We start from the raw sequence: 288,358 nt of genomic DNA, 5'->3' as shown, positions 1-288,358 counted from the left end.
CACGCCCTTTGTTATTGAAACAAAAGAGCGGTTTATAGTTTACACAGAATTCTTGATCCTCGAAGATATTATTTTTGAACAGTTATTTCAGCTTGGGCACCGCCCCCCAAGCTACACACGCACAGCAAGCCAAACATCTTTTCCATGTGTGAGCTGCCAAGCTAGCAGCCAGACTTTGCCCAAACATTCATAGTCTGATTTCTAAAGGAAAGTGATTGCAAGCCTACGCCTGCAGGTTTACATTGATGCTGGTTTACATTTTTTGAAATCACAAAGATTTCCACGAGTCCCTTGGACATGTTTTGCTGTTTCCAAGTTGAGTGTACATGAAGTCAGTTGCATAATTATACAAAGCGTACAACTGTGCATGTAAAAATGCCATCATAAGATACCAGGTCTACTTTAATCTGTTTTTAAAAATGTTGTTTTATGAGAACATTTATTTTGTCCATTGGAAACCTAATCTTTGTGTAATCACCAAATATGTGATTGTTCCCTTCCCCATTACCATTCTAGAAACATAGGAGGCAGATGTATCAAAGGATTTTGCTTTCGCAAACAATGCGAATCACAAAATCCCATTTGGAAATGCAAAATAGCCATACAGAATGTATGAAAGGCATTCACAGTGCAATTCTAAGGAATCACAAAATAGCTATTCCTTAAAATTGCAATTTTGTTAATTGAATCGCAAATCGGCAATTGCAAAATAAATAAATAAATGTATGAAACATTCACAAATTGCGAATGGTTGCCAAACAAGGAATTTGCATGTGCAATTAACCACCAACTCAAATCAGGTGCAACCTATTTAAACAGGCCTAGAGTGCATCAACCCTTTTCAGAAATGGCTGCACTCTATGTCATGGCGAGGAGAGTAAGGACCCTAGAAGGCTTTGTTTTCCCAAACTGAGGAGGAGATTTGTGATACGTATTGGTTGATGTCTGCAATATATTAAGCCTAAGAGCCGATTTACAACCACAACTGCAGCAACACACACACTGAACCAATGCCATACCCACTCATGTGCAGGTGTTATGCTCCCTGCACCTCTCAACCTCAGAAAGCTATCAGGGGGATAAAGCAGCAGCTAGAGGTGTGTACCAAAGTGCGTGCTCATGGTCCATCCATGCATTCCCCAGTGCAAAGTCAAGTAAAATCATGAGCTCATACAATTCCCTGACACCCCATAGGACTTGTAGCTCACAAAATTACATTTTAATCAGGTAGCCTGTTGGACCTGGCCTTTTGACAGGGACATCCCCAAACTTTTTGCCTCCTTCCTCCTATTTTTTCTGACCTGCTGTTGTTGGCTTTTGACCTCTGAGCACTTTACCACTGCTAACCAGTGCTAAAGTGCATATGCTCTCTGTGTAAATTGTACTATTGATTGGTTTATCCATGATTGACTATTTAATCTACCTGTAAGTCCCTATTAGAGTGCACTACATGTGCCTAGGGCCTGTAGATTAAATGCTACTAGTGGGCCTGCAGCACTGGTTGTGCCACCCACCTCAGTAGCCCCTTAACCTTGTCTCAGGCCTGCCATTGCAAGGCCTGTGTGTGCAGTTTCACTGCCACTTCGACTTGGCATTTAAAAGTACTTGCCAAGCCTAGAACTCCCCTTTTTCTACATATAAGTCATCCCTAATGTGTGCCCTAGGTAACCCCTAGAGCAGGGTGCTGTGTAGGTAAAAGGCAGGACATGTACCTGTGTAGTTATATGTCCTGGTAGTGTAAAACTCCTAAATTCGTTTTTACACTACTGTGAGGCCTGCTCCCTTCATAGGCTAACATTGGGGCTGCCCTCATACACTGTTGAAGTGGCAGCTGCTGATCTGAAAGGAGCAGGAAGGTCATATTTAGTATGGCCAGAATGGTAATATAAAGTCCTGCTGACTGGTGAAGTCGGATTTAATATTACTATTCTAGAAATGCCACTTTTAGAAAGTGAGCATTTCTTTGCACTAAAAACTTGTTGTGCCCTTCAATCCACGTCTGGCTAGGTTTAGTTGACAGCTCCTTGTGCATTCACTCAGACACACCCCAAACACAGGGTACTCAGCCTCACTTGCATACATCTGCATTTTGAATGGGTCTTCCTGGGCTGGGAGGGTGGAGGGCCTGCCCTCACACAAAGGACTGCCACACCCCCTACTGGGACTCTGGCAGACAGGATTGAGCTGAAAGGGAACTTGGTGCATTTCTTAGAGACTCTTTGAAATCACCCCCACTTCAAAGGCACAACTTAGTATAAAACAGGGCCTCTGCCCTACCTCATCAGACACTTGCTGGAGAAGAAACCTGAACCAGAAACTACACCCTGCCAAGAAGAACTGCCTGGCTGCTCAAAGGACTCACCTGTCTGCTTTCTCCAAAGGACTGCTGTCTTGCTGTTGCCCTGCTGCCTTGCTGAACTCTTGTCTGGCTGTGAAAGTGCTCTCCAAGGGCTTGGATAGAGCTTGCCTCCTGTTCCTTGAAGTCTCAGGACCAAAAAGACTTCTTCCTTTCACGTGGACGCTCCGTGCGCCGAAAATTTCGACGCACAGCTTGTTTCGCGGCGAGAAAAACGCCGCACACCGACGCTGATCAACGCGACGCCCTCGGGACGATCGAGACTTCGACGCACAACCTCGCAAGGATAAAGCCGCCCGACTTCCAAGGAGAAATCGACGCGACGCCTACCGTGAGTGCGAAACTTTGACGCACGGCCTCGCAAGGACAACGCCGCCCGACTTCCAAGGAGAAATCGACGCGACGCCTGCCGTGAGACCAAAATTTCGACGCACGGCCTCGCAAGGACAACGCCGCCCGACTTCCAAGGAGAAATCGACGCGACGCCTACCGTGAGATCGAAACTTCGACGCGCAGCCCCGCAGAACGACGCGCAGCCGGAAAACGAGCAGGAGAATCCACGCACAGACCCGGGGCATCTGGTAATCCTCGCGGTCCACAAAAAGAGACTGTCTGCGTGCCGGAAAACGACGCCCGACTTCCCCGCGTGGAAAAGAACGACGCAAGTCTGTGTGTGCTGAGCGGAAAACGACGCACACACCCCTTTTTCCACGCATCTCTTCTCCTGTGGCCCTCTGAGGAGATTTCCCACCAGAAACCAGGTACTCTGTGCTTGAAAGACACTTTATTGCTTTTTAAAGACTTAAAGACTCTTAATATCACTTTTCAGTGATATCTTTACAAATTCGTATTGCAACTTTGATCGTTTTGACCTACAATTATCCAGATAAATATTCTATATTTTTCTAAACACTGTGTGGTGTATTTTTTGTGGTGTTATACTATGGTGTTGTATGATTTATTGCACAAATGCTTTACACATTGCCTTCTAAGTTAAGCCTGACTGCTCGTGCCAAGCTACCGGAGGGTGAGCACAGGCTGATTTTGGATTGTGTGTGACTTACCCTGACTAGAGTGAGGGTTCTTGCTTGGACAGAGGACAACCTATCTGCCAACCAAAAACCCCATTTCTAACATTGGTGATCAGCGGTGAGGATAGGACTTGTGTTTGTGCAGTGACATACAGTAGCTAAGTATTTCACTACCTACCCACAGTGGAAGGTCAACTTGATTTTTCATCTTTTTTTTGGCTCTTGGTTCTCTGATGTCCTCCTGGATATACTATTGATATTTTGGACTTTGGATTTTGGTTTTTGCTGATAAGATCTTATCAAAATGGGATTGCTTACCTACTCATTCTTTGTTCGTACTGACCACCTCACTAAGGCTGACCTAAGGAAGCTTTGCAGACAATGGGGCCTTCCTGTAGCAAGGAGATCTACTAAAGCGGAGATGCTCCATCACTACATAGTCTGGGGGGAGGAAAGATGGGCAGAGAGAGAGGCAGCAAGAAACCAAATGACTAAGTACCCCTCAGATGAGGAGGAAGACTACTCAGATGAGGAGGAAGGCTACTCAGAGTTGGACAGTGACCCAGAAATAGATGAATGGCTCCGAAGTCAAAGGCGACAGGAGCAACAATTAGAGGAGTATCTTGCAGAGGTTGAGGCAAAAAGACTTTTAGCCCTGGAAGAAGAAAAGATTGCAGCTCAAGAGCTGAGCGGTAAAGAGCTGAAACTGGAGGCCGGAAGGGCTGAGTCCAGTTCAGATGGTGGCAGCAAAAATCTTGCATCTAGTACTGCTGAAGAAGGGCACAAGCCCAGAGATGTGGTGCCCAACTTGAAGAAGGGAGTTGACACACCCCAGGTGGTTCAAGGGTATGAGGTAGTTCCCGTTATGCACAGGGTCCCTGAGAAGGATTGGGGAACTGGCACAGGGAGTCATATTCCTACTGGGGGGAGGGACACTTTACTGACTCTAGCAGAGAGTGACAGAGAAAAGGGTTCCCCCCTGGTGGACGTCCTGGATATAGAGTGTAGAGACATCCCAGAAGAGTTTGGGTTGAGTGTCAGGGACAGACAGATACTGTCTCACCAGTCTCAGGAGGGTGAAGTAGAGTGCTTTTCCAAGGTTGAGTTACTGGGTGGTTGGGTGAAGGGTACTGTGGTTAATACATGTGAAGGGCAGAGTGATGTAATTGCTGGAGAGCATATGTCTGATCCTTATTTTCCAGAGCTACGCCAACACCAGGTGGAGTGTGAGTTCTCTGACCCCCGGGAACTTACAGTGGAGGCAGACTTTTGGGTGAGTACCAGAGAGTCTGAAGAGGCATTTGGGGGTGCTCCTGAAGGGAGTGGTCTAGGTGGTTCCCGACCAAGTGTGGTGGGAGAGGATTGTAGTGTCCCAGGTAGGTCTCAGAGCCTAACCTGTACCGTAGGGCCACCTTTTGAGGGAAGCCCCGCAGTGTCAGAAGAACTTGGGGGGATGACTGTAGACAGCATCCCAACAGTTCTGGTGTCTGGCAGTACCACTCCTAGTGAGGGGGTGCAGAAGTCCAGACATAGGGTTGAGAGGGGGTGGCAGACCCCAGTGGAGGATCTTGAAAGTCAGGGGTCAGCTCTGAGAGCAGAGCCCCCCAGGAATGACCCAGGTGAGACCGTTTCTGGTTTGGGGGAAACCCAGACTCTGCCGGATGGGCAGAGGTCGGGAGACCTGCGCCAACCAGACTCTTGTGTGGCCCTTGGGGACGGCGTGTCCCTTGTGGGGGGTGAGAGTGCCCCCCAGGAAGTCCTGGCATGCCAGGCAAAGATTCAACCTCAGGGTGGTGACTCTGGGTTGGATAACCGGGTTCAGAGGTTAAACTTTGACCTGGTGGGGGGTAGATGTGCCCCCCAGAAAGTCCTGGAATGCCAGGCAATGGCTCAACCTCAGGGTGGTGACTCTGGGTTGGCTTACCAGGTGAAGAGGTCAAACTCTGACCTGGTGGGGGGTAGGTGTGCCCCCCAGAAAGTCCTGGTATACCAGGCAATGGTTCAACCTCAGGGTGGTGACCCTGGGTTGGAGAACCAGGCTCAGAGGTTAAACTCTGACCTGGTGGGAGGTAGGTGTGCCTCCCTGAAAGTCCTGGCCTGCCAGGCAATGGTTCAACCTCAGGGTGGTGACTCTGGGTTGGATAACCAGGTTCAGAGGTTAAACTCTGACCTGGTGGAGGGTCAGTGTGCCCTCCAGGAAGTCCTGGCATGCCAGGCCATTGTTCAACTTCAGGGTGGTGACTCTGAGTTGAATGGCCCAGTTCAGAGGTTAAACTCTGACCTGGTGGAGGGTCAGGGTGCCCTCCAGAAAGTCCTGGCGTGCCAGGCAATTGTTCAACCTCAGAGTGCTGACTCTGGGTTGGATAACCGGGTTCAGAGGTTAAACTCTGACCTGGTGGGGGGTAGGTGTGCCCCCCAGAAAGTCCTGGCATGCCAGGCAATTGTTCAACCTCAGGGCGGTGACTCTGGGTTGGATACCCAGGTTCAGAGGTTAAACTCTGACCTGGTGGGAGGTAAGTGTGCCTCCCAAGAAGCCCTGCTGTGCCAGGCAATTGTCCAACCTCAGGGTGTGGATTCTGGGTTGGATGACCAGGTTCAGAGGTTAAACTCTGACCTGGTGGGGGGTAGGTGTGCCCCCCAGAAAGTCCTGGCGTGCCAGGCAATTGCCCAACCTCAGGGTGGTGACCCTGGGTTGGGGAACCAGGCTCAGAGGTTAAACTCTGACCTGGTGGGAGGTAGGTGTGCCCCCCAGAAAGTCCTGGTGCGCCAGGCAACTGTTCAACTTCAGGGTGGTGACTCTGAGTTGAATGGTCAGGTGCAGAGGTTAAACTCTGACCTGGTGGAGGGTCAGTGTGCCCTCCAGGAAGTCCTGGTGTGCCAGGCAATTGTTCAACTTCAGGGTGGTGACTCTGAGTTGAATGGTCAGGTGCAGAGGTTAAACTCTGACCTGGTGGAGGGTCAGTGTGCCCTCCAGGAAGTCCTGGCGTGCCAGGCAATTGTTCAACTTCAGGGTGGTGACTCTGAGTTGAATGGGCAGGTGCAGAGGTTAAACTCTGACCTGGTGGGGGGTAGGTGTGCCTCCCAGGAAGTCCTGGTTTGCCAGGCGGTGATCCAGTCTGAGGGTACAGACCCTGGGCTGGAAGACCAGGTTCAGGGTGTCCCCCCGGACCTGGAGGGAGGGGCTACTGATAACAGTGCCCCTACCATGTTGTCTTCTGAGGAGGCCACTCCTAGTTGGAGGGTGCTGGACCCCAGAAGGGAGGGCAGGGGGAGGGAAGCCTCACCCCGGGCCCTAGTCCAACCTGAAGGTACAGACCCCAGGTTGGAGGGCCAGTGGCAGGTTAACAGCCCTGCACTGGTGGAGGAATGGTACAGGGCGACTTCTGTAAGCCCCCTGGCCATGTTGGACTCTGGGGGTACCGCTCCAGGAGGGAGGGTACAAAGCCCCAGAGGGGAGGACCAGGTTCAGGCTGTCATCCCTGACCTGGTGGAAGGGAGAGTGGTTAAAGGGTGCCCAGCACCTGGGGCTACCGCCCCCCACTCTCCACAGCCACAGTGGTTGGAGAGCTTTGAGAGGCCTGGGGCCTGGCTCTCATCCCTGGCAGCTGTCAGTAATCACTGTGGCTTGCTGTCCGGGTGGACAGAGTTATCCCTGGGGAGGGGACAAGTGTCCCACCCCGGGGATAGAATGGGCAACACCACTGTGTTGGTCCTGGTGGTACTATCCTGCTCCTGGGATACATCTGTGAGCAATGTAAGGTTAGGTGCTGCACAGATGGGATCCGCAGGAAAGGAGAAAGGTTCCCCATGGATGGGCTTAGTGGGCCCTGAGAGTATGGACAGAGGGATCCAATTGGAGTCAGGAAGGCGAAGAACTGGAGCATGCCCCTGCTGTTGTGGGCCTGGGTCCTTGTTCTGTCGCCTCAAACAGGGAAGTACATCAGGCTAGTGATTGTTCTCCCCTGGCTTTAGGCTGGTGGGGGGTCATGTTGGACCTGGCTTTTTGACAGGGACATCCCCAAACTTTTTGCCTCCTTCCTCCTATTTTTTCTGACCTGCTGTTGTTGGCTTTTGACCTCTGAGCACTTTACCACTGCTAACCAGTGCTAAAGTGCATATGCTCTCTGTGTAAATTGTACTATTGATTGGTTTATCCATGATTGACTATTTAATCTACCTGTAAGTCCCTATTAGAGTGCACTACATGTGCCTAGGGCCTGTAGATTAAATGCTACTAGTGGGCCTGCAGCACTGGTTGTGCCACCCACCTCAGTAGCCCCTTAACCTTGTCTCAGGCCTGCCATTGCAAGGCCTGTGTGTGCAGTTTCACTGCCACTTCGACTTGGCATTTAAAAGTACTTGCCAAGCCTAGAACTCCCCTTTTTCTACATATAAGTCATCCCTAATGTGTGCCCTAGGTAACCCCTAGAGCAGGGTGCTGTGTAGGTAAAAGGCAGGACATGTACCTGTGTAGTTATATGTCCTGGTAGTGTAAAACTCCTAAATTCGTTTTTACACTACTGTGAGGCCTGCTCCCTTCATAGGCTAACATTGGGGCTGCCCTCATACACTGTTGAAGTGGCAGCTGCTGATCTGAAAGGAGCAGGAAGGTCATATTTAGTATGGCCAGAATGGTAATATAAAGTCCTGCTGACTGGTGAAGTCGGATTTAATATTACTATTCTAGAAATGCCACTTTTAGAAAGTGAGCATTTCTTTGCACTAAAAACTTGTTGTGCCCTTCAATCCACGTCTGGCTAGGTTTAGTTGACAGCTCCTTGTGCATTCACTCAGACACACCCCAAACACAGGGTACTCAGCCTCACTTGCATACATCTGCATTTTGAATGGGTCTTCCTGGGCTGGGAGGGTGGAGGGCCTGCCCTCACACAAAGGACTGCCACACCCCCTACTGGGACTCTGGCAGACAGGATTGAGCTGAAAGGGAACTTGGTGCATTTCTTAGAGACTCTTTGAAATCACCCCCACTTCAAAGGCACAACTTAGTATAAAACAGGGCCTCTGCCCTACCTCATCAGACACTTGCTGGAGAAGAAACCTGAACCAGAAACTACACCCTGCCAAGAAGAACTGCCTGGCTGCTCAAAGGACTCACCTGTCTGCTTTCTCCAAAGGACTGCTGTCTTGCTGTTGCCCTGCTGCCTTGCTGAACTCTTGTCTGGCTGTGAAAGTGCTCTCCAAGGGCTTGGATAGAGCTTGCCTCCTGTTCCTTGAAGTCTCAGGACCAAAAAGACTTCTTCCTTTCACGTGGACGCTCCGTGCGCCGAAAATTTCGACGCACAGCTTGTTTCGCGGCGAGAAAAACGCCGCACACCGACGCTGATCAACGCGACGCCCTCGGGACGATCGAGACTTCGACGCACAACCTCGCAAGGATAAAGCCGCCCGACTTCCAAGGAGAAATCGACGCAACGCCTACCGTGAGTGCGAAACTTTGACGCACGGCCTCGCAAGGACAACGCCGCCCGACTTCCAAGGAGAAATCGACGCGACGCCTGCCGTGAGACCAAAATTTCGACGCACGGCCTCGCAAGGACAACGCCGCCCGACTTCCAAGGAGAAATCGACGCGACGCCTACCGTGAGATCGAAACTTCGACGCGCAGCCCCGCAGAACGACGCGCAGCCGGAAAACGAGCAGGAGAATCCACGCACAGACCCGGGGCATCTGGTAATCCTCGCGGTCCACAAAAAGAGACTGTCTGCGTGCCGGAAAACGACGCCCGACTTCCCCGCGTGGAAAAGAACGACGCAAGTCTGTGTGTGCTGAGCAGAAAACGACGCACACACCCCTTTTTCCACGCATCTCTTCTCCTGTGGCCCTCTGAGGAGATTTCCCACCAGAAACCAGGTACTCTGTGCTTGAAAGACACTTTATTGCTTTTTAAAGACTTAAAGACTCTTAATATCACTTTTCAGTGATATCTTTACAAATTCGTATTGCAACTTTGATCGTTTTGACCTACAATTATCCAGATAAATATTCTATATTTTTCTAAACACTGTGTGGTGTATTTTTTGTGGTGTTATACTATGGTGTTGTATGATTTATTGCACAAATGCTTTACACATTGCCTTCTAAGTTAAGCCTGACTGCTCGTGCCAAGCTACCGGAGGGTGAGCACAGGCTGATTTTGGATTGTGTGTGACTTACCCTGACTAGAGTGAGGGTTCTTGCTTGGACAGAGGACAACCTATCTGCCAACCAAAAACCCCATTTCTAACATAGCCCAATTCCCAAATGTCATTGGCTGCCATGATGGGACACATGTCGAAGTCTGTCCACCATCTGATACTGAGTACATCTACAGGAATAGAACAAAAATAGCCATTCCATGAACATACAGGTCATCTACAATGCCTCACACATCATCAACAATTTAGTGGCCAGATTCCCTTATAGCACGCATGACGTGTACATCTTTAGACATAGTGGAATATGCACATGGCTACTTGCTGGACAAGTGGAAGAAGGATACCTACTTGGTAATTTAACACAGAACAATGTAGCATATCGTACAGGTGAGGTCAGAGATAACAATGACTCAATTTTCACTTCTGTCATTGTAGGAGACAGTGCATAAGTAGTGAGGTGCTTCATCGTCACACCATACCTCAATCCAGCCACACCAAGTGAACGGTGATACAATGCAGCACATAGGAGGACACAAAGTTTCATTGAGAGGACCTTTGGCCTGCTGAAGAGTTGCTTCTGATGCCTGCACAAAAGTGGGGGGGGGGCACTCCAATACAGTCCTGAGACCTGCTGCAATGCCACATGTGCTATGGTGCACAACATCGCAACATCAAGAGGCATACCCCTGGAACCCACAGATACAGAGTCAGATGAGGATGACTGCCCATTGCCACCCCCTCACCGAGCAGATTGATTCAGAGTAGCAGACGGCAGGCAAAGATGTGCAGAGATTACACACAACTATTTTTGATGTAAGTAATGAAAACACCACATTGTTCTTTTTTTACTACAGGTATCACATTTATTGCTTTAATGTCAGGTCATATGTGGGCGTAGAACATAGGTAGTCCAAAAGCACTATCTGTTCTTAAATCAAATGATACACTATTAACATAAAATAAATAGTGCAATGTCAGAAAATATGCAAGGCCCAGCACCTGTCCACATTACTTTTAGCGTCCATGCACTCCACTAGAATGGTCAGTAGGCCAGTGGCATCTCTTGTTCAGAGTTCTGAGACAGTACTGTGTCTGGAACTGCAAAGTCTATGCTCCATCACAGGGGCAGTCACACTACTGAGGTTAGAGAGCTCCTCACTATCCCCACAACCCAGGTCACTGTTTGCACGAATCGGGGCTGTCTGCATGCTCTCCAATGCACTGGTAACCTACAACAATACCCATGCAACGTCCACACTCCAATGTGCCATTTCCACTTGCATGCCCACAGCATGTCGTGACAGCAAGGCAGTTGCATTAGTGAGGCAATTGACAGATCTGCTGAACCCATCCAATCTACCCATCAATTGGTGATGTCATCTACGGTGGGTGACATGGTCCTGCTACATTACTGTGCATAGTTCCTTAATTGCATTTGAATTCTCCCTCAGATTGCCTGCTGTAGCTTTGTTTCCTTTCTGCACTGTTGCATTCAGCTGGAACATGTTGTGATTGAGAGACGCCAACTGCCTGTGCATTGATTTCATGTTCTTACAATGTAGGCGCTGCACCTTTAACGTGGATGCATCCAGACAACCGAACAGAGATGGGCCCTCACCTTGCTCTGAGCAATGTCTGACATCTGCTCTACGTCTCCTGAGGGGAGTGTACTGGCACTGGAAAAAGGGACTGACATCTATGGGTGCGTCTACCATCAGAAGATGATGTATGCACATCTTCTGGCAAGTCATCGGAGTCCTGAGTAAACTCAGGGAATGGTTCCACTGTTGCCCTGCATCTGGGTTGTGCTCATCTAATAGACATGACATTGTCAGTCTCAGACTGTGGCTGGCTTTCCTCATTCCCCCCTTTTCTTTTTCTGCTGCATCTGGTGCAGGAACATCTACAACATCAATACGCAGTATGTTAGTTATAAAGTACTATTTTCATGTCTCAGTTCACAGTTATATTTTGTAGTAAACAGTTTCCCTGGCATAGTGTGTCTAATTGTCATTTGTATTGTCTGCCTGTATGGTTATACATAATGCTGCAAGGTTTGTTCTAGGTTCACTGTTCGAGTATGGACTTCCACTCCCATAAGGCATTGTTGGGTTGATTGGAAAGTGTGGCATGGATTATTTTTCACAGTGCGTGATAACATAGCGTTTCTCTATGGGACAATTTTGTAATGCACATATGGTGATTCAAATAATTACTGTTCTTACCTTTTCTGGTGCCTGGGTGGCTGGGATGTCTATGTGGCTGACACCAACTATTGCTTCAGGCTGCAGTGTTGACTCCACCATGTCCTCCAACGGGGTGGATTTTGTGAGGGTGGATGGTCCTCTGCCAGTGCTCCTTGCTTCCTTCAGCCTTTTTGCTACCCTCTCCTTAGCACGTGACCGTAAATCGTACCAGCACTTGCAAATCTCCTCAGTCCACCCACCGTACTGATTTTTGCCTGGATGTCAGTCCACAATTTTCTCTTGTCACTCTCTGGGACATGGAGTGAGTTTTCACCAAAGAGCTTATCATGGCTCTTCATCACATCTTCTGTGAGCACCTCCAGTTTTCTGCTCACTGAACTTGAGCTTCCTCCTTTTTCCTCCTGTCTCCTTGGCATTCCTCTCAGTGGCAATGGTGTTTTAGGGTCCTGGCTGACACTCCTAAGTGCCTCCCTGGTGCTGTGCTTACTATGTCTGCCTGCTTCTGTGGCTCAGGCTTCTGGAAACAGCATGCACTGACCCACTTCCTGGTTGTGATGTCATCAGGTTGCTCCAGAATGCAATACTCGCAATTTGCAATTGAAAACTTTTGGTAATTGCAAAATATTTTGCAATTGCGTTGTTACATCACATTTTGCGATTTCCAAATAGCGATTCAGTAAAAAGCACTACTTGGTGTTCGCAAATGCGTTGCTTCATACATATGGCCCTTATTTCCTCCTGCCTATGACAGAAGCTCATCTCAAATCATGGATTTGTGAGTGTTTCCAAATCCTCCAGGTGGTTTCCATCCTGCACACCCCCACACACACTCTCTGGCGATGATTTACTGATGTGTATCAAAATAAACCATACAGGAGTTATAATGTGCATCAGTTAATTGGCTCTCTCCCACCCCACTAATTGAACTTGTCTGTTGAAAATACATGTGCAAACAAATTTGTGAATTAGGCCTAAAGAGGCTCACATCTTATGTGTATTTACTTTATTAGGTTGATATAATTCCAATGAGGCCATACAAACCATTCTTGGCTGAACATGTCCATAAAAAAATAAAATATAGCAATATTCATAAAATCACCAATCAAAACATCAGTTATTTACATGCAAACATATACCTCCAAAATTGGATAACTATAACTGTCCAATGGCCCATGTGCAAAATGCAATCAACATAATTGTAAAAACAGATAACCTGAGGCAGGGACAAGGCCCAAGTCCTTGATAAAAAGAATAGAACATGTAGAGACTAATAAGGTAATTACAATACAAACCCAGACCCGAAAACAGGAACATAGACTGCTCAAGTGATCACACATCATGTTCTAGGAATACCCTAGGGTATGCACTATAGATGGAAATTGTGCAGATATCCTGAAAAATTCACATTCTTCAGTAAGCCTAATATAATACATATAAGCAAAACAATTATCACATGAAAAATTAACATTCTTCAGTTATAAAAACATGAAAATCTGATATAGACCAAGGAAGAAGTAAAAAAAAAAAGCTTATCCAAATGTATGCATGCATTAGTTCCACTCATGAGAAACCTAAGCTACAGATAAATAAAATCAATTTCATAATCATCTCAAAACCATACACTGCAAAAAAGCCAGGGCAGCTAACTTTTCAGCTACTACAGACAGACTTTTCGTAAAGCACAATATATAGTCTTATTATTGCACTTTAAATTTATCATCAGTAAATCGTAAAGCTTCGTAACTAAACATTTCTAAAAACTGACAATAACAGGCTAAGTCTTCAACAAAGTGTGCACAGAAAACAATTAAATGTGAGAGAGACAATACATCAGTTTGAAAAAAAGGGCAGGCTTCCTGATGAAGGCAGGGACCTGACCCAGCCTAACCTTCAGCATCCACATCCGCATGTCTCTACTTTTTAAATCAAGCAGATAAAGCTGGGCTAGGCCACTATGATCTGCTCAAATAAATGCTGCAGATTAGTTCACATCGACTAGGTCAATATTTCTCAAGCACTCTTTTATGAGCCACTTTAATACCCATTTCATTTGGAATGTGGACATTTTTAGGAGTTCAAAGCATGCAGGGAGATTCAGAGAGGACTTAATTTCCTGCAGGTAAGCAACGCATTGATGGTTGTATGATGGAACCATGCATGCTGGACCAACGCATGCCTTAACAACGCGGTCGGAACTACGTCTGCGTTGCTTCCAAGGATGCCTTTACCACGCATGCCTTTACAATTATTTTTCATTGTAAAAGCATTCCTAGTAAAGGCATGTGTGGAAACGGCATACATGGTTCTATCATACCACCCCTCCACCCACCCTGAGGCCCAAAACTACCCTACCCAATACCTAAAATACCCCGAAACCCCACCCTCACGCCTATAAAATAAAGTACCCCGACCCCCCCACCCACCCTAAAACAAAAATAAACTATCCTGATCCCCACCCCATAAAAGTAAACTACCCGAGACCCCCCAACCACCATGACATCCCGCACTCACCCGGAGCCCTAAAATCTTGCCCCCTAATAAGTAAACTACCAAAAGCCCCCCACCCACCTTAAAAAAAATGAATAACAACGATCCCAGCCTCACCACCCCAGCCCCTAAGAACTAAATTACCCTGAATACCCCACCCACCCTGAGCCATAAAAAAAATACCCCGACCCCCCACCCCTAAAAACTTAAGCTAAAGAACCCCAGCACCACCCACCTACTCTAAGCCCTAAATCTGCCCCCACTGCAAAAAACTACCCACCAACCCTGCCCCAACCCCACTTCCCTCACCTCGTCCTCTCCCAATCCTTTCTCCTCTTGTCTGCTCTCTCCTTCCTCCCTACCTTAAACCTTCCCCCACCCCTTTGAAAATAAACTACCCTGCTCCAACCCTAAATAAATAAAAAACACCCACCCTTAGTCCACCTCCACCCCTGCCCCACCCACATCATCATCGCATCACTCTTGCCCCTAGCCCAACCTCCCACCCTAATTCCTTAAAAAAATACCCAAACCCCCACCCTGCCCCTTAAAAAAAAGCCTTGCCCCAGCCCCCCACCCATCTAAATCCCTTAATCCCCCCTGCACCCCTGCCCTAGCCCCACTCACATTACTGCGTCACTCCCCCCAGCCCAACCCCCACCCCAATTCCTTGAAAAAATACCCAAACCCAAACCCCCCCAGTTAAAAAAAATAGCCAGCCTTTAGTCCCCCACCCACGCCAATCCCTTAATCCACCCTCCCACCACTGCCCCAGTCCCACTCAACTCACTGCATCACTCCCACCCCTAGTCCAACCCCCACCCTAATTCCTTAAAAAATACCCAAACCTCCAACCCTTCCCCTTAAAAAAAGCTAATCCCCAGCCCCCACCCACCTCAATCCCTTAATACACCCTTGCCCCATCCCCACTCACCTCACCGCATCACTCCTGCCCCATGTCCAATGCCCACCCCAATTCCTTGAAAAAATACACAAACGCCTCCACCCCCCAAAAAAATAGCCCGCCCCCAAATACCCACCCACCCCAATCCCATAATTAACCCCCTACCCCTGCCCCAGCCCCACTTACGTCACCACGTCCTCTCCCGAACAATGTATGGATGTTTCTGTGCCTTCACCATGCATATGTGTAGTTCACCACATGAGTGGTTAAGGCACAGAAACATCCGTTCATTGTTTAGACAAGCATGCTAACGCTTGTGGTAACGCGTCCCTTTATAATAATTTATTACACATCAGGACTCGTTTTAGGCCAATGAATCTTTTGACCCAGTTGAGAGACACCTTAGAACGAGATAACTTATCAATATGTCAATCAATACATCAATAATGTCGTCAATATTCATCACAATGATACATTTCACTTTAGTCAAAGTCATTAATCAATTCAAAACACCACCATGACCTTGCAGTCATGAATAACCACACCAGTTTAGTAGAATTTTATGAGTTTTTATTCCCTATTATTTACAATTCTAAAAGTAGATGTGTCAATCTTAAAACCAAGAAGCACAATAGCATTGTCACGATATGGCAACTTAGATAAGATTTCATTAAGGCAAGAATCACAAACATCAAAACATAACACGGCGTAAACATAGATCAATTTAGCAGAGTGTCAATAACGCATCAGTTCAACAAAGCATAGATTCAGTCGTTTGTCTATTTGCGTCAATTTAGTGAACACCTGTCCTAACCACTAATTAGCATTGGCATGTTGGGCTTCATGCAAAACAATTTTGAACACCAATTTGGAAAACATCTAGCTAAGGTCTCTGTCAAAAGTAAGCAGTTGGTACCTAGAAAGGAAAAGCAAACAGACAAATCACAAATTAATTGTCATAGTTACCCTCCAAGGTTTTAGGTCAGCACTCAGGTTCAGTCTTCATCCTCAGGACTTCAGTCAAATCGCCATCAGTCAGAATTCAGCTCCAGGGCAAAAGGGGCACTTCCCTCATAAGGATGTAAAGTGTAAAATGGGCACTCTAAGGAAGAGGATGGTTTTAAGTAAAATCAGCAAAGTCACCAAACAGAGTGACAAAACTTCTGGATAAAATCAATAGCATTCCCTACCTAATTCTAATGGTTCTCTGCGTCATGGGTTTTTAATCCCTTTTTGGTTGTACATTCCCCTAAAATTGTATTGGTCCTTGGTTATACCCCACTATCTTTACCCAATTAGAAAATGGATTATGTCATTAATCTTTCACCCCATATCATTTTACAAGCTTTTTATTGTTCCACATGATTGACATCTTCAGAGGTAGCACGTCCGGTATGATTTCATCCTTCTGTAATTCTTTGCACATCTTTTGGTCAGTAGCTCCATTGTCTTCACCGGTTCAAACGACCTTGTACATTACATTAATCTACACTGTTACATTTTGTCTAATATTTCCTACAAGCAAAGTGAATTTCCTGAGAACGGATCTACTATGGTTACATTCAGCTTCTAGTTTGAAGAAAAACAAGGGGTCATGTCCTTTTGCGAGTCAGCACACTGCAAGATAGGAAAAATACATTTAATATGAGAGCCAAGCAGCTAGCTCCGGCTCATGCTAACTTAAGGCCTACAAGGATTTTAGCACAAATTCAATAACGCAATCATTAATAATTAGTATAAAACGTATTCAGTATAATAATTCATAAACATTTAGTTATTTAATTAGTCCACGGATACATTGGCGGCCACTCCCCGTGGTCACATTTCAAGTGCACGTTTGAGCAAAATTCATTACTACAGTTTCTATGCGGCATTATCACACATTAAATCATAAACATTTCAAGTTAATATAGATTATATAAGCTACGCTCTCTCAGTCCCTCCTCTGATGACGTTCGTCATCACACAAACCTTTCCCTTTCGACCTTTTACTTTACATTTTTCACCTTGCGCATAATGCGCATTTCAACATCTTGTCCCTTGTGTGAACTTTCCCAAATGTAATTGAACATTTTCTCCCTTTCACTTTCCTCATTTCTCTTGTTTCTCTTTGTCCAATTTCTTTTAATTTTGTCATTAATTTTGCATGCTCCACATAAACCTAATAAACAGACCAGAACAATTAATGGACTTCCTAGTATTTTTGCAAGAACCCCATTCCAAATGTTGCTAAACCGATTTTGAAGAGTCATAGCTCTTTCTGCAGCAAGTTCAGTATCCATCAGGAGTATAGCCCCTGTAAAATTTGTCAGCATGTTATCCACAATAGTAGACAACTTTCGAATCTTTATGGAGTTTAGAATAACCCCTACTGAAGGAATTATGGCTCCAAATATGTCACCAACAACAGCAGCCGCTGTCTCTCATTTTTGTCTAGCATGTTGTAATTCAGACGCTTTAGGTATTTGCTTTAAGTCGTCAATCTGGTATATCTTTGGGAAATCTATCCCCAAATAACATGTCCCATACCATCCCTTAGGGAGACGGTAATAAGCATTAGGTCCACAGATATAATAGATCCCAGGGATAGATGGATCCTGTCCATTTAACATGAATGTACATTTACTCTGAAACAAAAACACATGCCTGCATTCACTCTTTCCCACAAATAAAGTGTCATGTTCGGATTTTGCCCTATAAACACAAAGCCTTCCTAAATGTAATGCATCTATAGCTAATTTGCCTTGTGTCTTTATTGCAGTGTTAGTATAATCATTTGCATATGCACGTTTCTCTAGCCCCTTTTCTAGTCTCTCTTTCAATGCTTTGCGTCTATCATCAGTGTGATCTAAGAAGCTTTTCTCTACAGGTGTTAATAAGCAAGTCAGATTGTTGCGGTATGCATAAGCTGTCCCAAATGTAAGTGTCGGTTCAAAGAAACCTCTAACTAATTTTATACTATGCTCCTTAGCTAATTTATTCAGAAACTCAATCACTGGCACAAAGGAAAACACCACATCCAAATTTGAGTAAAAATATTGCACATGCTCCTGGTCATAAAATCTTGTTAGTAGCAAGCTACAACTTATCCCGTATGTTAGTGGAAGACTATGATAGGTGACCCCTTCTTGTACGGATGAAGGAATCTTTGTGCACACATAACAGTTTCTCGCATCCATGGTTTCAACATACTCATTCAGCAAGCGATAGAAGACGTTAGTGGAGAGTTCCCCTTTTGAATTAGTTCCCACATGCAAGTGTTTTGTATCTTGCTCCAACTTTTCCCATGGTGTTAGCGTTGTAGTCTCAGGTTTTGAAGCATTGTTAGTCGCTTTCTTATCCAACCACGGCATTCCCACAATCACACCTACAATTATTATCGCACACACAGTACCTAATATAATACTTAACCAACCACACACTTTACCCTTCTTGCTACTACCTCTTTTATGAGCCATGGTCTGTGAAGAATCAGATAGCAGAATAACTCAAAACAAACAATCAACTTGAGGGCGATATAAAAGCTCTTTTTTTTTTTTTTTTTCTTGATGCAAGTCTCTCTCTCTCTCTTTGACAGCGTTTTACTCACTACAGGACCCTTTTTGTCAAATCAGGTTAGCAGCTTGTCATAATCGGGTTTCAAAGTCAATTCAGGTTATTAGTGTCACATCCGGTAATTTGTAAGTCTCTTTCTCAGTTTTTCAGCTTTCATTTTCAATTTCAGTTTTAACACAGTCTCTTTCTCTGATTGATTTTAGGTACTGTAGTATTGGCCTGGTACTTCTCGATCAAAACAGAATGCTTAGAATTGATGTTGCCATTCAGATGTTGTTGCATATGCTCATTCAGGACCTGCGTACCTTCTATTTGCGGTTCTTTTTCTTTTCAATCTGCGTTTACTTTGCAATTCTCCTTCACTTAGATCCTCTATTCGCGTTGTATCGATTTTTTCTGCTATTGTTTCACCTGGTACGACCTTTTCTTTCGTAGCCTGCTTCTCTGGCCAGTTATCACCTTTATGCGTCTTCTTCCTGCTTGTCCTTTCAGGACACTGAATATCACCCTCCTCTTGTGCTATGGTGTTTTCTCTTGACGGACCTGCAACTGGCTTAGGGGATGCCGGTGTGCTTTGACTTATCTCTACTATTTCCCCTTCTTCTTCTTCTGGGTCTGCAACAGGTTCAAGCTCTAACCCAGACCCGTCTACTACTGGGAGAACCTCTCCTTGATTTAGTTCTCCTGCTGCCTCTACTGAGATAGGCTCACTGTCACCTCTCTCGAACTCGTTTACTGTTTGAGGGACTAGGCCATTCTCAGTGGGCTCTCCTGTAGTCTCAGTTCCCCCTTGGCTATTTTCTGGCCCTGAGACTTCCTTCTCTGGAATTGCTGAGTAGGAAACTTCAAGTTCCTCATCAGTCGGACATGTTACCTTCTTTATGTGACTACCATGTATCCAGTTTGTAACGCCTGCACATTTCACAGCAGTGGTTGTTGTCAGTATTACTTGATGTGGCCCCTTCCAGCGTGGCTCCAAACACGACTTTCTCACATGCTTCTTGACAACCACCCAGTCACCGGTTTGCAGGGTGTGACCTGGATCACTGATCGGTAGTAATGTGTTGGCTTCCACCTGGTGGGAAAAATAGCGAACCTCATCAGCCAAACCTTTGCAGTAGTCCAACACCATATCATCCATGATATGCACAAGAGTATTTGCGGGTACTGCGGGTAGCCTCGTAGCTCTGCCCATGAGGATTTCATGGGGTGATAATCCTGTCTTCTTATCAGGGGTGTTTCTCATCGACATCAGCACTTAGGGCAATACATCTGGCCATTTCATATTGGTAGCTGCGCACATTTTTGCCATTCTCGACTTCAAAGTACTATTCATCTGTTCTACTAGTCCTGATGCTTCAGGGCGGTAGCTACATTGCAGCTTCTGTTCAATGCCTAATGCAGCACACAAGAGCTTAATTACCTCATTGTCGATGTGTCTGCCCCTATCTGATTCTAAACGGACCGGAAAACCGAACCAGGGTATTAGTTCTCTAAGCAACACCTTAGCAACTGTGAGACTGCAATTCCTACGTGTGGGGTAAGCTTCAATCCAGTGGCTGAAAACACACACAATCACCAACACATATCTCAATCCTCCACAAACAGGCATCTCAATGAAATCCATTTGCATCCTGCTAGATGGACTGCCAGCTCTCCCTATGTGGCTCAAAGGTACCACAGTCCCTTTTCCTGCATTCATCTGTTGACAGATGATGCACCTGTGACAAGTAACCTCTGCGGCTTGTCTTAATTTTGGGTTAAACCAGTCAATTTTGAACAACCTGATCATTGCATCTCTCCCAAGATGTGCCTGTCTATGATAAAGCCTTGCAAATTGTAACAAGAGGCTGTTTGGCAAAACCAGTTTCCCCTCTTCTGAGACCCACAAGTCGTCAGCTCTTTGTACGCATTGCATTCTCTGCCAAGAGCGTTTCTCCCCCCTGCTTGCACGGCCCAGTAATGATTTTAACTCATCTAAGGTATCAACTATTCTTAAGGCAAAGTTCAAACATGTTTCATTTTCAGTTTGTGGTAACAATTCCCACTGATCCTTGAACGATATACAGTTCAAGGCGCAAAACCTTTGCGACTTGATCTGCATAGCCGTTTCCATTGACACAAAGTCTTGTGATTTAACATGAGCCTTGCATTTCACCACGGCAATTTCAAGAGGTAACTGAATCACATGTAACAAAACCTTAATCTGTTCACCATTTTTCACGGGGGAACCAGAAGAGGTCATAAAACCTCTCTGTGACCATAATTGGCCAAAATCGTGTACAATGCCAAATCCGTATCTGCTGTCAGTATAAATAGTGACTTTAAGGTTCTCAGCGGCATGGCATGCTTTAGTAAGGGCAATTAATTCTGCCACTTGTGTGGAATACACTCTCTCGAACCAGGAAGCTTCAATAATACCAGCGATTGTACACACAGCATAACCAGCACTCAGTATTCCGACTGAGTCTCTAAAACAGGATCTATTAAGAAACATAAGGCAGTCATTTTCTTTTAACTGCATATCTTGAATGTCAGGTCGGGGCTTGGTACATAGTTCTGTTACCTCAAGACAGTCATGCTCCACTTCCTCTTCGTTATTAATCTCAGTACTTTCAACAGGAAGTAGAGTTGCCGGGTTCAATACAGTACATCGCTTCAAGGAGACATTTGGTGAACCCAAAATAATTGTCTCATATTGGGTAAGTCGGGCATTTGTCATGTGCTGGGTTTTAGTTCGAGTCAACAGAATTTCAACTGAATGTGAAACCATTACTGTTAAGGGATGTCCCATTACTATGCCTTCACACTGCGTGAGGCTTTGACCTACTGCTGCAACTGCACACAAACAACCCGGTAAGGCTGCTGCGACTGGGTCCAAGGTAGCTAAAAATATTCTACAGGACGGTTTGCACCTCCATGGACCTGTGTCAAGACAGATAAAGAACAAGCATCACGTTCATGACAAAACAGTAGAAAAGGCTTTGTGTAATCAGGCATACTTAAAGCTGGTGCCCTGCACATGCACTCCCTCAATTCCATGAATGACTCAAGCTCTTCCTTGGACAGAGTTATGGTATATGGGTCATCCTTAGTTTCCTTGCCTGTCAGCTTTATTAAAGGTTTAGAGATAATTGAAAAGTTGGGTATCCACTGGCGACAGTAGCCCACCATTCCCAAAAACATCCTGACATCTCTCTTTGTTGTCTGTGGGTTCATCTGTAGTATAGCTGTCACCCTTTCCTTTGATATTCTCCTAGACCCTCTATCAATCAAGTGCCCTGAGTATTTTACCTCTTTCTGACAGTACTGCAGCTTCTTTGGAGACACTTTATGTCTGTTCTTCCTCAAATGGTTCAGTAAAGCAATTGTGTCATACCTGCAGTCATCTTTTGTCCTTGACGCAATCAGCAAGTCATCAACGTACTGCACTAGAGTCAAACTGAAAGGCAGTTCTAATGACTCCAAGCCCTTTTTTAATATCTGATTGAAGATGGACAGTGACTCAGAAAACCCTTGAGGAATTCTGCACCAACTGTACACCTTGTCCAGGATTTTGAAACTGAAGAGAAATTGGCTGTCTTCATGAAGAGGCACGAAAAGAAAGCTTGTGACAAGTCTACAACGGTGAACCATTCTGTATCACACGGAACCTGGAACATAATCACTGCTGGGTTTGGCACTATGGGGCAACATTTTACCACAATCTTGTTTATTTTCCTTAAGTCCTGCACAATTCGAACCTTCCCACAAGGCTTTTTCATACCCATTATTGGTGAATTACATGGGCTGCTCAGTACCTCTTTCAGAACTCCTTGCTTTACAAAATCCACAATTATTTGTGACACCTGAATGAGGACATCTTGTGCCATGTGGTACTGCGGCACCTGGGGAAACACTGCATTCGGCTTCACTTGTACTTTAACTGGTCCACTCCTTTTATCAGCCTCACCTCTTTTCCTGTTAAGTCCCACACTTTCTCTGTCACTGTTCCCAGCAACTCGGCTGGTAAGTCAGTCACTGTAAGCATCTGGAATAAGGTTATCAAAGGCTAATCTTCCTTTACGGTTCCTGTCTCTAACTCTGAAAACTGACCATCATCCCCTTCATCATCACTTTTTGTCTGCACCTCAATTCCATCGTTGGAACAGGTAATTGAACATTTTGTTTTGCACAGTAAGTCTCTTCCCAATAGGGACACTGGACTTGAATCGCAGACTACAAACTTATGCAGTCCCTGAAAGTTGCCAATCTCAACTTGCACTGGATCTGTGATCGGGTTTGTCAAGTACTGGTTTGCTACTCCTACCACTCCTATGGTACGCCCTGAAAGTGGCAATTTCGGAACCTCTGTACTTCTGACTGTAGAGCGTGTAGCTCCGGTGTCAACCAAGAATGAAACCTTGTGACCCATCACCTTTCCCTCTACATAGGGTCCCCTCTGGTCCACTTCTAGGGACGCTGCAAGACTGCATTCCTCACTGTCTGAACTCTCATCCGACCATTCATCATTCATTCCTTCTTCACCACGTAGTGGGAACAGCTGTACTGTATTATTTTGACTCAACACCTTGACCTGTGACCTGCTGAGGAAGCATCACCTGTTGCTGTCCCATTAGAGCTAAAGGTAATTGCATTTGCTGTCCAGGTACCATGGGAACCTGCTGTTGTACCTGCTGCATTTGTGCTGGTTGAACACACGGCGTTTGCATTTGCTGCATGGGCTGTAACTCCTGCATCTGGACCATGTTGTTTTGGAAGTTCTGATTTTGGCCTCTCATTTTTGGACCTCTCACATTTTGAAATGTACCGACATCAGTGCTTTGTTGAACAACCCCATCATGCACCGCATTCAGGCATTCCTGCTTCCAATGCCCCACGTCCCCGCACGCGTGACATGGTGACATCTTTTTCATCCTTTGTGCATCATTTTGAACCACAACAGTATTAAAGTCTGGACCGCGATTCACAAAACCTCGGCCTCTTGGTTGCGCCTGAAACACGCCATTCCCTAGCGGTTGTTGCTGTGCCATCTGCTGGGTTTCATTCCCTTGCATACCTGCCTGCGCTTCCCTTATCTGCATCACCATCACTTTCTCCTTAAATTTTCTCTGCTTCAGATCAATCTCGTCACTACAGTATTTTGCATACTGCAACACCTCATCAATCGGCTTTGCTTGCCAACAGATCAAATGATTCTTAATCATCTGACTAACCTCTGGTCTCAGTCCTTCAACAATTCTAAACATAAGGTGGTTCATGTCTTTCGGCTCAATAGTCTTAGTGCCACTGTAATGTTTGAACGCTTTCAATAACCTCTCATAGTAAGTATGGATTGACTCTTTAACCTCCTGTGAGGTCCGGTCGATTTTCTGCCAATCAGTCACTTTCTGCAACACTTTCTGCTTCAAAAACTCAATTACTTTATGATAGTACTTCATCACCTCCCCAGATGGTGCTCCGGTCACCTTATCCCTTGCTAGCTCCTGTGTCGGCCAGTCTACACCTCTCTTGCACTCAAGCCATAAGTCAGGTGGGACAATAATCTCAAACAAGGTATTCAAGTCTTCCCAGAGATACTTCGCAAGCTTTATAAACCTATCCGTTTGCTGATACCATTCTATCGGTTTCTCCCTCAACCTGGGATAATCGTTTGTAAATGACTTAATGTCTCCCCTGCACCACGGTACATGGACTAGAACCCCTCCAGCTGTTTCTCTCATTGGTAGTATCTTTACTGTCCCAGTGTCTGGTGAGGCTTTAGTCGGACTCAATCCCGGACTGTCACTTTTCTCCTTATCTCTTTTCTTTGCCCATCTGCCTTCCCACTTTTCTAAGGCTCCCCAGATCTGAGCACTTTGCAGTATTTCTTTAAGATGAGCCCTTATTCCGGCTGACCTCATGTGATCAAAATCTTTAGAGTCGAAATCTAGTCTGTAACTTCTTTTCAAATGCTTAGTATTCTCAATGTCGATATTGTATTTGTCTGCCAGGTTCGCCAACCTCTGATGCACCTTGCAAACTTCTTTAGTAATCTTGGGGCACAGATACCTTAACTATGCTTCTGTGTATGATTCTAATCTGTTTACCCCTATTGTCCCTTCCACTAGTTCAGCAGCTTCCACACCCAGTCTCACAAAGTTTAAGTACTCATCTCTTTCAGATTTCTCTGCGGTCACCACAGTAGTTTGCGAAGCATGAGTCTTTTCTAACCACTCTTTCAACTGTTGCACCATAAAACCTTGCAGTGAAATATTCCCTGCATGATTCATTGGCGACTGTGAAGCGTTCGTACTTATTGTCTGTGGGGTTAGCACACCTAGCCTTGCCTGTCTCATTCTCTCCAAAGGTGTTTCAAACGGCATAAGGTCTAACAAGGACCTGGATCCTTCAACTGATTGCTCTCCCGGGGCCATTAACTGAGGAGTTCCTATGGACCCTCCTCTTATTGCATCTTGGGTCATTACTCCCTGATCACACATACCAGGCTTACCTTGCGCATACAATGGCACCGGTGGACCGACAGTAATTGGTAATGATATGGCAGCTGGTGTCTGACCTGGTCCCAAACCCCGCGGAGAAGTACCTCCCAGAGCTTGACTCAGTGAGGCTGGGGCAGGTAGTAACGGAGGTCCTGCTGCTGGACTATACCCTGGTACCAGCTGTTGCTGGGGCAGCAATTGCGGAGTCGGCTCAATCTGCACTAACCTCGATTTTGTGTATATCGGATCAGGCAGCACTATCAGATTCGTAATAGTCTCTAGTACTGGGACGTCTGGATAGATTCTTTGTATCTGGGGTGGAGGTTGCAACTGTATCTGCATGTCTGGCGCAGTGGGTACACTGACACCATTCTGTATCAAACCTGTATCACTAATCTGTACGGTATCGGTAACTCCCTTCTCCTGCGTCTGGTTCCCAGGACCCCCACTGGAACTCGGGGCATTGTCGTCTACTGCATAAGGTGGCGGGCGATCATGCAATAACTGATTAAGAAACTCTTCATCGTCTGATTCGTCTTCCTCAATCCAAGACCTCTTAGTTTCTTTAGGCTTATTGGAGTCCTTGTCTGTCTTACAGGTGGCTTTCTTCCCCTGTGTTTCGTCTCCCTGTGCTATTGCTGGAAACAATTTTAGTCCGTCAACTATTCCCTGTCTCCACATTTTGCTCTCATTGTCCCATCTAGCCTTGGCTAAAGTCTTTTCTGCCCTTTTCAATCTCCTCTCGAATCTCTGTTGCCTTTGTTTAGTAGCAATCAAATCCCAGACTGCTAATGCCTCATACTGGGCTGGCCTCGGAGGTGGCTTTTGTACACTTAACATCCACCTCAAATTCTCTAGAATTCTTGTATTAAACGTTCCGTGCTCCGGAAATGCCAAACATCCCTCCTTCTCTATCAATTTGCGCCATTGTTTCATCCATAAGCAAGGCACGACTCCCTTTTCCTCCATGACTATATAAGCTGGAGTACCCTCAGGCGGTGTAGGCTCCCCTTCACTCGCCATAATGTATGCGTCTCCTTTCAGAGCGCTCCTAAAAGCCTTGATAAAGTTAATCTTTGTGTCTTTTCTTTTGTTTGTATTTAATCAGAAAGTGACTTTAATTCCCATGACACTCCTCACCCACCTTTCTCAACCTATTGCCTCTCACGGACGGCAGCCAATCCTTGCGCGACTCCTCTTGCAAACTGACCTATCTCAGAGTGGCACCACTGACATCACACTCACACACTGCAGCTGACAAAGTCTTGCGGATTGTCTGCCCCTCACTGGATTCACACCAAACTAATGCAACAAATTGCGAGCACCTTTAACAACAACAACTCAAATTTGCTGGTTTGCTACAGGAAGGGTACACAATCGCTTCAGAACCTTACAGAGATTTCATTTGAAGCCTCGGCCGCTACTCTCTCCTTCTCAGTTCCCGCATACGCAAGCAGAATTCGACACGCAAATCCTACTCTGAACTTGTCAATGGTTTGTCCTAGTGCACTTTAGAACTTGCCAAATCTCCATTGAAGATTTTATTCACACAATTGACTCAAACTCGACTTGTCAACCACGCCCGGTTGACCTATTAAACCGCACAAATTACAATATAAACCCAAGTGTCTCCTACACTTGGCAATATGCTCCGGAGTCTTAGACCACGACGGGTCCACACATTAACAACCAACCATGTGGATAATTTTTTAGCACAAAGCGCCACACTCATATGAAGTACGCCAACTTCCCTACTCTCATACTGCGGAGTACGCCCACTCCTACTAAAAGCTACCTGGCCTAAATGCACACAAACTTCACAAATCACCTGCAAGATGCATAAGCTGAGCAAGCGCAAATCCTACACCACACATGCTAAGATGCCGAGAACATCCCCACCTCAGGCTCCGAGATCCCAGGAAAGTCAAATGTGAATTTAGAAACACATCATATCTCCAATTTGCATTATCTCCGAAAAACAATCTAAACAATAATTCTCCATCCTAGGGCCCCAAAGGGCCAAACAGTCGCTCTGCTACCAGAACTGGTAACGTGTCCCTTTATGATAATTTATTACACATCAGGACTCGTTTTAGGCCAATGAATCTTTTGAACCAGTTGAGAGACACCTTAGAACGAGATAACTAATCAATATGTCAATCAATACGTCAATAATGTTGTCAATATTAATCACAATGATACATTTCACTTTAGTCAAAGTCATTAATCAATTCAAAACACCACCATGACCTTGCAGTCATGAATAACCACACCAGTTTAGTAGAATTTTATGAGTTTTTATTCCCTATTATTTACAATTCTAAAAGTAGATGTGTTAATCTTAAAACCAAGAAGCACAATAGCATTGTCACGATATGGCAACTTTGATAAGATTTCATTAAGGCAAGAATCACAAACATCAAAACATAACACGGCGTAAACATAGATCAATTTAGCGGAGTGTCAATAACGCATCAGTTCAACAAAGCATAGATTTAGTCGTTTGTCGATTTGCGTCAATTTAGTGAACACCTGCCCTAACCACTAATTAGCATTGGCATGTTGGGCTTCATGCAAAACAATTTTGAACACCAATTTGGAAAACATCTACCTATGGTCTCTGTCAAAAGTAAGCTGTTGGTACCTAGAAAGGAAAAGCAAACAGACAAATCACAAATTCATTGTCATAGTTACCATCTGAGGTTTTAGGTCAGCACTCAGGTTCAGTCTTCGTCCTCAGGACTTCAGTCAAATCGTCATCAGTCAGAATTCAGCTCCAGGGCAAAAGGGGCACTTCCCTCATAAGGAGGTAAAGTGCAAAATGGGCAATCTAAGGAAGAGGATGGTTCTAAGTAAAATCAGCAAAGTCACCAAACTGAGTGACAACATTTCGGGATAAAATCAATAGCATTCCCTACCTAATTCTGATGGTTCTCTGCGTCATGGGTTTTCATCCCTTTTTCGTTGTACATTCCCCTAAAATTTTATACCCAACTAGCTTTACCCAATTAAAAAATGGATGATGTCGTTAATCTTTCACCCCATATTATTTTACAAGCTTTTTATTGGTCCACATGATTGTTGTCTACAGAGGTAGCACGTCCGGTATGATTTCATCATTCTGTAATTCTTTGCACAACTTTTGGTCAGTAGCTCCTTTGTCTTCACCAGTTCAAACGACCTTGTACATTACATTAATCTACACTGTTGCATTTTGTCTAATATTTTCTACAAGCAATGTGGATTTCATGAGAATGGATCTACTATGGTTACATTCAGCTTCTAGTTTGAAAAAAAAACAAGAAGGTCATGTCCTTTTGCGAGTCAGCACACTGCAAGATAGGAAAAATACATTTAATATGAGAGCCAAGCAGCTAAGCTCTGGCTCATGCCAACTTAAGGCCTACAAGGATTTTAGCACAAATTCTATAACGCAATCATTAATAATTAGTATAAAACTTATTCAGTATAATAATTTATAAACATTTAGTCATTTTATTAGTCCACGTATACATTGACGGCCACTCCCTGTGGTCACATTTCAAGTGCACGTTTAAGCAAAATTCATTACTACAGTTTCTATGCGGCATTATCACACATTAAATTATAAACATTTCATGTTAATATGGATTATATAAGCTACACTCTTTCACTTGGGGACCGACCCTTGTCCCAAGGGTAGGTCGCTCCCCCTGCCGCTGCAGCTCCTCCAGGTTCCTGAGTTCCTGAGACCCACCTCACAGTAAGTACCCCCCACCTCCCAGCCCCTCGCTCTGCCCTGCGCTACTCACCCTCTCTCCTGCTTCTTTTCTTCTTTTCTTCTTCTCTGTTCTTCTGTTCTTCCTCCTCGCTCCTCGTCTGTAATCTTCTTCTGTACTCTTCTTTCCCCCGTCTTCACTCTACTTCTCTTCTTCCTCATCTTCTTCTGTGGTCTTCTGCCCTCTGTTCTTCGTTTTCTGTATCTTCTTCTGTATCTTCTTCTGTATCTTCTTCTGTGTTCTTCTGTGTTCTTCTGTGTTCTTCCGGTCTTCCTTTCTTCTCTCCTTCCGGTCTTCTGATCTTCCTTTCTTCTCTCCTTCCGGTCTTCTGTTCTTCTGTTCTTCTTGTCTTCTGTTCTTCTTGTCTTCTGTTCTTCTTGTCTTCTTGTCTTCTGACTTCGGCTCCTCTGCCTCCTCTGTCCTCTTCTCCCCGCGCCTGCCCTCCTGCCTCATCCCCCTCCCCCACTCGCATCCCCCTCTCTATCTCCCCTACCTAACCCGTTCACTATCTACCTCCCCCACTCCTCCTATCTACCTATCTCTCTATCTCTCTATCCCACTATCTAACTCCCTCACTCTCCACCTCGTCCTATCTTCCTATCTCTCTATCTATTTCCCTATCTATTTTCTCTATCTATTTCTCTATCTCTCCCCCCCTCCCTCACCCCTCTATTACCTATCTTCCTATCCTCTCACTCTACCTCTCACCCTCACCCACCTCTACAACCCCCTCCCCTATCTTCTCAACCCTACTCCTATCTTTCTCCCTTATCTCCTAAACCTCCTAACACTCACCCCTCCACCATTAAACACCCTTCCCCCAGCTCTTCTCACTCTACCTGTCCCCCCCTCCCTCGCTCTTTCCCGCCGCGACCTCCTGCACGCCCCGCCCCCCAGCTCCCATTCGCCCCCACCTGACCCCTCCTACCTCATATGGCGGCCGCTGCGCGACAGTGGTAGCGACCCTTGACCCAAGGGTAGGTCGCTGCCGCTGCAGCTCCTCCAGGTTCCTGAGTTCCTGAGACCCACCTCACAGTAAGTACCCCCCACCTCCCAGCCCCTCGCTCTGCCCTGCGCTACTCACCCTCTCTCCTGCTCCTGCTTCTTTTCTTCTTTTCTTCTTCTCTGTTCTTCTGTTCTTCCTCCTCGCTCCTCGTCTGTAATCTTCTTCTGTACTCTTCTTTCCCCCGTCTTCACTCTACTTCTCTTCTTCCTCATCTTCTTCTGTGGTCTTCTGCCCTCTGTTCTTCGTTTTCTGTATCTTCTTCTGTATCTTCTTCTGTATCTTCTTCTGTGTTCTTCTGTGTTCTTCTGTGTTCTTCCGGTCTTCCTTTCTTCTCTCCTTCCGGTCTTCTGTTCTTCTGTTCTTCTGTTCTTCTTGTCTTCTGTTCTTCTTGTCTTCTGTTCTTCTTGTCTTCTTGTCTTCTGACTTCGGCTCCTCTGCCTCCTCCGTCCTCTTCTCCCCGCGCCTGCCCTCCTGCTCCTGCCTCATCCCCCTCCCCCACTCTCATCCCCCTCTCTATCTCCCCTATCTAACCCGTTCACTATCTACCTCCCCCACTCCTCCTATCTACCTATCTCTCTATCTCTCTATCCCACTATCTAACTCCCTCACTCTCCACCTCCTCCTATCTTCCTATCTCTCTATCTATTTCCCTATCTATCGATTTCCCTATCTATTTTCTCTATCTATTTCTCTATCTCTCCCCCCCTCCCTCACCCCCTCTATTACCTATCTTCCTATCCTCTCACTCTACCTCTCACCCTCACCCAACTCTACAACCCCCCTCCATATCTTCTCAACCCTACTCCTATCTTTCTCCCTTATCTCCTAAACCTCCTAACACTCACACCCCTCCACCCTTAAACCCCCCTCCCCCAGCTCTTCTCACTCTACCTGTCCCCCCCTCCCTCGTGCTTTCCCGCCGCAACCTCCTGCACGCCCCCGCCCCCCAGCTCCCATTCGCCCCCACCTGACCCCTACCCCCCTCCTACCTCATATGGCGCCCGCTGCGCGACAGTGGTAGCGACTATTGACCCAAGGGTAGGTCGCTCCCCCTGCCGCTGCAGCTCCTCCAGGTTCCTGAGTTCCTGAGACCCACCTCACAGTAAGTACCCCCCACCTCCCAGCCCCTCGCTCTGCCCTGCGCTACTCACCCTCTCTCCTGCTCCTGCTTCTTTTCTTCTTTTCTTCTTCTCTGTTCTTCTGTTCTTCCTCCTCGCTCCTCGTCTGTAATCTTCTTCTGTACTCTTCTTTTCTCCATCTTCACCCTACTTCTCTTCTTCCTCATCTTCTTCTGTGGTCTTCTGCCCTCTGTTCTTCGTTTTCTGTATCTTCTTCTGTATCTTCTTCTGTATCTTCTTCTGTGTTCTTCTGTGTTCTTCTGTGTTCTTCCGGTCTTCCTTTCTTCTCTCCTTCCGGTCTTCTGATCTTCCTTTCTTCTCTCCTTCCGGTCTTCTGTTCTTCTGTTCTTCTGTTCTTCTTGTCTTCTGTTCTTCTTGTCTTCTTGTCTTCTGACTTCGGCTCCTCTGCCTCCTCCGTCCTCTTTTCCCCACGCCTGCCCTCCTGCTCCTGCCTCATCCCCCTCCCCCACTTGCATCCCTCTCTCTATCTCCCCTATCTAACCCGTTCACTATCTACCTCCCCCAATCCTCCTATCTTCCTATCTCTCTATCTCTCTATCCCACTATCTAACTCCCTCACTCTCCACCTCCTCATATCTTCCTATCTCTCTATCTATTTCCCTATCTATCGATTTCCCTATCTATTTTCTCTATCTATTTCTCTATCTCTCCCCCCTCCCTCACCCCCTCTATTACCTATCTTCCTATCCTCTCACTCTACCTCTCACCCTCACCCACCTCTACAACCCCCCCTCCCCTATCTTCTCAACCCTACTTCTATCTTTCTCCCTTATCTCCTAAACCTCCTAACACTCACCCCCCTCCACCCTTAAACACCCCTCCCCCAGCTCTTCTCACTCTACCTGTCCCCCCTCCCTCGCGCTTTCCCACCGCAACCTCCTGCACGCCCCCGCCCCCCAGCTCCCATTCGCCCCCACCTGACCCCTCCCCCCCTCCTACCTCATATGGCGGCCGCTGCGCGACCGCGCCGTTGGCGCACCGGAGGCGCGCCAGAGGCAAGCCCGTCTACGCCCGTCCGCGCCTGTCCCGCGCCCAGCGCCACGACCCCTGGACCCCAGCTCTCCCAAGCCCTGCTGACCCGCTACGACCCCACCACCCTCCACGCCCTCAACCCAGGACGCTCCAACACTTGCTTCCAAGCTCACCCCAAACGCACTCATGGACCCTTCGCCTGCAACTCCTGCAAACGCACCTTCCACCACGCAACAACCATGACCACCAGCCCACGCGCCATCAACCACCTCAAGTGCATCCTAGTCAATGCTCGCTCCGCCCACAAACACGCCGTTGAACTCTGGGACCTCCTGGACTCCATAGCACCGGACGTCGCCTTCATCACGGAGACCTGGATGAACGCCTCCTCGGCCCCTGACATCACCACTGCCATCCCCGAAGGCTACAAGATCTCCAGAAAAGACCGCACCAACCAGGTAGGAGGAGGTATCGCCATCGTCTTCAAAGACTCCATCAGCGTCACCACCTCCACCAAAGACACCCCTCTCGCCGCTGAACACCTGCATTTTCAGATTCGCACCGATCCGAGGACCACCCTCAGAGGATCCCTCATCTACCGTCCTCCCGGGCCACGCGCCCCTTTCAGCGACGCCATCGCCGACTTCATCTCCCCGCATGCCCTCACCTCGCCCGACCACATCCTCCTAGGTGACCTCAACTTCCATCTGGAACAAAACAACGACCCCAACACCATCACCCTGCTCGACAACCTCGCCAACCTCGGCCTCAAACAACTGGTGAACACCGCCACCCACATCGCCGGACACACGCTTGACCCCATCTTCTCCGCCAGCAAACACGTCTTCTTCAGCCATGCCTCCGCCCTACACTGGACCGACCACAGCTGCGTCCACTTCACATTCCGACGCGAGACCCGCCACCTCCGCACCCAACCCATCCCTCGTCGACAGTGGAACAAGATCCCCGAAGAGCAACTCTTCTCCGCACTCGCCGCCAACCAACCCACCCTCACCACCGACCCCAACGACGCAGCCCTCAACCTCACAAACTGGATCTCTAACTGCGCAGACATCCTTGCTCCCCTCAAACGCATGCATCGACAGACCAACACCAAAAAACCTCTCTGGTTCTCTGACACCCTCAAAGAATCAAAGAAAACTTGTCGCGCCCTTGAGAAAGCCTGGCGCAAGGACCGCACCGCTGACAACATGACCGCCCTCAAGAACGCTACCCGCGAACACCACCACCTGATCCGCGCCGCCAAAAGGAACTTTTTCACCGACAGACTGGACAACAACAGACACAACAGCAGAGAACTCTTCAGCATCGTCAAGGAGTTCTCCAACCCCAGCGCCAACGCCAACGCCGTCACACCCTCACAGGATCTGTGCGAATCCCTCGCCACTTTCTTCCATCGCAAGATTAGCGACCTCCACGACAGCTTCGGACACCAGACCCAACCAAACACCACTGAACCGGCATCCACGGCCATCACCCTCAACAACTGGTCCCACATCAACACGGAAGAAACCAAATCCATCATGAACTCTATCCACTCCGGCGCCCCTTCGGATCCCAGCCCGCACTTCATCTTTAACAAAGCCGACGACATCATCGCCCCGCACCTCCAGACCGTCATCAACTCTTCTTTTTCTTCTGCTACCTTCCCCGAATGCTGGAAACACGCCGAAGTCAACGCCCTACTAAAGAAACCTACGGCTGACCCGAGCGACCTGAAAAACTTCAGCCCCATCTCTCTTCTGCCTTTCCCAGCCAAAGTAATAGAGAAGACCATCAACAAACAGCTGACCACCTTCCTGGAAGACAACAACCTGCTCGACCCCTCACAAACCGGATTCCGAACCAACCACAGCACTGAAACCGCCCTCATCTCAGTCACTGACGACATCAGAACCCTGATGGACAACGGTGAAACAGTCGCCCTCATTCTGCTCGACCTCTCGGCTACCTTTGACACCGTCTGTCACCGCACCCTAATCACCCTCCTCCGCTCCACCGGAATCCAAGGCCAGGCCCTGGACTGGATCACCTCCTTCCTCTCAAACCGTTCCCAAAGAGTTTACCTCCCTCCATTTCGCTCAGAACCCACCGAGATCATCTGCGGCGTACCCCAAGGCTCATCACTCAGCCCGACACTCTTCAATGTCTACTTGAGCCCCCTCGCCAACATCGTACGCAAGCACGACATCATCATCACCTCCTACGCCGACGGCACGCAACTTATACTCTCCCTCACCAAGGACCCCGCCAGCGCCAAGACCAACCTACAAGAGGGCATGAAGGACGTCGCAGATTGGATGAGGCTCAGCCGCCTAAAGCTGAACTCTGAAAAAACGGAAGTCCTCATCCTCGGCAACACCCCGTCCGCCTGGGACGACTCCTGGTGGCCCACGGCCCTCGGCACTGCACCGACCCCCACAGACCACGCCCGCAACCTCGGCTTCATCTTGGACCCTCTTCTCACCATGACCAAGCAAGTCAACGCCGTGTCCTCCGCCTGCTTCCTCACCCTCCGCATGCTCCGCAAGATCTTCCGCTGGATCCCCGCCGACACCAGAAAAACCGTGACCCACGCCCTCGTCACGAGCCGCCTGGACTACGGCAACACCCTCTACGCCGGGACCACAGCCAAACTCCAAAATCGCCTGCAACGCATTCAAAACACCTCGGCCCGCCTCATCCTCGACATACCCCGCAGCAGCCACATCTCCGCACACCTGAGACACCTGCACTGGCTCCCAGTCAGCAAAAGGATCACCTTCCGACTTCTCACCCATGCACACAAAGCCCTCCACGACAAGGGACCGGAATACCTCAACAGACGCCTCAGCTTCTACGTCCCCACCCGCCTCCTCCGCTCCTTTGGCCTCGCACTCGCTGCTTTCCCTCGCTTCCGCCGCTCCACGGCGGGTGGGAGATCTTTCTCCTTCCTGGCGGCCAAGACCTGGAACTCCCTCCCCACCAGCCTTAGGACCACCCAGGACCACTCCGCTTTCCGGAGACTCCTAAAGACCTGGCTGTTCGAGCAGCGATAACCCCCCCTTTTTCCCCTAGCGCCTTGAGACCCGCACGGGTGAGTAGCGCGCTTTATAAATGTTAATGATTTGATTTGATTTGACTTTCATGGGAAACGTCTGCATTGTTTACAATGCATGGTTGAGGACATTTCCCCCCGTATTGACCTATGTACTTCCCATGCAAGTGAAGTTTTATGTTATGCCTTAGGGAGCTTGCTTCTGATTTTAAGAGAAAGACCCAATAATTAAGCATCTACAGTTTATATATAAATAAAATGTTAGTGAGACCCAGTTCAAGTCTGAGGGCACTATTCACTGAGCCTCTAGGCAAGCCCAGCCAACCTGTTCAAATGCTGGTTTCAATGGCTTGCAAACGCTTCATATTTGTAGCTGTCATACCATCACAACCATAAAGTAAGAAATTTACCATTTTCTCATATGTAAACCCCAGCACGATCGCGCGGTGGGGAAAATTAACAGATAAAGTAGTCCTGAAACCAGGCTCAAAACATCGAGCATCGTATGTTTCTAGTAGTTTACCGGTGCTGTGTAGGCGGGCTAAACACCGGAAAAGGCGTGACGTATGCATGCCTTTCACAAATGAAAGCAAGCAGATTTTAAAGAGCAAGCCCAGGAACCAATGAAAGAGACTGGCGTGACCTAGGCGTGGTTTGAAGCCCAAAGAAAGATTACTTTATAGACGAATCGATTTGCGCTCGCCCATAAAAAGGGGTTTTGACAGCACCTTTTTTTAGTTGATTGTACCCGCAATCTAATTCCAGATAGTTTTGTTTTTGAATGGTTCTTCTCGGTTAGTGAAAGCCTGCCTGCCTAAGCTCATTGAGTAAGATCAGGTCTTCTTCTGCTACTGTACTAGAATAAAGGTTAGCCCATACAGATGGCCTGGAAATAGCTGTGACACTAGTTTTTGTCAGAACAACCAACAGGATGTCTTTAGAGAATATTTTAGCCAGCTAAGGATTGACTTAAACAGACATAAGGTGCTCAAAATATTTAACAAGCCTTCTGAATTAGAATCTGCAAAAATATCCACCAATTGGAGAACCCAGTCAACGTCTTCATAGGGATTTGCAGTAAATCTTTCCCCCCACTTTAAATCCACCTCTGACCTGGAACTCTCTGCTCCAGCCCCGGGGAAGTCAATAATGCTTCAGATAGAGCCTGAGTGGACTTAAGTACAACACCTTTTTCAGCCCACACAGACTCTGTTGGTTTTGAAATCACTAGAGGGAATCAATCACCTGGGGTACAGAAGTTGTTTAATTAGTAGTAGAAGGTGGCACCACAGTCTTTTCAGTTGTCAGATCCCCCATCTGGAATCTAGCTTGTTATGTTCTTCTCCTAGTTGTCCTTCGGAGTTTGCTTTTTGCCTTTTGTTTGTTTTTACTTTTACTGTTACCAGGCTTAGGGCCCAGATCATGAATAATCCATCCTGGATTGCGCCTTCTGGCTTTATTGAAAATGTAAAAAACTTCATATGATTTGCCTTAGACCGGAAAGTGCCTACAGGGGGCCAGCCCATTATTTGTGCCCTCAGGGCTGAGATTTCTTTATCCTTCAAGAGTACTTCTAGATGACTTACATCTAATGATTGATTGCATCTTTTATCATTTTGATGTGGATGAACTCTAGGATCACCTACTTAGATACTGATATCTGCCATGCTGTGAGCAGAGCATTTTACATTGGATGTATTTTCATCCCTATTTGATTTTATGGATATTTGTTTTCAGTATAACCGGTAGGATATCTAAAATATGGTCTGAACTGACAGTTTTCTTTTCCAATAGAATCAGAATGGATGACAAAATATGCTCGAGACGATGCAAGGATCTAGAGAAGAATACATAGTTGGCTGAAATGTTAACTAGAGGATTCAGCAGCAAGTTGGGCTCATATCTATTGAAAACAATTAAAAGGTAGTCTGTGAAACCATATTAAAATACAGGAATGCTTTTATTGGCATTCTTACCATTCATTATCATTATTGATGAATTCAGTTACCACAAAATGCATTTATATTTTGAGGTAGGTTTGCAAACACACCCAAGTCTGCTCTAAGGTTTTATGCCTAGGATTATGCTTGCATATGGAAATCCTGCATGCATCGACTTACCTTTATACTTTTTCACAACTTGGTTTTACAATGTATCCTTCATTTATATTCACTGAACTGTTTCAGGAATAGCAGAGAACGAGTAAGTAATAACTATAGTGTTGTATTGTTTAGATTGAAGTCTGATATTCTGCATTCTTTTCTTCCCACCTCATGTCAAATCTTGCTTGACTTTTTTAACATAAGATTGTTTGCTACTTTCAACAGCATGTTAAAAACGTTAATTGTACTGATGTTTCTAGCAATTTCTAAGCATGGCAGATGATAAAAGGCCATGCCGAGCAAGACTGCCACATTGTTGCTATTGTATTGCTGAGGTATCAGATCAAAGTTGGGCATCATTGATGGCTGGCGGATATACTAATATGAATTGTTAAAGTCAATCTCTGTTCCTCGCTAAAATTCCCAGCCAGTGCAAAATCTGAAACATTCTGTAATATGGCTGCTATATTGCTAAATGGTTGTCATTTCATTGATGGTGGATCTCAGGTTTGTGAAGTACTAGATGTGCTTTACTGTGTTCCTGGAATGTAAGAAATCAGAACAGAACACCGATGTGGCTTGTGATCGTGCCTATGAAAGGATGTTTGTAAAGCCTGGCAATGGCAGGCAAAAAAGTCAGGAAATCAAACATTTATGGGAAACACTGGAGCCATTTTGTATTTAATTCAGGAGGAAATGCTCCTGCTTTCAATACTTTTGTTGCGTGGTGGGTACCTGATGCAATTATACACTTTTATCACTCCTTCTAAATGAAAAGTACTATTAAGAAAACATATGGGGCAAGCAAGTAGTTTCCTCGTCCTTCTTATGAGGTCACTTTCAAAAGGAACCCTAGTTACTCTGTGCTCTGGCAGGTTGTTATCTAAACTAAATGGGTGAACACTTTTTCCTGTGACTAGTTTAGATTGTTTATAATCCGTTTTCCCTAAACCCCCAATGCCTCAGCTGCCTATTAGAGCTGGAAGTGTGATGTGAAAATTAGTGATGGGCAAGAACTAAACAGTGGTGAAAACGGAAAGGGCTGGCTTTTCTGGATTTAGTTTTTCAATTAAATCGTGACGGGAGTCCCAAGAGTTTACCAGGTTCCCTTTGCTGCCATCCCAAGCAGAGGGCTACCAAACAAATTGGGATGGAAATCTTTGTCAAGACGTTATTCACCACTGTGGGTAATATGATGGTACTCTGATGTATGAAAGGCAATGGCCCAGTGGTGGACCAGTCCTCAGCAGTTCCCGCTCTCTAAATTGGGCTGATTAAACGCCAATTTGGTGGTGTGGAAAAACCACTGCTTTCCTCAATTTTTGCCTTCTACCAAACACCAAGGGCCAGAATTATGGTAAAGTGGTGCAGCGCGGTGCTTCGGCAAAATTGGCAGTGCTGCGCTGCGTCACTTTAGAAATGCAGGGATGCACAGTATATAAGTAAATACGGCACACCCCTGTGTTGGCCCTGCACTGGCGCTAAATTTAGCTGCCAGCACCAACGCATGCATCCTTGCACATCATGCAAGGATGTCCGCATTGAGGGATGTGATTGTTTATGTGCGGGAAGGTGTCCCTTCCCACACATAGGCAATCACTAATGGCGCTTTGCACAATACAGCACACACAGAAGTGCCAAAGTGTAATTTTCAAATGATTGTTTATGTGCAGGAAGAGACAGGTTCCCGCACATAAACAATGATTTCTGGCATTTTGCTCTTTCTATGTGCGCTGCAGGAATAAAAGTATTCCTCCTTGTTGCGCCCTGCTAACACCACCCCTGGGGGTGGTGGTAGATTTTGCTGCAGCCTCAGGTTTACGAAATTTCATAAATCTGAGGCAGCATCAAAATGCAATGGGTGTTGCTGTGGCACGCTCACAGCAACCCCCATTGCAAGCCCCTTTCACGCACAGTGCTGCATGGGAAGGGGCCATATTTACAAGGTGATGTTAAGCCACAAAATGTGGCTTAACGCCACCTTGTAAATATGGCGCAGTGCTTAGCCCCACAGAAGTGTCACAAAAAGTGATGCTCCTGTGGTGTTAGGGGCATATAAGTACACCCCTACATCTGAATGACTGCAGTTGTTACTAAAAGCTTTGAGTCCCAGCCTCACAGTTTCTACTGTATGGGCTTATTTTGAGTTGGTTTTATCTCTGCACAAGTCACTAGTTGGGTGAGAGCAGATATCTGTAGATATTAAAACCCAACAGCTCCATTGTGGGCCCAAGGACACCAATATGCTGTATACAACCAGGCAATACAGCTATTGTCAGATCTATTCACAATGTATGAGGGACATAGGAGAATGTTAACAATCAGATGCAATGTTCCCTACCATCCCTACTAATACATAAATATTCACTAAGGATAAATTAATGATCTGCATGGTTCTATCACAGCTATATAAATGAGAGTAGTCAAGGTTAAACCAAAGGCATTTCATGGTTTAACCACTCACCCACATAGTGTAGCATGCTTCATCATACACTCTCAATTTAGCACAAGGATAAGCATTCACATGGCAGAACATCAGTTGTACGCTATTCCTCTTTACTCCGTCTGTACTGTCCTTGGTTATGGTGTTTCCACTCCAATAGCACTTCACTCACAAGCCTTGGAACAACCAGTAGGTATTGCCTTTGAAAGACATTATTTGTACTTTTGGCTCTGACAATACTTGTTGGTATTGCTGAACAGAAATGGCAAAGAGAGAAACAAAGTTAATACTGATGATGTAAATGATTGGCAAAAACAACAAGCATTTGCAATGCAATGGGTCTCGGGTTTGCTCGACTTAGAGCTCTTAACATTGTAAATTCCTAACTGGACTTTTCTTGCCACTTAAATTGAAAATGTAAAGTAAAACAGGTGACATAAGGGAGCCGATTCAAAGCACCATGGCCTCCATGAGTGCAAAGGAGACACAGAAAAGGAAAAAGAAGTTCACTCGCAGTCAAAACATATCAGCAGTTCAATTATCCATGTAATAAGATCGATGTCCAAGGCAATAACCAAATCGCCCCAATGAGGGACAAACGCAAAGCATTTACCAATTATGACAAAAGATTTTTGAAAGTCATGCCCATGAAGAGTGAAAGTGATGGGAAGGTTAAAAGCCCACAGTACTTAAGACAGGTCAGAGCACTTGCTCGCGTGACCTAAAAATGACCACGATGGAAGAAAAAGTGCTGAATGACTTAATGGCATGGGGTGTGATTCTAGAGGAATTTGTGTGGGGGAGGAGGGAGGCCTGAGGGGCAAACGGACACTCCTCTGGGCTAGTGTACATGGATTGGTCTTGTACATAACTTATACCTGCTAATCGACAAAATTGCTGTAACATGTGCACTGCTTATGGCCAGTACGTACTGATAGCTGTAGTTGTCCATAAGCTGTGAGAGATTAGATGCTGTGAGATGGCAGTGGGGGTAGAAGGTGGGAGGTAAATTGGAAGAAAGGGATCTCCCGGGCTACATTGTATCCTTGCATGTAAAATGAGGGTGCAGGATATGAAAATGGCCAAAGTTTGCAACAGACTTGTTTGGGTTGTACTTTAATTTGTACAAATAAAGACGTTAAAAACTGTAACAAAAGAAGTTTAATAACCTGATATTAAGAACAGAACTCAATTAAACATTTCTGACGGACTTCTTTTTAAAAATTGTCTAACATATATATTGTGTCCTAAACATCATTTACAAAATATAACCCTGACAGTATTAGTATTAGGAAATCTACACCCAAAGGAGAGATACTTTTGGTAATATTAATTAGTCCAGAACATTTATGTCACATGATATTGAAGTCAGAAAATAGTCTGACATACAATGTAAGATAGACCAGTGCCAGGCAAATTTTGACATTTGGCTTTCAAACCCCATTGGAAGGAGGTGATCTACCTGGTAGAAGAGATTCCAAATGGTAGATCCCTTTGATGACCAATAGACATACATTGCGTTATTTGAAGGGCTACCCCAGCCACCTGTATGTCCTTGTCCAGAGAATCTCAAGGAGAGGGAAAGAGGGGCCTGCACACTAATTTGCCTCTAAATGTCAATCCTAACAGTTGGTGACAATGTACAATACTAAGGCCCTGATTTAAGAGGGCCTAGCAGCATATATCGACACATTAGCGCCATTTTATTTATGCTAATGTAGCAATATTATGGCAAAAACGCTGTGCCATGTTTACAAAGCGACGCAGTGCCTAAGGGGCGTAAGAAAAGTGGCGCTGCATTGGATGTAGTGCAACTTTTCTTAAATCTGCCCCTAAGTGTGAAGAGGTTTTCATGAACAAAAAAATCATGTGAGACGATCATTCACAGAAGGTAGGAAGTTGTCTGCATTATTGCAACCAGTAACATGAGAAATGAAAACAAGGTAAGTGATCGAAGTCGCTCATGGGGCAATTTTAGAAAAAAAAGCTGCCCAGCTAAAAATGAGGCATAACACTCGATTGAGCATACGTTTCTCTTTTCAAAAAGTTCCCCATTCTCATTTTACCAAGGTTTTTTTCTGTTCACTTTGGTGGAAAAAAACAAGACTTTAGTGCAAAACCCAGGGCATTCCTGACTCGGGGGAAACTGCAGTTTACAATCTGATGGAGTATAAGGAATGTGTATTGCTTACAGTGGAGGAGTTTTAGAACATGTTCTAAAGGGGCATGCTTGTTGTCACAATAACTTAGATCTTAAATCTAGCATCTGCTCCCAGAAGACATATGTAATCTCTGAAAAAAGTGGAAGTGTTCCTTTCTAATTATTATGATGTATTGACCTCCAGTCTAGAATCCTTGATGACGTGATAAATCCAAAGGCATATATATTTTCTATTGAAGGGTTCATCTTACTTGCATGATTTAAAGAAATCGCTGGACTGTAAAAACATATTTCGAAAGCTTGATTGAATGTTGAAAAAAAAGTGTGAGAGTCTTAATCGATAGAGAGTGCTGTGACTGTCTAGAAAGCTCATTTTATTCACCACAGCACAAAATGTTTCTGAGCAGTTGGTAAATGGAAAGGAAAATGAGCTGATGGCTGCCATGAGTGTGAAGCAGACATACAAAAGGAAACAGAAGTTCCCTCGCAGTGAAACATATCAGCAAAAGAGGAATTGTCTATGTATCCGGCAAAAGAGCAATTATCCATGGGTCATTGTCATGCAAAGCGCTCGATTACTGCCCAGCAAGATCTTGCTGCCTATGAAATATAAAGAAAGAGTAGTCAATGAAACCTTGATGAAAACATGGAGCCTCCAATGTTTTCAGTAGTTGGCCAGTGCGCTCGAGGAGGGCTAAACACCGGGAAAGGCATGTTGTGTGCATGCCTGTCACTAATGAAATCAAATTAATTTTAAAAGGCAAGTCCGTGAACCAACCAAACATATGTGTGTGACATGGGCGTGGTTAAAAGCCCACAGAGAGATTACACTAGGGACAGCGCGCTTTGCACACTCGACCCTAAAAAGGGCCATCCCCAGCCTGCTGTATAAATGTGCATATACATGCCTTGTTTTAGTCTTTCATATAGCATTCAAGATTTGAAGACGGCAGGCACCAATCTGGGAACAGCAATAACTTCTAAAATTATTTTTCAAACGTGTACAAAATCAATTTTTAAAGACAGAGGCGGCTAGCTGGCAAATTACACTTTTGAGTCCTCCGAAAATGAAAAATATGTTATATATATATATACATATACATAACCTATAGGCGGTCACCACTAGCCAGTTAGGAGCCTGTTTCCATAGAAAAAGCATTTTTTTGTATGCCTTTGGCACCGCTTGGTGAATCTTCATGAGATTTGCCAAAACAAAGTGCCCTAGTGATTCTTGTTGTGCACAGAAACTTTCAGGGTGATCCGTCAAGTCGTGGGAGAGAAGAAGTGGGGTCAGAAAAGTTGTGTTTCCAATGTTAATTCCCTCAGGACCTTGGAACAAAGTTACAGCCCGAACCACTAGACGGAATTACACCAAATTTGGCAGAAAGCTAGCTGTCTGTACGCAGATTGGGTGTTTGGCATAAATTTGTTCAGTAATTTTTGAGATATTACAGAGAAAATAAATTTGTATGTTTGAGGTTTTGCATATTTGCAAGTTTTTGCGAATGCGCATATTAGTATAATCGCAGTAATTGGCTAGGCCCAACCTGATCAGAAAGTTGCAGCCATCATTTTAAGGTCTCGGGACATGGTCCCTGGGGTTGAAAAACAAAATGAAAAGTAGCAAAAGGGGCAAAGGTGGAGATAACCTGATCCCAAGTGTGTGGTGTAGGGGTGTTTAAGGGTCAAATTATAGGTTTGAAATGATTTTTCTTCACCATGCGTGATGTACGTGATTATTCGAGATTAATCACAAATAAGCAAAAAAAAAAAGTTAAACAAATCACATTCATACACTAATTCATTCACTCAAACATGCACTCAGAGGCTCATGCACCCATTCATACTTCCACTCTGACACTCATGCACCCACTCAGACCCACTCATAGACTCCCACATCACTTTCAGACCCACTCAGGCTCACATGTACCCAATCACAGACCCACTCAGACCCCCATGCACTCACTAAAAGACCCACTCAGACATTCATGCACCCACTGACAATCCCACTCAGACCATCATGCACCCACTGACAGACCCACTCAAACCATGATGGACCCACTCACATATCCAGTAAGACACTGATCGACCCACTCACAGACCCACTCAGATCCTCATGCCCCCACTAACAGACCCACTCAGACACTCATGCACCCACTCACAGACCCACTCAAAACCTCTCTGCACCCACTCACAGACCCACTAAGACATTCATGCACCCACTCACTGACCCACTCAGACACTGATGCACCCACTCACAGACCACTCCGACACTGACACACACACACACCCACTCACAGACCCACTCACACCCTCATGCACCCACTCACAAACCACTCAGATCCTCACGCACCCACTTTCACACCCATACACACACTCACACCCAGAGACAACGTCTCACACCTATTCCCACAGGAAGAGAGACAGATTATTTGGTTGTTCATGGGGTGAGGTTGGGTGTTTATGAGGGGTGTTGCAGGGCCAGGCTGCCAGCAGGGCACTGTGGCTATCCCTCACTAGTCATGGCCGAAGGTGGTGCTGTGCCAAAGGCCATGCACAACATGGGGTTGTTATAGGGGTTGACGGCCAGGCCCTGTGGCCATCCTCCATTACATACGAAGGCCTTGCGCGGTGGTGTTAGGATTTACAGATAGTAATGAAAATTTCTTCAAGTAAAAAAAAACTTAGTAATTAACTGAAAAAAACAAAGGTTACAGGGATGCTACAGTTAGGAAATAGAATTGAAAGACGATTTAGAAATTCACTGAAAAAACCAAAGGCTACAAGGACTTTATAGTTAGGAACTAGAATAAAAAAAGCCTTAGAAATTCATTGAAAAAAGCAAAGGTTACAGGGACGTTATAGTTAGGCTCTGAATTTACTTGTACAAAACCATAGAAATGCAGCAGTTATATTTAGGCCCATATTTATACTTTTTGACGCAAAACTGCGCTAACGCAGTTTTGCGTCAAAAAAATTAGCGCCGGCTAACGGCATTCTGAAGCGCCATGCGGGCGCCGTATTTAATCAATGACGTTAGCCGGCGTTAGCCGCCGGCGCTGCCTGGTGTGCGTGGAAAAAAACGACGTACACCAGGCAGCGCCGGCGTACGGGGATATGGGGCTTGGGCGTCAAGAAATGGGGCAAGTCAGGTTGAGGCAATTTTTTCGCCTCAACCCGATTTGTGCCATTTTTTTTCACTCCCAACCCCCATAGAAATGACTCCTGTTTTAGCAAAGACAGGAGTCATGGCCCCTTGCCCAATGGCCATGCCCAGGGGACTTCTGTCCCCTGGGCATGGTGATTGGGCATAGTGGCATGTAGGGGGGCACAAATCAGGCCCCTCTATGCCACAAAAGAAAAAAAAACACTTACCTGAACTTACCTTAATGTCCCTCGGATGGGTCCCTCCAGCCTTGGGTGTCCTCCTGGAGTGGGCAAGGGTGACAGGGGGTGTCCCTGGGGGCATGGGAGGGCACCTCTGGGCTCCTTCAGAGCCCACAGGTCCCTTAACGCCTGCCTTTTGCAGGCGCTAAAAAACGGCGCAAAAGCGGCTGTACGTCATTTTTTTTGACCCGCCCACTCCCGGGCGTGAATTTTGCCCGGGAGTATAAATCCGACGCACATGCCTCGGAGCCGATTTTTTAGACGTGAACGCCTACCTTGCATCTCATTAACGCAAAGTAGGTGTCCACGCAAAAAAATGACGCAAACTCCATGGACTTTGGCGCTAGACGCGTCTAACGCCAAAGTATAAATATGGAGTTAGTTTTGGGTCGAAATTGCGTCAAAAACAACGACGCAATTCCGGTGCAAACAGAGTATAAATATGCCCCTTAGTACTTTAGCCCTAAGGTAACTATAAGTCACGCCCTCGCCGTGCAACAGATATCACAGCAATCATGAGACCTTCCATAACGCCCTTAGAACTATAAACAAGTCATTAGCAGTCAAATTTTTGAAGCAAAAGTTGTGCATGGCACAAGGGCACAAGTTATAATTCCCTTAGGGTGCGAGTTATAGTTATTTGAAAGAACTCAAACTATAACTGCTGAATTTCTATGGTTTTGTACGAGTAAATTCAGAACCTAACTATAAAGTCCCTGTAACCTTTGTTTTATATATATATATATAGAGAGAGAGAGAGAGAGAGAGAGAGAGAACAGGCAGTGGTTGGGGTGCAATGCAGACGTAGGTCAATGGGGAGCAATTCAATGTCTCAGAGTGTCTGTGAGTAACAAGGGGCATGTGAGAAATGGGGAAGCTGGAAAAAAGTTGAACAGGAAAGGGAGAGGCAGGAACAGCAACTGGGGAGGAGGGAGTGACACAACGAGCAAGAGGCAATGCAGCAGGGTAAGCAAGGGGTAATGCAGCAGGGTAAGAGAGAGCAAGAAAACATGGGAAACTACAGCAAGTGCTTAAATACAAAGAAGAAACAAGTCCCCTGAAAGTAAGCAATTTAAGATTAAGTCATGGAATGTGAAGCATGGTAGAAAACGTACGTCCAATAGGAAAGACAAACACTGGAGGAGAAAGGAAAGACATCGAATGAAAAGGAGACAATTGAAATTCACAGGAAAATCAACCAATATGAGGCAAATATTTTACCCAAAGCAACTATAACTATTGGTATTGTACACAACAGGTCATTCAACATCTAATAGCATAAAGAGTCTGCAGTAAAATTGTGTGAGGATATGAAAAAAGGTTTATTTCAATTCGTTGTTCTACATGACCAAACATACAAAGAAACATGTTCATGTTATCAAGGTAAGTAAACTTGTTTCACCTCTCTTGATTGTTTTAGGGCGTTCATCTTGGGTGAGCAGCATTGTGTTCTTAGACAATACACTTACAAACGCAGTGAAGTGTACTGAAAAAAACAACAGAAAAAAAGAATATGCATCACCCATTTTGTCCTTGATTATGCTGCAGATAACAGAAAAAAAGAATATGCATCACCCATTTTCTCCTTGATTATGCTGCAGATTTATCATGTACTACGACAATCTTTAAACAGATGTAAATGCAAATGGTAAAAACCTTATAATTAGGGTGAATCTAGTTAAAAGAAGTACAGCCTCAGTTAAAAGATAAACACACCCCGGATATCATCCCCCCTGACAAGTCGATCAGGGTTCCAACATTCATATATTTCTTAGTAACTTTGACACAGTACAGACGTCATCATTTTGGATATCTATCACTAATTTATATTGTTGAACGAATTATGACACCACTGACTTTTAAAATGAGAGCCTTACAAATAGGATACTACAGTCATTAATTATGTCATGAAATACAAATTACTCTTATATTGATACTCCTTACTAATCTTAGTGTTGATTTAGGTAGTTATATTTAGGACCTAGCTTTCATAGGAAAAGTGTTTTTTGTTTTACCAATAACTTTGACGCCATTTGACATATCTTCACAAAATTGTCTAAACTAGTTTGTCTCTCACTTCATCTACTGTGTTGAACGTTTTGGGGTGATTCATCAAGCGGGGGCCAAGAGAAAGGGTGAACCCCAAAATGCTTTTTCCCCATGCAATTTCTCATCTGGATTTTCGACACAACAACAGCACAAACCTCTAGATGGAATTACACCAAATTTGTCAGAAAGCATCCTTTTTGTTATTTGGTGTAAATATGTTCAGTAGTTTTTAAGATATTTGAAGGAAAACAAATGTGTATATCTAGAGGCCCAGACACTTTGTGAGTCCTATGGATCTGAGATTTGATTGGTTGTCAATACTTCAACCAGGAAATTTTGGCAGCCATATTAGGACTCTGACTCAGCCAAGTCCTGAGTATCAAGCAGAAAGATAAAAGATATGGAAAAACGGGCAGGGTAGGCATACCTCGACCATCTAGCTTTGTGCCAAGGCCCCCATGGGACCCAGCCTGGACAAAAAAACATTTTTTTAAAAGACTTGTGAAAAATTCAGCGGAATTCACAAATCTGTGGCAAATATATTTTTTTTTAAACAAACATGGGCCCTGGCGATTATTTTCAACGAAGTCTCCGGGTGGGCCAGGTGCCAGGTGCATGAGAGTATTTAAAAAAGTAACAGACGGGGCATACTGGGCCACTCTCCTGAGGTTCTTATAATCCCCATGGACCACTACCTCCCTGGGCCTTGATTCTTATTAAGGAGGAGGGCCACGTGGCCTCCACTCCTGGTGCTTCAATATGCCCCAGGGACCACCACCTCCCTGTAGCTTAAAAAATAGTGATGCCGGGGGCCGAGTAACTCATCCGCCAATACCTAAATCAGACTCTAACTCTTTTTTGCTCATGGAAAAAAGAACAAGACTGAGGACTTGTAAGTTTAACCATGTCATGGCATTTGGCAATATGCTTTTTTCTGTGAAATTAGTAAGATTATATTATTACTCCATAGTGAATAATTGAGATTTTCTTTGGGGAGACTGTACTTTGTACTAAAAAATAGTGCAAAATGTTAGACTGCCAGTTTACATAATTATGCATACTTTTGAGACTTTTTTTTTACATTTCATATAATTTCCGCAAAGGAAATACCTTAAATTTTGCCCAGGCCTGGTTATATCCCCACTGGAGAATGATGCTGGGGTATATTCAAATATACCATGCTAACACTCATGGAAAGGCTTATTTGTGTGTTATAGTGCTCTTCTCTAAATACCATATTAAAATGTCCAAAAAATTCCTTTAGGAAGAGATAAAGGGCCAGATGTAGCAAAAATAAAAATTGCGACTCGCAAAATGCGAGTCGCAATTTGGAATGCGATCCGATCCGATTTTGCGACTCGCAGCCGGACTCGCAACGCTGTGTGCGAGTCCGCAGATTGCGAGGTCGCTGTTTGCGAGTGTGCAAAAAACAAACTTGCAATTAGCGAGTAGGTGTCGCAAATTGCGACTACCTTCAAAATTGCTTACAGGTGCAGCAGAACACTCCAGAAAGCACACCAGAACACTCTGTAAACACTTCCTGGCACATGATGATGACATCACAGCCAGGAAGTTAACAAATACACCAGGGAGGAGGCTGGACCACACCCTTTTATAACTGCCAGTCTTCACACTGAACAAGCAGCAGCAGCCATGGAGGGAACCCCACGAAGAAGAAAACTAAAATTTTCTGAGAGGGAGCTGGAGGCGCTGACAGAGGAATGCTGTCAGCACCATGATGAGCTTTTTGGGAGAGCAGCCCTCACTGTTCCTGAGGCCACCAAAAAGAAACTCTGGCAGGACATTCAAGAAAAAATTAATTCCCTGGGTGTGAGCCACAGGACAATTGAGGACATAAAGAAGAGGTGGTATGACCTCCGCTCCCGGACCAAGGAGAGGGTGGCAGAAAGGCTCCGGGAGATGAGAGGCACTGGAGGGGGACCATCATCTGTGCCACCACCCACACCCCTGGAAGAAAGGGTGGAGGAAACATTGGAGCAGGAGGCAGTGTGTGGATTTGGGGACCTGGACACCTCAGAGCCCAGTACATCAACCGGTGAGTACCATGTGATAAGCCTGTACCCCTATCAATGTCATACCCCACCCACCATGTACACAGGTGCATGCACAACCAAGATAGCTCCATTACAGGGTAGAAAAAGCCTGAATGAAGCATTATGGGAAATGTAGTCAAATAGGCAGTTCATAGGCAAATGTTTATTAGGAATTGTGCAATAGATACTAGACACTGACAGTGTGTTCCCCATGTCCCACAGGTCTCCAGCAAGACACCCCCAACACCCCAACCACCCAGGCCCAGGAGGACACCCCAGGACCCGCCAGCACCCCCACCTGCACAGTCAGCAGCATTCCTGCATTAGTAACGCCTGCTGCAACAATCACGCCAGAAGCTGCCCCAGCAACAGGCAGGGAGGATACAGGTGGGAGCACAGGGCAGCCACCGCTGCGTAGGCGTCGCAGGGCAAGACCATCTGGATCCGGGATACTTCCTCCAACCAGCAGTGAGGCACATCTGTTGCGGGGTCAGCGCCTGCAGAACAGAATATTGGGCAGGATTAGTGGTGTGCTGCACCGCTTTGTTAGACACAACCATGCAAGCATGCAGCACCTCAACAGACGCATGGACATGATGTGCCAGAACCCTGGGGACATTGCCCTTGCCATTAGGGAACTGGCGGGCGGACTGCTGGGCCAGGCAGAGGCTGGGCGGCGCAGAGATCGCCAGACAATGCAACGACTGGACAGGATGGCCACATCGATCGGCAGGCTAGCCATTAATACAACAGGCCTGTCGAGGAGCACAGTTGGCCTGCAAATAGAGATGGGCCATTTTGCTGGGGATGTTGCCAGGGGCCTGGGACGTCTCACCCACATAATTGAACTTATGGAGACACGGGAAATGTCAAGGGCCACCGGGGAAACACCCCAAGACAGTGAGGAGGGCTCAACAGTGAGCAGTGTATCTGCCACTGACAGCAGGGTGCTGAGGAGTGGTAGGCACAGCACCACGGACACAGCAGGGACCAGCCAGGCTGGCAGGAGGGGCAGGAGAACATAGATGACACCCAGGACCAATAAATGTGGCACATGGTGTTAAAGTGCCACATGACTGGTTGGCATTTCCCTGCCCATGGACAATTTCAACTTGTATATAGTTTCTCAATTACAGTAATAAAACAGTTATTTTTGTTCCACTTAACAAATGGAGTTTTTGGTTAATAGGTGAGTATGGTGGGAGTTGACACGTACCCTCCAAAATATTGTGTTGCAATGTGTTCCCGTCTCAGTCTGCCTTGATTAGCTAGACTCCTATCCCCATGATGGCGATGTGGTTGTTCTTGCTCTTCATCATCAGGATCTGGGTCTGCAGGGGTGAGAGGTAGCCCACGTCGGGTGGCTATGTTGTGGAGGATGGCGCATGCAACCACAATTTTGAATGCGGTAATGGGGGTGTATTGGAGTGCACCTCCACTGCGGTGGAGGCATCTGAATCTTGCCTTCAGGAGTCCGAAGGTGCGCTCTATCAGGTTCCTGGTCCTCTTATGCGCACTGTTGTATTGCCTCTCAGATTCAGTTCTGGGTGTCAAAAACGGAGTCATGATCCAAGGCCTAAGAGCATATGCACTGTCACCTGTTGGGCACAAAAAGTACACTGTTAGGAAGTCCAGATTGTCGTGCACAGAGACCTGTGTGTATGTCTGCAAGTGTCTGTGGCTCTACCTAGGAGGTAACCGTCTCGGAATTCCCCACGTTCCAGGCGTTGATGTATCCCACTATGCCTAAAAATGTATGAGTCATGGGTACTGCCTGGAAACTTAGCTACGATGTCCGTGATGACATAATGGGCATCACAAACGACCTGTATGTTGAGTGAGTGGGTACACTTTCTGTTGCGGAAAATGTGTTCCAGATTAGCAGGGGGGCATATTTGAATGTGTGTCCCATCTACACACCCTATGACATGGGGAAAGTGGGCAATGCGGTAAAAGTCCAGCTTGGTGCTGTTGATTTCTGCCTCATTCCTTGGTAAGTATATGAAGTGAGACATGTGCGTGACTAAGGCATCTAGGAAGGCCCTGAGGAACCTTGACACTGCACTTTGGGATACCCCACCTGCCACGGCAATGAGCCCCTGATAGCTCCCTGAGGCCAAGAGGTGCACTGAGCATAGTACTTGCACATGCGTAGGAATGGCGCAGCCACGCAGAGTCTGGTGTTCTAGCTGTGGTTTCAGTAAATCAATTAATTCTAGGATGGCTGTGCTGCTAAGGCGGTATTTGTCATAGATCTCCTCTTCAGTTTGCTGAAAAAGAGTCTGCCTGGTTCTATATATCTTCTCCTGTCTGTGGCCCCTCCTCCTCCTCTGCTGGGCTGCGTAGACTCTCCTCCTCACTGCTATCAGGTATATCTCCGCCATCTTGAGTAACCCAGATGGCTTCTGGGTCCCCTTTTATACTTTGGTAATGGTTACCACCTGCTCTGAGTTAGTGGTAAATGGGACATGCAAACTGGGCTTTTTGCGACTAGTCGCAATTTGCGAGTTGCAATTGCATAAGGTTTGCGACTCGCAAATTGCGACTTGCTATTTGCGGGTCGCAAAATGGGGTCGCACCGGATGCGACTCGCAAACGGGTCCCATCGCTTTTTGCGAGTCGGAAATGGGCTTTTTGCATCCCATTTCCGATTTTGCACTGTCGCAAATTGCGATTCTGCCCGTTTGCGAGTCGCAAACGTTTGCTACATCTGGCCCAAAAAGAGCTAGATGGCAATGCTTGAATAAATCTGAACTACTGGTAAGTATTGTGGATGCATCCCTTTTTGTAGTGGGGCTAATGTGCTAAGAAAATAGTATGGCACGTAGCCAAATTCATTTTAGTGGTTAAGACCAATTTAAGTATACATGTCCATCTCTCTGTTGCTGGCTAAGTGGGTCAGTGTGAGCAGCATAAATGTAGCTGGAAATTAAACTAGTTCCAGAATTTGAGGTAGCATGAACTCAAAATTAACTTTACAAATGAAACCTCATGAGAATGAAATGCAAATTGTGTTGCTTGTGGTCACCTGAAATTATTTATACAGCCATGGCCTGTGCCATATTCCAATTGGATGGGGCTAAGTATCACACTTTGTCCTGGAGAAAGTTGTTGTTATTAGAATCACTTGTTGTCAGGCGAGATAGGGCTTTGGGTGGATGTAACAACCCAGGCCTCTATTCCTAAAAACTCTTGGAGTGGGATGCATTGATCGGGAAACAGGGATAGTGGTTCCGCTCTGGGATTTGCAAGATGCATACTCCCATCTAGAGTAATTCATGCAGCATCCCAAGAAGCCCAAACTAAACTCATAAAATTGTCTGGCCTTAGAGTATATAATTGAACCAATATATTAAAATTGAGTTTGCCATTATGAAACTAAATTTGTCACCTGATGAAACCAATAATAGTGGTCCGGTTCTGGGTTGAATGAATGAAGTAATGTAATTAGATGTTCTCTCTACTGAGTTCCTACTGGGATGAAAATATGACCAATGGGGTGAGCATATATTTATATACAAGATATATTCCTTCAGGGATTTTTCTCACTTTGACATAGCCTACTTAGTAACATTTCTAAAGTTTTCCTGTCCACTTGGAAAAACCATATGGGATCTCTACTCTGAAGAAATTTGCTGTATTACATGAGACAAGGGTAAATTAAGAGGAAGAAACAGCTTGTGTGTACCAATGAAGTTAACAAATAATTTCAGATAATACTATTATCTACAAAGTCCTAGATTTATTTCTGTGAGCATTTTTTGATTGCGGTTTGACAAATCTTCGTAAAACTGCTATTGTCTCAGACCCCCAACATGAAACCAGTTTTATAATTGCCTTTAGCTTCACTTTAGTCCTTAAAAGACATTATTTAAAATAGAGAAACAAGTTGAATACATGTCTTATGTTGAGTGCTGCTTAAAATCCCATATTGGGAATTTGAAAAAGCAAAGAGCCAACTTTTACAATTAAGCATTGATAGATAAATTGGTCCATTATATTGTTGCTATTATTAATTGAAAGCCAGATCTTTCATACTTGTATGCAATGCAACACAGCAAGCCAACTTCCTGTGCTGCATGAATGCAACACATTTAACATTATATGGTGTATTTGTGTCCTCCCTTTGCACTGGTGCACAATTTGCTGCCTTGTACCAAGGCAGGCACCCTTGTGGCGAGTCAGTGCAGTTTATTGTTTAGCAATTAAAACTATGATTAACATAAAGCATAAACTATCACATTCTGATGACCTTTGTGACATGAGGGGCTCTACTAAAGGTTAGACTACATCAGGCCCCCATTTGATGGCAACTATGCCATCACAAATTACTCCCACTCTTATTTTCAATGAGACAGTGGTAAAATCTTCTGAAATCCTCTAAATGCTTGATATTACTGTAATACAGGCTTCTCCTATTCTCCATTTTTAACCCTTCCTTTTTTTCTGTCTATTCTTAGCTTTTTTCTCCTTTAGTATCTTATATAATATGCAAAATCTGACTGCAACTAGGACTGATAAGAATACAACCAAACTGGGCCTCACTGTGGTTTCCACAATACCTCTTCCCTGATTTCCAAACCTTCTACCAATGACCCTGAAACTATTTGCTAAAGCCACGCATGCTAGTTCTTTCAGGTCTCTTTTCAAGTTAGTCATCTTTGAAATGTACTTTCGTATCCCTCTGATATTGTCAAAGATGTATGTGTAGCATTGTTGCACATGTAACATTTTGCAAACTCTGCCTTCCTTCTCAAGTAATATGACTAAGGCAAGACGATTTAGCAAAACCATTGATCTCATAGCTGCCATTTCTGAATCTATTAATAATATGGCATCTAATGTCTGTAGATAACTTGTCTACTATTGTTGACAACTTTGTTATCCTGATGTTGTCCAACATCACACTTACTGATGGAATTATGATACCAGAAATATCTTGTGTAATTTCTGAAGCACTTGCTCCTCTGGAGTTTGATTTCTTACTCCAAACTGGATCATTAAAATGTTCATCATGATAAATCTTTGGAAAACCTGCTCCCAGATAACATGTACGATGCCAGCCTTTCGGCAGCTTGTAAGAGGCATTTTTCCCACATAGGAAATAAACAACTGGTATGGTGTGGTCTTGACCATTCAGCAAAAAAGTCCTAACACTTTTATACAAAAATACATGTCTACGCTCACTGGTACCTACATAATATGTATCAGTCTTTGATTTTGGCCTATATATACACACAGCTTCCCTACGTGTTGCTAATCAATAGCCAGAAATCCTTGATTTCAACCACTGGATGTGTCAATTCTCTTTTTATAGGACTAAGAATTCAAATTAAATTATTCTTATGTGCACATACTGCTACAAATGTCAATGTAAGATCAAGGAAACCTCCCACATTATGAATGTTCTTAAAAACACTAAATAATAATTTGAATAGAAGCATTGGTAATGCTCCTGCTGATAAAACAGTATTAATAACAGGCTACAAGAAATTCCATAGATTAGGGGTAAACTGTGATATGTAATTCCTTCACTAACTGATGAAGGCAAATGTGTACACACATACCAATCTCTAAATTCTATTGTCTCAAGGTATTCATAAAATAATTTATAATACAAATTTGCCGATAAATCACCTTTAGAACTATCAGTGTGTAAATACTTCTCATCTGTGTGAATTGAATTTTGATGTGCAAGAAGATTTACTAAATTTGAAACAAGTGTGGGTGCAATCTGATCTGAATCATTTGCTATGGGCAAACTCAAACCTATAAACAATGATATAATATAATAATATATGTATTTACACTTATTATTTCTATTGCGATTTGACTCTGTAAGTTCTCTAATTCCAGACAAAACAATCCAAATTCAATCAATAATCAAAGCAGCTTTTGTTATCACTATCTCTTTTTTATTTGTGAGCAAAGCAATAAAAAAATAGGGCCTCATTACGACCCTGGCGGGCGGCGGAGGCCGCCCGCCAGGATGCCGCCCTCCATAATACCGCTCCGCGGTCAGAAGACCGCGGAGGGTATTATGAGTTTTTCCCTGGGCTGGCGGGCGGTCTCCAAAAGACCGCCCGCCAGCACAGGGAAAAACTCCCTTCCCACGAGGATGCCGGCTCGTAATCGAGCCGGCGGAGTGGGAAGGTGCGACGGGTGCTACTGCACCCGTCGCGTATTTCACTGTCTGCTACGTAGACAGTGAAATACTAGCGGGGCCCTCTTACGGGGGCCCCTGCAGTGCCCATGCCATTGGCATGGGCACTGCAGGGGCCCCCAGGGGCCCCACGACAATCCTTACCGCCATCCTGTTCCTGGCGGGCGAGCTGCCAGTAACAGGATGGCGGTAAGGATTGTCAGAATCCCCTCGGCGGCGCAGCGAGCTGCGCCGCCTTGGAGGATTCTTAGGGGCAGTGGAAAACCGGCGGGAGACCGCCGGTTTTCCCTTTCTGACCGCGGCCAAAGCGTCGCGGTCAGAATGCCCAAGGGAGCACCGCCGGCCTGTCGGCGGTGCTCCCGCCCCCGTTGGCCCTGGCGGTTCTCTACCGCCAGGGTCATAATGAGGCCCATAGTCTCTTTCAACAACTCAATTATTCAGAGAGTGCCTTGATTTTCTAGAAAATTCATCAAGAATTTCTCTGTTTGTAATTGCTCAAAAAAATATGCTAATGCCTCTAATAAAGGCACAGTTCATAATCACTGATAATCACTTCCAAAATGTAAAGTCTCGCTTCATCGACAGCCAGTGAGATTTCAAAGTTCAGTTCCAAAGCAATTTCAATCTCAAGTATATTTAATTGAACTCGAGTTGTTAGAACAAAAGGTAACAAACTCCTATTCTCAGTCATCAACATAATATGTCCATTAAGGTGCTGAGTACATTCTGTTTGACACTCTTTTCTTTGTTGACCTTCTGATTACTTGATTCTCAGCATCACTTTCACTTGGACTGGACTCTTCAGCTTCTTCAGCAATAATTGATGGCACTTGTCTCTGGGTACAGCTCTTCATCTAGCAACACTGATCTCTCATTTGCATCCAAGCTTGTATGAGTCAACTGCCTCGACCCTTCTATATCAGCCACTGTTGTCACTCTTGTTGACTTGCTCAGAACCCCATCAGACTGAGGCCCTCATTATGTCTATGGCGTTATGAGGACCACCGCAACAGAGGTGGTGGTCTCACCGCTGCATAATGAGCATGGCAGTGTGGCCGATTGGAAACAGCCACACTAGTGTGGGCGGACCTCGCGGCCTGCAGGGGCCTTCTATGGGCCGGCGGTGTGAGGCACACCACTGGCCATTTTACAAGGGTGCTTACTGCAAGGGTTTTTGCGGCGGTCGCCCTACCACGAAAATCCTGGCGGTAATGCACCTGACAATAGGAAAAACCATACCTGTTGCATCTAGATGCACCCCCACATCTACACACACCCATGCAGACACACACACATGCCCACACACACACATGCACACACCACAAACATATACTTTTCGCAACCACCCCCCTTTACATTCGTCCCACCTACCTGTCTGGACCACACAGCGACCCACGATGAGGACAGTGATGGCTGCCGGGAACCTGACCGTCTCTGCTGGCAATTGTCATCATGGGCCCCAGTCCCCCATTGTCAGAGATGACACCCCATTGGTTGGTGTACAGTAACAGACAGTAACTTAAACGCATCTCAGTCCATTGCAAGCTGGCAGCTCAATAAAATCCAGCTGTGCTTGATTGAACGGTCCTCCTGGAAGTCGCCGTACCATGTCGTGACCGACGCCGCTCAAAGTGCACCGATTCAACGTTTCGCACAGATGCCGTGATCCCTGACTTTGCGTATCGACTTGTTTTCACTCCTCACCAAAGGTACTGTACTTGGGGGTCTACGCGACTCTGTGTCCGGCGGCGCTAGTGTCGGCTTGTTGGGAACCACTCCATCACGATGCTGTATTAACACCTCATTGAAGCATTTTGTGTTTCTAAGCGCTATTTTTGAGTTTAATCTTTAAAAATTCATAACTTCACTTGTGTATGTCGGATTTTTGTCATTTTGGTCTTGTTTTGTTTAGATAAATATTTCCTATTTTTTCTAAACTGGTGTTGTGTCATTTTGTAGTGTTTTCATTAAGTTACCTCTGTGTGTTGGTACAAATACTTTACACCTAGCACTCTGAAGTTAAACCTACTGCTCTGCCAAGCTACCAAGGGGGTAAGCAGGGGTTAGCTGAGGGTGATTCTCTTTTTTACCCTGACTAGAGTGAGGGTCCTTGCTTGAACAGGGGGTAACCTGACTGTCAACCAAAGATCCCATTTCTAACATTGGTGATCAGCGGTTGCGATTTGGACTTGTATTTGGACTTGACATACAGTGATTAAGTGTACACTACTATTTTGAGTGCAGACCACTACGTGACCACATACTACTTGTTTGGTGATCTTTTGATTTTTTTCTCTTTGGACTGTTTTTGTTCTGGTTCCATTTTTTTTTGCTGATTCCTTGATCAACTTTCTTTGAAATTTCATTTGGGAACCTGTTTTTCTGCCTTTGGAACTTTGCACTTGTTTTTGAATCTTCATCATGTCCCAAGCTAAAGATGCATCAGTTGGAGCTGACTTTGACCTTGAGAAATTGGAGAGTTATACCAAGGCTCAGTTGAAGCAGTTCTGTAAAGGTTTTGACTGTCCCATTAAGAGCTCATCCAGGAAGGAGTAGCTGCAAACGACACTGAGGGCCTGGGTGACAGCCAAGAGCACTGAAGGGCACACAGAGGATTTGGGAGATGAGGAGGAGGAGGAAGAGTGTTCCGTACACAATGGTATTGTGGGTGGGTCTGTTATGTCCAGGGGGAAGGTCTCCAGGGCAGGTAGCAGTGTCTCATCTAAGGGTCTGACACATGAGGAGTTACAGGACAGACAGGCAGAAAGGGAGTACCAATTGGAGCAGAGAAGGCTAGCCCTTGAGGAGAGGATGTTATCGATGGCTCATGAGCTTAGCTTGAGAGAGATGGATCATAGAAGACAGTCCAGTAGAGATGGTGGCAGCAACCCTACAGTGCAGCCTGAGAGGAGGGTGCACATTCCTAAAGAGCTTGTGAAAGATTACAAGAGGGAGGATGACATATACTGGTATGGTTTTACCCCTGAGCAGTACAAGGATAAGTTTAGGTCCTACAAGAAGAAGGAAACCCAAACATGGTTGGAATTTATTGATTCTTATTGCAGGTCACTGGATGGTTGGGTGATGGGCAGTAAGGTAACTACGTATGAGGGGCTTTACAATCTGATTGCTTGGGAGCACTTGTACAGTTTATGTTTTCCAGAGCTGCGCCAGCACCTGATTGATAGCAAGCTATGTGAGGGGGGACCCCAAATGCCCCAAAAGTACACTGGCACCCACTGGTGCGTCGTACCAGGGTTTGGCCAGTGTAGCGCTTGGGGAGGAGTTGGTTTCAGGTGGGTGGGAACCAGCTGAGATGACCCTTGTCTCACTAGGGGACAGTGAGATGGTCCAGAGAACCCTAGTGCCTGAAAATACTAAGAAGTACAGGCAGTGGGTGACCATTAATGGACAGAGGGTGGAGGCTCTGAGAGACACAGGAGCCAGTGTGACTACAGAGAGGAGTCAGCTGGTGTCTAAAGAGCAGATATATCCCCGGGTACTTCACTAAGTAGTTGCAGTGGACAACTCAGAGCACCTGTGCAGAGTGGCGCAGGTTCCCTTTGAATGGGGGGGTTCTCAGGTTCCTTGAAGGTAGCTGTGAGTCCAACCATGCCTGTTGATTGCAATGACCTGGAGGATTCCCCTTGGAAGCAGGTGGAACACAGGTCTCAATTGGTGATGTTGGGTCTGCCTGGGTGGGTATGCGTATCCACCCGGTCAATGGCAGCCCGTCAGGGTAATCAAGAGCCCCTGGAGCCTGAAACAGTGGCCCAGCGGACCGCCAAGAAAAGGAAGGGCAGGGGGCACGGGAAACTGGCCCCATAAGTTCCCACGGTCTGGGAGGAGGTGGAGCCTGAGGGTGACACCCTGGAGCCTACAGGGGAACAGGTGGCTGAACTGGGGGAGGTCCCTGAGCTGTCACAGTGGCAGCAGGAAGGGGGTCCCACCAGGAAAGCATTCGGTGAAGCACAGAAAACATGCCCTACTTTGGAGGGTTTGCGGCAGCCAGGCTGCAGACCAGGCGGCTGGCAAGGAGCCAGGATCACACCTGATCTATTGGGAGGATGACCTCCTGTATAGCGAGCCTAAGGTTCCTGAGCCTAGGTCAGCCCGTGTGCTGGTGGTACCCCAGGGCTTCAGGGGCTTCCTACTGGGGTTGGCTCATGATGTGCCTTTAGCTGGACATTTGGGGCAGGACAAGACCTTTGAGAGGCTTGTCATCCATTTTTACTGCCCCGTAATGCGCAGGCACTCAGATGTAAATTGCAGGTCTTGTCAGACTTGTCAGGCAAGAGTGGGAGGAAATGTAAGGCTCCCCTCCAACCTTTGCCTGTTGTCAGTACTCCCTTTGAGAGGGTAGGTATTAACATTGTGGGGCCTCTGGACCCCAAGACAGCCTTGGGCAACAGGTTCATCCTGGTCTTGGGGGACCATGCAACACTGTACCCAGAAGCCATTCCTCTGAGATCAGTCACTTCCCCTTTGGTGGGTCGTGCACTGATGGGGGTTTATACCCGCATGGGGTTCCCCAAAGAAGTGGTATCTGATAGGGGTACAAACTTCATATCCACGTATTTGAAGTCTTTGTGGAAAGTGTGTGGGGTAACCTACAAGTTCACCACACCTCACCACCCCCAAAGTAATGGTCTGGTTGAGAGATTCAACTGCACCTTGAAAGGCATGATCATGGGCCTGTCAGAGCCCTTGAGCAGGAAGTGGGAAGTCCTCTTGCCATGCCTTTTGTTCACCTACAAGGGGGTGCCTCAAAAGGGACTTGGGTTTAGCCGCTTTGAGCTGATTTATGGCCACCCTGTAAGGGGACCTTTGAGTCTGGTTAAGGAAGCTTCGGAGAATGCTCCTAGTAAACTCCCCCAGGATGTATTCAGTTACATGCTGGCTTTGAGAAACCAGACTGCCGCTCCAGGAGCTGCGCGCAGGAGAGCCTGGAAGCAAGCCAGGAGGACATGAAACTCTGGTATCACCAGAATGCCACTCTGGTCGAGTTTCAGCCTGGACAGAAAGTGTGGGTGATGGCACCAGTGGAGCTTAGGGCACTCCAGGATAAGTGGACTGGGCCATTGAAGGTGGTGGAGCGCAAGAGTGAAGTCACCTACCTGGTGGACTTGCGGTCTCCAAGGAACCTTTTAAGGGTCCTGCAGGTCAACCGCCGCAAACCTCACTTTGAGCGGACTGAACTGTCCATGCTCCTTGTGACAGATAATGGGGTAGAAGAGGAGAGTGAGCCTCTTCCTGACCTCCTGTCTGCAGGAGAAAAAGATGGGTCCGTGGAGGGAGTGATCCTCTCCCCCTCCCTGACTGAGGAGCAGCAAGGTGACTGTTGCCACGTGTTGGGACAGTTTTCCTCACTGTTTTCCCTGATCCCAGGAGTCACACACTTATGCACACATGATGTGGACACTGGGGACACCTATTAAAAACAAAGTTTACAGGGTGACTGACAGGGTCAGGGCATGCATTAAGGATGAGGTATCCAAAATGCTTACCCTAGGGGTTATTGAGCACTCCAGCAGTCCTTGGGCCAGCCCAGTGGTCTTGGTCCCAAAGGCTGCTGCACCAGGTGCCACTGCAGAACTCAGGTTCTGTGTGGACTACTGGGGACTCAATACAGTCAGCAAGACTGACGCACACCCCATTCCCTGAGCTGATGAGCTCATTGACCGGTTGGGAGCTGCCAAGTACCTCAGTACGCTTGATTTAACATCTGGGTACTGGCAGATTGCCTTAACTGAGGGGGCCAAGGAGAAGTCAGCATTCTCTACACCAGATAGCCACTTTCAATTCAAAGTGATGCCATTTGGGATGAAGCATGCCCCTGCCACCTTTCAGAGGTTGGTCAACCAGGTGTTGGCCGGGCTGGATGAATTCAGTGCCGCCTACCCCGATGACATTGCTGTGTTTAGTTCCACCTGGGAAGGGCACCTGCAACACCTCTGGAGAGTGTTAGAGGCCCTGCAGAAGGCAGGCCTCCCTATTAAGGTGAGCAAGTGCCAAATAGGACAGGGTACTGTGGTGTATTTAGGACACCAGGTGGAGAGTGGCCAAGATTGACCCCTACAGCCTAAGATTGACACAATTCTGGCTTGGGAGCCTCCCAAGACCCAGACTGAAGTGAGAGCCTTCTTAGGTCTCACAGGATATTACAGGAGGTTTGTTAAGGGATATGGTACCATTGTTACCCCCTTAACCGAGTTGACTTCTAAGAAGCAACCCAGGAAAGTGATCTGGACAGAAGCTTGCCAGAACGCTTTTGATGCCCTGAAGGCGGCCATGTGCACAGCACCTGTGCTGAAGGCACCTGACTACTCCAAGGAGTTTGTTGTGCAAACAGACACCTCAGAGCATGGTATTGTAGCAGTACTCTCACAGCTTAATGAAGAGGGCCTAGATCAACCCGTAGCCTTCATTAGCAGGAGGTTACTACCCAGGGAGCGTAGGTGGAGTGCCATAGAACGTGAAGCGTTTGCTGTGGTCTGGGCACTGAAGAAGCTAAGACCCTACTTGGTTGGGACTCACTTCCGAGTTCAGACCGATCACATGCCCCTCCGATGGTTAATGCAGATGAGGGGTGAGAATCCAAAACTGTTGAGGTGGTCCATTTCCCTACAGGACTTTATGGTGGAACACCATCCTGGTGCAGAGCACGCAAATGCTGATGGTCTGTCCAAGTTCTTCCGCGTTAGTGATGAGAACTCCCATGAGGTTGGGTAGTTGCTCCCCACTTTCAGCTGAGGGGGGGGCACATGTTAGACTTTTCATCCTTGGCATGGTCTCCCTTGACTTTTTGCCTCTGTTCCCCAGGTTGTTGATGTGTGCTGGACTCTGATTTTGCTGTTTTTGTTACTCTGGGCACTTTACCACTGCTAACCAGTGCTAAAGTGCAAGTGATCCTTTACAAAATGTGTATGTAATTGGCTTATCCATGATTGGCATATTTGGTTTACTAGTAAGTCCCTAGTAAAGTGCACTAGAGGTGCCAGGGCTTGTAAATCAAATGCTACTAGTGGGCCTGCAGCACTGGTTGTGCCACCCACATGAGTAGCTCTGTAATCATGTCTCAGACCTACCACTGCAGTGTCTGTGTGTTCAGTTTTAACTGTAGATTTGACTTGGCAAGTGTACCCACTTGCCAGGCCTAAACCTTCCCTTTTCTTACATGTAAGACACCCCTAAGGTAGGCCCTATGTAGCCCCAAGGGCAGGGTGCAGTGTATGGTTAAGGTAGGACATATAGTAATGTATTTTATATGTCCTGACATGGAAATATTGCTCAATTCGTTTTTCACTGTTGCAAGGCCTGTCCCTCTCATAGGTTAACATGAGGCTACCTTTAAATCTGATTAAAGTGTAGATTCCCTTTGAAAGCGGATGAACATGTGGAGTTTGGGGTCTTTGAGCTCACAATTTAAAAATACATCTTTTAGTAAAGTTGATTTTAAGATTGTGCGTTTGAAAATGCCACTTTTAGAAAGTTAGCATTTTCTTGCTTATACAATTTCTGTGACTCTGCCTGTTTGTGGATTCCCTGTCTGGGTCGGTTTGACAGTTGGGCTGGTTGCACCTCACAATAGACAGTGATACAAAAGGAGCTGGGGTGTAGTCTGCATTTCCTGATGAGCCATCTGTGCTAAGAGGGACGGGAGGAGTGGTCACTTACACCTGAAAGGGCTGTGCCTGACCTCACACAATGCAGTCTCCAAACCCCTGGTGAGTGTCTGGGGCCTGGCCTGGGTAAGGCAGGATTTCACATTCAAAAGAGACTTTACTTTGAAGTAGGCCTACTTCAAAGGAGAAATTAGGTATAAGAAGGGCACCCAAAACCACAGACTTTAGAACACTTCTGGAAACAAATGGAACCTCTGCCTGGAGAAGAGCTGGAGAGCTGAGGAAGAAGAGCTGCTCTGCCTGTGACTGTGCTTTGTGGAGCTATCCTGCAGTTGCCGCTCCTGCCAGAGTAAGAGGGCAAAGACTGGACTTTGTGTGCCTTCCATCTTGTAAAGAAATCTCCATTGCTTGATTTAGAGCTTGCCTCCTGTTGTTTGAAGTCTCAGGGACAGCAAAGACTTCTCTCTGCCAGAACCTGGAGTCTCTGCAGAGACTCCTGCTGTGACAAGTGGTGCCCTATCCAGTCCCTGGGCCCTTGAAAGGAAAGCTAGTGGAAATCCAAGGAAATCGACTTCAGACGACTTCGGACCGACGCCGCTGCTGAATCCGGTGACGCCTCCTGCAACCGACTCCGTGGTCTTCACTGGAAGGCGACAACCTTCGCAGGCCCGACGCTGCTGCAGCCCCACTGAAGTCCGTGACTCCGTGGAAGTCACAGCACCACGTCGTGACCGACGCCGCTCAAAGTGCGCGGATTCAACTTTTCGCACAGATGCTGCGATCCCTGACTCCGCGCATTGACTTGTTTTCACTCTTCACCAAAGGTAATTTACTTGGGGGTCTACGCGACTCCGTGTCCGGCGCCGCTGGTATCGGTCTGTTGGGAGCAACTCCGTCACGACGCCGTGTTAGCACCTCATCGAAGCATTTTGTGTTTGTAAGCGCTATTTTTTAGTTTAATCTTTAAAAATTCATAACTTGACTTTTGTATGTCGGATTTTTTGTTGTTTTGGTCTTGTTTTGTTTAGATAAATATTTCCTATTTTTCTAAACTGGTGTTGTGTCATTTTGTAGTGTTTTCAGTAAGTTACTGCGTGTGTTGGTACAAATACTTTACACCTAGCACTCTGCAGTTAAGCCTACTGCTCTGCCAAGCTACCAAAGGGGTAAGCAGGGGTTAGCTGAGGGTGATTCTCTTTTACCCTGACTAGAGGGAGGGTCCTTATTTGAACAGGGGGTAACCTGACTGTCAACCAAAGACCCCATTTATAACAGAGATCATATGCTGCAGTTATTTAATTCCTTTACAACTAACTTGGGCCTTACCCCGACCATGGTGGAGGCCTAAATCTCATTAATACCCAAACCAGGTAAGGACCATATGCTCATCATACCACCCAATTACCCTCCTCACCACAGAAGCAATACACCTTACTGAAATTCTCTTCTCTAGACCGGAACTCTCTCTTCTGTCCCTAATTGATCCAGACCAGGTTGGTTTTATGCAAAACTGCCTCAGTTTGGACAACATGTGCAGAGTTATCCACCAAGTGGAGAAGACTCAGTGTCACCAGATCCCGGCATGCTTGTTGTCACTTGACGCAGAAAGGGCATTTGACAGGGTCAACTGGACCTTCCTCTATACAGTCCTCTGGAAAATAGGGCTGGGCCCCACAATGATTAGTTGAATCATGTCCTTCTACACTGTGCTGACAGTAACGATAATTGAGAATGGGCATTTTACAGATCCCATTGCGGAATAGGCAAAGGAACCAGACAGGGTTGCCCTCTGTCACCCCGGTTATTTACATTGGTGGTAGAGCTCCTGGTGAAAACAATATGCTGAACTCAGGTGATCAAGGGAATACCCATTGGAGGCCATATGCACAATGTCAGTCTTTTTGCTGATGACCTGCTATTTACCATGACTTGCCCTGATATCTCGCTCCCAGCAGTGGTGACATGTCTACACACTTTTGGAGTGATCTCTGGTTTCAAAGTCAGCATGGTAAAATCCAGCATCTTAAACCTGGCCATTCAAGCCATGGACATGCCCACATTTCAACAGCTAGCACCCTTCACTTGGTCTCCTATGCTCAAATATCTAGGCCTCATCCTAACACACACATTAACAACCTGGTCAGCAGCTAATTGGTTGCCCTATAATGTGTGCTAACCGAGGACCTTAGATGCTGGAAACACCTATACATCTCATGGGTGGGCAGGATCATTGTAGTCAAAATTAGTGTTCTCCATCAAGTCCTGTATCTCCTCCAAACCCTCCCATCCCAATACCCCAAGATGGTATGCAACGACTCCAGCACAAGCTGAAATCATTCATCTGGGGAGGGAAAAAGCCTTGAATCTCCACTACACTTTTGATGAAACCTAGAAATAGGGGAGGACTGACGTGACACAATCTTTTAGAGTACTATTGGGTGGCGCATCTGTGCTTTATCTCTGCCTGGGTAGCGGGCAAAAGTGAATCCAATTGGTTTTATTTGGACCAGACAGTAGCCTGTAGGCCTCTGTGGGACCTATCCTGGCTCCCTAAGCATGCTCACCCCCACAGCACATATACAGCAACTCCGATTAAACAAAACAGTACTTAAAATTTGGGACAAATTGGTGACATCATGTGGACTGACCACCTTCACCTCCCCAAACACCCTGATTTCCAAAAACCCAGACTTTGCTCCAACTCTGTCCCCTCAAGCCTTCCAGGCATAGACCAGTAAAGACTGTTAGACAATGAGGGACCTTTTTTGGGGAGCCAGATTAAAGACATTTGAGAAATGTCGAGAGGAATATGGCCTCTCAGACAGGGACCAGCTGGAGTAGCTACAGCTACGTCACAGAGATGCTCCATCCCATGACCTACCCTGCGATCATACGCCCCTACACCACATTTAAGACACTGGTTCGGACCTATAGTGGGAGGAAAGGGCTCATCTCCAACACCTATCCAATTCTTCAACACTCCACAAACATGAGTACACTCCTACCAATCCATGTGGTGTAGAGAAATGGTAGAAGAAATCTCATCTAAGCAATAGGAGACCTTATGGCAGGATATTCCTAAAACATACCATAGCCTCTCTCTGTGGGAAACTGCTTATAAACTTATGTACCGATGGTACTATACTCCTTCTCGCTTATCAGCTGTCTACCTGGGCACCTCCCCGCTTTACTGGAGATGCATGCACAATGTCAGTTACTTTATCCACACAAGGTGGACATGTCCATACAGTCATTCTGGAAGGACATCCTTAGTCACATTAAGGATGTTCTAGGTTACCCTATCCCCGCCACCTAGCTCACAATTAACCTGGGTTAACGGCCCCAGGGCCTGACAGGTGTGACTGTTGCAGACTAGATACTCACTAGCCACATGCTTCACGCAGGGAGACAGTTGATCGCCTTAGCTAGGAAACCGCAATCCCCATTCTCCCTGCCACAATGGATCACCCGCCTTTGGCAAATTATGGCACAAATAACGTGGCATGGATGTAAGGTTTTGCAAAATCTGGCACCCTCTTTTAGCCCATCTCTCCCCACAGAATTTGTCTACTTTACCCTAATGAAAGGCGTTGAAACTGTTTCTCTGACACTGATATCTCTGTACCCCAATGAGTGTTTCCCACTTATTGCCAAGTACCAGAAAACCAGCTTCTCTAATACCACACATGCCATTCTTCTGTACCACATTGACCTGAGCAATGTGTGTTGATATGTCTCATTCTATTGTTCTGTTTACCATTCCCCTTTGTTGTTTCTTTTCCCCTCCCCTCTTTCCTGAACCCACAAAATGTACTGCCTACAATGTTGTATTGCTTTTCATAATTAGAGATGTGATGCAGGTTCAGCCACTGAGGCATACAGCTGAATTCTATACTTTTCAAATACTGCTACTAACAGTTTATGGCTGTACTCAGCACTCCGCTTTGCCTTTTGGTTGCATGGTGATGTACGTTTAATGCTCACTTTGTGCACTTATAATTTACAATAGACAGGGTTTGAAAGATAAAATAAAGGTCCTCCTGCTCTGGCTATATGACCCAGTGTAACAACTGTGTTTCCCTACATTAATTTGTTGACACCTGGCATGTAGTTTCAGCAATCACTCTAAATCTAGGATTAAACCATGTTTGTCTGAATGTTCTGACCATTGCATCTCTACCTGTCCATAGTAAGGTCTTGCCACAGGAGACAGTAAGATATTTAGCAATACTACTCTTCCATCACATGAAACCCAAACATCTTCATTCCTTTAGACACATCCTGCTCTAATCCAGCTTTACTATTATTCCTCTGTCACTTCTTCCTGGAATCTTTTCACTTCCTCAAACGTGTTAATAAAAGCCATCAAGAAATGTTGGCTTTTCTCACCCTGTGTATCACTGTTCCACTCTCCATTGAAGAAGGTACAACTAAGAGCGCAATATCTAGAAACGTTGTCCGCATAGGTATTACCCAGGGTAACATAATCAGTTGATTTCCTATGGGCTAGGCATTTCACAAATGCTATTTTTGCTGGTAACTGTAATGCATCCAACAAATGATAAATGTTGTCACCGTTTTAGATTGGGGAACTAGAAGAGGTCATAAAACCTCTCTGGGACCATACCTGTCTGAAATCATGAAGGACACCAAACCCACATTGGCTATCAATAATAATTGTCATTTTTAGCTGTTCAGAAAGACAGCATGCTCTGGTAAGAGAAACTGATTTGGCTACTTAGGCTGAAAAGACTTTTTGAAGCCAGGAGGCTCCTATCACACCTGGGACTGTGCAAACTGCATAGCCTGCTCTCAGGGTACCATCTTTAGCTCTCAAATGGGAGCCATCAACGAATATGACATAGTCATTCTCATCTAAGGGAACATCTTGAATATCAGGTCATGGTGTGGTGAACCATTCAGTCACATTGAGACAGTTATGCTCAACCTCATCTTTGCGGTCACTTGCATTTTCAACAGGAATGAGCATCAAGGTTGAGGGTTTAATACTGCACATCTTTTGATATTCACAGTAGACGAGGCAAGGATCACTTTCTAATTATGGGTTAAATGGTCACTTGTTCAGTAGTGGGCCTTTGTACGGGTTAACAAAATCTCCACTGAATGTTGGATAAAACCATACAGAAGATTGCCCACCACAATGCTTTTGAACTGCTCTATGTTGAGGCTGAGGGCAAGGACTACTTTTAAATAACCAGGCAATGCTGAATCAAGTGTGGCAGAAATATAAGCCACAGGCTTGTTTGTTCCATGCAACTTTGTCAAAACTGAGAGAGCACATCCATATCATTTGTAACAAAACAAAGAACATTTGCTATAGTCAGGCTTTCCCAGAGCTGGGGCTCAGCATAGGCTTTCTCTCAGTTCAGTGAAGGCATAAATGACATTTTCATTCAATGGTACCGGATCAATCACAAACTTGTGTGCTATCCTCTGTAAGGGCTTGGCCAAAATGGAAAAGTTTGGAATCCACATACGATAGTAGCCAACCATTCCCAAAAACATTCAGACTTTTTTCTGTGTTACTGGAGGATTCATTTTCAAGATTGCTGAACTTCTTTCTTGTGACACATTCCTCACACCTTTCTCAATGTGGTAACAGAAATACAGGAATGTTACTTGCAAAACTGTAATTTGGAAAGGGGAAACTTTATGTCCATTCTCTCCTAGATGATTCAAAAGGGCAATGGTTTCCCTTCTGCATTCTTCTCTGTTGTATCACACAACCAACAGGCCATCAATGTATTGCACTAAGACTGAATGATAGGACATTTTAAGGGACTCCAAATTCTTTTTCAGGATCTGGGTGAAAATGGATGGTGACTCTGTATACCCCTGAGGAGTTCAGAAACATGCCAAAACACAACTGTTGAATTTAAATGCAAATAAATACTGGTTTTCCTCACGCAATGGCATAGAGAAACATGCTTGACAAAGGTCAATGACTGTAAACCACCCAGCTTCACAGAGAATTTGAAATAAAATGACTGCAGGATTCGGTACCATGGGATACAATGGAATGACAACCTTGTTCACCTTTCTCAAATCTTTAACTATGCAGTATTTTCCATTGGGCTTCCGCTATCCTAAAATAGGAGAGGCACAGGGACTTCCCATGATCTCTTTTAAAATATCATGTTCAATCAAACATTAAAAGGGGTAATTCTAGCAGTTGTCTCTAGGAACATATCATACAGGGGTGTTTTTGGATACACTGCATTTGGTTTTACTGTTATTTTAATGGGCTCAACACCTCTAATGAGTCATATTTCCTTTCCTGAAAAATACCAAACTTCTGGAATCACAGTTTCTTTCAAGTCCTTGACCAAATCATTGCATATCATCATTGGGTACAATGTGACACTTGGATACTGCTGTACAATTTTACAAGGCACATTTTCCTCTTTTGCCTGAATCACTATTCCTTTAGGTGTGCAACTGATGGAACAATTCATCTTACACAACAGATCACATCCTAACAAACTTACGAGAGTTGAATCACAAACCACAAATTGGTGCTCATCTTCAAATGACTATTTTACAGGGACCTACTCTGTTACAGGATTTGTCAATTGTTTATTGATAACTCCTACAACTTGGATTGTCCTTCTTGAAAGGGGCAAATTTGGTACCTCAGCTGTTCTGACAGTGGAATGTGTAGCTCCAGAGTCAAGTAAGAATAACAAATCATTGCCCATAACATTTGCATTTACATATGGACCACATTGGTCTACCTCTAAGGATGCACCTAGCATGCAACCCTCATCATCAGAACTATCACCTTGAAATGTTTCCATGACATCCTCATCACTCAATTCAATAAGGGAAAGTGTGATGCCAGCTGATTCACATTTGCATTCTCCATTTGATTCATATTTTGCTGAGGAACAGTCACCTGCTGCTGTGTCATCAGGGATTGTGATACCTGCATCTTTGAACCTAGGGGCACATGTTAATTCAGAATTTGAGGTCTTTGAACTCTTTAAATTTGAACCTGATTATTACCTTGAGCCTGAGCAACTCCAGCACTCTGCACTTGAATATTCAAAGTATTAGATGACTTTCACATGGCCAATGACCCACATTTCCACATGTATGACACAGATTAGTCTTCTCCAAAGACTGGACTTCAAGAACACCTCCACTCTGATTTATCTGAACACCACGTCCTCTGCCTCTAGACTGTACCATATTTGTTATCTGATGCAGTAGTCCTTGCTTGCATCGCACTAGTGTTCACCATCATCTGAAGATACTGATTTCCTTTCTCGGAAGCTTTCAATTGAAAAACCATGACACTTTTTCTATCAGCTTTTTCTATTTCAATTCTATCTCATCACTATATTTTTCATAATGTAGAATCTCCTCAATCCGTTTGTTCTGCTAACAAATCAGGTGCTGCTGAATCACCTTGCTTATGTCTGGCCTGAATCCCTGTCCAAATCAGAACACAAATGACACAACTCCTTAGCTTCTATAGACTCAGCACCACTATGATTCTTGGAAGCTTGCAACAATCGCTCATAATAAGCATGGATTGATTCTTTCGTCTCCTGGACTGTTCTGGCAATTTTCTGCCAATCAATATTTTTCGGGGACACTTCATCGTTCCAAAACTCAATCACCTTGTAATACTATTTTATTACCTCTTCAGAGGGTGCACCCGTTATTGGATCTCTCGGAGGTTTACCTTCAGGCCAATCAATGTGCACTTTACATGCCATCTACAAATCAGTTGAACCACGATGTCAAACAACGTATTAAAATCTTCCAACAGCCATTGACTACATTCTGTACTGCTTCACCTCTTGTTCTTGTCTCAACTGAATGATATGATGGTGGACAATTCATTATTAACAGATTTATAAACTCATCATCTGAATCACTGTCATACGTTACTGTCTTTTTACTCGCTGCTTCTGCTGTCTGTCCTGCTTTCTCTGCCTGTTTCTTTCAAGTCTTAAGTCTTGAACTTCCATCACTTTTCTCTGAAATAGCTGAAAACTTTCTAATTCCATCTAATATATCTCTTCTCCACATCTTCTGTTCTGCATTCCATCTAGCTTCTGAAAGTGTCTTAATTGCTTTCTGCATTCTATTCTAATTTTTAGCTTACATTCTTTCATGAGCAACAAGTTCCCAAATACTGAGTGCTTATGTGGATGTTGGAGGCAGGCTCATTTCACAAATTATTCACCTCAAATTGTCTAACATTCTCAAATCAAATGTTCTGCATTGAGGAAAAGCTAATACACCTTATCCTCAATACTTTTACACCATTGTTCAAGCCAAAGGCATGCATAAAAACCCTTAGCAGATGGCACAGTATATCCTGGAGTTCTTTTGCATGCTATTTCTTTAGCTTCTCTAACTGGAAAAAATATATATTTCCCCTTATCGCACTCTTTAATGCTTTGAAAATTTTAATTTTCAATCAAATTCAATTGATTTCACAACTAGCTTCTATCTCTAAATCATTTTCTCTCAAGGTTCTCAACCAATAGCAATACAGCATTGTTGATCGATACCTGCGTGGTTTCACACTAACCGACCTATACCAGCACAGCACAATATGACATCACACTCACTTCGTTCAACAGCTTCAATCACTCTGCAATTGTCTCTTACACAATTGTTCACTTTCACCTAATGCAAAATATTGCGAGCAAAAAACCAGCAACCTTTCTGCACACTATGGGTAGGAATTCAAACAATTCAAAGCTTTTAGGATTACACTGCTTCGCCTGTAGCAATTACTCAATGACTGAAATTTGGCCATTAATTCTCACCCCCTTTCCTACAGATCCTCTGTAGGCCTTTAGGATTCACTAAAAACCAACAACTCACACTCTTTCAAGGAAAGTTATTGGGTCCGTCATTGACGTCTCATGACAAGTACCTCACTGCAAACAGTAAATTAAACAAATGTCTTCTACACTTATGCGTTATCCCAGAAACTTAGGCTGTGACGGAGCCATCAACAACCACAACCGCAGATATTTTTGATCAAGAAGCACCACAATCACCTTGAGTATGATGACACAACAAAACACTTCACAACATCACACTTCACCGCAATCATCAAGCCAAAGCATCCCAGGCCCAAAACCCTATTTAATACTCATACTCCTTTAACTTGTAGCCACAATGCTGGAACTTTCAACAATCTTTGGAAAGAACCATGGGACAAGATGTGGAGTGGGCAATCTTTAGATAGGGCAATTGCATGGGGTAATTCCTATCTCCCCTAACACTAAACAAAAATGGTTCTCCCCCTTATGGAACAAAACTATAACTCTGTTACCAGAACTGTTGTAGCATTTTCATCCTTTGCAGGAATCAATGCTCTTCAATGTGTATGAATCTTAGGACCCAGTAAGGGGCGTGGTAGAACTATTAACAGAATCTCAATACCACCACAAATATTTAAACACCATGACCAATGTGGCCACAGAAGGAAAACTACAATCAGGAAATAAAGTCAAAAATGTACTATAAACACAAGCTCAAAGTCAAATAGACAATGTAGGAAACCAAGTTATAAAGATACATAAACACCAAGGGTTGCCCAAGGCATTGATATAGATTAAGGCGAACTAACATTAATAGAACTAAGCATTTAAGAACATTTATGCATGTTATCAACAAGAATATCTGATAGACAGAGATGATACGTTGCTCAGAGTTAACAGTCATCAGTCCATTCAAATTAACAGAGTCAACAATCTTTGGCTAGGCAAAGGTCAACTGTACAACTAATCAAATCAGGGAAATACATGTGTGGGGAGAAACACATGTGGGCAAAATACAAAAAGCATAAAAAGGGAAAAATAATTTGGAAAAAGATAATCTTGGACTACAAATCACTAACTAAGTTAGGCAAAATAAGAAGGAAAGGGAAAGCATCAACACCTCAAAGGGTTGGCCACGAATTACTGAAAGGGAAAATAAAAGGATTTCTAAGTCTAAAGAGGAATTTCAAAGGGCAATGGTAGAGAGGAAGATTGCTCCCAAGGGTACAGCATTCAGGGAGGCTTCATCAGCAGAGCATCAGGATCAGCAAGACGTCTGCAAGCATCAGGAGCTCTCTACAAGCTGCTAGAAACTTCTGGGTGTCTCTGAACTGCCCCAATGTTCAAATGTCCATCATTATTTTATAATTCACTACGCGTTCTGATTCATCAAAAATATCAGTCAATGTCACTTGGCATCATCCAATAGTAAACGTTGCACTTGTATAGCGCACTACTCACCCGTTAGGGTCTCAAGGCACTGGACGCATACCGCTGTGGAACCCCTCCTGGCTTTTCCCTGTGAGGCACCCACTCATGGGCAACCCCAGGGTGAAGCCAAGCATCCAAGCGCTGTTGGGGCCGTTGTGGAGATTAAGTAAGCTATTGCCCAGAGTTACAGAGTGGGACCCATTAATTAGATTAGGTACCGAGGCAAGAATGATCTGGTCCAAGGGAATTGAGCCCAAGACCCGCCGAGGCGGGAATTGAACCCTGGTCCTGGGCCAGATCTCTGCATCCGGGTATGCCGCTCTAACCATTGTGCCACACTTCTCGATCACCAGACTCCAAGTTGAAACAGTTCAATTCTTTCCCAGGTCTGTCATGGGAACATCTTCCATCTGTGGGACTCCATGTAAGTTTGAAACAATTGTATACTGTTCCAATCCATGCTTTGCGATTTTCTGTCAAGGACACTACGCTACATTCTCTCTATACTTAAACAATAGAGCCAATTACCAACTAGTTATGCTTCTCATGAGAACATAACCTAAAAGAAAACTCATGTTAGGAAATGAATCAGCGTTTCTAGCAAGGTCACAAATTACAAGCTTCAACAGGCCTCACTCATGCTAATATAAGGGAATTATAATAATGCATTTAATTAATATTTTTTAATAAAACACAGGTAATACGCAAACTTATAAATTCAATCAGTCAATCAATCAGGGATTTGTAGAGCGCAGCTATTCACCCGTGAGGGTCTCAAGGCACGGGGAGAGGAAGGGGGGTGATGAGGATCACTCAAACAGCCAGGTATTGAGGTCCTTCCTGAACTGAGATAGGGTGTGAGATTGCCTGAGGTGGCTGGGGAGGGTGTTCCAGGTCTTGGCGGTGATGTGGGAGAAGGATCTTCCTCTGGCTGTGGTTTTCTGGATGCAGGGGACCTTGGTGAGGGCCTGGTCAGTGGAGCGGAGTTGTCTGGCTGGAGTGTAGAAGGAGAGTCTGTGGTTGAGGTAGGCTAGTCCGGCGTCGTGTAGGGCCTTGTAGGCATGGGTCAGGAGCTTGAAGGTGATTCTCTTGTTGATAGGCAGCCAGTGTAGGTCTCTTAGGAGGGCGGAGGTGTGACTGTGTTGTGGGGTGTTTTTGATGAGACGGACGGAGGTGTTCTGGATGCATTGTAGTCTTTTCCGGGTCTTGGCGGTGGTTCCGGTGTAGAGAGTGTTGCCGTAGTCGAGGTGGCTGCTGACAAGGGCCTGGGTGACTGTCCTTCTGGTTTCCATGGGGATCTACTTGTAGATCTTTTGAAGCATGCACAGGGTGTGGAAGCAGTCTGATGAGACCGCTCTCACCTGTCGGTCCATTGAGAGTGATGATTCTTAGATGACCCCTAGGTTGCGAGCATGGTCGGTAGGAGTGTGGCCTTTCTGAGGGCGGAGGACCACCAGGACTCATTCCAGGCAGAGGGTGTGGAGCCCAAGATGAGGACTTCTGTTTTGTCTGAGTTCAGTTTGAGGCAACTATCTTTCATCCAGGCAGTGACTGCTTTCATGCCGTTCATTCCTACCTGGAAGTAGTTTCTGACGATGGTCGGATTGTTGGTGAGGGAGCTAGTGGGGTCATGTAGAGGTTGATCGGTGGGACTCAGCGAGGATCCTTGGGAGATGCCGCAGCTGGTGGCTTCCGGGAGAAAGGGGGGGTGGCGGACCCTCTGTGTTCTGCCGGTGAGAAATGAGCAGAGCCATTGCAGTGCTGAGTCTCAGATGAGGATGTCGTGGAGGCAGGTGTGTAGTGCTTCATGTGAAACTGTGTCGAAGGTGGCAAAAAGGTCCAGGAGAATGAGGGTGATGGTCTTGCCTTGGTCGAGGAGGGTGCGGATATTGTCTGTGGCGGTGAGGAGGGTGGTCTTGGTGCTATGGTTGCTTCTGAATCCTCACTGAGAAGAGTCCAGAATGTTGTTTGTTTCCAGGAAGTGGGTGAGTTGTTTGTTGACTGCCTTGTCAATTACTTTGGCCGGAAAGGGGAGCAGGGAGATGGGATGGTAGTTCTTGAGGTCTGTCGGGTCGGTGGTGGGTTTCTTCAGTAGAGGTTTGATCTTGGAGTGTTTCCAACTCTCTGGAAAGTTGGCAGTCGTGAGGGAGCGGTTGTTGGTATGCCGGAGTTTGGGTACAATGATGTTGCTGGCTTTGTTGAAGATGTGGTGAGGGCAGGGGTCGGTGGGAGCTCCTGAATGGATGGTTGCCATGATGTTGCGGGTCTCTGTGTTGGTGATGTTGTTCCAGTGGAGGAGGGGGGGGTGTGTGGTGATGCTTCGGTCGACGAGCTGGTGGTGAGAGTCGTGGAGGTGCCCTGGGTGGTGAAGCTGTCATGGATGTCTGAAATCTTGTGATGGAAGTAGCTGGTAAGGTTTTTGCAGAGTTCTTTTGACGGGGGTAAGTCGGTGGAGTTGGGGTTGGTGAACTCTTTGATGACAATGAAAAGTTGCTTGCTTTGGTGGGCATTTTTATTGATGCGTTGTTGCAGGGCGAGTCTTTTGGTGATCCTAATGAGCAGGTGGTGATGTTTGACTGCATTTTGTAATGTTTTGTGATTTGCAGAGGTCTTGTCGGTGCACCACTTCCTTTTTAGAGGTCTGCAGATCTGTTTTGATTCTTTGAGTGCAGGAGTGAACCAGTTTGCTTTCTTGGCTGTGCTTCTGTAGTGAGGTGTCTTGAGGGGGGAGAGGGTGTTGGCGCAGTCGGTGATCCATTCGTGGAGGTTGTGTGCGGCAGTCTTGGTGTTGTCGTCGGTTTGGGGGGGTGTTGCATTCAGGCTGGCGGTGAGCTGGGATTCAGTGACCTTTTTCCAATTCCTGCTGGGAAGTTGGACAGTGTAGAGTCAACCGATGGGTTTGTTGAAGGTGAAATGAATGCAGTGGTGGTCAGTCCATTGGAGTTCAGTGGTGCGGCTGACGGAGACATGGTTGCTGGCGGAGAAAATGGGGTTGAGTGTGACCGGCTGAGTAAGTGGGTGTGGTGACGAGTTGTTTGAGTCTGAGGTTGGTGAGGTTTTCGATCAGGGTGGTGGAGTTTTTATAATTTGGGTTTTCCAGGTAGAAGTTGAGGTCCCCCATTAGGATGTAAGAGCAGAGCTCTCCCACTATGCACCAGGGATGAGGCACAGGCAGAAACCTGCAGATGGAGGAGTGCCTCGAACTTCTGACAGAGGTCAGACTTTGAGTAGGAAGGGCTTCCACTTGCAGGTGGAACTATGCGGAGGCAGATCAGTTCACCTACCAGCTCAGTGAGGTTGCTCTTTCTACCGAGCAGCGGCCGCCTTTAAGTAGGGAGGGGGGAGGAGAGGACAGCTGGGAGGTGGGAACAGGAATGGTATGAAAAAGCGGGGTGGGGCCGCTGGCAGCAGTGGCAGGGAGAATGCAAGAGAGGAGGGGGCAGGGCCACAGGGGCAGCAGGGATATGCGAGAGAGGAGAGAGAGAATGAGAGGTGTGAGGGGAAAAACAAAGAAAAGAGCACAGAAAGAGAAAAAGGCACAGAAGAGCACACTAAACAAAAAAGGGGACGAGGCAGAGAAGGAGGAAAGCGCTGAAGCAGGAGGCACCAAAAAAAAAAACAGCCCACAAAAAGAAAAGGAGGAGAAAAAAGAAAGAAACAGAGGGCAGCCCGGCAGAAGAGTAGAGCTCTCCCACTAGGCACCAGGGATGAGGCACAGGCAGAGTTTGAGTTAGCAAGGGCTTCCACTTGCAGGTGGAGCTATGAGGAGGCAGAGCAGTTCAGTGACCAGGTCAGTGAGGTGGCTTCAGCATTAATAATATTTCATTAATAGAAACAATACATTTCATTTCAAATGAGAAAGCTTTGTTACTGCATTTCATTTGGTACAACAGAGAATTGATTTCTCTCACTTTTGCACATTTATCATTAGAAATGTAATATCATTGCTATATGCATTGTTAGTCTAGAGTCTAAAGGCAAGATGTAGTAACCGTTTTGCATGGCGCAAACTGCGAAAATCGCAGTTTGCGCCATGCAAAACGGCCATCGCGATGCACATTCCCATTTTGCGAGTTGGTACCGACTCGCAAAATGGGAATGCGACTCTCAAATAGCAAGGGCAGTTCCCTTCCTATTTGTGACTCGCACCGCGATGCAGAATTGCTTTGTGACCGCGAAAGCGGTCGCAAAGTAATTCGCAGTTAGCATCCACTTGAAGTGGGTGCTAACTCATTCGCAAAAGGGTAGGGGCCTGCATACGATTTTGCGAATCGGAAATTGCGAGTCGCACCGACTCGCAATTTCCGATTTGCAAAATCGATTTTTGCTACATCTGGCCCTAAATTGCATTACAACATAAATGTTATCTCTCTAACAAGTGATTGAATTCAAATGCCACTTGTCGAGTTGTGAAATACAAAAAAGTGATCATTAAATGCATTTAAATGCGTGTCTGGGCAGATTTCTACGTTTAGCCACTAAAACTACGATTAATATAAAGCATAAACTGTCACAATCTCATGAACTTTGTGACACAAGGGACTCTGCTGAAGGGTAAACTACATCACATAGCTATAAGAATATGTGTCACACCACAACCTGCAGGGAAAACAGCAGCAATGAGATCACCTACATGCCCCAGCTTTAGAAAATGATGGAGGGTGGAGCACAGTAAAACAACAGGGTAAATGAGGTTACGCATGCCAAGAGTATTTTGAGGGGCATATTAGCTCTTACGAGGACATTTTGAGTGGTGGTTTACCAAACAAGCAGACACTAATGCATTTATTGATGGTCGGGAAAGTGTCACCCTTAGCCGCAGGTGATCCTGCAGTCCCACGCACAATGATTACTCTTGCATATATTTGTGATGCTTGGAATTGAAGGTGGCGGTAGGGCCATTAAAATTTGACTCACATCCTTATTGACATAGTTAAATTATATTATTAAAATCCATCCAGTATAACCTTGCCCTGTAAAACATCATCTAAATTTAAATTAGTCATGACGATATCTGAATTCATTAGGACATCAAATAAAATATACACTTTGTTAACGACAGTCACTTCTAGATAAAATGTTGTAATTTGACACTCAATATGAAACTCCCTAACACTATTGAAATAGGTAGATGTTTAATGTGTCCCAATTCCAACATTGCCTCAAAGCGAACAGAATACTTTAATAAGAGTGGATGTGAAAATTGCCTCCAAGCCAAAATGAAGAAAGGACAATTCAATAATCAATATCAATGACAAAATGCATTACCCAGGGAGCACATACAGCTACCCTACTTTTCTTTTGTAGCATCCATTAATACTTTAATTCTACATCTTGGATGTACTCCCACTCTGCATTTTTATTTTCTTCACAAGCAATTTCTGTTGTGGAAATTCTTTTACATACTTAAATGATTTGAATTTCACTGAATAATCAAACATTGCTGAGAATTACTTATTTTTATCATAAGCGACAAAGATCCTTCTCAATGCCATACTAGATGATAGTTTTTGACAAACATCTTATGCATTGTAATCTAACTAAGAGACAGAGTAGGACTGCCGTTGACTGAAAAAACTAACCAAGAGTTGCATCACTGTGATTTGTCTGGACTTAAAACCTAAGAAGAAAGTTTATATTTTTGGAGTGTCCTTAGGGCCAAGAAATAATTCAAAGTTCTGATAGTAGCTTCTGCTTCCTATGAGGGTTAATTGAATTCAATTCTAATTGCCTTAATTTGACAAAACCACAAAGCTTACTCAATGTTTTATAGATATTCTTTCTCAATGTCATGCTAAAGAGACTGAACAACTAAAGCTCATCACTAAATAAACATGACTCTCACACTTCCAATGTCGTCCCACCAATCAGCCTTTCAATCTGAATACTCTTCCCCCTAAACATTAAATAATTGGTTTTATTCACAATTGTAGTGTAGTGCCACTTAGGGCAACACCAACTGTGACATCCGAGGGAGGGGGAAGTTAAGAAAAGCCCTGCGGGTGTGAAGTGGTGTAGCCTGACCTACACATCAGTCCATTATTAACAGGCCGTGTCATTATTTCATGTGCAGCGGCCCTTCTAATCGGCGCACTACAGCATTCAATTCAAGTTATTTGAATCATTCTTTCTTCATAATAGCTGTACGACCATTCACACATTGTACAGTGCCAAACTAAACTATTGCAGCACTGCAAACTGGCCAAATGCTCTCAAACTAAAGAAGACCAGCCCACACACGGTTTTAGTTGTGGTTGGCATTATAATAATTTGTAACAGCGGCTATTCACCATTAACTCTCACACTGATGTAGCACCAGTGAGGATGGCAAGACATATAATGCAAAAATCAAAATAAGTGTGCATGGGTTTCCCGATTACTCTCTCAGAAAGATGTGGGGCTTTAATTTGTCTTAGCTGCGATTCACCTGTTCATGGGCACCTGTGTGGTATTTTCTATGTTCTGCACAATTGTCTGCAGCTGGAAAGTTTAGGGCTGATTGAGCTAAAACAAAATCATACCGAATTGGGATTACATGAACTGCGTAAACATGGCCTCATATTAGGGAACAGTTTTTTGTTAGATTTGCGCGCTTTATGATTAACTAAAAAGTTGTGACTGGAGAACGTCCAAACGAGAACGCGCAACCAATGTATCATATATGGCTTCAGTAATACGCAGCAAGAAAATCAGACATACACTTAATTGCCCGGTCCAATGCTTGCCATCTGCAAGAATTAGTCCCAAGGGGAACTGAATGGGGCCATTATTTCTCGTCTTGTGCTGGCTGTGTAATTCCTGAGGCGGTGAAACAGTAGACAGTAATAGGAAAACATAATACTTGTGCGACCAGTCTCTTATTGGCTGGCTGGGGCGGTGTGTATCTTGTTCGTGAAATGAGGAGTTGTGCAGACAGCTTAAGGGGTGACAGACTTTGCTGTCCAAAATGCTTCTGGGACTACGAGCTCTGAAACTGAAGCACTCCGCGGAACAGAGGACAGACCCAAGGAAAGAGTTTAAAATGCTCCGTATTGGCGTCTCAGAAGCAGAAAGCGCTGGTTCGCGTCACATAAAACCCTGAATGCGCTGGCAGCTCATTCTGAAAAGTAAAGGGTAGACTGAATTTCCGCGTTGGATATTTACTGGTCTCTTGATAGGTTACTAAATTGCGTAGGGCACCATGGCTCATCTTTGACCTTAAGGTTCCAGAATATTGTGTGATCGGGTTTTTAATCTTCTCGACAACAGCATACAGAGAAACCGATCCTCTGTATCTGCGCTTTCTAGTCTCTCATCAGCCCCTCCATTTTCAACGGACTGCATTTCAGCCCCTGCAGACTAATTGAACGGGCGAGGCGCTCTCCTGTAATAAAACACCAGCCAGTTGACCAACAGGCTGGCACTGAATCCCGGTTGGCGATGTGTGTAGCTGACGGATATCTTACTATGACGCGCGCGGTTTCTATGGCGTGAAAGCAATGTATGCATAAATATATATATATATATATATATATATATATATATATATATATATATATGCCCCAGTCACAGAGGGCTCAATCTACAACGATTTTGAAGTGACTTCTGCTTGCAGAGTTACAACGGGCAGGGTGGCAAGCAGATCCCTCTATTTACTAAATATGCTTGCTAATCTTCTTGTCTCCTGTGCCGGTGCTCTTTAAGGATGCCTAGTACCACACACGCCTTTAAACCGTAGTGCAAATGTGAGTGGGCGCTGTCTAGCATTGGTCTTGTAGCCTTCAAGTACAAAATCTTGTGCCTAGATATTTTTTATACATGTCATGCATTGAATGTGTGCTTTACAGTGCAGCCGACATGCAATATGTGGAATGTAAAGAGAAATTAGAATATTTTTCCTACTTTGTGTCTTTCGACAAAAAGCCCACTCTAACATTAATACAGAGGTCTCCAAACTTTTTAATGCCGCGCCCCCCCAGTTGAAAAATAAAAATTATTGGGCCCCCCTCAGAATTTTTCACAATTATTTTATAAACATGGCAATGTTTAAATATGTCTAAACCTATTTAAACATTGCAGTTAAGTACTGTTACCTTTTTAAAACTGCAATAACATGCTTCTGCTTAAAACAAAGGCCTGTTATCTGTATAATATTTATTTTGGCCAGAGTCTGGGGCCCCCCTGGGATTACTTGAGGCCCCCCTAGGGGGGCCCGCCCCCCAGTTTGAAGACCTCTGCATTAATAGGAGATGCGGTTTTGCAACAAAAATATGGATGGTTGCTCTAGGGCCAGTTGACTTATTTTCGAAGTCCCATTCCGAGTGGGAGCTTGGAAATAAATTCTACTTTTTGATCAAAAATGTGAAAAAGTTCAAATTCATTGTTTTCTTAAAAAAAGTGACAAAGCCCCAATCAGAGTGTGCACTTGGAAGAACTTTTGACATTTTTGAAAAGTTTATTTTTTTTCTAAGTCCCATCTCATTCTGAGATGGGACATAGAAAAGAATTCAACTTTTGTCACAGTTGATATGTTTTCCGGCTCCCTTGTCAGAATGGGACATTTTGAGTTTTTGGATGAAAGATCAACATTATTGATCCAATAAGTGAAAAAGTGCAAATGTATTGTTTTCTTTAAAAAAGTGACAAAGTCCCATTCTGAGTGGGGACTTAGAAAAAAATTGTCAAATGTTTTCTATGTTTTTGTCCTTCAAAAATAATTCAACTGGCCCCAGAAATTACATCTTTACATTTAAACAAAATGTTTACCCTGATGTTTAGATCTGGTTATTTTCCCCCAAAAATGGAAAAAAAGCTTCAACCCTGCCTCTCCTGAAAAAACCTACTCTCGATGCTTCGGATCCCAGTAACTATAGACCAATTTCATGCTTTTCTTTCCCAGTGAAAATCATGCAGAAGGTCATTAATCAGGAATGTGCTCCTCAACAACAATTGTCTCCTTGATCTGACTCATTTTGGCTTCAGATTCGAGCACAGCACCGAACTGGCTCTGAGTTGAGCTTCTGAAAAATCAGAGTGACACTTGACAAAGGAGGAAATTCTGCTTTGATCCTGTTAGATCTCTCAGCAGCATTTGACATGGTCAGTCACAATTTGCTGATCGATTGTCTGCATTCCATTGGAATCAGGGGAGCAGTGCTTGCCCGCCTGAAACCCTTTCTTTCAGAGCAAGAGCAATTTGTCACTCTGGACTATTTCATATCACCTCCCGTTTCACTCCAAAGGGGTGTCCCACAGGAATCCTCCTTAACTCCCACCATTTCTAGTCTTTACATTACTCCTTTGGCCATTCTTATGAAATCCTTTGGTTTTTCACTAGTATCCTACGCCAATGACACCAGATGTTGGTTTCAGTGGTCAGCAACCCTGAGGACACTGCAATCAGATTCCACAACTGTATGTCACATTTCAGCAGATGGATGAACGATAACTGTTTGAAGTTGAACTCAGGCAAACCCAAAGTTTTTCTTTTTGGAAAGAACACTTCGTTCTGGTCCCCCAGTTGGTGCTCATGGGAACCCAGCACTTTAACCACATTTGTAACAAATGTCAAGCACTTAGGGGCTCTATTTGACAACAAACTCTTGTTTGAGAATCAAATTTGTGCCTTCACCTCTTCCTCCTTCCCAACCCTGAAGATACTTAGAAAATTGTTCTTTTTCATCCCACAGGATCTGCATAAGACTGTGGTTTCGGCTCTTGTTTTACAAGTTGCAGATTCTACAGAATGCAGCAACCTGCTAATAGGGACCCATAGGCATCAGTCAGCCTCATAAACCCTGATTCAACAACTCCACTGGCTCCCATTGGGAAGCATACTGACTTCAAAGCACTCTGCACCACGATTAAGGCACTTCATGAATCTGGCCCTAACTACCTCAAACGCTGTTTCTTGTGGTTATGTCCCTTTCAGGCCTTTACTCTCATCCACAGCAAATAACATAGTAGTTCCTTAATTTAGAAGATTTAACTGGGGCGGCAGAAGTTTTGTGACTTGCACAGCCAAACTTTAGAACATCATCCCCTCCAACCTACAGAAAATGACAGGCCTTCACCTCCTTTAGAAAAGCACATAAAACATGTTTTTCAGCCAACAGGCTTCTTATAATCAGTTTTTTTAGTTTAGATTACACTATCATGATTCCTTCTGTGTGGTAATGCTTAGACAGATCTGGGCATTAGCATGCTTTATAAATAGATTTGTTATTCCTTTTCACTTTTCCAGCTCGAACATTTTTTGTTCTTGAAAGTTAATACCATTTTAAGGCTTTGCACTGTTTTGCTTCGCTTTGGGCAACTTTACAGTAGTGAATAAATGTGCCCCCTAGATTCCTCCTTAAATCCAAGAATCACTGAACCGTTAGCCAGGGCAACTCCTGGTTTACTCCAGGAACTCAGAAGTAAGCCAGAAGCATGACAAGAGTAAGCCACTCCTATTCTTAGAAAAATCTGTGGAAATATGCTAATGTGGTTGCTAAAAGTGCGTGTGGCTTACTACTGGAGTACTGGAGTACTTCTGGCTTACTCCTGGAATTCAGGAGTAAGCCAGAAGTACTACGATCACAATAGGAATCACAAATTTTGTGAATCTGGTCCTTCATTTCTAAAACATAACAGGATTTAGGGCCCAATGTACTAAAATGCAATTTTGCTTTACCTAAATATTGACTTCATAGAAATCTCTATTTAGGAAATGCAAAATGCTATGTACAAAGATATAGATTTCCTAATAGCGGTTCCTACAAAGGAAGAATCGCTATTAGGACATCGCAAATAGTAAATCCCATGCCATTTGAGACAATGGGCTGGTTTTGCATTTGGAAATGCAAAACTGAGGATGGCTATCTTGGAGTGTTTTTAAAAAAATTGCACATTTGAAGTTGATGGTAATTGCATTTCTTGAATGCCGAATTTGCATTGAGGAAATGCTTTGTACATCTGAATAGGAATCACAAATAGATAATCCCTATTTGTGATTTCCCATTCAGGGGACTCCACATTTCGATTTCGACAGGGTAGAAATCACAATTTGTGATTCTATAAAGGGCTTTGTACATCAGAAAAGCCCATTTTGCATTTCTTAATGCCCCAAAATAGCAATTCGGACTGTAAAGAAATGCAAAACGGCCTTTTACATATGGTCCTCAGTATGGTCATACAGTGAAACAGATTAATGTTTGAGTTCCACTTTGCAATGATGTCCTCTAACATAGGTTTTATTTTTTTAGTATTCCGAGTTAAGTATATGATACAAGATTTGCACATCATTGTATTAATAGTGGGACTAATCCATGATAGAGCTAGGGTTGCACTACCTGTTCTCTCTGTTGCATGACAAGCAGATATGCAGAAGAGCGGATCTCATTGTATGTGTGTATAAGCTCTGCAGGCAAAAGATGCTAAGACAATTTGCATGTATGAAGTAAATAAAAAGTGATAGCATAGCAACATGATTCTTAGTCACCATAAAATAGGTCTGGCTAGTCTGCATCCTTGTTTTTACCAGTTTATTTTTAAAGATAGAGAGTGTGTTTTGGCTCTAGGCAGAGGAGTATTACTCTCTCACCTGTTTTTCTTGGCTGTTTGGCGTATCATCCCATCTCACATGAGGGACTTGCATTGAAATGGGCCAGGAATTTTTTATAGCCCCAAAGTAAATGTAATCATCAATCTTTAAGCTCTTTATCTCATGTATTGTTTGCGTGAACAGGTATTTTGTGTTGTGTGAACATAGTTATGAAGCAAAGGAGCGCTGTATATGATATGAAAGGTTGGCCGATGAGCTAGATGTTCAGGTATATCACAGAAGGGAGCACACAAATTCATTATATTATACATTGTATTTCACATTTTGTTTAGGAACTGATGGATTAAATGATTTGTCTACAATCATATGATGCTGAGTGTAGCACAGATGCCGGGATTCAAGCTTGGGCCATCAGGTTGCAAGGTCGACAGCTCTAGCCACTATGTCAGATTTCCTCACTGTATGTATGATTTAAAGCTAAATGTAATAATTTTTATTTTTCCCCTTCAGCATGCTTTTGATAGTTTATCCTGGGTTTGTGTCCATATTTTACCCTGTCTGTATCAGCCATTACCTTCTGTCCCTCCCTAGCCTTCCTTCTTAACCAATGAGGCTCCCATACAACCAATCGACCCCTCCCTTCCTAAATAAAATGCCCCCACCCCCTCCTCACCCTGTTCATAAACAAGCAAACCAGATACTCAGTTGTTCCGTACCGGGAGGGTGGGAGGAACCTGGAAGGAAGACGAGGGAGTAGGACTAGGAGTAATGCTGCCATTTTCGGTAAGTAATGGATGCACTGGTGTTGTTTGTGTGTCTTTCTAACTGACTTTGCATGCATTGTTGTTCCCCATTGATGTTTCCTTTATGAATATTCCCATTATATTATCCAACTGTCTCTTACCCATTGTTCCTCCTCCTCTATGGTTTCGGGTTTCAGGTTCAGCAAAAATAAAAATATATAAATATAAAGGGGCAGGTCCGCAATTTTATTGTGAGTAGATTTAAGTTTCTCTTGTGCAAGTGTTACTTTATAGTAAGTCACAGTAAAGCCTGAATCGATCTGCCAAATGTTAAAAAACGCAACACTTTGGGTATAGTATCTACTGTGAACTAAGAAAGTCAGTGCCAAGAGAGACCTGGAAATGGCATTGAGAGGATAGATTGCCAAATAGGACTTAAGAATAACTAAATTGCTGTCTAAAGTAGAAGACATTGCCAAAAGCAGTCGTTAACATAGTTCGAAGTTGGAAATATGGAAGTTCATGAAAGAATAACGAATGTCACTATCAATATACACAATGTTGCAGTATGTCGACAACTCATTTATGCTCTGAAAGAGTACTTTAAAAAAGGCAAACAGTTGTTAAGAAAGGATAACATTTTGGAAGATGAAAGTTGAGCAACGCAGAGGTGATATTGATGATGGCGATGGTGATGCCATGTGATCTCATCTATGATCTTGCCAATGATGTAATGTGAGATGTCATTAGTGATATCATCGACTTTGCCATTTAAATGGCATCAGTTGTTTCATAAGCAAATCATGACACAACCACAATTCATTGCTTAAGTAGCATACCATTACAGGCTAATTTCAGTTGACGTTTTGCTTTTTCACTGGAACCATCATGTTATTTTAACCATGGTTTTCTAAAGGTTTTTTAAATAAACAAAATAATCCAAGGATATGTTCGTCTTGAGCCACAGTTACCTTTAAACTGTGCTACTTCTAGTGAATATATGTACCTATTTACCTACTTATATAATTTAGCCTGAGTATGGTATATCCGACATGTAGGGGAGCCATATTCACCAAGGTATACAATGCATCATATGGACCAGGGATAGTGACCAGGACATATGAACGTTTTACACATGGATGCTTCTTGAGGTTTTCTTGTGGGTAAAATAGAACACGCCTTTATTGTCTCTTGACACATAATAGCAATATATACCATTGCCTGCAGGGCGTGAACTTTTCTCCAGAGGTGGAGATTAAAATCATTGGTCTGAAAGTGAAAGTTGTTGGTGAGCATGAGGAAGGCTTAAGGGAAGAGACACAACTGGTGGTCTATGTTTTGACGTGGTTGAGTTTCACCCAGGTAGCATGAATCAAGCAACATTAGCAGAGTTTAGAGGAAGTCCATTCCAGTTTTTGTCCGTCCTCCTTGGGATCGAAGTCATCAGTGTGATGTTATGCAGGAGAGGAAATTTTGGTGGAATAAGTGGAACAACAGTGCTAGCTGTTGTGGGGAACTCCTGAACAAGACAGATGAGAAAGAGGATGATTAGAGGTAAAATATGGAAGAATAGCATTGAAAGAATGAAAAGAAATAACTTGTCATCTCTGAAAGGAAAGACTAAATTAAAGCCATAGGGACGTTCCAGCCTGCAGCAGGTGTCAGACAACTAGCATGATTTTGTTGTCAACAGTGTTAAATGCTGTAGACAGGCCCAGTTAGACTCTTCAAATTAGTCCCTCTAATTTTACCATAAGACTTTGGCCAATTGACTGGTCAATTATCCTGTGCTGTAACCTTTAGATCAGGCAGGTAATTTGTGATTGTTACCAATTTGCTTATTAGTACGTAATCAACGTGAGCAAAAGCATGGCTCTAGGACTAGTCAAGAAGAACTGCTACTAGCCTGATGAGTGGAAAGCCATAGGTTGGTTAGAATGGGTAGTGTACAAATATGAAAAATGAAGGGGCAAATGAACAAAAAAACTAGCAATGAACATCCTGACAAAGAAACCTACTAAACTAGTAGTGAATCAATTCCCTATTCCTTACCCATTTCCCCTTCTCGACTGTGTGTCTAACAGAGTTTGGTGCTGCTTATACTTTCTTCTGCGGCACCCAGAACTTGATAGAATAAATCAAATGTAGCCTTCAGAGCTGTATAACACACCCTACATGGGACCTTCCAAAAACGACAGTAACATTCCGAGCTTGACCTCTAGTAATATACACAATACTCTAGATGAGGCCTTAGCAGTAATGTAGTAGTACAAATATCAAATTTCTCCTGATTAGATCTCTTCTTCTGCACTGTACCACTATTTCATTCACACTGGGTGCTTAAGGGCAAGGACAGCTGTGCGGATTCTGCTTCACCTGTAAACGTCTAACTTTGTTGGAAGCTAGCACTGCTGCTGCCTGTTCGTTAAGTGTTTGGTTAGGACAAGGTAGCGTGTTCTGATGAGCCACATGCTGTATAGTTTCTGCCTTTGAGCAACTAAAACTGATGCTGTCTGTACTGTACCCACTTTTGAGAGTGAAGAAAGCACGGATGCCATTTCTGCTCTGTCAGTTCTGTGTTGGAAGCAATGAACACATATGCAATTTGGTACTTGGTTTGTGAAGGATGCATGCACGGTAACGTGTGACTGTGCTGTTGCTGATCTGTGTGAAGGGGAAGTTTGCATTGCCACTGGTCCCCATGCATCAGCTGTGCTTGTTTCCCTATCGAAAAAGATTAGTTCGCACTTACTTTTATCTTTTTACAATTATTTCAGGCAGAACATTTATTTTTCTACTATAAACAGTATATTCACCTCAACACAGAAAAATAATCAAAACACCACATTTTTCTTTAGCAGAAAAAATGTGAAAAAATCGTGCTTTAGAACTTCGGGATGGCAATCATTTGTTTTTATTATATATTGCGCAAAAACACATCAACACAGAACAAATTGAGAATAAATAGTGCTCGTTTGAGCATTTCTCTGACATTTTGCCAAAAAGTGTGTGCGAATGTCGTCAACAGCAAGCACTTTGATGTGATCTGTTATTTGTTTTCCACTAGGAAACTGACAGCTTAGAGGGGCTTTTCTCAGGATGGTGTAGAGGGTAATCGTTAACGTATCTGGTAAGTTTCCCTCAAGCTATTTATTTATGGTGTTAAGGGAACGCAGATCCTTAAGGCCTGTGAAAACTATTGGGTGGAGACCAGAGAAATGAGCTCAAACTTTGCAGATTGGCTGCAGTATGGCTTTCCTCACCATGTATTTCTTCCCTGTCCGGAAGTAAATTCTTCCCCTTGTGCCCTTCCAGCATGCTAAAGCCTGACTGAGTCTGTGACTAACCAGACCATGCTTGGGTAAGGTCCCAGTGAGATGATGGGTGATGGGATGCAAGCTTGTAAACAGAGATCACTGAATAGCAAAAAGCGCCTCGCTAGCCTCTCCTATGAACTCAAAGTGACTCATGCTAACTTGACCCGGCCCTGATCTAGACAGTTATAACATTTCTCATCTTGCACCTGGACGGTTACTACATTGCGCTTCTTGGCTGGCAATCCCTGTTAGAAATGGGGTCTTTGGTTGACAGTCAGGCTACCCCCTGTGCAAACAAGGACCCTCACTCTAGTCAGGGTAAAAGAGAATCACCCTCAGCTAACCCCTGCTTACCGCCTTGGTAGCTTGGCAGAGCAGTAGGCTTAATTTCAGAGTGCTAGGTGTAAAGTATTTGTACCAACACGCACAGTAACTTAATGAAAACACTACAAAATGACACAACACCAGTTTAGAAAAATAGGAAATATTTATCTAAAGCAAAACAAGACCAAAATGACAAAAATCCGACATACACAAGTCAAGTTATGAATTTTTAAAGATTAAACTCAAAAATAGCGCATAGAAACACAAAATGCTTCGATGAGGTGTTAACACGGTGTTGTGACGGAGTCCTTCCCAACAATCCGACACCAGCGGCGTTGGACATGGAGTCGCGTAGACCCCAAGGTACAGTACCTTGGTGAGGAAATGAAAATGACCCGATGCGCAAAGTCGGGGGTCGCGGCATCTGTGCAAAACATTGAATCTGCGCACTTTGAGCAGTGTCATTCACGATGTGGTGTGGCGACTTCCACTGAGTCGCAGACTTTGGCGGGGCTGCAGCGATGTCGGGCCTGCGAAGGTCGTTGCGTTCCAGCGAAGATCACGGAGGCGGGTGCAGGCAGAGTCACTGGATTCAGCAGTGGATCGGACCGAAGTTGTCCGAAGTCGATTTCCTTGAATCTCCACCAGCTTTCCTTCCAAGGGCCCAGGGACTGGATAGGGCACCACTTGTCAGAGCAGGAGTCTCTCCAGAGACTCCAGGTGCTGGCAGAGAGAAGTCTTTGCTGTCCCTGAGACTTCAAACAACAGATGGCAAGCTCTAAATCAAGCCCTTGGAGATTTCTTCACAAGATAGAAGGCACACAAAGTCCAATCTTTGCCCTCTTACTCTGGCAGAAGCAGCAACTGCAGGATAGCTCCACAAAGCACAGTCACAGGCAGGGCAGCACTTCTCCGCAGCTCTTCAGCTCTTCTCCAGGCAGAGGTTCCTCTTGATGTCCAGAAGTGATCTAAAGTCTGTGGTTTTGGGTGCCCTTCTTATACCCAATTTCTCCTTTGAAGTAGGCCTACTTCAAAGTAAAGTCTCTTTTGAATGTGAAATTCTGCATTTCCCAGGCCAGGCCCCAGACACTCACCAGGGGGTCTGAGATTGCATTGTGTGAGGACAGGCACAGCCCTTTCAGGTGTAAGTGACCACTCCTCCCCTCCCTCCTAGGACCGATGGATCATCAGGAAATGCAGCTACACCCCAGCTCCCTTTGTGTAACTGTTTAGTGTAAGGTGCAACCAGCCCAACTGTCAAACTGATTCAGACAGGGAATTCCACAAACAGGAAAAGTCACAGAAATGGTATAAGCAAGAAAATGCTCACTTTCTAAAAGTGGCATTTTCAAACGCACAATCTTAAAATCAACTTTACTAAAGGATGTATTTTTAAATTGTTAGCTCAGAGACCCCAAACTCCACATGTCCATCCGCTCCCAAAGGGAATCTACACTTTCTTCAGATTTAAAGGTAGCCCCCATGTTAACCTATGAGAGGGACAGGCCTTGCAACTGTGAAAAACGAATTTAACAATATTTCATGTAAAACACATTACTATATGTTCCACCTTAACCATACACTGCACCCTGCCCTTGGGGTTACCTATGGCCTACCTTAGGGGTAACTTACATGTAAGAAAAGGGAAGGTTTAGGCCTGGCAAGTGGGTACACATGCCAAGTCGAATTTACAGTTAAAAGTGCACACACAGACACTGCAACGGCAGGTCTGAGACATGATTACAGAGCTACTTATGTGGGTGGCACAACCAGTGCTGCAGGCCCACTAGTAGCATTTGATTTACAGGCCCTGGCACCTCTAGTGCACTTTACTAGGGACTTACTAGTAAATCAAATATGCCAATCATGAATAAACCAATTACATACAATTTTACACAGAGAGCATATGCCCTTTAGCACTGGTTAGAAGTGGTAAAGTGCTCAGAGTTCAAAAGCCAACAGCAACATGTCAGAAAAAAATAGGAGGCAGGAGGCCAAAAGATTGGGGATGACCCTGCATAAGAAAACAAATCCAACAATCCCACTGGGACTTTAAGATCTCCTTTAAACTCCTAGCAGAGAGTTAAATGACTTTTAGGTAAAGCCCAGAATAGACCTACTCCCGCCTCAGCAGGAGTTTTGTTGTGTGATCACTTCTGATAAATAGTGATCCCCTGAAACATCTATCCGCCATGTGTGGCAAAATGCATCTGATTCAATGTTTGCCAAGACGTAATCAGGAATTATATCAGGAAAGAAGTGGTTACTATCACGCCTGTTTCAGCTGGGATCAAAGATATCTGCTCATTTCCCCTCGATACATTTCTGCAGGCCTGACCTGCCAAAATTGGTCAGGGGAAATTGTTTGGGTGTGGTGGATTGTGAAGGGTAGAATTCCTATCCCTGCACAGACTCTTTTTGGCACAGAGATCAGAAATCACCCCCTCACTTTGAATCAAAGCCGAAGAGGAGCATACTTGTTTTCCAGAACCTTCTTGTCTCTTTTGCTTTTATGTCATTATCTTCGCACCTGTACTTGTTTGGTAATGCCAGTAGGGGCATCTTTCATGTTGTTTTAAAAATGAAGGATTTCCAATGCTCATGCTATTATCACACTGTATACCACTGTGCACAACTGAAATTTGGGTTGAATGAGTATGGTGTGATGGGTGGTTGCCACTATCCCTCTCGGCTCCATGCTGATTCATTTTGGGGGCTCTCATCTGTGCTTGACAATGTTTGACTCTCCATCAGTTTTAATTCTGATCTTTGTAGAAGCAGACCCTAAGGCACTTTTCTAACACTAACAGCTTATTACACAAAGGACAATAGACAAATACTCCACAGTAAAAATATTTGGGCCTGATTTAGAATTTGGCAGAAGGGTTATCCCATCACAGCATGACAGAAATCAAGACACCCCTATTACAAGTGCAATAAGTACTTTGGCATTTGTAATAAGGCAGAAGGGATATCCGTCCAGCCACATTGTGATGGATTAACCCAACTGCAAAATTCTAATCAGGTTCTTAGCCACTACCTGCCCTTATTAAGTTGAAACCAGTCAGCTAGAATTGAAACAATGCAGTGCTAGGTTTGTACTGTGCTTATAGGTGGTGGGTGGCACCATTCCTTAGTGGTTACAGGAATTTATATTTTATAATCAGAGTTTAGGCAAGAGAAAGAAAAAGAAGGTCTAAAAGAGAGTAAGAAAGATGAAGCGAAACACAGTAAACAGTGGCTAAGGAAGATAGAAGATGAAAAAGATCCTGCAAGAGTGAGATAAAAAGACAGGAATTACAGAAAGGTTGAAAAAGAGGCATGAGATGAAATTAAGATACCCTTACTTTGGACAACTCTATAATCTGGCTATTATGGGCACCTGTACTTGTTTATTTTTTAATTGTAGGAAACTCCGTTTTTGTTGCTCCCCACTTTTTGCCTGGCATTTGATACAACTTTGACTGAAGTGCACTAGGTTCTGGCTAATCGGGTCCCCAGTGCCAGTGTTCATTCCTAAAAAACAAGATAACAGTATAATTGTTCCACATTTGGCCATACTTTCAGCAACCCTGTAAGTCCCTAGAAAGTGCTACCCCTGGTACCTAGAGCATGAGTACTAAAGAGGCTCTTTGAAAGGAGCAGCACATATTGTGTCACCCTAAGAGAACCCACACTATACTCATGCAAACTTCCATTAAAGGCTGCATGAAAGGGCACAGACTAAAGTGCAAACATAACATGGCACACAACCTGTGTGCCATGCCCACTGATACTTCATTAAATATATGTAAGTTACCCATACAGTAGGCCTGTCAGCCCTAAGGGAGGGTGCATATATTACATGTGTGAACATATCTGCATCAGATGGTATGCCCCTGCTATGTCTTTATTGATTCTTGAATATAGTAAGTGAACATGGACGCTTTTTTAAGTACATGTGCTGGATACTGGTAATTATGAGTTCCCCAGCTAATTGATGACTTCCATGAAACCTATGGTGTTTGTTATCAAACACCTCGTATTAATAAACCCACACTGATTCCAGTGATGGATTTATTAATGCATGCACTCAGAGGGCACCTTACAGTGCCCCCTGAAAACCTACCAGCCTCTAGCATGCTAACTGACTGGTCCAGACCAGCCTGTCCTCACAGACATGTTTTTGACCCCTCAGGAGGTGAAAACTCTGCTCTCATACGTCAGAAACAATGCCTGCTGTGGCAAGAGGTGTTTACACGTCTTCCAAGCAGGATGACTAGCAATCAGCATACCTAAGCCAACTACTTCAAAGACCCTGCCACCATAGATATGCAACACTGGCTTCCCCCAGTCCTGGGAGTTACCACTCCCTGCCCAGAGGCCCATTTGGCACCAGGACAGGTGGGAACAATTAGCTAATCAGTTTGCGTGTTACACACTCAGGCTAGTCACACCCCAAAGGTGGGCAACCTGAGGTGGACACGGAATTTAGCATCTCACCATCTCAGTTTTGGTGGAAATAGACTCACCGGATTGGGGTTAGGCCCACGCCCCACAGGAAGTGGTCATATAGGGGGTGTAGTCACCCTTAAGATAGGTAGCCATTGACTACTACCTAGGGGGCACCCCTGATAACAGAAATGAGATTCTACTGACCTATGGAGAAGGTGGACACCAAAGAACTGCAAAAAGCTAGAACTGAGGAGCAACAACTAACTTGGTGCCAGCCCTGCTGAACTGCCTGCTGAACCTCGACAATTGGGCCAAAGTCGTCTTGTTCTTTAGCTGTTTTGCCATCTATAAGCCTGGGAGGACTGCCAGCACTTCAAGAACCAACAGCAATCTCCATTGGAGCAGCGGAGCTGCTTCCCTGCGCAATTGCAGGCACTAAATATCAACTTGAGAGTCCCAGACAGCCAAAAGCCAGACACCAGAAGGCACCACTGCACCCAATCCCTTCGGCACAAGTCAAATTGGACCAACGGTGACAAAAGGGACCTGAGACCCTCAAGAGCCAAGTCCCCCTTTGGGTTTGGTAGGACTGGTCCCCCAGGCCCCTCCTGGAGCCTGTTACTGCAGGCTTTCAAGAACCACAAGTGTCTCTTGCAACAGTACCCTATTGGAGAAAGAACTACTGCACACAATATCCTCAGCCCAAGTAGCTGGGAACTAATGGTGTACCTGTGTGCCTGAGATCCCAACGCCCTAAGCCCCCCTTTGAGGTCAGGCGGGCTGGTCACCCAGTTCCCACCTGCAGCCTCTTTGCCCCAGGACAGTTTCCCAATGAAGTGAATGGGTCACTCAATGCTGTAACCCACCTCTTCACCCAGATGCCCCAGTGCCTCCTGAAGCAAACTCTCAGTGCTGCTTCGGACCCTGCCCCATACTCACCTTAACTCCAGAAGACTGGTCCTGTAAGTCATTGCTAAGTGCCCGTATGCAGTACATGTTTCTTTACCTTAGGATAAAATTAGGGCACTCGATGCTGAAAAGCACCTCTGCAGCCGAATGCCCCAGAGCCAATCAAGGTGACCTGTTCATGCTGACTTGGACCTTGCCCTATACTTACCTTAACTCTAGAAGAACAGTCCTGTAAGTCATTGCTAAGTACACGTATGCAGTATCTGTTTCTTTCCCACAGGGTAATATTAGGGCACCCGAAGCTGAAAAGCACCACTGCACCGGACACCCCAGTGCCTTCCAAAGTTATCTGTTGGTGCTTCCTTGGACCTTGCTCCATTCTTACCTTATCTCCACAAGAACAGTCCTGTAAGTTGTTACCAAGTACTCCAATGCAGTATACGCTTCCTTTCTCTTAGGGTAACATTACAGTATTAAAGTCAATGCAAGTGTATTTGCTACATGCTTCTAAACTACTAACTTAAAAATTACTTATCCAAAAGCGAAGTTCTTTGTGTTAATCAATATATAAATATATGTGTTATTTTTCTAAATTTTTGTGGATCTCCTTATTGAGTGTGTGAGTTTCAGTTACTGATTTAGTGTATGCAACTAATGTCCAATATTCCCCTTTGAGAAGCCTCAGCTGCTCAACCACACTACCACAAGTAGAGCACTTGGGAAAACCCTGTCTACTTCTGGGGGGATACCTGGACTCTTTACACAGCATACCTCTTTTTGCTATACTAAATAAAGAGCAAGCTTCCTACATTATTTATGAAAAATTAAGCATTGTTCCACTAACCCTTCTCTCCTGTAGTTTAATACTTCTCAGTGTTTGCTTGACCACATTTTGTTGTGCTGATTGGTTTTATTTCTCCTGTTCTGGTCCATTTTGATACAAACAGCCTCTAAACTGCCATTTTTATGTATTCAAGTAAAAGTAAAGTTTTTAGAAACATTTGAGAGAACATAACTTGGCTGTGCCATTGTGAGTTCCAGAAGTGGAATGGAAATGTAATCGACAACATATATAACGTGTGTTCTAATGTATTCATATTAAGGTAGTGCATTGAAAAGTCATAATTCCGAGGTGCACTCATCTGTAGAAAAGTTATATGCATATATTGTAATGGCATTCATCAACTGGAAATTAACACATGTGCATTTATATTCAAGGTATTGTGATTGGTGTCATAGTAGAATGTTATATTATTACAGTTATTCATCATTTATTGTACTTATGAAGAGAAATGCATGTGTAGCTATGTATTCAAATTTGCATTGAATTCTATGTTAAATTGATTTGATTTTAGGCCTGAAATGTTTTTCTATGTTAACCTACAACATGGAGTTTTGCTCGTGTTGCATTTTAATTATTTGCAATGTGTCTGCTCAAGTCTAGAGTTATTAAATGGCCTGTTATGAGTTTTGAGATAAACGGGTAAGGGAGGCTATGTTAGCAAGGGCAAGAAGCTCTAACTAAAGGATGTGAAGAACTCCTCTCCGAGCTCTTGGACACCAGAGGTATCCAAGGTAGTCCTGATTTTCAGTTTATGAGATGAAAACATAATGGGAGTTGCAAATTCCAAACTGTGTATGGATGATGTAGAACTACTGGTAGTGATTACGAACTGTTGAACGTTGTGCAAGGTCTAAAGTGGTGTTTAGTTAGTTGAAATGGGACAGATCCATTTTACCCTTTGACTAGAGCGGAAACTTAGAGAATTGTAGGGGTACAGATCTCTCTAGCTGAAGTGGCTTCATGCTAAGCTCATCTCTCTCTGACACTTTTGATTACATTTCTGTTCCTTAAATTTCCAGATTTTACATTTACCTTAGCTTAATTAAAACAGGTATTTATTAATTTTTGTATTTATTTTATTTATCTAGTATTTGATAGAGCGCATTTTGACCAGAGGTATCAAAGCGCTATGAGAGGGAAATGAGACAATGATACTGAGATCTGTCTATGATTAGGCTTGAAATAGGCCGGTTTTCAGTTTTTACAAAATAGCTGAAGGGAAGGAATGTTCCTAATTTTCAAAGGTAAAGTATTCCATAATTTGGCCGCCGCTGTAGAAAAAGCTTGATCCCCCCATTTCACTTTCTTGGTCCTAAAGACGTAAGCTAACTTCCGACCACTTAATGAAAGGAAGAGGCGAGGGAGGAGCCTGTAAGTAAAGGGACTTATGAACCAAGCAAAATGCTTTGAAGATAATCCACTTCCTAATCGGTAGCCAATGAAGTTTATTCAGGCTATCTTTGGCCAATGCATACTTATCTAGACCCAGAACCAAACGTGCACTATGATTCTGGATCAATTGTAAGGTAATTAGCGAGGATTAATTAATATTCAAATAAAGAGCATTGCAGTAGCCGAGTCTCGATCCAATAAGGGATAGTACTACTTTTACTCTCAAATCCTGAGGTATGAAAGGGAGGATTTTCTTGAGCATTTTAAGAATCCAGATGCAGGCATTGGTGATTTTATTAACCTGAGAATCACACATTAAGGCAGAGTCACAAAGAACACCCAGATTTTTTACTGTGGCTGAGGGGACCGGAAGTGTCCCACATGGATCCGGACACCAATTAGAGTCCCAAATAGATGACCTGGCCACGAAGACAATGACCTCTGTCATTCATTTTAAGCCAATTCCTATCCATCCAGTTCTTAACCTCAAGCATGCAGGCCTGACATTTTTAGAAATATCCTGCATCTTGTTTCCAAAGGAAAGAATGATTTGTGTATCATCTGCATAGGAAGATACCTGGAACCCAAAGGAACGCACTAGTTCAGCCAAAGGCACAACACACACATTAAACAGGGTTGGACTAAGGGAGGATCCCTGAAGAAGTCCACAAGGGAGCTGAAAAGAGTCTGAAGTGTAGTCCCCACTTTTAACTACAAATGATCTACTCTGAAAAAAAGATGAAAGCAAGTTTAAGGCTGGTCCTCTCACCCCGACCTCATAAAGACGGTCAATTAATCTGATTGGCGAGATGGTGTCAAAGGAAGCCGACAAATCCAACAATATCAAACTTCCACCTCCTCCTGTATCTACCTGTTTTCTAATTGTCTCAGCGGTTGCCAACATGGCAGTTTCCGTGCCATGAGGTTTCCGGAACCCAAGTTGGGAGCCATCCAGACAGCCATAAGTAGTCAGGAACAAGGTGAGCTCTTGATTTAAATGTTTCTCTAGAATTTTCGCTAAAGTGGGTAGGAGCGCAATAGGGCGAAGATCCATAAGGTCTTCTGAGTCACAGTCAATTTTTTTCTTTAAGGGGACAATGATTTTTTCTTTCCATTCTGGCGGATAAGTGCCCCTTTTCAGCACCCCAGCGTACAGATTTTCCAAAGGCACTGACACAGTGTCACCAATCCGCTGTAACACCCTTGGGGGGGCAGGGGTCAGCGGGGGATCCTAAATGAGTCCTTGATAAAAAAGACCTTAATTAGTTGTGAAGAAAGTGGAGTAAAAATTTCTAGGATGGGGTGCTCAGGCTGCGCTGCATAGATATCTAAATCCCGATCTCTCAACAGAGGTGGGTGTTCCTGGAACCCGTTATTGATTTTGATAATTTTGTCCTTAAAGAAACTAGCTACCCTATCGTAAAGTGAAGGCCCCAGTGATGACAGTCCAGCGGGATGTCTTGATCTGGATAACCACCCTGGCCCATCAGAAACCTCTGGTCAGTCACCCTCCGGAAACCCCATCCAGCCCACCAGACAGACTCCCACCACTCAGCCACCACCTACATCTGTGGTCCAGCACCCCCAAACCAATGTCCCCGGGTTAGCTACTGTGTGCTCACCTGTACAGGGACCAGAGTCACCACAGATTATCAAGCAAGACGATGAAGATCCTGGTGCAAGTGGGAGTGGGCAGACTGTGACAGGGTCACAGGCACAGGAGGCCCGGCCTAGTCGGAGGGCATCTGTGGCCCAAGGTGGAGGGCAAACAAGGAAAACGACTGGCCAGAAAGCCATTTCCCAAATCCTGGCCGCATACCACAAATCCCAGGACAGGATGGGCCAGATCCTGCCCACATTGCAGGAGATTGAGAGGCAGCAGAGTGACCAATGTCAGGAGGCCATGGAGCAATGGCTGGCCCATAGTGCCAACATGGCCTCCATCAAAGGGGTGCTGCAGGACATGACAGCAGTCCTTCGTGAGATCTCTACCCACATGCAGGCCCCTTCCACAAGCCACAAGACGTCACAGCCCTCCACACCTGCTGCTGGTAGTGGACTAGTGGCCCTGCCAGGGGACTCACAGGATGCCAGCACCCCTTCCTCTGTAGCCCACAAACCCCATTGCAAACGAGCTAGCGAGCCAGACATCCCTCAGAGACTGTAGCCAAGACCAAACCCACCACCAGGAAGTGATCCTCTCCTGAACTGTCTCCCTTGTGTGCCACTGACACACCTTGTTGACTTTCTACGGTCATTGCTCCATTTTCCAATGGTCCCATGGACTCTGAACCTGTGCCACCAACAGCTGAGAACACCAAACTGACAATTTTGTCCACCATCTGTCCACTCCCTTGCATTTCCCCATTCTCATTTTGATCCACTTAATAAACATTGTACAATTACACGCAGTATATTTGTGCCTTATTCACTATGCATGCAGGTGATTAACAACTTCCTCCATGTCATATGTTGAAACAGTTCCTGAAATTGGCTAGCCAGATAGTTAGCAGGTGTAGGAAAGTACCATCTTGCCTGACATGTTACCCCCATATTTCACTGTATATATGTTGTTTTAGTGTATGTGTCACTGGGACCCTGCCAGCCAGGGCCCCAGTGCTCATAAGTGTGCCCTGTATGTGTTCCCTGTGTGATGACTAACTGTCTCACTGAGGTTCCGCTAATCAGAACCTCAGTGGTTATGCTCTTTCTGCTTTCTAAATTGTCACTAACAGGCTTGTGACCAACTTCACCAATTCACATTGGCATACTGGAACACCCTTATAATTCCCTAGTATATGGTACTGAGGTAATCAGGGTATTGGGGTTCCAGGAGATCCCTATGGGCTGCAGCATTTCTTTTGCCACCCATAGGGAGCTCTGACAATTCTTACACAGGCCTACCACTGCAGCCTGAGTGAAATTACGTCCACGTTATTTCACAGCCATTTACCACTGCACTTAAGTAACTTATAAGTCACCTATATTTCTAACCTTTACCTGGTAAGGGTTGGGTGCTAAGTTACTTAGTGTGTGGGCACCCTGGCACTAGCCAAGGTGCCCCCACATCATTCATGGCAAATTACCAGAACTTTGTGAGTGCGGGGACATCATTTCACGCGTGCACTATACATAGGTCACTACCTATGTATAGCGTCACAATGATAACCCCGAACATGGCCATGTAACATGTCTAAGATCATGGAATTGTCACCCCCATGCCATTCTGGAATGGGGGAGACAATTCCATGATCCCCCGAGTCTCTAGCACAGACCTGGGTACTGCCAAACTGCCTTTCCCGGGGTTTCACTGCAGCTGCTGCCAACCCCTCAGACAGGTTTCTGCCCTCCTGGGGGACAGCCAGGCTTGGCCCAGGAAGGCAGAACAAAGGACTTCCTCAGAGAGAAGGTGTTACACCCTCTCCCTTTGGAAAAAGGTGTCAAGGCTGGGGAGGAGTAGCCTCCCCCAGCCTCTGGAAATACTTTGATGGGCACAGATGGTGCCCATCTCTGCATAAGCCAGTCTCCACCAGTCCAGGGATCCCCCAGCCCTGCTCTGGCGCAAAACTGGACAAAGAAAAGGACAAAGGTCACTCCCCTGACCTGCACCTCCCAGGGGAGGTGCCCAGAGCTCCTCCAGTATGCTCCAGACATCTGCCATCTTGGAAACAGAGGTGTTGCTGGCACACTGGACTGCTCTGAGTGGCCAGTGCCAGCAGGTGACGTCAAAGACTCTTTCTGATAGGCTCTTACCTGTGTTGCTAGCCTATCCTCCTTCCTAGGTAGCCAAACCTCCTTTTCTGGCTATTTAGGGTCTCTGCTTTGGGGAATTATTTGGATAACGAATGCAAGTGCTCATCCGAGTTCCTCTGCATCTCTCTCTTCACCTTCTGCCAAAGGATCGACCGCTGACTGCTCAGGACGCCTGCAAAACCGCAACAAAGTAGCAAAGACGACTACTGCAACCTTGTATCGCTTCTCCTGCTGCCTTCTCAACTGTTTCCTGGTGGTGCATGCTCTGGGGGTAGCCTGCCTCCTTTCTGCACCAGGAGCTCTGAAGAAATCTCCCGTGGGATGACGGAATCTTCCCCCTGCAACCGCAGGCAACGAAAAGACTGCATCACCGGTCCTCTGGGTCCCCTCTCAGCACTACGAGCGTGGTCCCTGGAAATCAGCAACTCTGTCCAAGTGACTCCCACAGTCTAGTGACTCTTCAGTCCAAGTTTGGTGGAGGTAAGTCCTTGCCTCCCCACGCTAGACTGCATTGCTGGGAACCGCGTGATTTGCAGCTGCTCCGGCTGATTCCTTTGTGCACAGCCAAGCCTGGGTCCCCCGACACTCTAACCTGCATTGCACAACCTTCTGAGTTGTCCTCCGGCGTCGTGGGACTCCCTTTTGTGTCTTCGGGTAGACTCCAGTTCACTCCTCTTCCAAGTGCCTGTTCCGGTACTTCTGCGGGTGCTGCCTGTTTCTGTGAGGGCTCCCTGACTTGCTGGGTAGCCCCTCTGTCTCCTCATCCAAGTGGCGACATCCTGGTCCCTCCTGGGCCACAACAGCATCCAAAAACTCTAACCGCAACCCTTGCAGCTAGCAAGGCTTGTTTGCGGTCTTTCTGCGTGGGAACACCTCTGCAAGCTTCTTCACGACATGGGACATCCATCCTCCAAAGGGGAAGTTTCTAGCCCTCTTCGTTCTTGCAGAATCCACAGCTTCTACCATCTGGTGGCAGCTTCTTTGCACCTTCAGCTGGCATTTCCTGGGCATCTGCCCACTCTCGACATTTCCGCGACTCTTGGACTTGGTCCTCTTGTTCCATAGGTACTCTAGTCCGGAAATCCACTTTGGTTGCATTGCTAGTGTTGGTCTTCCTTGCAGAATTCCCCTATCACGACTTCTGTGCTCTCTGGGGAATATAGGTGTACTTTACACCTACTTTTCAGGGTCTTGGGGTGGGCTATTTTTCTAACCCTCACTGTTTTCTTACAGTCCCAGCGACCCTCTAAAAGCTCACATAGGTTTGGGGTCCATTCGTGGTTCGCATTCCACTTTTGGAGTATATGGTTTGTGTTGCCCCTAAACCTATGTGCTCCTATTGCAATCTACTGTAACTTTACATTGCTTGCATTACTTCCTTTTGCTATTACTGCATATTTTTGGTATTGTGTACATATATCTTGTGTATATTTGGCATCCTCATACTGAAGGTACTCACTGAGATACTTTTGGCATATTGTCATAAAAATAAAGTACCTTTATTTTTAGTATATCTGTGTATTGTGTTTTCTTATGATATTGTGCATATGACACAAGTGGTATAGTAGGAGCTTTGCATGTCTCCTAGTTCAGCCTAAGCTGCTCTGCTATAGCTACCTTCTATCAGCCTAAGCTGCTAGAAACACCTCTTCTACACTAATAAGGGATAACTGGACCTGGTACAGAGTGTAAGTACCCCTTGGTACCCACTACAAGCCAGGCCAGCCTCCTACATTAGTTGTGCAGCGGTGGGATAAGTACTTGTAACTACTTACCACTTTGTCATTTTGTACTTTTCATAAGAGAATAATATACAAAACAAGTTCAGTGTATGTACACCTAACCAAAAAGTTTTGCTTTTCTTCTCTTACACAATCTGCTAAGTGCTGAAAAGTACTCCTAAACTTTCAAAAAGTTTCTAAAAAGTTTTAAAAGTTTTTTTCTGTTTCTTTAAAAAAGTCCTGAAACTTTTTCTCTCTTTTATCTGTCGCTAAACCTTTTCTATCATGTCTGATGTAGGAACTCCTCTTAATTTGGTCAGCTCAGCTTATGCCCACATTAACTGGAAAGGTTTAAAGAGTCTCTGCATTGATAGAGGTTTAGTGGTGGGAAAGAACCCCTCTAGAGAATTATTATCTAACATGCTTATTGAAAATGATAAGGCCTTAGCTGGCACTTCAATTGAGAAGTTAGGAGATAGCTCACACTCTAACTCTGGGGATCCCCCAGTAAGAGTGTTAGAGGGTGCCCTTCCTAACCTCCCCCTTAGCAGACCACCTAGCATAGCTGGTAGTAATGTAAGCTCACATCACAGTAGGGATAGTTTTGTTCCTGCAGGCCGGGTTGCTAGAGTGCCAACTGTTAGGGACAGGTCTCCCTCTGTTCATTCTCATCATTCTTCTGTGTCAAAGCATTCCCAACTCACCCACCATGATGACAGACTGTTAGAAAGGGAACTCAATAGACTGAGAGTGGAAGAGTCCAGGCTAAAGCTTAAACAGCAACAGCTGGCTCTAGACAGGGAATCTCTAGACATAGAAAAAGAGAGATAGAGGTTGGGGTTTGGACCCCATGGTGGCAGCAGCAGTATTCCTGATAGTAATCCTGTGAAAGAGCATGATTCTAGGAATCTGCATAAGATAGTTCCCCCTTACAAGGAGGGGCATGACATTAACAAATGGTTTTCTGCACTTGAGAGGGCCTGTATGGTACAGGGGGTCCCTCAAAGGCAGTGGGCTGCTATCCTATGGCTATCTTTCAGTGGAAAGGGTAGGGATAGGCTCCTTACTGTGAAGGAAAGTGATGCCAATAATTTTACAGTTTTGAAGAATGCACTCTTGGATGGATTTGGCTTAACCACTGAACAATACAGGATTAAGTTCAGAGAAACCAGAAAAGAGTCCTCACAAGACTGGGTAGACTTTGTTGACTATTCAGTGAAGGCCTTGGAGGGGTGGTTACATGGCAGTAAAGTTTCTGACTATGAAAGCCTGTATAATCTGATCCTGAGAGAGCATTTTCTGAATAACTGTGTGTCTGATTTGTTACACCAATATCTAGTGGACTCAGATCTGACCTCTCCCCAAGAATTGGGAAAGAAGGCAGACAAATGGGTCAGAACAAGAGTGAACAGAAAAGTTCATACAGGGGGTGACAAGGATGGCAAGAAGAAGGATGGTAAGTCTTCAGACAAGGGTGGGGACAAATCTAAAAATGAGTCTTCATCAGGCCCACAAAAACACTCTGGTGGGGGTGGTGGGTCCAAATCCTCTTCTAATCAAGTAAAGAAACCATGGTGCTATTTATGTAAAGTAAAAGGCCCTTGGACAACTGATGCCAGTTGCCCAAAGAAAAGCACCAAGCCACCCACTACCACAACCCCTACTGCTACACCTAGTGCCCCTAGTAATAGCAGTGGTGGTGGGAGCAAACCTACTAATAGCCAATCCAAGGGAGTAGCTGGGCTCACTTTTGGTAATTTAGTTGGGGTTGGTCTTGTTAGGGAGACCACATAGGCTGTGTTAGTCTCTGAGGGTGCCATTGATTTGGCCACCTTGGTTGCTTGTCCCTTTAATATGGATAAGTACAAGCAACTTCCCCTAATAAATGGTGTTGAGGTTCAGGCCTACAGGGACACAGGTGCCAGTGTTACCATGGTAATGGAGAAACTGGTACACCCTGAACAACACCTACTTGGCCACCAGTACCAAGTGACAGACGCTCATAACAACACTCTTAGCCACCCCATGGCTATTGTGAATCTCAACTGGGGGGGGGTTACTGGTCCAAAGAAAGTTGTGGTTGCCTCAGATTTACCTGTAGACTGTCTACTAGGGAACGATTTAGAGACATCAGCTTGGGCAGAAGTGGAGTTGGAGGCTCATGCAGCAATGCTGGGCATTCCTGGGCATATTTTTGCTTTGACAAGGGCTCAGGCCAAAAAGCAAAAAGGACAGGGTGACTTGGATCCTGGAACAATGGACCAAGTGCTCCCCAAAGCTAGGGTTAGTAAGGGTAAATCCCTACCCACTATCCCTCCCTCTACAGATGATTCTACTTCTGAGGAAGAAGAATTTCCCGCCTGTGCAGAACCTTCACCGGAGGAGCTGGAAGCAGACCCTGCTGAACTTTTGGGTGGAGGGGGGCCTGCCAGGGAGGAGCTGAGTGTGGCACAGCAAACCTGTCCCACATTAGAGGGTCTAAGACAGCAAGCTGTCAAACAGCAAAATGGGGATGTCAGTGACTCACATAGAGTTTACTGGGAGGACAACCTCTTGTATACAGAGGCAAGGGACCCAAAACCTGGAGCAGCTAGGAGATTGGTCATTTCCCTGCAATACAGAGAGTTCCTCCTAACTCTGGCACACGACATTCCCTTGGCTGGACATTTGGGTCAGATTAAAACATGGGAAAGGCTTGTCCCCCTGTTTCACTGGCCTAGGATGTCAGAGGACACAAATGATTTTTCTAAATCCTGCGTGACCTGCCAAGCCAGTGGCAAGACAGGTGGCACCCCAACGGCTCCCCTTATTCCACTGCCTGCGGTTGGGGTTCCCTTTGAAAGGGTAGGGGTTGACATAGTTGGCCCCCTTGACCCTTCTACTGCTTCAGGCAATAGGTTTATCTTGGTGGTAGTGGACCATGCCACAAGATATCCTGAAGCAATTCCTCTAAGGACCACTACAGCTCCTGCAGTGGCAAAAGCCCTCCTGGGAATCTTTTCCAGGGTGGGTTTCCCAAAAGAGGTTGTATCAGACAGGGGTAGCAACTTTATGTCTGCATACTTAAAGGCCATGTGGAAGGAATGTGGTGTAACATACAAATTCACCACACCTTATCATCCACAAACAAATGGACTGGTAGAGAGGTTTAATAAAACTCTCAAAGGAATGATAATGGGACTCCCTAAAAAACTCAGGAGGAGATGGGATGTCCTGTTACCTTGCCTCCTTTTTGCTTACAGGGAGGTACCCCAGAAAGGAGAACTCCTATTTGGACACCCTGTAATAGGTCTCCTAACACTTGTGAAAGAGGGCTGGGAACAACCTTTAAAAGCTCCTAAGCAAGACATAGTGCACTATGTACTCGGCCTAAGATCCAGAATGGCAGAGTACATGAAAAAGGCCAGTAAAAACCTTCAGGCCAGCCAGGAGCTCCAAAAGCAATGGCATGACCAAAAGGCTGCTCTGATTCAGTACCAACCAGGACAGAAGGTGTGGGTACTGTAGCCTGTGGACCCAAGAGCACTCCAAGACAAATGGAGTGGACCCCACATCATTGTTGAAAAGAAGGGAGAAGTCACCTACTTGGTTGACTTAAGCACTGTCAGGAGTCCTCTTAGGGTGCTCCATGTCAATCGCCTAAAACCCTACTATGACAGGGCTGATCTCACCCTGCTCATGGCAACAGATGAAGGACAGGAAGAAGAGAGTGACCCTCTCCCTGATCTCTTCTCTTCCACAGAACAAGATGCTCTAGTGGAAGGTGTAGTTTTGGCAGACTGTCTTACTGCTGAGCAAAAAGACAACTGCATAAATCTCCTGGGTCAGTTTTCTGAACTCTTTTCTACTGTGCCAGGCACCACTTCTTGGTGTGAGCACACTATAGATACTGGAGACAGCATGTCTGTCAAAAGTAAGATCTATAGGCAGCCTGACCATGTCAGAGACTGCATAAAACAAGAAGTTCAGAAAATGCTTGAACTAGGAGTGGTTGAACATTCTGAAAGCCCATGGGCCTCTCCTGTGGAGCTTGTACCAAAGCCTCACTCAAAAGATGGGAAAAGAGAGATGAGGTTTTGTGTAGATTACAGAGGTCTCAACCAGGTAACAAAAACTGATGCTCACCCTATACCCAGGGCAGATGAGCTCATAGATACACTGGCATCTGCCAAGTATCTAAGCACCTTTGACTAGACTGCAGGGTATTGGCAGATCAAGTTATCAGAGGACGCTAAAGCAAAAACTGCATTTTCGACTATTGGAGGGCACTACTAATTCCCAGTAATGCCTTTTGGGTTGAAAAATGCACCAGTCACTTTTCAGAGGTTGGTGAATACAGTCCTGCATGGGTTGGAGTCTTTTAGTGCAACATATCTGGATGATATAGCTGTCTTTAGCTCAACCTGGGATGATCACCTGGTCCACCTGTGGAAAGTTTTGGAGGCCCTGCAAAAGGCAGGCCTCACTATCAAGGCTTCAAAGTGCCAGATAGGGCAGGGGAAAGTGGTTTATCTGGGACACCTGGTAGGTGGAGAACAGATTGCACCACTTCAGGGGAAAATCCAAACAATCATGGATTGGGTTCCCCCTACAACTCAGACCCAGGTGAGAGCCTTCTTAGGCATCACTGGGTATTACAGGAGGTTCATTAAGAACTATGGCTCCATCGCAGCCCCACTTAATGACCTCACTTCCAAGAAAATGCCTAAAAAGGTATTGTGGACAGCTAGCTGGCAGAAAGCTTTTGAGGAGCTGAAACAGGCCATGTGCACTGCACCTGTCCTAAAAAGCCCATGTTACTCCAAGAAATTCATTGTTCAAACTGATGCATCTGAATGAGGGGTAGGGCCAGTCTTATCACAACTAAATTCTGAGGGCCAGGATCAACCTGTTGCTTTTATCAGCAGGAGGTTAACCCCTAGAGAAAAGTGTTGGTCTGCCATAGAGAGGGAGGCCTTTGCTGTGGTCTGGGCTCTGAAGAAGTTGAGGCCATACCTGTTTGGCACTCACTTCATTGTTCAAACAGACCACAAACCTCTACTTTGGCTAAAACAAATGAAAGGTGAAAACCCTAAATTGTTGAGGTGGTCCATATCTCTACAGGGAATGGACTATACAGTGGAACATAGACCTGTGAGTACCCACTCCAATGCAGATGTACTCTCCAGATATTTCCACTTAGACAATGAAGACTCATCAGGTCATGGCTAGTCTTATTGTCCTTCGTTTGGGGGGGGGGGGTTGTGTAGGAAAGTTACATCTTGCCTGGCATGTTACCCCCATATTTCACTGTATATGTGTTGTTTTAGTGTATGTGTCACTGGGACCCTGCCAGCCAGGGCCCCAGTGCTCATAAGTGTGCCCTGCATGTGTTCCCTGTGTGATGACTAACTGTCTCACTGAGGCTCTGCTAATCGGAACCTCAGTGGTTATGCTCTCTCTGCTTTCTAAATTGTCACTAACAGGCTAGTGACCAATTTCACCAATTCATATTGGCATACTGGAACACCCTTATAATTCCCTAGTATATGGTACTGAGGTACCCAGGGTATTGGGGTTCCAGGAGATCCCTATGGGCTGCAGCATTTCTTTTGCCACCCATAGGGAGCTCTGACAATTCTTACACAGGCCTACCACTGCAGCCTGAGTGTGCGAGGATGGCAAATTTATGACGCTGAATAGCAATATCGTGGTTTCAAAGAACTGTCTTTTATTGGTTCTTGAAGCAGTTTATACGATGAGTAATATGTACAAAGTTTATGAAATAGCAGTAGGTCCTCTTGGCTCGTCCTTCTTCTTTCTTCCCAGGCCTCGCGGGGAGCATGGAAACAAGAAAATAAATAGATACGGTAAGTGGGGAGGCTTGTTAAGGCTTAACTGTTCTCGTCTTTCCCTTTTCTCTCTCACTCTCTTTGGCCCTCTCTCCGCTGTCTTCTTATTGTCTTACTTCTTTTCGCTTGTGTTGTCCCTCTTCTGATTCTCCTGCCAGACTCCCTTCCTGCCTGTTTCCTTGCGTCCTGCGCTTCTTGCTTATGTACTGTTTTCCGTCTTTCTTCTTCTTTTTTCTCTCTCTCTCTTTCTCTCGTTTATTCGTTTTAGTGTACTTAATCGTAAATCTCTTCCTGTGTACGCTCTATCTTCTTGGTATCGTATTTCCTATATTTCTCTTCCCTTTCTTTTCTGTATCTGAATGCCTGCTATTGTTTTCTTGCCCCGTCCCCTTTTCCCCGCAGTGCTCACCATCACAAGTGCCCGTTCACCCTCTCCTTTTCTCCCTTCTTTCCCCTCCTCTTCCCCGCTCCTCTCACCTCCTGCCTCCCTTCCCCGCTTCCGTACCTGGAGAGGCCACACTTCTCCGGAAGCGTGGCGGCGTAGAAGCGGGCTCCCCGGGCCAGCTGTCTCCAAGTCTCCTCTGTGGTACTCCAGCTCCCTTCGGCTCCGTCTTCCGGCCGTCCTCCTCCTCGATGGTGGGTTCCTCGTCCTCTTGTTCCTCCTTTGTCACTCGTATGTCTCCACTCCCTCTCTCTTCCCTCACTCTCTTTGACGCTCCGCTTTTAACCTGCAGTTGGTCCCGCGGTTGCCATAAGCGACCAATCAAATCGCCGGGGTCTACAGTATGCACCAGGTCGTGTGGGGCAGAGTCAGCACAAGTAAGAGAACTGTGTGGGTCGGAATGGAGCGACCCATCACAGACACTCCTCCTAGAGAGCGTCTGTAGACGACGCTCATCCGAAGGACATCTGGAGAGAAAGTCAACATTGGCCATGAGACGTCCCGGAGAATGAAACACCTGAAACGAAAAGGGTTGTAAGGAAAGAAACCACCTCAGGACTCTAGGATTCGTATCCTTATGACGAGACAGCCAAGTGAGTGGGGCATGATCAGTCAGGAGGGTGAAAGGACGGCCACTGAGGTAATACCGGAGAGACTCAATGGCCCACTTAATGGCGAGACATTCCTTCTCAATAGTGGGATATGGACGCTCACGGGGAAGAAGCTTTCTACTGATAAACAGAACAGGGTGAACCGACCCATCAGTTTGGGTTTGTGATAACACGGCCCCTAGACCAACGTCAGAAGCGTCGGTTTGTAAGATAAAAGGACGACCAAAATCCGGGCAGCACAATACAGGGTTGGTAGCCAAGGCCTCCTTAAGCCTCAAAAAACTGTGCATACCTTCTTCTGGTAAGGAGGAGAATGTTTTAGGAGACCCATTCTTTAGCAGATTCGTAAGAGGCTCAGCTATGGTCGAAAACCCAGGAATAAACCGCCTGTAGTAGCCGACGAGCCCAAGGAACGAGCGTATTTCTTTTTTTGACTTAGGTACTGGAATCTGTTTTATGGCTGCAACTTTTTCAATTTGAGGGTAGACTTTACCTTGTCCTAAGACATACCCCAGGTATTTGATTGATGTACAGCCTAACATACATTTTTCAGGATTGGCAGTTAAGTGGGCTTCCCTCAATGTCTGTAGCACTGTTGATAAATGTTGGAGGTGGTCAGTCCATGAGTCGCTAAATATTACAATGTCATCTAAGTAGGCTGAGGCATAGGAGCGATGGGGCCTTAAAATCATATCCATTAGCCGTTGAAAGGTAGCAGGGGCTCCGTGTAGTCCAAAAGGGAGAACTGTAAACTGATATAACCCAGAGGGTGCTGAAAATGCGGTCTTTTCCCTGTCTGTTTCTTTTAAGGGGATCTGCCAATATCCTTTTGTGAGATCTAAAGTAGACATGAACTTGGCATGCCCTATTCTCTCCAACAGTTCGTCGATGCGAGGCATAGGGTAAGCGTCAAAGTAGGTGAGCTCATTCACCTTCCGATAATCTACACAGAAGCGCGTGGTTCCATCTGGCTTGGGTACTAACACTATAGGGGAACACTAGGGACTACTGGATGGTTCAATAATCCCGGATTGTAACATTTTAGTAACCTCCTATTCGATTACAGCTTTCTTGGCTTCCGGAATCCTATAGGGTCTTTGTCTTACAACTGCCTCGCTCTTGGTTCTGATACTATGTTCGGTTAAATTAGTGTGGCCAGGGTGTCGGGAGAATATATCTGCATAGGTGGTAAGTATTCGATAGAGAGAGGTTTGATAACTGTCAGCAAGAGAGGTATTGATCCGGGGTTTATCGTCTCCTTCATTGGGGAAAAAGGAAAGAGCGGGATAAGGAATGTCTTCTCTCTGCTCTGTCACGATATGTTGGATTTTATGGCTATGCTCAGTCTCTTGCCATTTTTTTAACAAGTTTATATGATAGATTTGTTCTTTTTGCGGTCGATGGGGAAGAGCCAACCGGTATGTTGTTGGGTTGATTTGTTCTAACACTTCATATGGTCCTTGCCATCGGGCTAACAATTTATTCTCACTACTGGGGAGAAGGATTAGAGCCTTATCTCCAACCTTAAGAGTACGAAACACACTTTTAGCATCATAATTCTTCTTTTGCCTGTCTTGGGCTTCTCTTAAATTCTCATGGGCTCTATCCCATACAGCCTGTAGATTCTCTTTTAAGTCTTTAGTATAGGTCAGTAGATCCTTTATGTCCTCATCTCTTTCCTCCCATTGTTCTACCAACATATCAAGGAGGGTTCGAGGAGGTCTACCAAATAACATCTCAAAAGGACTATGTCCAAGGGAAGTCTGGATATGTGTACGTATGGCATATAATACGAGTGGTAGTTTTTTTCCCAGTCTCTTCCGTCCTCTGCTACGCTCTTCCTAAGTAACGACTTAATGGTCCGATTATATCGTTCCACAAGTCCATCAGTTTGGGGATGGTAAACCGAGGTCCGGATTTGTTTTATCCCCAACGTGTCACTGACCTCCCTCATTAATCTAGACATGAAAGGAGTACCCTGATCAGTCAGAATTTCTTTAGGGAACCCGACCCTTGAAAAGAACTCGATCATAGCTTGGGCCACTACCTTTGTATGCATACTAGGAAGCGGGATTGCCTCGGGATACCTCGTGGCGTAGTCCACCAGGACTAATATATACTGTCTTCCTTTAGTAGATGGGGTGAGGGGACCAATAAGATCCATTCCTACACGAGAAAAAGGGGTTTCTATAATCGGGAGGGGTTGTAAAGGGGCAGGGGGTTGCATTCCTGGATTATAGAATTGACATTTCTGACAGGTTTGACAATACCGCCGTATATCCCCATATACCCCAGGCCAATAGAATCGCTGGAGGACCGCTGCCTCAGTCTTATCTCTTCCGAGATGCCCTTCCCCTGTCTCCCCATGGGCTAGTTGTAAGACCTGCTCTCGGTACCTCCCAGGGACTAATAATTGTCTCCGGTCCCTATTTCCTGACTGGGGCAGTCTATATAACAGTTCATTATGTATGTGAAATGTGGGTCCTACCCCTCCTTCCTCCCGATTAAGGGCCTTTTCCCAGGCATTCTTTAAGGATGGATCCTCTCTCTGTGTTTGTCTAAAATCCCCGGCAACGGTGTATACCTTTCCGGTGCTTTTGTGTGAGTTCTTGTTCCCTGGATTCTCCTTCCAATATTGCTGTCTCTGGACTCTTTTCTGTCTTTTGCTTACGTGGGGTTTTAGAGGGCGAGTCTCAGCTATTTCAATATCATAGGGTATTTCCTCCCACCATTTTCTCATCAGATGTTCTTCTCCGGCTTTGTGCAATAATTGTGGAAAGGCTACATAGTCGGTCCCAATAATAATATCTTCTTCAAGATGTGGCAATACTCCAACCCTGAGGGTTTCTTCTTCACCCCTCCACTGAAAGCGAATGCTAGCTACTGGGTAATATGACTGATCACCATGGACACATGCTATCAATACCTGGGTATGGGGTATGGTGTGCCTTGCTTCTACTAGGTTTTGTCTAATGACGCTCTGACTGCAGCCAGAGTCAACTAAAGCTACTTTCTCTTGTCCATTTAGACAAATGGGAAGCGTATAGGTAGGCCTAGCCTCCCCAGCCCAGAAAACCCTGCCTTTGGTGACGCCAATTTCCATGGGTTCTTCTATGTCTTTTTTCTGTGGACAAAAGCGGGCGATATGACCCCATTCAGAACAATTATAACATTGAGGTCCGCTAGACGTATAAGAGGCTGGAGGTGGATGGGGACTACGTATTCTCTCTGGCTCATGGGAATTTGGTGGTCGTGAAGGTGCTATTTTCCCTATATTGGGCCGTGCAGGAGATGGTCCAGGGTTCCGATAAGGGGTGGTTTTGAAATCTGGGCTCCTGTGGAAGGCACAGGCTAAGTCAATTGCTGTTTCGTTAGTTAATCCGGGGTGTTGCCGAACCCAATTTCTTGTGGTTGAGGGCAGTGCATCCAGGAATTGTTCTAATACAATCACATCGAACATTTCTTCCCGAGTCTTTTCGGTGGGCCTTAACCAACGTCCCGCCGCATTTTGGACCCGGTAATATAAGGCGCGAGGATTTTCTTGTAATCCCCATTTCATATGCCGGAATTTGCTCCGATAACTTTCGTGGTCTAGTCCTATCCTTTCTAGGACAGTCTTTTTGATCTCCTTGTATGGGAGTGTGCCCATGGGATTGATGGCTTGATATGTGGCCTGTAATTGTCCAGTCAATAATGGGGCTATATATTGGCCCCATTTGTCTTCGGGCCAGTTGGCTGTACTGGCCACCCTTTCAAAATTAAGAAAAAATGAATCCGGATCTTCCTGATCCTGGTATTTTTGTAGAACACTGCTCGGCACATTCGGATGTACTTTGGTATGTGCAATGGTCTCTGTTAATTTACTCATGGCAGTTTCATGGACTAGTTGATTGTTGGCCATAATTGTGGCCTGACTTTTAAGGGCCGTCTGTAACGCTTCTCTCTCCTCTTTGGCGTCTTTCATTTGCTGCTCCCACATCAACTGTAGATGTCGTTGTCCTTCTGCGAGCTGAGCAATTACATCCGCCATGGTGGGTTTTTCTTCCATCGTCTTCTCCGCGTGTGTGGGGTTCAAATCCCACTTCTGACACCACTTGTGCGAGGATGGCAAATTTATGACGCTGAATAGCAATATCGTGGTTTCAAAGAACTGTCTTTTATTGGTTCTTGAAACAGTTTATACGATGAGTAATATGTAGAAAGTTTATGAAATAGCAGTAGGTCCTCTTGGCTCGTCCTTCTTCTTTCTTCCCAGGCCTCGCGGGGAGCATGGAAACAAGAAAATAAATAGATACGGTAAGTGGGGAGGCTTGTTAAGGCTTAACTGTTCTCGTCTTTCCCTTTTCTCTCTCACTCTCTTTGGCCCTCTCTCCGCTGTCTTCTTATTGTCTTACTTCTTTTCGCTTGTGTTGTCCCTCTTCTGATTCTCCTGCCAGACTCCCTTCCTGCCTGTTTCCTTGCGTCCTGCGCTTCTTGCTTATGTACTGTTTTCCGTCTTTCTTCTTCTTTTTTCTCTCTCTCTCTTTCTCTCGTTTATTCATTTTAGTGTACTTAATCGTAAATCTCTTCCTGTGTACGCTCTATCTTCTTGGTATCGTATTTCCTATATTTCTCTTCCCTTTCTTTTCTGTATCTGAATGCCTGCTATTGTTTTCTTGCCCCGTCCCCTTTTCCCCGCAGTGCTCACCATCACAAGTGCCCGTTCACCCTCTCCTTTTCTCCCTTCTTTCCCCTCCTCTTCCCCGCTCCTCTCACCTCCCGCCTCCCTTCCCCGCTTCCGTCTCCGTACCTGGAGAGGCCACACTTCTCCGGAAGCGTGGCGGCGTAGAAGCGGGCTCCCCGGGCCAGCTGTCTCCAAGTCTCCTCTGTGGTACTCCAGCTCCCTTCGGCTCCGTCTTCCGGCCGTCCTCCTCCTCGATGGTGGGTTCCTCGTCCTCTTGTTCCTCCTTTGTCACTCGTATGTCTCCACTCCCTCTCGCTTCCCTCACTCTCTTTGACGCTCCGCTTTTAACCCGCAGTTGGTCCCGCGGTTGCCATAAGCGACCAATCAAATCGCCGGGGTCTACAGTATGCACCAGGTCGTGTGGGGCAGAGTCAGCACAAGTAAGAGAACTGTGTGGGTCGGAATGGAGCGACCCATCACACTGAGTGAAATGACGTCCATGTTATTTCACAGCCATTTACCACTGCACTTAAGTAACTTATAAGTCACCTATGTGTCTAACCTTTACCTGGTAAAGGTTGGGTGCTAAGTTACTTAGTGTGTGGGCACCCTGGCACTAGCCAAGGTGCCCCCACATCGTTCAGGGCAAATTCCCCGAACTTTGTGAGTGCGGAGATACCATTTCACGCGTGCACTATACATAGGTCACTACCTATGTATAACGTCACAATGGTAACTCCGAACATGGCCATGTAACATGTCTAAGATCATGGAATTGTCACCCCAATGCCATTGGGGAGACAATTCCATGATCCCCCGAGTCTCTAGCACAGACACGGGTACTTCCAAACTGCCTTTCCCGGGGTTTCACTGCAGCTGCTGCTGCTGCCAACCCCTCAGACAGGTTTCTGCCCTCCTGGGGTCCAGCCAGGCTTGGCCCAGGAAGGCAGAACAAAGGACTTCCTCAGAGAGAGAGTGTTACACCCTCTCCCTTTGGAAAAAGGTGTCAGGGCTGGGGAGGAGTAGCCTCCCCCAGCCTCTGGAAATGCTTTGATGGGCACAGATGGTGCCCATCTCTGCATAAGCCAGTCTACACCGGTTCAGGGATCCCCCAGCCCTGCTCTGGTGTGAAATTGGACAAAGGAAAGGGGAGTGACCACTCCCCTGACCTGCACCTCTCAGGGGAGGTGCCCAGAGGTCCTCCAGTGTGCTCCAGACCTCTGCCATCTTGGAAACAGAGGTGTTGCTGGCACACTGGACTGCTGTGAGTGGCCAGTGCCCGCATGTGACGTCAGAGACTCTTTCTGATAGGCTCTTACCTGTGTTGCTAGCCTATCCTCCTTCCTAGGTAGCCAAACCTCCTTTTCTGGCTATGTAGGGTCTCTGCTTTGGGGAATTCTTTAGATAACGAATGCAAGTGCTCATCCGAGTTCCTCTGCATCTCTCTCTTCACCTTCTGCCAAAGGATCGACCGCTGACTGCTCAGGACGCCTGCAAAACCGCAACAAAGTAGCAAAGACGACTACTGCAACCTTGTATCGCTTCTCCTGCCGCCTTCTCAACTGTTTCCTGGTGGTGCATGCTCTGGGGGTACCCTGCCCCCTTTCTGCACCAGGAGCTCTGAAGAAATCTCCTGTGGGACGACGGAATCTTCCCCCTGCAACCGCAGGCAACGAAAAGACTGCATCACCAGTCCTCTGGGTCCCCTCTCAGCACTACGAGCGTGGTCCCTGGAACTCAGCTACTCTGTCCAAGTGACTCCCACAGTTCAGTGACTCTTCAGTCCAAGTTTGGTGGAGGTAAGTCCTTGCCTCCCCACGCTAGACTGCATTGCTGGGTACCGCATGATTTGCAGCTGCTCAGGCTCCTGTGCACTCTTCCAGGATTTCCTTTGTGCACAGCCAAGCCTGGGTCACCGACACTCTAACCTGCATTGCACAACCTTCTGAGTTGTCCTCCGGCGTCATGGGACTCCCCTTTTGTGTTTTCGGGTAGACTCCGGTTCACTCCTCTTCCAAGTGCCTGTTCTGGTACTTCTGCGGGTGCTACCTGCTTCTGTGAGGGCTCCCTGACTTGCTGGGTGCCCCCTCTGTCTCCTCATCCAAGTGGCGACATCCTGGTTCCTCCTGGGCCACAGCAGCATCCAAAAACCCTAACCACAACCCTTGCAGCTACCAAGGCTTTTTTTGTGGTCTTTCTGCGTGGGAACACCTCTGCAAGCTTCTTCTCGACATGGTACATCCATCCTCCAAAGGGGAAGTTTCTAGCCCTCTTCGTTCTTGCAGAATCCACAGCTTTTACCATCCGGTGGCAGCTTCTTTGCACCCTCAGCTGCCATTTCCTGGGCATCTACCCACTCTCGACATTGACGCGACTCTTGGACTTGGTCCTCTTGTTCCACATGTACTCTAGTCCAGAAATCCACTTTGGTTGCATTGCTGGTGTTGGTCTTCCTTGCAGAATTCCCCTATCACGACTTCTGTGCTCTCTGGGGAATATAGGTGCACTTTACACCTACTTTTCAGGGTCTTGGGGTGGGCTATATGTCTAACCCTCACTGTTTTCTTACAGTCCCAGCGACCCTCTACAAGCTCACATAGGTTTGGGGTCCATTCGTGGTTCGCATTCCACTTTTGGAGTATATGGTTTGTGTTGCCCCTATACCTATGTGCTCCTATTGCAATCTACTGTAACTTTACATTGCTTGAACTACTTCCTTTTGCTATTACTGCATATTTTTGGTATTGTGTACATATATCTTGTGTATATTTGGCATCCTCATACTGAGGGTACTCACTGAGATACTTTTGGCATATTGTCATAAAAATAAAGTACCTTTATTTTTAGTATATCTGTGTATTGTGTTTTCTTATGATATTGTGCATATGACACCAGTGGTATATTAGGAGCTTTGCATGTATCCTAGTTCAGCCTAAGCTGCTCTGCTATAGCTACCTTCTATCATCCTAAGCTGCTAGAAACATCTCTTCTACACTAATAAGGGATAACTGGACCTGGTACAGAGTGTAAGTACCCCTTGGTACCCACTACAAGCCAGGCCAGCCTCCTACAGCAGGGATGTATCATTCCAAATCTGTGAAATGGCTTCCTAACATTTGCAACAGGAATGTCCAAATCCTCCATGTACAAGGCATGACAAAGGGAATCCCACCATAGAAAGACCTGTGAGGAACAGATATGTAGCACACATTGAGATACAGTTTGTTATATGGCACATATACCTGCTTTGTGTCCAAAGTTTTACATCACTGCCAGAGTACTTACCAGTTTTACCATATGTCAGCTGCACTACACACCAGAAAGTGACTCCATAATGCAGCTTAGCACATTTGTACAACTGGAGGGCCATCCACATCAGCTGAGGGTACCTCCACCTACATTGTGGGGGACACTAGGTTGGTGTGCAAGTACTGAGGAGATGTTGAGTGACAAATACTGACAGCAAAACTGGCCCACCCCCTTTGTCCACCCAGCATGACTACACAGTCCAGACATGCGAAGGAAGGAAAAACAATCAGGAAAACATGACTACTGTGTGTGAACTATCTTTGGGAGTCCTCAAACACTTGAAGCAGTAAGGGGTATGTGACAGTACACACATTGCACCACACATACACACACACTGATGCGTTCCAGCCCTGGTAGTACATACTTTCAATCGAACACAAATCTACGTAGGCAAAGTTGTGGGATACTATAGGCAAAATGTACCTTGAGCTCATTGGAAGTACAGCTGAATGAGGTGAGTTCTGGTATCCACATCACCCTCCTACCCTTCTTTATCGCTATCCTCTGTCCCCTCAGCTTCCACCAGTGGATCAGGTTATTCCTCCTCTTCCAGTAGAGGTACATGCCTTCTGAGTGCCAAATTGTGCAGCATACAGCATGCCACGATGATCTGGCATACCTTGCTTGGGGAGTAGCACAGGGATCCGCCTGACATATGCAGACACCAGAATCTTGCCTTCAGTAGTCCGAACGTCCTCTTGATGACTCTTCTTGTTCTGCCATGCGTCTCATTGTAGCGATTGTCACCTCCTGTCTTGGGATACCTCACTGGTGTCAACAGCCAGGACAGGTTAGGATAGCCAGAATCACCTGGGAAGAGTGGGTACACATAGCACATATCACCATTGTCTAGAGTGTAATGTAGGAAAGGCAGGTTGCTAGCTACAGCACTCTCACATCTCACTCACCCACAAGTCAGTCTCTCTCTCTTTGTACTTGTGTCATCAAATGTGGGACACTGCTGCTCCTCAAAATTCCATCCATCATTTGTGTTTTGCTTTGCTTTTGCCGCCATAAGTGTGCCGGGTATGCCCAGACATGGGTCCCGGGCTCACTATGCCACTGGATCCAAGCTATCCTGGCTGATGAAGGGTGATACCCTGAAACCGGTACCAGGTTGCTTGTTTCCGGTCCAGGGAGGACCTGGCCTGGCAGTTCGGGCTGGACTGTTCCCATGAGGAACAGGGTCAAGACTGATTTGCATATGGCTGGGTCTAAACTGGGGTGGCATGGTGAGCAAAAGAACGATGGATTAAACCCAGATCTGTGACTGGGGGTGAATGTTTGATTGGCTCCGCATTCTGTCCATCATTTGTGTTTTGCTTTGCTTTTGCCGCCATAAGTGCGCCGGGTATGCCCAGACGTGGGTCCCGGGCTCACTATGCCACTGGATCCAAGCTATCCTGGCTGATGAAGGGTGATACCCTGAAACCGGTCCCAGGTTGCTTCTTTCCGGTCCAGGGAGGACCTGGCCTGGCAGTTCGGGCTGGACTGTTCCCATGAGGAACAGGGTCAAGACTGATTTGCATATGGCTGGGTCTAAACTGGGGTGGCATGGTGAGCAAAAGAATAATGGATTAAACCCAGATCTGTGACTGGGGGTGAATGTTTGATTGGTTCTGCATTCTGTCCATCTTTTGTGTTTTGCTTTGCTTTTGCCGCCATACGTGCGCCGGGTATGCCCAGACGTGGGTCCCGGGCTCACTATGCCACTGGATTCAAGCTAGCCTGGCTGATGAAGGGTATTACCCTGAAACCGGTCCCGGGATGCTTGTTTCCGGTACAGGGAGGACCTGGCCTGGCAGTTCGGGCTGGACTTTTCCCATGAGGAACAGGGCCAAGACTGATTTGCATATGGCTGGGTCTAAATTGGGGTGGCATGGTGAGCAAATGAAGGATGGATTAAACCCAGATCTGTGTGTCAAAGCCCAGCTCACCTGAGTTCTTGTTCAGTTCTGATGGAGGTTGAAGACAATCCGACCCCACCCTGAAACTGCTTGTTCCAGCACACTAGTTTTTAAAACAGTGCACTAAGAACAGAAGCTCAAGGGAAGGGGGGAAGTGGATAAAATAAAAAAGAGAGACAACACCGTTCTTGCGTTTCCACTGTTCAAGTGCTGCACAAATCTGCGGCCCTTTCTGACTTCTGTAGAAACTGGTGCCTAATGAAACATAAACAAAGAACAGATAAGTGCAACCTATTCCTAAATGGGTTCCTGACTATCCCTTTATTTATTAGAAATTATCTTCTAAAAGTACCTCTTGGATCCTGGTCTCTAGTTTCCAGGTTTGGAATGTGTTACTGCTCTGGGATGTGTTTTCTATTACTGTAAAGCTTCTAAAACATTAAACAAATACCGTTATCAGAATTACCAATATCAAACATTCATCATAATATAATTAAAGCCTAAATTCCCAATAGCAGACTAACTTTTCCCATATTTCCAGAATCTTTTATAAAACAAATACTGTACTTTTACATTAAAATACAGCATGTAATTTGTGCAAGTCCTTGATTTACTGTTTGTCTTGCTGTTAATGGTTTCCACTGTTCGATTCTTAAATGTTCCATGAGAAAAAACAATGTTTGCTTCACAAAGTTCTGCATAATATTCTTGTAACAAAGAGTTTGAATCACAATGTTCGTGGAAGGTATTTCGTTTCAAATTGTCTATACACGAATCCAGAAATTGTTGTCAAAGTTCTTTCAGGTAATAAAAGGTTTTGCACTTACTTGTTGCTGGCAAGAGATACTGATCAGTCTAACCTTGTCTTCTTTCTCTTTTGCAGGTTACTCATAGGAGAGAGGCTGAAGCAAGGAGGAACCGGAAACCGGAAGAAGGAAGAGCCAGAAGCTGCGCCCATTGAAGTCAATGAAAGTCTGTAAAGAGCAGGAGTGCCAGCGCCGAGCGATCTGTTCTCAGGTAAGCGGGAGGTAGACGAGCACAAGCACTGAGTGAGGCTCGGGGATGCCTTTTATAGACAGGGCTGGGTGTGGTTTGAAGGGCTGGGTGTGGTCCTCACATTCTGCACATGTTCTTGGAAGGTGTGCAGAGCTGGGTGTGGGTTGAAGAGCTGGGTGTGGTCCTCACATGCTGCACATGTTCTTGAAAGGTGTGCAGAGTTTCAGTTATTATACAAATGAGTTGGATTAACACATGGCCTAGGGAGGAGTATTTTAAAGAAGCCTTGGTAAAAGCAAGGCCCAATGTGTAAACAAAACAGCACATTAAACAACATACACAGAAGCCTGGGGGGGGGGGGAAGGTGAGATAACAAGAAAGGCTTTCAATAGTAAGTTTAAAAGGGAGCTATTACAGAACCCACTAGTGCAGTGAGAGGGGACATGCTCTTTGCTGTGTACAAACCCTAACAGTTGCCCCCCTCAAAGGCCCTCCTACAGGACAGGGTTTTCCTGGATTTTTTAAATAAAACCGTCTAATCAGCTGTGGGGCATGTACATATGATGCTGGTTCCCATGAATTCTCAGATTCATCATATCCTTTCCATTCTACTAAACGTCCACTAACTCTTTTTGAGTCTTTTATGCTTTTCACTTCATATTCCAGATTTCCCTTAATTGGTATGGGTGGAGGTGGTGGTTCAGGTCGGGTTTTTGAGTTGTACGGCTTAAGCAAGGACACATGGAATGTAGTATGTACTGGATATTCTTTTGGTAAATCTAATTTTACTGTTACCGAGTTTACTATGGCAGTTATACTAAAGGGTCCAATGAAACGTGGTTGCAGCTTTCGGGATCCCTCTATGTTTAGGTTCTTTGTGGAGAGCCATACCTTGTCACCAATTTTATACATTGGGGCCTCAGACCTGTGTTTGTCTGCTTGTCTTTTCATGCTTTCCTTGTACTTTAATAAATGTTTCCTGGCTTTGTCTTGTATGTCACCTAACCTCGTTAGTCTATCCGTTACTGTAGGCAACAGGGAATCTTCTAACAAAATGGGTATAGCTCTTGGATGATACCCCTGCAAGAAATAGAATGGTGAGCAAAGTATAGCTGAATGCTCAGTATTATTATAAACAAACTCTGCTACAGGGAGAGCTTCCAACTATTCACTAGAATAATCAGCCAATAAACAACGTAGCGTTTGAAGTAAGGTTTGGTTCAGTTGTTCAGTCTGTCCATCTGTCTCTGGGTGGAAAGCAGTGGATAAGGCCACATCTATTTTCAGTTTTTCACATAATTTTTTCCAAAATCTGGAGTTGAACTGGCTCCCTCGGTCTGACACCACTTTGCTTGGCAAACCATGTAAACGCACAATTTCCCTTATAAAAATATCGGCAAATTCTGCCGCCGTGGGTAATTTCCGTAATGGTACAAAATGTGCCATTTTAGATCAAAAATCCACTATAACCAACACTGTTGTGAAGGATTTTACAGGTGGTAAACCTACAATAAAGTCTACGCTCACAGTGTGCCAAGGTTGTTTGGGTGTTGGCATTGGTATTAACAAGCCGTCAGGAGCCTTATGAGAAGATTTATGTCTTGCACAAATTGGACAGGTAGTGACAAATTGCTTAATGTCCTTTCTTATATTGTCCCACCAAAAGTGTTTTTGCACATTTTCCAGGGTTTTTACCCAACCAGGATGACCTGCCAACGGTGAGGCGTGATGCCAAATTATCACCTGTGTTTGTAATTCAGAGGTGGGCACTAACAGCATGTTGTCGTGATACAATAAACCTCGTTGTATTGTGCTATGGGAATCCTTTAACCAATCCTGAGGTGCTATTTGCATGTGTGCATTATATAGATCTGTGATGAAATCCTTCTGTTGTACTGGTGCCAACAACTTTTGGGGAGGAATAATGGGTTCTCCTATTTTATCTTGTTTCATGTCTGAGGTATGTCCGTATCTAGATAATACATCAGATTGAATTTGTTGTGCACCTGGTCTATAGGTTATAACAAAGTCAAATGTGCTAAAAAAATTTAACCAGCGCGTCTGACGTGGTGTTAGTGCTTTAAGTGATCCAAAAAACTGTAGGTTCTTATGGTCAGAAAAGATTGTAACTGGGTACTTGGCTCCCATTAAATGGTGCCTCCATTCTGAAAAGGCTACTTTGATAGCTAGTAGTTCCCTTTCAGCCACAGTGTAATTTTGTTCAGCTGGCAATAACTTTTTAGAATAGAAGGCTATAGGATGTAAGTGGCCATCTACTGCATCTCGTTGAGAGAGAACTCCTCCTAAAGCTACTTGTGAAGCATCCGCTTCAACAAAAAAGGGCAAGTCAGGATGTTTCAGAATTGGGGCTGAAGTGAACTTTTGTTTTAGGAGTTGAAAGGCGTGTGCCGCCTCATCAGTCCAAAGAAATTGTTGCCCTTTCCGCAACAAGGTAGTTATTGGGGCCGCAATGTCTGCAAAATGTGCAATAAACCTCCTATAAAAATTGGCGAAACCCAGAAATTTCTGAATATCTTTTACAGAGGATGGTTCTGGCCAATCAGCAATAGCACTGATTTTCTTTACATCCATAGTTATTCCTTGAGGTGACAGGCAGTATCCTAAAAAGTCCACCTTGTTGACATTAAAAGTACACTTTTCTAACTTAGCAAAAAGATGATTTTCTTTTAACTTTGATAATACTGCACGAGCATGTTGGGTATGTTCTTCTGAGTTCTTAGAGTAAATGAGGATGTCGTCTATGTATACTATGACACAAACGTCCAGGAATTCGTGTAGGACCTCATTTATAAAGAACTGAAAGGCCGCAGGGGCATTACATAACCCAAAGGGCATTACTGTGTACTCAAATAAACCAAACTTTGTCTTGAAAGCTGTCTTCCACTCATCCCCCTCTTTTACTCGGACCAGGTGGTAAGCTCCCCGCAGATCTAGTTTAGTGTATACAGTAGAATGTCTTAATTGATCCAACAACACAGGTATTAGAGGAAGAGGATATTTATTCTTTATTGTAGCCTTATTTAGTCCTCTATAATCGATACACGCGCGCAGGGATTTATCCGGCTTCGGGATAAAAAAGAGTGGAGATGACACTGGAGATGTGGAATGACGGATGAACCCAGACTGTAGTAGGTCATCTAGGTAGGTTCTTAAGTATTTGGTTTCTTCGTCAGTCAAAGCATATACTCTGTTATTAGGTAAAGGGGCCCCTGGGATAAGATCTATACGGCAGTCATAAGACCGATGTGGGGGCAGCACACTAGCCTTTACTGGATCAAAGACGTCTTTAAAGTCAGAATATTCAGGAGGGAGACTTGGTTCATCTTGTGTAACACTAGCACAGTGTAATACTGTGCTCTGTTCTGTACCTGCTTCTTGATAGCAATTGGTTCTACAGAAAGAGGAATCCAAAGTAACAGTTCTATTCACCCAATAAATTTTTGGGTTATGAGTTGTTAACCAGGGTACCCCGAGAATCAAACCAAAATTAGGAGTATCTATCAGATCAAAGCTAATCACCTCTGTGTGCCCGTTCTGACAGACCATAACAAGTGGACTTGTTTGTTTTGTGATTAATCCATAGGTCAATTCTGACCCATCCACTGCACATACTGCTTCTGGACAAGGCTTTAGGCACATAGGAAGTCCTAAGATTTCAGCTAACTTATTATCCACAAAATTTCCTGTCGCGCCTGAGTCCAGTAGGACAGGGAGAGAATGCCTCACTTGGGTAGTAACAATTAAAACGACCTGAATTATGAAATGTCTAGGTATGTACGGTATCCTGAAGGCTGCAGCATTAGAGGTTTGATTAAGATGTTTTCTCGAACAAGTAACCTCTCCCCTTGTCGAGCTTAATCGTTTCCCGATTCAGTTGAGGAGGTGGAGGAAACAGCACCCTTTCGTGGAGTTTTAGGCTTTACTGGACATTCTCTGGCAAAGTGACCTGCCCTGCCACAATATAAACATAATTGAAATTTTCTCCTTCTTTCTTTTTCCTCTGATGTGAGTGGACCTCTGAGTGTCCCTATTTGCATAGGCTCTGGTTCAGGGAGTTTATTATCTGTGTCTTTCTTCTCATGTCTAATAAAAGTTAACCGTGATTCCAGTTTGTATTTATCTCCCTTTCTTTCTCCTAGTCTATGTTCTAATTTCACAACTAAATCTACAAAGTCCGAATAGTCTTTTGGCAAATCAACGATATGAGCCAGCGCTTCTTTTAACTCGTCTCTCAAACCTTTATAAAAAAGGGAGACACGCTTTTCTTCTGGCCACTGTGTCTTGGTGAGTAAACGATTAAAACTAGTGAGATAGGTCAATAAATCCTTGTTACCTTGTTTAAGATTTAAAAGCTCATTATCACTTGCCTGCATGAAAGTGTGTTTTGCAAAAAGGCTGGTCATGGTACGTTTAAATTGATTCCAATTATGGAGGATGGGATCATCTCTATCCACGAAAGGAATTGACCAATTGGCTGCTGTGCCACCCAAATAAGACAAGACGAATGCCACTTTCGTATCATCAGTAGGGAACTGTTGTAGCTTACAAATGAAGTGTAATTGACATTGATTGATAAAAACATGGAATTTGTTACTATCTCCATGAAAACGTTCAGGTGCTGCTAAGGGCACAACATTAGGAACATTAACAGTAACCTCAACTGGGGAAGGCAAAGTTGTATGTTTTGATGGCGCCTCTGTCTCTGAGGAGGTTTTAAACAAAGGCGTAGAAGCTGTGTTCCACTGAGATCCCCTAAATTTATACCTGCTTAAAATCTGTTTTAAAGAGGTATTCTCCATCTTTAATCTCTCTATTTCCTCTTGCATATGTTGCAAGATGCCAGACACTGATTCATTATGAGCCAAGTCCTCATTTAGGGCCTGCGCCATATCCGTGACGTCAATGCCCTCTATTTCTTCCCCGGTATTCATCGTCCACCAGAACTGACATTTTTTAAGGCTTGTGCTTCTGTCAAAGCCCAGCTCACCTGAGTTCTTGTTCAGTTCTGATGGAGGTTGAAGACAATCCGACCCCACCCTGAAACTGCTTGTTCCAGCACACTAGTTTTTAAAACAGTGCACTAAGAACAGAAGCTCAAGGGAAGGGGGGAAGTGGATAAAATAAAAAAGAGAGACAACACCGTTCTTGCGTTTCCACTGTTGAAGTGCTGCACAAATCTGCGGCCCTTTCTGACTTCTGTAGAAACTGGTGCCTAATGAAACATAAACAAAGAACAGATAAGTGCAACCTATTCCTAAATGGGTTCCTGACTATCCCTTTATTTATTAGAAATTCTCTTCTAAAAGTACCTCTTGGATCCTGGTCTCTAGTTTCCAGGTTTGGAATGTGTTACTGCTCTGGGATGTGTTTTCTATTACTGTAAAGCTTCTAAAACATTAAACAAATACCGTTATCAGAATTACCAATATCAAACATTCATCATAATATAACTAAAGCCTAAATTCCCAATAGCAGACTCACTTTTCCCATATTTCCAGAATCTTTTATAAAACAAATACTGTACTTTTACATCAAAATACAGCATGTAATTTGTGCAAGTCCTTGATTTACTGTTTGCCTTGCTGTTAATGGTTTCCACTGTTCGATTCTTAAAAGTTCCATGAGAAAAAACAATGTTTGCTTCACAAAGTTCTGCAAAATATTCTTGTAACAAAGAGTTTGAATCATAATGTTCGTGGAAGGTATTTCGTTTCAAATTGTCTATACACGAATCCAGAAATTGTTGTCAAAGTTCTTTCAGGTAATAAAAGGTTTTGCACTTACTTGTTGCTGGCAAGAGATACTGATCAGTCTAACCTTGTCTTCTTTCTCTTTTGCAGGTTACTCATAGGAGAGAGGCTGAAGCAAGGAGGAACCGGAAACCGGAAGAAGGAAGAGCCAGAAGCTGCGCCCATTGAAGTCAATGAAAGTCTGTAAAGAGCAGGAGTGCCAGCGCCGAGGGATCTGTTCTCAGGTAAGCGGGAGGTAGACGAGCACAAGCACTGGGTGAGGCTCGGGGGATGCCTTTTATAGACAGGGCTGGGTGTGGTTTGAAGGGCTGGGTGTGGTCCTCACATGCTGCACATGTTCTTGGAAGGTGTGCAGAGCTGGGTGTGGTTTGAAGAGCTGGGTGTGGTCCTCACATGCTGCACATGTTCTTGAAAGGTGTGCAGAGTTTCAGTTATTATACAAATGAGTTGGATTAACACATGGCCTAGGGAGGAGTATTTTAAAGAAGCCTTGGTAAAAGCAAGGCCCAATGTGTAAACAAAACAGCACATTAAACAACATACACAGAAGCCTGGGGGGGGGGGGAAGGTGAGATAACAAGAAAGGCTTTCAATAGTAAGTTTAAAAGGGAGCTATTACAGAACCCACTAGTGCAGTGAGAGGGGACATGCTCTTTGCTGTGTACAAACCCTAACACTGTGACTGGGGTTGAACGTTTGATTGGTTCTGCATTCCGTCCATCAATTGTGTTTTGCTTTCCTCAAAATGTAAGAGTCATGCACAGATCTAGGGAATTTTGCAATCGCTTGGGAGATATACTGGTCTGCAAGACACACCACCTGTACATTGATGGAGTGATGATTTTTTCTATTCCTGTACACTTGTTCATTTACCCTGGAAGGAATGAAGAGGATATGAGTGCCATCTATGGCCTCAATCCCATAAGGAATGTGTGCAATGGCATGGAAAACAGATTTCACAGTGGGCAAGTCAGCAGTTTGGGGAAATTTGATGTAGCTGTGGAGGTAAGGCAGTCAGGACATCCCTTAAGATGTTGCTGAACATTGGCTGTGACACACCTGCTGCCAAGCCCACTGTCTCTTGAAATGACCCAGTGGCCAGAAAATGTAGCACAGATAGTACCTGCACAGTAGGGGGCATAGCATAGAGATTATGAAGAGCTGGCTGTAGATCTGGCTCCAACTGGGCACACAGTTCACGTATAGTAAGCTGGTTCAGACAGTAGGTCAGTAAAATGTGTTGCTCCTCCACGGTTGCCAGGTCAACTAGGGGTCGGTACACCAGTGCATTCCTCAGTCTCCACATGGGTCGGTACGTAGGGAGGGACAACACACATATGTCACCATTACCACACATTGCGAATGATGACTACACACACACAATTGCATTAACGTAGCCTTCCAATGATGATAGGGTTTTATACAGCTTACATTGTGACAATCGACGAGTGTTCACAATAGTATTCAACCTACATATGCATCCTACTAGTGCCATATATCACATATGGCATGCATAGATGTGTATTACTTATGTGCCTAACAATTTACAATCAAATATGACAGCATAGACAGAGTGTAGGGACTGCACTATAACACATTTTGCACTTAAAATGGTAGTCTTCTGTCCTACAAGCAGAGGACAGATTGAAGTGACATGACTCCGCTGGTGTTAGTCGTCATAATGTTAGGTGGTCTGTACCGCCGTGCAGTTCCTCATTAGTTAACATTGGTGTCTATGGGGAAGATGGGCCAATAATGATTGCCACCGGCAGTGATGGTGCGAACAGCCGCAGTTTTCACTGCCATTTTGACTTTCCTTTGCCACTTGACTACTGCACTCAATGCAACCACAAATCCACTGCATGTCCTGCAGTGTCCTGCATCTGGTTGCGAAGATGGCACGTGCAACAGGGGAGAGGGCCACAGCCTTCACCCAGGAGGAGCTGACCAAGCTTGTGGACGAGGTCCTACCCATGTATGCCAAGTTGTATGGATGACTAGAAGAGCAGGTGAGTGGATCAACAGTGTCCTTGCAGTGAGTGCGATTGCTGTGGGTGCATGTGTGTGTATTTTGGATCACCAAGTATATGGGAGTAGAGGAATAGGCCATCAATGTGAACCTGTAAAAATATGATGGAATGTATGGTGGACTAATGTCAGTGTGGTTGTACCCTATCTCAGCATGCGTGTTGTAAGTCTACATAAAAGTGTTTTCCTTTGTGTCTCCCAGGCAGGTCAGCACGCACCATATGAAGGGTTTATGGTGAGCCATCACCAAGGACGTGCAGACCCTGGGGGTCTATAGCCGGGAAGTACTCACTGCAGGAAACGGTGGGAGGACCTGAGACATTGAGCCTGGAAGACAGTGGAGACCCAGCTGGGAATGTCCTCCCAACGAGGGAGGGGTGCAAGTCGAACCCTGACCCCCTAATGGCCCGCATACTGGTGGTGGCCTACCCAGCATTGGATGGGTGCTTGAAAGCACCACAGCAGCCACAAGGGGGTGAGTTCTGACACTGTCCTTTATTCCAACTGCAATGGGGGATGGTAGGTGTTAGAAATGGGGTCTTTGGTTGGCAGTCAGGTTACACCTGTCCAAGCAAGGACCCTCACTCTGGTCAGGGTAAAGGAGAAACACCGTCTGTTAACCCCCGCTCACCCCATTGGTAGCTTGGCACGAGCAGGTAGGCTTAACTTCAGAGACCAGGTGTAAAGTATGTGTACCAGCACACACATTAACTGAGTAAAAACACTACAAAAATGACAAAACACATGTTTAGAAAAATAACCAATATTTATCTAAACAGAACAAGGCCAAAATGACACAAATCCATCATACACAAGTCCAGTTATGAATTTTTAAAGATTAAACTCAAAATAGCGCTTAGAAACACAAAAATGCCTTGATGAGGTGTTAACACGGCATCGTGCTGGAGTCATTCTCAACGATCCGACGTCACCATCATCGGGTACAGAGTCCCGCAGACTCCCAGGTACAGTACCTTAGTAAACTGTGAGAACAAGCCAGTGCACGAAGTCGGGGATCCCGGCATTGCTGGGTCCGAGGCGGCGTCGGTTCCGGTGCTACAGGGCGATGGAGAGGAGGTGTCACAAAAAGGCATCGGGTCCTTGCTCAGGAGCGGTAGAGCTGAGGTGGCATTGGTGCAAAGTGTTGAATCCGCACACTTTGGGTGGGGTTGATCACGACGTAGTGCAGTGACTTCCAAGGAGTCGCAGACTTCAGCGAGGTTGCAGCGGTGTCGGGCCTGCGACGGTCGTCACACTCCAGCAAGGACCACGTGGTCCGTTGCAGGTGGCGTCATGGGATTTGGCAGCAGCATCGGTCCGAAGTCATTCAAAGTCGTTTTTGGGGATTTTCACCAGCTTCTGCTTTCAAGGGCCCAGGGACTTGATAGGGCACCACTTGTCAGGACAAGAGTCTCAACAGAGAGTCCAGGTTCTGGTAGGGGAAGTCTTTTATGGCCCTAAGACTTCAGAACAGGGGACAAGCTCTCCTTATACCCCTTTCTGCCTTTGAAGTAGGCCTACTTCAAAGAAAAAGTATCTTTTGTTTGTGAGATCCTGCCTTGCCCAGGCCAGGCCCCAGACACACACCAGGGGGTCAGAGACTGCAATGTGTGAGGGCAGGCACAGCCCATTCAGGTGTGAGTGACCACTCTTCTCCTCCCTCCCAGCACAGATGGCTCATCAGGATATGCAGGCTACACCCCACCCCAGATCCCTTTGTGTCACCGTCTAGAGAGAGGTGCAAACAGCCCAGCTGTCAAACTGACCAAGACAGGGAATCCACAAACAGGCAGAGTCACAGAATGGTTTAAGCAAGAAAATGCCTAGTTTCTAAAAGTGGCATTTTCAAACACACATTCTAAAAAACAACTTCACTAAAAGATGTATTTTTAATTTGTGAGCTCAGAGACCCTAAACTCCAAATTTCAATCTGCTCCCAAACGGAATCTGCACTCTAATAATAGTTAAAGGCAGCCCCCATGTTAACCTATGAGAGAGATAGGCCTTGCAACAGTGAAAACCACATTTGGCAGTATTTCTCTGTTAGGACATGTAAACCACATAAGTACATGTCCCACCTTTAACATACACTTCACCCTAGGGCCGAATTTAAGGGTGCCTTACATGTATAAAAAGGGAAGGTTTAGGCCTAGCAAGTGGGTACACTTGCCAAGTCGAATTGGCAGTTTAAAACTGCACAAAGGCACTGCAGTGGCAGGTCTGAGCCTTGTTTATAGGGCTACTTATGTGGGTGGCATAACCACTGCTGCAAGCCCACTAGTAGCATTTGATTTACCAGCCCTGGGCACCTCTAGTGCACTGCACTAGGGACTTACTAGTAAGTCAAATATGCCAATCATGGAAAGTCAATTACACATATATTTTACATAGGAGCACTTGCACTTTAGCACTGAATAGCAATGGTAAAGTGCCCAGAGTAACAGAAACATCAAAAACAGAGTCCAGCACACATCAACAACTTGGGAAACAGAGGCAAAACGTTAGGGGAGACCACACCAAGGAAGCCAAGTCTAAACACAGTTATTGGGAAGAAAAGATGTTGTTACAGTGACTCATAGATGTCAGGGTATGCAGGTGTTCAGCTTCTTGACTGGCTTTCGTTACTATGTTGTGTAGGTGGCATGTGTACCCAGGTAAGGTGGGAATTTGGAAGACCAGTCAGTGACCAGGTAGTGTTCCTATTGTCTTGCAAAGTGACGTAGTGGTACTCAATACATCTGAGTAGTGAATGGGTTCCTCAGTTGGATTTGTAGAACATGTACAGTGAATCTGTGGGACACCACTGCCAATGTAGTGTACTCCAAAGAGGCAGGTGTAATCCCTATCAATGGCACATTCCTGTAGTGCAAAATCTATGGGAAGGTGAGGTCTTAAACTGAGGTGTGCTGCATGTGTGGCTTCCTGCATCATAGTTGAGTTACTCACAGCCTGCAAACCTTTCTTTGTCACCTCCCTCCCTCTCTGTTTTCCTGTGTCCTTGTGTGCATTAGCATCATCAAGCAAAGGAGCAGAGGCACCAGCGAGTGGGGATGCTGCAGCCCACGGAAACCAGGAGGGACAGTCCACAGACGCCGAGGGAATCAGTGGGTTGGAAGATGGGGGAAGCACCATGGGGAGGCTACTGCCACTGCAACATCAGACGCTGATTCCTCCTCCGATGGCAGCTCCCTGGTGGTGGTGGACCCCTCTGTGACCATCCCAACAACATCTTCGTCTGCCACCCCCGTACCAGCACCGCCCTCCCAGTAGCTTCCCACCGAGTTGCCCGTACCCGCTTACCCAGGAGGGTAGGCGTCTCCTTTGCCACAGCCACCTCAGCCCCTGCCCCAGTCAGCCCTGCTGCCCCCAATGAGGAGAGTATTCACCTCCTGAGAACCATCTCTGTGGGACAGACCACCATTGTGAATGCCATTCCCAGATGCAGTAAACCAATGCCTACCTGGAAGGCATTCACGGTGCCTTGTCTGGCCTTCAGAGATCGTTTTAGGCTCTGGCGTCCTCTTTGACAGCAGGCAGTGTCCCTAGTACCTCTGTCCCCTCCAACCATCTGTGCCCCATCCAGCACCCCTCTCCCCTCACCCATCCCAAGCACACAAGCCAAACAGCATGCACACAGAACAACACACATACCACACAAGGACACACACAGGCACCACAAGTCACACTGCAGCCCTGCACACACTCAACAGACAAATGCAAACACGACAGCAGCCATGTCATCCACTGTCTCCCCCACCCTGTCCTCCCTTACAGTGACCTCACCACACACCCCACAAGCACTGCAACATCACTCCCTGATCATACCCCTATTGACACAATCACCACAACAGCAGTCGCCCAGGTATGCACCCCAGACACCACACCCACACTCACCACAGCAACCATAACAGACACCTGCAGCACACACACCAGACATGCAGACAACCACCCCAACTTCCATTCACACAACCAGTTTGTCCTCTACCACCCTTTCTCCCCCACCTCCTCCCAAGTCACGTAAATACACCCACTCAGACACCCCATATTCATCACCACACACAAGCAGACTAGGCACCCACCTGCATCCACATCTATCACACCTACACGTACTACGACCACTCTCTTTCCCTCCACTCCCACACCTGTTTCCACAGCCCCTCCATGTGCTCCTAAAAAACATTTGCTTTCCTGCGTTGACCTGTTTGAACCTCCTGTGTCCACCCCATCTTGTCCCAGCGCATTCCCCTGGCCTCCCCAAACCCAGTATCTCTGCTTCACAATCCTCCCTAGACCTTCCTTTCGGTTCCCATGTCCCTTCCCTGTCCAAGAAGACACCTGTGAAGAGGCCTGATCCCGCTCCAACCCACTGGTCTAAACCCACTCCTCCTCCATCAAAAGCTAAGGCCAAACCCCCCCTAGCCAAAGCCCAAGCCCACCCTTTCTAACCTGAGTCCACATCACCAACCCCTCCCCCTGCGCCCTGAGGTGGCTACCCATGTATGTCCCTGCCCTGTGGAGACCATGGTTGTGTAAAGAGTCAAGATTGGGCCTTGTTAGCACTGTTGTGCCACATGGACATGGACCAATGAACTGCCAAATGGCCCACTTTGTACATAGTTGTGTTTCATCTTTTGTCCTTGGAAATAATATATCTACCCAACCTGCCCAGTTGGTGCAATTTGATTAAGTTGTCCTGTGTTTGACAACAGTGGCCTCCTGTACACAGGTATGTGGCTCGTTTTCTTCATCTGTGCATGTGTACTTTGATTATGTGGCAAAATCACTTCTGTTCCTGGCCTTGCCCCATCTGTATTTGTGTGTAAAATGGTGTATATGTGATGGTAGATTTGGGAGTTGGTGTGGATGAGGTGTGTGATTGATTGTGATTTGTGTTCAGTTGTTGTGCATGGTGTGGGTGGAGTGAGTGTTATGGACGAGGGAGTCATAGTATGGTAGCAGTGTATGTTTGGATAGCACTTTAGGCTGTGTGCCATATGTGTGTCTGGTATGGCTATCTTCTACCTGATGTCTGTGTCGGCCGTGGTCTTGTGATCAGTTTGTGTGTGTCTGGGTATGAGTGTGGTGGCGTTGTTACATGTGGTATTGTTTGGTGTGTGAGTGACACATGTGTTGGGCTTGATGTCTGTTCTGGTTGTGCGTGAGTGTAATGTGAGTGTGCGTGTATGTATGTGTTTGTGTGTATATGGGTAGGGGTGTTGCTGTGATCGTGTTTGTGTGTGGGCATGGAAGTTGGTGTCGGGTGTGTATGTGGCATGTGGGTGTGTAATTGTCCCCTTTCCTCCCTTGCGTGGTAGGTGGGGTACTCACCATTGTCATCTTCGTCGGCGCTGCAAGTCCTATAGGTGGATTACAAGTAATAGCATTGGGAAGATCTCCAATTCATGCTCCATGTCATCAGCAGCCTCTTCTGTGTCCCTATGGTGAGTGTTTCCTTATATACTATTCCTTTCAGCCAGGCTTTGGGTTGAGGTCAGCCCTCCCTGGAAATCGTGGCAGTGTGCTGAGCCATAATACAATGGGTGGTAAGTTCCTATTTGCCGGCCTGAAGATGGCAACTGCCATCGGCGGCAGTCAGCCTCACTGGTGGTACAGGCGGTGACCTGGGTTTGTTCCAGCCTGTTCACCACCACGGTCTTAATACAGCAGTCTGCACCGCCAGTCTGTTGGCGGTCATATCGCCACCGCCGGCGTGGCGGACCTGTCACCACCAAACTCGTAATGAGGGCCCAAATGTTGTTTCTTACCTTCTGCATTGCAGCAACTGGAATATTGGTATGCCTTATGCTGGTACAATTTAATCCGATTAGATATTTTAATTCACCTTTGGTGATTCTATAATTATATAGTAGGTTTCTGAGACTCATTTACATAAGTCTGGCTTTGAATTCGCAATTAAACATTTGTAGTAGACTTCTGCCTCCAAGATTCAATGTGTGAACAAATGGGTTACACTGTTTATTGCTTGACATTTTTTTTTTGTTCCTCCTTACCTCTCAGAACATCTAAGAAGATTCATCAGAATCAGAGAAAGTAGAAAATGGGCCAGAGCATTCATAAATTCAACAGATGTTAATTATTGATTACCCCAGTACAGTTTTTTTTTCTTTGTAGTCAGCTCCCATTTTAACTAGTTAATATAATATGTGTGCTGTTATGACTTTTGGTGGGATCATGGCAGGATCATAGCCCAGATTTGTAGATCATTTAGAGTTGCTTTGACCACTGCGAAACCGCTGATTGTGTTTTTTAAAGCAGCATTTTTGTGTCATTTTCCTTTCCAGTTTCTTCAGTTTTCTGATCCAAAATGGGATGGCTCATGTGGCCTCCTTGACTCCTTATGCCTCCTCTATACAAGGATTGGGAAAACACCTTTGACATCTCCTCATGCCAAGTGTGGTTGCATAGATTTTTCAGTTCACTGTCCCACTTACTTCAGTAGGGGTGTGGACTCAAGTGAATCTGGGTTTTAATGTAAATCATGAAGTTTCTGAACAAGTGATTGAAGGAGATGATCATAAACCTTTAAGTAGGCCATGTGGGTGGTTGAGATGGCACCATGCAAGTCAATCTGAGGTAGGGAGGAAGCAGTAGCTGATGTCTCTGGACTGCCTTTTGGTACCTGTAGCTCTGCCCATACTAAACCTGTATTCAGGTATTTTGAAGGCAGTGAAAGGAACTTAAAGTAAACAGTGATTTTAGTATCCAGTTTACCTTCAGAAGTTTGCAGCCCATGGATTTCCCTGGCCCATCTGAAACAAAAAGACTGCAAAGAGTGGGACAAAGGGTAAACCTGGTATTGTCACTGAGGCATGAAAGGATGCTCGATGTCACTTCTGCTGTCAATGGCATTTTGGTTAATCGACATCCATGAGTCATTGCTTAAGACATCAACAGTAAAATGGAGCCCAGTGATGCAATATTTAATACACATTTCCTAAATATATGGTTCAGATGTGGTATAGTAGCTTGTGGCCAATCACTGTAAGCATATTCTCCACTGGAATGGCATTCTGTTGCTGCCAATAGATTGTTTAGAAAAAAAAGATGAAGCCCCCCAAAACCTGGTCCTCTTTATACTGCTAATTATGGATGCACAGTGACGTATGCTTTCCAAAATAGATGTTGTGGAATTGGTTGCAAATCTTGTAAACATGTTTATTGTATTTTACTAATTGTACAAATAATTAGGCTAAAGGACAAATACCAGCTTCAGCTGCAGATGTGCTGAGGAACTTTCAAACTATGAATTGTTATGATTTAATGTATAATTAGTTATGAATCCCACCCACAAAAAGGGAAGCCAATTTGCCACAGTGATCTGTGTACAGTATGCATTTACAATCTATTATTACTGCCTTCTATTCTACTTTATTTATGAAAGCTTTTTCCAAAGATAATACTAGGGCTGAGAACACAAGTGCCTTAGAGAGGTATGCAATGATTAGCATACCTGGTAAAATATGAAACTCTAGGGTTTCAAAATTTTCCAGGTGCAACAATTTTGGGATGGAAAAGTCTTCTTCATGATCAGGATGTGCACCCCTACCCTGAGTGCCTTACTGTACTGTTGTCTGGATTCCTAAAGCTGATTTATTGTTGTATACAAACACAGATTATGTGTGTCATGACATAGGCCTGTCTCACAGTTTACGGTTTTGTTGCACAAACCACTACCCTCAAATTTGTGGAAGGCTACTGCCTTCACCAATAGTTAAGTAGTATGAGTGCGGTGGTGGCAGCATACCACCATGTAGTGATCAGTAGTAGTGAACAGGACCTTTTTACCCTGTCACTGGAGTGAGGCCTACAAGCACTCTCATCTTTTTAAAAAAGATCTGCTGCTATGTTTTGAACTCACCCTTGGACTACATTAGGCAAGTTGTGGACTGTGGCACAGCACAGGATTAGTGACTCTGTCTGTTGTATGTTTGCCTGGGAAAGGTCCAGTACAAGGGAGGAACAGTACTGTGTAGTACATGTGTATTTAGTACATGTATTGAGTGTGTGCATGCCTGAGACATTAGAGATGTAGTGCTGTGCAGTACATGCACAGAGACAGCATGAGCTTGGTGTGTGTGCTGGTGTGAAGTACAATATATGAAGAGTGAAGTGTTGTGCAGTGGACACAAAGTGAGTGTGTGTTGGCAGTGCGTTTGTGTTTGAAATAACACACCCTTGTTAAATATATAAAAGCTACAGTGCTGAACAGTGCATGCAGACTGTGTGTGCTGGATGCATAGGTACATTTAAAGGTATAATGAATGGAGAAACAGTGCTGGACTTAAAGTGTGCTGTAAAAGTACACTGGGTGAGTGTGCCTGCAATGGTACTTTGTATGGAGGACCTTAGGTGCCACTTTGTGAAGCTAAAGCCTGCCTGGTAAAAGACATGAGGAGGAGAGGAATCCCTCAGACAGATTTGTATATTGCTGCATTCCTGTGAGCTGGGTGAGGAGACTCTAGAGAGAAAAGGAAGAGACTTCACTTACATTAATAAGACTGCACTTTGATTCTGTGATAGATCAGAAGGAAGGCCCAGGACAGATCTAAGGAAGAGCGATGGGCTGATAAGTGAACCATAAAGAGTGGGTCTGGGGGTCTGATACTAACCTTTTGATGCACATATCAGTGTGGCTAACATCCAGAAGTGAATTCTGGTCACGCTCCTGAATTATTTTGTGGAGAAACAGCTTCAGAGTTGTGCCTGCTATGGCAGACCTCTTTCATGAAGGAAGATGAAAAGGAACACTGCCCAGTTCAAATGAAGCAGAATCCCAACATAAAATGTCAAAGGTTTAGACCCTAAATGACATCTGGTGTCTGGAAAAGAATTATAAGAATGCAAGGTAGAGATGCAAAAGTTTGTCTTGTGCCAAGCAGCATGATGGGCTGAATGAGAAGGGGAAGCTCTGCAAGACTTCATTCTGTGATCAGGACAAGGTCTGCTAGTCTCCCTGCTCAGTGAGGTGACATCACCCAGGGAAATCAAGACCACCTGTCCTGGAGCCTTGAGCACCAATGTCTGCCTGACCACCAAATGGGTCATCATCCATATGCAAGACCCCCATATTCCAGGAGGAGGCCGTCATAGACTGAGGAGTGTATTGAGCGTTGTGCGGGTCTGGTTACACCTTTTCTGCTGCGCTGTGGTGAAACTTTATGTCAAAAAGGGCCACTAGAAAAGTTACTTCTTCAAGAAGGGCCAAGACTTGTGGCTGTCTGTGCTAGGACGTGTGTACTGGGAGAGCCTACGATTGAATAGCCCTGTATGCCAGCAGGGGCTGCCAGTACCAATGTTGCCAAAGGATTTGAGAGACTACCAAAAGGAGAAACTAAGACTACAATCCAAGGATTGGACCTACACCGTGAGGGAACTGCCCGGACAAACCACTAAAGAATGCCATAGACACTGTCTATGGTGTTGCACCCTTGCTGACTCAAGTCAGAAGCTGAAAAAAAAAAATCTTTACCCTGTTGAACAACGTCAATTTAAGGAATGTTCTTGAGCAGGGAATAAATATAACAATTGGGATCCTCCGGCAGGAGAGAGGGCCTTTGGTGCCAGATGCTGCTGTGTGGGTCACAAGAAGCCCAGCGTCTCTGAACTGAGCAGGATTTGAGGGCGTACATTTAAAGGTGCTTGCTGCATCACTGACTCTTCTGTGTCTCGAGAATGGGTAAGATGTGAACTGAACCTGACAGGTGTCAAGGGGATTCACTGCTAATGGTGCTGCTGCAGCATAGACACTTCTGACTAAGGGCCTGATTTAAATCTTGATGGTATTTCCAATGACCTAAGTTCTTCAACAAGTCGAGTTCCAACTGCCGTATTTAGATGCATTGGAGCTGAGCTGACAACCGTATCACTGGCATGTGCTCCTGGCCCATCTGGCTGGCAGATTCCCACCAACGGTTATATGACGGAACACCGAATCTTAAACTACTACTAACCTTAACAACGAGGTCGGAACACCGACCTCGTCTTTACTACTAATGATTTTACCATGAATGCCTTAACAACGATATTTCGTTGTAAAGGAATTCCTGATAAAATCATTAGCAATAGGCACCATTCACCCTACATCCCTCACCCCACCCCCCAACCCCACCCCAAAACCTAAAACCCAATGACCCCCCACCCACTCCCCAAAACCAAAAACGCCCCACCCCCCCAACCTCACCCTAAAACCTAAAACCCCCTGACCCCCCACCCACTCCCCAAAACCAAAAATGCCCCAGCCCCCAACCCCACCCCAAAACCTAAAACCCCCTGACCCCCCACCCACTCCCCAAAACCAAAAACGCCCCACCCCCCCAACCTCACCCTAAAACCTAAAACCCCCGACCCCCCACCCCCTCCCCAAAAGCAAAAACGCCTCACCCCCCCAACCCCACACCAAAACCTAAAACCCCCGACCTCCCACCCCCTCCCCAAAACCAAAAACGCCCCACCCCCCCAACCCCACCCCAAAACCTAAAACCCCCTGACCCCCACCCCCTCCCCAAAACCTAAAACCCTCCACTTACCTGATTCGTCACCTTGTCATCTGCGTCGTCCTCCTCAGCCGACTCCCTTGTTTGTACCTTAACCATGCATGTTCGTTGTTCAGGACATGCGTGGTTAAGGCACAAAATAACGAAGTCGTGGTTAAAGAAAGCGTTGTTCCGCTTTCGTTAACCAGGACTTCGTTATAAAAAATTCGGCATAAAGGTTGTTTACCCCCACCAACCATATTTAAATGTTACAGTTCTATAGGCATTGTACAGGCAGCATATTTATGATGTTGAGAGCCTGTCACGAAAGCCAATGTACATTGTACAATGGGAGTGTACATGGAAAATATGCACATAACATACCATCAGTACTGTGTCCACCTGCATAATAAACTATACAACACCCTACATGCACACTCTGATCTATTGCCATTACACCAATACACAACACAAACATGGAGACATTACGCCATGCCACACATCCCACACACAATATACTCACACTATTGATACCACACCCACACACAACACAACCTCAACAACCAAAACAATGAGACACTCATCCACTCAAACACACCCCTACAAAAGCGCAACTACTGACATCACAACAACAACCACAGGCCAACAACACTCCCCAAAATGTTGCATACATCAACACATTAAGCAACAAAACATCCACAGCGAACATCAGATCCGCATGCAAATGGCACAAATACAGAAACAACCACATCACCCACTCCAGCTCCCTCTACCTCAGCCAGTCAATCCAATCACACCCCTCCCAAGTAAAAGCTGTGAGGTGCCTGACACCCCTGTACAATAGGCAGGTGCAAGACCTTCATCTCATTTGTCACTGTCACATATGAGTCTCATTGCCAAAACAATATACATGTGAGTAGGAGCACATGTATAATGACATGAGTCCAACTTGTACACAGTGCATCCCACATTGTGTATTGCTGTACAATTCATTGTGTCATTGGAATAGAATTGTTGTTCCAACGACATACATATACTGACTCACATACACAACTGGAGGCACTATGTTACACTTACAGGTCCCATTGCAAAGTGCACACATGGAAATAGTTTACAATTGTGATATTGTTTTTTGTTTTTTTTCGGTACAAGCATTCATTTGGTAATGAATACTTACACCAAAATAAAAATTGTATTTGTCATTGATTTGTGTAATATGCATTTGTGTTCCCATTAATGTCTTACACAGATGTTTTACAAATATATGCATGTCACAAGTTGTTATTTTAAATATATCTGTGATGTATATTACTGCAGTGTGCTCCGAGCTAATGTGAAGTGACCAAACAACATACACAAGTAATCCGGATTGGTTACCTTGAGTCTGGCGACAAAGCGCTTGTGTGTCCTCAATGGTCTAGTGTCTGCCGCAACTGTAGGTCTTGTCCAGTTGGGTACAGTTGAAAACAGAAGTGGAAATTGGTGGAAAGGTGAGTTTTCACCTAATTTCCCTTCAAATCTACGAACTTAGGTGTGGAGGTATCACATCCACAGTTGGCTTGGCGGGAAGACACATCGTGATTGGCTTGGTGGAAACAGTGTCTGGAGTCCTGCCGCCAGCCAGTATTTCCCAAACATCTAAATAGAGCGGGCGGACCGCCAAGGCAGCGGGCAGATTTTCGGACAGAAAACCGATGGCGGGACCATTACCACAACCAAGATCTAAATCAGTCCCTAAGTTCCTAAAGGGTCAAATAGGAGAACTCTTGAGTAGGGCCTAATAGATTGTATTCCCTGCTGCAGATACCAATGAATGGGAAACAACCCTCAGCATGTTACACGAAGGAGGGTGGGAGAAGGATTCACCTCACACCTACTAAAGCCTCAAGGGGGATTGTGTAGTTTCATTTGAATGTCACATTTCTTTGCATGTGTAAAATTAGAAATCAAAAACAACTTTTTTTATAAAAGCAAGTATCTGGCTAAGGACTGATTTATTGTTCATACTGTTTACACTTTGAGTTATAAGTCATTTTCTACCTCTTCACCAAGGTAGCTTTACCTGCTTGGCCAGAGCTACCACTGAGAGTCAAGTGCAGAAAGGTTACTTTGCCCAGTTGAGCATGATCCATACTGAATCGAGCCACAGGGCATCAGGAGTAAAAAGCCTCAACCACCACGGTTGGGCCCAATGGCCCCTACATACCCTGTGGTGCTCTGAAAGAGCTTCTGACAAAACAATATCTACAATTATAAGGTTCTTGTTTCAGATATGGGATAAAGTGATTTTGGAGCAATCTGCACTAAAATATGCATGTACTGGTGTGCATAACAGGTCTTTTTTCCCCATTAAATTTTGGTATATTTGATATGATGTAATAAATCTGGCAATGCATGGGCAATACTGGGTGTAATAAACTTGGCATTACTTTTAATATAATCCCTGTGCAAACAGATGATTGCACAGAGATTTTAAAAATTGGAACCCTTGTAATCAAGGCTTAGAAGGACATTTTCATATACAAAATGACAATCACTGATAAGAATTGAAGAAAGGTTCCCAATGTCAGTGTTAAAAATTAGGGTCTCTAGTTGGCAGAGGTATGCACCCTGCCCAAGTAGGGACTACAGTCTAGTCAGGGTAAGTCAGATATACACAGCAAATTAGCCTGTGCTCACCCTATGGTAGCTTGGCACAGAGCAGTCAGACGTAACTTAATGTGTAAAGTATTTGTGCAACACATTAATTACACTAACACAGTGAAGGCACAACAAAAAGACTCCTCACCTGTTTAGATAACTAGGGACTATTTATCTGAGTAAAACAAAACTAAAATGACAAAAATCCAATAACTAGAAATCAAGCTATGAACTTTTAAAGACGAAACTCCTATATAGTGCTTGGAATCATAAAGCACCAACTTGGGACATCTGGTCACACTAGACTGGATTAAATCCAATAGCTCGGGCTGACCACAATAGAGCATGGGTTGGATACAGTTTCCAGGTAAATCCTGCTGAAGTTTTACCTTCTCAGTATGGTGTGAAGAGTCGCTTGCAGGAGTTAAGAGCCGTTAGGCATCGCAGAAGGATGAGCTAGACCCTTACGGTCCTAAACAGCGATACTGCTGTGCGAAGAGAGGAAATTGTGCCCACTTCTGCTGATCATTTGGGTGAGTGGCGCAGTTCCAGTGCAAACTAGCCCTTTTGCTTTTGCAAAGAGCCCAAAATCTGGATTTTAGGAGCCAGAAAAATAATTCTCAAGGCCCAGGACTGGAGAGATGCCTTTGTGGGTTCAGTAGGTGGTTGAATACAGGTCCAGGAGCTGTAGTAGGTGTGTTGGAGGTTTTTTGTGTCCCTCAGATTTCAGAAGAACAGATGGCAATCCAGCAAGCTCTTGGAGAACTTGGGTTCATGGGTGTAGAGAACAAGTCCAGTCCTTCCCACGTCAGGCAAAAAGTAGCAGGTCAAGACATTAAAGCAAATAGCAAAGTGGCAGTCCCTTCTACAGCACACAGCAAGCATAGTCCAACACAGCAATGCAGTTAGCAGAGTAGAAGTCCCTCCTGGCAGCACAGCAGTCCTCCGCTAGGGTTTGGGGTTGAGTACTCATAGCCAGTTGAGCCTTCCTTTGAAGTGGGAGAGACATCAAAAAGAGGCCTTTGAAGTGTCCAAGGTCCCTGCCCCTTCTTCCCTGTCTCTAGACACTCTACAGGGAGTATGTAGCACTTTGTGTGAGGAGAGGCACAATCCTGTTCAGGTTTAAGTATCAACTTCTCCCTCCCTTCTAGCACAGGAAGACCCATCACCCTTGTGACAGGTCATCAGGATGCAAATGTCACATCCCAGCTCCCTTTGTTTGTAACTGTTCAGAGGGGATGCACAAAGCCCAGCTGTCATCCAACCCAGACGTGTATTCATTGGAAGTTACACTTGAAGGCTTCTTCAATGTAACCCCAATGTCATCCTATGAGAGAGATAAGCCTTGCAGTAGTGAAAAAAAACAATTTGACAGCATTTCGCTACCAAGACGTGTTAAACTTAAAAGTACACGTTCAACTCTTTAAATACATTGTACCCACCCCTTGGGATTAACTAGGGTCTACCTTATGGATGGCTTACATGTAATAAAAAGGAAGGTTTGAGCCTGGCAAATGTGTATACTTGGCAGGTCAAAATGTCAGTTTAAAACTACACACACAGGCTCTGCAGTGGCAGGCCTGAGCGATGTTTATAGGGCTACTATATTGGATGGCACACTCAGTGCTGCAGGGTCACTAGTAGCATTTAACTTACAGGCCATGGGCATCTATAGTGCACTTTACCAGGGTCTTACAAGCAAAGTAAATATTCCAATTGTGGATAAGCCAATATTACAACATTTAGAGTACAGAGCATCTGCACTTTAGTACTGGTCAGCAGTAGTAAAGTACCCTGAATCCTGAAGCCAACAAAATGAGGTCAGAAAAACAGGAGGTCAGGTGGCAAAAAGTCAGGGGAATCCACACCAAGGATGCCAAGTCTAACAGTCAGCATTAGTATTATCCCACTAACACAACCACAAGAAATATAGCTATCCGATATCCCACGATGGGTTGCAAAGCCATTGATGTTTTTCGCAACCTTACCTTAATTTCTGAAACACAACTGAAGTCTTAATAAGTCACATTGCAAAATGTACATTAGCAGGGAACCACAAAACCTCAGCCCACTAATACTGATGAGGCAGGAGTCCATATGTGACATTTGTGACTCAGTGATGGAGGTATTTGAGGTACAGCAAAACTCTCTTCATTTGCAATCAATGAACACCAACATTTTTTTCTATGTGGCCCATGGGTGACCGTTAATGAATGACATCAGGGAGTGCATGCAGTGGCTTCTTTGGACCATTGTCTGTAACTCAGATGCCAAACACATACATTCCCAAGGTGGAAGATGTCCCACATGGATTGCTTCCACTTTGTGAATGGGATACAGTTTTCAGGGACTCAGTATATGATAGTTTATGACATCAATTGCATTCACAAGCCATTGACACGTTGCTTAGCAAAACATTAGAAGGAAGGTCAAAAAGCCTGCTTCTAATATGCAAATTACCCTTTGTAAAATTTGTGGTCACAAAACCTCTGTATTTGTAAATCACAAGCTTTGCAAATGCAAAACAGTCTTCTAAAGTGGGCCCTTAATTTATAATGTCATCCTGAACATTAACAAAGTGGTGTTGAGTAGTATGCATGACTTGCATTATCCCACATGTTAACATGACATAAAGTCCATAAGGCTCGACTCCATCTTGAGCAGACCAAGACTCAATTTTCTCTAATTTTGCGGAATCATTGAGGTGTCTACTTTTGATGCAGATGTCTATCCTTATCTTTCCAAGACCCTGTGAAAGTGTCAAGTCACTTGAGCCAGCATGAGGATCTATTTCTTTATCTGGTGATCCAATTAATCTTATTTTTATGTTCGAGGGGTGATGAGACGTTTTGCCAGATTATTCAAATCAGTAACAGTCACACTCAAACAGTGACATTGATAAGAACACCTGAGGCAACATCAGTGTGGGAGAATGTTAGAGGTTGAAAGTTGTTTATGCTTCCACTGGAAACATTATTACACTGCTGTACTTTAGCTCCAAAAGTCAAATCATGCAACTGATCTTCTCTAGAGACATAGGAGTGATTTAATATTTGGTGTGTATGTACTCCATTGTGCCAGGGCCCTGGAGGCATGTTCTCTTCTGTCCATGGCAAGCTACAGCCCGCCTTATTTAAAGATCTTTGTTTGTCTGGTGGAGATCTCTGCCCCTTCATAGGAACTGCCTCCACATGGCACCATAATATTGTGAACATTCCCCACACTTTTTGGGTTTACAAACATACTACCTTTATTACTGAAAAATAAAAAATTTATGGTCCTGACAAACTGGGAGTTTTTCCCCAAGACGGGGGAATCATTTTTATTATTTGCTCTTTGAATTCACTAACAAGAAAAATAAAATACACAAGAACATTTACTATGAATGAGGTGGATTGTCTGGGGTACTTAGAGCAAAGGTCAAAGGTCTGCCAGGCCATTGGTCTAACATTCCCACCTGTGGAGCCAATGTGGACACAGCTGGCTTAAACTTGACAGTGTGGCAGACTCTATGTAGTGCCAGTTTGGTGAACAGGGTCCTCCACGATATTGGAGATTCACTGCCTAAGTCCAAAAATTCTCTAAATATAGTAATATAATACAGAGAGTAAACAAGAAAAACATATGTCTAGTGCAGTTAAAGAGAAGTGAATACTTTAAAATACTTAAAAATAGTACTGTACATTTAAAATGAAATATAAATCTTGTAGTCCCCTGAACCACAACATGAAGTTCACTTATGCTGTGAAATTACAATGTTTGCAATCAGGCAGATTTCATGAAGTAGGGTGCTTGACATGTCTAATGGCTGAACAATTTAAATGTGTGTTCCACCAAACCATCACATAGAGTAACTGTGAAGCATATCAATGGCTGTTTCTTCATCTGAGGAAGGGGTAGTGGGGAGAGGGTTTGGGTCAGAGAGGTTTTCTGCAATGGTATTGACTTTTAACAGAGGCAGAGTGTGGCTGGGATGGCAAATTTGAGGGGGAGGGTTAGCCAGCATTAAGAGACCTGACCTGGTAGAATCTGACCATAGTAACTTGCTTATCCTAGTCCTGCAGTGTTGGGTTTGGAAGCCCATCAATAGGGTCATCACAATCAAAAGAATCATTCTCCGCAGGCAAAAACCCAACAAGGGACTGTACTATTTATAATGTCCAGCAGGAGACACATATGAGCCAAATAGTTGCTACGACTACCAAAGCAATTGCTAATTATTTGGCAAAACATGGAAAAATCTAAAATAGTTTTTCAAGTAGTATCATCCATTTCTTTGTAGGTTTTTATGAAAATAGTTAACATTTTGAATTAGGCGGTATTTGTACTTTTACTCACTCAGTATCCTCTAGGGTGATCCTCCACTATTTGCACGCTACATTTTTATCAATATTTATATCACCAATACACCAGGACAGCACAACATTTAGACTCACATTATACACATTGTAACTGAAAGCAACTGTGACCTACCTTTATACAATTCCTAAGGTTACTGGGTTCAAATCAGAAAGGCATTTGTGAATTTGTGAAGTATTACTACTGGGGAACTACTTTTCATACTCATACATGCCTTTGTGTATTGGACCCAAAATGAAAAACACCCTATTAGTGCATTTGGAAACAAGGCACCTTGTGTTTTTGTTTGTGCTACTTGTATACAATATCCCATTTTAGAATACTACTTCACATAGTTATAAATCACTTTGTGATCTGGCCCACTGTCTTTGAGTCAAACTCACCAAAAGTAAAAAAAATCAGCTATCTGCAAAATTGGGTACAGGAAGTGGGATCTACAGGACTCAGGATGGGCATTGGGAATATAAGTGGCATATTTAAGAGCCCCTAGCACCACTGGAGCATACCTTTTCGTGACGCTCTGGTGGCGCTAGCCCCTGCACCATATTTACAAGGTGGCATTAAGCCACTTTTTGTGGCTTAACCCCATCTTGTAAATATGGCCCCTTCACACACAGCACTTTGTGTGGAAGGGGCATGCAATGCATGTTGCTGTGGGTGTGACACAGCAACACCCATTACATTTTGACACTGCCTCAGATTTACAAGTTTTCATAAACCTGAGGTAGTGCCAACATCTAACGCCACCCCAGGGGTGGTGTTAGCAAGGTGCAACGAGAAGGAATACTTTTATACCTCCTCATTTTTTGCTTTTTCTATGTATGTTGCATTCTGCAGCATTCATAGAAAGAGCAAAACACCAGAAATTATTGTTTATGTGCGGGAAGGTGTGCCGACCCTCACATAAACAATCATTTCAGAACTACGCTTTGGTACTTCTGTGTGTCCTGCACACACAGAAGTGCCAAATCACCATTAGTGATTGTTGATGTGCCGGAAGGGACACCTTCCCACACATAAACAATCAAAACCCTCAATGCAGACATCCTTACAAGATGGTGCAAGGGTACCTGCATTGGTGCTAAGCAGCTCAATTTAGCACCAGCTCAGGGGGAAATGCAAGGGTGTGCCGTATTCTAGTAAATACTGTGCATCCCTGTGTTTCTAAAGTGATGCAGCATGGTGCTGCCAATTTTTAGGGATCACAAGAACTCAGGGGGAGTGCACATGTATGTTTGGCTGGCCGTCACGGGCCGGCCAAACATACATGTTTAGTAGGCTCCCTCCAGCCCAGCAACACAGTTGCACGGGTGGAGAGAGCAAGCAAAGGCTCCCAGTCTGCCTGGGAGTGCCCTGGCTGAGCGCTCCCAGCCAATCTGAATGCTGCTTTGAACAGCGTCAGGATTGACTGCAGGGCAGGCTGGGAGCATGTGCTTGCTGTGCAGCAGACGAGCAGCTGCGGCAGAGAAGCAGGTAAGTGATTAAATTTTTTTTTTTATTATTTTGCCCGCAGCACCCTTGCACACCCCCGCGCCACCCCACCCCAACAAAGCCCTACGAGCTGCTCCTGATGTGTATGTATATTTTTGTTGTGTCTGCGTGTTTGTGTGTTTGTGTCCTGTATCAGTTATGTGTGTGTTGGAAGCTTGAACTGCTTATGCCCATATGCCTCCTGGTCTGTAAAGGTGTTTGCTTGTGTGCCTTTTTGTGCACATATGTAAAGTTTACCCTGGTATTGCTTGCCCTATATGAGGGAAGCATGTCCTGCAGATGCCCATGTGTAACCTCTTTCCTGTCCGTGGGAAGAAACCTTACTCCACCTTGCACCACTCAGTGCTAAGCAAATTACCCCTCCTGGTATGAGTGACAAACGTTTAGTCTTTTGTAAAGGTGAAATGGTTCTCACACAGGGAGCAAGTACAATCTGTGCATGAGTAAAACCATATTCCCTGAATGGGAAAAAAAAACATCTGCTACTGCTGTCAGTGTGCTACCTAATTTGTATTTCAATTATGCTTAAAACCAGCTTTTTGATACAACTGTCAAAACTATTGGTATTTAGCAATGCTTATTTAACGTGTTTGATTTTTTTCTTTACCAGATGATTACACAAAAGCAACCATACAGTGTTACATTGCTCACAAAATTTGCTTGAAATGTTGAAATAAAGGCTCTTGACGCAAGCTTGCATAGCAAGACCTTCTGTTGGTGGGAAGAAAAATAAAATGTAAACAAATAGCTGCCCATTATCTTATCCCACAAGATGTTAAAAAGACATGTACTATCTTCATACATTTTTAAACAGAAACATATATTCTGTACATATGTCGACAGGGTTTCAGACAAGAAAGCCCTCGGGCGAAGAGTGTGAGGCAGAACCAATAATTCACAGTTGACTGTGTGGCAGGAGTAATATCACTTAATCACACCCTCTCCTTGTCACTTTCAGCTACTGGTTGACAGAGACTGGCATTCTAAACTTACGTTAGCACATTCTTTGTCAATCAGTGAATGCCAATGATTGCAATAAAGTGACTGGCGCTTGCATACTTTCCTTTTCAATTTTCGACTGATCATACACGCTTGGCTCAGAAAGGCACTTCACTTTCAGCAGCTGACGAAATAAAGCAGAAACACATTATAGTCACATTTGAAAAATGGTACATGAAAATTGGGTAATAGGGACATGTTATTATGAAGAAACCTTAGGCGAGCAGTTTGGAACTGGATCAGAACATAACTCTGCTATATGTTATTGCTGAAGATGAAAAGATTTGCATGGAATGCCATAAAAATCCTCCATTTAAATACTTTTACTTTGGAGCATGTTTTTACCTGATTTACACATGAGTAGCAATAAATGGTGAGAAACACATGTAAACCATGTTTGCATCCATTTTACTCCCACCATTATCACTTGCAGACTACTGAAAGAGCATAATCTGCCTGTGCCATTATGCTTCTTAAAACGTGCAAAGAAGGGGAGGTTATTTTTAATTCTATAATGTGTAAATCAAGTTGTTGTGCGCTGCAATATATCAGTAAAAAAAAGTGCACACTGAAGCTAATGTTTCATGTATGCCACATTTATCCTCGTGTATGCCACTTTTAATCCTAGTTTGCAAGAATGTCTATGTTATAATATTTTAGAAATGGTATTCTTTATAATCATTTTATATTTGACAAGTTTAACATTTAAAGCACATTGAACTGAAAGTATATTTATGTTCATTTTAGTTTGGTCAAATTGAAGGCTGAATTCTTTCAGTGTGTTCTAATCTTCAACTTTAAAGCTTGATTTTCCAAAGCTGTAGGTGCTGAAGCTAACAAAGAGATGGTTGTGCATGAGAGATAAGAGAGTCTGGAGAAGCGCTAGAGAACGGAAGGAGTATCCTGGTATTGGAAGCTAATGCTTTTAAGATTCCTGAATGCAAGGGTGTATTAAGTTCGAGTGCCGAAGGCTGCCGAAGACTGAAGTGTCAATTAAAATTGATTTGTGGTTCTGTTTTTCAAATGAGAGTTTTGGTTATGATGTCATTACACCTGGAAAAACCAAGATTTAAGTATGGTTTAGTTGGGAAGAGATTCAGATTCCCTTTGCTCCTTACCCAGAGCAGACCTTTTTGAGATACAGACCTCTTACTTTCTACATGGCTTTATTCAACCACATCTTTCTTCAACAGAATCTTCTACCAAATTTCTGGTTGCTAACCTTTCTCAGGTATTCTTTTAGTATTAGAATAGTTTAGGAGCTAGGGTCAATGGTTAGGCAAGATAACTTAATTTTAGAATCCAGACATCACATACTTTTACTGATTTTCTGCATTGGTGCTATTAAAGTTTTGGGTCCAGATGATCATACGTTTGAAATTGCAACTTCCTAATGGTGATTCAATGTGAATCGCAATCAGGAAATCACAATTCTAAATGTTCAAAACTCCACTGAATTACATTGCAATTCCCAGTGAGTCGAAACTAGACCTACATCATTAATATTCATGAGGTAGGTCTCGCTTTGCGGCCCGCTGAGAATCACAAAATTTCACAGGAATGGTGGCCTGTTTGGGTCAGCAGACCACCATGTCTGTGACTGCTTTTAAATAAAGAAATCTTTTTTTTTAATGCAACCCATTTTCATTAAAGGAAAAGGGGATGCATTTAAAAAAAGAAAATGAAAAGTTTTCCTTTCATTTTTTAAGAGCAGGCAGTGGACCATGGGACCACTGCCTGCTCTTAAAAAATGCTTTTACAGACATTCACAGAGGGGAAGTGGTCCCTTGTGTACACCTTCCCATTTGCAAATGGGTTACCACCAACTTGAAGTTGGTGGAAACCTGTGAATCTTTTGAGACCGCATTTCAGCCACAAAACATTCAATCATTCCAATGCGATTCAGGACACCCTAAACATGCCCCTTTCCAATACTGAATCACAATTTTGCATTTTGAACATGCCAGACAGCTTTTTAGGGGTCACAAACAGCCTGATTCTGTGAATTTGACTGTTTGCAACTGCTAAACAGCTTTGATCATCTGGCCCTTGGTCTTTAATATTATGCGACCCCCTCGTTCTCCATTGGTGATTTTGTATATTTATACTATGGTTTTGAGATTCACTTATGTGACTTTTGCTTTTAGTCTGCAATAAAGCCCTTTGAAAATGTAATTTGGAGTTTTAATGTGTGACTATTGCGTTGCGCTGTAATTGATTTGAATAATCCAGTAAAATTATCTCTCCACCCCTTGGGACAGAGAAAAAAGATTCATCAAACCCCAGATTGAGAGATTGGGCCCCATGCTGGATCACTACTTTGGACAGACAGTTTAAACTATCAGCACAAAAAATCAAGAAGTGACACTACAGATGTAAACATCCAATTTTAGTTGTATATTAGGCATATATTGATGGCCCTGTGACAATGAGTTCAGTCTCTTTTGCTTATAACAAAAAAGTGTACCCACACCGAACATTAGCCTTCTGCATCCACACTAAAAAACTAAAAAACTCCTGAGACAGTGGCACAACATTAGTCCCAGCAGCCCCCATAGTGAGGGGAGGTGGAGTGCTCAAGGATGCCCCACAGCAGATTACACTGAGCAAAGTGATAGGTGATAGGCAGGAGGGGGGCTCCTTCATGCACTTTGCAGGGACCCCCGTCAAGTTTTGTTACTCCACTGTATTGGGACACTCTTGACAAGCTGATACTTCTTTTAGTTGTTTCTGAAAACATAACGTAAATTTCAACAGTGATGCTCATGGCATCAAATATGTGAACAGGCACCAGCAATTCACAAAAAGGACATCTTTTTAGGTCTAGCTTTATTAATTCTACTAACATTATATGCATAATACAGTTAGATATAGGGGTTTTCTTCTAGCCATAGGTTTGTTATTGAGTCATTCACTTTTTACTTCTGTCACTACAGCATACAGCATGGGCAGTGGGTCAGACAACTTCAGCTAACGCTAACCACTGTGAGTGTTGCCATTCTTCTTTTTCACCAGGAGCATTTCCACACATAAAGTAGTTCTCTTAAGTGCCATCGACTACTATAGCGATGTGTGCTTTGGTACCAAAAATATTTTTGCTTGTAACCAATTTTATTTTAGAGTGGTGAGGGCCAGGAAACATTTCCAAAAATAAAGTTTTGAAAAAAATATAACCCTAAAAAACAAGAATTGACAATGTCAAAAACCTGGCTATCAATAATAAACCTGTTGACTTTATAAATGCTTGTTTTATATTCATTCCTTCACTGGAGTGTTCAACTTAAGAAAGCTCTTTTATAGTTCATTCTGCAGTTGACGATAGCATGACATTAGTAAGACTTCAAAAGAACATGTACCTTGATGACTCAGGGGAAGCTTCTCAGTTACATTCAGGTGATCACAATGCCACAGACTCTTCTTTTTGAAGGTTTCAAATGCTGCTCCTCTTCATCTTTCTTAAACATAGTTCTGTGTTCAATTGACTATCTATAGGAGAAATAATGCATTTAATGAATATGCAAAAGTGCCTAAGACAAAATAATTAAACTTAACTTAAAAATAATCATGTGACATTCTTCATCCTTGCACACCTTTAATTGATACCTATTAATCCTTTGAATTTCTAAACTCCACTACACTTCTAGTACCACGCACACTATATTAGAGAGTAATGGCACACATGAGATATTTAAATTTTAATACATAACAAAAAGTCTTTAAATCAAAATCTACCTACCAAAGATCATATCTAATGCAGCACAAAAATAATAGTAAAGCAATGTAGGTTCCTTGAACCTAAATCTATCTTAAATCTATTCTCTAAATTGATATCCAACTCGATTGTTCAATTCACAATGATATAATTAGTCCAATTGTCCCATTCAAATAACCATCGACTCCAAGTTTGTTTGTATGTCATCAAATTCACAATAATATAATTGGTCCAATTGTCCCATTCATGTAACCATCAACTTCACAATTGCTTGTAAATCGTCCCAAAATTTGCTTGTAAGTCGTCAACACGTGTTTCATCCGGGGGAGTACCCCTGGGATTTCCTCAGGACTTTCTTGTCATTAATCCCTAAAGACAGTATTATCAAGTATTATAAGACAATTGCAATTTAACTATGTCCATTACCACATTTGCTAAAGTTTTGTGACTACCAAGTAACCAAGTGAGAACCATGCATTTTCCTATAACTAAATGTTGCCCCTTCACGTAACCTTAAGTGACAAGTGTGTTTAATAAATTATGATCACCTATGTATATGAACTTTATGCTCATTCCTATTAAACAGTCCAGTTACAGCATATAAGTGCAGCCATCTTGTAAGTCACAGTGACATATGTTAGAGAAAGTGTATACCTTACTCCTCATTAACTAAAAGGGAAATCTCCCTGTGCTACCTTAAATCCCCTTTAAATTGAAATAAAATCCTTAATTTTGCGAGATTTTGACTTACTGTTTTTCTAATACTGTCAAAGTACCTCTCGTTTTTCTAAAAATGAAATCTGATTTATTAAAGTGTGTTAAAATATATCTCACTGTTTCCTTATTTTAAATTATTCACATGAGACACATTGTAATGTTAATTTTAATTTTAGACCTCAAGAGGCTTACCGTTTCATGGTTCCCTCGATCTAATTATAAGTCATCTTTCCACGTATTTGTCTCGTAATTCATATCTATTGTGGAATGACAACCAATTAATTACTTGCCCCGAAATAATCCGGATTAAGTGGCTATATCTGAGTTTCTCCTTACCTGTGTCCCAATTTCACACGTTAGCGTGTACGCTTCCTGAACAAATAAACCGAGTGCCTGGCCAGCATTCTATTTAACCGCGTCGGCTCTTTAGTTAAAATAAATGACGGACTACAAATCTAGGTAACTATAGTGTAAGTTTGCACGGAAGCACGTGAATGAGCACACTCGGAGACCATTTAAGTTTGCTGCCACACCCGAGACTGCGTCACCGCAGCTCTTCCTTTATTTATACACTCGCTCCGTGCCCCTCCCGGACACGCAGAGTACGTTTACTCAAACAAGGAGAGCCCGCATGGCTCTCCGCTTACTCTCTACATCCCCCCCATGTTTCACTCCACATGGAGACGGATTAACAGATAACTTATGCATATGATTTAACATGGTCCTTCAGGCCCTCCCTCGTTAAGGAAAAGAAAACACGGAAAGGAAAACACAAACAATAACAAATAACAAAATGATGTAATTCTGTGACAACCAGTGTCCTATCTTCTCACACAGCCTTCATCAGTCTCCAACGGTGTTCCATCATCAAATAATGGCGATGACAGGCAAGGGATGATTAGCCAACTTGGCAGACAAAGTCTCTTAGTTGACAACTAGGTGCAGGATTGGGACGTAAGTCATATCTTGCATTTCTAGCACGCACATTTTCATGTCCCGGAACGCAACCAGGCTGAGGGCGTATAGTTATAGTTGGCCCAGGCACATTTTCCTTCTCTCCAGATGTTATGAGGGAGCCACCATCGTTATCATACATTTCACACTCTTCTTCTTCAACCAATTCTCTTTGGCCAGCTCTCCGAAAATGTGACACATTGCGAGTCACTCTCAGTCGTCCCCTGGCCGCAGTTATCATTGACCCTTTTACTCCAATGACCTCCCACACCTCAGGCTCGAACGGTGTCCTAAACTTTCCTCCTCCTCGCCGACATCTCACCACCACTCGATCTCCTTCTCGAAACCCTCGATATTGGGCTCGCCGCTTTGTACTGGCCTTTTGATTAGTGATCGCTCGTCGTCTTTGCGTGGCCTTAACATCTAGCACAGGCGGTTTCCAATTAGTACCCGCCGGAATGCAATCACGTGGAGCCACCTTGAACATGAGATCAGAGGGCGCACACCCCGTGGTGCTATGGGGTGTTTGACGATAAGCACTCAAGAATTGATACGAGCATTGTTCACTGTTCTCCTTTTGTTCAACGCCAATTCTAAGGGCCCTATTCAGAGTTCGCATAAACCTCTCGACATCCCCATTGGCTTGGGGCCAGTATGGCATTATTTTACGATGACGAATGGCCAACCCCTCAAGATACGCACGAAACTCTTGCCCCTGGAATGGGGGCCCATTGTCTGTCCGAATCTCATCAGGCAGACCAAACATCGCAAACGTCTTTTGTAGAACGGGTCTTACGTTTTCAAAGGCTGTTGACGCCACCAATTCAACCACGGGAAATTTTGTATAGGAGTCGATCAGGACGGCCGTCAACCTCCCATCAGGAAAGCTTCCAAAGTCCATGCTCACCTTTGCCCATGGTTTCAACGTAGCCGGTTCAGTTGTCACTGGACAACTCTGAGGTTCCATTGATGTGATAATGCAAGAGTGACACTTCCCCACCATATCATCAACGTGCCTATCCATACCAGGGAACCACACTTTCGCACGCAGCCTCGCTTTGGTTTTCGCAGCACCTTGATGCCTTTGATGAGCCAAGTCCACTACTCGAGACCAAAGACACTGCGGAAGCACAATTCTTCTTCCTCTTAGCACTAACCCATCATTATCCGTTGATAGTTCTTCACGCACCTTCCATAGACCTTGCATTGCCAGCTTCTGATCCGGGCATGAGACATGGGTTTTTTCTAGAAAATATTTCCATTTCTTAAGAGTCAACGCCTCCTTGACACGGCCCAACACTACATCACTCTGGGTAGCACTAACAATGTCAGCTATCAGAAGTGCATTGGGACATGCCGACTGTACGACCATGCTGACGAAAACCTCCGTACTTTCCTCATCTTGTTCTTGTTGTGCGTCAACTACCTGCGGAGAAGGGTGACGAGACAAGTAGTCTGCAGGATTACTCGCACCAGGCCGATAAACAACTGTAAAGCGATAAGGTTGAAGCAGAACAGTCCATCGTTCAATTCTCGGGGGCGCAAGACGTGGGCTGCCCGCAAACAGCGAAACTAGTGGTTTGTGGTCAGTGACCACCTGGAACTCATGCCCATACAAATAGAGATGAAAATGGCGGCACGCCCAACGAATGGCTAGCGCTTCACGTTCAATCTGCGCGTACCTGGTTTCGACTGCCGACAACGCCCTACTAGCATATGCAACAGGGATCCACTCGTGATGTCTCTGTTCTTGCAACAGAACGGCCCCTAGCCCCACGGGACTCGCATCTACCACCACTTCCGTTCTCCGGCGGGGATTGAAATAAGCCATAGTTGACCTATCCAGCAATGCGGCCTTGATGTCCTCAAACGCTTTGTGGGCCTCCTGAGTCCAGTCCCAATGATGTTGCCCTTTCGTGAGCTGTCGCAGAGGTTCAGACATAGTAGCAAGTTGTGGTATGAACCTTCCACAGTACGTGGCCATCCCTAGAAAACTACGAACTTCCGTGGGACTTTGCGGAACGGGGGCTTGACGGATTGCTTCAGCTTTCCGTGGATCTACCTGCAGGCCATCCTTTGAAAATATATAACCAAAAAAATCTACAGACGTTTGATAAAAAGCACACTTCTTTTTATGGAGCGTCAACCCTGCATCAGCTAACCGTTTCAGCGTCGCTCTGAGATGGCGATGGTGTTCCTCCCTCGTTCGGGAATGTATCAAAATGTCATCACTTAGATTAATTACCCCCGGTAACCCGGACAAAGTCTCTCGGATGGCATTCTGAAATACTTCGGCAGCTGAGGACACTCCAAAACTTAGTCTCTTGTACCTCCTTAGTCCTACATGTGTCGAGAAGGTGGTGATATTCCTACTTTCGGGGTCTAGTTCCAACTGATGATATCCCGCGTTAAGATCCAGCTTCGAGAACCACTGTGCCCCATTCAAATCTGCAATAATGTCATCCATGGTGGGCGTGATGTGTCTCTCTCTCCTAATGGCCTTGTTTGGCAACCGCATGTCAACACAGAGATGAATTGCTCCCGGTTGTTTTGGCTTCGGCGCAATCACCAAGGGTGACACCCAAGGTGTGGGCCCATCTACCTTTTCGATGACTCCTTGGTCTTCCAACAGCTGCAACTCTTTCTCGACAGCCGGGCGCAAATGGAACGGCACTCGACGATGTCTTAGCGCCACCGGAACCACACTATGGTCAATGTGTAGCTTGATGCGCTTTCCTTTCAGCCGTCCCAACCCCTCGAAGAGCTGTGGGAACTCATTGAGAAGCCGTTCCACCTGAGTGTCATGGACTTGACGTGCAAAGAACACCAGTTCTAACTCTTCTGCGGTGTGACATCCTAGCAGAGTGCCACGATCTCCAGCCACTACATAGAATGTTGCCTCTGTGGACTTGTCTCCACTGTTCACAGCTACCTCCACCGTTCCTTTGAGAGGAAGGGGGTCTTGCCCTCCATAGTTGTATATTTTTGTAGTCGTCGGAGTGAGTCTTGGGGCTGGTACTAACTTCTGGAACAGAGTTTCATCCATAACATTGACAGACGCCCCTGTGTCAATAAGTACAGAAACCAGCGTGCCATTGACGTGCACGTCGCTCATTGGAGGCGGTCTTTTCTTTAGTTGTCTCCTTCCCGTAAAAGAAATTACAAAAATGTCCTCTTCTTCATCTTCATCGAAAACCGGGCCACTCACCATAGCGTGGTCCCTTACCTCTTCCGTGCTTTTGGATACAGCTCTCACATTAGCATCTCTTCCTTTCTGTTCCCCTGGCTTATTCCTTCTGGATCTACACACTTTGGCAAAATGATTTGCTTTCCCACAGCGATTACACGATTGTCCTTTCGCCGGGCACCCCATGTTCGCTCGGTGCTCATAACCACAGCTTCCACAAACCCTCTCGCTTGGTTTGACCTGGTTCGGCTTGCGCAGTACTGCCTGGCGTGTCTGGATAGCCTCTACCTGTTCCTCCTTAACCTGAAAAGCACGAGTCGATGACGCTGCCGCTAACGACTGACCCCTAACGGCTGCCATCGCGTCTGCTCGCACCGCGGACAGTTCATGTGATCGTGCAAGAATCAAAATGTCATCGAGGGACATCCCCTGCTGTCGAAGAATAAGCTTTCTTAATGCATTGGATCGGCAACCTTGGATGATCTGTGCTCTGATCTCCTCCTGCTGATTGAGCCCAGTGCATGAACTCACCAGCTTTCTCAACCTGGGGTAAAACATATCCATCGATTCGACTTCTGTCTGTTGTGCTTGTCTCAGCTTGAAACGCTCGAAATCAGAATTAAGTTGAGGATCAAAATGCCTATTTAAAGCAGTTACCGCTGCATCAAAATCAGACTTGTCTCCTGTATCAGGGAGGGAATCAAACAACTCTTGCAGTTCATCTCCCCCCATCAGCAGCATTACAGACCTTCGTACGGCCCCATCTGTTTCTCTAGTTGCGCAGAAGTAGTTTTCTAGGCGATTGATCCATAAGCGCCACCTGGGCGCAGCAGTTGCCGGGTCAATCAGTTGGCTAAACGGTGGCAATGATGTGATGGAGGAGTGTGTACCACTGTTCGGCTGCGCTGGGAGTTGGGGATTTCCTGGTGGTGGTGGTGGACCGGCATCATCCTGGGGTGGGGCACTCATGCTTGCTCTCCCACACTCCCCTCACTCACAGCAGTCAACTTTTATTTAGATGTCTGTTTATGCCTTGAACTGGGCTTTGTGCCTTTTATTCACCACAGAGGAGCAACACAAACGGAAGAGAGCAAAGGAAGAAGAGAGAAAAAAAAAATAATCCTTCTCTTCTTTTTTTTTTTTTTTTTTTAGGCCTCTGCCTGCCAGCAGAGCTTCTAGTTTTATTTATGTTCTTCTTTTCCTTTTTTTTTTCAGGCAATGCCTCGCCCGCGTTGCCTTTATTATCGTGATTCCCCGGCTCCTGGGGAAACACTTATCCTGCCGCTCTTCTGCGGCCGAACACCACAGAGGCGGGGCACCCAAGCAGAGATGCCCTTGCGTCACTGCTGCTCCCCCGGCAACAGGACGCACACGGCCGGTGCCTCGTGGAGCGAGAGGCTTAAAAGCCGGCGCGCTCGATGGAGCGTGACGCTCCACGTGTTTTTTCTTTGCCGGGCGGGACCTCCCGGCACCAGTATACGCCGGGCGCTCGATGGAGCGTGACGCTCCACGTGTCTTTCCTTGCCGGGCGGGACCTCCCGGCACCAGTATGCGCAGGCTGGGGAGCGCTTAACGGAGCGTTTCGCTCCACGTGTCTATTTTCTTTCTGGGGCGGGGCGGGCAAAGCTCACCGTATTCGGCTTCCCCGGACAGGGGGCCGAACCGCACTCTCTCCGGCGCCTCAATCCGGCTCCGTCGTGTCTCCTCTCCACAGGCGGCCGATACCGCACCACGTTCGGTACGTTTTCCTCTTTCTTCTTTTCACTTGTCACACGTTTGTGGAGTTACTGTTCAGATGCATGGGATTTCGCGATCCCGCTCGTCGCCATTGTAAGTTTGCACGGAAGCACGTGAATGAGCACACTCGGAGACCAGTTAAGTTTGCTGCCACACCCGAGACTGCGTCACCGCAGCTCTTCCTTTATTTATACACTCGCTCCGTGCCCCTCCCGGACACGCAGAGTACGTTTACTCAAACAAGGAGAGCCCGCATGGCTCTCCGCTTACTCTCTACATCTAGGACGCTCTATCTACACTAGTTGGTTCTATTACTAAAAATAGAAGACGGACTCCCAAAATTTCAGCCGTCGTTCTATCGCTACAAAAGATGTCCTCCTTTGTAAAAATTATCCACATTTCATTCTTTTTGAATCCTTTTAAATTGCTGCAAATCCAAAACAGACCATATTAACTCCACCAATGACTTCTAATATTTAGTTCTTACTTATCCACTCCATCCCTACACGACTAACTCATTGCAAATATAAGTATCTATTAAACTTTATATATTATATGGTAAACTGATACCACTATCGAGGTACCAAAATCATAAGATGATATCTATGTCATCTATGCCTTAAACTATATATCTATCACTAACTTTAATCAAGATGCAAATCCATTGAAAATATATTGAAAATATAATATACTACACAAACTCTCCAAATTTAAATATTGACCACTTACCTTATTTAAATACATTGCAAAATTGGATGGTACTTTTATTGCCTGACTTGTAATAAATTTGCTACTTATCTTTCTCCCAAAAAATACTCCATCTCATGATCTGTATTTAATCATAATTCCACAGCTCCCAATTTCATAATCCACAACGATTCCCTCCTTCTTAGGGCCAATTCCCTATTAGCTCCGCGTGGGTTATTTTCACATTGTTCAAAACCAAAGAACTTGAAATCTTTATGTACCCCCTGTGCCTCACATAACACCATGTGAGAAGCTATCGGATAACGTTCATCCAACTGTCTTATCGCTCTCCAATGTTCCGAAATTCTTGTCTTAAGTGGACGTATCGTACTGCCCACGTATATTCTCTCACATTTACATATAAGCATGTATATTACAAATTTTGTGTTACAATCTATATGTGATCTTATAGGTATTTTACATCCTTTTTTGTCAACAAAATCTTTTTTACCTTGACATGCCCATTTACACATTGCACATGAGCCACATTTAAAGAAACCTCTATTTCGTACATTAAGCCAATCTGCCTTACTCTCATCTGGTAAGTAACTCGGACTCAAAATATTATTGAGGGTATTCCCTCTTCTAAACGAGACCTCCGGTTTACTCCCTATATATTTCTTAAGTGTCTCATCTTGGATCAGTACTGGCCAGTGTTTCTTCATAATTCTCAATAATTTCTGAGAAATATCTGTATAGTCTAAAACAATTCTCAATTTCTGAGCGCTGTCGCTCTTAATCTCTCTGTTCCTTTGGCCCGTTAGTGATAATGTCTGTGCACGTGAAGTTTTAAAAGCCTTGTTGCCTAGTACCACGCACACTGTTACCTCTGTGCTTCCTTCCTATTTAAAGATGTAAGCAAGGTCTAATAATCCAACCATGCAGTCCATGAGCATCAAAAAATAAATAACATTGGAGTCAGAGGTTGTATAGTAAACGTTGAGTACACTAGATATGCATGCCGTCAGCAGCTCCAATCGCATTGTGGATAAATGCAGTGTGCTATATCTCCCTTCACATGTGTAAAGAATCAGGAATCTCAGAGTGTGAATGTATGATTTAAAATGTGTGAGCATTGGACAGGTTGACATTGATAACACAGTTTCAAGATGTAAGAAATGGAAACGATCTTTGGCTGGCTGATTCTTAGACCAGAGCTTCCTAATGGCTTTAGAACATTGGCACAATTTTTAGGAAGACAAATGTTTGCGACTCCCACACTAAATTTAATGGACTTGGGGTGGGCAACTTTTAATGTAACTAAAGCATTTGTAGTGCACTGTCATTTACAAAGAGCAAGTTTATATTTGAAATGGCCACTACATTTGCACAGTCATACAGTTTTAATTATAGAACTATAATGCACACTAATTTTACTGTGTGGAAATTGAGTGTGTGAATATTTATCATTTGTGTATCACCAACCAAAGTGTCCTTGGTTTGTTTTGATCCTATTCAAATCTTTGTTTCCATCACACTTCAGAACTGTTTAAAAATGTGCTTCAGTTATGCTTTCCTTATTGCTGAATGTGTACAGTTCATTTACAGGTGTTTACATTTTGTTGTGTGTTACAACAAATGACATCCTTTATGCTCCTTGTACGGGGGCCTAAATTGTCACATGTCAGCTTAGTTTTCTTTCTCTGACTGCAAAGTGAGAGGAGTTTATAAACAGCAATCCCTGTGTTAAAGAATATAAGTAGCAATTTGTCAGAAGACACAACCTTAAATTTCACCTCTGACCTTGAAGTGCAGAATATGTGACAATATAAATACAGAACTTAAAGGCATTCTGAAAAATGTTCACATTAGATAAAGAGGCATGCATGCAGATGGATGACGAACTCAGTACATTTGGACCAGGTCTCGATGAGATACTCACCTTTGGTGGGTCATCAGCATGTTGTGCTGCGATGTCCCATAGCCTATAAGTCTTCGTAGAATTAGAACTGCAAGTCTACTGGAAATTTGCTATCATACTGGTTGAATCTGTATTTTGAGTGTGGACTCCGTGTATAGTGGGATCCTTTTAATTATTGAAATGTTTGTATTTATTTTTTCTTGTTTCTATCTAACGAGATGTTAGTAAACTCTGGACTCAATAGGGTTTTAATGACACATTTTTGTCACTTTTGTATATTTCATTGAATGTGATAAATAAGAACTTTTAATGTACTGGGTAAACGGCTGTCTCTGTTTTACCTTTTGATATCATCGTTAAATGGAGAAATATGCCACCCATTTAATGTCAATTTGCTTCTAGCCAATGTTTTTTTTTTTATACCTTATGTATTGAGCTGGCAGCTAGGCTCTAAAGCATTTATCTGTGGCATGCATTAACCCGAGTGGTAGTTTGGATATCAATGCATTGTGATTTGTGAAGAAGAAGGAAGAAACCAATCTTCTCGATTAATTTACCCAGAAATGTACATTTTTTCATCACAATGAAACCCTATGTGTTCTCCCAGTCTATTTGTGTTTGTGAATAGCTGGCACTTGCGCCAAGGTATATCTGCGCTGCTATTTTCGGCACACTGACACGAGTACATTCTTGACATTACACTCGACTTATTTGCACTGACACGGACAAAGCAAAGTGAAAAAAGACAAGAAATGAAGGGCGCCGAGACAGGCATAAGTAAAAAGACACTTGCACAGAGAGAAACAGACACAGTGTCATGGCCACTGGGGCAAGTAGACATCGACAGTGGGAAAAGGCGAGACTGGGGCAGGAGCAAACAGAAAAATCCTACGACCTAGCACCATGCTCCGCCCATATTAATTTTTCTGGGAAAGCCCCAGAATGTGCCCCATTTCCGTCAGGCATTTCCGTCAGGCTATTTTCAACCTTAGACAGGCACTATCTACCATAACAGATGTTGAAGATCCCTCCAACCATCTACTTGATAAACGTACTATCAATGGTTGAGGAGGGTTACAAGGCCCAACCTCTCATGGGCATTCATTGCATGGTTACGCTCGTGCATTAGCAAACTACAAACCTGTATATGCAAACTTGTGCATTTTATTGTATTGTTGTATTTACAACAATTCTAACGGTTTTGTGAAGCATTTGGATTTGCATAGCAACCCTGGGCACCCTTTCTGAGTGTAGGGTTAAACAGGGCATTGAGTGAGATTTGGAGATGTATTTTGTATATAGAATGGCAGCACAAACATTCACTCTTTAAATTCCCCATACCTAGAACACTTTCCTCGACAAAGGGGTTAATAAGCAAAATCGGACCAACCCCACCACACACAAGGATGCCCTCATAAATATACTCATGAGTGATGGATAAGGTCACAAGACTAAGGGCCAGATGTACATACCATTTTTCTTGTTGCAAACGACTCGATTTGCACAATCTGGCCGTTTGCAACAGGAGAGAAACATTTTGGTATGTACAGACCCTATTTTGCGATTCAGTAATCTATTTACCGAATCGCAAAATAGGTTTGAGAATTGCAATTAGGAAGGGGCATACCCTTCCTAATTGCGAGTTGCAGTGCGATGTAGGATTGTTTTGTGACCATGAATGCGGTCACAAAACAATCCCCGTTAGCACCAGTTTCAAATTGGTGCTAACCCATTCATGAACAGGAAGGGGTCCCCATGGGACCCCTCCCCCTTTGTGAATAGTAAGGCAAATATTTTTTCAGAGCAGGCAGTGGTCCCACAAACCACTGCCTGCTCTGAAAAAATGAAAAGAAAACTTTTCCTTTTTGTTTTTGAAATGCATCCGGGCTGCAGTTAAAAAAAATAACTGCTTTATTTAAAAGCAGTCACAGACATGGTGGTCTGCTGTCCCCAGCAGGCCACCATCCCTATGAGGGTGGCCATTCCCAATGGAGGTCGCAAATTGCAACCTACCTCATGAATATTTATGAGGTAGGTCATTTGGGGCCCCATTGGGAATCGCAAACAGTGCCATTGACACTGTTGTACATCACGTTTTGTGACTCACAAATTGCAAGTCTATCTGGCTCGCAATTTGTGAGTCACAAAACCCAACTTTCGTTGCATAATAAATACCACTATGCAATCCATGCATGCACCCTAAATTCAAATCCCAATACTCATAACCCTACCATCTCCAGCATAAAGGTAATCCCAACTAAAAAGCACATGACCCAAAGAGGCATGTCTATAGTAAAAGGGCTTCTACCCCTGCCATGAATGAGTCAACTGCATGTGAAACTGGTATCCTACCTTTTTTGTGTAGCCCAATTGACACGCTAATCTTCTTTGTGTGCTGAGGCCTTAGCCTGTCCAAGATGTTTCCGAGGTCCATAAACCTGTCTGTGACCTGGAAAAGGCACACCAAGCATGCTCTCTTTTATAACATGAGTCTAACACCTATGCCCTGGGTTGCTGACATAAAGCTGTGGAGGCAACATTTCAACATTACAGCATTTAACCAATGAATTTTCTGCGTCAGGTGGAGTGCTGTGCCAACAGGCTTGAGTAATGTAATGTTTTGCTTACATGTGACACCCAGGCCCTTGTGCTATCATTGTGTGTTTGTGTGTGTGGATAGTAGAAGGACGCTAAGGCCCTGATTATGAGTTGCTCAGTTAATTCCGACTGCAAAACCCCCTGTGTATGCATGGGCCACAATTACACATTGAGTGTTATTTAGTGCATCCTTTACTTATCAGATGCACTAATTATCTCAACCTTTGTGAAAATTCGGAAGATCAAACCTGCCACAATTTAGCAGGGGTAATCATACTGTAATTACAATATTATGAGGTTTTTAATGCATTAAACACCAAAATCCACTTCTTATTCCTCAGAAACAGGTGCTATTTATCTCAGCTGCCAATAAATAACAAACCTCATGCTATTGTTTTTTACCAGGTGCATTAAATAGTACCTATACTCGTAATCAGGCCCTGAGTGTTGTGGGAGTATGGTTTCTCGGACCAGTAGGATACAGTTTGAAGTGAGCTTTGTTTGACATGACACATGATGAAGGTTGGAGTTCCACTCCTCCATACAGTGGATGTGTATTTCCTACATCTCTAGAGACACAGATGCTGAACTGTTTGAGGATGGAGGCAGAGCTACTCTGGGAAATTATATGACGATTTCTTAAGCAGAAGATTACTGATTGGTATTTCCTGAGCACTGCCATTTGGTTGATGGCACAGAATGGGTGTGAGTCAGAAGATTTTATTGGTAAAGTTAGTGAAGATTATACATAGGGTCTGCCTCTATCGTCTTTCCATGAGAACTACTTCTGGAGGAATGATGACAGCCATGTGCAGATTCTTCACACTCCATTGTGCTCAGCCTTTGGATGCTTATGTTAGGTTCCATCCCTGTCACCATCTACAGTGAGACACATCACCTTAAAAAGCACTTAGTAAACTAAGGAGGTGCAGTGCTGCTTGTGCACATGCGAAGTGTACACTGCTGTTAGCCTTGACAGCCTTATGGTGGTCTGCTCCCAAATGTTTTGCCTTCTTGCCTCACATTTTTGCTGGCCTTAGGGCTCTGAACACTTTACGACCAACAATAAAGTGCATGTGCTCTCTCTCTAAAACATGGCTTAGTTGGTATGTACCTAACTGGTGTAATTAATTTACTTATAAATCTCTAGTCAAGTGCACTACATGTGCTGAGGGCCTGTAAATTAAATGCTATTACTGGGCCTGCAGCACTGCTTGTGTCACCCACTTAAGTAGCACTTTAAAACATGTTCCAGGCCTGCCATTGTAGCCTGAATGCAGCGTTACACTGCCATGTCAATTTGGCATTTAAAACCCCCTGCCAAGCCTTAAACTCCCCTTTTATTACATATATGTCTCCCCTAAGCTGGGTCCGGGGTAGCCCATAGGGCAAGGTTCTGTGTAATTAAAAGACACGGCATATACTTTTATGTTTTATATATCATGGTAGAGAAGAACTCTCAAATTAGATTTTCACTACTGGGAGGTCAACTCTTCCCACAGGATAACATTGGGGATTCCTTATTACATCTAAAAGGGTGCAATGTTTGTTTGGGAAGGGGTTTAGTACCTATGGAATTGTACTGATAAATTCTCATTAATAGTAAAGTCGAATTTATTGTTACAATTTTGAAAATGCCACTTTTCGAAAGTTGGCATTTTCCTGCTTTTAGTCCTGTGCACCTGTATCCAGCCTCCAATACACGTCTGGGGTGAGGTGACAGCTGGGCTTGTGCATTCCCTCTAGACAGCTACACAGAAAGGGAGCTTAGGTGTGACTGATAAGCCATCAGCATCCTGATGGGCCATCCTGGGCAGTATGGGAGGGAGGAGCTGGCCATAGCCTCACACTTACAGCTGAATAGGCTGTGGCCTGACTCCACAAAGCGTATTGCTTAACCCCTGTAGTGAGTCTGGAGCCAGAGCAGGAAGGGAGGACCTCTATGCACTTCAGAGCCCTTCTTTGAAGTCTTATTCACTTCAAAGGTACCACTAGGTATAAGAACTGGACTTCTGACCTTACCAACTCAGTACACTTTTGGACCTGTGGCGACTCTGCCAGGAAGAAGGACTGCTTTGCTGGTACAAGGACTGCTATTCTGCTGGACTCCTGCTCGGGAGGAACTGCTTTCTTGCTGCCTGCTGCCCTCCTTGCCTACGTGAGAAGGTCTAAACCCACATCACCTAAACGCAGAACCAGAGTGATTCCAAGGACTAGCCAGCTTGCCTCCTGTTCTTCTGTAGTTTCAGGAATATAAAAGACTTCCAGCTCATCACCCATTGCTCCTGGACAACAAGTTCCTGACTCCAAAGGCTGCCTTTCAGTTCCTGGGACCTTGAAAGTGGTTTTTCGGCTCCTTAAATCAAACTTTCAGGCTCTTTGTGACCGCAAATGGGCCCGTTTGCTCCGGACCTGCACCCAAAGAATCAGCGCAAGCCACCTCAAGTAAATCCCTTAACACAACAAGCATCGACGCTCATGACCTCGAGTCTCCAGTCTGCTCATCCACAATGCCCAGCTGACTCTTCTTGCCTTCGGACCAACCACTAGTGACACTCTCCTTTCTCCCGGTGAAATTGTTCCCCTAAAACCGGGCTCTTGCCTTAATTGTTGAGAAGGTAAAACTTCAGCAGAACTTGTTTGAGACTATATCCATCCCACGCTCCAATGCGTTCAGCCTGAACTTTTGGATTTAACCTTGTCTAGCTTGAACAGATAGCCCTGAATACTTTACACATTGTCTCTTAAGTTAAGCCTGACTGCTCTGTGCCAAGCTAACAGAGGCTGAGCACACGTTAATTTATGGTATGTATCTGACTTACACTGACTAGGATTGTGGTTCCAGCTTGGCCAGGGTGCATACTTCTGCCAACCAACAATTGCCAACTCCCATGCCTAACTGCATCCAAGCAAACAGGTAACATTAGGTATGAAATGAAAGACTGCATCTTGATTTCAAAAAGGTGATTATTTGTGTTAGAGAAATCAATGATTGCCAGCAAGATTATTTTACACAACATATGGTACAAACTAACCAATAGGTTACCTTACAGGGTAGCTGCTCATACAGCATAATTTAAGCTTGTGCATTTGGCATTTGCCTGATTCCTACCAATTACCTTTTCATTGCTTCTTGTACTCTTTAGTTGGAGTGAGAATGGTAACATTTGGCTAGCTCTGTTATGATAATACAATTAAGGTTACAAGATGAAGCTCTGACATATGTCCCAACTACCAAGTAATACACCTGTTTGTGAAAACACCTGATCCAGGTGTGTATACAAGGGTGAGCCATGCGGTTAAGGATATCAACAGAGAGAGACAGGCATGAGTCATTCCTTTCAGTAGGAATATACACATCTAACCGCTAAGTTCCTGGAACTAGTGAAGAATGGTGTTAACCCAGCCGAAGTAGCAGTAGACATGTTTCTAATATCAAGTATAGAAGAGTAACAATATATAAGTGACACTTACAAGTGTATAACATTATGACTCCACTGAAAGGCCTCTGCCACCTGAAGAGACACTACAACTTGAAGTAGCGGCAGACACAATATCAAAATTTAAGCAGAACTAGAAAAATAGGGAAAGAGGAACTCATAACTGGAGCCTAAATGATCAGAAACCCTAACAAGTCTGTAGCAAATGCATCCTTCTCTGGCCCAGGACAGAAATACATAAAGTGCAGGATACAATTGCTAGGTAACCTTACTGCATTCATGGCTTTTTAGAAATACTCAGAGGTCCTGCCCTTTTATTGGTGGTATTCTACCCTATGGGATCCCAGTGTCTGCCCCAACCAGCAAGAGAAGGCATTTCTGCAATGCCAGGCTGCATATGAAGACACTCTGCTATGGTGTGAGACTTGCCAGAGCTTGTAACTGCTTTTTGTGAAACCCTTTAACTGAACTCATTTGACTGTTTGTAGTAGTCAGTTTGCTATGAATTTCTCTTTTCACTAAGACAAGCACTGGGCTGGACAACAAATATTTCCCCCTATTTTTAGACTATTTCACACCCCCCCAGTACCTCCATGGGAAATCTCTGAATCTTGGGAGTTAAGTAAAGAAAGGGGTGTGCCTAGCATGGCATAGTAGCATGGATCACAGAACACCAGGGAAAATATCCCTGACCACCACAGTATTGGCCCAATGGCTACTTTCTGCCCTCAGCCCCCCCCAAATAGGTTCTTCCCCAAAGCCCACACTTACAATGCTGCATGGGGCATTTACAAGACACAACCCAGTGGCTAGCTGACAATACTCTTCTCCCACCAAGCAGCCATGTAAATAGAAGACGCTGCCTTTTCTAAATGCTGCACAACAAAACACAATTACAGCCACTCAACCATACACCAACAAGATATGTTCCAAGGTCAGTGGCTGCTTCTTTTTAATTCTAGACTGCCCTCTCCTGATTGACCAGGTCAGGTAACACCAGCCAATCTTCTTACTTTGTTTATGTACTGTAACAGAAGCTTTGAGGTGCTTCACTGCCCCTGTCCTCAAATCACTGTCTCCTCCCAGATGGGGTGTATCCTTTAAGGTCACATTTTGACTCCTGCAGGATTTCTTCACTGTCTTGTTGCTCTTCTTTCCAGCATCTGGCTCATCAGGCTCTTTCAATGGACCTCTCTAGCCCTCAAGACCCTCTTCATTGAGGAACATTTGCTATAGTGATAAATACAGGCCATGTACTAAGTATACCATTTTAGGTCACAGCCTACCAGACAGTCTAATTGTCGGGTTTGCCAAAGACATCTTTGGGATTTTCAGAAAGTTGACCTAGCAATGCATCTGCCAGTTGATTACCATTCTATTTATGGTTGCTGACTATATTTGCTTTAGGTTCTCCAGGTTCAGTTTGTCCCTCCAACTGACTAAACCACATTTACTGTATTCTTCTGCGCACTCCCTTTCTATAAACACACCTGTAAATCATGTTCTTAGTCTGTCGCATTTGCTGTGCATTCAAAGACCGAGGACAAATATCCAGTGCTGTCTTCCTTGGGTGCTTGTTTAGTTTTCTTTCTCTGATGTCGAAGTGAGAGGATTTATGCAACAATCTTGCTACATTCTTTGGGTAGGAAAGAGGTTTATTCTAGCACACTACAAGATTTAAATTAACTCTGTAAGTATTTTAGAGTATTTCAGAATTAGGAACACAAATGAAGCACATTTTTTGTTATTTCTGAAGTGTGTTGGAGGAAAATACTTTATTATGATCAAAAAATCATTACACTAGGTGATGCAATTTACACACATTATCATTTGTGCACTGTTAGAAATGGGGTTTCTGGTTGGCTAGGGTAGGCACCTCAGCCAGGCAGAACTTACCCACTCTAGTCAGGGCAAGGGAGTTGCACGTCCAAGATAACCCCTTTGGTACCTTGGCACGAGCAGCAAGGCTTAACCCGGGGGCAATGTGTAAAGCGTTTGCACAACACATACAACACACGTGATGCAATATCCCCACCACAAAGGAAACACAACACCAGATTATATGAAAACATACTGTATTGTACACAAGGCAATTATCAGACCAAACATCACATATCAGTACTATCCTGTTAACTTAGCAGTTATTATAACGTTACACATTAGTTACTCTGCAATCTAGCAGTAGTCACACATAACACACATAACACACAGGTTACTCAGTATTCTGCAACATAAGCAGTAGTCAGGAAAACACGTTATTACATCACAGCACTTGTCATAAGAATATCATAAAATGCCCATAGTAGGAACATTAGAAAACATATGGCAAGTTAGAAAAACATATTAGCAAGCATGTCCATAAAAGGAACATTTGCATACACATATGTAAAAACATCAAACGCAGGTAGGTAATATGTGAATCAAACAAAAGTCTGTAGAAAGAACTTTGGATTGCAACTATATTGGTCCTTTAAACAGTACCTGGTTGGATGAAGGCACCTCCAGTGCCTAGAAGGCGAACAATGGGGCCCCCGGCGCTCCTATGCGCAAAACGGGGGCCTCCCTTATACTCTGGGGTCAGAGGAGGGCGACATGCACCTCCTCTCTTTTATAGACAGGCCCCTCTGGGGACCGTGATTACTTGGGGCCCCCCAGGGCCTCAACCGGCCCTCACGAGGGGGGCCGAAGCCAGCAAAAACAACTTAGGGCAGGAGGGGGGCACCACGCACCCCCTCCGGTTTAATGACAGGCCCCTCCCAGGACCCGTGATCTCTGGGGGCCCCCACGGGCCTCCACTGGCCCTTCCACCAAGTGGGGGAGCACAATAATGCCCGTTTTACCTAACAGCAGAAAAGGAGCGTCCTGCTCCTAACGCAGAGGCCAGGGGGAAGGGGGCACTCCCCGCGCCTTCCTCTGGTCCTGCCGTGAAGCCACAAGAAGATCAGACCCCTTCTGGGGCCCGAGCAGACACTCACCTGCACCCGATGCGGTGCGCGAGTGTTCTTCCAGCTTCCGAGCCGCTGCGGTGATCTTATTTAAAGGAGCACAATGCAGCAAGGAGCCTATAAGCTCTCAATGCTCCATAAGCGCGCTGCAATCAGCTCTATGGCAGCCGCAACCACGGAGAAGCACCCCTCGTGAAGAAATGGATGCAGGGGTCAGGGGCCACAGCACCCTGCCCCTGGGGAGCAGAATCTTAAGACAAGGTCCTCAGGTGGAGGGCCCAGCTACAGGCCAGCACAAGGGAAAGGCAGCAAGTGGCAAGTCCTTCATAGTGACCAGGCAGGTCACAGGTCAGCACAGCAGCAGCAGTCCATGGCGGTTCCTGGTGAGTCCTTTCAGCCTTTGTTGTCCAGTTCCAAGATGATTCCAAGAGTCTCCAAATTGTGGGGAAAATTCCCCTGTACTTATGTTCAGTTCTTACAGTGTTTTACAATGGTAGGGAGAGGAGGTTCCAGCCAGTTACAACTGGTTCTGGGAGTGCCCCCTCTCTCCTTTCAGCACAGGCTCCAAACATCAGTGGGGGGTTAACGACCCTATTGTGTGAGGCCAGGGCACAGTCTTTACAAATGCAGGTGTGCCCCGCCTCTCCCTTCTCTCAGCCCAGGAAGACTATTCAGTATGCAGATGCACCTCTGTGACACCTCCACCCTCCCTGTGAACAGGCTGTCTGAAAAGTATGCACAAAGCCCCAACTGTCACTCTGCCCAGACGTGGATTGGAGTCAAGCTGCAAAACACCAGAGTCATAAGTACAGATAAATGCGCACTTTCTAGAAGTGGCATTTCTGTGATAATAATAAAAAATACACCCACACCAGTAAGCAGTATTTATTATCACCATCACAACCATACCAAACACGCCTACGCTACCCCTCATAAATCAGACAATACTCCTTACACATAAGGCAGGGCATTTCTAATGCAATCCTATGAGAAGGCAGCACTCACAGCAGTGAGACACCAAGTTAGGCTGTTTGTCACTACCAGGACAGGCCATGCAATATGGCACATGTCCTGCCTTTCTACATACATGGCAGCCTGCCCATAGGGCTAGCTAGGGCATACCTTAGGGGTGACTTACATGTGGTAAAAGGGGAGTTCTGGGCCTGGCAAGTAAGTTTAGATGCCAGCTCCCTGTGGCAGAAAACTGCACACACAGGCCCTGCGCTAGCAGGCCTGAGACAGGTTTGAAAGTCTACTTCAGTGGGTGGCGCAAGCAGCGCTGCAGGCCCACTAGTAGTATTTAATTTACAGGCCCAGGGTATAGAGATACCACTGTACAAGGGACTTATAGGTAAATTAAATATGCCAATTAGGTATAAGACAATCACACCAACTTTAGATGGGAGAGCACCTGCACTTTAGCACTGGTCAGAAGTGATAAAGGGCTCAGAGTCCTAGAGCCAACAGCGAGAGGTCAGAAAAACCAGGAGGAAGGAGTCAAAAAGACTGGTGATGACCCTGCGTAAGGCAAAAAGTCCAACAAGCACTCTATAGTTTTATTACTAAAACTGCATGTCACTGCAAATGTATGTCCATTTCATTCTAAAATGTGTTGTCTGTGACAGAAATGTACTACCATACTATCCATACCCCACATTTGCCACTGGACTCTGCTTTGCACCGCTCCACACCACTGCACTCTATTCTGCCCCATGGTACTTTACTCCACTCTATGTCACTGCACTCTGCACCACTCCACTTTATGCCACTGCACTCTATGCCACTTCATCCTATGCCTCTGTACTCTACCCTGTACCGCTATACTCTACATCATTGCACTTTTCATCATTGCACTCTACACTAGTGCAGTCTAGGCCACACCAATCTACTCTGCCCAGCTCCACTTTATGCTACTGTATTCTACTCCACTCTGCAACACAACACTCTATGCCAATGCACTTTCTTCTCTAGCAATTAACTCCATGTCCCTGCACTCCATGCTAATCCACTGTAAACCACTCTAATCTATTCTGCACCACTGCACTCTATGCCACAGCACTCTACACCACTTTAATCTACACCATTACACATTTTGCCACTCTACGGAACTGTAGTCAATTCTTCACCACTCCACTCATTGCCACTTCACTCTACTCTGAAACAGTCTAATCTACTCTACTACATTCTACAATACTCTGACCTGAACCACTGCACTCTACGCCAATGTACTGTACACAACTGCACTCTAGGTCACTGCACTCTATGTCACTACACTCTACTCTGCATCACTGCACCCTACACCACTGCTCTCTACACCACTCTACTCCACTCTACACCACTGCACTCTGACACCCTACTTTTTTAACACTGCACTTTCTGTCACTGACCTTTATGTCACTCTACTCTTCACTACTCCACTCTATGCTACTCCATTCTAATTCACTGAACTATATGCCACTGCACTCTACCATATTACACTCTACTTTTCATAACTCTATGCTACTCTACCCTGCACCACTCTACACCACTGCACTCTATGCCACTAAACTCTACTCTGCCACCCAACTCTGTGTCACTCTTCTCTACTCTACTGCATTATACTCTGTATCACTGTACTCTGTGCCACTCTACTCTGTGCCACTGCACTCTACTATGCACCACTCTAATCTACACCACTGCACTCTCAGATGCTGCATTGTACGCCACCGAATTCAATGCAACTGCACCCTAGCCACTATCCTTTACAAAATTTCATGCCAATGCATTCTACACCAATCCACTCTACGTCAGTTCAGTGTATACCACTCTACGCGACTCCACACTATACCACACCAAAAAATAACACTCTGCTACTACCCTCTACAACACTCTACTCCTTTCTTTGCCATTCCACTCTATGACACTCCACACCCTCTCCTCTATGCCACTAACATTTAGCCATGCTGATCAGCAGCCACACTGGTGTATGGCATGGCTAAAACACATTGGCAAAGCCAATAGCTCTTGCATAGGCGATACCTATTGGCTTTGCTAATGCTTGTTTTCATGTGGTAGTTGATTTTAAGGAACAGTAGGAAAAAATATTATCGCAGAACCCCATACATTCCTGAAAAAAACGTGGTCAGTGTTTATACCTTGTGGTTTATTTTAAAAAAAAGTAATTGCAGACCCACATGGTTTTTCTTAGCAGCCATTTACTGCTAGTGCCGAATGCTGCGTCTGCCGAATACCAAGCCTTCCACAACCTTACACTTTCTGTTTCATTATCTCACGTTTGCAGGCCCTTTTCCCTACTTTCTCCCATAGACAATGTTGTATATTTTTCTCTTCCCCTTTCTTCCTTCCTTAAGAACCAAAATTACCATATATTGACATGCAAAGGAATTGCAGCGGTATTACTGAACTATATACTATACAGAGTATAAAGGTGATATGATGATGAGTGCTTATCCTGCTTCTGGGTAAATGAGAGAGATGATTTCTTTTCACTGTCTTCTCTCATTTCGCTCTCAACATAGTGACAAGCAAAGTGGCACCAATCAGAGTGAATCCTACATTCATTGAACTGTGATTCCAACATGATTATGGAGACAGTTAAAGCGGGGATTCATTTCTTTCCAATTTATTCCGGATCCGGCGTCTATGATTTGGCCCAGGCAATGAGGTTTTCCAAAGTTTTTCTCTGTGCCATGAATAATGTTGTTGCAGGTAATTTGTTTAAGGTGTTGGCCCATTCTTCTGAAACCAAGTCTAACTTTGTAACAAATTAAGAAATTGTTTAATGCCATTTCGGCGGATGGCCAAGAAAATGTGGAATTATTCTTTTTGGAATAACGTTAATTGGAAAACAGCTTTTTTTTTCTGTAATATTTCCCATGGATAGCGCTCACCATAAATATAAGGTCTAACAGAAATCTAGCCAAACAAACCTTCTTGTTAAAAAAACAGACAAACCCAGAATAGGTGGAAGAAGTGACGTGCTTGTCTAAGGAGGAACTAGTCCCTGCTTACCTTGAAAACATCAGCTTCACACAATCCTGTCCTGTTTGCAAAAAACAGATATTTTGATAATGGGTTAATTTCTTTTATATGCTAGCCGTGTATCTTCCCTTGCAAACTTCATTCCATAATGAAAAGGTATAAAACATCAGACAATCAGTGTAGGTGACATACTGTGTTGTTGGTACTGCCTTGTGGACGATTTTGAACGGCATCCACCTGGCACCCAAGGCTTATGAAATTTGACAAGCCAGGTTGCTTTTCAAATGGTTATTTTCTCAGACTTGCATACTTCGTTTACAGTAGTGCATACTGTGATTTCTACATACAGGAGTTTTCTCTGTGGTCTCCTTGTATTCAATCCTGGGCTTCCCTTTAAAAAAATATTTTCAACATGTCTGTTAGTCCAGTTAGTTCAATTGCACTTTAATTGACATATAAGAAGCATGGGTCACAAAACTGCGACCAGTTCACAAAATTCCAAATTGTAGTGGATCACAATTTGACCTACCTGATCAATATTCATGAAGTAGGTGGTAAATGGTGTCGCTCTCTCTCTCTCTATATATATATATATATATATCTCTCTCTCACTCTATATATATATATATATATATATATATATATATATAAAATAATGGTTTTCCCACATGGTTGGTGAGAAAACCAAGAGAAAACTAAAGGTTACAGGGACGTTATGTTAGGTTGAAGTTTTACCCACACAAATTCGAAGAAATTCAGCAGTACTTATACGTATACAAATGTTAGGAAACTATAACTCGTGTTCTAAAGTTACTTAATGGCATAAGTTATAGTTTCTTCAGATAAGTACAACTATAACTGCTGAATTTCTCTGGTTTTGTGTGGGTAAAACGTCAATCTAACAATAACGTCCCTGTAACCTTTCGTTTTTTCAGTGAATTTCCATGTTTTTTTGTAAAGTATAATAAAGATACCGCACATCCGGCCATGAGTGTGGCAGGGGTTGGCTGCAGGGTCTGGCCTCTAGCCAGGCTCTGCCACCAACCTCTCAACATTCACCCAACCTCACGCTGAGTGTGGACTTTGGCTGTTTGGGGCAGGGGTTTTGTGTGTGAATGGGTATATTTTTGGATCTGCACATCCACTGCAGATTTACACTGGGGGTCACACTTTCCCCGGCAGTGGATCCCAGATCTGCTGTTCCGCCCTAAAGAAAAAAGGGCAATATTTTGCCCATGAGGGTTCCCTGTGTGACCCCTTATGTGTTTTCCCCTTTTTTCCCTCCCTTAGCCAAAGCAAGAAAGAAAATCGTGGCTGTCTGGTTGCGGCGAGTCAGGCAAAGCCTTATTTATCCCCAAGATCCACGGTCCCTCTGCGAATAGATCCAGTGAGTATTCATGCCCCTAGATATACAGTTTTCTTTTTCATTTAATACATCTGAAACTACTGAATTGATTTGCACTAAATTACAAAAAGCACACTTTTTTGACAACGATCTAGCTCTCTGGCAATTTTTGGTGTAATTCCATCCAGCGGCTCAGGTTGTAGTTGTGTCTAAAATTCCTATAGGAAATTGCAAGAGGAAAACACTTTATAGGACCTTCCTTTTTCTCAGCCCCTACGTTATGAATCACCCCAAAACTTTTCAGAGGCAAAAGTGAGTGGTGAACTAGTTTTGAATATTTGTGAAGATTCGTCAAACTGCACCAAAGTTATAGTCAAATCAAAATGCCTATGGAATTAGGACCTAACCGTAACAATATAAGGGTATTATATATATATATAAATGTATGTGTGTAGATGTGTTTATCTATCTATCTATCTATCTATCTATCTATCTATCTATCTATCTATCTATCTATCTATCTATCTATCCACAACCTAGCGTTTGCCACTAAGTAGTTATGGTGAAGACCATGTTTTCATAGAAAAAAGCTTTTTGTTTGACTTGCCAGTATCTTTGGCGCCGTTTTACGAATCTATCAACATTTTCTAAAACAAAAGTCACAGTGATTCTTGTTGTGCATGGAAAGTTTTGGGGTGATCTGTGATGGGGGGGCCAAGAAGGGGGGGAGGAGTTGTGTTTCCCATGTTAATTTTCATAGGACCTTTAGTCAGATCTACAGCCCGAACCTCTGGGTGGAATTACACCAAGTTTGCAGAAAGCTTGATTTTGGTATACAGATTGTGCTTTCGCTTATTGTGAGTAAATCCGTTCAGTTGTTTTTGAGAAAGTTAGGTGTTGGAAAATGGGTTATTCGCAATAGGCCACTACCCTCCACTTAGGTCCAGTTAGGAAATTAAACCCAGCTCAACCCTTGGTAGCTCAGCAATGAGCGACAAGGCTTAACTTAGGAGACAAATGTGTAAAGCATTTAAAAATCACAAAATGGTAAATAAGTAAAACAGAATAATTATCCAACACCAATTTATAAAAATAGACTATGGCCCTCATTATGATAATGGGGGTAAATTCCGCCAAAAGACCGTCGCCGTGGCTACCTACCTTCCACCATAATATGACCGTAGCCGGAATTCCGCCAGAAGGCTGGCGGAATTCTGGCTATGGTCATGATGGTGGAAAGGCGGTAAGGTGGTGCTGCTGCCAGAAGCAGCGCTACACCAGAGGAATGCCGCAGACCTTATCACGACCCATGATACGGCCAAGCAGTGTTCTGTTGCCGGACGCTGTCGGAGGGCCCCCTTACAAAAGGTAAATTGGGTGCTCCAACAGGAGAAGGGGGGGGGTTGTGTGTGTGTGTCTGGGTGTGTGTGTTTGTGTCTGTGTGCGTTCATGAGGGTGTGGGGCGTGAGTGATGCGTGTCCACATGTATGAATGTGAGTGTGCGTGTATGTTGTGATGTGTGCATGCGTTTGTGCTTCTATGTATGTCAGTGTGTGTGGGTGTGTGTGTAAATGGATGGATGCATGCATGGGTGAATGTGTCTATGCGTGTGTTTTTCCATGTGTGCATGTGCGATTATGTTGGGGGGGAGAATGGGAGAGAGTGACACTGATAGGGCATACCGCCGTGGTTTTTCTAGCAGTACAAAAGCCACGGAAGCTATGGCGGTGGGCTGAGTCATATTGCCATGGGCAGCCTAGTGATGGCCGTCGGGCTGGAGATTGTTTTCTCCAGCGTGGCGGGTGTTACCACTGTGGCGGTCGGTGTGTAACACTGGCAGTTTGGCTTTTACCAAACTGCCAATTTCATAATATGGCGATATGTACCGGCAGCCTGTTGGCGGTACTACCGCTACTATTGCACCGACCGCCAGGGTCCTCATGAGGGCCTATATGTTTATCTTTGAAATGACACCAAAACGATTAAAAGAGGAACTGGAGATATGAATTTTTAAAGAATGACTGTTTTCTAGTATATAGAAAGGAAAAGCGCCAAGCAGGTCATCTGGTTGCACCTCACCCGGGGAAAAGTCAAAGTTTAGGGCTGACAGTGATGGAGTCCTGCTTGACTACAGCAAGCAGGAGGCCTCGGTCGAAAGTTTACCATCAGACTTAGTTATTTTCTTGAAGATTTTCTTCAGCGGGACCAAGTCGCCAGTTCAATCCGATTGCCTACAACTCTTCCTCGGATACGCGTTGCGGGAGCCCCTGGTGGAGATTTCTAAGTTCGGCTTAGTCCCTTTTTCGAGATGAAAATCCTTCAACCGGGGCAAACCTGAATCTTGATCCGATGTCCTTGGAGCCCTCTTTGAAAACACTGACTGGGAGGTCCCAGTCAACTTTTTACGTTCGGATTCAAGCAAGGTCGTGGTTGAGGCAAGCCTGCTAGAGTTCCGCGGCAGGTCGATCCCTTTGTGGAACTTTTTTCCAAAACATTTCCAAACTTATCCAAACTTCTGGATCTTCTTCCAGATGTTCTTTTAAGGTTCTTTTGGTGTCCACAGCTCACTCAAGGTTCCAGAAGCTCTGAGTTGCTCCTTGAGAGTGTGGACTACAACTCCCAGAATGCACCTTGCACAAACTCCAAATTGGCTGCTGGACAGTGGTCAGCTGGTCAGTTTCTTCAGGAGTTGGTGCAGGGGACTCTGGTTAGCAACTTTGCACTTGTAGCAAACAGGGAGTCCCTCCTTCAACCAGTTGAAGCCAGGCAAAGTACTTCTTGTGGTGAAGCCCTTGTGTGCAGCTGGTGCAGTCCTCCAGAGTTCAGTGTCCAGGCACATCTCTTTGTGTTCAGCCCAGGCCACGTCACACCTCATCAAGGCAGCCTGGCCAGGCTGCAGAGGCTGGCCAACGGAGAAGGGCACTACAGGGCTGAAGTTGGCAACTGTTTAGGCAGAGTTTAAAACTCTTTACCTGAACAAGTTATATTAAATCCAACAATTGTAAGTTGTGGGATTTATTATACCAATTAATCTGATACCAAACTTGAGCTATCTGACACTTAAGGGGACTTTATAAAACTAGTTTTATAAGGTCACTGCTTATAGCTACATGTCACCCAACCCTAGGGGCACATAGGGCACAGCTTAGGGGTGACATATGTAAAAATAAGGTAGTTTAAGACTTTGGAAGTACTTTTAATTCCAAAGTCGAATTTGCATATAACTTTAGTTTAAAAGCAGCCAGCAGGGCAGGCCTGCCTTTAAAATTACCCTGGACACCTGAGCAGTGCACCTAATGGTGCACTACCTATGCCGGGGTCCCTAAACCTACATGCCCTACCATATACTAGGGACTTATAGGTAGGTTGACAAAGCCAATTACAATTAGACTAATTTGCATACTTATTTTGTACAGAGCACAGGCCCTGGGACTGGTTAGCAATACCCAGGGCACCATCAGAGTCAGGAAAACACCAGCAAAAAGTGAAACATGGGAGCAAAAAGTTAAGGGGCCTCTGCAATCGGCCCTGTTTTCTCACATTAGGGAAATCCAAATTTGTATATCTCTGGCCGCTGCGTCTTTGTGGTTATTTCCTGAATATTTCGCTGAAATTTGTGAATTTTCTTGAATGCACTTGCCAAAAGAAGTGCTGTAATTGACTGACCGCAAACTGGCTAGAAAGTTGCAGCTTCTATTTTATTTCACAAAACATGGTCCCCAAGGGTGAAAATCCTAATTGAAAGGGGCATAAGGGGTCCGGGTAAAGGTACCCTCACCCCAGGGGTGTGACATAGGTGTGATTTAGAAACAAATTATGGGGTTAAAATAATTTTGCCTCACAATGTGCGATGTCCGTGAACATTCATGAAAATTTACAAATTTGGACAAATTATTAATAAAATATTCACAAATTTAAAAAAAATTGAAATAAAATCCATAGACACATTCATACACATACACTCATTCATGCACTAAGAAACTCATGCACCCACTCACACACCCACTCAGACACTCATGCACTCACTCAGACCCACCCATATACCCACACACCCGCTTTCAGATCCACTCAGGCACTCATGCACCAACTGACAGATCCACTGAGAGAGACAGAGATGCCAAGTGGCCAAGTGGGTGGCCCTGCGTTTGGTGGTTATAAGGGCTTGGCTGCAAGGCCTGGCTCCAGGCGAGGCCATGCGACCAACCGCGACGCGCACAGCTGAAGTAACTATAACTCACGCTCTAAGGTAACTATAACTTGCACCTTTGCCATGAACAGCTAATTACTCCACATAATATATCATTAATGATGTCTCGTATGGCATCTTTGATATTATCACTGCAAAATTTTCAGGAAAATTATTGATAGAAGAGTGTGCATGGCATGAAGGCGAGTTATGTTTACCTTAAGGCTCAAGTTATAGTTACTTGAATGAACTCTAACTATAACTGTTGGATTTCTATGGTTTTGTACGAGTGAATTCATAACCTAATTAAAACATCCCTGTTACCTTTGTTATTTTTTTGCATGAGTATGTATATGTATATATATAAATATATATATGTATTCACTGAAAAAAACAAAGGTCACAGGGACGTTATAGTTAGGCTCACATTTTAAACGTACAAAACCAGAGAAATTCGCCAGTTACAGTTAGACTTACCTCAAGTAACTATAACTCGTGGCCTAAGATAAATATAATTCGACCCCTTGCTATGCAGTTTTTTCACCAAAAATTGGACTGCAAATATTACATTGATATTATAAATGATGTTCTGAAAGATGGCATGAGTGTCATAATTTGTGGGGTAATGGACAGTGCATGGCAAGACCCCTTTCTTATTTTAAATAATTGCCCTGTGGGGTGGTGGTCCCTGGGGCAGCTGGAGGGCGCCGGGCGGCCCCCGTATATTAACACACACACAGCTGTGGGGAGGTGGCGGTCCCCAGAACAACAGCGGGGCATGCAGCCCCCACATACAAATAATAAGCCCCAGGGAGGTGGCGGTCCCTGGGGAAGCAGGAGGGGGCCAGGAGGCCTCTCGCTTTTTATACACAGAAGCCCCTAGGAATTGGCACACCCAGGGGCATTATAGTAATGAAGGGAGGGAGACCACGCTATATATATATGGGCCAGCGCACATCCCCCGACCCCTTATGCCTCTTTTGTTTTGATTTTTCAGCCTCGAAGACTGTGTCCCAGGACCATAAAATCATGGCCGCAACTTTCTAGTCAGGTTGCAGCCAGTCAATCAGCATTCTTTGTAGCGCACATTTGTGAATATTCCTTGAACATAGCACATTTTTCACAAAGGAGCCACAGCCCTAGGTTTATAAATTTGAATTTTCTTTAATGTCTCCTACACTTCTGAACAGATTTACACCAAATAACAAAAACCATAATCTGCATATCGAAAGCAACCTTTGTGCCAAATTTGGTGTAATTCCTTCCATTTTGTCTGCAGGCATGTCTAAAGAGTCTATGGGAACTGAAATAGGAAATACAAGTTTTTTGACCCCTTCTTGACTAATCACCTGAAAGCTGTCCATGCGCAACACGAATCACTGGGACACTTTGGGGAATATTTAAGGGCCCTTAGCGACCTCCCAGTGTCTCTTTTAGTGACGCTCGGGTGGTGCGATGCATTGCACCATATTTACTAGGGGGCGATGAGGCACTTTTTGTGGCTTAACCCCGCCTTTCAAATATGGCCCCTTCACATGCAGCACTTTGCGTGGAAAAGGCATGCAATGGGTGTTGCTGTGGGCGTGTCACAGCAACACCCATTGCATTTTGAAGCTGCCCTAGATTTACGAGTTTTTGTAAACCGGAGGCAGCGCCAAAATCTAACATCATACCAGGGATGGCGTTAGAGTGGCACAACGAGAAGGAATGCTTTAATTTTTCCTTGTTTTTTGCTCTTTCTATGTGCGCTGCATATACAAAACACATAGAAGGACCAAATCGCCATTGAAGATTGTTTTTGTGGAGGAAGGTGTTCCTTCCTGCACAGAAACAATCTCCCCCTCAACACAGCCATTTTTCCACTATGGTGCAAGGGTGGTTGTGTGGGCGCACAGCAGCGAATTTTGTGCCAGTGCAGGAGGAAACACAGGGGTACACCATATTATTGTAAATACGGTGCATCCCTGTGTTTTGAAAATGACAGTGCCCAACGCTGCCAAATTAGGTGCAGTGACACGTACTGTCATTTTCACTTAAATCTGTCCCTTTGTTTGGAAACCTTTGTGAAGATTCGTCAAACAACGCCAAAGATATAGGCAAGTCAAAAAACACTTTTTCTAAGGAAACATGGTCTTACCTATACCTACCTACTGGCGACCATCAGTAGGCAACATAGAGTGGATTTGGGTTAGATATTTTCATCCTTTAGTCCTTTAGGGCCAGATTTACAACAAACTGGTGCAGCGCTGTGCTGCACCAAAACTAGCAGTGCCGAGCTACACCAGTTTTGATGCAGCGTATTTACAAGTATACAGTTCACCCCTACATTTCCCCGTGCACCGATGTTAAGTTAAACAGGCAACCATAGTGCAAGGGAGTCTGCATTGAGGGGTGTGATTGTTTATGTGCAGGAAGGTGTCCCTTTCTGCACATAAACAATCATCCATGGCACTTTGCTTCTTCTAATGTAGCACATTAATGCAGCAGAAAAAAACAAAATACGAGGTGGAATAAAAGTATTCCTCCTTGTAGCTCCATTCTAACGCCACCCCTGGGGGTGGCGTTAGATTTTGACGACGCCTCAGGTTTATGAATTCTTGTAAATCTGGGACAGCGTCAAAAGCAATGGGTGTTGTGGTGGAACGCCCACTCCACCCCCCATTGCACGCCCCTCTGACGCAGAAAACTGCATCGGTTATATATATAATGCTGGTGCTAGCCAGCATGTAGTTAGTTTTAGTTAGGCCTTAGTTTCCATAGGTGAAGCTTTTTAGCCATGTTATCATCTTTGGTGCTGTTTGAGGAACCTTCACAACATTTTCAAAACTAGTATGTCACTCACTTCAACTGCTATCTTGGACGTTTTGGAGTGATTCATTGTGTGGGGGTTGAGAAAAAGGTGGGGAAAATTCCCAAAATGCATTTTCCTCATGCCCTTTCCCATAAGGATTTCTGACATGACTACAGCCCGAAATGCTAAACGGAATCACACCAAGTTTGCAGGATAGGTAGATCTTGGTCGAGAAAGAGTGCCTTTGTATTTTGGTGTAAATCCATTCTGGAGTTTTTGAGGTATTGAAGAAAAACATTTAGGATACATTTTTTTTTATTGATTTTCATATTGATGAAATCAAAACAAGACAACACTTACCCTCACCTACATCCACCGCTTGGCGAGAAAAAAGTAAAAAAGGTGAACAATAGCTGGAAAAGGAAACTGAGGGAGGAAATAAGGGGACAGTTTGAGATCAAATGTCCTTTTAGGAAGTAGGGGGGGGGGATAAGGGGAAAAAGAAAGATGGTGAGCTGCTTGCAATCACTGTTATCTCCAAACATAGCATAAGCATGAAACCGCAACAGGGGTATTAGCAGGTCTGGTTAAGGGTCACCACTGTGAGGCGCAGCACTTGCAGGTACACAGGACATGTCAACTCCCAGAAGCCATGCGACAGGAACCAAAGGCATGGATCCAATGTTTTCTCAAATAGGGGAAGCTAATGTTCAACAAAGTCCATCCTCTTTTCCATACCTAGAAAGTCACATCATCTGGATAACCAGTCTGTGTGTGTAGATAGCACCTCAGTGCCCCACTTCAACAAAAAAACTGTTTGGCTGCCCAGATGGCAAGTGTGATGGCTTTCACCTTTGTTGATGTGTTGGGATGACCCAATAAAATATATTTTCGGAAATCAGGGTATCTCGGTGTTGTTCATTTCATCAACGTCTGCTACGATGCCAGCCCAGTAGTGGTGTAATGTAGGGCAGTGCCATAAGAGACAATGTGCCTGTTTGACCACAATTACGTCATCAGCCCTCATTGCCACCTTGCTTCCACGTGACAGGTGTTTATTACCAATAATGCATAATTTTGATGACATTTTCTTTCCCAGAAGCACTACAGGCTGAGATGCAGGAGCGATGTAAGATATCTGACGATTCCTTACCAGAGATCTGGTGTTCATCCTCAAATTCCCAGGGTGAGTGGGTGGGTGAGGTGTTAGAATTTGGGAGGGTGTTGAGAAGGGCATAAATATCAGAGAGGATATGTTTGTTGTGGCAGGTAAGGAGCCACTCTCAAAGTGTGTGAGAGGGTCTGTCTGCAGAAGGGCATACTAGAGAATGTGTTCCCCAATGTTAAAGGGCGACATATTGCCAATATTCAGTGTCACGTAGACCATGATTTATCTTGAGTTGGGGAGTCAAGTAACCCTTGTAGGTCAAACAAATCCCTGATCCTCTTAAAGTTAGCTTCTTACCACAAGGAGAATGACATACCATGAAACGCCAGGGGACAGTCTGGATTCCCTATGATGGCGGGCAATGTTTCTTGAGTAGCCATGTTATAATCCATATGTGTATGCGACAATTACTTGGTCTATAAAGCACCAATGTTTCTCTGTGTTCAACTGCCATTCTACCATGTATCTCATTTGTGCCGCCTGATCGTAGTGCACCAAATAGGAGCTATCCAACCCTCCACCATCATTGGCAGATAGGTGTGCTTCATAGCCAACCTACCACCCCTGATAAATGGTTCAATAAACTGTTGGAGCCTCTAGAGGGCATGTGGGGGGGTTGTAGAGGGAGCATTTGCATTAAATATTGAATCTTTGGGAGAAGAGACATCTTGATGGCTGCTATCCTACCAAGCCATGATATAGTGCCCCTTTGCCAAGACTGAGCTATCGAGCGGGAGCTGCAGCAGGGATGCCTAGTTGCCGTCCGCCATTTTGTCAATGTGGAAAACAGTTGGATACCTAAATATTGTAACCCTTGAGTTGTCCAGAGAAAGGGAAAGGGTTCTCCATCTGAGTCCTCACCCAGCGGGATAGTAAGAGTACGTGCCTGGGATTTAAGCACATTAATCTTGACACCAGAGACTCTTTTAAACATCGCAAGCTCTTGCAGCAGCAAAGGCATGGAAACTAAGTGTTCGAGTGATGACTGCAGGACGGACTGTTGGGGCCAGTCCGTCCTGTAGTTTTGTTCCAGGAAGGAGACGCTGTCTTTTTTTGTCCCCTATCTGCTGAACTGAGGTGGAGCATTCAGGAGCTCCCAAGTGGCTTGCCAGGCTCACCAACACAGACAATGATTAGAGCATGATTAGATCTGGGTCTCTTCGAAAAAGGAATGTTTAAGTGGACTTTAAAAAATCTGCAATGACGCAGTCTCTCCTTGGAAAGAAACTGATGTCTTTCAGCGACTTCTAAAATCGCAATAATCCTCTGAGTACTTTATTCTATAACTGTGCTGGTAGCAAGCATTTGCACTACCCTTATGTAGTGGAGAACAAGTCTGGTGTTCTTAATGTAGCCCCTCACACTGGCATTTAACCGTTTCTAAGCACTTGTTGCAGTTCAAAGAAAGGAGTTATGGTGCCACTTAATGGTAATAACTGTGCTTCAAGTCCCAACCACCGCCCCACTGACATACCACTCTTTGATTTACCCAAGATCACCCTTCTACAGCTTCTACTTAAGTTGGGCTATGCCTTCGTGGACTGCCCTACACAAGAGACCTGAGTAATGAAGGCCATTGACACACTCCCAGGAGAGTGCCGCGGGGGCTGTTTGGAGCAGGGGAGACTAGGGTACAGCTGAGAGTGGTTGGTCAGGGCTTAACAGATGTCAAGGGGTTGTGGCTGAGGGGCTTTGGTGTGTATGTAGTTCTCTGCCATGACCAGGGAGCCTTGTGGGCTATTTTCCTTTGAGACAAAATACATTAAAAAATGGCAATGACATCAAAATGCACGTGGTCCTTGACTTTCCAAAGGAAAATAAAAAATTGGGCTGCACTTTACATTCGGCCCAAAATGAAGACACCATTTGCCTTACGACAGCCAAGGGGACTCCTATCAAATACTTTGCTTTCTGCCAGTCAGCGTCAAGCTGCTGCCGCCTGCTGCTGTAAACTGCTGCTGAGGGTCTGCACCAGCACTACCTCTGTTTCCAGGCCTCCTCCTTTCATTGTCCTCAGCAGGGGGCAGAGGGAGGTAGTGAGCCAGGTCGCTAGCAACAAGGACCCTGGACCCAGACATCATTCAGACCCTCATCTCTGTGTCTCTTCTATGTGTATTCGGGGGGGGCACTGGGCTTGGACATTATTTACATATAAAGGGATGTGTGCTAGTAAGAAAGGAAACTTGCAATCAGAACTCCACAGAAAATAACCTGTCTCCCCAGAGTCCCTGATGAAGGAATTGGTGTAATGGGGTACGGTGCTGAGGCCAGCAGGGAGAATTGGAGACCAGGTGAGCATCAGCTGCTGAGTGACAGTCCAGCAGCCCCGACCACATAGAGATGTATGTGGCCTAAGAGTGTGCATTAAAGTCCGGTGGAAAGGAAGGCTAGGTACTTTGTGAAAATGCCTGGCTGTGGTTGGTGAGCTGATTTGCTGCTACTAATGCTGGGACATAAAGAAGGGCATCCTGAGCCTGTGAGTAAGTGCAGAAGAAGCAAGTGCAAGGCTGCTGCAAGACAGGTGTATCTTGCCAAATGTATTTAAACAACTGGGCACATACACTCATTCATATATGTAGGCAGGTTCTGACACGCCCTATTCACTCATCCAGACTAGTAGTCCTTTAAAATATTTATGTATAGGAACACAGGGATTAATATCATAGTATAGCAGTAATGCATACAGTGACACAGAGGAAAAAATAGGCATATAAACTTGAAAACTTACAGAATAATGTTTCAATTCTGCAGGAACTTCAAGATTTGAATGACTATGAATCGATGCTTATACAATGCATACATTCATTTCAAGCTGTAGTCCATAATGAGAAAGGTCTTGAAGGTAGAGTTGTACACTTGCCATTAGATTTCAAGCAGAATATTGAAACTGTAGGGGACACAGAGAGATTTGGAAGGACTTGTAATTTTAGTCAATGGTGTCCCTACCAAGAGCATAAAGATATGGTAAGAGTTAGTCGATATTAGTAAATTAAAAAAACAACATTATATCTGGTACAAAATAATATCTACTATATAAATGTAGATAATCTTCAAGATATTGCACATATGGAGGATGACACTGCCATCAAGAGGTCAAATTGAAAAGATAGATCAATCCAGATCAAATGAAATTTATGAACATTACAGTATTCATCATCTTCATTCTAATGCAATCATTAGAGATGCTATTGATCTCTTTGAGATGAAAGAAGTGAAAGGAGCTCCCTTAAGTGTGTGGTAGAAACTCACTGTTTTCTACATCTGTTTCCTACAGGAGTAGTTGGCAGGTACGATGATTGACCTGTACAAATACCAGCAGCAGGGAAAGTATCAACTAGATTTTACTCAGAGGACCTTAGATTTTGCCAATGTATTCCCTATATATTTCATCTACTATTTGAGAGTCACTTGTCTGGCTTATCCTATGCAGTAAATCACATCCTCAAAACAGGAGTGAATATGCAGAATCTCTCAGCAAGGGAGTTTGTTGAAAACGTTAATGGAAATGATGACCATCTAGAAAACAAACTTGATTAATTAGATGACATATCAATGTGGTACCAATGAGTATTCATATCGTCTTCATGGCAAGCTGAAATGCATGTTGAGAAACCTAGAAACACCTATCTTGTTTCTGACACTCAGTTGTGTTAAATATGCCTGGAAGGCCCTGCTTGATTTCTTATGACAAGCAAATTCAAACATAAAAGACATAGGGGGTCATTACGACCCTGGCGGCCAGCGGTAAGTTGGCGGTAACACCCCCAACAGGCTGGCGGTGTTCCGCCAGCAATTATGACCGTGGCGGAAAAGCCACGGCCATACCGCTGGCCCCTCCACTTTCCCGCCAGGTTTCCACCTGGCGGTCATAATCCCCAGGGCAGCGGTGTAAGCACCGCTGCCCTGGGGATTATGAGTCCCCGACCACCAGCCTGTCTGTGGCGGTAAACACCGCCATTGAAAGGCTGGTGGTAAGGGGACTTGGGGTGCCCCTGGGGGCCCCTGCACTGCCCATGCACTTGGCATAGCCCTGTCGCACATTTCACTGCCCGTATTTCGGGTAGTGAAATGCGCGAGGGGTGCTACTGCACCTGCTGCACATCAGCATTGCCGCTGGCTCTATTACGAGCCAGCAGCAATGTTGATGTGACACTGACAGTGTTACCGTCCACTGGCCCAGCGGAAATGTCATAATAGGGAGCCAGGAATACCGCCGGCAATGGCGGTATTCTGTCTCCCGCGGCCTCGGCGATCTTTTTTCAAGACCGCCGAGTTCGTAATGACCCCCATACATCTGAAGACACAAGGAGAACTCTACTCATTGTCTCCAGCAGAAGTATGCAGTTAGTTTAACCACTGAATACAAGAATGATGGCTTTCATCTGCAACAAAACTAATCCAACTCTTGGCAAAGTGACTGATTTCTTTTGATACAATAAATACCAAGCTAGAAGTGCTCCACATACTCACATGCTGTTATTGGTAAAACATGACCTGAAGTTTAGAACAGTCACTGATGAGTCTGTATTGTCTTTCATAGAACAGTATGTAACATGCACCATCCCAAAAGAAACTGCTGAGAAGGCACTGAGACAACAAGTTCTATGAATTCAAAATCACAAGTGTAGTAAATATTGTCATCAAAAATACAGATTGTTTTGGATTCCCGTGACCTATGATCTCAGAAGGAAGCTTTTTATCAGCAGTCAGACACACTCTAACATGGAAGTCACCAAAAAATAAATACAACTTCAAAAGCTTCTAAATATATAAATGACAACAATCCTGTTATTATGAAGATGTGGAATGCAAATATGGATGTACAATTTGTTGCAGATAACTACATTGCTGTGTGATTTCTTATATAACAAAGTCAGCGAAGACAGAGATGAAAGAGGTGTGGGAGGAGATTTCAGCAGAAAAGAGTCTTACCCAAAAATTGTACAGTTTCAGTTTGAAAATGCTTTCTCACAGGGAAATTGGATCTTATGAATGTGCAGATAGGTTGAGCTTGTTCTATAGGTCTAGAGAAATTATGTGAGTAAGTCTAGGCATTGCCAGCAATTGTAATAGAGTGTTAAAGTATTTTCCAGAAATGCAATACATTACAGAATTTGATCCTGGGTACAGACATTCTAAAGACTAACATGCTGGATACCTACTACCCAAGAAGGAGTCCCCATCTTCAAAACAGGTGTTTGTGAGAAGTACTTCAACCTTACACATATAGAAGTAATGTAATAGAAAACATAGAAGAAGAAAGATTTGCAGTGCTTGATGTGACAGTTGTTCAGTGAGACAAAACAAAGGAAATCTTATTAATCACAGAAATCTTAGTTGCCAAACTCCTGAGAAAAGAGAGTTTTTCTATTTGGCACTTTTGGACCTGTTCAAGCCATGGCATGCTGAATTAGATTTACTTCGACACTTTGACGGTTATGACAACTCATTCAATGCTGTGAAAGACATTTTTCAGTGTTCTGTGTTTCCAACATACTGCAAGTGTTGACAGAGAGTTCACAAAATGGCCGAAGTTCTGCTGCAGCAAGTCAAGATCCTCTTGGAGAACCAGTAATTCAAAATGAAGCATCTATAGTGGGAGGTAGAGATTGCAATGAGACAGGCAAGCAAGGTAATTTATTTTGAACAATTAGTGACACAACTGAACAATGACCAGTGAGAAATGTACAACAAAGTTAAAAATAAAATAGAGCATGGGTTTCTCCATCAGAAGAAACAATGTAATGTTCTTCTTATAAACCAATATTACTATACCTTAATGGACAAGCAGGCACTGGGAAAGGCTTCCTATTTAAAGTTTTCACCGGTTATCTACAGAAGGCTACAAATTCAAATTTGGCATGTGTAGTAACAGCACCAACAGGATTAGTTGCACATAACATTGAAGGGGTTACTCTCCATCAACTACTAATGCTATCTGTTGAACATGCCAAAAAATTTGAATACCTCAAATTATCTTGTGACGCTTGCCATGACGTATAAAGAGTATAAAAAAAAACTGAAGCTTCCAATTATTGATGAAGTGAGTATGGTATCTGTTAGACTTGGCATAGTTGGTGTGGTATCCCCTAACCTTTTGCCTCTGTTTCCCAGGTTGTTTATGTGTTCTGGACTCCGTTTTTGCTGTTTTTGGTACTCCGGGCACTTTACCACTGCTATCTAGTGCTAAAGTGCAAGTGCTCCTATTTAAAATGTGTATGTAATTGGCTTTCCATGATTGGCATATTTGATTTACTGGTAAGTCCCTAGTACACTGCACTAGAGGTGCCCAGGGCCTGTAAATCAAATGCTATTAGTGGGCCTGCAGTACTGGTTGTGCCACCCACATTAGTAGCCCTGTAAACATGGCTCAGACCTGCCACTGCAGTGTCTGTGTGTGCAGTTTTAAACCCCCAATTCGACTTGGCAAGTGTACCCACTTGCCAGGCCTAAACCTTCCCTTTTCTTACATGTAAGACACCCCTACGGTAGGCCCTAGGTAGCCCCATGGGCAGGGTGCAGTGTATGTTAAAGGTGGGACATGTACTTGTGATTTATATGTCCTGACAGTGAAATACAGTAAAATACTACCAAATTCGTTTTTCACTGTTGCAAGGCTTATCTCTCTCATAGGTTAACATGGGGGCTACCTTTAGATATGATTAACACGTAGATTCCCTTTGGGAGCAGATGGACATGTGGAGTTTGGGGTCTCTGAACCCACAATTGAAAAATACATCTTTTAGTGAAGTTGGTTTTGAGATTGTGTGTTTGAAAATGTCATTTTTAGAAAGTAGGCATTTTCTTGCTTAAACCGTTCTGTGACTCTGCCTGTTTGTGGATTCCCTATCTTGGTTAGTTTGACAGTTTGCACCTCTCTCTAGACAGTGAGACAAAGGGAGCTGGGGTGTAGCCTGCAATCCTGATGAGCCATCTGTGCTAGGAGGGAGGGGAGGAGTGGTCACTTACACCTGAAAGGGCTGTGCCTGCCCTCACACAATGCAGTCTCTAACCCCCTGGTGTGTGTCTGGGGCCTCGCCTGGGCAAGGGAGGATCTCCCAAATAAGAGAGACTTTCCTTTGAAGTAGGCCTACCTCAAAGGCCAAAATGGGTATAAAAAGAGCAGCCAAACCCCTGAAAAATTAGATCACTTCTGGAAATCAAGAGGAACCTCTGCCAAGGAGAAGAGCTAAAGAGCTGAGGAGAAGTGCTACCCCGCCTGTGCTTTGTGGAGCTAGCCTGCAGTTGCTACTTCTACCTGTGAAAGGGGACAAAGACTGGACTTTGTTGTGCATTCCTAGTTGTGAAGAAATTTCCAAGGGCTTGCCCTGAGCTTGTCCCCTGTAGTTGAAGTCTCAGGGCCATCAAAGACTTCCCCTGCCAGCACCTGGACTCTCTGCTGAGACTCCTGCCCTGCCAAGTGGTGCACTATCCAGTTCCTGGGCCCTTGAAAGATGAAGCTGGTAGACAAAGACTGAAAATCCACGCACAGACTGCCATGCGAGGATATTTTTGACGCACCTCCAAGACACGGCTTAGAAACGACGTGCCGCCGGCCTCGCAGCTGAAATCAACGCTCCACCTGCACCACAGCTGGAAGATCAATGCACGCGGCTGGAGAAACAATCTGCAACACCCACTGATGGAGGCTGTTAATATCGCAGCCCCACATGGCACAGTTTTCTGATACTGTGCGACTGGATTTTTGACGCAAGCTCGCTAGGCGCGGAAAAACAATGCAAAGCCTGCCTGGACATCGAGTTGCCTGTCCAGATCGATGGATCGATCTCCTGCGAAGAGTTAAAATAGCACGCGCCGACCCGCCTGGAGGAGACTGAGAAATTGATGCATCACTGGCCTTTTCCGACGCACACTAGCCCGGGCGGTGTTATTTTGATGTTTCCCAGGTACTTTTTCACACTAAGTGTTAGCACTATTTTCTAAGGATTTAGGACTCTTTTTTTTTAAATTCATAACTTGACTTGTGTATGGTTAATTTTTGTCTTGTTTTGTTTAGATAATTATTACCTATTTTTTAAACCTGTGTCATGCCATTTTGTAGTGTTTTCAATGAGTTACTGTGTGTATAGTACAAATACTTTACACCTAGACACTGAAGTTAAGCCTACCTGCTTGTGCCAAGCTACCAAGAAGGTGAGCGGGGGTTAACTGAGGGTGATTCTCCTTTATCCTGATTAGAGTGAGGTTCCTTGCTTGGACAGGGTGTAACCTGACTACCAACCAAAGACCCCATTTCTAACAGTATCAAGCATAGTGCTTACCTTCATAAACTTAAGGATACACCAGATTTGAAGAACAAATAATGATGTACTCTTTGGAGGAAAGCATTTAATTGTTTTTTATGGCATACTCTAACTTACCCCTGTAAAAGAACAACCTTTTTTTAAACTACTTTTGCATAATGCAACAATAAATTATCTGGGAAGTATTGGCAACATAAATATTTGGCTTAACTTTGAATACAAGGCATTAGTGAAAAAAAAGTGAAAACATCTGATATAGAATATGGAGGTATACTGAAAGACATTAGAGTGGGAGTCCATACAAAAGAGGGAAAATGTGCGTTAGAAAGCCTCCTATCAAGAGTCAATTCCCATCTAACATCACAGCACCAGAACAAATGTTCATTTTCATTAAAGACGATAAATCTATAGTTTGTTTAATGCCAACACTTCAAGATTGTTCCAACTTGAAAAAAATACTACAACTGGAGAAAGAAGAGATTTTGGAAATTACAGCTGTTGATATAATGGAACATCAGGGAGTCACAATACTACTGACAGATAAACTGCAAACAAAATTAGATTCTTTAGAAAAATCAGTATCAAAGACCTGTTGGTAAAAACTGTTGAGTAATTTTGTGACGTAATGTCAATGTTTTGGAAGGCTTAGTAAATGGTGCAATAGGTAAAGTTATTGATTTAATTAATTTTCCAAGTAGAGATAAGGTAGAATATTTGCCTATAATATTTGATCAGATAGATGATGTGAAGAAGATTGACAGATGTATTGTATGTTTTTTTTCCTTGTGAAACATTTATATATCCAACAAGAACAGTTCCCACACTCTTTAGCATATACTGTAACTATCTATAAATCACAAGGTTTAAGTGTGGATGTGGCGTTAGTAAATGTTGGAAGTTCTGTATTCAAAGAAGGAATGTCATGTGTAGCATTGTTACAAATTAGATCATTGCCTGGTTTGTTTTTTATTGACGTTGATGAGAAGAAAGTTAGAGATGATGCAAGCTGTGTAAGACAGTACAGTTGGTTAAGATGACTTTACTCTCCTCATTGGGGCTAGTACCCTATTTATGAGAAACTGATAATATATCCAAAACACATGATTACCAAACAGTTTACAGACCCTCAAGTAAACAAAGTACAGAAGAAGAACACAGACAGTGCTAAGAAGAGAGAATTGGAAAATGATGGAGAAATTGTAGGCTACCAGTTGAAAAACATTTCAGGTGTCAACTGCTATGCAAATGTTTCTCTCAATGTACTGTTCCATTTACCACGTGTAGCTAATTAAATTGAACATAAATCAGATAAGAGAGTATCTTCTGCACTATATAATTTACTACAACATTTAATGCGTGGCAGAAGTGTAGTACATTCTGCGTCAGGGATCCATCTTTTCCACATGTAGTGGATCAATAATGATTACTCTCAACACTCAACAAGAAGCACAAGAATTTATTATGGTCATCCCTGGAGTCTTAGAACAAGAAGAAATAACTGTTGATGATTTATGTGGGGTCAGTTACAAATGGAACCATGAATACAAAGACTGCTCTTTCAAATCTAGCACTGTAATCAATTCTGAAAGATTTCTCTACTTAACATTAGGGAATTATAAAGCTGTGCCTTTTGACAAAATGTACATAAATGCTAACCACAATATGAGATGCCCAAACTGTAAATCAGACGTTGTGTCTAGATTGATTGTACGAAGGAACTGGAAAATGTCTTATAGTAATGCTATAATGATAAAGAGCAGATGGTTCCAAATTAGAAACGCAGATTACAAACTTCAAAGCTGGACCAATACTACTTTCAGGAAAAAGTTTTACTAGGTTGGCTATCATCTTTCATAAAGGAGTTAATACAACCTCCGGACACTACACTGTCAATTTAGGGAGAGAAATTGTATGGACAGAATGTAATGACATCAACCTAAAATACTAACCAAAACTTCCATTCAAACTACCAAACTCATATAATTTCTTTCTTCAGCCTGAATTCTAAGGAAGAATTATGGTTAAAAAAGTGGCTCACTGTATTCCCTCTATGTGGTTCACCTCTTTTTTAGCCATTATTTGGCCTACTAAGGATAATGTTTTTTAAAAAATCTTCAAAAATCAAAAGACCTTTTAATGTTCCAGAAAGGAGTTAATATAACAATTCACAATACTCTCTAATTAAAGTCTGAAATTGAATGGACATACTCCAATTACAGCAGCTTTAAGTTGAAGCCCAAAAATGCCTTCAAAGCTAAAATAAATTCTCCTTATGTTTGTCCAACCAAACTTCTACATCCTAATCCTGGAAAAAAAGGCTAGGTGGGATTAGGTTTAAATGGATCATCGGCATCTTAAATATAATTTGGCCTACCAGGGATGATCTTTACAAAAGTATCTTTAAAATTCAAGAGTATTGTACATTTATTTCCGATAGTGTACCAGATATATTCATATAAGATTTTTTTTTTTAAATATGCTTGTCTAGATCACAATAGTAACTGCAGATAAAGCCACTAATCAATGAATTATAGTGCGTACAATGCATGGTATGACTTATTTATAGTGATCTACTGTGCAGCCTTGTTTTAAAAAAAAAATCCATTAAGTGTTTTTTCCCACTTTTCGAAGATGATGCTTTATACGAAACATTGTTTACAATGAAGAAGAATAAAAGCTGAGATCAATAAAAAAGTGAAAATGACAGTTTTAGTACGTTGTGATAAAGTTTTACACTACAAGCAATTACTATTGTTATATTTGTGTAACTACCAAGATTAAATTCTAACATATCTTCATCTTCTTTTTTTTCCCAGCAACGTCTGAAGTTGAATGACGTTAGATGTCTCAAAATAGTTCTTGAAGCACAGACATATTGCTCTGAGATACCAGGGAAAGTGTTTTTAAACATACTGTGCTCCTACCACACCTTTCCAGTAGTTATTTTTTTCCTATTTCCTACTTAAACTGGCAGTCTATTAGACCAAATTTTCAGCTAGTCACACACCAACTTAAACAATCATTAAAACACTTTTTTATGCACACATGTACACAATCGCTTACCCATGCAGCCTCTCAGAGAATAAAGTCACTCAGTGATACAGCCAATCACATACATACTGCTTCACGCAAACAGTAAATTGCACTCCCACTCATTCACTAAAATAGCCACTGACACATCCATTCACTCACTCATAAGGCAGTCACACACCCACTTAGTCACTGTTATAACCCCTCAGATATTCACTCACTCACATATACACACTGTCATACCCACTCTCTCACCCATACAGCTACTTGTACACCCTATGAATAACCTATACCACTTACACAGCCACTAACTCACCATTACAACCACTCAGACTAGCACTCATTCACCCATATAGTCACTCACAAAAGTACTCTCCCCCATAGAGCCAGCCAAACAGACACTCACTGTATCATACATGCGCACAATCAACCATTCACTCACCCATATAGCCACTCACACAACCATTCACTCACCCATATAGGCACTCACACAACCATTCACTCTCCTATTCAGTCACTCACACAGCCACTTACTCAACCAAACAACTACTCATGCACCTCTCCCTCACACAAACAGTCACTCACTTATAGTACCATTCACACACCCACTCTCTCACCCACGCAGTTCTTGCACAACCTCTCACTCACCCATACAACCCCTTACACAGTCACTAACTCATCCATACAGCAACTCACAGTAGCACTCACTCACCCATACAAACACTCACACAACCACTCAATCTGCCATACAGCCACTCACACAGCCCCTCTCTCAATCAAACATCCACTCACTGAGGCACTAACTCACCCATACTGTCACTTATTTACACTGTCACTCACTCATACAAGTACTCACATAGAGATTCACTCACTCATACAGATACACACACCTGGTTACTAACACCAGCCCTCACTCACACACAAAGGCACTCACACTAGCACTCACTCACCCATAGAGCCATTCAAAAACACACTCACTCTCCCACACAGACACTCACACAACCATTTACTCACACAGACAACTACTCACACAACCATTCACTCACCCACCCAGCCACTTATGCACCCATTCACTCTCCTATACACCCACTCACTCAACCAAGCAGCGACTCATGCACCCTCTCACTCACTTACACACCCACACGGTCACTTACTCATACTGCCATTAACACACCTATGCATGCACCCATACAGTTCTCACACAACCTCTAAGTCACCCATACAACCCCTTACACACTCACTAACTCACACATACAGCTACTCACGCTAGCACACACTCACTCACACAGCCACTCACACTAGCACTCACTTTCCCATACAGCAACTCACACAGCCACTCAATCAAACAGCCAGTCACACATGCACCAATTCACCTAAACAGCCATTCATGCACACTGTCACTCACTCATACAAGCACTCACACAGTCACTCACTCATACTGCCATTCACACACCCATGCATGCACCCACACAGTTCTCACACAACCTCTCAGTCACCCATACAACCCCTTACACACTCACTAACTCACACATACAGCAACTCATGCTAGCACACACTCACCCACACCACTGACAGTAGCTCTCACTAGCACTCACTTTCCCATACAGCCACTCAAACAGCCACTCAAACAGCCAGTCACGCATGCACTAATTCACCTAAACAACCATTCATGCACACTGTCACTCACTCATACAAGCACTCACACAGTCACTCACTCACTTGTACAGCCATTCACACACCTATTCACTCACCCATGCAGTTACTCATACTAGCACTCACTCAACCCATACAGTCACTCATATACCCTCTTGCTCACTTATACAAGCACTTACACAGTCACTCACTTACTTATATAGCCATTCACACCCCCACTCACTCACCGATGCAGTTCTCAGGCACCCTATCACTCAACCATACGGCCCCTTACACAGGCTCTAACTCACCAATTCACCACTCATGCATTCACCTATTCATCCATACATGATGGATACACTTATTCTCTCACCTGCAGATGCAACAATTCATTCACTCAGTCACCCATACTCCACTCATGCACTCAATAAATCACCCATACATCAGTAAAACACTCATTCACTAACTCATACATCAGTCATGGACTCAGTTACTCACTCTTACACCACTCATCCACTCACTAAATCACCAAAACACCACTCATGCATTCACTCACTCATTCATACACCACTCATGCACTCATTCACTTACTGCAGACACACTCATGAACACACTAAGTCAGCCATAAACTACTCATCCAGTCACTCAGTCGTCTATACACCAGTTGTGTGCTCATTTACTTATCCATACACCAGTCATGAACACAATCACCCATACACTATTCATACAGTTAGTCACTCACCCATACACTGTGCATGCACTCATTCACTCACCTGTAGACACACTCATTCACTCACTGAGTCACCTATACAACACTCATAAAGTCACTCACCCATACACCACTCATGTACTCAGTCACTCACCCGTACACAGTTATACACTTAATTAGTCACCCATACACACTGTCTTTCTTCCATATACACAAACATACAGATTATCTTCTTTTTAACCATGAAAGACGGTTCTGAGAAGAACCCTTTTTTCTTTTTTTTAGAACTCTGTTTTAAATGTTTTTTTTTTTAACTTTATGTATTTTATTTGTATTTTTTGTGAAATAAAATGGCTACAAGGGAAATAAAAATTGTAACGTCAAAAACAAAAACTGTGCAAAACTGGATAAAATTATAGCAAAAATTAACAGGTGTGTAACCTTGCTGCATCCAAAATAACTTCTGTACACTGTGTTACAGTCAAGGCAATAAGAAACAAGATGCCTTAGCTCTGATGACATTACTGGCCTCTGCGTCTCCACTTGCCCTGGCACTCTTTCTCCAGCCACAGGTGGTGCAGCCCTCGTGGTGGACGGTTGCTCTCCATCTCCCTTTCTCTGTGCCCTTCTAAGATGATTTTTATGTTAAGTTTTCCAATGGTAGATCATAGAAGTTGTGCCACATGAATATATTTTGGCACTGCCCCTCAATTTAGTTCTACTGCACAACGTGCACTTCGGAAATTTTGCTACTGTTTTTGATTCACATGATGACTTGATGAAAAAAGTCCATGATATACTTTGTTTTTTAGCCTGTGGTTCCTCATCAGGTTAGTCTCCTGCTCCTGCTGGTAACTCCTGCTCCTCAACCTCATGTTAAAGTTCCTCCGCCTCTTCACTTCTCCCTGGTGCCATTTTATTTTATTAAAAAAATAACAAAGAAAAGAATACAACACAGTTCTGCACTTCAACTAACAGAAAGTGGAATCTTCAAGAAGAAAGAAGCACGTAGGGAGTTCCTTTGAAGATGAATAAAAAGTGTCACCTCTAATGACATCTCTTTGTATCCAGGTCACATGATCCTCACGAATGCCAATGCCATTGCAAATACCAAAGTCATCGCGAAAACGAGAATATACTTTAAAAGTGTTTTATAATAAACTTAGTTACAGAAATATGTTTCCACATAATAACAATAAACTACTGATGCCAAGTAGTAATTAAAATAATTTTATTTAAGTGTAAACAGGCTATAGTTGTGATTAACCATATCACCCAAAACTACGTATCACAATACCCGGTGTCATTGCGACGACCATTGTAGTTGTTGCAAAAATGACCATTATATTTAAAAAAATGTTTTAGTAGTATGCAACTAAACTCTGTGCAGGCAATGCCTACTTACCCCATCTGGTCATCCCTGTACTTATAAGGTTAGCCCCATGTGAGAGAGGACAATGTCACAACAGTCCCTTACATGGAGGTGATATATGGAACACCCTTCATAACTTCAACTGTCAAAAACCCATGACTCAAATTACATCACTAGAGCAATATTACAACATCCACTCTCTCTCACACACACACCCAAATACAGACTCACTCAGGCAGTAAAACACTCATGCACTCGTTCACACACCCACTAATAGACCCATGCACTCACTCAAACACCCACTCATGCATCAACTTACAGACCCACTCAGACAGTCACAAACCTAGTAATAGACTCACTTAGACAGTCACACACCGACTCACAGACCTATTCAGAGTCTGAAGCACTCACTCACAGATCCACTCACTCATATTCATGCACCCACTCACAGACCCACTCAGACAATGACCTACAGACCCACTCACACCTTATGCACCCAGTCACAGACCCAGACACCCACACAGCCATTCACAGATGTACTCAGACACTCATGCACCCCTTCACAAACCTACTCAGAACCTCACAAACCTACTCACAGACCCACTCATACTCATACACCCACTCACAGTGCCACTCTGACACTCATGCACCCACTCACAGAACCACTCTGACCCTCACATGCCCACTCACAGATCCACTCAGATACTCACACACCCACTCACAGACCCTGTCAGACTCACACACTCACTCACAGACCCACTCAGACACAGATGCACTGACTCACAGAACCAATCAACTCCTCAGGCACCCATTCACAGGCCCGCTAAGACACTCACTCACCCACTCACACACCCTGTCAAACACTCATGCACTAACGTGCATACCTAGACAGACGCTCATGCACTCATTCACAGACCCACTCAGACACTCATGCAATAACTCAAAGACCCACTTGGAGACTTTTGCACACACTCACAAACCCACTCAGACACTGATGCACCCACTCACAGACCAAGGCAGGGCACAACTGCTTCCCAGCCATCCTGTCAGGAAGACCCTCTCTTTCTATATGTAGACCTCTTTTGTCCCCATCTGTGGAACCAATACACAACTCATCAGAGGAGAACCATTCTCAGTCATGTGAGCCTGGAAACTGGAAGAAAGGCACTTTTGGTTTAGGTGGAAAAATTCCAACTTTCTAAAAGTGGCATGTTCTGAAAAGTAACTCAAACTCTGGCTCTACCGTTAAGAGGGATTTTAAACTATAATCCTCTTGAGAGAAGGAAGCATTTCTCTATTTGTTTGCAGACTGAATTTATCCCTTATTTGTGTACAAGGTAACCCATTGTTAGTCTGTGGGAGTAATAGCCTACAGCAGTGAAAGATGACTTTAGGATTTTTTTCACAGTGAGGGTATGTAATACTTAACTATGCATGCCCCACTTTTCAAATACAATGAACCCCGACCCCTGAGCCTTTATGGCCTACCTTTGTGGCTACATATAAGCATTGTAAAGGAAGGTTTAGGCCTGGAGCAAAAGATTTATTTTGCCAGTTTGAAATGGCTGTTTAAAGGTGCCGAACAGGCTGCAGGTGGCTGGCCTGAGACATAGACTTGTTTTACAGTGCTACTTTAGAGAGTGCTACAATGACTTCTGCTGCCCACTAGCAGCATTTATTTTCCAGGCTCTGGGTATGTAGTACCACATGCTAAGCACTCAAAATCAAATTAAATGTCCCAATCAGGTGTAGGCCAGTTTTATCATGTTTTAGATGAGAGTGCAAGTACTTTCCAACTGATTAGCAGGGAAAAGTGCACAAAAAGCCAACAAAAATGGGTTCAGTAAAGGAAGGCATACATCTGGGGTAACCCTGCAGAAAGGGCCCCATCCAGCATAGCTCATTTTTAGAAGGATGGTAGTTGCACTATTTGTGAATGGTACATCCAAGAATTAGAAATGAATTTGTAAGATTTTGACTGTGTCTTAATCCTATTGAAGGTATAAATGTTGGCTAAACTGGATGAAAGAGAATGAAGACCAATGCCCAGTGGTGTACAATTAAAATACAATAAACAAAATGTATCCTTTAATTGATTCATATTAACCATCAGTGACATGTAATTGTCCAAAATATAAATGGAGATGAAAAGTTGTACCTACTATCAAGGACGCAAGAAAAGAGCACTTGTGGGCAATAGCTGTGCATCAATGCACAGCATGTAACATAATGAAGAGTTTTATGATGAAGATAAAGATGGTGTCATTGATTAAGACTGTATTTTATGAATTTTAGCCATACTCTTTTCACAGCCATTAGTCAAATAAACTAAATATGAAATTTGATTGACAAATCATTACCCAAGCTGGGCCTAGGTACGAATTTCTAAATGTGTCTTTTTCAGGCCTAATGACGTGGTTCAGAGTTTGTCTGGCGGTTATCCATCATAAACATTACAGTTATCATGTCCAATTTATTACAAGTACCTTAGGATATAATGCATTTGTAATCATCTGCCAAACTCTAAATCAAGCATTACATTCCCATTAATCTTGTGCGTTGTGTGCCTCTGTATATAATATATTTTTATAATCGTCTTTCACCGAATGTTAAATTTGCTGCTAATGAATAATAAAATGTGTCAAGTTGTTCTGCAAGTATTAACAGTTTTGACTACCTCAAAGTATGATTACTACCAATCTTTCATAATTTTGCATGGGATTGGGTGAAATCATTAAATCTGCAATCCAAATGGATACTTTCTTGCAAGCAAATTATGGTTGCACTGATTCAGAGAACATAGAGAAAAGGTGTAGTCAGACTTTTTAGGCAGAGGCTCTTAGTATCTGGATGAATATCCTAGTGAACATTAGAACTTCTACAACACTTTGCAGTTCAGATCTGTAGTCACGCCTTTCGGAGAACGCTATCTATATCAGCAATAGGAATCACCACCCATGAATATTCAGACTCATTGTAATCAACCTCAAACTTTATACATTAATTCTTTCATCTGTTCAGACCCCTGTTGCTCTCTAGGTGGTTTGCACTCAAGAAATACATACGTATACATACCTGGCACAAATTGTGAGGTTGAGGTTTGATGCGCAACTAAGGCCTTTCTGAAATTTCTGTTACGTGGGTGTAAACTTGCTTCATTTTGTATTGCACTTGTAACAAGAAGATCTCAAAATGACGTTATAATGCCATGTTGAGTGATTATGCGCCATTCGTGGAAAAAGTTGGGGCCTCATTTACGAGGCCCTAGCGGCACACTGCTCCACTGGAGAGTCATTTTTTTTATGCCCCGGTGGTGGAGTGTGCCAGCCCATATTTAAAAGGCCATGCAAAGCCACCTTGGGAAGCTTTTCATGGCCTTGCAAATATGGACCCCTTTTACGGATAACACTGCGTGAGAAGGAGATTCGATGTGTGTTGATTGAGGTGTTCCCATACAACACCGTTGGAACCTGAAGGAATGTGACGTATTTCCATATTTAGAAGTCTGGGAAAGCGTCAGATTACTAAGCCACTTCAGGGGTGGTGTAAGAGTGACACAACGGGTAGAAATATCTTTATTTCTCCCCTTTTTTCTGCTTTCTATGTGTGCTGCATTCTGCAGCACACATAGAAAGAGGAAAACACCTCTTGTGATTGTTTTTGTGCTAGAAGGGACACCTCCTTGCACAAAAACAATCATCCCCACAATACTGACACCATTGTCCAAGAGTGCCTGTCTTGGCGCGTTGCAGCAATTTGTACCCCAGCGCACAGGGAGAGGACAGAAATTAGATTCAACACATTTCTGACATTCCCGGTGGCGCAGGGCGGCGCAGCAAGGCACTTGCTATGCCGCTCTGCACCACGGGCCTCGTAAATGAGGCTCTTAGTGCAGGAAAAACACAAACATCTGGAAAAAGAGTTTCTGTTGTTCTTGACCCTTGTGTTTTTCTCATTGAAATGCCGGTTTTGAATTTTACGTGACTAAACTTATTTTTGTGTTTTTTTTCTGAAATTTCACGCATTTAAGCAAATGCAAGTTACATGAATTTCCCACATCCTCTACAACAGGGCACACAAGAAGTAAGGCAGATAAAAAGAATCAAACAGACCTGTGCTATCATCTGCCTTACAGCAATTTTGTGGTTGTCTCTTATGGAAAGGGTCTTAAGCCATCACACACTTGGAGCCATTTTGGGCAACCGTGATCCAGGAATCAAAGCACCCAGCTCTAATTTGTCACCTTTCACAGTCAAGCGAAGACATCTTATTAATGTGTTAGCACTACTCAATGAGAATGCACTTTCTCCCGAAGAGGAGTTGCCTTAGGGGCATATACAAGCAAGGTCTGCTTTCCTCAAAATTTCAGTTGACAGCAACGACAGGTAATTACACTTCACTTTTTGAAGGGGAGACGTTAAATAGATCCCAACTGTGCTTTTAGGTGTGCATGAGTTCTTCCCAGAAGTGTCAGGAATGCAAGGTATGATTTCGCATGCTGCTCCAAATTTCACAGCTCAAGAAAACAATCAGGGTGACGAACACCCTTTTAATTTATGAATCCAGGCACGGTCCTCCCTCCACAGTTCAATGGGCAGCAGTCAAAACAGTCAATCAGGAGCAGTCAAAACACTGTTACGTTACTTAACTCTGCTCCCCACACCACCTAACACCACCATACTCTGCATTCTCTGCCCTGGTTTCTAGGTAATGTGGATTTAAAGACGAATTCCGCCTCAGTAACTCTAGTTACAGTCTGTCAGCATGGCTGGAACAGCCGGTGTTTTCGTTAGAGGAACTGTTAAAGGCTGAAATGTCAAATTATGTGATGGAGTATGTCTAAAGACAATCTAGAAAATATTTTTTTCGAATGGCATTGTAACATCCCTGAAGAAAGTAGCACGGTCTGAGTTTAAGGAGCACGAGTCACTCACAGTGAGGTGATTTTAGTCATTAAGGTGTGATGACAAGGTGAATAGGCAGCTTGCCTAATAAAAACACGTTCTTGCAAAGGAACATGACATGACAAATTAGCTTAAGTTGCAAGAGAACAATTTTATGTTATTTCGCAATAGATTCATACGTCACACACAAATACGTGCCTATATAAAACCTGCCTGATACCAGAGATGGGTGTGCTTTTTGAGGTACATTTTCAAACAGGCAAAAGCTCACTTTTTGCAGTTCAATAAGGAAAATACCACAAACGTCTATATAATAATAATATGCTTCACAATGCACATCCTTTGGGTACGCCCCGGCGCGTAACTTCCGTTTGTGCAGCATATGTAGTGCCAAATAGCAGCCATAGGGCCCATTTCCTCCCTTGTACTAGGGGTCTTGACACACTTGGTAGGTCACTGGGTATGCCACATTTCTTGAACGAGTTATTGTATCTGTAATGCTCACTGCCTACTTACACGCCGTCCTCCTTTTGGCCTGGTCCATGACACTGCCACCATCAACAGGGCTTGTACTCGGATTGTTGGTATTTTATGACGTAACATTTTGGAACATGCTCTCTCGTTCCAGTGAACTGTTTTTGAGATTTCCAAGTGCCATCTGGTGCCTTCTATCAGGAGACAAGAAATGCCCTGCTGTGCTCTTACCTCTAATTTAATGGTAGGCTGGATGACTCTATCGTTCAATGTCGAAGGCCTATCTCTACTTTTTGCTGAACCTCCCTTAAACATGGCAAGGTCTACACCTTGCAATAGAGCTACTCCGTGTAAGGGCCAATCAAGTGGAGAGGAGGCTCGAGGTTCTCAGGCAATATGCATGGTTCTGGTAGTAACCTGGTCCTATGGTTCATTCCCATGATGTGAAGTACAAATTCCTAGCCCTTCATTCCTCTGGGAATTGCTCCTCTGACGGGCCATAGCTACTGTAGAATGCAGTGGGGTATATGACAGATGCCACAGGCCTAGAGACATCGCTGTAATAACACGCAGTAAATGTCAGCTTTTAGAGGGCTTGTGGTAGTGGACTTCTGCCAGACAGTGAACAAGGTCAAATCATCAAATCAAATCATAAACATTTATAAAGCGCGCTACTCACCCGTGCGGGTCTCAAGGCGCTAGGGGGATGGGGTTACTGCTGCTCGAAGAGCCAGGTCTTGAGTTGCCTCCGGAATGCGGAGTGGTCCTGGGTGGTCCTGAGGATCGTGGGGAGGGAATTCCATGTCTTGGCCGCTAGGTAGGAGAAGGACCTCCCACCCGCCGTGGTGCGGCGGATGCGAGGGACGGCGGCGAGAGCGAGGTTGGCGGAGCGAAGTTGACAGGTGGGTGTGTAGAAACTGAGGTGGCGGTTGAGGTATTCGGGTCCCTTGTTGTGGAGGGCTTTGTGTGCGTGGGTGAGGAGTCGGAAGGTGATCCTTTTGTTGACGGGAAGCCAGTGCAGGTGTCTCAGGTGGGCGGAGATGTGGCTGTTGCGGGGTATGTCGAGGATGAGGCGGGCGGAGGCGTTTTGAATTCGTTGCAGACATTTCTGGAGTTTAGCGGAGGTTCCTGCGTATAGGGTGTTGCCGTAGTCCAGGCGGCTCGTGACGAGGGCGTGGGTCACTGTCTTTCGGGTGTCGGCGGGGATCCAACAGAAGATATTTCGGAGCATGCTGAGGGTGAGGAAGCAGGAGGACGACATCATATCTACCTTATGTGATGTAATATTGAATGCAAAGAGGTGGAGGGTAAAGTTCCATTACTTCTTAGACTTTACATAATCACTCAACGAAACGTCTAGATTTCTAATTAACTTGCCTTTCCATTCTCTTATGTGAAATTTGTGCTTTTCATACATCCCGCTAAAAAAGCCGAAGGGAATATAGAATTATAGACGAGGTCACATATTTAATTTAATAACGATTGTAAGATGTGTGTGTGCTTGTGTGTGTGTGTGCGGCCGCGCATGAACTATATTACACACAAGAATTGAATCATACACATAGGCACATTGCTCAAATGCCAAGGTAATACCGTCATATTAAGCAAAAACGCCCAAATTCTTTCATTCTTCATTGTGTGCTCCATCGCTACCATCACAAAGTGGTTATAAAACCATATGCCCATTCACAAGCATCATATGGCCAGCTAGAGTTCTCACACACCTAGATACAGAATCATAAGCTGAGATACTGCAATCCTGTGCTTGGTGGAGGATAGCATGTTCAATTGCAGCCAATAACGGCTGAAATACAACAGTTCCCATATTTTATATAAACGGGTTCTGAAGACGCAGGAATATATTATCTTATTATGTTTCCAACAGCACAATCATTTCTGCAGGAGTGGCCATCATACGCACAGTTACAATCAATTGCTGCTATGAAGTATCCAGGTGCTGTCCTCTTTGGAACCCTTTAATTTGCTCTGCAAATGACACCCACCTTCTGTGGGTCTCTCCATAAGGGGTTCCCACACAAGAGGGTGGGTGTCATTTGCAGAAAAGATTAAAGGGTTTTAAATATGACAGCCCCGAATACTTCATAGCAGGAATTGGTTGTAAATGTGGTGTAGAGTGGGTGTCATTTCTGATATTTCCACGAACTTTCACATGGACATTTTGACTGCTGAAAACAGCCGAAATCTCTGAGCGATCGTCAGGGGAAAATTTAGGAATTTCCATGTGAATTTAAAAAACGAATAATTGCAATGGGACAGTAACTGTTGTCACCAGCCTCATTGGAATTAAGAGGCCACCCTCTAATTAGAGTCATAATCAGGTAAACGTTGTAATGTGTGCAAACTGAGGTTAAGTAGCTGCATTTGTTGGTAATGTGTAGACCTGGGATTAATTTTGATTACACCGGAGTAATCTGATGAATTTTGGCAATTCCACTTTACTCTTTGATGCAGAATTACTTATAATAATGTGATTATTCCAGGTCGCCTAATAAAGATAAATTTGGGGGGCAAAATCCTACAACAAGAGCGCACTTAGTGAACTTCAGGGGCTACTCTTGCTGGTGGTTATGTTCTGCTGCATTTAGTGCTGATTTCTTAGCACAAAATGCTTCTTCACATCCATCTTGGACAGAAGGGGGCATTTTTGCACAAAAAACTGTGCTAAATGCAGTACTACTCTTCTCATGTAAATCCACATCATTTTGGTGAATTTTTATGTAATTCTACTTGATTACGCTACACGGAATTCAGTGAATCACCCCCAGCAATTTTCATCGATTACGAGCACTTACCTGAGCATATTTCACACACAGTTTCTATATGTTACACACATACATTCTGAGTTGTATAGGACAGCCAAATATACCCAAGAGTGCAAATAAAATAGTTGTGAAAACATAATGCAAAATCAGCAAATAAGTAACTTTTTGGGTATTAATGAACAGTTAAGAATGCACTTCCCACACATATTCATGCATCTAACGCACGCCTAAACAGGTAAAGTTGTGTGTTATGTGTGGGAGGGAATGGAAACCGTTTCTCTACCTGTCATAGGTGTACATCAAAATATGTACTATACATGGAAACTAAAGTAGGAATCATCAGAGAACTTCATAGAACGCACAATATACACATGAATTATTTGCAAACTAGGCCTCAACCTTCAAGTTATGTAAACATCATGAACTTGTAGACATACGTTTTATATATAGAGGGATCTCAAAACAAGTTTTTCCACCAATGGAATTTCTATAGACTTTTTTAACACAGACATTGCAGCAAAACATCTGATCGGATTTTCATGACATTTAGTAGGAATATAGATTATGCAAGGAAAGGGTAGTTTTTCCAAAGTCATGAATTTTTTTTAAAACTTGTTCAGTAGCTGTGTAGTAGTAAGGGACACAAACTTAGTGACATATTGGGCAGCAGTATACTGCAGTAATTTAATTTAATTTTGCAGTACATGATGATGACAAACTCAACATTATTGGATAATGACTACCCTCCTTGGAAAGGAGGACTGTTATGCGTGGGACTACCTACCGTACACCCAGTAAAAGAATCCTAGCTACATAAAGGTCGACCAAAACACATTCCCGTCTTCAGGGGAGAGGACTCTACTTCACAGAGATCTAAGTGGTGCTATGGTGATAGCCAGGGATCCCAGGAAGCCACAAAGCCGATTTGCCTGCTTTCAACCAAGACCATCACCACTGGGACATGGTACGTGATGACCATGCATGAGACAGGCAAGATAGCGACGTCGAAGTGGAGGAAACCAAAATCTTGCCCTTCTTGGCATCAATGAGACCAGATGGACACAGGCAGGAAAGAAAAGACTGACTCCTGGAAAATGTTAGTGTATTCTGGACATGAGGAAGAGAACAATCCACACACTCAGGTAGTAGTACTCATGATATCATCAGCAGCCAACAGAGCTCTGATTGTTTGGAAGGATCTGGGAAGAGGAAAAGGTGCCATCAGACTGGAAGGAGGACTATCTCATCAAGATCTCCAAGAAAGGTGACCTGCGTAACTGGGCAAATTACAGAGGGATAACTCTTTTATCAACCCCAGGCAAAGTATTCAACAGAGTCTTCCTGAGCAGAATGACAGAACAAGTCAATGCTCAGTTCTGGGTCCAGCAAGCTGGCTTCTGTAAGATAGATCCTTCACAGACCAGATTTCAACATTGTACATCATCACTAGGCAGTAGACGGAATGGAGCTCCCTTCTCTATGTCAATTTCATCCGGTATCAGAAGTCATTCAACAGCAAGGACAGAGAACCCCTTAGAAAGCTCCTCAGCCAATATGGTTTGCTGAGTAAACTCATAAGAATTATGAGGAACTCCTACGAGGGAATGACCTGAAGGATAGTCCATGAAGTACAACTCACAGAAGCTTTCCAAGTGAGTACAGGAGTCCAACTGGGTTGTTTGGATTTTCTCCACCCGCTGGCCATAGACTGGATCATTAAGACATCCTCAGCAAGGAGAAGAAATGGATCTAGTGGACACCTTGGATGCAGCCCGACAACATGGTCTTTTTAGACAACCTAGCCATACATTTCCAGACCCATCGGCAGATACTAGAGAAGACCAACAATGTGCCATCCACATCAGCGCAACTTAAATCCACAATTGAAAATTCAAGATCCTGAAGGCAAACGTGGACAGCACAGATGCAGTAACTCCTGCAGGGGATGCACTGAAATAGGTTAAGGACTTCACCTACCTGGGCACTGTCATAGCAAGCAGGATGGAATAGACACCAACATCAAGGCAAGAATTGGCAAAGGGAGGGCTGCCTTCATTCAGCTAAAGAAGGTCTAGAGCTCCAAGGATCTAACAAGGCAAACCAAGATCAGAATTTTTAACATTAAAGTAAAATGTATCCTGTATGGAGCAGCGAATTGATGACCACGAACAACAAAGTCCAAACCTTCATCAACACCTGTCTGAGGAAAACCCTCCAAATCTGCTGGCCAAACTCCATCAGCAACAACAACCTATGGCAGCAGACTTCCCAACACCCTCTCATGAAAAATCAGGAAAAGATGCTGGAGCTGGATAGGTCATTACCCCCTCAAGCCTGCATCAAACACCACTAGTCAAGTCCTGACCTGGAACACTCAAGGGAAAAGGAAAAGGGGAGGGCCAAGAAACACCTGGCACCGAGGTCTTGATGCTGAGTGCAAGGAGATGGACTACACCTGGAGTCAGATTAAAATAAATGCCCAAGACAAAGATGGTTTGACAGTCCTAGCTGATGCCCTATACCCCAGTAGGGGTAATTGGCATAAGCTAAGATATTGACTGCTCTTACAAAAATAAAAGGAAGCCATGTGGTTTAGACCACACTTTGTCTGTGTTCTGGGTTTGAACCTGAGATATATTTTAGTATCCTGTTTTACACATATAGGAAGACCTAAAGCACTTTTCAAAACTAGTAATAGGGAAAAGTTTTTATATTGTTTTATATAATTTAGGAAAAGGTAACCATGTACTGCGGTACTAAGTAGGATGTACCACAGTACCTTAAAAAAACGAAATAATTTATGACAAACATTAATAAACAATGAAAAACTACTATTTTATTGTTTGCTATAAATACTTTTTTTTTAAATAAAAAAAATCAGTAGGTACCGCAGTACTTCCTAGGTAGTACTCCGGTACTCCATTACCTTGTTTAAAACTATATAGAAACATAAAAATACATTTCCCTAACTCCTCAAACGTTTAGAAAATAACTCATATCTTCCTATAGGTGAAAAACATAGTAATTACCTCTATCTAACATAGAAACCAGGAACTCAGACGTTTTGCTGTATAAAAAGTTGTAAGAAAATGCAAAAGAGACTTGAAGACATGCCACTTAACTCCACTATATGATAATGCACTCCACTCTCCAAGAACACCATTTCACTCTATGACACACCGCTCCACTCTACCACACACCACTCTGCTCCATGTAACACCACTCTACTCTATTACACACCACTCCACACTACGCCACTCCACTCCACTACTCCACTCTATACCACTTCATTTGAATCTACAACAGTCTATGCCGCTCCACTCTAGCACACTCTACCACTCACTTTTCTACTCTATGCCACTTTACTCTACCATACTCTAATCCCACAGTATACTTCTGCACTCTACTGTACTCTACAACAATCTACAACATGCCACTGCACTCTGCCACAGCCACTCCACCCTTTGATACTTTACTCTACTCACTGTTACACCACTTCACAAGACTCCATGCCGCCCTACTCTATGACATGCCACTCCACTCTATGACATGCCACTCCAGTTCACGCTACACCACTCAATTGATTTCATTCCACTCCACTCTACAACACTTTACCCCTCTATAAGCCAGTGTATGACAGTACACTCTATGCCGCTCCACTTTATGACACTGTACTTCACTTTACTTTATGGCACACTACTCCACTCTATTCTACTACTCCAGCAATGCCACTCACATCTATGCCACTCTATGCCAATATACTCTGCAACACTTTAGGACACTCTACTCTATTCTATCCCATTCCACTCTACAACACGGCACTGCACTCTATGCCACTCTAGTCTACAACACTTTCTGACATTCTACAACATGCCACTCCACTCCACTGTACGACACATTACTTCATTTTATGACACCTAACTCAATGCTACATCACTCCACTCCACATGACTCCACTCTGTGACACTTTACTGCACTCTAAGCTATGCCACTGCACTCTACTCCATCCCATTTTACTCCACTGTCCAACACTTTGCTCCTCTCTGTTCTACTGTATGACACTCAACTCAATGCCGCTCCCCTCTACGATGCTCTACCCAAATCTATGCAACTCCACTCTACAAAATTCAATTACACTCTCTGCCACTCTATGACACTATACTCCACTCAATTCACCTCCACTTTAAACCACTGTACTATACTGTATGATGCAATACTCTACTCCCCCCTACTACATGGAACTCCACTGTATGGCACAGTGTTCAGCTCTATGACACTCCACTCAAAGACACTCCACTCTATGGCACTCTACTCTTCTTTACTTTATGCCACTCCACTTTACTACAATCTATTCCACTCTACTCTACAGCACTGTGAGACACGCCACTCTATGACATTGCATTCTACAGCACTGTGCTCCACTCTATGACACAGCACTCCCCTCCAGTGCACAATACTCCACTCTATGACCTGCCACTCCAAGCTTTGCACGTCACTACAATCTAGGATTCTTCACTCTATAACACATACAATGAAAAACAATTAATGTTTTAGTTTGTGTTATTTTCAAAAAAATGTTCCAGGAATCAAGAATCCATACAAGTTCCATGAAAAAAATCAAAGGTTAAAACTTATATATAGTTAGGAAAACTTAATTTATTACTTCTATATCAACCCAATTTCAAGTACACAAACTTTAGAAATTCTAAATCTAAAGTTATAACTTTAAAGTTATAAGTCAAAGTTATAATTACGCCTGCTGTAAAATCACTATAACTTGTACACATCTGTACACAGTGTTGCGAACTCGCTAGCCACACTACATTAACTATTACTCACCCCTCTACCATGCACAGCTTATGCGTTTCATATTACATAATTTCCACCATGTAAAATCATAGCATTTATAGGAACACTGATGACACCCAAATGATCACTTATGAGAACACTGTTCATAGACAGTACAGCAATCTCTTTCACTGCTCCAGTTTCACCCATCTTCCCCTTTGTTCACCCTTTTTCAGTTTTCCTTTCACCCTTGTGTGTAGTATCCTTTAATGACAAATACCCAACTGGTGGGACCATGAAGTCCTGCTATTGGGAAGGGAAGACATACCTTAAGTCTGTAGGAAGGGTGGTACACTCTCCATAGTCAGATAACTACAACACAACAATCTATCCTGTTCCTGATTCTTTTTGTTGAGTACAGGAATTTTCCTAAAAGTCCCTGCTGTTAAAGAAAAGGGTTTCATTTTTCTTTTGTTAGACCTTCACCCACTCTACTAGTGGCAAGCTTCTTCATCAGGTCTCATCCTGGTCCCTAAAAGACAATATGCGCTTGACCATATTTCAGGGAGCACCTTTGAATATATTCAGTCAGGGTCCAAATACCTTAAATGAACCAAGGTGTTCCTTTATTAGTGGTTGTTTGGGTTTTCAAAAATAGGGTGTGAGGATATTGGTCAAATGGCCTATTGTACAACTGGTTGACATGTTTCATCCCTATACGTAAGCGCCACTTGAGTCCAGGGCTTCAATCGTTACACAAACCACACTACCTCGCATTTCGTTTCATGAGACTGCAATATAGCACTATTTTTTTTTTTTAATCCAGCATTATCACATCCAAAGAAGTATGTTTCAGCCACTGGGACTTCTACGCGGTAGAAAAATTCCACCTAATCTAATAAATTGATTTGTGATTGGTAATATAGTATAAACCAAAACAATTCACAGATCTGTAGATGCTTCAGAACAGAAATGTTAATTGGGATTATGTGACACTGGAGGACCAAACTATGCAAAAGTATTATGAGGCAAATGAAAACAAAATAACATACACACACCCATTATGTCCTACTCACAACGGTATTAATCTATAAATATTGATTTTAACTTTCATTGGAGCATAGGGGCATTTCATTAACACTGTCAATGCTTTATGTCTTATGTTTCAGGTTTACTCTGACTTCATACTATGCCACCTATATAAACATCTTTTCCCCTAATAAATAGCTAATTGCGTATGTATCATGCATGTGCCTCATCAATTCACAGATCTGTAGATGCTTCAGAAAAGAAATGTTCATTGGGATTATGTGATACTGGAGGACCAAACTATGCAAACGTATTATGCGGCATATGAAAAATAAATTACATACACATAACCATTATGTCCCACTCACAATTGTATTAATCTATAAATATTGATTTTAACTTTCATTGGAGAATAGGGACATTTCATTAACACTGTCAATGCTTTATGTCTTATGTTTCAGGTTTACTCTGCCTTTGTGCTATGCCACCTATATAAATGTATTTTCCCCCAATAAATAGTTCATTGCATATGTATCATGCATGTGCCTCATCAAAAGGCACTTTAAAAAGATATTAAAACAGCTGTGATACATTTACACTTAGAGTACCCCTGTGTAATAGCGTGTACTTGAGACTATTGAGTTCTAAGCATAACTTTCAAGCAATGCCATGCAAGGCATTTTTACGAAAAAGAAAATAATGTTTTACCCCATGTATGGATTTGAATATGAAGGAATTTTCATACAACCACTTTTAACAGATAAAACCTCTTCCCCATTATATTGATTGGGGACAGTAAAACTACCTAGGCACAAACGGTCACCTCCTTAGTTCCTTAATATGGCATTCAAAACATGAAAGGTTACTGGGTGATTTTTAGACAGGAGATGTGTTGCACTTGTGTGTAGAATTTCTGTAACTTTTGATCCAGGCAACACCTTGCACACAAAACACAATGGAATCACATATTTCAACTGTCCTTAGTGTTACTTACATTAGTTACAAGGTTAACTTTTTCTTAGATTTGCTTGTGACATTGTAGAACTTTGTGCTGTTTAGGATTGTTACACGAGTTATTGCTAAGCCATTATTAGTTAAGAGCTTATGTTCTAGAATTCTAAAGCTAATAACAGAATACAATGATTTGATCAAGTTCTATAAAGGAACTTCTGATATTGTAATGCAATACATAGCTAGCTCTTTCCACTTGCATTAAAGCAAATGATATGTTAATGCATTCATATATATATATATATATATATATATATATATATATATATTCCTACTTAAGCAAAGTGGTAGGAATGTTTGACTAAATAACTAATTGCTCTCTTTAAGGCAGGAATTTCCAACATTTCGCATTCAAGGATAAATACAGCCCATTTTAGGATGGAGTACCCATGTTGCTGCAGTTGTTAAGCTTTGAAAAAAATCCCAATCAGCCTTTTCCAGGAACTGTTTTCAGAAACTACTAAAAATCTCTTCCTTAAAGGAACATAGCATGCCAGACTTGTCACTCTTGCATATTTTGCAGAGGATCATAGCTCACAAGCTTCCTGGAGTTAAGTCTCAAAGCACTTAAGCAGACTTTTAATGCATTCAGGGGCATATTTATACTCTGTTTGCGCCGATTGTGCATCCAAAAATTTGACGCACAATCAGTGCAAATGTTGCCCCATATTTAAACTCTGACGCCCGAGCCCGCGGACGACAAAATACCGCTGTGTGCGTCATTTCTTGGATGCGGCAACCCGCCCTGCGTTAATGATATGCAGGGTAGGCGTTCCCGTCCAAAAAACGATGCAAACGGCCGTGTGTCGTATTTATGCTTCTGGGCAAAAATGACTCTCGGCCAGGAGGCGGAGCAAAAAAATGACGCACAGCCCGATGTGCGTAAAAGTTTTACGCCTGGGTCAGGGCAGACGTTAAAATGGGGCAAACACACCTGTATTTATTCAGAACACACAGAACAAACAGCAGAGCTGCAGAGCAGCAGAGCAGCAACAGGGAGACATGGAGGTGATTCTTATCCAGCGTGCACGTAGATGCAGAACCCAGCAGCAACAACAGCAGCTACCACAACACCAGCAGGGACCCCAAAGGCAGCGTAGAAGGCAGGAGAGGATATTCCGCCCAAGAACAACCCTGCATGGCCTCAGGGAACACGACATCATACAGAGGTACCGGTTGAACTGGCAGGCCATTCAGCAGCTGCTGCGCAACATTGAACCGCAGTTGGCCCCCACTTTAGTGACACCCCGCACCATCCCAACAGAAACAAAGCTGCTTGCCGTACTTCACCTGCTGGCAAGTGGCTCATTTCAAACAACTGGTGCCCTGGTTAGCGGAATATCACAACCATCATTCTCTGCATTTCTGCCAAAAGTACTGGAAGCCATCATTCGCCTGACACCCCTCCACATCTGCTTCCCTAACACACTGCAGAAGCAGCAGGAAACAAAACAGGGGTTCTACCTCATCAGTGGCTTTCCAACCGTCCTTGGTGCAATCGACTGCACACACGTACGCCTTGTGCCACCTGCTGCAAAAGAACACCTCTACCGCAACAGGAAGCACACACATTCAATCAACGTGCAGGCCATAGTCGATCACCAGGGATTGATCACCAACATCGTGGCTAAATATCCTGGGAGTGCACATGACTCATTCATCTTCCATCACTGCACCATCAACCAACACTTCTAGGATGGACGGTATGGCAATGGACTACTTGTTGGTAAGTACAGAAACCTACTTATATACACACTGCACAGCAACCCTCTAGGACACACAACACATACACCACAACAGCAACATCTAGACAGGAACACACTGAGGTCCTGACATCACTAGCAATGTTTCTTAACTCACCATTGAACCTGTCACACATCGGAATTTACTGTACAGCCTAATGTGAAGACATTAATGAGTGTGGTTGCCTAAATGTCACCTTGCAAATTGTAAGTGTCACAATGACCTTTACATTAATACATTGCATACGTTTCAAGGTATGGGATGTACAGGGTACTTTGATATGAACGTGTTAACAACACTTACAATTGTAAATGTGCATGGAACTATCATCTCACCCTCAGTGAAGACACACGGACACCTGTATCACAAGTCACAATGCTAGGGAGGGCACACTGTACTGCAAATCCCAAAACATACTGCTGACAAACGGTTAGCAGACAAACACTTGCTCAGCCAAGGAAACAACACAATGCAGATGGTATAGCCTACAAGTATAGGATGTCACATTAGTACACAAAAGAGTCACAGACAACACAAGACAACTACTGCCATTAACGGTCTTTTCAATAGTGCCAGCTACATCTACATGATTCCATTCCGTGTTTTTCTTTCAGCTGATCAGGGGTATGGCATCCAGCCATGGCTAATGACACCATTTGGGAACCCGAGTACTGCTGCAGAGCGGGCATACAATGACGCCCATAAGAGGACACGCAGCATTGTCGAGCGGACCTTTGGGATCCTCAAGTCAAGGTTCCGCTGCCTTGACATCACTGGCGGTAGCCTACTATATTCCCCTGAGATGGTCTGTAGGATCATACTCACATGTGCAATATTGAACAACATTTGTGTAAAAAGGAACATTCCCCTCCTTGAACCAGACCCATACATGCCTGAAGACGAAGAAGAGGAGGATGCTGGCCTGCAACAGGAGGGGGAACAACCAAACACGGCTGCTGGAGTGCGTAGGCACCAACACATTGTATATAATTTCTTTGCATAATTATCACCATCACCACTTAATGCACTATTGTAAATAAACACTGATAACAAACACCACATCATGGTTTGGCCTATTCATTTCTGCCCACCTTTAGCTTGAAATATCTGAAGAAGAATGTCGTCTCATTGAGCAATAATGATATGACAATCATCACACAAAAAAATACACCACAAATGTAATGGCCACCATACAATGGTCAAATACACACACAATGTAAATGACAGACATCCTGTACAGTTCACCTTTGAAGGGCCATAGCTGAGGACCACACACATGACTCACATACATGTAGTAAACATGGATCATCGCAGCAGATGGCACACAACTAAAACACCATCACTCAACTAGGGGAAATCAGGCCTCATACATCATGCAGTTCACATGCTAATGCTTCAGGAACAGGAATGTAGTACTAGACTCTTGCCAACAGTTATTCCAACTACTTACTATCATTGCAATGACTATCTGTCACTAGAGTTACACATAAGCAGAACATACACAGCACAAGTGCTACACCTATGACAAGCATCCAGCACATCACATCCCATCTACATGTCAGCCCTTTTCTAAAAACATTACACACACTTGCAGCTGCTTACACCCCACCTGTCTGAAGAGGTCCCTGGAATGCCGATTTGTGTACACTGAGATTCCCTCATCTACACACACACTCACAAGAGTCATCCAGTGTGCCACACCCTTTCCTATGCCTACCAATGTCATAGTACCATCTCATTGCATGGAACTCAGCTCATATAATACACTGGCTTGGATTTTTTTAAGGCCTGGAATCACCTGTAGATTGATTCTTCTGTGAAAGGTACTGTAGGCTAATTATCAGTAAATCCCATCTGACAGGACTAGTGAGCCACTGATGGAGGCCACACCAGTGATCCCCTCCATGCACACCACCCAAATGTACATGCCCCGTCCCTGCTGATGCCTCCTACTGCATACATGTTGGAATTTGAGCTATTACATCATTAAGCATTGCTACTAATGTTGCCGTAGAACACTTTATCAGGGTTGATGTGTCACCTTCAAAACAACACAGGACATACACAGTGTGACATCTCAACTGTCTACTGCTCCCTCTGACCAGTCCTAGTCAGAACACTGATCATGTAATTACTGAAAGAACTTGCGCCTGATTGACCCAGCATCCTGTCAGCCTGACTGGCACCTGTCCGTGGGTCACTCTACAGATACCTGGGGTCCACCTATGCACCACACGTGCTGTCCAAAACCTCTTGTACCTCAGACACTAATTTGTCATTAGCCTCATCAATGTATACTCAAATACATAGTATTGCATCATGTGACTGTTATTTGCATCCGATTTGTGACAGTGCCCTCGAATAGCCAAATCTTGGCCCTTCCGTTTTCTGGCCCTCATTAATGCCTAAACTACAAAGTGTGACACTGGACCAGGACCATAGTGTATGATGGTGTAAATGGCCTCCATCAAAACCAGCAACCTCACATAATGTCCATGAAAAGACAACAGATATGAGGACCCTGACTGTTCAAACGCTGAGTAACATTGTTCAAATGATAACGATGAGTTGTGTGTGTCGAATACCAGCCATTTACTTCTGCACAGAGGCTATGATGTTTCCTGATACATTACCATCCACAGAGGCCAACTGGAGTACAAATGTTGCAATGACACTTGCCGGATCCAGACACCTGAGACATTCTCTCACTCAGCACACCAAGGTTGCCCAGTTGAAAGTCTCATTACAGATTTTCAGTGACAGGGTGGGACCATCCATGTGTAGGTGACCATGTCCTCAATGGCTTCTCTCAAATTTTGCTACAAACAATACCCAATAGAAACAAGATTAGCTGCCACTAACTCATGAGGAGACCTGGAAGTTACAGTGACAACATACACCCTGACAGTTGATACTGGATCAATATTGGACCACACACATAAACATGTACCATCCAATCAACAAAATATTTGCAAGCAGCCGATCACAGTAGTGTCCCAGTTGTAACCTAGCAGGAAGAATGAAACATGCCACTAAACCAGGTAATGCATAAAGGGCCACATACATCAACAACCTATTTGCTATCATGACATGAGGAATGTTGAGATTTTTTTAAAAAAATCAATGCAAAATGGTATGTCAGATTTCTCCAAAGAATCAATAGGGCAAACGTAAAATGGGCAAATGGGATTACAGAATGGCAAACAGTGAATCATACCCTATTTGCTTCCATGAGCCTGCTGCTGAAGGTTTAGCATTACTGAATTTGGGAAACCCTTGGATAAATTTGCAAGTCTGGAAGAGCAAACCCTAGGGTGCTGGGGGCCTAAGTCCACCTCTACTGCCCCCCAAATATACATTATTTATGCACATCTGAAACACACACATGCATAAGGCGCATGTGTGCCCTACGTGTCAAAAGTAAAACACATTTAAGATACATTAACTCATAATTAGGACATGGTTACCCCCTAAAAAAGTGTAGGCGACAATTGCACTACCTATTTGGCCTTTATATAATTTTGATTACCGTGATAAATGTGGACACATTTTTGCTAAGGAATACATCCTGGTATCCCATTCATATTTTGAAAATAGCCATCAGCAATTACCCACATATGTGTACAATTATGAGTAATATCCATTCTGACCAATCATTACCATTGCACTGTGAATACCTTCTATACATCCTATAAGGGACATTTGCCATAGCTAACCCCAAATGTGTATCACTTAGCACCATTTGGTCATGACAAAAATCATTTGACAAATGAAAGACATATTTGTCATAATGCGTCATATTTCCACGCATCCAGCTTGTGCGTCATAATTTTTGACGCACAGGAGTGCAGATAATGCAGAGTCAAAAAATATTTAAAAAATAGATATCATAATATCCTGCATAACATGGCCTCCATTTTTTTCCATAATGCATCATATTTCCACGCATACAGCTTGTGCGTCATAATTTTTGACGCACAGGAGTGCAGATAGTGCAGAGTCAAAAATATTTTTCATATTTAGATATCATATTTTCCTGCGGCTTAATTTTCAACTCTAGAACTGTAAAATATGCCTCATACAAATATAATAGACCAATGAAGAATTTTTTTTTGACTCTGCATTCTTTGCACTCCTATGCATCAAAAAATATGACGCACAAGCTGTATGCGTGAAAAAATGACGCATAAGATGTGATGTAATAGGATATCCCGTTTACAGAATCTGTACAGTGGGTGTACTTTCACTTTCACTTTGCAGTCTCAGATTATTCTAGACTGTGTGGCTGTGTGGAAAGTGTTGTCCTGTGTATTAGTGCTTTTGTGTCCAGTGTACCATCTCAATTGTGCTTTTGTCATCATTGTCTTGTTGTTGAATACTGTCTGAGTCTGTGTTGTATTATTTTGTCAAGTCCAGTGTTTTATTTATTGTCTGTGGGAATCTGTTGTGGGTACTGTAATATAGGGGTTATAGGGGTTAGTTGGGCTCTTCTTCTTAAGTTTTCTTTGTATTTCACCACTCTACCTTTCCCCATTTCCCCCTTTTCCTTTTTCTACAACTTTTTCCCCTTTGTCAGTGCTGACATGTCTGGTAGGCCACAGCTTTCCAGGATGGTTGAGGAGGAATTGGGGGGATTTATATGGCTTGTTTGCCATTTCCTCCCACTCATGCTGGAGGCTGGGGGTAGGGTGATACAGGGGTATCACATGGAGGCCCGTAAAGTCCGGTGGGGGAAGGTGCGCCATCACTTGGTCCGTCTATATGGTAGCCAAAGGAATGACCATCAACTGAAGCACTGCTGGGCTGATATGATATCCAGGGAGCAAGAACTGCTGGACCACCTGGGAATCAGGATTGGTGGCCATGTTGGTGAGTACAGATCAATTACATGTGCACAATTTAAAGCTGTGTGGCAACATGTGATGATTGTTACACAATCTGCCAGATAAGTAGCTGACTGTGTGTAATGCTAGGGAAACCTACTGGGTAATTGATGCACAATGTGAAGGAAGACAAATGCTAGCAGTCAGGTAGCTCATGTTTTCTACACATACCGGTTGCCTGTAGCAGTATGTAATGTAGTGCTGCCTTTGTGTCAGACAAGCGACACATTAATGACGCAATTAGGACTCTACAGGTCACAATAGCCAGTGAAAAATGGATGTTGAAACATCATACCTACATATGTAGCTGCCATAGCTAGACTGACATTTGTAAACCCTACATGATGCTATAAATGAGTGCTGCCTTCACGTCAATTGAAGTTAGCAATGTTGTCCACACATATGTCACATGTGTGTCTGGTTGGTGTGTATGGAAAATTACCACATAGGCTGTTTGAGTTTGAGAGGTCATGCAGTCCTCAAGTAACCAGCTTTTGGATGTCTCTCTTGGATGCACATGATGAGATGAATGCACCCCTATATTGTTGGTGCATACTAATGGAGGTGCATCTTTGCCACCACATGACTGCCCAGGCCACTGCATGTGTGTAGTAGGGTGTGTAACTGTAGCAGGAGACTCATCCAATGTAAATGTTGCTCATGAATAATTCCATGCAGTATGAGCATGTGTGAAAGGGTTTCATTACTCATGTCATATTCTCACATTGTCTTTGTAATTGCAATTGTTTGTCAGTGCACGGATTCTGAGTATACTCTTCCTTCCATGCTTTACAGGTGGACCTGCACCATACACAGTGGGAGAGGTGGCTCATTTTGAGGACCCCGACACCTACAGTGAGTGTTGCATGTGTGCTATTTTTAATGTTTGCTGGTGATGCATGATGGACTACTGTGTGTCCAACAGAATTCAAGGTTTGATGCGCTGCCCATTCATTAGTGTTGTTCCATTAGTGGGATTTCAGTTATCACTTCATTTTGAGTTGACCTATGCTTATCCATTTCTCAGACTTTGGGTCTGTAGGCCATTCCAGTAGGGCCCGCTATGGGGAATGGGGTGAGTCATGCAGAATACACTGGTTAATGTAAGAGTTGCTCTGGGATTTGTCTCGGACTGAGTCTGCTTTTCAGACTGACATTCTCCCAGATAGCTTCTGCAAATGGCTTGTCTGAAATCTGCTGCTTCCCTAGTTAACGATGGACTGAGTACACTGTAGTTTGGATCTTCCGGGGGCATGTACTTCCACAAGTTGTACTAGAAGTGTGTGGGACTAGAGTGCAATGGCCTAGGTGTACATTCTACTCATGATCATGGGTGTTCTTGCTCCACTGTGCCTGTAGAAAAATATGCCTCACTGGTAGTATGTGATGTTGGCCTAAGTCAGTACATTTTGACATGTGTGGACCTTGGATAGGACAAGGTTTAGCTGACTCTGATTTGTTGCTAGCCCTTCACTGGTGGTGTGTGTGTGGAGGCAAAAACTTGTTGAGCTTTCTATACACTCCTGGGTGTGCATTGATTATGGGATTGTTGGATGTTCTTCCCACCCCCCCTCAAAGTCAGCCATGTGTTTGGGAATAGGGTACCTAGGACTGTAGCAACCAGTATGTTACACATACTTGTGACCATTTGAAACTTTGTTTTGAACCTAGTGTACACACTCGGTTATGGCACATGAGTTCTATACTAGCAAATCCAATTACAAATCGCAGATATTGAGGGTTGTGATTGTTATCACATACACTGACATATGTAGTCCAGGCAATAGGCGGAGGAGGTGCAGCCATAATGTCAGCTGCATTACTAATTATTTTGATGAGAAGTTTAGGCTGATGTCACCCATCATGTAGAGACATGTATATGCTATGTGTGAGATGCCCTTTGTATGCAGGCTTCCCATGTACTTCCTCTGAGACTTTCAATGATCTATGTGGTGATATGAGCTGTTACAACTACAGTAAAAGTAATTTCCAATTGACCCATTGTGCTATTCCACCCAATGCATTTCCTATGGTAAATAGTTGCCCTTTCTCTTCACAGCTGCAAACATGAGTGCCGCACAGAGGCATGAATTTGAGAGGCGGGCCATGAGATACCGGCACATCCTGCAGGTGCAGTCGGGGTTCCGACGGATGGCCCGAAAATACCAGGCGGATCGGGCCTCCGGAGCATGGTGGGCCTTACCACAGGGTGGCCCAACGTTGCCCACTACAGCCACCACCACCACAACCACCAGTTCTCCCCAAGTGGCCACAGCAACGGCGGGGACAGTTGTCCCTGCCTCTGCAGCACGACCTGGAGCCAGCAATATCAGAGCTGCAGGACAGTCCAGTGGGCTACAAACAACTCCCACACAGAGCACCTCTGCCAGCACACAGACAGCAGCAGCACCTCCAATTGACTCTGCGGCATTCCAGGCTTTAGACCTCAAAATGGACAAGTTCATTCGGAAGGTGGACAAGCTGAGCCAGAATGTGGCGTACATAAAGAAGCGGGTCAGGTCCATCAGGCGGACCCTACGGAGGGCCAACCTCTAGGACTTATATGGTCTATTTTAATTTATCCCTCCCCTCTCTCCTCTTTCCTTTTTATCATGATAGGTGGGTTTTTGGGATTAGTGTTAGGTTAGTATAGGTTGTTAACTTAGTTAGTGTTAGGGAGGAGGGTGGGGGGTCCTTATTCTTTCTATTTTTCATTTTTGAGTGTGTGGGTGGGGGTCAATGTTGGGATTCCTGTCTGTTTAGAAAAAAATATATATATATAAAAAAATTACAAAAAAATATATGATTGTTTAGGATAGTATAGTATGTGTGTAGGTTAGTATGTGTTGTCCTGCATGTGTCCTGTCTCATAATGGTGGGTGGGGGGTTGATGTTTAGAACGATTCGTTATATGTGTAGAGTAAGTTTAGCTTAGGTTAGTTAGGGACAGTTTTGGGTTAGGAGTAGTCAGGTTAGATTAGTGTAGGTATGACTTTTCCCTTAGTTGCCTCTGGTGTGAATACTCATGAATAAATCTATAGTTAACCCTTTGCATTATGTGTTAACTGCTACTTGATCATGGCCTTGCCATCAATGTAGGTGATTGTTGTTCTATGACATTTGTGTCCTATGCTACACACCGAAGAAAAAAGAGGTTTAACATGGCAGCTACCCCTGTGCTAACTTGGTAAGTATCCACCATTATATAGAACCACCATTTGGAGTTTACATGGATCACAAAGGATTTGTGTTGATGAGTATGTTTTCTACATCACAAAGTGTGCTTCCAGACTTGGTATTGTGGGTAATTTATTAGGTCGGACTGCAGTGTGATGTTCAGGGACATCTTTGTAGATGAGGTGTTGTTAACACTCTTGTCTTCTTGTCTTCATTACTGACATAGATCATGTGTGCAACAATTCAGCATGACTTCCCTTCTTGGAAGTATACTCAGAAAGGGTGATTGATGCTGTGTTTAGTTGTGTTTGCTTAGATTAGACTGCATAATGTAATGTTTTAGTAATGCATGGTGCCCACATTTATCAGCCACCATTAATTGACTTTCATTGCTATTGATGGAGCATTATTCTGTCCAACACAGCATGATTGTGTGTGGTTTCTCCCTTCATCAGTTATTCTCCTCAGGATGGTCAGGCTATGATGCAATCCTGGCCACTGCACAGATGTATCAGACTACATGATGTCAGGACAGTTGTATTGACAAGCTACATGGTTGTCACACAGGCACTTTTGAGTTATCTACTGCACAGTTGATGTGTCAAATTACACAGAGCCATATTAGGTGTGCAAGTGCTATTTATTGATAGGTGCTGTAGTGCAAAATGTACATTGTCCATGTTTGCTGAGTCCGTTCTAGAGCATTCTTACATGGTGATCCTACAGAAGGGGTGTGGATGATGCTCCTGACATGCTGGGGTGATGTTACAGACAGTGCAGAGGTTCAGGATTTGCCGATTAGTAGGAGAGAGACATTCACTGGCAGTGCTGACAAGTCATACAGTGGTTAGCAGAACAGTCATTGAGTATAGTTGTAGTGAGACTGGCAATTGACAAAACATAGGACCTTGGTCAAAGTAGGCCATGGTGCAGGGACTAGTGCTTCCGGGTACTCTTCCGTGTGAATGTGATCTGTTCCATGCATTCTTCTTCTGATGTGTGTGTTGCCTGCTTTGTACTTGTTGTTGTTGTTTGTGAAGGGGCAACACACACCTCAGTGTTAGAAGACGTGGAGTCATAGATCCCGGTGGCTGCTCCCTGTGAAGGTCTTAAGGGCAGTACTGCAGCAAGGAGGGCCTGCTGGTTTTTGAGAATAGCAGCTACATCACGATGGTAGGCAGCCAGGTCGGCCCTGAGGGAGTCATGATTGCATTCGTGCATGCAGTGGAAAGTTTGGGGTGCGAGGTGTTGTGGCAACTCCCTTACTGCAGTGGTGAATTCCTTTATAGTTTCTTGTAGTCCTTGCAGTATGGATGTTAGGGCTTGCATAGCTGCTGCCTGATCTGCAAATGACATCATGCACGAGCGCACCCCCTCAAGGCTGGCTGCCATATTTTGCAGCCCCACCCGCACCTCCTTGGCCAGCTCCCGCTGTACTCCAACTACAGTTCTTTCAAAGCTGGTGCCAGTGTTGTCAGAGTCCTCAGCTGTGTAGGAGCTGGCAGGTCTTGCAATTGGGGTGGTGGGTGGTTCTTCTGTGATGGCTGCTTGTTCTGTGCTCCTCCTTGTGACTGAAGGTGGGGTCTGGAGGGTTTCAAGGACCTTTTGGATGGTCTCCTGGCGAATGTTTATGGGCTCGTCATCCATGTCATCAGGGAAATCAGGGACAGGCATATCGGCAGGAGATCCATGTTCCTCTGCAATGAAACAGGGTACAATTAGTGTGTCTGTGTTGTGACAATTTTTACGTAACATGCCAGCCTTTTGATTAATTTACTTTGTGATCTTGTTTGGTATTGGTATCTGCTGTCCTTCATATGGGCATTGTTATAGGCCTGTGGCCCACCTGTGTGTCACATGTATGATATTGAGTTATCAGACTTGTCTGCCTAATCGCCTCTAGGTGTTGCTTTGTACCAAATAGGGAATAGCCATCTTTTTGTCCTACTCGACCCTCCGTGTATATCAATTCTTATGGTGAGACCTTTCACTGGCTGTGGTTGTTCTGATTGCCCTGGCAGCACACTTGCCTCTCAGGACCTGCCCCAATCCCTGATTGTTCACATTGACTTAGTTGTAATTGACATGTGGCATATCCTATGCATGGCAATGTTATGATGTGATATGGATGTAGACATTGTTAATGTGTCCTGCTGATGTTGAGCAATGTGTGTTACATTGGATTGCCCTGTTTATCGTATCAATGTCCTATTTGGTCCTCTGACTGTGCAGGTGTATTTCAGTGACCAGTTGCATGTGTCCCCTCCTCAATGCTGTTGTCTGAGCAGTATGACATTTGTGATGTTGCCTTGTTAGCCAGGCATGTGAAGGACCCTGACATATGCAGCATGTGTGTGTCCTTAGTGCTGTGTCGCTCCTATTGCTGTTTACTTTGGCTGATGTATGTGACAACTATGGGCATTGACATATGAGTGTACTGGGGCCTTTGTCTTGTTTCAGGAGATTGTTGCAGATGTCATCCTCACCCCCTAATTTAGGTATGTATGTTCCATGGGGAGGTTACTGCCATTTTCTACTATAGCTGCACAGAGATCAGAGGTGTTAGTGTCAACTGTTGTTGCAGTTATATTGCAGTTGTTGTTTTGGCTAGTGAATTGCTGATAAGGCCCTAGTTAATGTAGGATATATTTTGGCTGACGAGTGCCAGGATGTAAGTTTGACGTAGTGGCCTTCCCTCCTGTCGAGGCTTTCCCTTAGCTCCATTGTTGTCATGACAGGATGCCCCCATGGGACTGTTGTAGGTGTTGTGTTATGTTGTGCCCCAGCTTCTGTATGTGCAGGGCATGCCCCCATGCCATACCCCTTTACCCATGCCACTTCATGTATATGCTGACTTACATGCAATGTGTAGTAGGTATTTCCCCCCCTGCTTACAGTCAACATTATTGTATTTTAAATCCCCATGCAACTTACCCTGCATGTGCGTTGTCTCCTGGTAGTCTGCTCTGTCCTGTCCTTGAATCCCTGTGACGATCTCCTCAGGGATGACGGCTGCGACCATCTCCTCCATGTGATCCAGGGCCTCCTGGTGTGCTGGACTCCCACCTCCAGTCTGCAGTGCTGCCTTCCTGTTCCTGGCAATTTTTTCCTTTGTCCTACGTTTGCAGTCATGCCAGCGTTTCTTACACTCGGTGACTGTCCTGCGTACTTCAGCCACACTGTTGATCTTGTCAACAAGTTGTTGCCATATGGCCTCTCTCCTACTGATTGGCAACTTAGAGGTGATGAACAGTTGGTGCTGGTGTTCCGTCACCTCTTTAACCAGGATTTCCTGCTCCTCTGCACTGAAGCAATACTTTCTTTTTTTTCTATATATGTCCTGGTTCTTGTATGTATCATCCTGGCTGGTTCCTGGTCTGCTGTCATCTTCCTGGGGTCTGTAGTGGCATCTGGGATCCATTTTGGCTCTCCTCTGCTGAAAGGGCAGTGTCCGCGGGTATTTTTGACGCTATTGCGTAAAAAAAAGGCGCATATCCGGGTTGCGGTGTCGTAAATCGACCCACAGTCATTTACGTCGTGTTAACGTCGTTTTCCTTTACGACTTGGCGCCGCGATGTGCGTAAAAAAAAATGACTCCCACCTGTTGATTGCGCCGCCGTGCGTCAAAGTATAAATTTGACACCCGCACAGCGCATCGAAATGGCGTTAGCCGGCGGTAAAATTTTTGACGCAAAACTGCGGCGGCGCAGCTTTGCGTAAAAAAGTATAAATATGGCCCTCAATGTTTGTGACATGTATAAAAAACTCTAATTAGATCAATAAATAACTGTTGCATTCTCTTCCTCCCCTGCCTCAAGCCCCTCCAAACCAGTAACTCAATGATGGGCTAACTATTTGGGCACTCTTTAATTTCCCCAGTGGACTGCAAGCTGGGAAACTGCATTTATAACTAGATAGGATGCTATGATCTAAACTCGTAATAGCACAACCCACATATTTGAAAAACTACAAAAAAGAATTGTATTATAATTAGGCCCGGGAGGTAAACTCAATTCCACTCATAGAGTTTTTGGAATTCGAACATGGAAAGCTACGTGGAGTTGCATGGAGTTCCCAAGTGCTGCCATCTGGCACAAAGCTTAGTTCTTCGTTTCCGTTCGCACATGCAAGTTTTGTTTTTGGAGCTCTCTTGCAAGCACCACAATATTCTCAGGCCGCTACCGAGCATGCTTGAGCTTTCACACCTGCTCATGTGGCTTAGGACCACAATGGCACCAATATAGTGCTGCTCGCAAGAAAGAGCACACCTCAAGAAAATTCTCTACTTTAGAGCTAAATCTACTCTAAAATATATTTTCGAGTGGATTTTCTTCTCCACCACACTACTTTTTTTTTATTTTTTAGCAAGAAACCTTTTTTTGTTTACTTTTTTTTCCCAACAGGAAGGAAATGTCCTGGGGACTCCAACTTCCTGTTCCAGTCCAGCAGGCTCCTCCCAGTGCTTTGGCCATCTACTGGTCACTTTCCACTTGGATTTCGTGGTGGGACGATCACTCTCTATGTCTGCTAGATACCTACCCTTGGATTTAAGGGCTTTGTTTATGTGATATCGCAAAATAAGTTCAAACACTATTGCATAAGGGTGTTGTTTGTTTGATAGGGTATGCACCAGTATTTCCTTGTAGTTTTATTTGATTTTTCAATGTCATTCTAGTGTGTGGCCTGGAGTTTAAGTTGGGGCATAGTTATTTTTTACATTTAATTTCCCACCTTTTGTAAAGGAAAAATGTTGCACAGTTCAGTATCTTTTTTCCATGTTTGCTGCATTTGCAATATTAATTTATTTCACTATGTGGCCATCCAGTCAGTAGCCTCAGTACTAGTCATCAGTGCATGAAAGAAATGTTTCTGTGGTATATGTTTTTAAAGAACATCATTTAAGGCAGGAGTGACTTTGGACTAAATTCAAAATGTTGGCTATAATTTGTATTTCATTTTTTTTGTAAAAAATGTAGATGTGGGGTAATATCTGTGTATTAATCTAGTACACGGCATTTTTCAGTATTCGGGCCATTCTTGTATATTAACTTGCATAGAGAAAGCTATTACGATACAGTGATTCTAATGCTTATCCTTAAGACACACGAGTGTGGGCACAACTATGGACAATTGCATTTAAGAGTGTTGCACTTATGGTGACATACTAATTCTGATGGAGTACTTGTTTTTAATGATTGGTACTAACATCTTGCACACACATAACTGCTGTGTTACTTTGGACACCAAGCTCGCCTCACAACATAGCGCTATTATCATAGAGCGCATGGTGCTATTCATATTATGTGTAAAAATGGATCACATTGTTATCTTGTGCTTTTTGATAACTTACATCTACCATTAGGCTACGTATTTCCAAGTCCCCGAAACGTGCCTCTCAAGGAGCCCTTTCCCGACTAAGGGATGGTAAGCCCAAAATAAATATATTTTTTACTTCAATTTTTTTACTTCAAAGACTGCCTTGTTATTTTTATTTCAAAGACTGTTTAATTTATTTGATGATAATAACCTCAATCATAATAGGAGATATTATTAGGTGTATGAATATATTTTTGTTTGTCTTTATACTCCTCTGTCTCCTAGGGCGACCTGACAGTGACGTAGCCAGTTTTACTTAAAATGTAAGTGACCGGTATATGTAATTTTCGTCACAATAGTTTCCATTTTTAATTGGAGAAGAATTACCTTAATAATTATTTCTATTGGTCCTGATGAAGCGTCACTGGATCCTTTGGGACCACACGACGCGAAACATGTTGACCCTTATCTGAGGGTACTGTGATAACTACAGACCCCAGTAGTTTGTTGCTCTTTGAAAGTAATTGAGCATCAACACTCAGTTTATTACTTTCACCTTTTGATTTTAATCTTGGTCTTCCTCCCAGTATCTTGATTAAAGGAGTGTAACATTTTGGGATGAATAACCAATTTTAGTCTCACATTTTTCTCTCCGAACGTATGCCAGTGCCTGAATTGAGGCATATCTGTCTGATTAGTTACCATCAAGACAGAACGGCTGAGTGCTTCCCTTTCTAGGGGAGCCCGTCAGGCGTTGCAGCGCCGGCCTGGCGAGGAGCAATTCCCAATGATGATGCCAGCCATCCATTGTGATGCGTGAGGGTCCTTGCTCCTGACACCTCAGGGTGCCCTAGGTTATTTGAGCACATTTGGAACAGTGTACTCGTTGTATAGTACATTAATTGGGAGACTGTACACTGGACCACATAAACTCCCGGTCCCTCTCCTTTGCCTCTACATTTGTGTACAGCTGCTTGCTGTGGGACCTGTGTCTTTTTCAATTTAAAATTGCTGCCCTGTCGAGATTCTCAAAATGGATGATTTCCAGGGTCTTAGCTATGACGACGAAATGGTGTCGGCAATTCTACAAGCACCATCTATTCTTGACTATGATGGGTCAGCTCCTTCTGGCAGTCTAAAAACTGAATGGGACAAACTTTCTGCTTTAAAGAAAGAATTAATTAAAACTGTCATGCATGGCACCATCATGACTGAATACCTACGTGCTAATATTGCACCTAATGGCCTTTTGGTTTCTAACATTCCTCGGATTTTTTTACAAGATCTGGCTTTCAGAAAAGACTGGGCACAAATCGCCTGGAAGTGTACTAGGGATTGGTTGATTTTAATCATAAACACTTCCAAACGCTTAGCAGATATTCTTACCATTCAAATTAACACCATAGAAAATGGCTTAAAAACGACGGTCACTTTGACATCTTTTAAAAGCCGCCTTTTGGAAATCAATACTGAACTTAATGAGCACAAGGAGTTCTTAACACAACAAAAGATTACTAAACTCCAAAAGGATATCACAAGATTTAGCAGGGAGAAGGTTTATCCGTATATTAAAGAAGATTTTGATGGGGATAACCAATCTCGCTCATCTGATGATTCTACTTCTTCTCAGAAGAAATTTCGCAAAATTAGCAGTGGCTCATCATCAGATGGGTGGAGCACCGATGAAAATCCACCCCAAACTTTTTACAATTATCCTCCTTACCCGGTGCAACATCCCATGCCTTGGCAAACACCATTTCCCTTCTTTCAACCTCGCCCTATGATGCCGTATATGCCTTTTTTAGGCCGGGGCAGAGGCAGAGGCAGAAGGAGAGGAAGAGGCAGGCACATCCAGTGGTCCAGAGAGGAACCACAGATGGTTACGAGGAGCCAAGTAAAAAAAAAAACAGTGCGAACTTAGTTGTTAATTTATCAACAAGAATCCTCACAGAAGCAGAAATAAATGTGCTCAATAAGGGCCTGGGATTTGTCCCTACCCCTGAGGAAGATTTCTTCCGCTTACATATTGAAATTTCCCAGCTCTTTCGAAAAATCCGTTTACATTTTTTCTTCAAAGACAAACCAGCGGAAATATCACTTATGGATTCAGGCCTAAAAAAAACATCTGGGTTTGTGCCTCCACTAGCCATGATGCCTAGTGAAGTAGTGACCTTTGAAAAGGCTGTACTAACTGATTTGAAAAAACTATGTCCTAAACATCCATATAACAACACACCCACAAATGAGAAGAGAGCACTACTATCATTAGCATCTGACGCTAACATCACCATCAAACAGGCTGATAAAGGTGGTGCTATAGTGATTATGAACTCCACTGACTACAGACAAGAATGTCTGTGCCTACTCAGCGATTCTACTTACTATGCCCAGATAAGAAGTGATCCCACTACTAGATTAAAAACACAGATCAGGATTCTTATTGAAGAAGCCAAGAATAATTTATGGATATCACCAAAAGAGGCAGAATTTTTGGACACACCCCACCCAAGGGTTCCATACTTTTACTGCCTACCTAAGATTCATAAGGGTATTACACCACCACCTGGACGTCCAATAGTTTCAGGAATTGGCTCCGTCTTAGAACCCCTCTCAACGTTCTGTGACCATTTCCTACAACCTTTAGTGAGGAACTCTTCCACCTATTTAAAAGACACTAAAGATGTCCTTAACTTAATTGAGACTATAAATGACTTAGGAACGGTACAAGGAATCATTACTTTGGATGTAGAAGCACTTTATACTAACATCCCTCAAGAAGCGACCTTGGAAGTCATAGAATCAGCTTTACTGGAAACACCTGATTCCTTGACCACTCCGGTCCCTTTCATCATGCACTGTGCTAGACTGGCCTTGACAGAGAACTATTTTCAGTTCGAGGACCAGTTTTATCATCAAATTCGAGGGACATCAATGGGGAGCACTTTTGCCCCTAGTCTTGCCTGTCTATACATGTATAACTTTGAAAAGAAGTTTATCCTTTCCTCCTTGAATATCTATCAGGACCACATAAAGTTATGGCGTCGCTATATCGACGATATCCTGATTATCTGGAAAGGACCATTGTCCATGGCCGATCACTTTACTACATGGATTAATACACTTGACCCTTTCTTAAAATTTACATCTACTGTATCTGCCACACAGTTACCCTTTTTAGATTTAATGATTTCAATTGAGAATGGCAAACTGACCACCACAGTTTATCACAAACCTACTGATCGGAATTCACTTTTGTTGTACGCAAGTCATCACCCTAAAGCTTTACGAGATAATCTTCCGGTGGGACAATTTTTACGACTTAAGCGTAACTGCAGTTCGTCCCTTGAATTTAATCATCAATCTGACTCACTCCAGGAGAATCTCCTGGAACGACACTACCCAGCAAGAATAATTAATCAAGCACGGAAAAGGGCAAGGAACAATAATAGGGAAGCCCTATTAATGACCATCGACAAGAAACCACAGACTAGGATAACGTGTGTCTCTACTTTCACACCCTTATCCTATTCTATTAAGAAATTGATTAACAAACGTTGGCCTATTTTGACTAGTACTGGAAGTGATATCCCTAAACCTCTTTTTGCTTTTAAACGCACGTCTAATATCAAGGACATGGTAATACATACCCGTCCACAACTGAAGCTTGATACATCGAAGCAGAAAACATTATGGGACTTACCTCCTGTGACAGGCCACCACCCTTGTGGTAACTGCAATGTTTGTATCCTGACTAAACAGCTTACTTCCATAGTTTTAAATCCTATAGGGACCTGGCACCTAAAAAAGCACACCAATTGCAACACTAGGAATTGGATCTATATGACCACATGCCCCTGTGATTTACGTTACATTGGCATGACATCAAGACCAGTAAAAATCCACATTAACGAACACAGGAGCAACATCCGTTGTAATAGAATCACTACCAAACTTAGAGGGTCATTCTGACCTCGGCGGTAAAAGCCGCTTACCGCCGGTCAGAAGACCGCCACAATACCGCCGTGGCCGCGGTCAGCCGCCACGGTCATTCTGACCCACAACTGCCAAACCTCCAAAAATCCGACCTCCATTGCAGTCCGCCACATCAGCGGCCAGCGATAAACTGGAGATGACTAAACCTCTACCGCCACGCCAACAGAAATACGCCCATGCCATTACGATCCACAAATCCACGCGGCGGTCTTTCAAACGCGGTAGTCTATTGGCGGTACACACCGCCGCGGTCAAAATACACAAACCTTTACAAAACACTACCACATTGGACAATTTGAAATACACACACCTGATACACATACAAACAACACTCCCACACATCCAATACAATATAAAACACACACCCACATCACCCACAAACCCCTACAACCAAAAATCAGAGACGAAGGAGAGAGAGACACATCAGAGAATAGAGAGCCAGACACACAGAGGCACACTACAACATCACACACACCACATAGTAGCACAAAGCACCACACACCAACACACTCATCACCACATACACCACCCCACACCTCATCCACACCACCCCATGGCACCACAAAGACACCCACGCTTTACGGACCAAGAACTCAGGGTGAAGGTGGAGGAAATCATAAGAGTGGAACCCCGGCTCTTCGGCTCACAGGTTCAGCACACCACCATAGCAAGGAAGGCGGAGCTATGGCAGCGGATCGTGGACAGGGTCAACGCGGTGGGACAGCATCCCAGAAATAGGGACGACATCCGCAAACGATGGAACGACCTACGGGGGAAGGTGCACTCGATGGTGTCGCGACACAACATCGCGGTGCAGAAGACTGGCGGAGGACCCCCACCCACCCCACCAGAATTCACAGCATGGGAGCAAGAAGTATTAAACATCCTGCATCCTGAGGGCCTCGCTGGAGTACCCGGAGGAATGGACTCTGGTAAGTCCTATCTCATATACTTCATCCCCCCCACCCCACCAGCATGCCAACCCACACCCCCACCCTCACCCCAACCCACCATCACACATCATCCCTGAGAATGTTTCCCTAGCACAACCCACCCAACCCCTCACCAACCCTTGCATGCCACCACAAACATTGGACACCCATTACCTAAGCATGACCACTGCACCTACCCATCCCCCCCACAAACCACCCTCACAACACCACCCACAAGGGAATGCCTGCACTGGGGGACAAGGGCACCCATAAATCGCACGCTATTTCACACACAGAAACAATAACCATACTCTCTCACCCCATGCAGGACCCGAATGCCAACACACCGGTCAGGAGGGTCCTCAAATGTCCATCCCACCCCCGGAACAGGCCCCCAGTGAGGACAGCAGCTCGGTCGACCTGGAACCTGATGACCAGCCCGGACCATCGGGGACCTCTGGGCAGTGGGTTCCCCAAACACAGACACAGGCCACAGCAGACCCAAACCCCCCTGGGAACAACAGCACAGCTCCCACCCAGCGGGCCCATGCCTCTGTCTCTAGGACAGGTCAAGCAGCGGTGTGTCTGCCACTACAGGGCACCCAGGCTAACCCAACACCCCAACAACAACAGGGACCTGGGGGCAGTGGGAGTGGGCACACCGTCCAGGGGACAGAGGCCCAGGCAAACAGGGCAACTCGGAGGGCTGCCGTGCGACAGGGGGGGGAGGAGAGGCCCAGGGAACCCACTCTCCAAGAGGCCCTCACTACCATCATGGGAGCATACCACCACTCCCAAGAGACGATGGCGACGGTACTGGCCAGGTTCACCGAGATACAGGCACAGCAGGAAGAACGCTACATGGGGTTCAGCAACCAACTCACCACCATCGCTACCGCCATGGGGAGCATGGTCCAGGCCCTCAACAGGATAGAAGACACGTTGCGGGACCATGTGGCACCACACAGGGCCACTGTCACTAGCCAGGAACAGCCTACCACCTCCGCCGGCGCTAGTGGACAGGAGGCCCACACACAACGACAGGCCACAAGAACCCCACCTCCTGCTGAAGAACAACCACCCCACAAGAGGAGCCTAAGACCCCAAAAAAAACCAGAGTAGCATGCCAAGACTACCGCCAGCATGAGATACCCCAAGAAGTCATCCCACTGTCCCACATTGCCACCCTGTCCAAACTCAAACAGCCCCTGCTCCATCCTTCCACAGGCATATGGACAATAGACCTGTCAGACTGAGAACTGGACTCTGCCATGGACATCACTCCACTCCCACCCATCACCGTTTTCATATAATGTACCATTATCTAAGCACACAAAATAAAACAATTATTGCACAGAAAACCGTTTGGAGTCATGCTGTATTCTCAAAAAATCGTACAACCCATAACAGTTCACAATATGTGATGTCAGTTAGTGATGACAACATACCAATGTCAATACGCTGTAGTACATGGCCAAACCAAGCAGAAGTCGGGCTATGAGTCATTAAGCACTGAGAAGGGAAGGGAAAAAGAATATGTTATTAAGAGCTGGGGGGAAATACATAAAGTTGAGATGCATGAGGCTCTAAGTAAATGGGAAATGGCGTGGCTGAACCTTACCTGTGTGCTACTGAAAATACTGTTGTATGACAGCTTCCCTGTTGTCTTCCTCCTCTTCACTCTCCACAGGCTCCACGGCTTCTACGACACCACCATCTGGACCATCCTCCTGCAGGAAAGGCACCTGGCGTCGCAAAGCCAGGTTGTGAAGCATACAGCAGGCCACGATGATGTGGCACACCTTCTTTGGTGAGTACATTAAGGATCCACCTGTCATATGCAGGCACCTAAACCTGGCCTTCAGGAGGCCGAAGGTCCTTTCTATGACCCTCCTAGTACGCCCATGGGCCTCATTGTACCGTTCCTCTGCCCTGGTATTCCTCACTGGGGTCAATAGCCACGGCAGGTTGGGGTAACCAGAGTCACCTATTAGCCACACACGCTGTCTCTGTAGCTGTTCCATCACATAGGGGACGCTGCTATTACGCATAACATACGCGTCATGCACTGACCCAGGGAACATGGCATTCACATGGGAGATGTACTGGTCTGCCAAACAGACAACCTGCACATTCATAGAATGGTAATTTTTCCTATTTCTGTACACCTGTTCCTCGTCATTTGGGGGTACTAATGCCACATGGGTCCCATCAATGGCACCAATGATGTTGGGGATATGTCCAAGGGCATAGAAATCACCCTTCACTGTGGCCAAATCAGCCTCTTCTGGGAATATGATGTAGCTCCTCATGAGTTTCATCAGGGCAGACAACACTCTGGACAGAATCTTTGAAAACATAGGCTGAGACATTCCAGATGACATGGCCACTGTTGTCTGGAATGAGCCACTTGCAAAAAAATGGAGGACTGATAGAACCTGCACTAGAGGGGGAATTCCTGTGGGTTGGCGGATGGGTGACATCAGGTCTGGCTCCAGCTGGGCACACAGTTCATGTATAGTGGCTCGGTCTAGTCGGTATCGGAGTATTATATGGCGTTCTTCCATTGTCGACAGGTCAACCAGCGGCCGGTACACGGGAGGATTCCTCCTTCTCCTCGCAAGTCCCTGCGGACGGTGCCTAGGAAGGACAACATGGAGCACTGAGTCAATCAACTCACAGGTACGTACAACACAGCTTGCACAGTACACGAAAATGTATTGACTGCTATGTTTGTATGTGTGCAAATGCAAGGCCTAGGCCTGTGTGACGCAGTAGAATTTAAGCCATGTGGGCCCTTGAAATGGCGGCTGCCTGACCTCTAAACTGGGACAATGGGATGTGAGGTCAATGCGCTGGCGTGGCACACCGCGGCGGTAGGCGGTCGAAGACCGCTGTACGAAGTCGCATTGGTTAACATTGAACCCTATGGGATTCAGGAGCCAATGACGATGTGTGCCGGCGGTCGCGGTACGCACCGCCGCGGTACGCACCGCCGCGGGCGTGACCGCCATTTTCTATCTGCTTAATCACTCGAGACCTGATCATCCACAGGAGAGGACCTATACTGCAAGTGCTGCTGTGAACTCGGTCTGGAAGTGACAATGGCTGCTGCGACTGGGGAAAGGGCCCCTGCCTTCACGTCTGAAGAGTTGGAGAAACTTGTGGACGGGGTCCTCCCCCAGTATGCGCTACTCTACGGTCCTCCAGACCAACAGGTGAGTACACTGAGTGCACATTGAATGGGTAATGCCTGTGTGGAGTGGGGTGGCTGTCAGTTGGTGGGGTGGGGAGAAAATGAGGAATGCAACGCACGACTGATGAGAGTATGGGCCACATGGCAAGGGTGGGGAGGGGGGGCATGTACTCCAAACATGCAGAAATTTGACGTTTTCTCTTTCCCACCCTGTACATGTCAAACAGGTGAGCGCCCATCAGAAAATCGATATTTGGCGTGCCATCGCCAAGGAAGTCCGGGCCCTGGGGGTCTACACCAGACGGGGCACCCACTGTCGGAAGAGGTGGGAGGACATCTGCCGCGGAACCCGAAAGACCGCTGAGTCACTGCTGGGGATGGCCTCCCGACCTAGGAGGGGTGCCAGTCGTACCCTGACCCCCCTGATGTCCCGGATCCTGACGGTGGCCTACCCTGATTTGGATGGGCGCTTGAGGACATCACAGCAGACACAAGGGGGTGAGTATCAGCACATTCTCCTATCTATACAATCAGTGGAGGCGTCTGGGTGGGGGAGGAGGGCTGTGGGTGACAGTAGGCCAGGGCGCTTTCTGTAGTGTAGTCCCCTCGCTTAGACATGGCCCTGTGCCCCCGCCCACCACCTCTGTAGGGTGCCAAGTGCAGCTATCCATGGTCCAACATCACCCATTAGCGCGTCTGTTGTCCCTAGACCTGTTGGCCTAGTCAGAAGTACAGAGTAGTGTACCCCAAGTTCGCGGCTTAGTGCATGAGGCACCTGTGTCTGTCCTCTCCGCCAAGGCTATTGACAAGGCATGCACTCAACTTTGTTTTATTTCTCCCCCCACCCTTATTCTTTGTTTCTTGTGCATTAGCATCATCAGGCGGAGGAGAATTGGCGTCGGAGCACGAGGGAGCTGCAGGTCACCAGGCCCGGTGGGCACTGACACAGACACCGAGGGCACCAGTGATCCGGAGGGCGAGGGGAGCACCACAACGGGGGCCGGTGGAGACACCAGCGACACGGACACGTCCTCGTTTGGGAGCTCCCTAGCGGGGGCGGCAACATCTGTGCCCCCCGCAACAACAGGTACAGCCGCCACCCAGCACACCAGCACCGCCCTCCCAGCAGCCCCTCAGTCTTCGCTCCGTGCCCGTTCGCCCAGGAAGGCGCGCGTCTCCTTCGCCCCAGGCACCTCAGCCCCTGCCTCTGTTACCCCTGCTGCCCTCAGTGCGGAGCTCATTGACCTCGTGAGGACGCTCATTGTTGGGCAGACTACCCTTTTGAATGCCATCCAGGGGGTGCTAAGGGAGGTGCAACAGAGCAATGCCTACCTGGAGGGCATTCATTTGGGTCAGGCTGCCCATCAACGAGCGTTCACTTCTCTGGCCTCAGCACTGACGGCAGCCATTGTCCCTGTCTCCAGTCTCCCTCTTCTAACTGCCTCCAGCCTTTCTCTGTCTCCTGTTCCTCAGCCTATCCCATCCACACCATCTGACCAGCCTGCACACACCTCAACACCCAAGGCCAGCTCATCCAAACATAAGCACCACAGAACACACAAGCATTCACCCAAGCTACACCCAGTTGCAGACATACCAACAGTCACTACCACCTCTGTGTCCCCCTCCTCCTCGTCTCCCTCCTCCCTCCCTGTGACGTCTACACTCACACCTGCATGCACACCAACATCAGCCAGTTCTTCCATCACCAGCACACCCTCCACTACAGTCCTCACACGTGCAGTCACCACCCCCACTGCCATGTACACGTCCCCTGTGTCCTCTCCCACTGTGTCTGTCACCCCCTCTTCCAAGACACATAAACGCAGGCAGACACCCAAACAACAGCCAACCACCTCACGACAGCCTACGTCTCAGTCACCTGCACCCAAGGACAGCACACCTGACTCTCCTACAACCACATCCTCTTCCTCCACTTCTATCTCCACTACTCCTACCCTTTACCCTGGTCCAAAGAAATATTACCTCTCAAATTTTGACCTCTTTCCCTCCCCTGACCCACCCCCTCCATCTGGGAAAAGTCCCAAAGGCACCTCAGCCACCACCAGCCCAGCTTCCAAGGTACAAGTGGTGCATGGAATATGGAGTCCACCCTTTGGCGGCAGTGACACTTCACTGAGCAGCAAGGGGACTGGCAGCCCCCCCCAGGCAAGAGGACCCGGAAAGTGAAAGGCCGCCATGAGCGGACTGAGACGGCTGCCCCCAAGGAGGTGACTCCGGCCACTTCACCTGCCACAACAGCCAGGGGAGGCAAGGGCCCGAGAGCCCCATCTAAGGAGCGGAAGGGCAGCAGGGCGGAGAGGCCAGCCAGCAGGAGCGCGGAGCAGGAGGGCCCCACACGCCCCATCCCGGCTGCAAGGGACGACACCAAAGGGCCCAGGACTCCGTCTCCGAAGGAGCCTGACACTGCACGTTCGGAGGGCGAGTGAGCAGGTTGTCCAGGCCAGGTCTGACTCCCTACACTGACTGGAAGAGCACCGCTGAAGAGGGCCCGCCGTGAAGACAAGCACCGCTGAACAGGGCCCCGCCGTGAAGACAAGCACCGCTGAAGAGGGCCCCGCCGTGCAGAAGAGCACCGCTGAACAGGGCCCCGCCGTGCAGAAGAGCACCGCTGAACAGGGCCCCGCCGTGAAGACAAGCACCGCTGAACAGGGCCCCGCCGTGCAGAAGAGCACCGCTGAACAGGGCCCCGCCGTGAAGACAGGCACCGCTGAACAGGGCCCCACCGTGCAGAAGAGCACCGCTGAACAGGGCCCCGCCGAGAAGACAAGCACCGCTGTACAGGGCCCCGCCGTGCAGAAGAGCACCGCTGAACAGGGCCCTGCCGTGCAGAAGAGCACCACTGAACAGGGCACCGCCGTGAAGACAAGCACCGCTGAACAGGGCCCCGCCGTGCAGAAGAGCACCGCTGAACAGGGCCCCGCCGTGAAGACAAGCACCGCTGAACAGGGCCCCGCCGTGCAGAAGAGCACCGCTGAACAGGGCCCCGGCGTGAAGACAAGCACCGCTGAACAGGGCCCCGCCGTGCAGAAGAGCACCGCTGAAGAGGGCGCCGCCGTGCAGAAGAGCACCTCTGAACAGGGCCCCGCCGTGAAGACAAGCACCGCTGAACAGGGCCCCGCCGTGCAGAAGAGCACCGCTGAAGAGGGCCCCGCCGTGCAGAAGAGAACCGCTGAACAGGGCCCCGCCATGAAGACAAGCACCGCTGAACAGGGCCCCGCCGTGCAGAAGAGCACCGCTGAAGAGGGCCCCGCCGTGCAGAAGAGCACCGCTGAAGAGGGCCCCGCCGTGAAGACAAGCACCGCTGAACAGGGCCCCGCCGTGCAGAAGAGCACCGCTGAAGAGGGCCCCGCCGTGCAGAAGAGCACCGCTGAACAGGGCCCCGCCGTGAAGACAAGCACCGCTGAACAGGGCCCCGCCGTGCAGAAGAGCACCGCTGAACAGGGCCCCGCCGTGAAGACAAGCACCGCTGAAGAGGGCCCCGCCGTGCAGAAGAGCACCGCTGAACAGGGCCCCGTCGTGAAGACAAGCACCGCTGAACAGGGCCCCGCCGTGAAGACAAGCACTGCTGAAGAGGGCCCCGCCGTCTCAAGCACCGCTCCGCTGGGCCCTTCATCACAAGCACCGCTCCGCTGGGCCCTTCCTGTCAAGCACCGCTCTGCTGGTCCCTTCCTGTCAAGCACCGCTCCGCTGGGCACTGCCGTCTCAAGCACCGCTCCGCTGGGCCCTTCATCACAAGCACCGCTCCGCTGGGCCCTTCCTGTCAAGCACCGCTCCGCTGGGCACCGCTGTCTCAAGCACCGCTCCGCTGGGCCCTTCATCACAAGCACCGCTCCGCTGGGCCCTTCCTGTCAAGCACCGCTCCGCTGGTCCCTTCCTGTCATGCACCGCTCCGCTGGGCACAGCCGTCTCAAGCACCGCTCCGCTGGGCCCTTCATCACAAGCACCACTCCGCTGGTCCCTTCCTGTCAAGCACCGCTCCGCTGGGCACTGCCGTCTCAAGCACCGCTCCGCTGGGCCCTTCATCACAAGCACCGCTCCGCTGGGCCCTTCCTGTCAAGCACCGCTCCGCTGGGCACCGCCGTCTCAAGCACCGCTCCGCTGGGCCCTTCATCTCAAGCACCGCTCCGGTGGGCCCTTCCTGTCAAGCACCGCTCTGCTGGGCCCTTCCTGTCAAGCACCGCTCCGCTGGGCACCGCCGTCTCAAGCACCGCTCCGCGGGCCCTTCCTGTCAAGCACCGCTCCGCTGGGCACCGCCGTCTCAAGCACCGCTCCGCTGGGCCCTTCCTGTCAAGCACCGCTCTGCTGGGCCCTTCCTGTCAAGCACCGCTCCGCTGGGCACCGCCGTCTCAAGCTCCGCTCCGCTGGGCCCTTCATCTCAAGCACCGCTCCGCTGGGCCCTTCCTGTCAAGCACCGCTCCGCTGGGCATCGCCGTCTCAAGCACCGCTCCGCTGAGCCCTTCCTGTCAAGCACCGCTCCGCTGGGCCCTTCCTGTCAAGCACCGCTCCGCTGGGCACCGCCGTCTCAAGCACCGCTCTGCTGGGCCCTTCCTGTCAAGCACCGCTCTGCTGGGCCCTTCCTGTCAAGCACCGCTCCGCTGGGCACCGCCGTCTCAAGCACTGCTCCGCTGGGCCCTTCATCTCAAGCACCGCTCCGCTGGGCCCTTCCTGTCAAGCACCGCTCCGCTGGGCACCGCCGTCTCAAGCACCGCTCCGCTGGGCCCTTCCTGTCAAGCACCGCTCCGCTGGGCCCTTCCTGTCAAGCACCGCTCCGCTGGGCACCGCCATCTCAATCACCGCTCCGCTGGGCCCTTCATCTCAAGCACCGCTCCGCTGGGCCCTTCATCTCAAGCACCGCTCCGCTGGGCCCTTCCTGTCAAGCACCGCTCTGCTGGGCCCTTCCTGTCAAGCACCGCTCCGCTGGGCACCGCCGTCTCAAGCACCGCTCCGCTGGGCCCTTCCTGTCAAGCACCGCTCTGCTGGGCCCTTCCTGTCAAGCACCGCTCTGCTGGGCACCGCCGTCTCAAGCACCGCTCCGCTGGGCCCTTCATCTCAAGCACCGCTCCGCTGGGCCCTTGCTGTCAAGCACCGCTCCGCTGGGCACCGCCGTCTCAAGCACCGCTCCGCTGGGCCCTTCCTGTCAAGCACCGCTCCGCTGGGCACCGCCGTCTCAAGCACCGCTCCGCTGGGCCCTTCATCTCAAGCACCGCTCCGCTGGGCCCTTCCTGTCAAGCACCGCTCTGCTGGGCCCTTCCTGTCAAGCACCGCTCCGCTGGGCACCGCCATCTCAAGCACCGCTCCGCTGGGCCCTTCATCTCAAGCACCGCTCCGCTGGGCCCTTCCTGTCAAGCACTGCTCCGCTGGGCACCGCCGTCTCAAGCACCGCTCTGCTGGGCCCTTCCTGTCAAGCACCGCTCCGCTGGTCACCGCCGTCTCAAGCACCGCTCCGCTGGGCCCTTCCTGTCAGGCACTGTTCAGGGTTCACTGTGCCCACCATGCATCCTCCTTGTCCAGTGGGGACATTTATCCACCTGATGGACTGTGGCTTTGCACACCCCAGGATGGCACAGTGGGCAATCCACCCACTGTAGAGACTTTGCGAGACTGTGGCTTTGCACTCCCCAGGATGGCACAGTGGGCAACCCACCCACTGTAGAGACTTTGCGAGACTGTGGCTTTGCACTCCCCAGGATGGCACAGTGGGCAATCCACCCACTGTAGAGACTTGAGAGACTGTGGCTTTCCACTCCCCAGGATGGCACAGTGGGCAATCCACCCACTGTAGAGACTTTGCGAGACTGTGGCTTTGCATTCCCCAGGATGGCACAGTGGGCAACCGACCCACTGGAGAGACTTGAGAGACTGTGGCTTTGCACTCCCCAGGATGGCACAGTGGGCATGGTGGGCCCTTCGTGGATCTGGCGTCGTGGACTCATGTGGCTGTGGTGCCCCCCCCTTCCCTTCCCCCTGAGGTGCCTGTAGTTTTGTCACCAGATGCCCCTGTAGTGTTCTCTCCAAAGGACTCAGGTCTCCTGTGTGGGCTTTGCCCTTGTTTTGCTACACTTTGGCCCACGGACATGATGGATTCGTAAGATGTGCAGGACTACTTGCTTCAGTTATCCACTGCTGTGTAAATAATTTGTTTATCAGAAGAAAGTTTTGATGGTTGAAAAATACTTTTCTGAGACTATTTTGTTCATAAATATTTATTCTCAATTTGGTTATGTGATTGTATTTTTTACGGGTGTTTGGGTGGTGTCACTGTGACTTGTTGCTCTGCATTGGTGTGTACATCTTGGGGGGGGGTGGGGGTCGCATATGTGTGTGCCCGTAACCTTTCCTCCTCCCCCCCTTCCGTGTGTCGTAGGTGCAGTACTCACCGTTGACGTCTGCGGCGGAGTTCGTACTCGTGGTAGATGAGCAGGTAGACGAGAGCAGGTACGATGTTCAATTCGGGTTCCATGCTGTCCTCCGTCCTCGTGGAGTGCGTAGGGGTGAGCGTTTTCCCGTTCTAGTCTGTTTCCGCCGTGTTTTTATCGGCGGTGCTCCCGCCCCGGAAAAGGTGGCGGATTGGTGAGTTGTGATAGGGTGGGCGGTACATTGTCTGCCGCCTGCCTGTTGGCGGTGACCGCCGCGCTGTTTGTTTGTCCCGCCGTGGTGGTCGGAGTGTTAAAGTGGCGGTCTCTGTTGGCGGTTCCCGCCAGGGTCAGAATTCCATTTTTCGGACCGCCAGCCTGTTGGCGGGTTGGCCGCCGCTTTATCACCGACCGCCAGGGTCAGAATCACCCCCTTAGTGAGCACTTTTTGGTGGCAAAACACACACCTGATGATATGTGGTGGGTGGTAATAGAGGCACCAAAAAACCACTCGGATGACACTGGTCACCTTTTCAGAATAGAACAAAGATGGATTTTTAGATTAGGTACTTCAACATATGGTCTGAACGATGACATACCTTGGACTTCACTGACCTGATTTGACCTTTAATTTAGTCACACTGCAGACACATTATACATTTTTGACTTAGATTGTAAATAATATTCAATTTTGTGTAACATATATGGTATTGTTTACCTTGACAATATCTCTCAATGAGCGTTTTCCATTTAGATAATGAGTACTACCACTGATGTCTGTGAACTTAATGAAGGCCCTATTCCTGATACTTATATACTTTTTGTACACACTCATAACTTTAATGTTAGTTTTTCTTTTTGACTTAGTCCTTTTTGAACTGAAGGACATGCACCCTCGTTTGAGGTTGATGCTCAGTCCCCGATTTTCACCTCCGAGTCAGGAGGAGAAGTGTGTGCTATCGCGCAATCAGAATTTGATAATGACCCACCGGCGATCGATCGAGCACTATCATCACGAGTCCTTTCTCAGTTTTGGTTTATTGTTTTGGGAGTCCTTTCTCCCTTTCCACAACTAACGACGCGCGGTACCCATGGAAACAGAGTTGCTTCCGGGTCCGCGGTGTCTTTTTGAACTCCGACGGCGCTCGCTCTGCATTCATGCGAGATGCCGTTTTTCTGAGGGTAGGTCCATAATGACGGACCTGGAAGACTGACGTGAGTACAATGGATGCTATTTACGCGACTCTCATGACTTTGTGGCCCATTTTCGTCCTTATTAATACTTATTGTTGTATTAATCTAGTACACAGCGTTTTTCAGTATTCGGGCCATTCTTGTATATTAACTTGCATAGAGAAAGCTATTACGATACAGTGATTCTAATGCTTATCCTTAAGACACACGAGTGTGGGCACAACTATGGACAATTGCATTTAAGAGTGTTGCACTTATGGTGACTTATACTAATTCTGATGGAGTACTTGTTTTTAATGATTGGTACTAACATCTTGCACATACATAACTGCTGTGTTACTTTGGACACCAATCTCGCCTCACAACATAGCGCTCTTATCATAGAGCGCATGGTGCTATTCATATTATGTGTAAAAATGGATCACATTGTTATCTTGTGCTTTTTGATAACTTACATCTACCATTAGGCTACGTATTTCCAAGTCCCCGAAACGTGCCTCTCAAGGAGCCCTTTCCCGACTAAGGGATGGTAAGCCCAAAATAAATATATTTTTTACTTCAATTTTTTTACTTCAAAGACTGCCTTGTTATTTTTATTTCAAAGACTGTTTAATTTATTTGATGATAATAACCTCAATCATAATAGGAGATATTATTAGGTGTATGAATATATTTTTGTTTGTCTTTATACTCCTCTGTCTCCTAGGGCGACCTGACAGTGACGTAGCCAGTTTTACTTAAAATGTAAGTGACCGGTATATGTAATTTTCGTCACAATAGTTTCCATTTTTAATTGGAGAAGAATTACCTTAATAATTATTTCCTTTGGTCCTGATGAAGCGTCACTAGATCCTTTGGGACCACACGACGCAAAACATGTCGACCCTTATCTGAGGGTACTGTGATAACTACAGACCCCAGTAGTTTGAAAGTAATTGAGCATCAACACTCAGTTTATTACTTTCACCTTTTGATTTTAATCTTGGTCTTCCTCCCAGTATCTTGATTAAAGGAGTGTAACATTTTGGGATGAATAACCAATTTTAGTCTCACATTTTTCTCTCCGAGCGTATGCCAGTGCCTGAATTGAGGCATATCTGTCTGATCAGTTACCATCAAGACAGAACGGCTGAGTGCTTCCCTTTCTAGGGGAGCCCGTCAGGCGTTGCAGCGCCGGCCTGGCGAGGAGCGATTCCCAATGATGATGCCAGCCATCCATTGTGATGCGTGAGGGTCCTTGCTCCTGACACCTCAGGGTGCCCTAGGTTATTTGAGCACATTTGGAACAGTGTACTCGTTGTATAGTAGGGTAATATCTGATGCCATAGGAGGATGTGAGTTGTTGTAAAATATGTATAGCTAAGTTATTTTTTTTGGCATTGCTGAATTAATGGTAGTGTTTTCTTCATTTTTACCATGCCTCCATTTTCTGGCAGTGTGTGTGTGAGTGTGTTTGTAATCAAGCACCATTTGTGTTTGTTCTCAATGCCATGTGGCAAGGGGCTATTTTGTGTAGACTGTATCCATAGGCCTGAGTGTGTTCTTTTTTCCCTGTGCCTCCTTGCTTGCTGTTGTTGTTTGACCATGTAGTTATCAGCCATTTTCTGCATTCAGCCAGTGTGTTTTGGCAATAGGCTTTTGTGTGTACTTTGTTAACCATAACTCTCTGCTCACTGTTGTTGTTTGACCACATGGTGGGTGGCTATTTTGTACAGCCAGCCAGTGAGCTTTTGCCATAAGCTTTCATGTGTTCTCTGTTCCTGATGCTTCCTTGCATGCTGCTGGTGTTTGACCATATGTCTGGCAGCCAGCCAGTGTGCTTTTGCCATAGGCTAGCATGGATGTGATAAAATGTAATAATATACTTGAGGATCATTGTAGTATGTGTGTATTATGAATTCGATTGTGATGAGCAATTCTTTATATTATATACATTTTTTCACTTGTCATTTGCACCTCCTTGCCTTGGTTTCTTAGACTCCCATACAAACATCAGCAATTAATTATTGTTTTCTAATTTCTTTTTTATTTTAATTTGTTATTCTATTATTTTTATTCTACTGTTTATTTTTTATTTTAATAGTTTAAAAAATGTTATTTTAGATTTTGAATTTTTAATTTTGATTAAATTTTTTTATTTCTCCCTATTCTTATTCATTTTTTTTTTTTTTTTGCATTTTGCCTTGATCCGTCCAACCACCAAAGGTGCACAGCCACATAACAGCATCCATTAATTTAGGTATAATTCCATTTCCTCCTGGCCTGGATACCCTGTCTGCCATAGAGTACCTGCTCTGCAGACACATCAGAATCATTCAGATTTTTTTAAGGACTATTCCATGTCCCCCTTGACCACCCTGCCTGCCATAGGTGCACACTAATCCTCATTTTTTAAGGACTATTCCATTTACCTATGCACCTGCCTGACAGCACAGGTGCCTCCTTTAGAAGAGATGCACATAAAACAAAGAGCTATCTCTGCATTTTGTGTTATCCTAATTGAAATTAAATGTTATGGCATAATTGTGTGATTTGACTTTAAAATGTATGGAAAAATTGTTATTTATTACCTAAGTGACCAACAACTGTAGGTTATATTGCCTTTGCCTGTACTAATTCAACTGCAACAATGCCATGTTTAACTAAATGTTTTTCTTGCCTGTTTACTTTTAGGTGCACAAGAGAAAAAGAGACATCACCCACAGTACTTCCAAACAGCCCTCTGACAACTTATGATTGTGCAACTTAGTGCCACTGCCAACTGAGAGCTTTAAGATGGCTCCAAAGAAAGTTGATGTGAAGAAAGTGGCCAGTGAGAAGAAGCAGCTTTCCACCACTGGTGTGCCGACCACAACCTTTTTCGGGAGACGTGTGCCTGCAGCATCAGCTTCTGGTGAGGAACCTGGGATCAGCAATCCCACATCAACAGCACCACCCTAAACCAAAGTCAAGCCCATGTCTATCAGCGGGGCAGCCACTGCAAGCATTGCAACACTGATGAAGATGAGGAGTGAAGTAGTACCCAATCATTTCAGGAAACAGAGTAAAGTGGACACCAGCTGCAGCCACCAATAGTTTATCTTCCTTAAGTTGGAGCAGAACAGGAGGTTGATCTTCCTGCTGAGCAAGGACTTCCTCTTTTAGAATCATTAGCTGCCAGATCTCCAGCAAGAAAAAGGAAGGATACTTTACCATCTTCTCCAAGCACCACTTTTGATAATGGGGACATCAAGTGGACTCCAGCGGAGTCCAGGAAATGCCAGGAGAGGCAAGGGAAAAGAAAAGTTCCTGAAAACCTTGAAATTATGAAAAGGGATGATGAGGAGAATGACGACGAAAAGCCACTCATTGCGGAAGCTGACAAAGAGGATTTGACATTACTCCTCCTATTCAACCTGCTCTGAGGGATGTGGCACAGGTAGCACCACCAGCTCCCATAAAAGCTCCAGCTGAGACCTCCACGAACCCCTACCTCAGTAGAAGTATGCACTGCAGAGACGCAATTGACGACACACCCACCTAACTCTGGTTCTTCTTCAGGCATTGGTACTGGCCGACTAAGAAAGTACTCCTCCCCAGTTTTGGACTTTTTTATGCTTAGCAAGCAGAATTACATTACAATCTGTGTTCGTCGAGGTAAGCCTGGTTCATATTATGGTCTTGGAGGCCAAATGACACATATGATAAAACATCACGCAATCTGGTGGGAGAGCACCTTAAAAAAATTGCTGAAAGTGGTTGTGGTGAAGGTGAGGAGAGCTGGAAACATCAGCTACAAGTCCAATTACGGTGGGAGGTCGTGAAGAAAAAGAGGGTTACATCTTAATGCAAAGTAGCCCTGTCTCCATCAGCGCTCCAGAATCACCCACCTCAGCAACCTTAAAATGGCACAAGACTCTGAGTCAAATCCAGACACCATGTCATACAGTGACTGCCCCAAGATGCACATTCAGTCTACCACCACCTATGTCTTGAAAGTCATCTGCATCAGTAGCCCAAAACAATAAGTTAATCTAGGCTACTACTGTCCTACATGTTTAGGCAGGAGGGGCCCTATGACCACAACCACCCAACGGCACATTTGTACGACGGGAAGCTGGCAAAAATGTTAGCGCTGCACCTCCTCCCTTTTTCTTTTGTCGAAGGAGTGGGATTTTTAGAATTTGTGGCAGCCATCTGCCTGAAATGGAAGGTTCCAAGTCAGACCAATTTTGCCAGAGTTGCTGTTCCAGCACTGCATCATGATGTGCTGCAATTGGTTAGACAAGCTCTGCAGCAAAGTGCTGTTCACATTATCCACCTGATGAAAGACATGTGGGCCAATTGTCAGATGACTGATTTCATGTGCATCACTGCATACTGGATCCCTTCTGCGGGGTAAGGCAGCAGCTAACTACATCTCTTTGTCCATAAGGAATGTTTTAAGAGCATTCAGGGCATGCAACAATAGCCTTGTTTGCCATGAAGAAATCACACACAGCTGCACACATCTTTGACAAATTTAACAGCAAGGTGTTTGAATGACTGCGACTCAGAGGTCTCCGAATTGGATTTGTTGCCACAAACAATGGGAGAAATATAGTCAAGGCCATGACCGATGATGGCTATTTCAGGGTCCTGAGTTTCGTGCATCGCATCAACCTGGTTATGCAAGAGGTCCTCAAAAAAAGAAGACATAGTTAGCAACATACTGACCACCTGTAGACAAATCTTCACTCATTTCAGCCATTCTCTTAAAGCCCAGAAGCAGGCTCAGGTTATTTAACATGCTAATAGAGTACAAGTTAAACTCCTGATACAGGAGATGCCAACAGTTTGGAACTCGACCTATTACATGCTGCAACGTCAGCTTGAGCAATACAGACAGATCAATGACTGTCGTTCAAAGAGCAGGGGACGCAATTTGGAAAGCTATGACCATGGGTGAGGAAACAACATGGGGCCTAGTCAAATGCCTGACACAGATGCTACTCCCTTTGGAGGTTTTTACATGAGAAGTTAGGTAGGAGGACAGTACAATGGGCAAAGCTATCCCATTGTTGCATCTGCCACAGGACCAGCTAACAAATGTGTCTGAAATGTTTGCAGTTGCAAATGTGAATAAAAACCCAGAAAGGCATGCCTGGGCTGAGAGCTTATTCCATCACTTGGCTTGTAATTCAAGGCTGGAAATCGCATAATGTCATCCAAAGAGTACATCTGTGCAACTACTTGATCCATGGTACAAAAACATTCTGCCCAACTTTAATTCCTTTTTCAGAAGGGGATGTTTCAAAATACAAAAGGGTGGATTGTTGAGCAAGCCGGAGACTTAGAAAAAGAACAGCTGGAACTTAGAGTCCGACTCTGCAGTTCTGTAGTGTCACCTTCAACTTCCAGAGAGGGCAGTCTTGTCTCACAGCAGTCAACACAAGCAACAAGAAGACCAGCAACAACAGCAACAAAGGAATCTGGCACAACCTCTGTATTGGCTTGGTTTTAAGTGGCATGTCTTCAGTCCAGTGCAGGGGCAAAGGCAAAAGCGGTAGAGCAAGTGGCAGCACCAGTGACATTCAGAGGGTGTTCCAGGAGTATATGGATGATTCAAAAGTGATCTATGTGGATCAAAACCCATTGGTGTATTGGTAGGGGAGGATGAGCCAATGGCTACAGCTCAGCAGGGTGGCAATAAAGTACCTGCCATGCCCTGTAGCCACTGTGTCTACGAAGCATATGTTCAGTGCACATAGTGCAGTTGTCACAGTGAGAAGGACCAGTCTCTTCCCTCAAAACGTGGAGAGATTGACCATTTTCAAAATGAACCAATATTTTATACCACATGATTGCACTGTTCCTGAAACAGCACAGTAGGAGGAGGATGACTGGTCAGAATCAAGTGTGTTAGCCGACCAACTTCCAGGTGAACCACCAGAGTTTGAGGATGAACTCTACTTCCATGACTGTGTATACCAGTGGCACCCTAGAACTTTTTAATTATGTATCATTGAACTTCTTTATTTGCACAAAGAAGTGGCTACTGGAACATTATGTTTGTGTCTGATTCATGCTGCCCACCATTTGTTGTCACATCACATGTATGGCCGGATTTGAACTGGACCAGTGTACAGTGAAGTAGCTTCCACAATTCATTCATGACATTGGAGACAATGTTAGCTTTCCTAGTATGCCTATCCTATTCTTGCATCACTTAGCAGGGCTGCCCCAGAAGATCATTGATTTACAATGCTGCTAATACCAAATTCAGGCCCATATTTATACTCAGTTTGCGCTGAAATAGCTTCATTTTTTCACACAAATTCAGCGCAAACTTAACTCCATATTTATATTTTGACGTTAGACACGTCTAGCGCCAAAATATTGGAGTTAAAGTCCTTTTTTGGATGCGTGAAACTACCTTGCGTCAATGAGATGCAAGGTAGGAGGTTCCCATCCAAAAAATGACTCTAAGGCCCTGGTGTCTTAATTATCCTCCCATGCAAAAATGGTGCACGGGAGGAGGCGGGTCTAAATAATGGCACTAAGCCTAGTTAGAACCATTATTTAACGTCTGGTTGAGGGCAGGTGTTAGGGGACCTGTGGACCCATTTCCATGGTCAAACAACATGGAAAGAGCCCACAGGTGCCCATCCCAAGCCCCAGGAACACCCCTACCCACACCAGAGAGATACCACACGATGGGGGACCCCCATCCCAGGTACGTGGGGTAAGTAGAGGTAAGTATTTTAAAGTTTTTCTTAAAGTGTCATTGGGGCCCTCAAATGGGCCCCCCTACATGGCACAGGGTGCAATGGCAATGACCAGGGTCCCCTTGTCCCCAGTGCTGGCCATTGGGGTGTCGGGCATGACTACTGTCTTTTATAAGACATGATTCATGTAGTATGGATGGTTTTGCATCAAAAAATGATGCTAGGCTGGTTAGAGGCAATTTGTTTGCCTCTAACCAGCCTAATGTCATTTTTTGGTGCAAAACCCTCTTCCTCCATACTGCCACCCCTCCACTTGGCTAATGTCATTTTCCCAGACTTTAGCCCTCCCTTCACACCAGATTGCACAATTACATAAATTTGGTGCCAGGCTGGTGTCCTGGAATGGCACAAGCTGGCGGTATACTTTTCAACGCAAAACGCATCAAAAAGTGTAAATATGCCCCTCAATGTGTTGGTTGCTTCAAAGATACAATTGAGTATTTACCACTGTGGTTGGATTGGAAGAGGTAACTACAACTATTGCATCAATGAGTGAGTGATTGTGAGTGATGATTGATGATTTATGTGGCATCAGACAGTGAGGGAGGGTGATCAACTAATAGTAAACTTGATTTCAATGAATTGCAATGTTTGGTACCCATTGAGGATAATTTTTCCTGAAGGTGATTGGCCTTTGCAAACTTACTTAGCAAAACTTTACCTGCATACTCTACTTCTTTTTTCTGGTTCTTTAGAGACCAGACCAGTTACTTTAGTTAACAAACACAAATCTATACAAAATACTGCAATTCTGTTGATGTACTTGTTCTTCAACAGCCGTGCACTGCAGGTCTATCTCGCTGGCTCGGCAAGAGTTACTTGGAGTCAGGAGGAGGATGGAGCGACTCAGGACTGGACTACCTCAATGGCTAGAGGAAGGACGTTAACAACTTCAAAGGGAAACCCTGATGTTGAGGACTCTGAGCCCTAGTACTCAGCTATGTTTAATGGAGAGAAGTGTGTTTTTTGTTGCACTGGTGGCAAACGTAAAACTCCTCTTGTTTTTGCGCTGAGTCTTCTTGGTACACTCCTCATGCAGCTTATCTTCCTTCTGTCCTTTTCCCTGATAAACAATACAGTTTCTGTTTTACAATCTGCAGGCCTTCTCAGAAGGTGTAGCTGAGCTCAGCACTGCTGCTTAACTACCAGACGACTTTGGGCATGCACCTAAGAGTGACCAACATTCCTGAGGAGAATGCAGATACACCATCCAATTTGCAATACAGTATCATTTGTCTTTTAACAATCATATAAATTAGAACTGAGTGGGTTTAATACACTCCTCCGTAATTAATTTTTTTCAAAACTAGTTGTCATAACATTTTAGATATCTAATAACTTGGTTTTCTGGGGCAGAAGGACTGTTTGCAATGTACTTAATTGAACTGTGTCATACTCATTCCTTTGTTTCCTTCCACCACAGATCCTTGATGATGTGCTGCTCATCACCCTGATAAATATTGTTCTTGTGTTTGTCTTTGTTACACCTTCCCACCAGTTTTCATCCATTCATTAAACCCCTTACCCTCTTCCCCGAGCTGTGTGATTTTTTGAGCTGTGTCTTAATTTACATCAAATAGATCATACACTTTGGTGGTCCGGATGTGGTTAAATGCGATACCAACTCATTGTGGGATCTTCTATTACCTGAGTTATATCATACACTAGCCCCACCAGGCCAACAACGCATAAGGAAGGATGTCATTCCTCAATGTCACCATCATCATTCAGGTCTTTGTTAAGTGCGAATAAACGCTTAGCCTTGTCGACTAAAGAGTACAGACTTTAAGTAAATTTTTTGTGACTTGAGGATTTCATACCTTTGTTTTTTCATTAAATTCAATGTTCACCATAGACCAGAATAATTTACTATTGTTAGTTTATGTTATAATATATGGTATTCTTTGAAGTGTCTTGATGGTAGTAGTCTGTCCTCAGGAAATGGCATTATACCCTCCTAACTGGCACTTTGAGAAGTATATTAAAAAGAAACACTGTGCAAAAAGGAATCAGTGCAAGGTTAAAGTAAAACATAAAATGTCTCCAAACATAAAGTACATTAGAAAGAGTTTACCTTTACTAACATATAAAACCAAACTCACCCTCTCCACCCACAATAGGCCCACCCCTCTCTGACATCTGTCACAATCCCCAACCAATGTCCAAAATAAATATAACTGTTCAAATGTCTCAAGTTTCCACCCTCTCCCTGCACAACTAAACTCCCTCCCACAAAAACAATTTGTTTTTTAAAAAGGGCTAAAAGAGGGCATTCTCAATGAGGACCGGTGTTGGCATGGCCTTGAGGTGCAGATGGTTGTCTGGTGTTACTGGGTCCCAGAGCAGGGGCATGTGCCTCACTCGCCTTGTCCACCAGCTGCTGGTACTGGGCCCTGGTAGCCTCCAGACTCTGGTGCCTCAGCCAGGCTGATATATCCTGGCGGGTGGGTGGTAGTTGTGGACCAGAAGGAGTAGCTAGATCAAGAAAGGAAAAAAAGAAGAAAACAACTTGTATAAAATGCTCTGTGCACACACTTGTTTTCTTAAATTATATAGTGGCACTCTATGAGTATATTGCTGGTCCACTAGGGCCTTTGGAATGTTTGATGTGATCAGGAAAGTCACAGGGACTTGATTTTACAACACATGCCTCGCACAAAAAGCACCGAAAGGAGGCAGCATAAGATTTAAAAAACTGAATGATTTTTTTCATGTAAAGGATTTCCTACAAAAAAAGAAAACCACACAGACATTTTGTGTAGCAAAAAGAAAAAGAATATGTTGACCACAATTTGACAGGATTAGGTACACTACCTTTCTTCCTCTGTAGAGTTTAGCGGGACATTATTCCCACTAACACTCTGGATGCTTTTTAATCCTGGCCTGAACCTCTCCCTTGATTAATTAAAGTGATGTTTTAGGCTCAGAGCCAATTTTAACCTCCTTATACTCTCCTACACTTATGCACACTTATTTATCCTCTCAGTCAGTATTCGTTTCAGACCCTTACCTGGCAAATTGCCTTCGGTTCAGTACCATCCCAGTTCCTGGGGTGGTCCGCCAGACATTGCAGCACTGGTATGACGAGGAGACAGCTCAATGATGAAACTTGTCACCCTATTGGGTGCTTCAGGGCTCTCCTGATATCATTGATATCTCTGACTCTCTTCGCCCTTGCATTCATATTTCTTCGCTTTTGGAACAGTGTACTTGTTTTATATAATAGAAAAAACATTACACATTTTAGATGCCAGATACACCTCCCCCTTTTTAATTTTGTTTAACAAAATACAACCACTTTACATTATGACAGTTCAGTTTGCAGTATCTTCTCTCCCATCTAAAATATCACTTTGGACATTTTGTTGGTTGACAATGTTGGAAAAGCCAATAGACAAGCCAACCATAATGGAGGGGTAGAGATATAATGATGAATGTGAGTCATTTGAAGCGCAATGAATGGGAAGATTACATTGCTCAATGAAGGACATATGGTTTTAGTTGGAAAATGCAATGGAACGTCCTTTTGCTACTTTCCTGCCATTCTGCACTGTCACTGAAACTGCTGGGATACGGAATAATACATAGAATATAACACCTCATTGGGGGGGGAATCACCATAACCATGGCCATTCTCTCGTCATTCGAGCATGAACAACAAATAGAAAACCTTCTCAACAGACAATCATGGAATAGCTTAATTGGGTCTGCAAACTCTGCAATCATCACAGTAGACTACCTAACCTATTGTCTTATTCTTACAGTAGCAGTCCACACAGAAAATAACTCAGGGAAAGCTTAATAATCAAGCAGAAGAAAGCTTAAGCTACAGATTAGTACAGACAGAAGGAAGTCAGCTACAGAAAAAAGAAATATAGAAAAAAGGATAATGCAGGGAGGGATATTAAGAATAAAATGAAGAGGATTTTAAAAAAAGGCACAGTATAAGAGAAAGGAGGAACAATTATAATATTGGGGAGAGGTAAAATTTAGAGCAATAAATAATATGAACGAGAACTTATTGGGGCCCGCAGAGCCATCAACCGCAGTGCTGGTGGTGGCGGTCATATTTCCACCTGCTGCAGCACTGGTGGTGGCATCCTGCTCAGCCTGACCCTCTGATGCCCTATTCGTGCCCTTGGGTGCTGATGAAAGAAATAAAGAAAATAACAAACATAGATTAATGGTACAGGTAATCTTCTAGAAAATATTTTGTCGGGCAAAGGCAAACGCAATAACATATTGACATAGTACTTTTTAAAATCAGATCACCTGTATTATTGAGTTGATTGATTCCTAATTTCTGAAACCTTACCTAAGCCCTATTCAAAATTTCCTAAAGTACATTTGGAAATTTTACTGCATTGCAACAAATAATCTTTGCTTCACAAATCACAACCCTCTTTTATGGAGCAACTCAGTCAGTTTCCATTTTCAGTGCAGAGATGCATACTTCACATTACTGGGAGATTGCTTGGGACTGTACGAGCTACATAAAAAGAAAGACAGAGAGTGCTTACTCACTGATAACTACTACTACAGTACCACTATCGTAGTGACAGGAGGACAGAGGAGTCAGCATGACTTCTTAAATAATTAGCCCAAGTGAGTGCCTACACCAATGAGCAGAACTAGGTAGCACCTGGCTCGCTCAAATTTATTACATGAACTTAACTTACCTCTGAGCAGCATACAATTTGAAAAAAATTGGCATTGTAGGACACAACAAAATGGTTCCATCATTTTTTGTTTGGGTTTTTCATTCAAGAAGGGGACCAGACTTCTAGAATTCAACTCACATCCCAGGCAAAATACAATGAGTGGGACAAACTTCAACAACATGGAACTATCTGCAAAAACCTAGCCAAAAGGGTGCTGAGTGCTGGACAATGTCAAAGGCAAGCATTGCTAATTAGTGATAGGAGAGGTAACTGTTTTATGGGAATAGAAATATTTGGGCTGTGGCAATGCTATAGCCACTCTAATACCTACAGTGGATCTGCTCACTATGACTACCATATGAGTAGTGGTGTGCAAATATCACTTAATTTGCATTTATGTGAACTTTTTTATCAGACCTACTCAAAATTACGTGCTATTGTGTACAATGTAAAACTGTAATTTAGCGCTATATTTTAACTCAACATGTGTCTTTTTTTACATGTGGACAAATAGCATGCTAAAATATAGTGTTGAAGTGTAGTTTTATAATCAAAATGAACATGAAAAGTTTGCGAATTAATGCATAATCATGCTGCATAGAGATTATATTAATGTGCTTTTACTAAACGTGTGTTTGAAATGTGCCCACGGGGAGTGGCCACCAACGTATACGAAGATAATTGAAACTGATTAATAATGAAATATTCATGTACTAATGTATGATTTTGTATTAGAATTAAGAGTTATATGTTAAGGGTTTGCTAATTAATCACTGGGCCTTAGTTAGCATGAGTCGGGCCTAGCCGTCCGGTTTCATATTAAATGTGTTTTTCTAACATGCAATGTGCTGTCTTGCTGAAGGACATGTAGCCGTATTTTTCCAGAAGACTAAAAGATGTGTGTAACCGAGTTCTTTCTCATGAGACTCAACTTGCTCAAGGAGACATTCTTGCCGAATGCAACAGTGTAAACTTGCAACATGTACAAGGTCGCCTGAACTGGTATAGACAATGGAACTACTAACTGGGACTGTGAGAGGACCGCAAGAACATGAAATTGTACCTGACATTCTGCCCATTGGAGATGTCAATTACAGAAGCCAATAAACTACGTGAGAACTGTTATGAGGTGACAATCTAAATGAGGCGACAAGTAAACCATTGGATGGAGATAATGGTGCACCAAAACTTGCCCAATTGGAAATTAGGGGACTTTGCAACAAGTTTTATATAATCCTTTGACACAAGGAGAAAGCAGCCATTCTGAGTCATTTTTCTATAGCCATTACATGACTTTGCTATTCCCTAGACACTTCGTCACTCTGTCTTAAAGACTTTGCGGTTTAATTCTTCGAACCATCCTTATTCTGCCTTTCCCGATTCATACTTTCCTCCTTATGAGGGAAGTGTCCCTTATTGCCCCATCTTGCTGAACTTTGCTGTGCTTTTTGGCTGATGGTGAATCAACTGATGTCCTGAGGACGAAGACTGACTCTGTATGCTGACTCATTACGGAGGGTAACTATATGATGATGAAATTGTAATTATCTGCTTGCCTTTTCTTTCTAGGTACCAACTGCTATCTTTTAATAGAGACCATAGTTAGATGTTTTCTAAATTTGTGTTGCTAAATTTTTTTGCATGAAGCCCAACAGCCTTACTTATGCCATTGTACAAATTGAATCGATTTGCTATAGTGAATATTGATGATGTTATTGATCATGTTGATTAATTGTCTCATCCTGAGGTGTCGTCAATCAGGGTCAAAAGATTAATTGGCCTGAAACGAGTCCAAGACTAATTAATTATCTAAGACGGGACATGTTATCAATAGCACAATAAACAACATTTGCATGAACAATAGTTGCTTAGGTTGTAGTTGTTCAGTTTGTTTCATTGCCCCTGCACTATAATTTTGCTGTGAATGGAACAGTAATCATACAATGTGGCGTAGTGGCATAATTTTGGTTGTTTCATGTAAAACGCTCCAAAGAAAATCTTTGAACCTATTAATATTTTCATGAATTTGCAAACAGCACTTCTGCAGACAAAACAGAACTGAGCACTGCAAAAAGAAATGGAGAAATGTAGCACCACGTAAAATATATTAAATTGTACTAAGTCAGACTTTTCCAACCATTTGTTCAGTGCAGCCTAGTCCTCTAAATTAATCACTTTTTCTTGTCTAAATGAATATGTCCATCAGAATTTAAAAGTGGATGTTCAAGACCAAAATGTGTGTATCTTTGGAATTTCCAAGATCATGTTTGGGGAAGAAAAATGGTTGAATTTGAAATATATATTATATTTAAGTGATAAAAAATATTTGGTGTTGGGGAGACTGATTACTAATATTGTTACCCTGGTGCCAGAGATGTTGTTGCTATGACTGTTAGGTATTACCCATAAAAAGGCATTCCAAACTGACAAATCCTTTTTTTTTATAGAACTGCTGGTAACCCTGCCTGATATACTGAGGTGATAAATGCTCCTAATCTTGCGTATGGTGACGACTATTGTAATTGTGTCTGATGTGGTGACTATTACAACACTACAATACTAATAATATTAGTAGTACATGATGCTTTTCTTTGCACATAAGTAGCTCTTACTAGTAAAACGTTTGGCGACCCCTGTACTAAATAGTAGTTCGGTGCAGATTAGTCTTACCCGGAAAGTTTATGCAAGCAAACCCATGATGTGAAACTGCTCTTCATACATACCGGTTGTAACCCTTTAAAAATGCTACGTCACCCCATATTGATAAGTATGTTCGCACTGTACTAACGCTCACCCCTCTCTCACATATCATAGGAACACTCCATGAGGCAGAACAGCTACTTCTCCTTCAACCAAGGCAGACAACGGAAAACTATCATTTTTGTTTAACATTCCTTTTGGCTTGCTTGACAGAACAAAGGCAGTAAAATTACATGTTTAATAGTTTTACAAGCAGTTGCAGTTTCTCTAGCCGTCTCACATGGATGCCATTCAGGCTACAACGCTGTATCTCTAAACTTACCAAGCGAGACTCTTGGCTTTGACATAAGTGAAAAAGAAGCAACAAGGGAAACTGGTGCTGATGTCTTAAGCTGGGCCTTGCCAGAATGAATTTAAAGGAAGCTAATTAGAGGCGTCGGGCTGGTTTGGATTTATTGTGGCCGCTTTCCCCAGGTCAGGACATTGTTTTCCAGCTGGATCAGAGCCAGGCCTCTGCGACTCTGACACCAGAGGGAGTTCTGATTGTCTGAGGTCTCCACGTGCCCCGCCCAGGAAATTCCATGGCAGACGTGGCTTGGCTGGGCCTGCTACTTTAACTCTACTCCTAGACTTCTTGGCCAGTTCCCCTTTCATTGTGGTGTTGACATGCTGCGCTGTGATGATATAGGCCAACCCCAAATCCTTTCAGCTCCCCTGTGGCAGCGTCATTAATTACAAAAAAAACCTAGACATGAAGAAAATGTTTAATATAAGTTCAAATATGTACTGTAACCTGAATCACAGGGTTAGGGAAATGGTACTGATCTTGGGAAGAAGTTGGATGTTGAACAGCAAGCATGGCCACAGGAGCAATGTCAGTCAGGAGACCATAGCAGGAAGGCTCCAATGACCCGAGTCTGAAAAACCTCCCTCTAAATCCACATAAAAGATAGTCTTTTATTTGCACAGGACTTGTTGCCATGTTACCCTTGGAAAGATCGGCTTCACCATAGGTTTGATGCCTTTTACTGGAGTAGCCCGAGAATGCAGAGACAGTGCTTGGTATATGCTTTCGGAGACCTATGCAACTGCTCTCTTTTTATATGATCCAATAAAAAGATGTGGGTCTGAGAATTAATGCTCAGCATCAACGTTTTTTCCCTACAACAGAACGGATTCTAAAATGAAATGTATTGGACTTTCACTAACTTTTATCGAGCTGATTTTAGTCCATGCTAAATCAGTTGAATATTTCATTGATCTTTATCAGAATTTGCAAGTTGGTGATTTGATTGGAAAAAATGAGGGCACACCCTCACACTCCCGCACAGTCTAAGCCGGCCCATAGCCATTCTTATCCCATCTAAAGATAAAATCTTCTCTTAAACCAGGTTAACGCTCATCTGTCATGAAATACAGCAAATTAACTGTTGTTACCTAGTGTCATGATCAATAGTCACAAAATTCACCACGCTTTACCCAACACGTTGCCAAAATGGCAATTAACTTAGCAGCATCATCGTCAACACTGTTCATCTCCTATATAAGCCTCTCTACTATTGTATCTATCTGACAAAGTACTTAACTTTTCCACTAAGACAAGGCACAACTTCCCTCGAATACCCACCAGTGCCTTACCAACACCAAATAAGCATAGAGCAGTCCTCAAATTCCTTACCTTGGTATTCAAATAAAATGAAATCCCTGTTCTCTGATAGCCCCCAAATTAACAAGGCATCTTTCTACAATCCCAGAAACCATCTATGACTTATAAACGACAAATCTTTTCAGCTTCACAATATGCGTCTTAGAAATTCTAATCACTTTTCCCCTCTGCCGGGGACTCCTTACCAACAGACCTCAATACACTGGCTATAGTTAAAAAAAATATAAGTGGTTCTCATGACTCATCTCCACATCCGTGAAGTTGCTCTGAGCCTTCAGCCTCTAAATAAGACAGTGGCTTTGCAATACTCAAACTACTCAGAGCTCAAAACATTGTGACCCATGACTCATGTATTCTATTCCATCTCCAATTAGGCTCAATGCACAGAGCTTTAAATGTAAGCTACAAACATAGGGTCACATAATGAGGTCCTTCCTAATACAGATTTGGTTTATAATCAGAATTAAGGGACATATTTTCTTGTGTCGCCTCTCCCTACCTAACAACACCATGGATGCACCGGATTTACAATATGGCGGACCATGGCGCACGTTAGGCCAATAGCATCACAACCTGTGACACTATTGTGGTGCTTTACTGCACTAGCATCAAAAAATTTGACGCAAGTGCAGCAAAGTGCAAGAAGGTCAATTTATTCAAATGGATGCGTCATTTTAACATCTACTTTGAGCAGGCATTAAAAATAACGCCAAAAATGGCGCAGTGAAATCTTGTGGATTTCACTGAGCCATTTTTGTGGGCCTCCTAATGCCGGTACGCCCTCCTCACATACATGAAGCATGACGCAGGTATAATGTGGCGCAAGGGGTCACAGAGTGGCACAATGCATGCATTGCACCACTTTGTAAATATGGCACAGCAAAAATTGCCTCCTTGAGCCACATTAGCGTAAAAAAAAATGATGCTGGTGTGGTGCAAGGAGACGCTAGGGCCTTGTAAATATGGCCCTAAATGCTGACTTACAATTAAAAGGTTTGCTGTAACTCTTAGGAATGGGAGAGTTTCATCCGAAAACCTTACCTACTAAAGGCAGGTGAAGTCTCTGGGTGAAATACCGGTCGACTTGTGACCTTATTTACAGATTCCGATTATAATCCTTCATTTCCAAGATGACTCAAGGTTCCACTTGTATTTTCTAGTAAATGTGCCACCTCAGACCTACAGATGTCTCTGGTATTAGTAACTATGAGGGGCAGAGTTATCGGACTAAATAAAAGAATATTCATAATAATGCCCACTATATGTTACTTGTTAATGTGTGTCACAGTACTGTTCTGCTGTGAACTTTTCCCAGGTAAAGTTTTTTCCCCATATACGACATGTTCTGAGAAATGCAAATAAAAGCAAATACATTAAACAAGTGCGCAGAGGAAGGCTCCCTTGGGTAGATGGCTAAAGCAGGGAGTGTTCAAAATGATCCAGCAAAAACGGTGCAATTCATTGGTAGAAAAGGCCAGAGAGAGTCACGTTCCAACTTACTACTGATGTCTTAAGAGTTACTTTGTCAATTACCCGCTGACTTTATTTTGACTTTTGATGGGGATTTAAAAAAGGACCACCCATGTATCTATATGACCTTGGTCAGTTAATGTAATAACACAAGAGTTGGCAAAGGCAATAGCTCTCAACTTTTTGACATATTGACTTTGACACGTTTTTGCTAAAGCTGTGCAGCATCTGAAAAAAGTAGCACAATGACTAGTACTTGCACCATTGCATTAGGACTCCAGGGTGGCCCAAAGTGATGACGTGTGAGCATGCATACAATATGGTGTGCGGCAATTAATATTTTTATTTATTATTTACAGTTGCAAGATGGTGGACCCCAGTCTTGGAGTGGTAGAAAAAAATAAATTAAATGTGTGTGTAAATCCATCTGGAAAAGAGTAGCTCAGCAGCAAGTGATAGCTTCCAGGCTTTCCAAAAAAATGCAAAAAACCTTTAAACATTTAAAAAAAAAAAAAAAAAAAAGTGTCCAGACTGCGAGTGCAGCAGGGGAGCTATGGGTGAGCACCTGATAATGAACTGAATGAGGGGAAGCAATAGGCAGTTGCAGGGCAGCAAAGCTGGTGTTTGAGGTTGATGGTGAAATAATAGAAGAAGCAAAAATGACTCTGAGAGAAGAGGGGAAGCAATCGATGACCGGGGAGAGGAGAGAACATTGCAGAGCGTGTGGGACTAGGAAATTTGAATTTGTTAACAGGACACACTGACAGAGCAAGAAAACACATGCATTCTCTTGGAATACTTAAAGGAATATTAATAAACGAGTTCCATGAATGTCAGCCATGGAAGGATACAAGTAATCCAATCAAAAGAATTGTAAAGAAGGCATGCTCCAGGGAGAGACAAATACAAGAAGAGGAAGAAAAGTAATTGAACGGGAAGCAAACAAATTAGATTTAACAAGATAGCCAACTAATGATAAGAAATGGGCACACTCTAAGCCCACAGTTCATTTTTGCTATTGTCCTCAAGAGATCTTTTGACAACAGACATGAAAACTGTCTTTAGTAGAGACCTAAAAATGGGATTTCTTTCAGAGTAATTTACAAGAAGCTCTAACCCTTTTTAAGTCAACTAATGATTGTCTATCTCCATAAAATCCACTCGATTAAAGTTAATTTTTTTTGGAGCAATTCTTGATATACAGGAGAAAAGCTGTAAGACATCAGTAAAAAGTGATGGTAATTTTATATGCAACTGAAAGAAAGAATATGATCATTTCACAGAAAAACTCTATAAAAATATAAATGACCCAAGTGCTATCCTGGGGCATTATTCTACTGTGCAAAATGTTCAATTAAACACAAGAGTAGACGCATACAAGGAAGCAAACTACACCTATTGGTTGTGGTAACCTGTAATCTATTGACACGCTGCAGTATGAATATGATGATCTGCATAAGAATTGTTAGGCCTGTAGGCTGTTGGAGTGGTTTCCCCTGTCTTTTTGGCTTCTGGTCTCCTGTTTTTGATCCTGTGTTGAATTTAGTGTTTACTGGCTTTAGGACTCTGGGGACTTTACCACTGCTGACCAGTGCTAAAGTGCAAGTGCTCTCTGTCTAAATTGTATTGGTGATTGGTTTATCCATGAATAGCCTATTTGATTTACTAGTAAGTCCCAGAATAGTGTACCAGGTGTGCCAGGGCCTGTAAATCTAGTGCTACTGGTGGGCCTGCAGCACTGGTTTGCCACCCACGAGTAGCCTTGCAAACATGTCTCAGGCGGAAACATCACTAACTACGCGGTCAATGCAGCATTATGCATTGACCATGCTGCCATTACCACACATATGTGTTTACTACAATGCGTTTAGCACACATGCCCTTAGCACGTGCATGCCTTTACCACGCATATGCGTAATAATGGCAGAGAGAGCAGTCTGGGTGGCACAGGAAGGTGCAATGACCACAGGAGAGAGAGATAAGTGGTGTTGGGTTGGGGGGGTTGTTGGAGTAGTTTTTAGGACATGGTCAGGGGGTTAGTTTAGTTTTTAGGACAGGGTGGGGTGGGTTTTAGGGTTCAGGGTGGGGGGGTCGGGTAGTTTTTAGGACAGGGTAGGTTTTACAGTTTGGGATTGGGGGTCGAGGTAGTTTTTGAGACAGGGTGGGGTAGATTTTAGGACAGGGCATTGTACCTTTTAGGTTTTAGGCTGGGGCAGGGTCGTTTTTAGGACAGGGCAAGGTAGGTTTTAGGACAGGGTAGGTTTTAGGGTTTAGGATGAGGGTGGGTGAGGGGTAGTCTTTAGGACAGGGCGTGGTAGGTTTTAGGAAAGGGCAGGGTAGCTTTTAGGGTTTAGGCTGAAGACAGGGGGTCGGGGTAGTTTTTTGGACAAGGCGGGCAGGTTTCAGGATTCAGGGTGGGGGTGGAGGGTCGGGATACGTTTTAGGACAGGGTGAGGTAATTGTTAGGACATGATAGGTTTTAGGGATTAGGGTGGGGGACGGGTAGTTTTTAGGAAAGGGCGGGATGGGTTTTAGTAAAGGGCTGGGTAGCTTTTAAGGTTTAGGGTGGGGGTGAAGGGCCGAGGTGTTTTTTAGGACAGGGCAGGATAGCTTTTAGGGTTTAGGGCGGGGGTTTGTGTAGTTTTTATGATAGGATGGGGTCGTTTTTAGGACACAGTGGGGTGGGATTTAGGGTTCAGGGTAAGGACAACGGTGTCGGGATAGATTTAGGACAAGGCAGAGTAGCTTTTAGGACAGGGAAGGGTAGCTTTTAGGGTTTAGGGTGGGAGAGGGGTGGTTTTTAGGACAGGGTAGGTTTCAGGGCTTAGCGTGAAGGTGGGGGGTCGGGGTAGTTTTTATGGCCACAGTGGTAGGTTTTATGGTTCAGGGTGGGGCCAACAGGGTTGTGGTAGTCTTTAGGACAGGGTAGGGTATATTTTAGGACAGAGTAGATTTGAGGGTTTAGGGCGGGGTTGGGGTAGTTTTTAGGACAGGATGGGTAGTTTTTAGAACAGGGTCGGTTTTAAGGCGGGGATGAGGGGTCGGGTAGTTTTTAGGATAGGGAAGGGTAGGTTTTATGGTTTGGGGTGGGGGATCAGAGTAGTCTTTAGGACAGGGTGTGGTAGGTTTTAGGACAAGGCAGGGTAGCTGTTAGGGTTTAGGGTGAAGGCGGAGTCAGGGTAGTTTTTTGGACAGGGTGAGGTAGGTTTCAGGATTCCGGGGGGGGGCTGGAGGGTCAGGATACTTTTTAGGTCAGGGTGGGGTAGTTTTGAGAACATGGTAGGTTTTAGGGATTAGGGCAGGGATGGGTAGTTTTTAGGAAAGGGTGGGATATGTTTTAGTAAGCTTTTAGGGTTTAGGGTTTAGGGTTTAGGGTTTAGGGTGGTTTAGGGTGGGGGTGAGGGGTCTAGGTGTTTTTTAGGACAGGGCAGGATAGGTTTCAGGGTTTAGGGTGGGGTTAGGGTAGTTTTTATGATAGGGTGGGGTAGTTTTTAGGACAGGGCAGGGTAGGTTTTAGGACAGGGCAGGGTAGGTTTTAGGTTTTAGGGTGGGAGAGGGTTAGTTTTTAGGACAGGGCAGGGTAGGTTTTAGGCTTTAGGGTGGAGGTGGGGGCTGGGGTAGTTTTTAGGACATGGTGGGTAGGTTTTAGGGTTCAGGGTGGTGCCAACAGGGTCGAGGTCGTTTTTAAGACAGGGTAGGTTAGTTTTTAGGACAGGGTAGGTTTTAGGGTTTAGGGTGGGGGTGAGAGGTCGGGGTAGTTTTTAGGATAGGGCAGGGTAGCTTTTATGGGGATAGGGGTAGTTTTTAGGACAGGGTGGGCTAGGTTTTAGTTTTCAGGAAGGGGGCCGGGGTCGTTTTTAGGACAGGAAGGGGTAGTTTTTAGAACAGGGTAGGTTTTACTGTTTAAAGCGGGAGGGTCAGGTAGATTTTAGGACAGGACAGGGTAGGTTTTAGGACAGGGTAGGTTTTATGGTTTGAAGCTGGGGTCGGCTATTTTTTAGGGCAGGGTCAGTTTCAGGACAAGGCAGGGAAGCTTTTAGGGTTTAGGTTGGGGAGGGGTAGTTTTTAGGAAAGGGCAGGGAAGTTTTTAGGACAGGATAGTTTTTAGGGTTTAGGGCGGGGTCGGGGTAGTTTTTAGGACAGAGTGGGGCAGTTTTTAGGACAGGGTATGTTTGAGGGTGCGGGCAGGTGTCAGGGTCGTTTTTAGACCAGAGTGGGGTAGGTTTTAGGACAGTGGAGAGTAGATTTTAGGGTTTAGGTGTACGTATGTATGTGGTATTTCTATGGCGTAAACCTCGTCAAAAAGCAGCAGAATGCTTTACGTGGTCAAATACAAGCATAAAGTCAGCGAGTAAATGGAGAGGAAACTGGGCTGTGGATGGTATAGATTTCTTATTCTTAAGTCCATATCTCCATACCTTGAAGATATATAAGTATGTCATCTACAGCATGTATGTTAGAGGTTTCTGCACTGCAGCACGATTGAAGCCACACTGGTAGCCGTACAGGAGATGATTAGCATTATTGAACATATACTGCTTTTTCAAAGATCTTGCTGATCACTGGTAGGTGATTAATGGACAAATAGTTTGCGGCATCCTCTGGATCTAGTGTGGGTTTCTTTAGGAGTAGGAGGATCTAGCTTGTCTTAAGAGCTTCCGGGAATTTACCTTGCATCAGGGAGGCATTGACAATGGTATCTAGGGATAAGAGAGCATCTATAGAAGGAGCTTTGATGAAGGGTGATAGTAAGACATCATCTTCATGAGAAATGGCTTTGACATAGTTGAGCATGTCAGCGAGATCTGGGATAGATAGGTCTTTGATGGCTGACCACTGAGGGGTTCTACAGGAAGGGGTGAGTGTCAGAATAGAAGCAGGCTGGAATAACATCTTTTGGCATCTGTGGAGTGAGGATTAGGTGGGTCTATCAAGGGGTTGTTTCAGTTTGACTGTCTTGAACAGTATTTTGCTTTGCTTCTGTTGGTGGCTTCATTTATGGTGTTGGTATAGTACTGTGCTTCGGATAATGTGATGAGCTCTCTCTTTGTTGAGCAGAGGGACTTCAATATCAAAAGATCCTCAGGAGTTCCGTTTGGATTGTGTATTGTCAGCAAGATCTATAGAGTACCAGTGTGCTGAAGGCTTTGACTTGTACTTATTCATTTTTGTTGGGACGTGGACGTTTACAGAGCTTTCCAAAACATAGTTGACATTTTTTAGAAAGGTGTTGGCATCAGAGGTAGAGTTGATAGGTCACATTTGATTTCAAGCATTAGGCTGTCTATAAAGAAGCCTTTAAAATCTGAAGGTTTTATTTTCTCTTTTGGTTGATCTTAGTTTGTTGGTAGGTTGTTAATCATGAAGATGGATATGGCAATGTGATTGGTCTAGTCTAGGTGTATGGGTGGTTTGCCTTGGATTGTTGGTAGTGTTGAGAAGAAAAGGTTGAGGATGTGTCCTTTGAGTGTGTTGGTTTTGTGACATGCTATACCATGTTGAGTGCATCAGTGAGGTTGAACAGAGTGTTTGTTTTTTGAGCTTGTATTGCCTGGGAGGCTGAAGTCACCCAAGAAGGGGGTGTGGGCATATCAGATGGACAAAGTGGTGAGATTTGACAATTTATCAATTAAGGCCTTGTTCTGCCTGGAAGGCTTGTAAATGAGAAAGAAGTTGGTGGTCTTTGTTGAAGAGAGCAGGAAATGGCATGTCAGCAGCTCCACTGATTTGAATGTTGCTTGCGAGTGTGTCGGACTAGGAGGACCTATGGATGATAGCAAATACTTTTCCTTTCTTATGTGCCTGGTCCACGTGTTAGGTGCTGTAGTGTTTAATGAGGAAGACATCTAGAATGTGCGACGATGTGGGTTTACACCATGTTTCTGTGATGAAGAGGACATGAAAGACTGTAATAGATGATGAGGTGTGTGATATATGGTGCATGCAGTACAGCAGACACTGTGTCCATTCTTTGTTTGAGACACCTGGGACATAAAGTGTGGAAAAGGCATGAAGTTATGTCACTTCCTGTGTAGACATATGATGAGAAATGCAGTAGTGTCACTTCCTAAGTAGATGGATGATAGGAAACAAAGTCCTCTTGCTTGACTTCGTTTTGTAAGGACAATATAATTGAGAAATGAGTGATGTCACTTCCTGTGGAAATGGATGATGGGAAATCAAGTGATGTCATTCCTGTGCATGTAGATGGTGGGAAATGCAATGGGGTCACTTCATGTCCAGATGAGAGGTGGGAAATACATTGGTATCACTTCAGGTAAAGATGGATGATCGAAAATGCAGTGGTGTTACTTCCTGTGCCGATGGATGATGGGCAAAAAACAGAACACACCCCATCCAAAGCATGATGATAATACTGTCAAAAATAATCACAAACTATCATGTGATATATAGTGAATAGATTATGGCATAGGTGACTGCATTTTTGAACCATAGTTAGATATATAGAGAATTAGAAGTACTTTATTTTGGCAGTTTGCCCTAAAAGCATGCATGTAATACATTATAGAATACAATACAATAATAAATATGTTTTTAAATATTATTTACATAAAATCGGTATGATCAAAGTCTTGTCAGACTTAGAGATCTTTAAAAATCCTTAAAACCTTTTCAACAATAAGAAAGATAAAAAAACACCAAATAAAACAATTTTACCCCACCTGCACTATAACCAAAGATCATTCAGAACATGTGACAGTACAAACATTGATCCTATCAGGGTCCTTACTTTTCTTGGGTCCTACCACTTACTATAGAGTAATTCCCCCAGCCCCCTCCCAGGCCAGAGCCCTATCTCTTCTGATCCATACGCCCAGAAGAAAACGACTCATAGGGTAGACTAGAGTCTTGTCTAAACTTGACCTAAACAGGCGCAGCGCCATTCGATAATCCCCAGGGATTGGCAGACTGGTCTGAGCCACCGCCGTCTTGAGGCTCGATGCCCAGGACAGACAATAACAATATGATTGATCGTCTCGGGCAAAGATTTACACATAGGGCATAAGACAGATGGCCCATCTCTTCGCCACATACTACAAAAAGCGTTCACGGGCAGACAGCCGTGTCTAAAATGCAGATACAGACTCTTTGCCCTTGGTGGAGTGACCTAACCCAAAAAGTCTTCACATTTAGGCACAACTTTAAGCTCCAAAAATGTTTCTGTAAGATGTCCCAAATCAACCCTATGCTGTTGACGATCCCTAGTATGCCACCTTAAGTACCTCTTTATCTTCTCTACAGATTTGGTCCAGCTGTTCCCAAAGTGCCTCAAGCTTCAGCTTTTGAAGCCATGTGGAAACGAAGCATAACCGGGGGACTTTCCGAGCTAAGTCTAACCTAACTAGGTAGCTAAGGCATCCTCTATATATAGCCAACTCGGACGAAGACCAAAACCGTATCCAATAGAGTAGGGGTTTTAATGATATTTGATCAGTAACCCGATTAATGCCCATATCATATCTCAAGGGCATAAGGGGGGAACTGATTGGTACGGCCGCTAAAGCCCTAATAAAATTGTTTTCGGCAACCTCTATCCTATGTGTAGAGGATACCCCCATAATTCTGTGCCATAGGTTGCTGCATTAAGGGCCTTAGCTCGATAAGCCTCAAGGGCTGGTGAAATAGAGTGAGAGCATGTAGCTCTAAAGAAACGGAGAATGGCATTAGATCTATGAGCTAACGTTAGGGAACTTTTTACTACTTGAGAGTCCCATTTTAGTTTTGAAGACAAGGTAATACCTAGGTAATCAAATTCTGACACCCTTTTTTGCCCTCTTTTATGCTCTGCATTCTTACTGTAGAGTTTTCAAAGACCATATCCTTGGTCTTGAGCAATTTATCTTCAACCCCCTTTCTTTGCAGAAAAGACCCACATTTTAACACCAGATTTTACAATCCCTTTGGTGACTTAGAAATTAGCAGTGAGTCATCTGCAAACAGAAGGATTGGGATTTTCTCGCCGTTAATAGTGGGAGAATAATTTTTACACTGACCGAGGAGTTCAGTAATGTTGTTCATGTATGAAGAGAAGAGTGTAGGGGCCAACACACTACCTTGCCGTACCCCATGTCGTACTGGGATTCTTGAAGTCACCTCTCCTTCCCCACCCCAGCGGATTCGGGCTAGTTCCCACTATGTAGTCTAATCAAGATATCCACTAGGCTGCTGAGGGCTCCCATCTTTCTTAGAACTTGCCACATATTATCGCGTGGAATTAGGTCAAAAGCAGCTCGCAAATCAACAAAGGGTACATACAGCTTCTGCCATTGGAGAAGGATCTGCTTCCAATAGAGTACTGAAAACCTAAACACCTGATCGATAGTACTAGTCTTGGATCGAAATCCAGCCTGCAGATGCAAGAATATCTCTCCATCAGCCGACCAATTCAGCAGTTCTTCAAGCACCTGCCTAGCAAATATTTTTTGAAGATTGTCCAGCAGGCTAATCGGGCGATAGTTAGCAGGGCAGCTCGCGTCGCCTTTTCTAAACACAGGAATTATTTTAGCCCCTTTTTCAAGTATCCGGAATTCTGCCCCCACTTGCTATTACGTTGGACAAGAGATTTATACACCCAGCTCACAAACAAGGTTCAAACTTGTACAGGTCACCAGGAATTCCGTCCAGTCCCAGAGCCTTGTGAGGGTACAGGCTATCTATAGCTACCAGCGTGTCTTCCATTAAGAAACAAATTGAAGGGCTAACTGCCTTATCTGCCTCAACCCCAGCAAAGTCTGAATTCTCCGCTCTTGCACCTATATTAGGTTCTTCTAGGATGCTCTCAATATTAGAGAATGGGGGTCCACCAATAGCCTCCCCCTTCTCATTTTCACTTGCTGAATATAGAGCGCCAAAGTGTTCCTCCCAATTATCTGGTGCAATATTACATTGCCTCAAAGTACCCCGAACAGAGGTTCCTTCTGTAATTATGGCCCAGAAGGCATAATTATCTTTTAGCTTCAATGCCTTAAGTAGCTTTCTCCAATTGTCTTCATCACTCTCTTTCCTTGCCGCCTCTTGAGCCTTTTTATATTTGACTCCTGCACACTTGATGGCTGCTCGGTTACATTCCCTTATAGCGGTTACCAGCACCCGCTTAGCCATCCTATAATCCTGTTTAAACCGATGTGGATGTTTTACTCCCAAATGCTGGTCTTCATATTCCTCTAAAAGCTGTACAAACCACGGATAGATCTCAGCATGCGCTTCCCGACCGGCCAAGACTCTTGACCATGTTATGCGTTGCTGGTTGTTAGAAATGTAAGAAGGGCTGAAAGTCCCCAGTTGTAAGACCTAATAAAATTCCCTCCGTTAAATGCTATCGCTAATGGGCAATGGTCACTCTCAGTGGTATCACATACCTCCATATCTACCAGATCCGGCCATATTCGCACATCCCACAGAATATTATCAATAACACTCCTCTGGTGCCCCCTTCTGAATGTAGGCGCTCACTCTTGGTCCGAGTTTGTTCTCCCGTTGCAGGGACACAGACCATGCACCGTTGTGGACACAATCTGTAGGGCCATTTGAGAAAGATGGCATGTTGGCCTAACTACCAACTGTGGGACACCCTACTTCTCGTCCTCTTCTCTAATTGCCATATTAAGAGCAAGGCATGGTTCAAATGAAGTATTAAAATCGCCAGCTAATATTAATCTAGACTTTATTTTATGAGTTTCCACTAACGACTCAAGCATGACCAAAACTGAGGACTCTCTATTAGCTGGTAATGAGCGTGGGTACACATTTATTATCAGCAGGGATAATCCACTTGGGAATCGTAAGCTGATACCCATTAGAACTAGAGAGTCTAACCTCAATATTTCATGCCTGCAGGCTATGTAGTTTCTGACCAAAAAGTACCCCCATTGCCCGACCTATTTTCCTTGGTGGCAGGGCCTCCACAATATAAGTGGTAAATCCTCTAACGAAGACCTTGCTAACAGCACATGTTTCTTGGAACACACAAACATCGTGTTTCCCTATGAAGGAATTCCACTCTTTATCAGCCACCTTAGGTGTCACCCCCACCACATTCCAGGAGATTAATGATAAATTCGTCCTGTGTTCAGTCACCATTTCCAGAGGGGCTCCCCATTGTTCATCTCCCACCAGTATACTATGAGCCCCCCCGGGTGGAACCACCAAAGTTGATTCTTTATCAGCTGGTCCAAGGGGTGTGGAATTTTGCTATCCATTAGTAGCCCTGATGGACCTAGTCAGTCTAACTGATCCAGCGTAGATAGAGGGTAGTAATGATTCCGAATGGGTATCTTAAAGGTAGTGTGTTGTATACCCCTGTGTTAGTGAAGCTCGATGTAGGTCAGACCGGGTGTTCCCATTACCTCTCACTATTGGGGGATTAAAAAAAACCAGGGGTAGCACTCTAATACCTCCATTCACTTGACATTTTGCACTAATCAAAGTAAGCAGGGATTGAGCACAACTAAGTGACTTAAAGTTCACTATTATACAGTCACCTTGTAAAACTTTTTCCGTGGGACCCACCCAAGCCACTCTACGCGTAGAGATAATTTCCTCACAAAGGACCTGTGGGCAGCCCAACTGTTTCCGTAGCCAGTGAGCAACTTTATTTAATAATGAGTTATGCGACTCACTTGTTCCTTTAGGTAACCGTGGGACATTCTCTAGGATGATAATATATGGGGTGCATTCCGGAGGAATATTAGGGCGTATATCAGAGGTGTCAGAATGCAAACACACAGTCTCAGTTTCCTCTGGTCTGCTAACTTGATCTCCTGCCCCTTTTACTTCACCCACAAAATATCCGCTACTTGGGCATTGGGGGAGTACCTTAGAGCTTTTGTTAATTGCAGGTGGTCCTCTTTCTTTACTAGTTGTTTGTTGGATCACCAATTCCTCTCCATTCCCTCTCTGTCGTGGCCTTTGGTGTGTTTAGGATTCTGGCAAACTCTTGAGTCCTGTCACTACATCCCTCCCTAAAGTTAGTGGAGGGATCTCTATTATCATAGATAAGCTCAAATTGTTTAATCATAGCCTCTATCGAGTTGATACGTTTGATTAGGGGCTGAAGTTTTAGTTCAAGGATGCTACATAGTTTTTCTTCCATCTGTTCTAATATCACCCCCTGGGCCTGCCCACATCCCTGCCCTTTCCACTTACCTGCCTCCCTTTTTTTTTAATGAGTAGAACATTGGGCAGCCGACTGATTGCTACCGCAGCTTAAATATTTTTTATTCCTTTCGGGATCTGGTCGTGACCTCTTCGCACTCGTTACCAGCTCTTCACTCGTGCTATATGTGGAGAATAAATCTAAGGCTCCAGAATCTAAAGGATCGTGATCCTGCCTCAGAGCCTGATATAACTCGTCCAACCCCCCCTGGGTCCCAATTGCAAAGAGGTCATCGCAGGGAACCACCTCCCTACTACCTCCCCTCCCAGCCTGCTCTGTATCGTATATATTCACTGAAAAAAACAAAGGTTACAGGGATGTTATAGTTAGGAAACCACACTTTTTTAAAACATAGAAATTCACTTTAAAAAGCAAAGGTTGCAGGGACTTTATAGTTAGGCTCCCATTTTAAATGTAGAAAACATAGAAATTCACCAGATATAGTTAGAGTTATCTCAAGTAATTATAACTCGTGCCATAAGGTAACTATAACTCATGCCCTAGCCATGCACAGTTTTTTCATCAAACTTTTTACTGTCAATATTGCATTGATATTATTAATGATGTTACCAAAGATGTCATGAGTGACGTAATTCATGGGATAATTACCAGTGCATGATGAGGTTGCGAGTTATCAACTGTTGCTATGTCATAGCAGTGAGTTATGAGATTTAGAAAGTGAAATAAACCATAGAGTCTCGCTATGAGATCCATGCATAACAAATGAGTTTTATATTCTGAACAAGTGAAACAACATAAAAGTTGCCAGAGCCAGCTTGACAATTGTTAGTGAAAGTATTTATTTATTTTCTATTAAAGTTTCGTCACTCACACTAATTGACAATTTAATGTATGAAATTGTCGGGAAATGTCACTAACAAGGATTTCGTTTAGTTGTACTGTTGTATACATCTTTAGTAATGTATTTCTGTACTTTGGCCATCATTGCAAAATGTGTTTATTGTAAATTCTGCAGATTTCATGTAGGATTACTATCCAGCATACATACACATAAGTTTGATTAGGTGTCAGAATACACCTGGTAAGATAACCTGCCTTTTTGCTCACATGTCCCTCTTTTGAGAGCAGTTGGAAATAATGTGAGCAGAAAAGAGCCTGCAATATGGGGAAACATTAAGTAAATGTCCCATAAAATCTAGGACCCACATGATAGTCCCTATTGTGGATGTCAAACTCAAAACACTGGCTGGTATTGGGGTATTACCACCCCAATACCCAGACCAAGTAAGAATGAGGACATTTGCATTTTGCGTTTTACTTGACAGCTAAACCTTTCACGGAGGGAATTTGTTAATGCCTACTTTTCTGCAGAAGCATTGAATAAGTCCTGTTATTTGCCCACACCTTTCATACAGGACCAGGTTGCAGAAAAGAGTGTATAAGAAGATTTAGGAACAATGCCTAGCATTATAATATATATATATATTTTTAATCAGACACATTTTGATACAGGTGACAAAGGCAAGCAGACGACATTTACAGTGAATCCATTTATTGGCATGATCTGATCACATTCTAGATTCTTGGGTCACCTTCCAGCATGAAATCTTGATGTAACCATCTCTTTCCCCAAATCTTAACAAATTTTCACATTGCTCCCACCCTTTGGACATATCTCTCTTCCCTTGACTGGACTTGCATCATTCTACTTTCCCAGTGTTCAAATGATGGTGGTGTTACCATTCTCCATTGTTGTAATATCAACAATTTGGCAACCAGAGATGCAATAAAAACCTTCTGATTCTGATATACTAGGAAATCGGGATTGCTAGGAATACCAAAAAGTGCCCTCAGAGAGTCCGAGCTAATCACAGCACCCATATGGCCACTCAACCAGTCGAATATTTGTTCCCAGAACTCCTGTAAGAAAGGACAAGTAACGCATACATGTAGCCAATCCCTTACATTATGGTGGCATCTATGCCAAGTCACAGATGTTGATGGAAAGATTATCTGGACCAGAGCAGGTGTGTAATATTTTCTCAATTTTATAAAGAAGGCCATTCTAATAACATTTGGACCCCTGACATCTTTATGAGCCCACTTATTTAACTGCTTCACACCCACATATCTATTTTACTTCCTGTTTCTGACTCAATCGTTTTCAAGGCTTCTTGAATTACTTTCGCTTGAAGCTGTTACTGTAAAATCCAACACCAGTTTCCTACCCCTATCTGACCCTTCAAATAGGATACTTGGATATTGGTGGGGGCACCTGGATTGATCGTTATCTATGTGGACTGACTAAAATAATACATTTGAAGATATGAAAAATAGAGCCATTTTGTGAACTCCAGGATGTCTAAATTAAGCTGCTCCCAAGTTTTTGTTTGCCCTATGGTTACAAAGTTGTTAAGCTGCATAAAACTTAGCTTCTCCCATTCCTTGATACAGTTTTTTTCTATCTGCAATCTCCATATATTGCATTATTGAAGCAGCAATAATAAGTACATCTAGGGGGGCTGATAGTCCTCCTTAAGGTAAATGAATCTGGATATCACTTATAGAGTTTTGTATCTAGTTCTTTTGGTAAGCCTTGGAATTGTGAGCAACTAGAATAGCTGAACGCTATCATCAGCCAACATTTTTTTGAGTAAAAATTTGTGTCCAGATTATGAGATACAGACACTCTAATCATCCAACCCAGAAAGGCTGCTTAGTAATATTTCTTAGTGTGGCAATGCTAAGCCCCCATCTTTGATCCCCATCTGCAATGTCTCCAATTTAGTACGGGGTTTTTTACCCGAAAATACAAACTGATGCAAAATATGATTGATTTCCTTAAAAAGATTTGGGTAACCTTATTAATCACATTTGAAAACACAAAAATAAAGAGTGGAAGAATCATCATCTTGATAAAGAAGATTCGACCAATAATTTATAACAGAAAAATTGCCATTTGCGCAGTATACTTCTTACCATATTAAGAGTTTACTGATAATTTAGTACATAAAGCTTCTCGCAATTGTACGAGACATAAATACCAAGGTATCTGATAGCGTGCTGGGCTTAGTGCTGTGCCCACAAAACCTCTGGCAATATTGATTCAGAGCTACTGAACAACAGACGTTCCTCTGATTTTGCACGGTTTACCCAATATCCCCCAATTCTGTACATGCCCTAATCTTATCCAAGGCACCACTTACACTGGATGCCTCTTCTGCCAGATACAAAATTATATCACCAGAGAACAACTTCAGGTTGGGCTCACCTTGCAGAGGTGATGTTGTTCGGGCATCTTGGTGCAGTTCCTCTGCTAAGGGTTCTATAAACTATGCGAATAGCACTGGCGTCATTGGGCACCCCTGGCACGTCCAAAGAGAAATATAAAGTTACTCTGCTACTCATGCATTCACCATAATAATTGCTTCTGTATTCCTATAGAGATTCTGATGCAGGGCCACCAATTTGGGAGGAAAATTAAATCTGATCAGAATGGTAAATAATACTCCCCATTGGACTAAGTCAAATGTTTTTTTCCGCACCCAACAATATAATGGCAGCCCTGATCCTATTCTTAGTAAAATAGTCTATTGACTGTATTAAAAAATGAGTATTAGTTGACATCACTCGCCCCGGAAGGAATCCACATTGATCCAGAGGAACAACTTCCTGAGCTAGTGGGGTAATCCTAGCTGTGATTGTTCTTGTTATTGTTAAGGATGCTTTTCTTTCTTTAAAAAGGATATGATCATCGCTGTACTAAAGGAAGTAGGCACATCACCCCATTAGCATTTCTTTAAATAATATAACTAAAATAGGAGTAATCTGATCTACGATAGGTTTATAAAGCTCTGCTGGTGACCCATCATTTCCACAGGCTTTCTCATTGGGAGAGCTTTTTATAGTTTCTTTAATCTCAACCAATTCAATTGGGCACTCTGCAGTAGTCCTAGATGTGTTATGTAGAATGGGCAATCTAATAGCTCCTAAATATGCATTAACCTGCTCCTGTGCAACGCTCGCTGGGGAGGAGTACAAATTCAAATAGTGTGATAGAAACACACATTCAACTTCTGCTTGCTCATGCACCAGACTTCCTTGTGTTTCTTCAAATATAGTATTAATCAGTGCATAGTTCCACTTTTGCTTGACCACCCAACCCAGTGCCTTCCCCACATGCTCATTCTCCTCATAATACTGCTGGAAACAAGTGTTTAGTTCATGATTTCCTGTGCTATAAAATGCTCCTTCAGATTATGCTTTGCCTCTGCCAAACATGCTTCAGAAAATGAAGTATGAGCTAGTTGGTGGGCGAGGCTAGCATGCTCTAGCTCTTCCTGTAAATTTGCAATTTTTTCCCCTCTTTATCTTGGATATCTATGCCTTACATGAAATGGCTTCACCCCTGATAAAGACTTTACATGCCTCCCATACTGCAATGGAGCTGCTTTGCCTAACTTTCTTGCCAGAAAATCGTCGATCACCACCTGGAGGGTTTCAACCAACAGGGATTAATCCAATGACAGGAGGGGACTTTGCCTATCCCTCAAAGGGATCCTTAGCTTGATCAATTGGACTGAATGATTGGAAAATTAATTGGTTTTAATCTTAGCCTATCCTTTAATTCATAATTGTGAAATTAAAAAATAGGCTGTCTTTGAGGCTGAATTGAATCTCTTTGAGAGACAGGTCAGCTCTTGACTTTGAGGTTGATTGACCCTCCAGTGACCTAATAGTGCCACATCTTTCATAAACTTTTTATAAAGCTTAAAAGAGTGAAGGTTTATTTTGGGACTTATGTTTAACTGATGAGTCGAGAGCTACTTCTGCACAATAGTAACGTCTCCCCCATTTACCAAGAGGCCAGGAAGAGAGATTAAGTTCTCATACAATTCCTGTAGGGCAGCAGTATCATCTTCTATTAGGGCATAAAAGCTAATCAGTATTAATACCTGATTTTCCCTTTTAATAGTGACAATTATCACTCAAACTTGAGGGTTCTTCCGGACTTTCCACATTTCAAACTTAAATTTCTGCATAGTCAGTACTGCCACCCCCCAAATTGCAGGATTGGCCAAAGTGTAGAAAGCCTTAGTTAAATAAACTGGGATCCTGAGCTGTTTGACCTGCATCCTAAGGTGTGTTTCCTGCGAAATATAATCTGCACCTGGGATGTCCTGAGCCACTCTAGAATAGCTTTATGTTTCACATGATTGTTGATCCCATTTGCGTTACACAAAGCTAGTCTGATAACTTCACTAGTCATAATGATATAGGGTCTGGACTATGGATACCTGATTTCCTGGATGCTCACCCATTTTCTTTAGTTGCTTAGATCGCCTGCAGTTACTTGGTTCCCTAGACTCAGGGACCTTCCAGTATTGTCACTAAGTACTTTTCCCACAGTCTCCCCACCTTTCCCACCTGTTTACAACCCCCCACCTCCAATGTGACCCCCCATCACCACTCTCCACTGTCACCCTGGGGCCCTCACCTGTCACAAGCCCCTCCTGCACAGAGGTGCCCCCCCCCTTGTGCCCTGATACCCTCCCCTACCCCTCTCCCCTGCAATGAGTGCCTTGTTGTGGCACTCCATCAACCAAGGTCAGAAGACAGCTGCAAGAAAGACTGGTTAGAAAAAACACACAACATTTGATTAGGCTAGGGCTTGGTTTCTCCAATACTAAACTAAGGGCCTGCCTTTTGTCCCCCCAGCTTGCTTAATCTCCTTTGTACATAAAGCTTCAGTCCACTGCATTTTGGTAAAATAACACATCATTAGGTCAGGTCCCTACCCCTACCCCCCCTTTCTTATCTTTAATAGTTCTTGGGACTGATCAACAGATTGGAATACATGAGTTCAATCTTTAAAAAATACGATTAGCTTTCACTGCTGGACAATCCCTGCTGGTGCCCCTTGCCACTTAAAGTCATCAATCAGGCCCACAAATTCCTTGCAACACCAATGCCGCCATGATAGACATGGCTGAGAACACACAAAAGGAGAATTCTGGAGTATTAACGACTTTGGTCATAATCACCTGTGAGAGAATTCTTTCTTTTACTCTATAATCCCCAAAATTGACCAGAATGGTGCAATGATATTTTGAATTTGTGGGTCTTATTAGTGGTACTCGATGTGCAGGAGTTATAGTCAAATTCACTTCTCGACTTGATGGGTCCTGGAGACAAGCTCTGCAATTACTTTTGTTACTGCTGATTCTGATTCCTGATCCTCCGACAATCCTACGAACCTTATATTCATTCTTCAAAACCTGTTTCCCACATCATCTAACTTTAATTGAAATTCTTCCAACTCCTTCTGCATTTTTGAGGCATTGGTTTCATATCTGTCCTTTGAGTCCTCCAGATCTGATATCCTTTGCTCCACTTGGGAGATGCGAGAGGTGAGCTATGCAATGTTGCTATTAATTTGTCCTCACTGCTCGTTGGCCTTTTGATGAGCTTCTAAATGTGATAACCTCAGCTCTCAAAGTTCCAGTAGTATCTGATTCAGCATAACTTCTAGTAGTAGGGTTGTCTTGGAAGCCTCACCTGACCCACTTGATATTCCGTCTGCTGAATATATCGATTCCCTTTCAGTACTCGTGGGTTAGCCTGGGCTGCGGCGATGCTATTGCCGTATTACTAGATCTTCCCAATACTGAACACCAGGTGGCTTCCAACTCTATGGGGGCTTCTGCCTCCTCTAGTTTGCTCTCATCTTCGGCGGTTTGTCCCTCAGTTACCACTACTATTACTGTTGGTGCAGCTGATGTTGTTATTGGTGCCTTTGCAGTTGTTGTTCCCTTTGAGTGAGAGTAACTCATACTGAATAGCAAATATGTTGATTTAGTTTGGAGGTTTTCTTGCTTCCCCCCACCCCTCCCTGGCTTAGTCCTTATAGTCTAGTGTACAACTCAACTCTGTCGACTGACGCTCAGCATACACTTTAGTAAGCTGTAAGATATCAACTGCTGACACTATGGTTTGATGTATAGCTCCCTTCCAGCTCCCAAATTCCAACTCCTGTTGAACCCCTTGCTAAATCTTTGCTGAACTGGGGATGGTGGTGAGGGGTTGAGTGAGGGACTGGGAAAGCCTAGGGCTGCTTGATTACTGTTTGAGTACACAATTACTTGGTCCTGTTGCTGCCCTAGTTGCCCAGTCACAGTTTGTAATAGTTGAGCTGCCTGACGACTACTTGCATTCAAAGCCCGGCTCTAAAGTCAAATACCACTTCTTGGAATTCTGTCTGGCTCTTCTGACCGCTCCTTAACTCCCTCTGTTACCTGGGCTTCTGGGGGTGAAGTTTGCCTTGCTTTTCCTCCTAAGTGCATAGTGGTCTGTTTGATGGAGCTTGCCGGAGCTTTCCATCATGTTGCATGGGGACTCGCTGCCCCCAGACCTCACCTCTTTCTCTTGGCTCATGCTGCACCAAAATAATTTGACTTGCTCGACTTGGCTTGGCTGACCTCCAGAGTTCTGTGCTCCCTTGCTACCAAAATGCATCGTAGGTGCACGTCCGATCAGCAGTCCCCCACGGTTACCCTGCCCCGGGATCGTAGCTCACAGCCCCCACACACTCGATTATTCACTCCATCTTGTTCTGTCACTCTGCATCAGTCAGCCGCGGAGCATGACAGGAGCTGTACGTGACCAGATTTCACTGCCTAGCATCACAAACTGACTCAAAGTCAATCATATTAATTATATTCATGAGTGATGAAAGGAACTAGTGTGGTTTAGAATTCTGCTGTTTTCCCTCTTGCCTATTGTCCTGCTATAAGCCTGCCTCGTCTGCACAGGATTTTCTTGTTCAAATGCAGGCAGAGACAATCATAGACATGAGGAAGATGTTGGCCACCAAAGCCCAGAACAAGGGCACATTCCATCAGTGTCCCATGAAGTCTGGGCAATCCATCGTTAAGATCAGATTAAGACTACTATTGAATGCAATGTAACCCAAAAGAAAACAACTGTGTAGAAACTCAATAAGGATCTGAGGACATATAAGCAAAGAGAAGGCTCAGCACCCAATGATCCCTCCCTATGGGAGCGTCTTGAAAAGAAACACCAGAGACTCACAAAACCAGGGAAGCACCTTGAACTCTATGCCTGACAGGGTATTTGAAGTTGTCTATACCATCAAAAGATTCCAAAAGGCAGCGAAGTTTAGAAGTGAACATTGGATCTGGAATGTCTTACAACAATTTTGGTAGCAGTATTGCAGTTTGCTTTAATAAACCAGTTAACATATTTGCATGTGGGCAATATCGGTGTAGGGAGGGGAGGAAATTTATGATCTGATACTTTAACCGAGGCTCACAATCCTTATACAGGGCCTCATTTTGAACACAGCAGGATTTCTCGCTGTGTTCAGGCGGGCCGTCTTTTCATCAACCGCCAGCCCCATGGAAAACCCGCTGGCCGTATTATGTTTTTCCTGCAAGGCCGTAAATTGGTCAATGACATGCGCGACAGGGGCCCCCAGGGGTGCCCCGGGGCACCTCCTCCGCCAGCCTTTTCCTGGTGGGATATCCCACCAGGAAAAGGCTGGCGGCATATGAAACATTATCCGCAGGGTAGTGCAGCTACCCTGGCGGATGGTGTTTCATCCCACCGCCAGGCTGCCTGGCGGCGGGAGCATGGAGGAGGGTGACAGCTGCCCTGGCGGCCGTCAACTAGTTCATTATGAGGCGGGCCGAACCAACAGGTTCATAATGTCATAGTCTCCAAATAAGATTACACTGGAGGTTTTGCAAACGTGCAGGAAAAGCTGTCATTCACAATTCTATTTAACAGACTCATGGCTGATACCACAAATTTAGGTTGGGGATTTCATATTTAAGAGATCAATACAAACAATAAAAGGTTAAAATGACAGAATGGTAGCCGTGTGGAGGAAAACTGTGACATTGCAATAAGTGAAATGTGGTCTAGAGTCTGAAAAACTGTCTTTGGAATTTGAGGGCCTGCGCTTGAATCATGACCTCAGCACTTGACTGTGAATTGTTTGACTCTGACCAAATCCCTTAATCTCACTGAGTAAGAAAATGTAAATCTTCAACATACACTCATGGATTATAACTATGCATTTAAGTTGGAAATCACAAATTGTGTCTTGTCCAAAGGAGAGTGCAATGCTCTTTGAATAAATTCCATGAACATTTAATGAAATTACACTTCTACGATGAAATGTGGTTTGCCAGTATCTCACACTTTTTTTTGTAAATTGACGGAATATTAGTACCAACTCTTATACGAACATTCTGGTTGCTGCAGTTCATATTGGTTTAAGTACTCACGAGTAAAACGTATTCTCCATCAGTGTAAGATTAGTCAGTGCTGGACATCTCTTGACACTTATGTTTCTTTATCTTCATCCATTCATCATCAGAGTAGCTTTTTGGGGTTTGGGGGTGTTGTTTGAAATGGTTCTAATATTTTCGAAGTTAAACTTCTACTCCAAGCATGCAGGTACAGCCCAAAGGAACGCAGAGTGCAAGGGGGCATCCCTGCTTAACCCTTTATGGAATAGTAGGCACACAAATATAATCTGCACACCCGAAACAAAGACGAAAAAAAGCAGGAGCTTGGGGACCATTTTGTTTGCAGGTGGAAACTTCCCCTAAGACGACTTGTAGGAGGCTATTTTCCCAACATTCCCAAAAGCAGAGGACACCACTACATGCTGAAACTATTATCTACATACATAAGCAGAATACTGGTAGAAACATGCCTACCCCACAGTTCATGCCAATGAGAGCTATATTGTCTAATTATTTAGTGCCAACAAAATGATTTAGCCTGGCCAATGGCTTTGGTGGAGACAAGAAAGCTAAACTGTTAGAGAAATAGGCTAGAGAGAAATTCCTCTCTGTTGACTGAGGCAGAATTAAGAGTATTTAACAGTGGGTTGGCTTAAGCCATTGTTTTTCTTTTTATAGACAAGCATCCTTTAAGGGTTAATAATGATAATCCAGCTCAGCAGATTAATGCATCTTCTGCACAGATCTGTGCTCAAACTGATTGTTACTGTATTGAGTCACATGCAAGGCTTCACCTTTCCAAAAGTAATAACATAAAATAACACTGGCTTCGGTTACAGTACCACCTACTATTTACAGAGTAATCAAAGAGAATGATTGTTGTTGCACATACTTTATAAACAAGCGTTGGCAAAAATTTGAGAACGCACACTTGAACCTTGAAGAAAGCAATTAGTATAAATGCATGAAGGTGTTCAACTAAAAAAAACTCGCTTTGATACTTCAAAGAATAGATGAGATGAGTAACTAAATGCGTGATTGAAGAGTTTACCGATCAGTTATAAAACATGCCCTCAAGCATTCCCACTAGGTGGAAGGACACCTCTCACTAACTAATAGAACGAATGTGAGGCTAAAACCAGGCATACTGAATAATATGGTAATTTTGTACATGGTTTTACAAAATACAGAATTATCTCAAGTGTTTTAAAAGACACATTTGCCAGATCAAAAATCACAGAATATGTCCCTGGAAAAAGTCCAAAAACGAAGGAATCAGCGCAGACGTACTTAATCAGTTAAAATCTCTGAATACTGTGGTCATTTTACATCCTAGAATTACTGATCCCTGTAGTATCCATGTAAAATTTCCAAAATGGAATATGTGATCACTTTGAAATTAAGGGAATCTGTAGTCTGGATCAATCTGTGTGGTTCATTTTGACCTCTCATGGTTGACAATTTCTTTGTAATATGCAAACAAATTCCATTTCATGTCTTTTCTTTTCTTTTCATGGTGAAATGACCACCTGTGGCAGCGATCTGTGAAAAATAGTGAAGGGGGTTTAGGAGAGAGAGAAACACCAGACTGGATCTTACTCTTTCACAATGTAATCATGTCAATTGAGGGACAGCACAACCCTATCTTGATGTTGCAGAGTCAGGTTCACAGAACCATCTACATAGAAGTTTGAGGATATGAGGTAAGTAACAGACACAAGCTGGGTTGAACATTCGCACCATATCAGTGTTTTGCCAGTGGCCATTGCTTTGGGGGGACTTAACAGACCTGGATTTCAGTTATGTCCACGTGGACAGGACTGCAAACTCTCCGGTCAGAAGCAAGAGAGGGAGTATGCAAACACAGCAACAAGGTGTAAGAGAAGCCTAAGAGGAACAGCAGAGGGCAATCTAGTAGAGGAAAAATAACAAAGTTGAGGGATGGGTATTGTGCAAACTGATATGAAAGTTAAGAGTCACAACAACTCATGACAGGTTGGCAGCCAAAGGCTGTGTGACATGACAAGTATTAAGTACAGCTCTGCCGTTATTAACCTGGAAGAGACCCAAACTGAGGAGCAGAGTACCTAAACTTACTGGCCATTATTAAAAGTCTAGAGATCCCCGCCTCTCCAATTTCCACAGAGTCGTTTTCCACACTCTCCAGCCCCTGTACATTCATATCTGATTGTGTGTCTGCACTTATCTAGAATCCTGACAGCAGTGTTCTGATACATGCAAACAATGGCCCTAATTACAATCCTGGCAGTCCGAAGACCGCCAGGGCTGGTGAAGACTACCAAATTATGAGTTTGGCGGTTTGGCCAAAGCCAAACTGCCAATACTCTGCCCGTCCCACCTCTTTTCTGCAGTCCGCCAGTCTGGAGGTGAGCACCTACAGTACGGCGGACGCCGTAATACAGCTTGCAGTATTACGACGCAGGAGACTGCCAGCATTTGTCTGGTGGTTGCACCACCAGAAAAACCTGCCGCGTCTTGCATCCTGGCAACAGGAATAAGCATCCCTGTCACCAGGATACACTCGAACACACATCCACATACCCGCACACCTGCACCCACATACTCCCACACACAAACAAACACACCCCCACTCAACCTCGCACTTGCGTCATACACCCCCATTCACACTAACATACATACACAAACACTGCTTTCACACACACGCGTTCACTCCCCCTCCCCCTCTGTGCATACATACATTCATGCCCCCTCTTCCCTCCCATTTCCAGCAAATACATACGTTCACACACCACTCCCCCTGTACCGCATACACGCACACACCCCTCCCCATCCAATCACTCACACATGCAGACATGCACCCACAAACACCCCCTTCCCTCCGCATTCACAACATTCACACACGTACTCACATACGCAGACACACACACCCTCCCCTGTCAGACGATCCACTTACCTCGTCCATCGAGGAAGTCATCTGGGAAGGGACGGGTCCCTGCGTTTCCAGCGCCTGCAACGCCCCGCAATCAGGATACCCCCATGCTGTATTACGGGTCATAATACTATGTGAAGAGACCTCTTGCCATGGCTATGCCGGCAGTGGAACCGCCTCTTCACCGCCAGCATGACTGGTGTCGGAATTCCACCCGATTTCGGCCGGAATTCCTAAATCAGTCGTAATAGGGCGGTCTTTCAAGCTTGCAGCTTTGGTGGTTTTACAAAAAGACTGCCGAAGTTGTAATGAGGGCCTATGTCTTAAATTTTTTATATTAAAGGGAAGCCCAGTTCTATCTCAGCATTCTTGACATTACTAATTAATGTTATGGACCCACTGATAAACCAATATAAAAGTTGGGTGATTGTTGGGTGATTGATCAGCTCAACAAAGGCATTACGCATATCTCCAATCACAGTCACTCAATACATCTTTATACATATATCACACATTGCTAATATGATCTCCTGCCCATATCATGCGTAAGTTCATTCTCTGGAGTGTCCTGATTGTCTGCCATGAATGCAAGGGAAAATTGAAGGAAAGGATATTGACGAATTTTGGGATAGCTGTGATTTTAATTTCGAACTTTAATGTTTTTGAACAAAAAATGAAAGTCTGTAAATGTTTGAATAGGCATTGACATGGATATGTGTATTAAACATTACTCTGATTTCTGCCTCATTGTCTCCTCTGTCTCAGTCGTGGCCTGTACCCCATCTGGTCGACCCACAATCTGGAAAATAGCCTAGACAATACCACAACCCCAACCAACAGGGTGCATTACTGTCAACCACTGTGAAGCTATTCTGCTTCCTATCGAGAATAGTTTGCCAGCTACCATAAGACACCATACGTATTTCGAATGGTAGACTAGCGTCACAGAAGCGTGCCCAGCTGGCTCCGTGCCGCCCAATTTTAGAACAGGCAGCAGTTTTTCAACACGGGCAGAAATGTTCCGTCGGGTCAGGCACACGACCCAATGAAGAAAGTATATATACTTGTAGCTGGCGTTAGGGTTAAAAAGCTACTTTTTCACAAGCATTCAACACTGTTTATTCAATGTATGCAAAGATGCGGATATATTTGAAAAAAACAACTTTACATTGAAAACAAAATATCTACAGTTTTCGTTACTCTCTTTTGAGTTCTCATTTATTTCTTTAACTGTAATTTTGAATTGGCCCAAAAACAACTAAAATGGGAATAACATGGGATCATTCAGGGAATATTCACATACGGCTAGTAGAAATAGAAAATAATGTGTCCTTTTGTACTATTACTCGTAGGGAGTTCTACGTTTTGAGGCAGATTCAAAATAAGAAGATAATAGTTTTCTTGTAGCATTTCTTCCCGTACTGATAAACCCTTTTGTGAATTTACTCCATAGTGATCAACACTCTTGAATATAAGCTCATACCAATTACCCCCTGAGTCATTATCTTCATGGTCTTATTTACAAATTCACAATAATAAGCTTACCCAGTTGCTCATCATAGTGATCAATGAATTACACTATCTTCAATCACGACTAATATGATCAGCTCCAAACATACTAATACTAGGAACTAAAAAGCTACCTTAAAAACACGTTTGTACTGTTACCCATGAAAAACATCATTGAAAAAGAATAGATACTCGGCCTGACTGTCATTCTTAAAATGTATCTTACCCAGTGCAAGATTAGTTGTCAGAAACAAACATGAAACAGACAAAAGGCCAATTTAGACCCTGGCTAGACGTACACAGCTGTAATGGTGGGCATAGAGCCTCCATATTTAGAGGTCTCTACCTACCCGGAAGAGATCTCCATCTCCGGCAGAGATCGCCATATATGTTTGTCTGTGGTATTTCTATAGCACAAACCTAGCCAAAAAGCAGCAGGGTACTGTACAGGGTCAAAGGCAGACATAAAGTCAATAAGTAGGGTGGCTGGTTTGTGCAGTATTAATGATTTGTGATGTAGTATTTTCTTAAAGAGGTACATCTTCAAATCTTTCAAAAGTTGTAGTAGCGTTGGGATGATCCTGATAGATCTAAGGATGTCATTACAGATCCTGATGCATAGATTGAAAAGGCCTTCTGTCTTGTGGTTTTTCCTTTTTTCCTTTTCTTAGTCTGCAGCCTGTTGGTGTCCTGTTGGTGGGTGTGCAACAACCACCAGAGATGGTGAGCTTATCTTATCTAGGTGAAATAGTTTCCTCTTCATGTTGATATGTATGAAATTCAAGAATATTAGCCTCTACATTATTGTGATCCTTTAATGTCCTTTACCTCAAAATGCACATCATATTTTGTTACAATCTGTTAGACCTCAATAAAGAAATATGAAGCAAAAGTAAGATTAGCATGGGTACTGGCTGTGATTGTAAATGATACAGGTGGTTTGAAGAAGGTGCACATTGGCAAGGGAGCCTATGGAGATCCACCAGAATGGAGGGTTGTGATTGTAATTCTTCAGGCCATGTATGAGACGAGTTGTAGCATATAGAACTCCCTCAAGGGGTGCAGGAAGGGACTTTGGGATGCCATTGGGCAGAATCTAATCACCATCCAAAAGCAGGAGCATAGGTTTGAGCAACTATGCTGAAGATATTTTCTGGAAGAAACAATTTCAGTTTTGCTGGAAGAGAGAGCTGGTATAAGGCCATCTTTGTTTTTTTTGGCAATGTGCTCCTTGAGGGTGCTGTTGGTGACCCAGGTTAATCTAATTGATTTGGCATCCAGTAAAAGTTGGGATCCAAAGCCATCAAGGTTCATGTCATTGCGGAGGTTTGTATTGTTTCTTGTGTTCTTGGTATATTATAGGAATTTGGTCTTGGCTGGGTTGAGCTTCATGTGGGAGCTGGACATAAAAGTCTGGATGATGTGCAGGCAGTGATTGCAAAGTTGGATATCTGAAGCATAGTATACTTTCAAATCCAGTTGTATAATAAGCATATTGCTGAATGCTGAAGATGTTATCTGTGAGCAAGGCAGCAAACAGCTCCATATAGAGGTTAAAGTTAAGAGGGAGCCTTATGGATACCTGTGAGACCCCGCAGGTGATAGAAATCTTTGGGACCTGAGACTCATGAGAGCAAACTGGTACAGGTCGGAAACATAAGAGGAAAACCAGTGAAGGACATGGTGGGTAAATCCCCTTCTAGACTCCAGGGTACTTTGAGGGTGGCATTGTCAACTGTGTCTAAAGCAGCTGAGTGGTCCAAAATATCAGGAGTCAGGCGGCATTTTCATGTGTGGTCAGGAGGGCGTTGTCTACAATGTGTAATATAGTGGTGTCCATGCTGCAGTGTGATCTGAAGACAGATTGATAATCGTGCAGGAGATGATGAGCATTAGTGTTATCTTGGAGTCAAACATAGAACAATGATCTTGCTGATGAATAGTAGGTGTTTGATGGGCTGGTAGCTAGTGGAGTGAACATGGTTTAGTTAAGGTTTCTTTAGGAGTGGGAGGAACTGGCCTGTGTTGAGAACTTCTGAGAAGATGCCTTGAGTGAGGGAGTCAGTAACAATAGTGAGTAGGGGTGACGTAGCGTCTCCCGATAGAGCTTTGCTGAAGGACAATGGTAAGACATCGTCTTCATAACGATTGTCTTTGAGATCCAGTACAGATAGAGCTCTGAAGGTTGACCATTGCAGGATTCAATGGGAGGGGGTGGATGTAAGAATTAAAGCGGTGTTGGTGGCATTGATGTGCTGTTGATCTTTC

This window comes from Pleurodeles waltl, chromosome 10, assembly GCF_031143425.1.
Source record: "Pleurodeles waltl isolate 20211129_DDA chromosome 10, aPleWal1.hap1.20221129, whole genome shotgun sequence".
Taxonomy (NCBI): Eukaryota; Metazoa; Chordata; class Amphibia; order Caudata; family Salamandridae; genus Pleurodeles; species Pleurodeles waltl.
This window is presented reverse-complemented; position numbering follows the sequence as displayed.